Source organism: Lonchura striata, chromosome 2 (genome assembly GCF_050655825.1).
Source record: "Lonchura striata isolate lonStrDom1 chromosome 2, ASM5065582v1, whole genome shotgun sequence".
NCBI lineage: Eukaryota > Metazoa > Chordata > Aves > Passeriformes > Estrildidae > Lonchura > Lonchura striata.
In genome coordinates this window covers 90,983,066-91,267,352 of record NC_140704.1, presented here as the reverse complement: position 1 = coordinate 91,267,352, position 284,287 = coordinate 90,983,066, and the positions used below count along the sequence as shown (strand labels likewise).

The following is a 284,287-nucleotide window of genomic DNA, read 5'->3' as shown; positions in this document are numbered from 1 at the left end:
AAAAAAGGAAGAAGTCCATCTTAATGTGAGAAGGCTTATTCCTTTCTTATGGTCAACAAAGAGGACGAGGTGGGTGACAGTGCCTTTTTTTTTTTTAATCTTAGCAAAGTAGCAATTTTTAGGGCGTGTGTGTGGTGTTGCCTAAGAATGTGGTATCTTTTACTTCAGAAACAATTTCCCAAACACAAAACATTATTTTAAAAACATTTCGATCAAAGAGGTTCTAAATCAGAGTTGGGTCAGCTTTCATGGAATGAGAAGCAGAAGCATCAGAAATGCAGTGCAAAAGTCCTGTAAGTTTTAAAAATTTCTTCATTTGTTTCAGATTTCATATGCACACAGCACATCACTGAACACACAAAACAAAATTTTCACTTTGTATTTTCAACTCTTATGATCCCTGCTGTGATATCCTGTTAATAAAACTGAAGTGCCATGGCTTGGGATGTAACTGAACTTGTAGGCAGACCTCAGTGTTACTGTGATTCTACCCTTCTTAGTTCTACAAGTCACTTTACATGCTGGTCACATAAAACTGCAGAACAAATAATTGCAGAACTTAAAATGCATGTATCAAGTTGTCACCGAGCTGAAGGAGCAGTCAGATTTCCAGCCTGTACCTGCTGAGTATGGGGAGGGGAAGCAGCTGTCCCGAGGGTGGCTGCAGCCCTGCGGTGTTTGGCTCCAAACCCCGCAGCTCAGCCAGTTCCAAGGTGGGTAACTGGGGCTGCTTAGGGCCAGTGGGCTGTGCTCAGCCTGTCCGTGTCTCCATGGCCCCTGCCCAGCAGCTGTGCTGTGTTGGTGACAACACAGGACTTCAGCAAAAAATCCCTGCACCAATGTGCATTTCAAATGTTCTGTCGTATTAAACATGTCTTTCAAACACGGCCACAGAACACGCAGAGTTATCTTAGAGCCTCTCTTGCCACAGAAGCTCGTGTCACCAGAGCTCCCTGCTGAAAGTGACCTTCCTTAGAACTCTGCTCAGCTGTAGTCACCCAGCAGTGGTCCTCCACTTACAGGCATAATGCTTCTGTATACCAGCTTTGAGTAGGAATATTAGTTGGCTCTATCAGTTACAGACATACTTAATTCCTTTCCATCTAGTCTGCCTTCTTGTATTTGAGTCTTCAGACAGAATTTTAAGAATCTCGGTATGTATTTTTATTTAATCCATTCTGAAAAACAAAGTATTGCCTTTTCCTTATTGTGCAACACACCTGTGTTACAAGATGTATGAATGTTTTCCGGTAAAAATCTCACTTTAGTTCTTCAGCATTTATTGCTGTTCAGGTCAGATGTAGGAGGGAAAAAAAAAGCCCTGCTGAGAGGTTTTTAACCTTGATAGCAAATAGTTGTATGGTAGTGAAAAAAAATCAGTAGCTATATATTGAAGAGAATTGGTAAGCTCTCCTGTTGTCCTTTGTCCTGTGCTCAGTGTATTTAGCATGAATTCCCTATGTGTGCTCTAAAGGCAGTGTTCTGTTCTCCATCTCTTTTCATTTGCTCGTCTGAAGACATTTATTGAGAAATAATAGTGCTTTTTAACTGAGTTGAAGTAAATTACACATTGTGATACAAACTTTAGATAACTACATTGTGCCAACTCAGATTAGGTCATCTTGAGTCTCTTCAGATACTGGAAGTCACAAAAGTTATCTGTGTGTACATATGACTATGACTGTTTTCTCAAACTGTCAGTTTGTTTTATCAGTATTAAGTTGTATTTTAACAGTGTTATTTTTATGGTAGTTCCATTCAAAGGGGCTTGGCAGTCCCTTTTCATTTTAGCATAACAATGGTTCTCATCTGAGATACATACTGTAAGCAAAAGACAGAATCTGTGTTAGAAAGAAAAGTTGGATGATCCTTTTTAATTCTTTCTTGTATTAGTTCAAGTAATGTAGCACATTCAGAGAGATGAGCAAAACACTGGCAGATTTATTCTGCTATATTTCTCCTTCAAGGTAAGTAAGGAGATGCAAATGTGCTTCAGAAGATTAACTAAGAAATAGTAACTCAAAGCTTTCCTTCACTACTTAACTTCATTCTTCATGCTTTCAAATGAAGAACTGTAGGAAAACAAGTGCTACAGAATAAATTTTGGTAGCTTTAGGAACTTTGTATCTGATTTGAACTAAATTGTGAAGAGTAAAGGTTTAGGATAAGAGAGGAATGTGCAAAATTCAAAACTTGCACAATGTCAGAGTGCTGTTTGCTCTCAGTTCTATTGCAACATTTCTTATAGTCATTTTAAAGTAAATAGTTCTCAGGTTTGCATCTTACTCTAACCACTGATGATTGAGAATTGTTCAGCTAAGCATAGTTGTGATATGTGAAGGTGGTGATCATGAAGTTCAGTATTTGAACAACAAAATAGTACTTTGATAAGTAAGTAGTTATATAATAAGTTTCTAATGCAGAAAACAAGACTGACACATGACTAATAGGTTATAGAAAGACTAGAAATTATGACATTGAGATGAAAACAAATTCACTGCATTGTTCATGAATTGTCTTTATAAATCTTGGAGGATGTTTTTATAACATTTTACTTGCATTTAATGCAGTGTAAGCTGACCTTGCCAGACCATTCAGCTTGGTGATGCTTCTCCATATCAGAATTGAATTCGGAGATTAAATCAAACTACTACTTCCAACAACAAACCAAGTAATTGTCATAGCACTGGTTCAGGACATAGACAGTAACCTGCTTCTGAAGCAGTCATGACTGGTTTCCTTGCCCCTGGAATAAATTTAAAGTCACATAGAACTTCCTTCAGTTTTAAATGCATCTTATTTCTTTCTTTCAGTGGATGGATGTCATTAGGAGGTCTGATAACTGATGTTTTTAATCATTGTATTCTTTAGAAAAGCCTTTTGGCCTCACCTCTTGTTAAGTCCTGTCTCATTTTCATCACCTTTCTCTGAGTCCTTTTTTTTTTTTTTATTTTCAAAGGGTTGGATTGTGGTTTTTAGGATAGTGATGAGGACATATATATTGCTTTAGAGATATGCGTTATTTCTGTGTTATTCATAAGGCATTCCAACAGTGCATTAAGTAAATGTTTTCAGGAAGTGATCCTCAGTGGCATTTTAGTCTTCTGAATATTTATCTTATTATACAGGACTATAGAAGTAATTCTTTGTTCCATTTTGCATTAAGTCGAATTTATAGATTTTTTGCTTTCTTTCCATGTATGCTGTTTAGTCACCTAGGGTTAGTTATTTTGCTGTCTTAAATAAATTGGGACTTCTTCCTCAGTGCTTAATGATACTGATTCAATCACACATTTCTAACGTTCCCACTTTTCCTTTTCTCTTGGGTTTGAACAGACCTTAGTAGGTCATCTGGTCTAAACCTTTGCAAAAGCAGGGGTGACTTCAAAGTTGGATCAAATTGCTCAGGACCTCACCCCATCAGCTCCTCCATGTCTTGAAGGATACAACTTTCTGGCCAACCTGTCTGTGTCTGACACATCTCATGGTGAAGTACTCCCCACCAGTACCTAGTCAAAATTTCCTGCCACTTTTCTGTGCCTTTTACTGTACATTTAAAAGTTAATCATAAATCTCGACTTTGCAGATATTGTCTGCTCTGTCATTTTCTTGCTTCTGGGACTATAACCATTTGGCTCTGTATAGTTCATATACTGAGAGTGAACTTGCAATAGAACAGAGGTTAAACCAGTGTTTCAAGAGATTTCAACACTACTTCCTCTAAATTCTAGAAATATGTCTTTCCTACAAACTTAACTTTGGCAAAGAGAGGCACCTATCCTGTGAAGTGGTCCAAGAAAAACTGTTGGGTCCATGTCCAGTCCACAGGAAGTGGGAAAGAAGCCCAGCCTTTATTGCTGTGGTGACTTCAGCACTGGAAATATTCAGACCAAAGAACTTGAGAGTAAGTTTTGTAGTTGCCTTGGCTCTCCAGTGAGGAGATCTGGATTGTTTCAGAACAAAAACCTTGTTTCAAGTTCAGTGAAAACAGGAAGAATTTTCTAGCTGCTGTTTTCTCTCCTGGTTTTGATGTTTGTGAATTGATTAATTGGGGTACCTGAGTCTCTAGTGGATCTTTTTGGTCTGAAAATGTTTTCAGGTAGCTAACCAGATTAGCAAAATAGCATTTTCAGTCTAGGCCAGTTAGATAGACATGGCTCAAATGACCATTTCTGGTGGTAAGTATGCCGGGTCTTGGGATATGACAGCTGTCACTATAGATGATTGCTGTAATATGGTAAGTGATGGCTTGTTGAATGGCAATGACCCTTTGCTTGTGCTTTCTCCTGTACTCTTTTGAGTCAGGAAGTGCTGGGAGTGAAAGTGTCATTTCCATTACCCAGAGTAAAGAACCTCTTCCTGTGTGAAATGATGAAAGAAATGTATGCTTGGGGCAGTGAGATCAAGTTGCACATATAGTTCCATTTAAATGTGGCTGTACTTACATGGTGAATGAACTGGAAACAAATCTCAAACCCAAAAATCCTCTCTCACATTCCCAGATGCTGAAAACCACAGGAACCAACTGTATTACCCATACTTAGGCATGCTTGAATGTAGTAGCTCTCAGAATTACCCTTTGTAGTCAAAGCCAATCATTATTCTGATCTGGCCTGTTTTTTTGTGATCTTGAATGTGAATTACTGAATGAAAACAGAGAATTATTCAATTACAGATTGTGCATATGTGCATATGTATGTGAAGTAGTTCAGACAAAGCAAATTAAACTACTTCAATTAGAACCGAAGTTGAACCTGGCAGCAGGAGCATGTACACCCAGCCTACATCAATAGGCTATTGTACACGTTTGCTAAATGTTGTAGGCATGCTTAGCTCTGCCTGTCTTGTTTGGTACAGAAATTGGTCAGTGCCACCTCGACCCTGCTCAGTCAAGTCCCTGGTGTGAGGAAACACTTCATTGTTCTCATTCCTTTCCACAGTTCTGGGTTGCCATGAGGCATCATGTGCCATTTCCACTTTTCTGCCTTTTACTTTTGCCTTGAAAAAAATGCCTTTCAACCCTGTGCAACAGTGCTGGAATGTAACTTGGAGGAAATCATATCTTCTGAGTCATGGCTTTTGTAGAAACCAGATCCATATGATCTGGATTTTTTCTGGCTATGGATTTGCCAGGGCTGGGTCTCCTGGGTAGGGTGGTAGAATGGGTACTGATCAGTCTCCTAAGATATGCTTTGTTCCTGGACACTTCAGTCCAATTAGATCTTCCAGCCTTATGCAGGGTTCAGAATCCATTTAAATATAATCAATTAAGCCTGTTGGTTCCTGAAGTCAGATTTGTGACAAATAAATCTGGAGTGATCTTAAATGATCATTGACATTGTTAAATTTATTTCTTCAGGGTCCCAAAATTCCCACACTCACCCCTCAGCGCTTGGTCAGCATAAAAGAGGTTTTTTGTCTTTGCCAGGCCAGTAACTGGAGATGACTCTTCAATAATGCTCAGGTGTTGGCATTTTAGAGCTCCTGGTTCACTGCAGTTCAGCACACCTGGTCTGCTCTGCAGTTGTTTTTGGAAGCCATCTGCCTGAGAGCACCTCTCTGCCTCTGCCAGTGTGGTGCTATGGCTGTGCAATGTGGACATCATAGACAGGTCAGATTATTCTGCACAGCAAGCAGGCAATGCCTTTGGCATGGTGCAGCTGGCAGCACAACATTCCCAGCTGGTGTAATATCCACAACACAGAATGTCCTTGTGTTTTGGTGTAGAAGCAGTTGACCATTGCTGTCTTGGTGCTCTGAGCCTCAGATTTTCTTCTGTCTCATTTACTGCATACTTGGAATATTCTGGTTCATGTCACAGTATCTTATGTGGGAAATATCTGAGGAATATGTAATGGACTTTCTTCCAGACATGGGGTTATTTGAGTCTGCCCGTTAATTGTGTGTTTGACTTGGACATCAATGAGACACAATAATTGTTCTCATCCTGTTAGTGATGTATGGGAAATTAAAAAAGACATCTATTAGATGTGCTTCTGGCTGTGGGACTGGAAAGATTGATGTACAAGGTTCCTTCATTTTTCAAAGAGATGACAAAACTAGAGCCATAGTAAGGAAGGCAATGTGGTTTGGTGGGATGTCTGATGATAGTGGGATTGCCTTTATCACTCCCCCAAAGCTGTTCAGTGCTATTGTCCCTTCTCCCACACCTCTTTTTGGAGAACTGTGGAGCACTGTGCCAAAAAGTTCTCCAGTACTTTACTCCAGGCATGGATGTGAGACAAATCTTGGGATCAAACATCTCTGCTGCCCTGCAAAATACTATCTCAACAGCAGAAACAATTGTACCACCTATAGATATTTATGGTTTTTTAGTGGGTTGCTCTAACAGTCCTTAATATTGCTGGTTAGAGCAGTAGAACTGGAGGAGGCTGTGGTTTGTCCTGTTTTGCAGACATCATTGATGTAAGGTGTTTTGGTTTTGTTTTGTGGGTTTTGGGCTTTTTGTATATTGTCACACTTTGATGTGTTAACATTCCATGATATTACATCTCCATAAGGAAGTTACATGAGTTAAGCATCCTCTGATGGAACTTGTCTGGAGATGTCAAAAGTACAAATTCTACCAGAAGCACAGAGAAGGTAATAGAGATAACAACTCCCCTGCCCTGCACCAACCTTCACCTGAGATTTTTTTGAGATATGCAGTGAGGTAGTTCATCGTAGATTTCTTTCTGGAGTCATCTGAGGTCCATCCACTCTAATTGTTACATAAAGGTACCTATTTTTTTTTTTTTATTAAACCCCTCACCACAAAAGCTGCACTTCAAAGAATCACCATAGACAGCTTTGCTTTAGTTAACAGGGTGAAGCTCTTTAGTTTCATTAGTCCACCTAATGTTGTCTGTAGTATTAGCTGTCAAAGCTAGGGACCAGCCACCTCAGTGTCCTTTGTGGACTTCTTCACTGCATATATATCACTGGGTTTTTACTGTGTTCTTCCTGCCCCTTCTCAAGCTGGTGATGTGAGGATGTAGGGCTGGCATGTCAGTGAGAAGCGACCCCTGGCAAGCAGCTATCCAAGTGCTGGGCATTTCACATTAGCACCGTAGGTGGTCCTATACATATTTCTTTTGAAAATAGAGCAGTTTAAAACCCACAAGTGGAATTAATCCACATTTCTTTGCTCATTTTCCTCTCTCCTTTCCTATTCCATGAGAATCCTTACAATTTGTGGCTAAGAAAGAACTTAGACGGCACTAGGCACAATTGTATCCCAAAAATGAGGAGAGGAAGAGTTCCTTTTCACTCCATGGATTCTAGAGATAAAGAATTATGGTATTTCTGCAACCAAGATGAAAACTGCATCTTGCAGAAACCCAGTTAGAGGTAATCTCACTGTATGCAAACTTTTGCATGGATTTTTTTTTTTTTTAAGTGATGAAGTGAGCTTTGACTTCTGACTGTCTTGATTATTCAGAGCATGAAGCTTATTGAAAGCTGAGCCATTGCAAAAGGCTAATGAAGTGATTGTTCCTGCATCCTGTGGATGTAGCTTGATGACTGTAAAGTTCAGCTCGAATTTTTTAGGACGTGCCTGGACTAGGAATGTTAACTAGCTAAGACACATTTAATACAGCTGCATATAATCAAGGATGGTATAAGTAGAAGCTCATATTCTACCTGGTGGTGTTCAGGTTAAAAAGTAATGGAGTAAATGTGATTTGTTACTTGTTGGCACATAAAAATGGAAGAAAAACACAACACAGAAAAGTGGCAGCCCTGCTAGTTGCAATAATATGTTTCAAGTTTTGAAAGTTGTGGGGATAGTAAAAAAAACAAAAACTGAATGAACAATTGCTTCTTTGATTTCCTGAAAGATTAATGTCTAATGCTTCCCTACTTACTGAAAGCAGGAATTTTCTCTTATAAAGTCCAAGTTGCTGTATCTTCTTAACCAGTTTTTGCTGTCTCTGCAACCACTGCAAATGAGAAATATTTTCAGTCAGCACAGGGGCAAGCTGTGCTTTCCCAGGAGTCATTCTGTTGGTTTAAGTAGCTTGCAATAGATATATATAGCTGAGTCTTAGGAAAAAAATTATTTTTCTTAAAGTTAGGAGAGCCAAAAAGGTATCTGATACCTAGTGGAAAAAAAAATCTTCACAAGTTTGAGCCAAACTTAAACCATTATTTTACAATCCTTTCTCTGAAATAAGTGACTGGGCTCAAGCTCATGTGCTTCTTACAGGCAGGTTACAAATGCCTGTCACCACTGTGAGCCACTACCTGCCCAGTGAAATGTTCTATAGCAGATGTGCAGGGAACTTCTGCTTTGGGCTGCAGAGCCCAGAGACCTGGGCTCCCCAGTTTTGTGGTAGCCACAGAGACAGGTTATTGAGAGACAAGATAAGAGGTCCATTAAAATGTGATGACAACTGGAAATGCACATGAAACATTGTGAACTGAGGAGACTCCCTCTGAAGATTTTCTCATCCTGACTCCTTGTCACTCGCATGACATCACTTGTGTCTGCTTTGCAGGAAGGATTTCTGAATATCCTGAAAGAGGTTGACATGCTGAGGCTGGGGCAGTGTATTTCTAAGGGTCAAAGCAGCACCAGCTCCAGCACTGGAGTTTTGGTGACAGGGCACAACAGTGAAGCACAAGAGTTCAGTTGCTCCATGCCCTGTTCAATTTTCATTTACAAAAGGGATAGCCCACAAATGCCACCCTTCTCATCCCATTGAAAAGATTGTGCTCATCTTCCTGTCCCTTTTCCTGTGCATGTGTAGAATACGTTTTTTTTTAAGAAAAGAAAGCCTTGCTTAACATTCAAAGGATGTTTTTAGATTCCCTTTTCATGAAAAGGCAGTGTGCAGGTATGGGGAAGCAGAAAGTCTTAAGATAGTGTGTTTAGAATTAAATGTCTCTGGTGAATTGCATGGAAAATTCTGCTAGTCAGGATTCTTCAACTGTCAGCATTAGGGTCTAGTTCACAAGAAAAAAAAAAATACATAAAGCAATTTTTAAGAGAAAAAAACCCAAAAACACACTACCACTTATGGTGTTGCGATGGCTTAGTATTTTGAAATCTTTACCCTCAAGGAAGAATACGTAACACACAATTTTGCAAAAGAATTGGCAAAATATTTTGATGATGACAGCTAAATGAGCTCACTTTTGCCTTTTGAGGGAGGTCTATTCTCCTTGTATTTTCACTTGGTTTTTCCCCTTCTCCCTTGTCCTGAGGGCCAAAAAATGTAACTCTGTGGTTTCCTCTGAGGTGTAATGCTGGAGCAGAGCAGGAGGTAGGTAGGTGTGGTGTCTTGCTGCTCTTGGGTTGCTCTGTGCTTTCCTGGGTTGTGATTTCTCTTGCAATTGTGCCCCCTGCCATTTCCACTGTTACAGTCATTTTATGTGGTTTTTTCCTCACCAAATCAGGGTAACCACCCACCCTTCTCTTTCTGAACTCAAACCAGGTACAAAAGACTGCATGAAATTTCAGAAGCTTCCCTACACTATGTGTATCTCACTGACTTGATTTTCTCTCTGCTTTCCCTTCCTGTTGCAGAATTATTTTACATCTAGAGTCGATACCCATGGCCTCACTTGACTTCCTTTCTGACTGAATCACTGTGGCAGGCACAGCTAAAGTGTGGGCTGCTGTGGCTGCCATTGGCCACTCAGCTCCTGCTCTCCTTGCCACCTTCCCCAGGTGACACACATTGCCTTGGATCACTTGACTGCTCTTGGCATGAATGGGTTTTGTTGCACCTACCTGTAAGGCACAGCCCTTTTCAAAGTCGCAGCTTAAAGCCATGGCAAAGGCAAAATTGGTACCAGGATTGGTCCCACATGGCATATAAATTCCTCATTGCTTTTTGACAATGTTTTAAAGGTATAAAAACAAAAAAAACCAGCAGCTTCTTCTTTGGTTTTGTGCTATGAAGGGTACCAGGGATCCTGACAGAGGCTGCCAACCATCAGCAAGGCTTTTGTCAAGCGAGAAGCACCAATGAAAAGATGACTCAAAATTAGGGAACACTGACCAGCCAAAACTGCATCTCTTTCTATAGCAACCTCCTCACTCTTGAGCTGAATTTTGGGTTTCTCCCAAGATGTTCAGTCTTTTCTTTTTTTTATCCTCAGTGTAATGAAAACCTTTCAGAAAACTTCTGGGCACTGGAAGCAAAATCTTTTGTGTAGCAGCAAGGGATTAGGCCTTGGGGACAACCATTAAACAATTGTTTTAAACAGATTTTAAGTGTTTGTATTGGACCACTTTTTGGCACCCTCTTTGTTTCTTCTTAAAACCAGGAGCATCAGTTACTATGAGTACAACTGTGTATGGCCATAAGCAGCTGCTAAATCATATGAAAGAAATTAAAACCTCTCTTCTGGGCCTAAGAGTGCTGTAAATTCTGTGATCTGAAATTTTGGGAACTTGTAGGGTTAGCACTAATAATCAGCAGTCCTGTCAAACTCCGTCATAGCTGGCTTAAAATGCAGGGGGAAGCATGGAATTGCACCTGTCCAAAGCAGTCTGCTTTGGGGCCTTTCCAAAAGCTGAGGAATACAAAGAATGGGAAAGCAAATCTTGCATGTTTATATCAAACAGCTCTCTAGCTGTCACTGAAATATTTGCAGCTGCCTATGTAAGCCTAACCTGCCATTGGCACTGTATTTTGATTCAGTGCACAATGGTTAAAATTTTCAGTACAGTTATGCATGATTTTTATTTTGTTTGTAGATTTTGCTTTGACAGACACCAAGTTCCCTAATTTAAAAAGCAGAGGTGGCTTCAGTTTTTAATTTGCACTGCTGATAAATGATCTCTCCTGCGCTTGACTAGGTAAGTGAATTGAAAGTATCTATGATGACTCCTCTCCTCTCCCTCTCCTCTCCCTCTCCTTTCCCTCTCCCCCTCATTAGGAACACAAGAATTTCCCTGTGATTTAAAAAATAACGTAATATGCTTCTTTGGTTTTCAGCTTAGCTATGTAGAGCTGAACTTCAGTCCTGAAGATCAGGGTGAGTGCAAGTATTGTGCTTTAACTCTCAGTCTTGTTTATTTTAAAACCAAATAAGTAATTTTCAGAATCTTATGTCACTTTCACCCTGGTTTTAAGCATGAAAATAATGCTGGTTCCTGGAAATTTTCCTACCTGTGCTTATAGTTTACTGTGCTTCAAGAACGGGCCTAGAATTGACTTGAACTTTAATATCACTCAGCTGAAGTAGGCAGGTAAATTTTCAATTATTTCCAACAAACTGATAATGGTGAAAATGGAGAAGAGACAATTTGAATAAAATATCATGGCCTGCTTTTAACTTAGAAATAGCAATGCTGCTCTGAACCTGTAAATGAAGATTAAAGAAAAATCTCTGAAAAGGACTTTGGTTTTCTACTATGACACAACAGGACTCACTTCCTAATGCACAGAAAATCTTCTCTGGGCTATAAATGTCATCCTCTGCAACTGGGCCATGTGCTGAAGACTTAAGGAGAAAGTGCTTCAGACCACAAGTTTGACTTTTTTAAAATTAGATCAGTAATTTGCAGGAAGTTCCTGAGCTGAGTTTGGATCACAGCAGAGTTCAAACCAGAAAAGTGAGGGGGAAGGTGCTGAGCATGTGGCTGTGCCATCAGCCTCTAGTGCATTCAGGGCCACGCAAGTAGCACAAGCGTTTCTTCTTTGTGCTTCCACTTTCTTAACTGTGGACATGTGGATTTAGTGTGTTAGCCATGGTTTAAGTAGGTTGTTTAAACAATTACATTTCAGAGACCATTACTCAGTACTTTTTACTCTTGTTCTTGTCACACAATGGTCATTGTCTGTTTGAAATTCAAGCTTCATATGAAAATAATCCAGAGTGCAATAGCTGTGTTCCTATTTGGATGTGTTTCTGGTTTGTTTTTTTTTTTTGATACATCTAATTCTGTCAAAAAAGAAAGAGAGATTACAGTAGTATTTGGGGTATTTAATTCTCAGAAGCCAAACATAGTATAGTTAACTTCAGTGAAAGCCTGACCAACAGCTACGAAATAAACTTTCATTATTGTTCCTCTGTTTAAGCAGCACTTCCAATGGACTTTCCCTTCATTTATCTGCATTGTGCTGATACCAGCAGTTTGCTCCCTGTGAGCTTCCTGAGCTCTGTCAGGCAATGCTTCCATCACACTGCAGATGGTTTTGCATGAGGGGTTTGGCAAGGGAGTATGTCAGTGCTGCCTCCGAGTAAGCAGGATATATTAGCCAGCTCTTTTTTCTCTCCTTGCCCTATCTCCTGTCTTTTCTTACAAGGAAGAAAACATTGCACAATATAAAGATGAAGTGTAAACAAAATTGTTATCTTGGGGCTTTGAAGGCTGGGTAGGTAGGCTCCTGAGGGAGGTGGTCCCCACAAGACATCCATCTTTTCCCAGCTAAACCTAATTTTGCAGGCTGCTGTGATACAACATGAGCTCCCAAGATTGCACCTGGTTTTACTAGTGGTGTTCACATAATTTGCAACTTGCTTCAGGTGGCTGCCTGGGCTTGCAACTGAACCAGCCTTATCTGTTTATTGTAGCACTCTCAAGGCAATTTTTAAATCTGCTTTGGTTGTTGCCAGAGGCTTCTGAGGGAGCAGATGCTCCATCCTCATCCTCTCTTGGCATCCTCCTGACCTGAAACTGAGGGTGGCTGTTATCTCCCAATGCACACTTCTCTGGGTGGCAAGCTGGTGGGATGACTGCTGTCTGAAGTCCCTGGTGTCCCCAGACGATGTAGGCTTGTGTTGCAGAAAGTGGAGGTGGGACCTAGAACAAAACTTTTCATAGAGCTTTCTATAAAGATTTATGTATCTCTTATATCTCCATAAAAAGCCAACTGCTCTGATACCAGCTTTCAGCATCACAGCCACCTTCTTCTTGACATTAAAACACCTTTTTTATCAGAAATCTGTTATACTGTAGATCTGTTCTAAATTCAGATCTGTCCTAAACACACTTTAGTCTAACATCCAGTATCACTTGCTGCTTCATTATTTAATACACTTCCTATGTTATGAAGCTATCTTTGGTTTGTGTTTGTGCTGGCTTTTTTTTTTTTTCTCTCTTTGTGCTTCCTTATATTTTAACCAAATGAAGTGTTCATTCTAGAAGGAAAGTATTTGGAGGGTGAAGCTTTGTACAAAATGTAATTTTGTATTGTCATAACCAGATCTTCAGGGTTTATATATTTAAACACTTGAAATTTTTCTTCCATGCAATAAGAAGGTATTCCCATCCTTTACCCTGTGAAGGCAAGGTACTGTTTTCCTGAATGCTGGTACAAATATCCTCTTCTTCATTAATATTGATGGTGGTTCAATCATCAGCACCAAGTTTCCTTTCTCCTATTACAGGACAGACTCTTTACAAGAAACCCTGGCTCCCTGAAAAAAATTCATAGCTTGGAACTTCTTTTTCCTTTCAATACTGTTCTCTCTGGCAACTGACTTGTAACTCTGTGATGGTGTCCAGTTGAAAGTTAATAATCTCATTTGCTCTTCAGAGTGCTTTGCAGCAGGCCATGGACAGATTGTCAATTCCCCTTAGCTAGCAGTGCTTGAGGTGATCATTTCTGTCCACTGTGTGTTTGCCAAAAATGAAGCAATCCACCACATGCCATTTCCCCCTCCCTGCCCTCTATGCAGTAATATTGTCTTGACCTGGGGAGATGAGCGCAGCTTGCTTGACTGGTTTGAAGCTCAGCATGGCTTCCTGCTGCAAGATTTTGGAGACAGACAGTCCTGACTGCAGCATCAGACCTGTGCTCCAGGTTGTGTGCAATCTTCAGAAACTAAATTTATTTATCCAGGGATAAGTACAGGTCTCCCCTAGGGCTGCTGCTTTGGGCTCCCACTGCAGTCTGATTCTTTTTCAGGCACTGGCAGTGTCAGAGAGGCTGGTCAAGATCATCCCTGGATCTGTCACAAGCTCAAAACTGCGTTGTTTTCTCATGTCATCCCAGACCCTTCTTATTGCCTTCCTCTGCCTGCCTCATCTGGCAGTTGCTAAGGGTACCACATGCATCACTTTGCCAAGCGACTGAACTCCTCTTCATTGCTGCTAGCAAGTTTTCACCTCATTTGCTGCTTAAATATTTCCATTCCAGTGGTTGTCCCCGTACTCAATACCATAACATTCAACAGCTTCGGTCTTCCAGGTGTGTGCAAGCCCAAACTATCCTTTCCATCAGTTCTTCTTAGGGCCTGATGTTTGAGAACTGCACAGGGCAGAAAGTTCTTGGGCACACGGCTTTGGTGTCCGGCAAGCTGGTCCCAGGGCACACAGGTGGCTGAAAATGCATTTCTGCCTGATGGACCTCCTTGCTCAAATCAGGCCTCTAGCAGCCAGACCACCTGCTTGTGGAATCACCCCTGCCTTCTGGCCACTGTACGTGCATGGATTCAGCTGCTGCTCTTTGAGAGGAATATGGTGGGAACAGTATTTATTTCACAAGCACCAGAACCATTTTTGTGTGTAATAAAGTGCAACAAGTAGTTACAGCAGAAAATAGCTGTAGAACCCTTTTTTATTATAAGCCTCTGTGTGCATATGCCTGTATACACGTAAAAGTAGTGACAGTATATTAATACGTGTCTACTTGGTAATTTTGGTGGGGTATTATACAGAGGAGTTGTGGTCTGTGGACAATATTTTACAGCTAGAAAAAGACAATTAAGTCACTGTCCATACTTATTGATGAAAATTGTGATGTTATTTTTAGGGTTATTGATAAATGGCCTTCAAAATGAATTATATCTAAATAGGCAAACTGCTGCCTGTGGACGTGTTGAGGTGCAGTCTTTGTTAATCCACTTCTGTGTGTTGATGTCATTAAATGGGCGCCTTCATGTTCAGTTGCTGTTGCACACACAGGCATAGAAGCAGATTGAGTATAATCTCTTTGTCATTTACTTTGCTAATTGGCTGTTAATCAACGCTCTGTGTGTATTTGGTTCATCTGTGGAGTTTAGCAGTGACATTTTATGCGTTTGGCAAAGCAAGGTGCATTGTTTTGAAGAGCCAGGTGTCCTCTGTGGCTTGTTGGCCCAGCTGTGACCCACAGTGGATGCTGCAGGGTCCAGCTGGGCACCAAGGCAGCAGCCAGGACAGGCAGAAAACAACCTCTGCTTGGGGGCTGGGATCTTTTGCCCATCAACCTCTGTCTTTCAGCAGCTGAAACTCACCCATCACAGACCTTTTCCTCTAGGAGTGTCTTTATCCATCAAACTTGATAGGGGTTTTTTGTCTGTCCAGGCAGATCTGAGTTGTTTTTTTTCAAGAAGATAAGAGTTTATGAACTTTGGGTTCTCATACCTGAGGAATATAAGGCAGGATCTTCATTTCTCAAAGTCTGGGTTAGGACAGTGTGATATCAGTGGGGAGCTGTGAATGATAATCACTTTTTGGAGAGGAAAGATGCTCCTGTATTTTGCATATTGACACTAAGGGGAAAAAGAGATGAAATAGCGTCTTGGGTTCTCTGGGGCCTAGCAACAATAAAGCACTCTCTAGATGAACAGACTTATTGCAGCCCTGTTTGTGTACCCTGAGCTTCACTTTAGACTGTGTGCAACAGTAAAGGAATTGCCTTACCAAGGGATAAATTCGGTCTCTTGGCAATCTCTCTAGGTTGTCCATGTCAGTAAAGGTTTCAAGGCACCTCCGTGCTCCATTGCGCTTCTTTCTGCCTTGCTCTGCTTCTCCACACTCCGGCATTTGCAGCTGCTCCCATGCAACTGATTTGTTGGTGGGGTATAAGGAGTCAGAATTGGGAGTACCCTGAAGGGAGGGCAGAGGGATGGCCAACAGGCTTAACACTTTGCTTGCCTTGAGCCTCAGAGCTCTCTTTGGTTTCTCTGTTCTGTAGAAAATAAGGGGAGTCAGGAGTGGTGTTATGCAAAATCCTGGTTTAAATCAGGTTTGTTTTGATATTAGCTTCCCAGTGTTTGTTCTCTTTTTCTGCATGTTTAAAATCAGATGTTTAGTGGTTCAAAATGAAATCACACCTTCCCTTTGCTGCCTTTCTTGGCTGATTACCATGGGCTTGGAAGCCCACTGTGATCCCCCTGCCTCAGCTTAGCCGGGAGGAGCTGGCTGATAAATGAGGAACAGGAGCGATGGATCTAACCCGGAAAATAGAAAACTTTAATAATGAAAATAACAAATGTGGTGTAGGGTACAGAGCCTAGATTCCAAAGACCCCTTGGGTGGGGCAAATGCAGCCAGGTGTAGGGGCACAAGGTCCCGTCACAAACATAAACTTAGAATATGACCTTATAAGAAAAAGGTCCTGACCAATGGAAAACAAAAACTGGAAACGTGACCAAATACAGGATAGGATATAGGTTCTATTAGTTTGCTACTACTTCCCGTGACCCCACTCTTTCCACCATGGCCTGGTCAGGCGTCCCCTCCCCTCAGTATGCTGTTTGCCATGGTTTATGGCCAAAGCCCTCTGCAAATGCATCTGAAGCAGGAATCCCAGTTGGATGAGATTCCACAGATTCCATCAGTAACACAACCTCAGAAGACACAGTCTCCTGGAGGGAGACACTGGACCTGAATGGTGCTGTCCTCCTTATTGTGCCCTGAAGCCCAGGAGCTGCACTTCCTTCTGGTTATATGCCAGAGGTGAGTGCATGTGTCACACACCACACTGCTCTGATCTGGGGATTGCTGCCAGGGCTCAGCAGAAAGGCATCCAGCTGAAGGAGCAGTTACTGAAACCCACTGGGGACAAAATTAAAATGAGGAAATCATCTGGTGTCTTCAAGACTGTGATTGCAAGGATTTGTAAAGAGGAAAGATCCTTAATTAAAAGCTTTCATAAATCTTAATGAAATCAGGTGTCTAATCCTGGAGGTAGAGCTGTTTTTGACTAGATAAGGCATATTGGCCTCACATGAAGAGAAGAAATTCAGTTGAAAATCAGCTCTGGTTTCACACAGGTGGATAGGGGTTTGAATAATAACAACATTCAAAAATAGCCATTGTTTCTTGAAAGTGCAGGTGTATTATGAAAGCATTATTTGGATTATATTGCCTCTATCAATGCAAGGTCCAGATGTAGAACTCAAAACCTGTCAGCAGGTGAAGCAGGTGGTTGTCTCAAATGCATATTGTCTGTTTTGTGCAGGGATGGATGGATGGATGGATGGATGGATGGATGGATGGATGGATGGATGGATGGCTGTGCTCATCAGTCCACATTTCCATTTAGCTATTGTGCAGCCTCCACATTTTCTCTCCTTTCCTCCTCTCCAAACAACCTCCATGAATCTGATTTTTGAATGTTGGCAATGTAAGTTATAGGTAGAAAACCAAATAGTAATTTCTTTGTCCATTTTACTCAATGTTCTGCTCTCTCAGGTCTTAATCTGCAGTGTGCAAATTCTTCACCCTGCCTGGGTGTTCCTTCACTTGGTTGGAAGTGCATGTTCATATAATCTGCCAATTATTAGCACAAGTCTTTCAGAAAGCAAGAGGCATAAAAGGGGAGAGGAAGCTGTGCAAACTGGGGAAAAGTACCTGTAGGAATAGAAAAAGAAGGCAGATATACCAGGAGCAGCTAAAGTCCCATACATTTAGTTCAGTTTTGTTTAAACCAGACAGATTTTAAATTCATTACTTCTGAATGAACCAGTAATGTGCAGCACATTGTAACTAACACAATATCCATGTATTGCACAGATTTCTGCAGCAGTCAATATTGCACTCATGTTTATGGATGGCATAAAATTGATAGCTGTCATATATAGGTGGAATTAGTCCATACAGGCTTTTTTTTTCCTTTTTTGTTGAAATAGTCCAGAACTTAGTGCAGAGCAATCCCATTTCTCCAGAAGTTGTGGGTGGTGGCAGAGCACAGGAGATCACAGAGAAGCAGTGACACACTGTGCATCCTTCATATCTGTATTATACTGAGTAGCTGTTGCTAAAAACAAACCAAAACAAAAAATCTCGAGAGATCAGGAGTAGTGTTGACTTGTGTGTGTGCAAGTCCCTTGCTTCCTGCCTTTATCTTTTTGTGGATCAGAGGAACACTCTCCCTCTTTCTCCATTTATGCCCCTGTCTTGTAAGTGGTATCTATTGGGGATGCTTCATCTGTGGAAACACAGGTATCAGGAAAAGATAATACCCTGAGCTCATGTGGACAGAATTGCATGAAGAGAATATCTTACACCTAACTACTCTGGTGTGGTGTGGTGGATAGACAGAAAATTTCTTAAAGTTTGAAGTTTGCTCAGTTTCATGGTAGGAGGAGATGTGCTCCAGAGTTTCAGCTGGGCACTTCCAAGGGCATGGAGGGCATATGGCATTTCTCTCATCCAGAAAGGAGCAAAGGTTAGAAGCAGGCACCAGACATGACTCATATTTTTGTAGATGAAGTGGAGAGGAATAACCAAAAAAATCTGGGAGGAGTTGGTATTACAACACTGGCTTCTAAAAGTAGTTTTTAATCATAGTTAATCTCTTGAAGGAAGCAAAATGATGCAAATACCCCTGGCTTGTGGATGGAAAATGTCTGTTATCACAGATGTAACTCTCTTTTTTAATTTAGCAATTCACAATTCTTTCAATTGCTAAATTCTTGCAATTCTTAGCAATTCTTTCACCCCCACCCCTCACCCCCAACAAAATTCATGGATCAAAGGAGCAGAAAGTTGTGGCTCAGCCTCACTGCTGCTGAGGCTTTGAAAGAGCCAGTGAGCTGTCAGGATATTACAGGGCACAACCACATCAAAAAGCTGTGATGATATTAACAGATCCTTTCTATCTAGGTTTCTGGGTAAGTATTTTCCAGGGTTTATCTAGGATGGCACTGGGAACCAGCCTGTTTTGACCTGTTTTTTTCATTCATCTCCTAAGAAATTCCTCAGAAAGTATCTTGGCTGCTGAGTAAAGGGGAGTTTGTTTAATTCCTTAAAGGGGAATGATGATATTGCTCCCGCATAAATGGATCGTTGTGGTAAGGAGGCACTGAGTTTTAGGTAATCTTCAAGTTACGAAAAAAATTTGTTGTTGGAAGGAAACAAACAGATTTGGTGGGGTTTGTTTGTTTGTGGGGTTTTTTTGCTGTTTTTGTGTTGCCTCTTCCCACTTCCACCCCCCCCCCCCCGCCCCCCCAAAGTCACAAGTTCATATGCAGTAAAAAGTATTTTTGTCTTGGTGAAAGGTTAGTGCTTCTGGAACTAAGTAGCAATACAATTTCATGTGTAGGCAGTACCTGTGATTACTATTTCATATGGCTGAGGAGTCACTGTTGCTATCTTGGACTCTCTATACTGAAGTTAATCTATAGGAATCTAAACAGACCTAAAGGTGCATGACATAACTGGGACGCACCAGTCAATTTAAAAGAATCACAAGGATGATTACATGTGTTGCAATGAGTAACAGGCTTTGTAAATGGGTTATGTGTGTAATTCTGGCTTTGACTCTTGAGATTTAATGCTTGTGTGTTTTCTTGCCAGCCTCTCAAAAATCCTTACTGATGTATGTTGGTAGCAAATCACAGGTTGGCATACATAAATTACACTTAGAAAATTTCTGTAATCTTCACAGTCTCTGGGATAGCAAAACCTAAGCCACAAATTTCCAGTTTACCTACGTGATTTATAGAAGACTGACCTGCCTGCCAGATGTCTGAGAATGAGACACATTAGTGAGCAGAGTGTAATGTAGCATTACCCTTAGGTATGGAGTTACCAAGAAGCTCTTGGAGGTTTTACAAGCAGTGTTAGTGTCTTAGTGCCAGACATCTTTTCCCCCATCAGTAACCTGGGACTTCTGCCTTTCAGTACTTGCAAGGGTCAAGATATCCCTCACTGTTATCTTCGACATTATCAGCAGACATAGAGGGCATGGTTTGAGTTCTTTACTGTGACTAGAATTACCCTTCCAACTGAGAACTGGCACAGGAGAGATTTAATTAACCATTGCAAATAGCCCTTCTCTTCAGTTCTCTTAATTCTCTGTTACAGACTCAATGTAAACCAGATGAACAAGTTACCGTGTTGTTTTGATGGAAGAGTTGAATATGCAGGGGTTTTTACTGTAGCCTGGACTTCCTGCTGTTTAAAAATATGTGATATAAAGGCAAGGAGCTTAGAAAATATTTTACAGACACTTATAAGAGGGAACATTGTTCTAGAGGGTGTCTCTATCCTGCTCTCCCAAACAGTTCTCTAAAATCAAGAAAACAAAAAGCTCAGTTAAACCTTGATATGGCCCAATAAATTTAATCCCAGTTTGTTGATGGCTCTTTCCCAAATGATGTGTTGCTTTCCTTGTCTCTCTCCTAAAATATGAAGGTCAAGATGCTGTGTTTTTAGGAAATACAGAACAGAAATACAGAACAGAAATACAGAACAGAAATAAGTGTGGGTCCACATTATTCAATTAGGATGAAATGCACTGTGTAGTGTTAACAGCATATTCCTTGTATTTTGGCAAGCAGCACATGGTAAGTTTTGCATTCAGATTTTTCTCACGATCTGATGAGTTCCCTCCACTGTGCCATGTATGATGGAATTAGATTATCCCGTCAAAATTGTAGAAGTTCTCTGCAGTCTTTGAGGCCTGAGAGTGAACCTCCTTACCAAGCAGATTTTAATCCATCACAGCCTTTAACTACTGCGTTACCAACACACTGCATTCATGATATGTAGGAATTTATGCTGATTGTGTGGCATAGTGGCCTCATTTGAAGATGATTGCAAAACTCATAGATTTTAATTGTAAAAGGAAGGAATGTTTAAGGAGACCATGTAAGTCATTCCTCTGGTGTTGGTCCATGCTCTTCATAGTTCTCCATTACACAAAATCTCCATCATAAAAATTATGCAGAACACAGCTTTGCCCAGTCCTTTCAGAAATCACTCACATATTGTCTGTGAATTTGTTTAATTACTTTTTTAGCTGGCTGATACTATTGACATCCACAATCTCCTATAGCAGCAAGTTACAGAAGCTCACTACCTCCTGTGTAAGGAATAATCTTTCAGCTTTTTAAAGCTAGTTTCCAGGCAGTTTCCTTTAGTGTCATCTAGTTCCTGCAGTATGGGATCTGGTGAGCAATGGTTTGGCAGTCAGCAGGGCCACCAGCTGTCAAATTATGTCATGATATTGATACTGCACTGTATAATATCCTCCAACTTTTCCCTTTGCAGAGTCCCAGACTCACAATTTCTATTTTTTTGGAACCTAAGAGCTGTCAGTGATCATCCCAAGATCTCTTTTCTGTTGTAACTGCCTTTTCCAAACTTCACATCCTGTAGGCACAGGTAAGATATTTTTCTTTAGGTGTATTTCCTTACCTTCCTTGACACCAAATCTGACCTGCCATCTTTCTGCCTGCTCAGCTCTGCTGAGGTGATAAAGTTCAGCGTGGCATGTGGATCAGAGTCTGTAAACAGGAGAAACTGCTGCTGAAGTGCATAGATAAAGGAATTGCAAAATGTTAGTTCTGAATGTTGACAAACATGCCAGTTGAGTCTGTGCATCAGCTGTGCTTGAGAAACACTGATGGTTGGATAGCACACCTGTGTTTGTCCCACAGGTCAAGCATAAATAGCCCTGTCCAGTAGATAGGGAGAGCTGGGATCCAGAGCCAAGAAGTATGAGAGGTCCCAAGCCACATCTAGCTGCCAGCCCAAAGATTAACTGGCTTTATAATGTACCTTCTGGAGATTAAAATTGTTTTAAAAATAATTGACCTAAATGCACTTGCAGAAAATCTGCAAATCTACCTGCTTCTTAAGCTTGGGCTGTTATGGCCGCACCATTAATTTCAGAGCTAGCAGTAAACTAATGAGGTAAATTACCCAGTTGGTCTCATGTGACTGCAGGGACCACCCTGACGCAGCAGCCAGCTTTCTTACTTTCCCTAGTGTCTATGCAATAGCAGCTGAAAGCCTGGCTTTGGTATCTCTGCATTGCACACAGTCTGCAGTGTGATGCTGCGTGTATTAATGAGTTCTCAGAAAGCTGGTTGTTATTGGGATGAATCAAACAAAATCCAGCTATTGCAAATATGTTAGAAAAGATTTACTGTTTAAAGAAAAAGGTTTGGTTTATATTGTGGGCCAGTGTTAGGGGATTTTGGAGATGCGTACGTGCTGTCTCTACGCATTCTAATGCCAGGTGCTACAATGTGCTAGTGTATGAGATTTACTTTAAATTGTGTCTTAATAAATAGCAGGTGATTAGGCAAGACTTGTGATATGTAAAGAAGAATCAAGCTTTTGTTTGCAGTTGCTGCAATGCTGAGAATCACAGGCTTGGCTGTGGATAGAAGAACATACAGACTCCAAACTCAGATTTGCACTGCCAAAACCTAAAACCAGTATCACAGCACATTAAGAGCTCATTTCTTTAAAGGTGTGTTGAGATCCTCAGTTGCAAACTCCCTTTCTAAATGAAGCTTTAGAGGGCAACCTAGGAGCCACAGGGTAGTGAGTCTGACTCCCAGCAGTGGCAAGATGATAGGGCTGATAGTAAGGTATGTGAGCACTGGGCAGGTAGCTATAAACACAGCCTGTGGGAAGCAGCACAGCTATTTTAAAGGGCAGCCCGACCAGTGCAGCCTCCTGGGTCCTATTGCAACCTCCTGGTGGTGGTGTCATTAAGCAGGGTCAGTAAGCAGAGCCCAGGAGGGGGTTGTACATGGATTTACAAACAGCATTCGGCAAGGGTTCATACCAGAGGTTAGTAAAAAACTAAGTTGCTGTGGGACTGAAGCAAAGACTTGGTAATCTTCTTTTGTTTTTTTAATAGACAGAAGGTTGTTTAGAGGATGGGATGCTCTCCATTCAAATTTCAGATGCTTTGAAAATGAAGTAGAGTCTAGTCCAAGGCCACAATGAAAATTCACATTTTAGTTTCTCTGTGAGACAAAATGCTTAATGAATGTTGTGTGGGACAGGCTTTTGAGTGAACAGCCACTGTGTACAATGTCATCAATGGTGAGTCTGTGGCCTGTTCCTTCCAAGACTTTAAGGGCATATGTAGTCAGAAGGAAACTGATGGCCCATGGACATGCAGAAGCCAAGCACATAAAAGGAATGGTTTTAGGCTCTTGGCCCCTCACAGCTGATGCTGACCATGCCACCCAGCCCATCTGTGAAACAGAGGGATGAGACACTGAGACTGAACTATCAGTTAAAAAGATGTAAGGAGAACACAATTTCCTTACTTTTATTTCTCCTTCTACGATATCCTAAAAGAAACCCCTTCCTGGCCATTATTCAGACTCTCATTCCTCCAAATAGTACAAATATTTCTGAGGTAGGAAAAGGTGTGTATGAAACTTCAGCCCTGAGGAAAGATGTTATGTGCAGTGGAAATTACTTTTTGCATTGGAAATGTTTGTTCAGCCTTAATGGTATTCACCGATCCCACAAAACAAAGCAGGGAGAAAGAGCAAAGCTGAGTGACTCCAAGGCAAGTTTTGCCTATAGGGGTTTTTTTCCTGTCTTTTATTCAGAGTTGAATTTGATCCATTTTCTTTTATTTGCTGTAGAATAACAATGATCCTCTGCTCCCCCAACAGTAAACATTGCAGCCTGTGAACATCAGGGTTCAGCAAGCAAACTTTGAAAACCCCTTTGCAGGGTAAATGTCAGGCTGTTGTTCAATTAATTGTTTTTAAAAGTGAATTCACATACAGCAGTGACCTTTAGCTGTGCTCCACACACACTGCTGCTTTTTATGATCTCATTTGGTGTTTCATATCTTGGGCTAATATGAGAGACTGGTGGTCTGCATAGCAGCAGAAGAGATGCCTGCAGTGCTGGGATGGGGGCAGAGATGCTTCCTTCACCCTGCTGGTTTGGGGGATGGGGAAGGGGATCAGCGAGACCCCCAAACTTCAGAGGAAAATATACTCTGAATCTACTCTCCCTCTCCACCTTGGTCTTGGTCAGAGTCACCTGGGCTTGGGGAAGGGGTGAAATGACTGATCCCACCTGGTATCTTGTCGCCTTTTACACTGGTGGTATCTTCTGTCACTGACAAATTATTCACAGCTGGGGCTCGTATGCTGGAAGAGACAAAAAACTGACGGGGTTTGGAGTCCTGTAAATGAGACTGGGCTGTCTTGACCTCTCCATCTGGCACGGTTTGTTTCCTCACCTGGTGTCACTTCAACATTTAAATGAGAAAATAACAATTCCTCTTTGCAGGTGTACTGAGAATGGCTTTCTTGACAGGAGGTGTACATGTGCATCCCAAGGGAGCAAGCAACCAGCTGGGAGTGAGTGCTCTGGTTTTGCAAGTTTTCTCACAAAGGTCTGGATTTGCCAGTCCTAAGAAAATGTATACGGAAGCAATAAGAACACTCACCTGAAAAAAATTCTGTTTGAATGAAATTAATGTGAAACACCAGTGATGGGTCTAAAGTAATTCCAGAGAGATTTAGGGCTCTTACCTGCACTGCAAGAAAATAATCAATCGTCTTCACCTTGCACTACTGCTGCTCTCCTGAACTCAGAATCTTAAATGAAATCATACCTCACCAGAAGCTTAAAAATAATTTTTTTCTAAATTCCTGAAGTTACTTCAGCAGGCGATAATGTTAAAACCATTTTGATATCCTCTCACAGATGGATAGGAGATCACCAGCCATTGTGAGAAAGGGAGAGAATGATGGCAGGAACCTGGATTACTCTGCTACACAGGTGGAGAAGTGCTGGAGTTCGAAGCTGCTGCCTTGCACAGGCTGAAGACCCAGCAGACTTGTGCCTATTTTAGTCCATTGAAATTTTACACAACTGACACCCTTACTTGGCTGTATGAATTTCCCAGATTCTACCAGCTTCATGTTTTGTGATGAGGCAGAGATTTTTTTTTTTTGTCTAGGCACTACACTTCAGCAAATAGGGTTTAATGCTATGGTAAACCTCTACCTTTTGTTTTCTGAAGCATTATTATATCTTCTAAGGCAAGCTCAAATGTGAGGTTCTATATCAACCAATTTGTTTTGTCTTCCCCTCTTTGCTCTCTATCATTCTCATGATCTAGATTGTTTATATTATGGGCACAGATCCTAGTACTCTACTATGCAAACAAAAAACAGAGGAAGCACATCCAGATGCATATATGTCCTTTGATCATATTTAGCCCTAGTTCTCAGTTGTTCCTTGCTTGTGGCATGTATATTCTGATATTCCTTAATTCACTTTAAAAACTCCAACTAAAATAGTGCAAATACTCAAAAACATAATTGCCCTATTTCTTGCCATTTGCACTGAAGAGAAAATAGAAAACAAAAATGCTAGTAAAAAAGAAGCAAAACTTGCAGAAGGAGAAGAGTTGGAAAAAGTCTTCTTGATGATGATTAGCTAGATATTGTATATATGCATATGTATTCCAGATACAGTAACTCTATTTGTGATTTTTGAAAGATCCCCAGTATAGAATAATTTAGTTATAATTTATTCTTTTTTAAGACTGGGATGATAAAATTCAGATTCAGATTTGCTGTTGTGTCTAATAACATGCTAAAAGGGCAATTTTTTAATTTCTATTATACTTATGCCTACATTTGTTTGTGATGGCTCAGGTCTTGGGTTTGCCCTCCTCTGAAGAGGAGACCTGCATGTATTAGTGGCATGATCATAACTTTGGCTCCCAAATTAGGTTCTCTTTAGTAAAACCACTGCTGGTTTTCTAGCAGGTGAATATCATGGAGGTACCAGAGTTCAGCTGGGGTGGATGGAGCTAAGGGCCTCAAAGCAGATGTCTGTGAGAAAACTTCCAACACGTGTGTGCAGTCCTTTCTGACTTACTGAGCCTGATGACAGCATTCCCTCTTCCACTGCTTTTGTGGTTATGCAGCATCATCAAGGGGTCAAAGTAACTGTTTTACCAGCCATTAAGGATGATAGTGGAAAAGGTTTGTGGCCAATACTTCCTTTGAATATTATTTAATTGACGAGCAGACAAGATCCTTGCAGTAAGAGATACTTGGTATGCAGAGCATCAGTGCCTGGGTCCATTTCCTTTCATTAGCCTTCCTGGAAGCACTTTCTGTGACTAATGTGACCCTTTTATACAGGGTGGGGTCATGCAGTTTGTACCCTTGGCAGCACCTGGTTTCTGAAGCAGTGTCACAGCAGCTGTTGCCAGCAGGATGAAGGGGGGCTGAGGTGGCAAGGCTGAAGGAATGTGGGCTTATCTCCCCATGGGTCTGGCAAGAAGGAGAAAAAAAGCAGCTCATAGGTAACAACAGCAAGCTGACTAGCTTGGGGAAAATGTCCAGTTTATATCCATCTTTCTGGAAACAGGACCCATTTCCTAGAAGGTGGTACCAAGAGGAAGCCAAAACATCTCTGCTTCAAAAGGAAGATCTGGCTCCCCCCATGCTATCCCTGCAGACATGTTCCTCTGGGTGTCTGGCTGATGAAGTGTGCTAGCAAGAAAAAACAAACTCATATTGTTTTCCACAAATGTTACCTGGAGATCAGTACAAAACCTTGATTTTCTGTGCTCTCAATGTGACATTAAGAACCTACATTGCCTCAGAAGAGCATGCAGACCTGAGCTACAGCTCCAATGCATATTTTCCTGGCGTTTTTGTAGAGCCTCAAACACATAGAACAGTGTATCCTCAGCCTAAGTTTTCTCCTGAATTGAACTGGTCCTTGGTCTCCCTTCAGAAATGTCATTAAGGTAATTCATTTTAATGCATTTAAAATTACCATTCTCCCTTTCTGCTTGTTGAAGCTGTCAGAAAAGCATGTCTCTGCTATTGATACATAGGCATGAAAGGCAAAGGTCTTGTCTCAGGGTTACTCCTCTTGGGTGCTACAGGTACAGTGCTGAAGTGCTGCCCTTCACAGATATTTTTCACTCAGTGCCAGGATCAGGTCAGAACACATTTTTAAATTAAAATTCAGCCTCATTAGTTAGTCACCAGGGTTGTGATTGTGCACAAAGACTAACTACTGATGTGGATATGGAAATAAAAAGCCTCTGGACAGATTAAAGCTGGTGTAGAGCAAATACTGAATGTCTAACACAATGATTTCCTTGTTCTGTGATGTTTTTCTTAAAAACCGTCTTCAACAAAGAGGGTCTGAGAATGCCCACTCAGTCTGGAAACAGGGAAGGATACAGGTCTAGGTTAACCATGCAGACTTGGAGAAGACAGACAAGAAGTCAGACATGACATCATGATAAACTGAATGTAACAAGGGTTTCCAGTGGTATTAATATTAGATGATAATGTCGGAGTGCAGTTGGTAATTAGACAGGACGGCTGCCAAGGCCAGTCATTAGCAATGTTGATGTACTCACTTGAAAACCAGAGAAAAGGTATTGCAGATGTTTCTCTGTCACTTCTGTTTTGGCTGTAACAGACACGATAGCTCATTGCAGGTAAAAAGTTCACCTTCCTGCGTAACAGCCTTGGATTGTTTGAGTTGCCACAGGATGTTCTTATTTCTTACTTGTTGTGTTTGGCCCAGAACTGTAAATCACAAACACCAGGCTGTGTAATTCTGACTTTTATTACGTTAATGTATTTTAAGAGCAGGAAATCTATAGACTCTTGGCTCAGTGCAGCAGAAGCAGAGCATGGTGGGTACTCTGTGGTCCGGAATGTTCTCAGAAATATGCCTCTTGCTGGAAAGGTGACCTTAAGATAATCTTTACTTGGCTTCTAGGCTGGGGAAGGAAGGACATCGCAACCTCTCAGCACAGGTGTGAGTTGGGAATAGGTTCTGGGTGGAGGAGGATTTTGTTCCCTAAGCATAAGAAGGGAGGAAGGGAAGGGTGAAAAAAAAAAGATGTTAACTTCAGTGCTGAGACCAGCCTGTGGATGAAGGGCTCTCTTTGCATAGGGTCATTGCAATACTCTTAATTGCATAACATCAACAGTGCAGCTGAGATAGCAGTGTGAGGCTCCTGATTCTCCATCCTGGTGCCTTTTCCAAGTCCTGGCAGCAGCCTAAGATCTACCTGCAACCTGTTCACGAAAAATAATAAATCCCTGAAGTGCACACATTGGTAGCCGCACTGAAGCATTTCCTCAGTCTCTTTCTAGGCATTAAGCCATTTTAAACAAATTTCATGTGTTTTGGGAAGTTCCCCTCCAGCTGCACCGAGTGTCCATTATGTCACAGCATGCAAAAGTGATCTGCATGTTGTCAGAGACTGGAAAAGCTGATCTGTTTCAAGACGCTTTGCTCTGGTGAAGTGGTGCCCTGCCCCAAACCCCCCAGCCCCACAGTGTCTGTCAATCATGCACACTGGAGGCAGCTCCAGTGTCACCTACCTCAGTCCCCAAGAGGCTGAAAGACAAGAAATCCCTCCTGGGAAGAAGGCTTTAAGAAGCCTGACCACAAGGCAAGCACACAGTCCTTTAACCCTACCTTCATCTCAGAGTTTTACATCACTGCAACCCAGGTGCTGGTAGCTGTGTGTCTGGTTTTATAGCTTTCCTGTCTTTCTGTTTTTCTACCTTTCTTCTTTTAACTCTCTTCTCATGGAAATAAGCATCAAATGCCTTTAAAGGTTTTCTGCGTTCAATAGGCTAAGTCTATGCTGTGATAAATTATGTTATTTTGTATTTACTTTCTTACAAATACTCATTATTTTTTTTTCATTTGCCATATAATTTACCATTTAATATTTTTTTTTTTTTTTTTTTTTTTTTTTTTTACCTCCTGAGGATATCTAGTTGGAATTTTCTCCTTTGCATCTACCCAGAGCAAAAGAACCTTGGTTTAGCCCTGGGTTTGAGTGATCAGCATGTAATACAGGTGCAGCAGAAAAATCTCTTAGTCTTGAGGCTGGCTACCACCAAAATCCATAATATATGTGCAAGTGATCTCACTAATGATCATGATCTTCTCCCTAAGCATGTCATTTTCCACTCTGCTTTTGTGCAGCTATTTTAATATGGGAAGAGGAAAATCAGAGAAACCAGATTGATAAGCACTAGGTCCGCAGGGCCAGGACTGCTCTATGCATTTAGGGTGGCCTCTGGGTCAGACTTTATACGCTGTGCCTGGAGAAAAAATTCTTCTCTATGTGAACAGTCTAACCCGAGAGAACCCTGTCAGTGGTGTGCAACAGGCTGTGTTATACCTGTGAAGTTGCTGGTGAATACAAATATTTGCAGGAGAGAGGTTCAACAAGCATCCATCTTTTCAAAGGCATAAAAAGTGGATTGCTCCTTTATTTTACTGCTTCTGAATATCCTACCCTGAATGTACTGCTTTCCTTCGACTGTGAAAGTGTGCTGGAGAGTCTTGAACATAAGAGTCATGTTACAGCTCTTGATCCTTCTCATCCATGAGCTCCCTGCCTGCTCAGGAATGCCTCAGGTAAGTAGTGCTGAGCTGCTGGGGCAATTATACCACTGGGATACCTTTTAACCTTTCTTTTAGCTATCATGCACTGGGAGAATTACACTAAACCAGGCCATAATAGAAATGTTGTGAAATGGAACTCAAGATAAGAGAGATGTGCTTCAGTAAAAGTGCAAGTGGAGAGGGAGTGATGCGAGGGGGAGATTTGAACTGCATCTCCAGGTTCAGCCTCTGAAGAGGAGAGGTAGTGGAAGCGAATGCAGTGAAATGAGCTGTAACAAAGCCACACCAGGAGTTATTCAGCTGTTCACAAGAATTTTAGAAGAACTGTAATTGGGAAATGATGTGAATATCAAACAAAATGTCACTTGACTGGAAGCCTTGAAAAGAGGGGGAAATAAAAGAAAATGAAAAAAAAACCTGAATTACATGTCACCCTCTTAGACACACTCTGAAAGAGTTCCCTGCTCTCCACTCAGACCTTTTGGCACGCCATTGTGTAGCATTGTGTATTTCCATGTGGGGTGCTTCTCCTTGAAAGAAATGAAAATGATGGGAAAGCTAGCATGTCACGTTAAATAACATCACATGTTTTTCTGTTGGGGAGGAAAAAAAGGAAAAAATACTATCCTGAGTTACAAGAAAATAACTACTGAGGAAATGAGTGCAGCAACCAGCTCAGATCCTGTCCCTGGAAAATAGCAGCCATGCCAGCACAGGGAAACATGGTCTGCATCCTGGCAGGTGTCAGAAGTAGGCTTGAATTTCTTCTGTGTGCTGTTTGCTGGTGACTTGCAGACCAGGTTGTCCACACCTCTGATCTCTCCCAGCTGCGCATAATGATTTTCAAGTCCTGATGTTACAGTTTTTTTCCTAAAATGTGAAATGTATGCAAAAATATCAAGATTCTTGACCACCATTTCTGCTCTTGTCACCTAATATTTACTTTTTCCTTCTAAATTCCCTGTCTGCCATTCTCCTCTGGCAATAAGTCATCTTGAAAGCACTCTGGCCCTTTCTTCTTCCTCATCATTATCCTTCACAGGCAGAGAGCACCACTGGGCTGGGTCCTCTGGGCCCCTTGATGTTCTCCTCAGCACTCACAGAAGCATTGTCGTTTGGATGACCTGCAGCTCCTCTTTCTTTAATTTAGTGTGTTTTTGTCTGGAAACACCAAGAAACTACCTGCTGCATGTAGAAACATAAGGCCCCTGTGGGCCATTGAGCCCACTGCATGCCTGGAGAGGGAAAGAGGACTAGGATAAGATTTGCTTTGAGGTTTCCCTGAGTGAAAAAAAAAAAATCCTCTTTTCTCCTGAAAGGAGATGATGACAGTGCTGTGGAAAAATTACCCATCAAGAAGACAAGAAGAGCACTCTGATTTTGATTACACAGAATTTCTCAGTGGCTTCACTGAGAAATTCACTTCAGGTGCTCCTTCTCATCTCAGATCTTCTGCAACCAGGAGCTTTAAAAAGAGGTTAATATGGATTTTGCATGCTTTACTTGCTGGGGCTACATGGAGAAAAAATGAATGATACAAAGCACTGCAGTAAGACAGCTGTCTGATAATAGATACAGTATAATATTATGCACATAATATTATATACACTAAGTGCATTAGTAATAGATACTACATTTTTAGTAATGTTGTTATGCATCTGTCGTTTTGATAGCAAACCCTTCAGACAAATATTCTTAAGGGCCTGATGAAACAGACATGCTGATTTCTATTTGTAAATTGTGGCGATTTTGATGGAAATTTCCCAACTTGTTTTTTAAAATAACGCTTCATGTACAGTAAGCATAAGAAAAAATCCTGCCTTGGAGCATTACAGGAAAACAGGAAAATGCTGATTCCTGTTGCATTTTCCCCTCACCTTCATGTCTTCACTATAGAGCTGGGAGACACTTGCCAGCTTCAAAAGGAAATAAAAAAGTAAATTCACTCTTTTGCTGTGAATATCAGAAAATAAGATCTGATTTTAGGTTTCGAGTCAACATCTTCTTATTCTGTTGTTGAAAGTATATTTTGGTTTTTTGAAGCTTGGTTGGGTTTTTTTGGATACTTTTTTGTCTGGTGCTGTTTCTAGTCAGTGAAACATCATGCCTAAAGGCACCCCTCCCCATGTGCCACTCAAGCACAGAGGGAGGATGGAGAGGTGACAGGAGACGATTGGGCTGTCATCACTGCGGGCACTCTACTCCCAGAGAGAGAAGTCCAGTTGAATGGTGCTGAAGAACCATTTTCAGGTTCTCTGGGCCTTTTAAACCATAAATTCAGATTTAAAATGCACAAAGCCATAGTTTATTTGGGGAAGCTGTTACTGCAAAAAGAAAGCAATAGGGCAGCTCAGCACTAAGAAACAGCCTTGTGCAACCTTTCAACAGAAGGTTTTGGTATTTGCATGTTTCTCCCTGCTTCCTTTCTCATTCAGAAAGATACATGAAGCAATGAAGATGATTTGTGGCCTATTCTTATTCCTGCTACAGAGAAAAAGTGTTGTTTTCAAGTCTGAGCAGGAGCAGGTCTTGTATCTCCCTCAGCTGTACAGCTCTCAATTGTTTTTCTTCCCTCACTTAAGGATCTCACAGAGGCACACCTCAGGTGTAGTTGTGCTTTTATCTTTGCTCTGTTATTAATGGGTCTAACAGCCAACATTCTTTTGGATGAAACCTTATTAATCAAAGACTGTCTGCTCTAGTGAAGGTCTAATGGTATTTTAAAGCTTTTCTTCCAAGGGCAGAGATTTGCCTGTGACTCGTTAACCGAAGGTTTTGCTGGGGCTCCTTAGCGTGTGGTCAAGCATTGCCCCTTCCCCTTGCAGGCATGGCTGCTTTATGGTGGGTCTGAGAAGCAAAGGGCAAAATCAAACTAAAGTATTAGCTCTGTGTTTAAGTTAAATAACAGTGCTGCTGCTAGTCTGAATTCAGTAGCGTTCTCTGAAATAATTTCCTGCGAAAGGGTTTGGCAGACTTTACTTTCCGACTCATACAAATATGAGCTGCTCTTTGGAGTGACTGAGTGGAGGAGTGCTGTGGTGTGCTTTTGATTTCCTTTTTTTTACTTTATTCCTGCAATTTTTTCCCATTTTAGAAAACATTATGAAACACTATTAATTCACTTGAAAAGCACTCTTTTTTTTTTTTTTTTTTTTTCCTCTGTTATGCTATACAAAGTTATACCATCAAATATTACCCCTCTGTGGGACTCTTTTCTAGCTGGCTGCATGGCAATGCAATTGAGGGCTTGGCAAATACCAGCAAGTAACTCTTGATGTTACCACAATGTTCTGAAAAGCTTGTATGAGGATAAAGTGGTTTTCAGCTATGTTTAACTACAATGCAAAGTGAAAAAGAAATATTGGTGTGTGACCAAACAGTTCCTGATGGTTTGTTCTTGTGCATCCTATGTGCTGGGGGCAGAAACTGTTCAGTTTTCACCGTAAGGGCTCCCTCTAGTAAAGCATTGGGCGTTACTACAAAGGGAATGGCAGCGCTTGCACTTGTGAATTGAAGCTTTGCACAGCCCTGGCAGCAAATTCAGCTGCTTCATATTCTTGTTGAAAAGCCCGATATGATGGTGGGAGAGCCCGGGTCAGCAGATCTCACCTGCAGAGGAGGGCAAGAAGCCAGTTTTTGGGGAAAGCAGGGGAGGCAGTCTGGGCCCTGGGGGTGGTGGGGAGCAGCAAGGGACTGATGGTGAATGCAGCAGGTTGCCTGTTGTCATCTGGGTGGCTTCACTCAGCTGGCACCTTGGAGAAGGAGATCTGAAAATAGGGGGTGAAAGGGTGAATCTTTTAGCAGCTTGTTTCCTATCTCCTCTAGTGGGGCACTTTGAAGGAGAGAACTCTCTGTCTGGCAATCCGAAAAGCTGCCACTTCCCAGACCGGTGCAGTTGGACACCACTCAGCATTCTTGCTGTAGGAGACAAAGACCTGCCTTTGACTGCCTGTAGGAAGACACTGAAAATAGCTGGAAGCATCCCAGGACAAACAGATGAAGTGAATGTGCAGACATGGGGGTAATATTATAAGAGGATTGACCGTATTTATCCGAGGTATGAAAAGCGCTATTATTCCCAAACAAAGAGGTAACCTGAGGAAGCTGCAGCTGTCAAGGAGGAGCAAATCAAATGGGTTCTCCTCTTCTTTATGCCATGACAAAATGTGCCAGGCTTGTGAGCAAATAGAAGGTAGGGCCCTGAGGCGAATAGCTAACAGTTTAAGGCTAGACCAAACAGTGTGTGTTTGCAGGTAGCAGTCTGCAGGTTAGGGAAAGGGGAGAGGAGATTAGAGAGGAGATAATCTACACTCCCTAAGGGATAGCACACTGCCAGATCAGATGGTTCAGCTATCACAATAAATCCATTTGCTGTCTATCTGGATTATTGTGTGCCTTTTTTGGATGGGTACTGCCTTTGCTTCTGGAGCAGTCTGACCCTCTAACACCCCTGCTTTACAATGTGCTTGGAGGTGGGGCAGCTTGGTGTGCTTCTCTCAGCTTTCTGATGAGAAAATATTGTCCTGATGAGAAAATCCCTCAGACTCTGACCCTGAGGGAGCCTGGAGCAGTGCAGAAATTGTTAAGCCTTGAGTATCTGATCTAGATATGCTTTCTATCACCTTATTTTTGGTGTAATATTTGTACTTAAAAAATATTTTTGACTGGAATCTTGTAGCTGAGACCAATCTTCTGGTGTTTTTTTGTCGGGCTCTCAAGTCACCCTTGGAGCTGGGTCATTCAGGCAGACCACAGGTAGAACAATGTTGCCTGTGTTCAGCTAACCTGGTGTAATGATACAAGCTCTAACCTGTAATGCAATGCAATATCCTGCAGCCAAGAGATTTTTATGCTGGTGCAGTTAAATCAATAAACTTGCTAAGTTAGGCTGGTACAGATATTTTTAATTGCACTCCCTATGGACAGCCTCACAGTTCCAATGTCTAATCAGAACTGCAAACTATTCAGAGGAGTTTTCTTTGCAAATAAGGTTATGAGTAATCAATAGCTCAGTGTATGTGTGTGTGCACAAATACTCATTTAGTAATTCTGGCCTGTGAACGCATTAATTAACCTGACTGCCTGATGTTACCCCAGCCTCCTTCCCCTCTTCTCAGACAGGAAAAAGGAATGCATTCATTGATTACACTGCTTTAATTTATTTGCCTAGTTCTAATCTCAGTCAAGATAAGACTGCTGAGAATTGTCAAATTGCATGCTTTGGAGAATTGAAAAGGCCATTTCCTCTCTATTTCCTATGTTATATAATAATATAATATCATTCCTCTTGTTTTTGCCCTGTGTGGATCTGAAATGCAGTTGTGATTCCTTCTCTGGAAATGATCAGGGCTGGCTCTTTCTGAAGTGGTAGAACAGTGATGCACATTGTGCTGGTGGGACCTGCGAGCCTTTCATCAGGTTTGGTCCATCTGGAGAGTTATTGGGAGATCCTGCTTAACCTTACAACCCAGGGAAGAAACTTTCTGCACTGAATTGGTGAGGAAAATGGTGAGGAAGCTGAATACTGACAGAATCTCTTGCCTTATCCCCCAGGTCACAAACTGCACGGGGCTCAGACAATAGGGGGCTTCATTTCTGGTTGACTTCAGTGCTCAGATAAGAGTACTTGCATGCAGAGAAGTGCTACACTACTGTCACATGGGAGATTTATTTGTCAGAAGTGTCCTGGCTATTTCTCATCAACTCCAAAGTCATGTCAACAGCCCTAAAGTTATTTGTGGTTTTTGTTTTTATTTTCTAAGTGGGGGTAAAATTAAAATCAAAGCAGAAGTGATGTGTCCCTGCCAACACTTGCTGTGGCCAGCCCAGGTGCACGATTTTGAATGTATTGATGATTATGGTATGTGACAAGCCCTCTATCCTGCATGCCCTGGGGAAACACAGTTTCTTCCCAAAGGCCATCAGAAAGGAATAGGGAAAGAGAGGGGAGAGTGTTGCAAACACCATTTACATATCTGGGAGATGAGCTCATCCTCTTCTGTGCAAATGGGAGTTGAGAGGATCCATGAAAAAAAAATAAATTCAATTAGTCTTTTCTGAAAGGTAAAGAAAGCACTGCTTGCCTCTGGTAATGGGCTTTGAGGAGGAGGAAGCTGCATTGCTAATGTGCTGCCAGTGTGTAAACATCTCTCTGGCTTGTAAATGCCATTTTTTTCCTTAAAGCAAAACCTGCAAAATTCCCATATTTCTGAGTTTCTAGCCTCCTGACCAAGGTGTGTGACTTCTGCTCATCAGTTTCCACTGCCAGCTGAATGATAGATACCCCATACATTTGGGAACACACACCACCCACCACCAGCTAGACACTTACCTAAGGAAGGAAATTGTTTAGTCTATGAAGAAGCTCCTCTAGTTCCCTCTAATTGCAGCAGCTCTGGGTTGGACAGATGGCCAGGTCTCTGCATCATGCCAGGGAAGTTTTGCTTATTTTTCTCTGCACCAAACTTTATTACAGCTCTTCCAGACACATTTATTTTAAGTTAACTTCGACCACTCTGGTGCTGCATCAGAATAAGACACATCTTCACAGCAGCACCTCCTGCTTACTCGCTCTGTCTGTAAAAACCTTCCTGCTGCTCCTCAAGCAGACTTTGCTTGATGTTTTACTCCCATCTAGTGCTTTTTATTAAAACTGCTGGTGCTGCGTTTGTGACATGGGACTAGTCTGAGCTGATCAAACATCACCTTATTTCTAACCTAGGTGTTCATCAAATTTCTTTCCATCTGGCTATGAAAACCCACAGCTCTTTGATTCTCCCTGGTGTAGTAGAGGTACAGGAAGAAGGGAGATCCCTGCAGAGTTTTGCTTCTGTAAAAGTCTTTCGTGCCTTTCATTTACAAGACACTTTTTTCATGAGTGTTTTCTTGTCAGAGGAATCTTGACACTTATGTCTGTTTGAAGCAGGTTTCTTAAATACATTCTTGTTGATATTGATGGGAATGGGAAGGCTGCTATATGAAATATGAGTGGTGTACTGGTCTGTATTGGGACCAGTGTTATTTAATATCTTCATTAATGATACAGGCAGATGGATCAAGTGCACCCTCAATAAATTTGCAGATCACCCTAAGCTGAGTGTCACACCTGAAGGATGGGAGACCATCCAGAGGGATATAGATAGGTATAAGATGTGGGCCCATGGGAATCTCAAGAGGTTTAACAAGACATAGTTCAAGGTGCTGTACCTGGGTCATGGAAATGCCCAGTACCAGCACAACCTGGGGATTGAACAGATGGAGAGCAGCCCTGCCCAGAAGGACTTAGGGGTGCTGGTAGATGAGAGGCCAGCAATGTGCATTCAGCCCAGAAGCCAGACACGTCCTGGGCTGCATCCAAAGCAGTGTGGCCAGCAGGTGAGGGAGGTGACAGATATCCCACATACCTGCATCGCTGCAGGCAATGGGAGAGCCCGGGGCTGAATGAACTGTTGGGCCCAGAGGAAGCTGGTCTGTCTCTCTGTGCATTCAGTGTGAGAGTTATATACATAAAAAACACTGAACTCTTCCAGGGAGTAGCTGATAACCAAATATGGGTCACCCTCGTCAGATCAGTGAGTCAGGGTAGAACCCCCATGTGGAGGGAGGTGAGCATCCAGGGCAGCAAGGTGCTGGCATGGTCCCAGTTGTGTGTTATCTGTGTGCTGTTAGTTCCTTACTGTAACTGTGGTTTGTTCTTCATACAATGGCTAGCATGTTAATGAAAACAACATTAGAAGAGGTGATCACATGGTGGAGAAACTGGCAATAAAGCCAGTCCCCTCAGGTGTAGGGTGCTGTGCTTTGAAGCAAAGCAGCTTCATGTGAGTTAGTGCTGACCTGGTGGAGGTCCTGCACAAATCCCATCTTGGCTGTGCTGCCCAGGTACTGACATCCTTCCAGCCTGGATTCTTCTCTGCTCTGTTCTCTTCCACTCTTTGTTTTCTTCCCCATCAGGGCTTCATGGAGCAGGCTGAACATCGTGTCTCCACATTTATCTCATGTCTCCACTTGCGGCTCCTGATAAGTCTGCTGGTCTCCTTGACGCTGAAATTTCAATCACACTGAAAACAAATGGTTCCTTATTTTGCACTCATTGCTGAATGGCACTGAGAGGTTTTGCTTTTCCTACTAAATTTCTAGTCTGTTGCTCGCTTTCTGTCCTTTGTGCTGCTTGTATTACCAATTGTTCCAGTTTGGATTTATCCAGCCTCTGTTTTTTGCTTAGCTAGCAGTTGTTTTTTGCTGAGTGCTTTGTTCTCCTCTGGCACCCTCAAAGACCCCTTCTGCTAGTAAAACCTCAAGCTCACTTCCACCTCTGGGTGCTGCCACTGTGCTGACCCTAAATTTTCTCCTCATAGTTTTTTTTCTTTCTCCACATTCCCATTGCATTTGTCTGCCAGCAGGATGCACCCTGCTCTGTTTTCATTCCCCTATTCTTCCAATGAATATCTAGACAAAGCTGTTTTGCTCTCTACATAGTATGACGTGATCTGCTCTCTTATTTTTTTATCCTTCTTTTCCTCTCTTCATGGTCAGTTAAACCACATCAATGAAACTTCAATTCTATTCCATCTAGGAGCAGAGACCATATTGCAGAAAGCTATAAAGCTCTGTGTTTACTTAGCATAGCAAAGATAATTTTTGCAAGTAGGTGGTGAGACTGCAGAATAAGAGTACTTCTAACAGCAGAAAATGCACCAAGGCAGGAAAAATATTAAAGAATGTTTATAGGCAGATGAATGTCAAATACAATGCACATGCACTGATTAATATTCCAGTGGGATGGACTTTGATAAACTGGCATGCCATTCTGTAGGTTTTATTTTTAACAGATGGGAGAGAAAAACAACATTTGGTCTAAAGCCTCTGTCTGTCTGAGTGAGGATTTGCTCATTTTGGGGGCTGAAGCTATTCTAAACATGGCAACTTGATTTAATTAGCTGACTAGGATCCTGCTTTGTCAGTGTTTTTTTGTTATTGTTGCTTTGTTGATTTTTTATTGTTGATTTTTATTTTTTTTTGCCTAAGTGCACTTTTGTAAAACTGACAGTACCCAGAGCTCCCAGATTCCTCTGGCCAAGTTTCTGTCTGAAATGTGCAAACAGAATAGCTGATGAAATAATACACGTGCCCAGGCTGGAAACCTCTCTCTTCCCTTTTTTAGGGAAAATTGAATATCTATTGATTCATTGCTTCTACCAGATGGGGAGCAGAGAAGTAATTCCTTTGTGTTTTTGAAAGCAGTATCTTTCACAGAGTTTGTTTCAGTTGACAAGTTATTTTCCCTCTGATTTGAATTTGTCTTTAATGTGTTCTGTTGGGGTATTGACTACATGAATAGACAAGCTCTGATTACAGCTCTTGCATGGCTGCCAAGGTCCTGCAACAAGCAGAGAGCTGATTTAGTCTGTTCCCCTTGAAAGCTCAAGACTTCCTATGGATGGAATAAAAAGCTCTAGGTCCATTAAGCAGAGAAGCTGATTGTGATGCCTAGGAGAGATGCAAAGTCATTCAGGCTAGACAACAATGCTATGTACTTTGAGCATATTTAAGTTTGACACCATAAAAGGGCTTGTGCCAAGTCCATCTGAAATGTTTGAGGATGTTCTTATTGAAAATAGCCTGTTGTCCTAAATAGGAATTCCAATTACAGCACAAATCCAGCATTATGGGTCTTCTTTTTCAAGCATGTGGTGCTGAGCAAAGCTTATGGGGGAGAAGACAGGGGAAATAACCTGGGCTTACTAATTTTTTTATTGCATTAATGATGCAACATCAAGTTGCAATATCAGCATCTCCCCAACTATGCGGAGTAGATACCCACATGTTTGAACCAAAGGAATGGTTTTGGGAACCAGTCTGGCCAGTTCTCCCAAGCTTTGTGTGACACATGTCCCTGAGTATCCCTGTCCTTTCTGTTGGCTGGTTTCAGTCTCATTTGAAATGGACATCAAAGTCCTGTTTACAGCCTGGGACCAACCAATGGAAAAAAAATCAAGAAGGTTTCAGCAGTGCCTCAGTGTGTGTGATTGCTGGGCAACAGTTGTTTTCAAATTGGCTGCCACTGATGTTTCACCTTGTTAGTGCTATCAAAGGCAAATGAGAGCAGGCAGAAACAGTTATTGCTCCTAGAAGGAGAAGAAATTTTATGGGATATGTCACAAATTCATGGGAAAGAAAGTTGGACGATTTCTGCTGTTCACAGATCAGCTAGGAATACTTTGTTGCTTTTTTTATTTTGTGAAAATTCTGAATTGTTATGTTTGTTTTTAGTTTTCTGGTTAATTTATTTAAGTTTTAAAGTTGTTAGAAAAGTCAACTAAAGCAGAATTTTTCTCTAGGGGTTTTCCCCTCTGCATATTCCTGATAGCCCCCTTCTCTTCTGAAGTGTTCCCAATATAGAAATGAAGACAAACAGGTTGCTGGCTGAAGAGCAGGTTTTCTGCAGGGATTGGAGCCATGTGTGTGAACAGTGAGAGATACAACAGTGCTGAGCCTGGGGAGAAGGTCACAGCAACCCCACAACCATATATTGCTCATTTAGTAGCTTCAGACACAGCCATCCTGCCTACACTGCAGTTTTTCAACACACTTGAAAACTATAATTGCATATATTTGCATATATTTACACATGTACGTGAGCATATGCCTTGTTTTCTGAACATGGGGGCATTTATTGCCTGAACTCGTGTGCTTGATGGAAAAAGCATCTGAAATTCACTGCCAACACCTGGCTGGTACCAGGAACACCAGGTACTCACTGCCCAATGTGGAAGTGCATCCTTAGCTCCAACACAAAACGCTTTCTGTTCACAACAGCTTCGTGCAGGCAGAGGGGTCATGCATATTCCAATTCTTTTCTGCTTTTCCTCTTTCTGGGTGACTTTTTAAAAACCTAAGATCTCCTCCTATCTTTGCACAAATGAGGATGGGAAGAATGTTTTGGGCTCAAACACACCCTCCTGGCATTAGGTCAGAGAAATACAATATAACTGTAACTTGGCCCTTTGTATGCACAGTAATTAGCCTTTAATTAAAATATCATGTTCTGTTATTTTTTCCACAGACGGCTGCCTTGGTAGGTGCCCAAGAGAAGAGCAGAAGAAACTAATGAAATGGAGCAGGACTGTGTAGTGAAAGCACTTTCTGTCTGGAGAACTCTGGCTTTGCTTGCTGGAGAAGGCTGCAAATGCATAATGAATGAGGCAGGATGCTGCAGAAAGACATAAAATGGTCTCAGAGGGGCTGCTTGATGCTTTTGTGGAGAACTAGGTTCTACAGCTTGCTCAGCCACAAACTTTGTCTCTCTCCCATAAACAAAAAAATTAACCACAAAGTGCATGATTCTCATTTTCTTTATGTCCAAAGGCATACAGGAGTTTTGGGGTTTTTTTAAGAAGAGGTAACTGCAGAGGCAGTTGGTGAGACTTTTTTTCTGGTTGCTGAGCTACAAGAAAGCTCAGTACTCTGGAAAATTAGGGTCTAAGTCTCATTATTCAAAACTTGCATGTGCTGTTGTTAGGCCTATGCTTAAATTTTTCCATCTTTTAGTCCTCTGTTGGTAAACTGAGGAAAATAATTCTTAGATATCCTAAACAAGCTACAAGGAATTCTTAGTATTTGGGGAGTATAAGATGCTGCAGTGGGAATAACTGGAAGAAAAGCACAAAGTTTTTTCTGAGGCAGGATTTAGATGATGTTAAGTAAATAAGGATAAGGGATGTGCATTATAATAGCAGAGCAGAAATAAACAAAAATATTTAGCTGTTCACTGATGAAGACAGGGGCTTTGAATAAAAAAATCTACAATTAGATAATTAAAGACTGTATTTTAACTCAAAGCTGAAATAAGAAAGTTGTGTGGGTGGATTTAGCTTTTACATTTCTTAGTCACTGAGTTTCTACTTTAATAGGTAGCTTTTCAGATGTAGTTGTGTTTGTAATGGCGTGGTAATAACTTCCATAACATAAGCTTTACATCACATTAAATGCACACATCTTTCTTTATGCAGCTCAGTAAACAAAATAATCTACTTCTCTTATTGACACTCATCTCCTTTCTACATCCATTTCTCTGTCACAACTGTGCTCTCTGGGACAGGACATGGACCAGTGTCATGGGTTTCCTGCAGGTTTATCCAACACTGGTTTATCCAAATGGCACTTGAGCCTCCCCTCACTGCCTTTGGACCTGCACAGCCCCTGACAACAAATGTCAGCTGACAGAGCTGATTCTTCAGTTGCCAGCCCTGCTCTCTCCCCAGCTTTTGAAGCCCCCATGGCATCCAAGGGTTGCACCAGCATGTCTTTGCTGAACTTTACATCTATCAAGTGTGTATTGAGTACTGGCACTGATGATTCTATTATTTTATTTTTGCTTTGCATCAAGTGCTCCTGAATTCTCCCATTTAATCCCACTTTACTGGAGTTTGTATTTATTTTGTGTAGTTTTCTTGGCATGCATTGCCTTTGTGGTTTGTTACAAGATACACGATTTCTCTTTATCTCCCTTGCAGGGAATGAGGGGGGATGAGGGAGCAATGCTGGCTACTCACCACCACACCATTATTGTATTTTTCAAGGCCATGGAGTTGTGTGCACCTGCAGAAAGAAGAGTTGTAACCACATATATGCTGGAAACCTGAAGCCAGGATATGTTTTACAGCATGACACTTAAAATGCAGGATCTTAAGAAATGTTTTCATTTTAAAATGTCTTATCTTATGTTTAAAGGACAGTGTTTCTGGCAGGGGAAAAAATATATAAGGGCATTAAATTGCTTTCTTTGCAGGCAATTAAACAATGAAGCTAGTATGAGGCATTTAAATAATAGTAACAGATGTTTATTGCCTAGTGCTGTTTATTGCATCCTATTATTCCCTTTACATACAGGAGGGAAGAACACATGACAAACTATACCATAAAAGAAATTCTTTACTGCTTTGTGAGCAATGTGGCTGTTTCTCTGACTTCTTAATTGAATCACCTTGGGAACGAGTTGGTAATAAATAGTATTTGGAGAGCAGGCAAGTGACTAACTGCCTGAAGGAGCAGCAGCAACTGGTGTGCAAAGAGCTGGGGCTGGCGGTAAATACCTCTGAGTAAACAAACTGTGGTGGGATTGCTCCAAGACAGGTGCTTGGCTCGCTCTCCTTAAGGATTTCAATGCCTCCTTTAAGGCTGTATGTTTCTGGAGACTCTCCTTGCCTGAAATCCATTTTGTGTGCTCCATTGAGAGAGGAAAGAGAAGATTCTAGGCCCTTCGATGGATTTCTGATAGGACATTTGTAATCCTACGTTACTACAAACCTGCTGTGTGGCTTTATTTCCTGCACTGCATCCCAATGAGGTAGGGAAATATTTTAGTCTGCCCAAGATGTCACACCCAGTGCACAGGTGGATATCCTCAGCCAGGCCAAAAGTGCACAGAGCCCCACTGCTTGTGATGACCTCTGGCCTCCGAGGAAATGATGAAGGACAAGTCTGTGTGTGTTACTTCCCCAGAGACTCTCCAAATATTTATTTTGCAGAGCAGATAGGTTTTCTATGTGTTTAATAATGTATTTGTTCAGCCAGGTAATGAATCTGTGTATTCATCAGTGATTTTTTCATCCATTCTTCCCTTGAATAATGTCCTCCAGACATTTCGTTTCCAGAGCACTCTATGTAAGGCTGTAGAATAGTAAAAGCTCTAGATAAACTTATAAGCTTCCTCAGCTAGTAAAAAAATTCTTTACCTTCTCAAAACAAAGAAAAAAAAGTCTTCATCAACTCCCGTCCCAATCCGAAACCCCCAAAGTCCTGCAGAAATTTTAACTCTTGCCTAGTATCCCTCCTGCTTTCCTAACCCTGGGATTAACTAATATTTGAGGAGTTTTTCACTGAGTATTTATTTTCAAATTTCTGGCTCAGTTCAGCAAAAGCTGTTTTGTGACTTGAGATCAAATTTGGCAAAATTTGAGAATTTTCAAGAGTCTAAAGACATTTATATTTGGGTTTTCTTTCCAGGAAAATTTCAGTGGTTTTAGCTTACATAATATTTGGACACAAGTAAATCATGAAAGAAAGAAAACCTTTGTTTGCCCAGTGCCCTTTGCAGGGAGGAAAATGGTGCCAACAGTTTCTTCCTCTCTCCTTTTTCCTTCCTTTTTTCTCTCTCCACCATGTTTGATTTGCCATTTTGACTCTAACACCCTTTTAGACCTTGCTTGTTTCTTGTTGTCTGCGGCTCCATGTTATGCTAAAACTTACTACATATGTTGCCTTTTATGTGTGTTGGGTCCTGTGTCTTGTTCTCTTCCTTACCCCTAGAATGAGTTTTCTCCAGCCCCAGGTCTTCACTTCTTTAACTGGCTATTGGTGAGTTGTTTACAGCTGTGAGATCTCCAGGCCCAGTCTGTGTCCCTTGTGTCACCACCCCAAGCCAGCACACCTCTACAGCCCCTCCAGTGTGTCCCTCTCTCAAGGCCTCTGTCCTCTCTAGTGCATCTTCACCTTAGGGTGGTGCATCTCTCGTTCTTTATAGAAAAACTGCCTCTTGCTGTGATTTATGTAAAAGTACTCTTGTATCATGCCAAGGTAAACAGAAGTAAAGCAAATTATTATCAGAGAATAATACAGATTATTAAACCAGAGAATGGTACAGATGAACTGAGCTTTGATGATGTTTCTGAATTGCTCTGGTCTGCTGGTACTTGCCCTTTCCTGGGGCAGAGTTTCATCCTCAGGCAAGCTGCTGTTACAGGCGTGACCTTCAGAGGCTCTGCAGCAGAGACACTGCTGGCTGGAATGCAGGTAGGGCAAGGAGGAGAATCAGCCCTAGCTGCAGGATGTGGATCAGTGCCTCTGCTTCTCAGGGTAATCAGGAGCTTTTATGAAAAGTCCTGTCAGTTTGTCAGAAACCCTTCAGCAGGTTTTGATCTACGGCTTGTCCTGGCAATGTGAGTGGGTAGCAGATGATAGCTGAACTGGGAGTTCTTAAAGTTTCTTTCTTCTCTCTCTTTTTTGATTATTGAAAGAAGGCTTCACTGGAAAAGCTGAATCGCTTTCCCAGATGTCTGTGGAAAGACCATATCCTTTTTTCAAAGCTAAAGAAATCCCAGTGTAATATCTCAGTTCATCTTTGGGGTCACTTCTGGCTGAGGCACTGGGCTTCATTTTGAAACAGAAACCACCCTACAGAAATAGGGATGACAGGAAAAGGACTGATGGAGATTGACAGAATAATTTAGAGAGGAATCGCCTATTTAAGGATGAGGACGAGCTGAAAGGCCTCTATTTGGAGGTTGCCTACACCTGCCTGTGCAGCTCTGAAGGGGATTCTCTTCACTGGAGAGCCTTGCCCGTAGCTTCTTTGGATGCATCAAGCAAAAGCCTTACCTGCCTCTGTATCCCTGAATCATCCCCATGAGCAGCATGACACCTCAGGGAGAGGTGAGTGGTGTGTGCAGGTCTCAGCTGTGCTGAAATCAGAGCAAATGTTCAAGCAGTGGTGGAACCTGGAGTCCTGTTCAGAGCAATTAGGTGAGCCCTGGTCTCAGTTTATCTGACCAAGCTCAGTGGTGGCAGCTGGGGACCAAAGGGTGAAAGAGCCATGTTAACCCTTGATTTTCTCATCTCCACCTTTCCTATAACTTGCTAAAACCAGCCTTCTGTCATTTCTCTCCCAAGTGAGACTCTTAGCAACAACCTTTTGGTATGTTAGAAAGCAATAATCAAATCAGTCTGCCTTCTTACTGAAGCAGAACAAATCCATGGCTGTGTTCCCAGCTGTAAACAAAGGTAAACAGATGTGGGACTGTGGTCATCTCCTTCCCAGCAGGAGGGATTATCAGAAAAACTCCATAAATAATGAAAATGTAAATGGGGCATAAAATTCTTTTTTAGATGAAACTGGAAGACCTTTGTACACCCCCTATCCAGTTTAGGTAGACAAAAATCCCTGGCTCTACTTATAAAATTAATTTTCTTCTTGGTGAATATTTTAAAACTTTGAATTCTCAAGAATTCCCCTGTCATATTTGATTGTTTATTTTCCCCTTGTTTTGTTTGCTGGCTACTTAAAATGAAGTGGTTTTCTTACCAGTGATTACCTTTTTCCTTTTCCTTTTTTTAAATTTTATTTTTTCCTATTTAGAATGCTTCTTACTCTGCCAGATTTCTCAGCTGCACACTATCTCCTTTCCCAGATTGTATCCTAACCTTTTAGGTACTAACTCATGCTTGTATTTATGTTTTCACAAGCAGTATCAGAGTAGCAGCCAAGAGGGAAATAGAAAATAATATAAATTTGAGGACAATACAGCTGCATTCTCAGTTCATATCCCACCTCTGGACATAGAAAATGGTATGTGATATTATTTCCTATGTACATTGTTATAATCATTGTTGTTTGCAGGTTATTTTAGAGACTGAACCTCTCTTCCAGGAAAAAAAAGAACCAACAAAGCAGAACGACCCACCCTCCTGCTATATCTTCAGTCCCGACACAAAATCTGTTGAGGTGAATTTTATATTGAAATAATGACAGCCTTGAAATCAAGGAGGGCCTGTGCTGTGGCTGAAGTGCTGCTGGGTGCCAAAAGCCACTCTGGAAAGTGTCTCCAGAGGCCCTCTGTAAACTCTGATTCTCTGTAAACCCCTCTGGAGTTGGGTGATCTGGGGGCTGACTGGGTTTCCCTCACTTGCACAAATACACTGCCTCTTGTTTGGGATAGGGACACTGCCTGAGCTCCTATTCCTGAGCTTTAGATGAAAATCATGTCAGACTGGGGATGCTTCTGCCACATGTCAACATAGCAGTAGATTTTTTGGTTTTGTTTTTCTTTACTGAAAATAGTATCAGGGAACTCTTGGTGACTGAAGGCAGATCCCAGAAGATCTCAGGCTAGCCTTCAGGAGGAATGTTTGCTGGAAGCCAAGCACTGGACAAGCAGTTAATGTGTTTTCAAAACAAGCCCTTGAAAAGCATTCAGTATTTCCATAGCATGAGCTCCTAGCTTTTTGTTAAAGGAGAAAATGTAACTGCACAAAAAAGCTTGTAAAGGCACCTAGACCCAAGGCTGCTGTTGTGAACTTGTTGAAATTTGTTGAGGAATGATGAAATAGCAGCCAAAAGACCACGTCATTTTATGGCTCTTTTTAAAAATACCTCTTAGAGTGAGGTTTCCTCTTTCCCATGAGCCATATGGGCTTCCACTTGCTTGGAGGGTCAGCAGTGGGGCTTGCTGCTCCCAGGTGTCACTCACGGGCACAGGCAGCTCCCTCCCTAAACCAGCAGGACAGCAGACATCGCAGGAGTTCACAGCCATGGTTTGTGTCTGCTGGAGGTGCATCCTCCTTGCCATGGCCACAGGTCTGTGCTTGCACAGAGCACGGCCACAAGCATCATTGCTGGCTGTCAGTCGTCCCCAGGAGTATTCCCCGCCGCTCCAGCAGCTAGAACCGATCATAATCCACAAGATGAAAAGCATTACTGCCACATTTCTACTGCAGCATTATGGATTATAACAATCCTATCCCTTAGGAAATAGTTCCAAATTTATTTTCTTTCAAAACGGACAGAAAAGTAGAAAATTGTCACTTTTCTGCAGAATACAAATTAAAGAAAAAGCAGTTTGGAAATACCTGTGAGTGTTGACAATATCAAGTTGTTCAATTTTTGTTCCTTTTTTGGTCATGTCCAAATACTAAATGACAAAATGTTTTATAAAATGAGTATGTACAATTTTAAAATATGACAGCAGGCAGAATGTAGCTCAATGATCTGATGAATCCAAATTATATATTCAAATATTAGTGAAAAAAACTGTGGCACTTTAAACTGCACTCCAGCCGCCATCCAAGTTTCCTCTTTCTAAAATTTATTTGAAGGTAATGTTCCTGTGAAAATATCTTCATTAAAAAAAAAAAGAATTTGTCTATTTTTTTTTGAGAAATCTTTTCTGGTTTGCTTAAGTATCCATAGTACACTGTATTTTACATTTCATATTTACAAAAACTGAGAAGGATGCTGCCTCTGTAGGAGATGCTTCCTCTCATGGGTGAGTAGTGAAACTTTTTCTTTGGAATGGGGAGAAAATAAAAACCAGTTTGATCCAGACCAAAATGACAAAGTTCTGTTTTACTCCTAATGAACTGAATACTGTTTATTGCAGCTTGGAACAAAAGAAGTGTTCTTTCAAATAATTTAATTTTATTTCTATTCTGAGCATATCCCTTGGCAAAAACAAGACAAATGCAGCAAATGCTGGGTTTAGACACATCTTGGAGGTTGTTTTGGGTTATGATTGCCTCTTCACACATACAACTAAATCTGAAGTCGCCTCTTCTGCTGCTCAGAGCACTTGGAGTACCCCTCATGAGTTTAACCTCATCTTTCATGGGAGATCATTTGCACCTTCAGCTTCCTGGAGACTCCCCTAGCAAGCACCATAAATCAGACAGTATCCATGGAAGGAGAAATGCCATCTTTCTAGCTAATGGTTTCCAGTATCTGTAAAGCAGTTTAATGTTTATTGGAACAAAGTCTAGAGCATAAGGGTTTCTCCTCTGAGCCAAGTGCCCTCACCAGATGACAACTGATCTGGCTCATTGAATGTTTTAGTCTTTGTGGAAATTATATCAATTCCAGCAGGAGGAGAAAATGAAGTAAATTTACCCCTTAGTGCCCAGAGCTGTGGTGGTAATGCTGCTCTCTTGAAAAGCTCTGGTCCAGGTCCCCTCCTCTCCCCTGGCAGACTTGAAGCCAGGTTTGGGGTTAAGCAGTGATAGGATTTCACTTCTTTGGATTCATAGGGACACTATGGCAGGGACAAAAAGGACTCCCTGATATTTTTAAGGGAGAAGCAGGAGATTTAAAATATTGCAATGCTGGCAAGCATTTGGTCTACATGCAGTCCGCAGGGGTTTCTCCTTCCCTTGGATGCCTCAGACACAGTGGAACTCCCATCATGGTGTGCCAGTCCTAGACCCTTTCCTTCTACATTTCTGCCTTGGCTGATGCCTGGATAAGCCAATCTCTGCAGTCTCTTTAAGTGACATGATGAAGAGGGTGCTAAAATAAGATTTGATGCCAGAAAGAAAAACAGGTAAGTGCTGATTGAATGTCCCAGCCTGTCTCATTTTGAGTCACAGGAAGAGAAAGAGAAAGAGTTGCATCCCAGGATGAAGAGTCATGGTGCTGATGCTGGTGCTGGAGGGGAGTTGCTCACTGGAGTGAGACTGATGGCCAATGACTGGCATAAGGGGCTGAATAGATCAGGCAGTGGTGTTCAGTACACAGTGGTAAAATTCCAGGGAGCTGACCTGCATTGTCCTGTGTCATTTCTTTAGTTTGTGTCATAGGAGATCTGGAGGGAGAAGGACAAATTTTTTGTTTGTATTAATAAAACTTATTATAGCACAATGGATTTACACACTGCTTTGCAAACTGAGCTGTGTTCCTTACCCTCTAAGTCTTTCATAGAAAATCCATTGAATAAACTCAATTAATTATTCAGATTAGAACAGCAGTGAGATGGGAACCATACAACTCTGTCCTTAAAAGTGAATTTACAGCTACATGAGGTAAATTTGAAGCATTATGTTTATTTGCTTGTATGCCTAAAAAGCTGAGATTTTTGTTTGCTTTCTTACCTTTGTCAGGAATTTTTTTTGTGCCAGAAGCTGTGCTGCTGTCAGGAACTGACCCCTGCTCTGTCTGACCAGTAGGTCAAGTAATTAATTTCTTTCGTGCACATAAAAAATGCTTTTTCTTGTCTGCATGCTTCTTGTTAGTACCTCATCTTGGAGAAACATCGGCTGCTTGCTCAGTTTTCTGCTTGAACTCAGACCTCCTTCTTATTCTGACTCAGATTAAGAGGAACACCTCCTACACCTCTGTGTGCTCAACCCCTGGACATTGCCTGCCTATGGATTTGAAGGTGGTGGAGAAAAGATCAGAGATGTAATGTGGGCCTCACCTTTTCCTTAAGGCAATCTTGGATGTGCAAAGGCTGCTGGATGGGAAATTCGGCACATAGGAGCTTTGGCAGTCTCCAGCCCTCATTCTCTGCCCTCCCACCTGCTGTTCTACTGTGTGACCTTGCCTTCCAGCTATAAGAAAGGGCTGATCATCCTCTCTCCTCCCTGCTTGGCAGCAATGCTGGAGTGCAAGTTTTGGCTAAGCACCATGACAAATCTTTGCTGGGGCCAAGCAGGGAGGAGATGAACTAGCAGATGTAATCTACAGGATTCAATTTTGCCATCCTCAAGGACATGGAATAACAAAGATCTGGCACTGAACTTTAAGCAGTGATTTTTTTAGCCTTTGTAAGGGTGTTGCCCTAGGCTATGTCCTGCTTGGATGGTGCCAAGGAAGGGTCTCCCTGTACTGCTTAGAGACCATGGTTGAATACTAATGTCTTCAGCAGCATTAAGCTAGCAAGATCACCAGATGTGCCTGCAGAGCAGTCGTGTAATGAACCTGGACTTGGCTTCCCTGCTTACAGAGGCCTTTTCTCTGCCTTAAATAGAGATGAAGGGATTTGTGTCCACTTAGGGGAAAGGCATATTACCTTGGGCCCACCTTTGTAACAAGCTGCTCCCAAATCTGGGTCACCTCCTGGTCCAGCAGCTAACTTTGTATTTGGAGCCTACCTGCAGCATTAATGGAAGTGTTTCATTTAAAACAGTGTGGAACTGGCTAGCAGTGCTTGTGAGAAACATCTTGTGCTGTTAGCAGGCTCTGGTCCAGCTGGGAAGGGATTCATTCTGCTGGCTCTGGGAGGCAGGGAGCTCATTGCTTTTCTGAAAGTATCAGGGGAGGGGAGTTGACAGCCAGAGAGAGACAAAAGTCTCTCTCTTGTATGTGAACTCCTAGATCCTCTTAGGTTAGCAGTATGGCTGCTGGGATGCAGACATGCTGGCTGGGGCTGGGCACAAGCAGGAATTTAGAGCCACCACCACTCATAGTCAGCATTTGAGCTCTGTGTCCAGACCCGATGCTCCAGAGACACCTCAAGCTCAGTGTCTGCCCAGTTAGCAGAAATAGTACTCCATGTGTGGGTGAGCTCTGTGGGACCTCTGGGCTGGACTTGTGCCTGCCCACCTGATGCACTGTGTTACCAGGCTTGCTGGTGATGATGCTGGTGTGAGCTGAGACATGGTGCTATAAGCAGCAGCAGTAAATGTTCCATTCTTGTTTTCTCCTCCTGGTATGGTGGCCCTTGAATTTGAGTCAAAACTTCCCTAAAGATATCTACTTTTTTTTTTTTATTATTATTTCTGTCACTCAAAGAGATTTTATATTACTGTGACTTATATAAATTGGGAGATATATCTTCCTGGTGTTCTTTCTTTTCTGTCTTTAGGGCTTTTAGAGCTATGTTACAGCCAAAAAACAAAGAAAATTATATACAAACAATAATTTACAGGAAAAAGAGGTCACCAAAAACATGATCCTACATCTATCAGGTGCTTTTTCTGTGTCCCAGGAATCTGCAACAAACAGAATGGCTAAAGCAAATTTGCCCTTAATTGCTGCTTGTTTACTTGCAAAACCAGGAGCCAACTCCAGAACTGTGCAGCAAGAGATCAAAAATGCATTTTCTTGAAGTGGGCTCTCTCCCCAGGTGCGTGCTATTCAGTGAGTTTTCACTCCTGGTTTCAGCATGCATGAGCTCCAAACCCTGCAGAGGTCAGTCCAAACACTGCCCCATGCGCAAGGAGGGCTGACGAACCAAAGAGTGCCTGAGTGCTGGGGGTGAAATTTGCTGGGAGGGTTGGGTCTGTCACATGCCTTGTTCATAACCTCTTTGAGTTCAAACCCTTGAATGTGTGAGAGCAAAGAGAGACTCACCTCCCAAAATTACTAAAGAGGCTCACCACAGTCAAATGCTGGACTTTCTCTCTCTCTCATTAGCAAAGAGGTTACCCTTGCTATGTAGTCAAAAATTGATCCAGAGGGAAGCATTTACCCCCCTTTGACTGTTCAGTATTTGGTCCCTAGATTATCTGATTGATGTACACTGTGCTGTATATTTTATTAGGTGAAAAAGTACCCACTGAGGCATAGTATCATTTCCAAGGGTGACCTTGTGACAGCGGGTGGCAGCAGCGCACATAAAAATGATAAAAGCCTGGCCAAAATCCCTGGCTGCATAGGTTGAAAGGGTGGCTCAGAAACTGTTGATAGATGGGTTAGATTAACCGATATGCCTTGGCTCAGAGGCTCACTTTTTTTTTTAGAAAAAAAGACAAATCAGGGAGAGAAATGAATGCAGATGGGCACATGGAAAATCAAGGGAAAGGCAAATGCAGCAGAGACAGAACGAAAAGTGGAGAAAGGTTTGATTTTTTAGAAAATAAAGCATTCTTCACGGAGAAAATATGGCCAGACTGAGGTGGCATGTTGCTTTGTGCTACTGAGGGAAACTGGAGTGTAGACTGTACTAAATTGCACATGAGTTTCTTTGTCACTATTAAGTTCTCCCTCTCTATTTCACTTGGCTGTTTGTGGTGTGTGTTTGTAGTGAGTTTTCAGGCAGTGTAGATAAATTATCACATTGATTTTTCTTTCTCACCTTTTTTTTTAGAGGGAGGTGGCCGGAGGGGGCAATGGGAAAGGTTTCTGTGTATTATAAAGAAAGCAGAGTGGCTTTTAACAACCTGCTGGGTTTAGTATCCACTGTGCAGGAGAGGCACTTGAACCAGAACTTGGAAACCAATATCTTAAACTGCAAGGCAGCTGAGGGTCTGCATCCAAATTTGCCATTCAGGACCATTTCTACAACCCAATACAGGAATAAAAAATGGAATACTAGCTTCCCAGGACTGTATATATCACAGCTCAAGACAAGGAATATCATAACTTGATGTATTCAGTGATTGATGTGAACATGGTCAATGTAACAGAACTGATTGTTTTTGCTGCTACCATTGCAGTGGGAGTATAGAAGTAACATTTTTTGTTCAACACCACTTCAGTTTTCATGCCCTGCCCTGCCAAGACAGAGATATTAAAGGTGAAGAGTGGAGAAAAAGGTTTTAAGCAGTCAAGGGAAGAGAAAAAAGATTAATATTTCTGCTCAGAAGCTGGAGATGAAAAGGGAGAGTTGTGCCCATGACAAACATTACCTTGAGTCACTCACCATTGACAAATGGGTTTGTGGACCAGAAAGTGTCATTTCTCTTTGGGGAGGCGTAGCTTAGATTGGAGACTGGTGGCAAGGAGTTTAAGTGGATTTGCCTTAGTTAACTTTCAAGATGGTGGCATCTGCTAGCAGGTCAGGAAACACAGAAACTTAACTTTTCATTCTGCAGACCGCAAGATGTCCTTTAGAGTGTGCAGGAAATATTGGAAAAGAAGTGATCCTCACTGGAAGTGTTTATTTATTGTCAGCATTTGGCAAACTTCTGCAACTAATAATTCTCTCTGAGTTTGTTGCTGGCAATGATGTGACTCCTGTGAAATCTTTGTTGCCTTATCATCCCCTAGTGCACCCTGAGAAACAAAAGTGCTGTCCCTAGCCAAAGAGTTAATTCAAAAAGTAGCCTCAGTGCATTGTCAATTACATTGGAGCTGTGCCATGTTGGTTCAGTGCAGTTTTGGTGGTTTCAGCTTGCATTGCACTCATGCATTCACTTTTTCACTTCTCTGCTCTTGGGTGTTGGATATTCATCATCTTTATAACTTGGGGTTATGCATGCTCATGTTTAGGGTCAATCTTTTTAAGTGTCTTCTGCCATCACGAAGCACCTTAAATACATCCTTACCTGATTTTGTGCACAGTGAAATGATGATGGAAAAAGGGTAGAAGGACAACAGCAGCAAGCAGAGGGCTGGCTGCTGGGGAAGGTCATGCCTCTGGCCCTGCCAGCCAGGAGGGTGTTCCAGCACCCTGGGCAAAGTGGCACATGTGGGACCTATAGCTAAGGCCAGCTCTGTTCCTGAGAGCTCAGGAGTGCTGCTGGCTCCAAGTCAGTTGTGCTGGAGAATGAAGTTGGGATTTCAGGGGGCTGGGAAGGGAAATGTCTGGGGGTGGCATGACAGCAAGCATAGCTGTCAGGTTAGCTAGAGTAATGACATGATCCTATGAATATTTACTTTCAACTATTTATAGGGTTGCGTGTTAGATGTTCTTTATGGTTATTTTAGTAGAATTAATGCTTAGGGTATATTCTCCATGAAAAATATTTCCCGTGAGTGAGTCAAATCAAATAAATAAATTTGCTGCTTGTCATAAAATAGCAAAGGTACACTCAGTTTTCCTGCTAGGATGACATCATTTCTGTGGAGATACTAGCAAAATATTCCTAGCACATACAGTGCTTCGAAATGAAAATAAGTAGAATATAAGGTATTTTGAGTGCAGTGAAAAAACCACGGTGAAGGCTGAAAAGAAACATATACCTTTTGACTTTGAATTTTATTTCAGTTTTGGGATTGTCTGGATTATATACAGTCACCTCAATCAAAACTGCTGCAGAGTAGTTAATATTTCTATGTACATATGCCAAGGAGGTTGAGGACAACAAGAAGTCAGATACTGAAATTAAAGCCATCCCTTAAGAAAACATAGGTTCCTTACTCGATACAATTGGCACTACTGCAGAAAAAGATGAACTGCTAAATGAATATTCATTATGGATAAGGGAAGGTGCTTTGTCATACATTTGGGAGCCACAGTGAGAATGAAATTCTGTTTTGAAAGTAGCTAATGAAAATGCTAGAGAGCCATTGTTAACAGTAAGCATCTTAAAATTTACATGACCCAATAAGTTTCACCCAGGAGTTCAGAAAATATTTACACAAGATCACACATTGTTTGCGAGCAAACTGTGAAGAGCACATCAGAGAAGGGTTTGCTCAGACATGAAGGTGATTGCATAAGATTGTAACAATTTTTTAAAAGATACTCTGAAACCACAGGTGGATAAAGTTTGATTTGCCTAGCAATAAATATGATCAAAAAAGAAAAAGAATTAGAGGAGAAGAGAAACAGGAAGACAACTGATGCCTTTCAATAATTTTTTTGTGGAACACATGTCCTGTGGAACTTAGCTTTTTGATGTGATTATGATTTCATTGATGATGCCTACATGATGTGCTTCTCATCATGTGTTGGACATCAGACTCAGTGTCACAGAAGATTCTAATTAAAGGTTAGCAGTGGATAAACTAAAAGTAGCACATTTTAAATGGATTAGGCCATCTCACCAATAAATCTCAAGTACTAAGCCCCAGTGGTTCCCCAGGGGTCACTTCTTGGCTCAGTTCCTTTTGTATTCCCCTAGTTTTTCATAAGAATATATAAAGTCATTGTTAATAAAGTTTGTGGATGACATAAAGGTGAAAAATAAGGACAGTCTAGTTCTACGGACTGAACCGAATTACTTGATAAGGATGGACTTTGCTGAGCTAAATCCTTTTCAATACCTCCAGATTCAAGGTCATGCATCCAGAACTGGAAAATTTTGATCACACAGTAGTAGAGGCTGTTTCCTGATAAATAGCAAGTGTGAATAAGACACGTGGTAGATAACCCACCAGCCCTGTTGAGATCATCCTGCTGAAAGTTGCTTTGACTGAGAAAATTAAAAAACCTAATTCATAGTGTCACGTGCAGGACCAGCAAGACAGTTGGTGGAAATCTGCAAACAATTCCTGGAAAATTCTGGTGAAGCAGGACTGATTTATAAAGAAAAGGACAAGGATTGGGTTAAAACTTGAATTATACTCAGTTACTGTTTTCTTTTGTTAGTTCATATTTTTGCCCTGCTTATTTAATGTATCTATTGGGCAGAGGAGAGGAGGAAATTAACCTCACATTTAACATTGTTAGCTTCCTTATTGTTCAGTAATGGATAAATACTATTCCTATATCTAATTCTAACTCTCCATGACTCTACACACAATTATTCTTTTTATCTCCAGCCTCTCTCTGTAATACTTACTTCACCCCTCTTTTCTAAGACTGGGCCCAGATGTTCCTATCTGCTATAGAGTAACTGAAAGTCCAAACCCTCCCAAAAAACCAGCAGGAGTTTCGATGCCTGTTATAAGCTGCTGAGAAGTTTGCTTCACAAAGTCTACTGGATCATAAGAACTAGAGAAAGGACAGAAAGAGAAAGGATGCAACATCCAGCTTAGCTGCAGAGACCTCCAGGGATGCAGCCACTTTCTTAACATTGTGACACTGCAGTGGAAACTACAAAACTATTGTCACTTCAGTGCTTTTGTTATAAATGGCCTGAACCCAGAGCAGCCTAGGAATAAGCAAGAAAAATCAGAGCTGCAGCTAGACCTGAGTGCCCTTACAACCCACTGGTGACTTGTGATGCTGTCTCGATGAGGAGAGGTCTGGTACAGCAGGAATGCACCCAGCATAGCACCAGTGTAGCTGGTGATGCTGAGTCCCAGAGGAGTTTGGTCTATGTGCTATGATCATGTGCAGAGCAAGAGAAAGAACGGCTGCTGTGGTCATTTAAGGGCATAAGGGAAGCGGCACAAATGGGACCGAGTCTGAATGTCCCTAAGAAAGAGGATGAATAAAAAATGGTTTTCATTAAGAGTTAGGAAGAATAAAAATAATATAATGAAGACTAGCAGAGATATAAGACAAGATAGCACTTTTACTTTCCCTGTTTCATGAAATGAGGATGATAAAACTAAGGAGATAGAATTCAGTACCAAAAAAATGGAATACTTACTTTCTCTGCCTGCTTATAAGTGAAATATAGAGCAGATTGCCATTGTATGAATACTGAAATACTTTATTTTGAATTAGTTTGCCTTTAGTTTTAATTATTATGCTAATTACTGTAATTTGTGCCACATTCTCTTGATATTCTAATGTGTGCCTATAAAGAACACTCAGAGTAATCATAATGACCATTGTTAAAAACATTGAGGGGTGGACAGATCTCTTAACAGACCTCCTGTTTCAGAGCTTAAACTGGTCTTCAGCTAGCAGAGATGGTGTGGGACAGAACATGGCTCACAAAAAACTGTGATGTGATAATGTGCAGGCCATGGCTGGAGCCAAGGTATGGGACCATTTAATCCTGGTTCTGGTTTAGTGACTTCAGTTCTTCGTTTTGGACTTGCCTTGCTGATTTCTGATTCCTTGTGTAAAGTGGTGCAGGGCTTTTGGTTTCAGCAGTATGTTGCTGGTTGACACCATGCTTTGCCCAGACATAAATGCATCAATATAGTAATTATCCCTGCTGCATTGGTCAGTCAAACGTACAATCCTTTTTCCTGATACCCTGAGAGAGTTTGCACTTAGAAGGAATCTGTCTTTTTTTTTCCGTCTGAAGAGAAAATAAAACTTTTCCCACCTGAGGTCTAGAGGAAGGTGTTTCTTTCTAGTTGGATTTCTCTTTTTCAACTGAAATTGAATAGGTATCCTATGAGCAATGTGGCAGAGAATTTTGGTCCTGCTGTGCAAGTCTTACTCTTTAGGTCCTCACTGGCAATTTGCAAGCACTTCTAAATATCTTCTGGCATGTGAGCTTTCTCTTCTCTGGATGATGCTTTTTTTGAATCCTTGTATTGTGCAAATGCTCTTGCAGGTGGCAGACATGCTGCAGACAAACCTTTTGATCCTTCAGAATTACCAACCTCTTGTAATCATGTTTTCCATCTTTGTAAATGTTGTCCCTGACACGTACAGCATCTTGTTACTCTCAGATCTTCACTCTTACTTCTTAATTTCAAACAGCATCATCGTCCCTGTCTCCCAATGTGCCACATCACATTTCCCCAAGAAAAAGAGAGTCTTCTTGAAATGATCACTAGATGGCTACACTACCGCACAGGATTCCACAGCTCTGCTTTTCCAGACCTTCAGACCATTTCTCTCAGCCCTCTAGTTCACAATATCTTTGGTCTGAATTGCATTTCAGCCACAAAATGCAATTTCCATATCTTCAATTTTCTTCTCAGCAGGTTGCAATATAACTCCACACCGTTCAAATTTATTGTACAAAGAAGTCGCTGGGGCTTAAACAGCATCTAACCTCTGAAGCATCTGGTATTGTCCGGGATTGGAAACAGGATCCTGGGCTGCCTGCCCCTTTAGTTTGATCCAATAGAGCAACTCCCGTCTTTCTGGAGTCTGTGCAGAAAGCCTTCAGGGTCAATTTGGCACAACCTAGTGTGTCTATTGACCGGCTATGGCTGAGCAGCTTCAAAAGCCCAGAGATTTGGGATGAGCATCAGTCCATGACTCAAACATTAAGCAGTCACCACTACAGCTTCAGAGGATTGAAGGGAGTTTCAGAAGGACGGAAAAAAATTGTGCTTATTTTCCTGTTGTAAGCAAGAGCAGATTTTAGGAACAAGAAGTGGCAAATAGTAGATAAGTGTTTGCCTTCGTCACTGCCTTTTTTCTGTCTTTCATTTAAATCAAAGACTAATGCAAATGTTAAACTTTCCAACAGAAATAATTTCTTGCAATAGTTGCCAGGAGGCAACTAAAAAAGACACAGTAGTATTATTTTTTGTCATATATATTTGTGTTCAGATTCATGCAGAAGAGAAATGCATTCCTCCTCCGCTAAAAGTCCCTATTTGTGCCTTTACACAAATCCTCCCACGTTCTTGCGAGTGGTTACACTAATGACATTTATGTAATATCACTGGGTGTTTACAGCTGCGTAGTCTGAACGTGAGTCTGGATATAAATAATGTGATCATAGTCTTCTGCAAGCTACAGAAATGTTATCTATGTTTTACAGATGGGGGAATTGAGGTAAATGGGGGTAAGTGAAATGAAGTGAATAACTGCTCTCGCCTGCAAGCTGTGGCACCCTACTACGTTCATGAGGGATGTAGGATGCGGACAGACAGCCAGCCCTGAGATGCCAGCAGCTGCTCGATGGTGCCAACAGCTGTGCTGTCACAGGGGCAGGAAAACAGGGCAGGAGAGCGTTCTGCAGAGAGGGGTCTGGTGAAAAGACTTGTTTTGAGAGAATGAAATAGCTGGCTGAGGAATAAGGTGTGTGGTGTGCAGTGGCACCACCCCAAGGGGCCAGAAGGGTCTAGAAGGAACTAGAATTTTTCAAGTGAGTTTTGTGCTGGCTGCTCTGGAAATGTGACTTGAAATGCAGGGCCATAGATACATTTACCTTTGCATATTTTCAATGGGAGTCCACGAAGGAGGAGAAGCATCAGAAGAGAATTAGCAAAGCTCGAGCTGTGTCTCCCCTACTGTATGGCTGTTTGGAGCTTGGAGAGAATGGCCTGTCCTCCCTGCCAGGCTACTCTGGCTGGGTACCGTGGAAGTGATTGCTGTGCACCAGTAGCCCTGGAGGCACTCAGTAGCTTCAAAGGAACAAAGTAAACCTGGATGGTTTTGCCTGTGAGTTCCCCATAGAAAATACAGCTCCCTATTTGGCAAACATTCAGCCTGTTGTAAAAGGTAAATTGAAAATGCAAAACCCCTTCATAACTGCAGATGAGCTCTAATCTGTATATTCAAAAAAGAGCATCTCAGCTGTTTTCTCTGTGTTGGCTGGAGACAGGGATGCCGTTCCTTTGGCTCAGAAGGTGCCTCAGCCATTTCAGAAGGTGAGACAATCTGGAAGATGAACTTCAAGTTGGTGTGGGCTGACTTGCTCCCAGATTTTCTGAAAAATATTAAAAATCACTATGGCTGGTGTAATTATTAGATATACAAATATGTGCATGAATGTTCCTGAGAAACATTGTGAGTTTGTAGGCAAAAGCCAGTATTAATTTCAGATGCTAATCTATAGTGACAACAGCCTGTTTTCAGGGAGCTGCTTTGCAGTCTGTGTTATTGAAGTTTAGAGGAAAAGGAAGGTACTGATGGGAGCCAATATGTCCAATACTGCCATCTCAGCAAAATTCCAGATATGTGATCAGCATTGCAGCAATCATTTTATTTTGTCAGCACAAAGCTATGAATCAAGAGTGGCTAAATGAGACACCAGTTAATAGCAGGACTGTGGCAGAACTGTATGGACCGCTTTAGACAGCAGCATGTAATTTTGGAAATGGAGCTGGGTCTTGTTTGAAGGGAAAGGGTTTAAAGGCAATGTGGCTCCTTCTGAATCCTCTACTTAGCTGTTGTAAAAATACTGATGTGTTGGCAACAAGGGTGGCTGCTTGGCTTTCACTTTTTCTGTAATTATCTGCCCTGACCCTAGATCAGCTGTCAGGATGCCCAGTGAATAGGTTACATTAAAACCCTACTCACCATTTTGCAAGTAACAAGAATTCCCAGTGGCTTCATGGGCACTGTGTGGTTCTTCTAAGAGACTCATGGCTACAAGCCCCCTTCTTGCCTCAAGGAGATTGCAAACACAAGCAAAGTTCTAACATTGCTAACGCAGCTTATGCAGCACTGTTCTCTGCTCCACAGCTTTTCTTAGGGATTTCTTTTCCACAAGAAGACAAATTGTTTTGGCTTTCCTTTATGCAAGAGCAGAGGAGAAAATGCTTTGGGCTAGGAGCATGGCCCAAAGCTCCAATAACCCTTTGCTGCCTCTGGGGCTGCTCTACACTGAGATTTTCCCAGCAACTCTGCCCTTTCACAATTCACAGGCTACGCCCCAGCTCACAAACCATTTTGTGGAGAGGTTAAAGCCAGCTCTGGACCACAAAAGTTGTGAGCAATCATCTATGCAGGAATGTGCTTGTCCCTGAGGCCCGAAAATTGACCCTCTCTCCTGGAGCAAACAGCTCCAAGGAGGAGGATGCGTACCCATGCCCCTGCAATGGGACAAAACCTATCCCAGCACAGGGCCTGGGCAGTACTCCAAATACCTCAGGGAACAAAAATTTAGTTTTTATTCTCTATTCCACCCCAGAGCTGCCTGTGGATTTCTTACAGCAGCAACTTGGCCTCAAAACTGCCAATGCGTAACACAGCATTTCATGTACTGCACTCTAGACAATTACTGTGGGATGGCTGCTTGGTATAAGCAGAGCTGCTTATACAAATGTTACCACAGCAGTCAGCCTTCTAGCCAGAAACAGCTCCTTCCTTGTCCTGTGTTAGACTTTTCCATCCAAATCTCAGGCCCTTGTTTCACCAGGGTTAGACTTTATTCAGCCTCCATTTTGAGATTAACAAGAAAGTTAATTACAAGATTAAATAATTTTTCTTTATTTTTTTTACTCCCCAAACTAGAGATAAAAGAGGCACTGAACATTCACAAACATATGATGCAGCCTTTCCCATGATTGTGCTTAAACCCCACTTGAAAGACAGACTTTTGGAACCATAAAATACTTTTATCTGTAGGATTGAAATTGGGTTAGCAATTTCCTCAAAGAACAGAAGAAAACTGACTGCTCTGGGTCATGCAGTGTGCTTGCATGCCTTTGAAGTAGTCTTTTTAAAATTAATGTCCCAATGCACAGTTAAACTCGCTGCTATTTTTTTTTCTTTTTCTGACACTAAGAGGTCATTGGAGTCAATAAGGTTATTTTTCATCTTGCTGGATAACCAGAGGATGGTGATGGGGAGCTGGGAAGTGCAGAGGTCCCCATCAGCACCCGACAGTGAATTTCAGAGGAACAATCCCATGCGCTCGTTCAGACTTTGGTTATGCGTGAGCTGTTCCTGATTCTGGCCGCAGCCACCGTCACTGCCACAGATTTATGTTGTTGTGCTTTCTCTGCTCATTACAATTTTCCAGGAGGAAAAGGCATTCATCAGCTCTGACATCAGACAAAATCTTATGAGGGCTGTTACCCAAGTCTGTTCGGCAACGAGCGCCCCAAGAAAAGTCTCGCGACTCACTCTGCCCTCGTGGGCCATGGGAATGTGTAAAGGAGCATGAGGCTAGAAGTAATTACAAGCAGGAAATAATTAGCTAGCTCCAGTTTCCACGAGGCAATGTGGTCTAATGATTTAACTCTGAACTGGTGGGCAGGACTCCTAGATCAGAGCTTGGTCCTGCTAATAGCTGTGGGCAAGTGATTTAAATCTGTATTTTGATCTCTTTGAGAATGGCATGTAGCAGTTGTGATTTCTGGAGTGAATGGGTACTGGGCTCTGATCTCCCTCCCTTATTGGAGGGGTATACTAGTGAAAGACTGCAGAAGATGAGCCTTTGAGTACTGCAAACAGTTCCTGAGGGAACCTAGAAGTGAAAAATACTGAAAATCAAATGCATTCAGCAATACTTGGAGATAATGGTTTTTAGCAGAGACACATCGTTTTGACCCTAACTTCTTTTTTGTGCTCACCTGTTGTTTGTCCTCTAATCTTTGTATTTCAAACACTCTGTGTCAAAGTCGGCTCATGATACGCCCAGGTGCAGTACCTGCTACTGTGTATTGAGCTTGTACTGCACTGACACGTAGTTAATAATTGGTTTTCATATCCATGCTCTGGCAGATGATTCTGGTCTGCCTGGTCTTATTTGGGCTGCCACTACTCTGATGTGGCATTCCTTTGCTTTTTCTCATTTTCACCTGCACTGCAGTCCAAGTAAGCTGCTGCATATAACTGAGATAGGGCAGGGGTTATCTTTGTCTTCCTCTGAATACACAGATGCATTCTAACACCTCCTAACTCTCAAGGCCACGATGTCAATAAAAATTGGAAACACTATGGCATCATCATATCTCACCTTCAATATAATGCTAACACACAGTCTGTGGCCTTGGGTACATGGTAGAGGAGTTTTTATGACTGTGTTCAGTGACTTTATAATGGCATGTGATGATTGTGCTGTCAATACCCAGCTATAACCTCTGCCTGCTGTACAGATCATTCTGCTCCCTTAACTGCTGCTCTCCAGCCCTGAGCTCTAAATTTCAAATCTGTGTGAGAAATAATGTGCGTTTGCAAAATTAAGTCTTATATTCCTCTCATTATTAATCATCCCTTCCCTGGCAGCTCCTGATTGTGGCTTCATGTTGCATTAGCATAAATGCAGTGCTTGAGATCCACCCCCACCTCGTCCTTTTCTTTCCCTGATTCCTTTTCTAACTTGTAGGCTAAGAAGGGCCATTCAGTCAGAAGGTGTCAGGTGTGAAGTGGCAGAGTTTAACAGGGAAAAAATAACAGAAAAGACTCCATGAACAATGCATTTATTAGACTGTTTCATGTTAAGAGGGAAGAAAGCGGTTTTCAGAGAATGGAGAAGAAAGATTACAGAACTGTGTGACAAGAACTGAATTCAGATTGAGGTTAGGTAACTTCACAGTGTTTCTTGGGTGTTTGGGTTTTTTCCTTTCCTGACTCAGGACAGCACTTGTAGGAAAGTCAACAGATAAGAGAGAAATAGGCCTAAACCTAAATCCTGATCTTAATTTACTGAAGCCCGGGGGAATTCTGATGTTGCTCCATGCCCAAACTTTGCATGTCATGTCCAGAGCAGAGACAGTTTGTATTTCTCCCCCCAGTTTTCTCCAGCAAAAACAGTAAAAGGAAACATGATGAGTCATGGTAATGAACTGGATGACAACACCATTTCACCATCTCAGGTGGGATGCCAGGCACCCTGGGGACACTGAGCTTATAGTGGCCACCAGCAGCCTTGCTGGGGACCCCTCCAGCACCCTGGGGGCTCCAGCTCAGGTCAGGGCATCCCATCCAAAACTGCCCTACATCAGTCTCTCTCTGTGGCAGCTTGTCTCCAGCTGGTCTAGGACCTTTTCCCCTGGATGGATCTCAGACACACAGTGCTGTGTGGTCCAACTCCAGCCCTGCATCCAGCCCTGTCTGCAGCTGCTCCTAGTTGGACCTGGACCAGATCTTGTATCACTGTTTCACAAGTATACTTATCGCAAAATTTCAAGGAAAAGCTTGAACAGCTTTTTCCTGATTTCCTTATTCTTCTTTGTTTCATTTTCCTGGGGGAAAAATACCAAAAAGACCCACAAAAAACAAAACCAAAATAGCCTCCCCTCCAAACACAAAAGAAAAAAAAAATCAAAAAACAAACAACCCAAGGAAAGGTGGAATTATGATGAAAAGGAAACTGATTTGAGTTGTGAAGAGAAAGGGAGAGCATAACTACTACTAGTGTTTTGTTGTATCTTTTCTAAAGAAAAAAAAATTTGAAAAACAGCCAAACCTTACACCTGCCCAGAAAAGAATCTATATTGCTTTAAAATGTACATTTGGCAAATGCTTTAGTTTTCATCAGCGCCTTTATTGAAAGATGGAGTCTGCTGGTATAAGCTTATTTTCTGGTGTGATAGGCTTGAAATAGGGATGGAAAGTCATATTACCATTTGATAAATTAAAATCTTAGAGATGGAATAATGATGTATGTGTAGAAGTCATGAGGGTCTTAGAAAATATTAAGAGTTTAGCTATTCTAGCCTGCAGCTTGGAACAGTTTTTGTTAGTCCAAAGCTGGGAATAAAAATGCTTTTTTCAAGGGTGGTTTGTTTGCTGCATGCTTGATGGCTAGTTCTGTCTTTTTGGTTTATAAGACTTTATGGAGCCTATTGGAATTTTTTAGACTTTCATTTTCCTTGGAATCTTTCTTCCTTTTATTTCTGTTAGCAATGGTGTATTGTCCTTAGTGTGATGTATTGCTTTTTATTAGATAGCCGTATTATCCTTTGTATGACAATATTATTTGCGTGGCATTAGCTGCTATAAGACTTGGCTCTGAGGTCTCCCAGCTGAACTCCTGCAAGTGTGAACACTCTAGGAGGATGGGCTGGTTATGCAATGAGTCCATGATCCAGACAGGCAGGAGAGAGGAAGGGGCAGCCCTGAGAGGTGAAGCCTTTGGCTGGAGCCAGCGCTGTGGGTCAGTGTACACAGCTGAACAAATCTGCAGCTGTGCCATTTGGGCACAGCATTTATCATCATGTAGGACTTGTTCCACAGTCAGGAACAGCCCAGAGTCAATCCTGAACTGAGAGGAAGGAAAATACTCTATGGATTAAAAAATACATGATTTAGCTTAAAATTTCTGTTGTATCTCACACACCTGATAGCATTCACCTTGATGAGTATGAGTTGTAAGTGTATTATGTGTTGGTGAGTGTTGGCCTGAAATGAGCTCTCTGTAAGTGTGGATGCAACCAGTTTCTGTTGCACAAAGCTCTGCGGACAGCCAGCCCAGGCCTCAGTGCTGAGACAGGAATGTTTTACTGCAGTATGGGCACAGTCCATGTGTCTTCAAGGGCTTGTGGATGGTTTAACTAAACTACTCAAGCCCTGTGCAGGTAAAAATTACATTCTATCAAGGACTACCAGCTAAACTCTCAGTGGCTTCTTGCTCATCACTTTGTTATTTTCAGAGATGAGGTCAAGAGGAACGATGAAGTGTGATGAGAGAATAATCCATTTGCTTCTGCTAAAATATGCCTAACAGAGCAAAAGGGAAATGGGCTATTCTAAAGATAGGGAAATAGCCTAGCAAAAGAAAGATGGTTTCATAAATACTATTGCTGAGGAAGCAGAAACTGTATTATTAAAAGAATTATTCTTTTGACCTCTAAATAATTCCAAGTCTATAAAAGGCAGAATTTTGTCAATAAATGAGTGTCATTAAGACAGATCCATACAGAAAAAAAGATCATAAATCAAAAGGAGGAGGGCTGCTGTATTACAGCACAGCTACAAATTGCTGTTCTGATCATTTCCACATTGTTAGCAACCTGCTGATAAATATGAAATGGGTACAAAATGTCTGTAGCTATTTCATCAGCAAAATGGTCCAGCTTTTGAAAATAGATGGAGCAGGTGGTGTTAGCTCAACACAGGCCTGGAAGAAAAGACAGTTTAGGTCTCATCTTTCATGAAGGCCCCCACAGAACACTGAATTATTTCCATTGAACTTATTTTCATTGCACCTTGCTTCTAGGAACACTCCAGTGAGGGCTCACTAGAGTTAGGTGGTAAAACACGGTGGTGGTGATATCCTTTAAATGATGTACCTGGGTAACTCCAGGATTTCCAGGGACAAACTGGGTGCATAGGGCCAGAACTAGAATGTTCAGAGGTGATAAGACACTAAGTGGGAATAAAGGAAAGAGACTAAACCTCAGTACACACACTGCTTCGAGCCTCTTTAGTATTTTCCAGAGGTTAAAAAACAAGGCAGAAGGTGAGAAGCTACCCTACTAAACACTCTCAGACTGTTACTTCTATCTTATCTAACATCTGTTTAACAATATATAATGTAACATGCCAGCTCAGTGGGTAGAAGAAAATAATTTTGCTAAGGGAAAGTGGGAGACCAGGCAGGAAAATGTATGCAAAACTCATGGAATAGAAAGGAAGGAGACTAGAAAACCTCTGATACATGAGTGGATTCAAGTGTCCAGCCCAGGCTCAGGGACGCACTGAGAGCACATGAGCTTACAAGCAGACATTTTTCCACAGCTGACTGAAACAGAGGGGCAGATGTCTTGCGGTGTGCCTGGTTCTCTCTGGAACTTGGAGTTAACGAGGCAGTGGCTAGTGCTGGAGGATGTTCTGGGCCTCCTGGCCTGAGCATCCTGACCTCTCTTCTGTCCCAGTTCTCCTGCTGGCCTTGTGTGAAGGGGTGCCCCAATCACACTGGCACGAGGCAGAGGGAAAGAGGACTGAGCCAGCAGCAGGGTGGTGGGGGAAGAAGCAGTATTGCCATGTTCATGGTCAGGTGTAAGAGAACAGCTGAGGTTGAGGGCAGAAAGGGACATGATGATGGGACATGATGCAAAGCCTGGGGGTTACAGTGGGAAGTGGTTGAGAGGTTCTGAAGTGGCAGGGAATGAAGACAGACAAAAAAAATGTGCCCTAAGGAGAACTAATGTACTTTGTTTTGCAAAGAGCTCGGCCTAGAGAAAAGTGCAGCTTTCCCCTAACCTGCTAGACTGCCAGATAACATTTGTCCAATGATTTGGGACCAGAGCACAGCAGCAAGATAAAGATGATATCATCTTCCATTATTAAATCCTGATGGAGGATTTCTTATATGCAGTCAGTTCAGACAAATGTGTTATTTTTTCTCTTGATGTGTGAGATAGTGAAAAAGTAGGACTTTCTCCTCCGAGTTTAGATTGTGGTTTGTCACTGATTAGAGGAAACAGAACTTCTCTGCACTCAGGGGCTCTGAGCCATCTCCAGGAAGCTGGTGCAGTAAACACACTCTGACAGTAGGAATTAATGTTATAATCATATCAGGACTGTGAACCATAACTTGTTGATGAAGTTGTGAGAAGTGCACTTACCAGATATAGAATGTATGAAGAGCATTTGATGCATTAAATGTCAGATCCCCACAGCCTACATTCCAGAAATAAAAAAGGATAATTAATTTCCATACATCTTGGCACACTCCATTAGAACAGTGACAGCAGAAGCAAATGTTTTTACAAGTAGTTGCTGAAAAACTCTATTGAATTTTGGGAATAAGAATGGCAATTCAGGGTCAGTCTAAAAGTTCATCTCGCTCAGTATTTTCTCTCTATAATGACTAGTGGCAGAGATTTAAGGAAAACATGAGAAATGAGGGAGCACAGGGTGATTTTTCCTTGATCTTGTCCTTCCTGCTAGCAGTCTGTGGTTCATAGACTTCATGTATTTTCATCACATATTTAAGAGCCGATGTTGGACCTATTTTATTTGTCTAACCATTTTATTTTTAACCTAGTTTTATTTTTGGTGTCAGCAGTGTCTCAGATCAGTGATTTTCACACTTATGTATACATGTGTGAAAGAGAAATTCCTTGTGTCTCTTTTTAAAACTGCCACCTGATAATTTCCCCAGTTCCCTCCTACTCCTTCCTTCCATGGTGATATATTATGAAATTGAATAACAGTCCCTTGTTCACCTTCTCCAGTCTGCTCATTAAGACTCTGAACAAGTTGATTTCCAAATTGAAATGTTGTACTTCATGTATCATATCCTCTCCTCAGGCTCATCACAACATGGTTTTTCAGTACTTCTTGTGGCAAGCAAGGAAGAACTAAATTTCATACCCATTTCTTCCCAGAATTGCTTCCATCTGATAGGTAGCAGTCACTCCCATTTGCACCAACAGTTGGTTTCCTTCCTACAACCTCTACCTGGAGATTGTTGTCTTGATCTTACCCAGCAGCACATCCACCTTTCTGGACAAGCTTTTTCACATAAGAACTCCTTATTCTTCACTTGAGTGTTTTTAGAGCAGAGGAGGTTCCCCCTCCCCACCCCCACTCCCCCATTTTAGAGACTCTTGGAACATGTGGTTTTTTGAATATCAGTAAACCCAGAGCAGCATTGGGCAAGCAAGACATTTATTCTACTTTCTCATTTCAGCCTCTGGAGAATGATTGAAGTGCGTCAGCACAGCTGTGCTAACCTGCCTCAGGAAAGGGGCAGAGAAGAGGAAGGACTGCCAAAAAGACACAGAGATATCGGCAAGATGCAATGAACATATAAAAATCTAGAAATGTGCCTGGCTCAGGAAATTCCTGAAGAATGTATAGTGCTTGGGGAAAGTTTATTGGCCAGTTCCTAAACTCTTCTCTAGGTAGAATCTTTTGAAAACTCATTTGATATAAAGTACAAGGCTAAATGGAGTTTTGATCTCACCTACTGCAGCTGCTTTTACTCTTAAAACATGGACAGATCATTGAAGTCATGTTGAGCAGATTGCACTGGGGTGGATGCAGTCCTGCTGGGTACAGATGGGGGCAGGGTGGTGTTAGGGAGGGAGTGAGGGTGCTGGGGCCTTTCCCTCCTCTAGGAAAGCTGTGTTAGCTTTCCTAAAAACACCTAAAACCAGGTAAAACTCCTTTCTACATTCGAGGTGTTCCCTGCTGAGGTTTTAACTGAGATGGTTTTTGGCCTCAGTGGTCCCCAGCAACAATTGGATTCCTCCCTTTGAGGCTTGAGCAGTTTCTTCTGTTGCATTTGTGCACCACCTAAGGGAGAGGGGGACTGGCTGAACCTCAGGGTGGTGCTGCAGGACTCGCTGCTGTTCTGCTCCTGAAAAGTCTTGCCTCACTTCTCATTTGTAAGTATGGATAAGCCTGTTTGAGCTGGAAAATCTGAAGAACTCACACTGAAGGGCACAAAATCTGTATTCTCTGATGTAATCAGTTTCAAAAACTTCTATTCTTACAGAAAATTGCAATGCCCAAAATATGGTTACTGATTCTTCTGGAACTTAAAGACAGATTTTCAGGAAGAGAGAAACACTCCTTGGGCCCTCACAACAAATACCTCTGACACCTTTCTAAGTGTTTTTCTCACTGTAGCCCTTGTGGTTTTAAGAAGTTTGACAAATAGCCTCTGTGTGTAAGGCCCATTCAAGTGTTGCTAGATCATGGCATTCATTAATCTTTTACAGACAGAATCAAAATATAAAGCCACAGTCTACTCTTACTATTCCAGGTTTTGTGTTGTGGTACTGAATGAATGGTAGCAGGAATGATTTTACTGCATAGGGATATATATCAACATTATATTTGTATTTGTACAGATATTACATTTGTAGCATAACAAAGATAAAACCTTAAAAAAATAAGGAAGGGAAAAATCTGTATTTACATACTAAACACAGGATGTATAGGTAAAAAATGCTAGAAAGGGTACTTATTATTTCAGAATCAGGTTTCTCTGTTCTGCAAGGGTTAATTACTACTGACAAAATTATTTGTTGTTATCCAATTTTTTATAAGCTATGGAAGATGGTGGAAGTGAGGGGCAGAGAAGCAGGAGGGGAGCAGTGTATAGTTGCATTGCAGCTAAAATTCTCTTTCCAAGTTTTAGCATTTCAGTGAGCAATCAAACCTCTGAATTGGGTCCTGAACTTTGAATACTCTTGAACCTGTTTCTGTGAGTAGAGCAAATATACCTGAGGTGTGTTGCACTGTAAATGACCTTTGCCCTTGATGTTCCTCTCTGTGTGTATTACAGCTTGAGTAGAAGTAACCTTTCAGGTGTATTTCACAGCATAAAACATATCAAAGCCTGCCTCATGCACCTTGTCAGGGAGTTTCCTTGATGAGTGCTGGTGGAGGCCTTTGTTCTGGTCTCAAAAATCATTGTCTATTTTCTTATCATACGTCTGTGGTACAGAATGGAAAGCCATCAACAGGACAAACTGACAACTTTGCTAGATTCTGCCTTGTAACACACTTTGTTTAGAAATGTTAAATTATTCTGCTTAAATGTTCCCATTTGAGTTGTATGTTCTGTAGGAATCTAATTGAATTACAGAAGTTGAAGGAGAATCTTGCTTTTCTTGACCTTCAGTCTCTACTTTGGAAAGCTACCTTTTCTGTGAATTTACTCTTCTAGTCTTCTGTGTTTAGCTATGGGATATGGTTAAGCTTACAGATAGCTTATTCTTACACTATGGACATATTTGGGACACTAGAGAAAATGTCAAGTTGTTTGAGATACAGTACGTATCATTGTGAACTCCTCCTTGGATGTGTTGTTAGAGCTGTTTCTTGCCTTCTCAGAGGATAGGGACAGCTGTGCAAGGATTCACCTTCAAGACAAATTAACTGGCACTGGAAATGACATTTCCTTTGTGTTCAATTACATGCCTTTTTGTTTATGTACATGGTACCACAGAACTTGCTGAGGTATCTTTAGTGCCAGAAATGAATGCACAGAGTAGCTTACCCTGGTGTAGCTTGATGCATTTCAGTACAGTTGAGCTGGGAATGAGTATGATGCATTATATTCTTTTCTATAAGTGGTGGAGTAAGGGTTTACTCCAGACGTGCTTAAGTGATGGAGCAAATATCTCAGCTGTGCCCCGCTGCTGCTGCTGTGTGCTGCTCATGCTGTGCTAGGAAGGGATGGTGCTCACACCCAGGGCCTTGGCTCTGGGCTGTGCAGAACCATCACACAGTGCTCAGTGTGGGTCTCCATAGCATTTTCCTGAAGCCAGGATTATTTGCCATTTGCATCTTTCTAGCTCATGGAAGGTGCCTTGCAGCCATCCCTGTACACCTGGGCCTGGAGCCAGGAGAAAGCCATTCAGGTTGATTTCTTCTTAAATGAACTATTGTGCATACTTACATTGGTAACAGCTCATGTCAATAGTGAATCTGAGTAGTGGATTAGAGGGCACAGGGCACATAAAGATTCTCCCTCTCAAATGCCTTGTCAGCAGATGATTGATGATGTATGAGAGATGGATTGGAAAGCCTGTAAACTGCCTTTTTCTTTTAGTCCTTTCCTACTTCCCACTGCTGCCAGCATGTTTTCATGCCTTTCTTACTGAAAGATTAGTTATTCATGACCTGCAGTCTTTAGGTTTTTCAGTAACATTTGGCAGAAAGATGAACACCCATAAGGAACAGCTGTGGGACAAACTCAACCATCAGGAAAGAATCATTGAGAGGACTGCTGCAGGATTTTTTTTTTCCCTTACATTTTTTTTCTCCTCCCATCATGCTTTTGCAATGGCTTTCTGCATCTAAGGCATCACAAGTTAAATTCTGGCTGATGTTTTTTTGATGTCCATATGGGACACTGGCACAAGGCCATTTATTACTCCAAGGTGCTGAATAACTTGGTCTCACTTCTGTTCTTGGGCCACTGAGGGAAACTGCCTCCCATCCATGTTCTCAGTTGTGAGTTTATAGGTGGGTGGCCTCAACATACAACTCCATGTTTATATGTGGATAAAAATTTCTGAACACTTCAGCTTTTGGTCTGAAAGAGTCAATATATATAGCCTGATATTAAAACATGTTTAATGATTTTTTGCACAGAAAAAATCATTTTTTACCTGCAGAAAAATATTGAATATCTATATTCTAAAAAGTTATCTTTTAGATATTTAAGGCAAATACTGTACTACAAATTAAGCTGTACTACAATTAGGAGACTTTGTGAAAAATGAGTGCCTCAGTTGGATTCTGTATAGGTCCTGCATCTGGGTTAGGGTAATCCCAGGTAAAAATACAGGCTGGGCAGAGAATGGACTGAAAACAGCTCTGAGGAGAAAGATTTGGGGATGTTGGTGGATGAGCTCTGTAGAGCATCTAGCAATGTGCATTTGCAGCCCAGAAGGCCAGCTGTGTCCTGGGCTGCATCCAAAGCAGACCAGCAGGGCAAGGGAGGGGGTTCTGCCCCTCTGCTCTGCTCTGGTGAGATTCACCTGGAGTGCTGAGTCCAGCTCTGGGGCCACCAAAATAAGAAGGACATGGACCTGTTAGAACAAGTCCAAATGAGGCCATGAAGGCGATCAGAGGGATGGAGAATCTCTTTTTGGAAGCCAGACTGAGAGAATTGTGCTTGCTCAGCTTGGGGAAGAGCAGACTGCCTCTTAGAGGGTTTAGACCCACCTTTCAGAACCTAAAGGGGGCCTGCAAGAAAGCTGGAGAGGAACTTCTCACAAGGGCATGTAGTGATAGGACAGGAAGGAATGTCTGTAAATTGAAAGAGGGTAGGTGTGATATCAGGAAGAGACTCCTTACTGTGAGGGTGGTAAAATACTGGAAGAGGGTGCCCAGAGAAGTTATGGATGTCCCATCCCTGGAAGTATTCAAGGTCAGGTTGTATGGGGCTTTGACTAATCTGGTCAAGTGAAAGTTGTCCCTGCCCATAGTGGAGATTTTGGAACTAGATGATCTCCAAAGTGCCTTCCAATCCAAACCATTTTATGGTTCTATGGAACACTGACTTACTTTTGGAAAGTCTGAGAAGGAACAGTAAATTCTGTCTCTCTCCCCAGAGCAAGCCCCTGTTACAGACCCTGATTCCTCTACCCAGAAGATGCTGTCTGTATCAGAAATACTCCAGGACTTCCTTCTGTGAGAGCCACATTACAAACGACAAAGCACCTGACTGTCACTGGACACTACTACAAACAGAGGGAGCAGCAGACAGGCAGAATTTGGCTTTCCCTCTCCATCCCTGCCCCCCGCCCCCACAGTGTACAACACACATTTACATTTGCTTTGGACAGAGTTTGTTTATCCATTCAGGAAACACAAATCATTCCTCTGTTTTAGATACCCCTTCACCAGTCTATTTTCCCCATTTTCTGGATAAGTGGAGGGCTGGCTGAGTTCACAGGAATACAGGTATCCCACTAGCACTGGCTTCTACTTTGGACAACTCAACCTATTGGTGCTGATACTCTTCATGTTTTGATCCACGTGTATGGTCTAAGTGATCAACTGCACAGCTCCACTCTCTGTTAGGAGGATTTTTTTTTTTACTAATTAACTCATTTATAGTCCAAGTAATCCCAAGTCTACAGTGAAGACATTTCACCATTAGAATATTTCTAAAAACACTTTTTCAATTATTAGGGATATTTAACTTTATTTGAACAGCTGTAGTCCTGACATGACTGTGGTTCAAAAGTGTATATTTGGCAGAAAGTCATCCTTCCTTTAATTGCAAATTAGTGTAAATCTAGCCCTCATAAAGCCACAAAGCAAGAAGATGCCAAAGACTATTACACTGTGGTGTGTTAGATTGGTGCATGAAATATTTGGTAAGGGTTCGTCTCAATTATAGCAGGGCAATAGACAAGCTTGTGTTTTTTTAAATAGCTGGAAGGGGATTTGGGATGGTAATTAATACCCTATTCGCAATCTTCCTATAGCATGGTCCAAATCACTGATGGAAAATATATCTGCGTGTTTGCTCTGATTCAAACAACTTAAAGAACAAAGCCATGAGGTGGCTTGAAAAGTAAATGAAACTGAGAGTGTGGGATAAATACAGACAAGCAAGTGAAATTGTGTCTGCATTTTTCTGTGTCCCAGGTTCACTTTGTGTTACTATTGCCCTAAAAGAAATACCAAGATGCTTTACAAATGTGAGCAGAGCTACCTAGCATGTCATTATTTTTATCTGGAAATACTTTGCCACAACACTGAGCTGAAATCAGGCAAACTAAATGTTTACCATCTTTAGAAACCTGGTGGAGATGAGATGAATGAAAAAGGGTGAGGGCTGGAGGCCATGTAGTGTTAAAAAATGCACTTAAAGATGTGACGGATATTTCAGATATTTTTTTTCCTCTGATTTGCCAAAGCTGTGTATTTCAGAACATACATTTTTTTCTTAACAAAGCTTAGACAGTTTGGAGTTGCAAAAGAGTCTATCCCTTTTCCTTATTAAGTATGATATTTTTTATATCATGCTTTTAAAAGATTGAGAATTTTTCAGTCTCTTCCACACCTGGTTGAAAGCAGTGTGTTTATATAAAGAATTAATGTCCTCCTTTGGTCTATGTGATGTGGAAATTTAATTGAAAATTCTAAGTCTGAATACTTCTAATTTTTACCTTCATAATCAGCTTGCAGGTCTCCATGTTACTTGAATGAAATTACTTTTTCCAAGTATCTAAATGTAGGCCTACTTGAATTGGTTTTTAAAATTTTCCTAGATACGTTTTATTTCAAGACAGGATGAAAATTTCTCAAGACCTAAACTTTCCCCAGTTTTTGATTAACCTTCCCTCAAAAATTGCAAATTTCAATAAAAACACTTTTTCTACACCCCATTTCAAAAGTTCCTTTTGAATTTTTCTGCGAAAAGCATGTTTTTTTATTTGCAAGTCATCGTTACTTCAAAGGCTGTAGGAAAACAGAAGCCACGGTCCTGTGCATTGGTCAGCAGACTTGGGAAACAGGAATTTTTCCAACCTGGAGGGAAGATTTTTCTTCTTTAGACCTATGAAGCACATTAGATACTCATGGGGTTTTTTCCCTAAAAAGTGTGTGTATGTCTAAGTGTGAAAGAAAAATACTAGAATTGAATGTCAGAGATTGGGTCAGGCTATGTTAGCTCTAGTCTTGCCATGTGAATTCAGAAAATTACACCCCTAAACAGCAAAAAGGTGTGATGGATGGAAGGCAACAGTTGTGCCGAAGGGAAACGTACAGCTATGTCCCACCTGCATTTGCCCCTTGGTGGCTTCATTAGGGAAGAGCTCTTCACATTTTCCTTCAGCTTGTTACCTCAGCTCCTATTTCTGGACATGGTGTCCTCAGAGTGACGTGAAACCAGAGAGGAAAATGGTAAGTGAAGAATACTCAATGCTTCTAAATTACCTTTGTTACTGTACTGTTAACTTGGCAACAAAATGCGTTTGGAATAGATCCTGGAGTTTTTAATTGCTTGAGGCAATCACCTTGGTTATTAACTCATTGGGGAGGATTCGGCTGAGGGAATCATACAGCAATTAGGGGATGCAAATCCATCACTGGTAGGTGTGAAATAATCCTTCTGTATAAAACATTCATTACTTTCCTTTGGGTGTTACTGCCAAACTCATCACCATAAACTCAGTGGACACAGGGTAATCTTTCTGATATGTTGCTGCTTGTTTTAAAGAGGTGTAGGAGGGTCAACAAACTCTCAACATGATAAAGCATATGCCCTTAAGGGTTGGCACTCTATATAGGAGGAAGGGAAATTAGCAACTGATTAATGAACTGACAGTGTACCCGTCAATAAGGGAAACAAGAACCAGATGTCTACATTCACTATATGATTCCATTTCTGAAAGTATGAGCAATTTCACTAATACCTGTGTGAGTAAGATAGGGTCTAGTGTCTTGTATTATAGAGCTTGTACAACTGTAGAGCACATTTAGAGCAAAATCCCTCTACAAGACATTTCAAGGACTGCATTAGACAGAGGACAATGCTACATACAAAATTTGAGAGCTATTACACAAGCCATAAAAATAAATTAATAAATACATTTATAGAAAGACATCCTAAGCATTATCACTTTGAAGTGTCTGCCACTTGGTAAGCCAAGTGTCTGCCACTTGGTCTTGATTTTCTTTTTCTTTTGTGAAAAGCATGGAAACTCATCTCAGTTTTCACTTGCTATGAACTGGGGCTGTTCTGTGAAAGCCAGAGAGTTTCAAGCAATTTACAATAGCTGAGGAACTGTGTTTTAAATAAGAAGACAGCCTCAGAGAACCTCTGAGGGCAAGAATAAAAACTGTCAGCAGTCTCCACCTCTTCCTGCAAGGACTGTGAGTTTGTGGAATACACCAGAGTATTGGTGACCCTGACCCACATTTGCTAGTCTGAATGTGAGCTGGATGAGGTATTCCAGCTTTTTGACTTTTCCAATGCCCCACCAATTTCACAAGAGACATTTCAGTATATGAGATTATCCCAAGACAATAGTGCAACCAGGCGAGCCCTGTCCTGTGTGGTCTGTCTGAATCAGTGTATCAGGCACACTTCACATGAAAGTCAGTCATGAAGTAGTTGTGGTTGAGAATTATAAGGGCATTGCCAAGACATGCAAGAGATGCAATTAGAAAAGCAAAAGCTCCTCTTCACTTGAAATTGGTCAGAGGTGTTAGAACCTACAAGAATGAATTCTTAAGGTACGAAAGCAACAAGGAGAAGTAGAAGGAAATTATTGGCCTGCTATCAAACAAGAAAGGTGAATTAGTTCTAAAAAATGCTGAAAAGGTTCTGAGCACATTCACCATCTCTGGCTTTACCAGCACTATTGTTTTGATAACAAAAAATCCAGGTTGATGCAAAAACAGAGGTACCATCAGCTAAAGAAGATTTGGTGTGTGAACAAGAACTTGCTGGGCCCTGATGTTATCCATTCAAGGGTGTTATCCAAGCAGAGGGCTGGTTGACATCATTGCAATGTCATTCTGCATAGTCCTTGAGAAATATGGAGAGTGGGGTTATCACAGAAGATGGGAGGAAGGTTGATATCGCCCCCATTTACCAGACAGTTGTAAAGAAGGATCCAGGCATTTATATAGGTCCATTAGTCTTACTTGAGCCCCTAGGAAAGTTATGGAAGGAATCACAGAATCACAGAATTGTTATGGTTGGAAGGAGCCTCTGAAGATCATCCAGTCCAACCCTCTGCCAGAGCAGGGTCAGATAGAACAGGTAACACAGGAATGTGTCCAGGTGAATTTTGAATGGCTCCAGAAAGGAAGATTCCACAACCTCCCTGGGCAGCCTGTTTCAGTGCTCTGCAGCCCTCAATGTAAAGTTTAAATTTATGGCCATTTTTCCTCATCCTGGATTCTGCTTTGCTGATCACAACCCTCTGAGCTCTGCTGTTCAGCCATTCTTGATGCACCTCACTGTCTGTTCATCTAACAGATGTTTCCTGAGTTTACCTAAGGGGATGTCATGGGAGACAGTGTCAAAAGCTTTGCTCAAGTTGAGGTAGATAATATCCTCTGCTCTCCTCTCCTCTCACTAACCCTTCCTGCCATGCCATCATAGAGGGCTATCAAATTGGTCAGGCATGATTTCCCCATGGTGAATCCATGCTGACTACTCCTGATGACTTTCTTTTACATGCTTGGTGATGACCTCCAGAGTAATCTGTTCCATCACCTTTCCAAGGGTGGAGGTGAGTCTGACTGGCCAATAGTTTCCCAGGTCATCCATCTTTTTGAAGGTATGAGTAACACTGTCTTTCCTCAAGTCATCGGGTATTTCTCTTGTGCTCCTGTTTTTCAGATATGATGGACATGGTTTAGCAAAATCTCCCTCAGCACCCATGGGTGTATCTCATCAGGTCCCATGGATTTATGATTGTTAACTCAGTCTAGTGAATTCAGTCTAGTGACAAGCCTCTACAACCAAGGGTAAATCTTCCTTTCTCCAGTTTCTTTTCTTCCAAAGGTCTGTTATTCTTGAGGGCTTACAACAGCAGTTAAACTGATGAAAATAAGACATTCAGTAATTCTGCCTTATCTGTGTCTTCCATCCCCAGGACACATATCTAATTCAGCAGTGGCCTCATATTTTCCCAATCTTCCTTTTACTGTTCATGCACTTGTAGAAGCCCTTTTCATTGTCCTTGATATTCCTTGCCAGGTTCAGTTCCAAGCGGGCTTTGGCCTTCCACATCTTATCCTCTCATACTCTGATGTTCTTCTAGCCCTCCCATTTGGCTTTTCCTTTTTGAACATTCCATACATTTCTTTCTTCTATTTGAGATTTACTAGATGCTCCCTGCTTATCCATGCAAGTGTCCTGCCCTCTTTACTTGATTTCTTGCACATAGGGATACACTGATCTTGAGCCTGATGGAAGTGATGCTTGAATATTGACCATGTCTCTTGGACCTTCTTCTCTTCTAGAGCCATGGGATTCTTATAAGTAGGTCTTTCAAGAGGCCAAAATTTGCTTTCTGGAATTTGAGGGTTCTAGTCCTGCTGGGCTTCCTCCATGCAGGATCCTGATTTCCACTATCTCATGGTCACTACAGCCAAGGCTGCCTCCAACCTTCACATCTTCAATCACTTCCTCCTGTTTTTTACTACAAGGTCCAATAACACCCTTCTTTGTTGGCTCCTCCACCACTTGCATCAAAATGTTTTCATCAATGATCTGCAGATTTCCTGGACTGTCTGTGCCAGGCCATTTTGTCTCTCAAACAAATATCAGTGTGATTGAAGTCCCCCAGGAGAACCAGGGCCTGTGACCCTGACAATACTTTCAGCTGTCCGTAGAAAGCCTTATCAGCTTCTTTCTCCTGATCAAGTGACCTGTAGTAGACACCCACAGCAGCACCACCCATATTCACCTGTCTCTTAATTCTTACCCGTAAACCCTCAGCTCATTTGTCTGGCCCTGGGCAGAGTTCAATACTTTCCTCTGCTCTCTCACACAAAAAAGCAACTCTAACACTGCCCCTCACTGACCTGTCCTTTCTAAAAAATACATAGCCACCCATGATAGAATTCCAGTTATGTGAGCTGTCTCACTGTGTCTCTGTAATTGCAATGAGATCATGGCCCTGCCACCACACACAGATGTCTATTTCTGTTTATTCCTCATGCTGTGTGTGTTTGTGTACAGGCACTTTAGAGTGGTGATCGAGCAATTGGATTCCCTAGACAGGGTGTAAGAGGAAAAGTCACAAATATGAGCCAGATAGAGGAGAGTCTGACATATGAGAAAAGGCTGATCAAAGAACTGGGTTTGTTCAGTCTTGAGAAAACAAGGCTTAGGGACACCTTGTCACCACATTTCAGCATATGAAGGCTACAAAGAGGATGGACAATCTCTTTTTACAAGGAGCCACACAGAAAAGATGAGGGGTAATATATATAAGTAACTTCTGGGGATGTTCTGATTGAACACAGGAGGAATATTTTGCACAATGAAAAGAATCAGCCAACAATAACCTCCCCAGGGAAGTGGTAGATTCCTGAGCATTGAACACTTTTAAGATTTGGCTGGACACGATGCTGAGCTATCTAATCTAGATCGTGCTGCTACCGTCATTTTGCCAAGAAAGGTTGGACCAGATAATCCTTGAGGTCCCCTTTCAACCTAGTATTCTATGAATAACAGCAATTTATTTTTAGAAAATTAAGTGGGTGTTCCAGGCAGCAGTCTTTGTATCCTCAGGAGTTAGCTTCCAATTTAATGTGAATAGTCCCAGCTTTAGAGCCCTTGCTTAAAAAAGTCCCTTCTCTGTAGGCAATTTGACATACACAGCCAAATTTTTGTACCTTTTTTAGGGTGAATGACTTATAAAATGCAATATGCATGAGAAAGGGAGAGAGATGAAAGCTGAATTGTAAAGAAGGAGGATATCCTCAAGGCCCCTGTGGTGACGTAGGGGGGAATTTACAAGGTCATATTGGACCTACTTTAAAATGTGCTGATGTAGAGAAGATAATGGGAAATCTTGGGGCCAACTGGGAATTGACTCACTTGTCCCTGCCTGCTGCTGCCTGTGAGTAATATTTGCAGATCACCTTTTTTTTGCTTTAAGCCACGGGAACGCCTGATGCTGACTCAACTCCAGGGGATGGAAATGTAAGCCAGATTGAAGCCAGAGGTGATTTTGTTTCCACGCATGGGGTTTTATTTTTCATTGCTTGATTAGGATCACAGCCACATCACAAGAATTGGAGAAAAAAGAAGGCATGGTATTTGTCCTTCCTGAAAGGTGTCTGGGAATTTTAGCTTTACCTGCAGCAGGCAGGAGGTGGTAAAGTTTACAACAGGATAAGCCAATTCATTTCTTCCCCTCCCCAGCTCCCCCTCTTGCCTTCCCACACTTGTCTGAGCTCTTTTTGTAAGGAAAAGATAGGGGAAGGTGACTGCGACAGATGAAAGTGATGTTAGTTATGTCAGCTGCTGTTGGAAATAGAGCAGAGGAATCCGCCTACTAAGAAATACAGCCAGAAAATAATCTGTCCCAAAGAGTTACTGCAGTCTCTGCACAGGGCAGAAGAAGCTTTTGAAGGACATCTTTTTTCTTATTACAGTAATATTTTTCAGGTTCACAAGGTGAGCACTGTATATGGGATGCAGCTGGCTACAGTGATTAATGGCTCTTTCTGCTAAGAGTTCCTCTGCAGATCCTTTGGCATTTCATGTATTCAGCAAAGCTTATTTCCACTTAACTGCAGTCTCTCTTCGTGGCTCAACATCCATTTGGACCCTTATATAGTATATCTGCATGCTAGTTAATCTCTGCTGTTGGCAAAAGGTCTGCCTATGCAGCATGCCGCTGCTTCCTCTTCCCTTGCCCCAGGCTTAAGATGATATCTTCTTATGAACAAAGTCTAGCTATATCAGCCTATAAAATCTACTTTTGAAAATTATATATTGCAAGTCATTTCCACTGAAGCGCTTGTTTGTTTTCATCTTAGAAAGAAAGTGTCATTTGCCAATTTGATACATTTTCTTTAGGTGCCTTAAAGAGATAGATATTTTCTTCCTACAGATACCTAACAGGCTTTGCACAAGACAGTGAAGTTACACGGTTTAATATAATAGTATCCTAAATGTGATCCATTGTGCAGCAAAATCAGATTGTAAAGTGGAGACAGACAAGCAAGTGCAAGAATCTTCTTCGGAGGCAGAGCCTGCTGCCAAGCAGGAGATGAGGAGAGATTCTCTGCCATGGGAATTTTTCTGGCAGTGACTGTTAGAAATCTGCAGAACTTGATAGGAGAGGCTTTGAGAGCACAAAAGATGTCCTTTATCTGTTTTACCTCTCTTGAATGCTCCTCTTGTAGTGCTTTTTGTCCCTGCTGCTCTGACTGCCATTCAAGGTGTGAGCCCTGTGGAAGAGGGGCTGTTCAGGACATTAGCTTCAAGGTGCCTTTTAAAGTAAAAACAGTTGCTGAAACTGTGGGCACAGGAAAATATCTTGTGGTTGAAAAACAGGGTGATCCTCTCTGGTGGTAGGTAGGTGGTAGAGATGGCAACTTGAGCAACTGGGTCAGTACCTTGAGTTAGAACAGAGAGTTTCTATAGCACGCAGTGATCAAGAGGTAGCTGAAACAGTCAGTCATCCTTTGGATTTACACACCATTTTTATCCCCACCCTGTCATGGATTTTTCCTTGCTTAGTGGCACAGGCAAGGTCAAAGAAAATCAGAGTTACAGATTTCCTTCCTGTTCTGGGTACAGCTCTGCCACCCCATCTCAAAGGAATTGTTTCCAATAGTCATTCATCTCTGACTGTTCCTGCTGCCTGCTCTGCAGCTACTGAAAGATATGCCAAATGTGCTGTTTCAACTTTTTGCCATTTTTGCCAGTATTATTCAAGGCATGATCACACTTCTCCATGCTGAGTTCTCTACTAATTTGGGATTGACCACAACAGCACTGCCCTCTCAGTGCAGTGTTTTGCTTATATGTTACTCTCCTTTTCAAAACTCTCTGTGGATTGCTCCAGGCTAACTTCCCTGTCTTGCTCTGCCTCTCACCTGCCATACAGCTACATTTGGCTGGTGGGAGATCTGTCTTCTCTCAACTCATGCCAACATGCCAACTTGTGTCATGTGCATTCAAACCTCAGCTGAAATATTTCCTCACTTCTACTCCCTAATTCACCACTCCTTCCCTTATTATTAGGGTGACTAATGTATTGCATATTTCTTTCAACTCTGCTGTCTTCCCAGCCTTCCTCTTTGGGTAATTCAAGTGAAGGTGAGTAATGCAGAAGCAGTGAGCATGGTGGCTATTTGGAGATGGAAGATAGTGTATTCCAGAAGCATCATTACTTGCTAAACACTGGGCTAAGGTACAGCTCTGAATACTTGCAGGCTCTAAGGATGGCTAAGGGTTGAATTTGGTGTCAGATAACTAGGATGAAGAAGACACTTAATGCTGAGGATGAGATACAAACTCACCCCAGATACAGAATCCTTTGACCTAAGGTTTAATTCACAGTATTCGTTGAGGCTTTGGTGATAGTTTAGAGATCTCTCCTGGAAATTATCTTTGTCACCATTTGCACTAGCATGTGTGTCTTTTGCACAAACACAGCAGAAATGCTCCTGTGTTGAATATCTGTGTTATGGGGAGCCAGAGGAAGGTAACAGAGCTGTCAGATCTGACAAAATTTGTGGCAGAATAGGTAAGTCCATCCTTCAAATCACACCTTACAGACTGCAGTGCCTTTGTGTATGTTGCTGTTGAGAGGAGCATAGCTAGAGAGGTGAAGTGGGGAGGAAGGTTTCCTCCCACTACTTTCACTTCTGTATAGAGAAGGTTGAGAGTGAACCAGACAAAAATGAGATGTGTTTGCAAACACTTGGCAGACTTTGAAACTAGAAAGTGCCTTTTTTTGTGTACATGCACCTTTTCAGACATGGTTGTTGTGTGAAGGGGAGGCATTGCTCATTCAAACTAGGGTGGAGATTTCAATCCAATGGCTGGAATTCACATAACTGTCAAGATAAATGAGTCTGGAGCAAAAGAAAAAGGGGCTTCAGAAGGTTAAATCTGGAAACAAACACCATTACATATTTCAGGCTTTAAATTGTGAGTCATGAATGTTAAAGACTTGAAGGTATCAACATAACATGCTTTTTATCCCAAAACAAACAACTCACTGAGTACATTTATAGAGGTCTCGTTCTTCTCCCACGCTCGGCTTCCAGGCAGATGCAGAACTACTTGTGTAAGGAAGAACTCCTTTCCTGTAGGACTGAGAGCCATGAAATGGCTAACACTGAAAGCAGATATTGCAGATGTGCTCTACAATGAATCCACAATTATTCTCCACAGTCACCTCTTGAGAGTGCATTTACTCCCACAGTGTATTTGAGAGCCAAGTAACGAAATGTGTATTAAGGTGAAAAGGAGCCCCATTGTGCATACAGCAGGCACCTTCATGCATGTTGTCTTCTGTAGCACAGAACAAGGATGAAAGGAGCAGAAATAGGCCCCAGCACATCTGTGCCTGCACTCATCTCACAAAATCTCATACTATAAGGTCCTCAGGGCTTCCAAGCATGAGGCATGGCTTGTAAATTCAGCTACTTGTATATATTCGGAGACAATTATACTGTAATTGGGTTAAGCATTTTCCAGCTGACCCCCTCCAGCTTACCACAAAGCAAGGATTTACCACATCCAGAACCCCGGTGAGTAATGTAAAAAAATAACAGGAGTGGCAATCACTGGTCTTAGTTAGCTCCTGGGTTGCAAAGATTGCACTTGGGGGATTCTGCTGGAGTCTCCAAAGAATTTCTGCATATGGGATGTGGGGAGCTGTGTCACTGTTTGAGTGTGGTAGAAGCCAGGAGGAGCTGTGGGAAATCTAAGATCACTAGGGTTCAGCAAGAAGCACTGTCAGCCCTCCTACTGCAGTGGCTATGCTGGTTGTCAGTCCTGCAGGAGGCACCTGGATCCCCCCAGGGCCCCACTGCTCCTGAAGGCTGACATTAAACACCTGTTCAGGTCCCTGTCTTCCCTACAGCATCCCTTGTGTTATGATTTGAAAGTCAGCTACAAAGATAAGACTGTGTGATTAGTGTGTCTTTTAAACCAAAGTGTATCTTAATCAGTCTGATTTACTGTCTGATTCAGTACATTAGCTGCAGCTTCCTAAGCTCCATGGTGTAATGAATATGCATACATTCAACAGTTGCAATTAGCAGGCAGCCACTGCTGGGGAAAACAAACTACCCAGGGCTTAATTCCACCTTTCCCCATAGTGACTTCAGTGGGACATTAGCTTAAACACAAGCCCCCAGATTCATCCTACAAAGCAATGGTTAATAGGCCCCCATGTTTCAAAAACCTATTTAAATAGCAAGGTTTGTGTCAATTCTAATTTTACCTGAATGAGTTTGCCTATTCCTCAGTGACCCAGGCAGGCAAATTGAAAGCACAAAGCACATACAGTACAGTACAGTACCTACGTCAGTGTTTGTTTCAGGACTGGTCATTTGGGTAAGCTGTCTCCTCTCACTGAAAGAAATAGAATTAATTAGCAAGCTTCAAGAAAGTAAAAGAGTTAAGCCTTTCCTTTGGGATTCCCAGCAGATAAGTTCAGTACTATGCAATTGTCATGAGAATTTATGAGGCAGAAGCTACTGGAGTAATGAGGAAAAATATGCACAATTAAAATTTTATTTCTGTTCTTGTCCTTTAGCTTAACCCCTTGGTGTACCATAAGCTGAAATGCTTTTGGATTTGTTTTTTATTTCCCAGAGGCTTTTCAGACAGTCTAATGCAAAATTGAAGCTATGATTGGTATATTTAAGCCCTGGGTTTTAGTTCTGCTCACAGCCGACACAGTGATTTGCAAAGAAACACTTTCACACAGTTATTTCATAAAAACCATTTATATTTAATATAAATCTGTCAAACATTCAAAACCATATGTGAAGTAATTTAAAATGCTTACAGAGTCGTAGAACATTGTGCTTTATTGCATTCAGAAGCAGAAAAAAAGGGCAAGACCTGCAGCAACAGAAATCTGAGCTCAAGCTCATCCGAAGCTGAAAGAGATAAAAGGATCCTGTTGCTCTGTACACACAGGAGAGGGAACTGACTTGCACCCCTCCATGGGTCTACTTCCTCTCTGCATGTGGCTTTTGCTCTCCTGTTCCACCCACACCAACCTCATCCTCTGAAGCTGTGCCTGAGTTTGGGCTGTTGAGATTTGGAGAGGCTCTTGACCTCTTAGCTAACGAATGCCTGTCCCTGCCTCAAAATGTTTCAGTTTCATCTCGTGCTTGTCCTGAACAAGCTGCTAAGCATGGGCCAACTAATAAGCTCTTTGCAGAGCATGAAACCAGTTTTTTTTCCTTTTCTTGGGAGAGGTACTAGGTGTTCCAGGAGAAAGGGAAAATGTTGGTTCCTCACAGCATGCTAATGCATCAGAAGATGGCCAAGGAAAAGAGAGGAAGTAGTGCAAATGCTGCCTAATCTAAATACCTTATCCCATTTACCTCCAAACCTGCCAGCAATATTTCACATTATCATAAAATCTGACCTGTGAAAATTCAAGATGACAGGTTTAAATGTTGCAAAGCAAAATAGTGAAAGGGAAACAAGATCAGGTTTAGAGTAACAGGATATTTTCTACTTAACTGTGGTGATATTATATTCCTTCTATATGTCTTGAGTCATTACTTGCATTTATTTGTTTTAATAAAAGGCAATATCTATATCTGTTTACAAATTAATAAAAATTTGTTGTTTTTATAGAAGCATTTGGGTTGGAAGGAGCTTTTAAAAGTCATTTAGTACAACCTCCCTGCAATGAGCAGGGAAATCTTCAACTAGAACTGGTTGCTCAGAGACTCATCCAACCTATCTTGAGTGTTTACAAGGATGGGACATCTCTCTGAGGCACCTGTACTAATGTCTCACAAGCTTCATTGTCATAATCTAAATCAACCCTATTTTAGTTTAAAACCCTTTGTCCTATCTTGTTTCCATCTATTTTGCAGGCCCCCTTTTTTTTCTGGAAGGCTGCTCTCTGGTCTCCCCAGAGCTTTCTCTTTTCCAGACTGGACAAACCCAACCCTCTCAGCTTTTTTCATAGAAGAGGTATTCCGTCCCTCCAATGTTGTATTACATTTCTGATGCACAAATAGAGTTGGTGGGAATTTGCCTGCATGTCATTTGGAATTGAGAATCGCACAGGAACTTCAGGGCCAATCCTGGTGCCTGCTGTGGTGCATTGGTGCTCTTTCTGTGGGTATACACAAGAGCTGGGGAACAATAAGCTCACTCTCTGTTGGGCTAGCCCTTTAGTGATGTGTATAGGACCTTGGTGTATCATAGGTAAATTCACCTTGTCATGAGCTCTGGTCACGTCCAACATCACAAAACAAAAGACAGAAGATTGGACAGTGGTAAATGGCAGTATCAAAATGGACTGACAAGCTAGGTTGGAAGGAGAAGGAATAGAGCTTTGAAATGGATGTGCGCATGAAACCCATTGCACCCTGAAATTCTGACCCTCCACTAATTATTGTACTTGTATCTCCATTCACACACACCACCGTGCATTTGGTCTACTTGTGCCTGGATGCTGGAAGGAGAAATTTCTTGTCCCTGATTCAGGACATTGGCTTACTTCTAGATTAAAGAAATTTAGTTTGTGGAAAGAAATATATTGTAAGGAATACACTGAATTAATTCCTGAAGGGCAGAGGGGGAGAACAAAAAGAGATAGCTAATGAATACAGCTTAAGAAGGAGAGTTATTTGGCAGATGCAGACTCCTGGTCAATGTGCTCTCAAGTAGATGTTGAGATGTCAGCTAGAGGGGAGAGAGATAAAGGAAGGGAATTTAGCTTCATGATTGTGCATAAAAATAACATTAAAGCTGTCCTATAACCCTCTCCCATCCATCTCCTCCAAAATGTAAGTCTGAGTGGTTGGAAAAATCCTTTCAAATGAGCCTACCCTGGTTCAAACACTGGGAAGTGCATTGTGACAGGCTCTTAACCGCAGTAGGCACCATATGTAACTGTTTCTGCTCTTTGTGGATGTGCCGTGCATACATATGCTCAGCAATGAAACATGTGTATGGTGAGGGAATGAAAAGCAGCCCATGAACTCGCTCCCTTTTTGTTCTCTCTGTGTGAGGCAAGGGGATTTATGCGTATCGTGCGCACATACATCATGAGTGTGAGAAACAATCAGCTGGAGCATTTGAAGGCTGTTTTGTGGATTGCTTGCCTGATTCCCTGAGGTGTGCCTTGCTAATTTTGTTCTCCTTTTAGAAAGAATATTTTTCTTTTCTTATTTGCTTTGGTTTCTCAAAAAAAAAAAATATATATATATACATAAAACCCAGCACATATAAAAAGCTTTTTTTTTTCTAGAAAAGCACAGTTGCAAATCTGGAGTGGGGGAATGAACCTCAAAATTGTATCCAATTCTGATTTTTTTCTTTGAATGTGGGGAGTGTAGTCTGTGTCTCAAGGGTCTTCCTTACAGTTGCAGAATTGTTCATCCCAGGGTGCCATGTGATTGTGGAGCCATCCTCTGTGGATGACCAGTTGAGGAATGATCCTGGGCAACTACAGGAACTATAGTCAGGCCCAGCAGGAATCTTGAGTAGATATTGATGGCTTGCTGTGTCTTCTGATCTTTGCAAAGACCCTTCTGGAAATTAACACCACTCTTGCTGAATGGAGTGGTTTGCTCCCCCTTCCTACCAATCCTGCACAGTGAGTGACTCACTTGTGCTAGCTAGGAGTTTCCCCACCATCGTCTGCAGAGATGCATTATCCTCATTTCATGGTCAGCAGCCGCAGCACTACTGCCACTCTTTCCTGGTACAGAACAAGCGACTCCCCTGAGAGAGTCAGTCAGTTTAATCCATTTCATCCTTAAGGAAAACGGGGCCCCAGAGGCAGTGCATGACTTGCCCCGTTGATGTGGCAAATCCTTAGTGGCACTTGGAGTCTGTGAGAGCTGAGCTGGTGGATGTTTCTGCTCGGCACTGGTTTGTGCATTGATCAGCAGGGCCCGACTCACCTCACCAGAGTAATTGTTACTGAAGCCTGCATGGCTGGCTGCTCTCCATGCTCCTGCATGCTCCCTGTGCATACATATTGCCTGATGAATGCACACCCTGTTGAGTGTTATTGCTTTCTTAATGTGCTGCAATTTTCCCCCCAATATTCTAACCGAGAATGATTTTTGCTGTAGAACATCCTCCCTCCGGTTGCCGCAACCCATATTTATTTACAAGAGCACATTTTACATCAGCTGTCGCTCCGGTCTCATTGAAATAGAAGTTTCAAGTTCACAGAACAATAAAAAATATAAATTACCTATCATAATTAACTGAACAGCATGAGCAAGCCTTCAAACACCAGACTTTGTTATGCCCTAATTATACACTGTGCACACACAAGAGCTGAAGCACCTCTGCCCGTCTGTCTGTGCTGGGGAGTGGGCACTGCCTCCGCCCAGATCTCAGCCCAGCAGGCAGCTCTTGGTGCCACAGTCCCAGCTGGTGCCGGGTTATGCATGCACGAGAGAGCTTGCCCATGCTATCCATCTTTTATTGCCATCCTGCACCATCCTTGTTGGGCCCCATGAGCAGGCCCAGGAGGGGAGGAGAAGGAGAAGGAATTGTCATTTTCTTTGAAAGGCCCTGTACACATTTGTAGAGAAACCATGGCTGCCCCTGAGATTTGTTTGCTAGCCTTCTCCACAAGTTGCAAGTAGCTGAGAGACCTTTTTCTTCTTCTGGAGGGGATGGGATAATTTCCTGCTAGAGTCCCCTGTAGCTTCCCACCTGGAGCTGTGTCTCACATCCTTCAGGTATTTGCCATACTGTGTTCAGCATCCATCGTGCTGTGGACATCACCCATTGCTGCCCCTGGGACTCCTGCAAGCCTCATTCCTCCACATCTGCTGGGTGTGCTGGTTGGAAGGATCTGAGCTGGGCCTCCACGGGTCAGGGGCAATGTTTAACCTCCTGACAAGCCACTGGTGTGCCTGCAGTTAGTTCAGCCCTTTGTCATTTTGACAGGAGGTGATTCCACACGTGCAGACCCCAGAGGAGAGAGCATTGCTCATTTTTAGGTGAGGGCAGTCAATAACTCTGGAAGGGAAGTTAAAACTTATGTCTTGCTCAAGTTATAGGCTGGAGAAAGTTAAAGACAGGAGGTTTGATTGACTGCAGCTGAGGAAAGGTTATGTGCACAGGCAATGTGTATTTCCACATCAGGAGCATCCTCGGGAAAGGTCACTGTGCTTAGGAGCTGAATCCTTGCCGCGAGGCTTTACAGGTGTTCAGGCAGCTTGTTAACAGCAGGAAACACAGAGAGTGTGAGCCCTTCTGTGGCTCATTAAAAGCCCGGGTGGGTGTGTAAACTTGGGTCTGTGCTCTTTCTGACACTGGTCTTGGTCTTTAAAATGTGTGATCTGTATTTAAATCTGTGTAAAGTGAATCTCTATTTCTTTGAGAACACTTATTTTTTGCTATGAGATGGTGTCATAGTAATGGACCCAAAGCTAAGAGCTCCATGTCAGGATGTGAGGCAGCCCTTACAGAAACAAGATATTTGACTGTTCCTATGCCTATCCAGCCAAGCCAACACCATATACTAGGATGCTGAACACTGCCTGTAAGGACTTATCCTGATAAAGCTTCATAGTTAAATTTAGAAGTTATAATTCATCAATTATGATTTGTGTTGAATAGGGGGTTTTTTTTGCCATGCAGTATGGACATGGAGCATGAACTTTTTGCACAGGTCAGAAAGGTCAGGAGAGAGTTCAATCTGCTGAAATCTTTCATAGAATCACTATCACTTTTTATAATTATTTATTGGAGAAAATCTGGTACATTTATTATACTTCTGGGGTTTATGATACTGTATTATTTTATTGTTTTATTTTAGTACTTTATACTGTAATGTTTTGACATTATTGAAACAAATTATTATTTTCTTGCTGGAGAAAACAACTAGTGAAATAATATGTTCTGAGAGCCCAAAAATAATTTTTTATTCAGCTTTGGCATTTCATAGAAAATCTGAGCACTGCTTTTCAGAAAAAAAAAAAAAATCACACTTCACCTATTGGAATTCCTGACCAGAGCTACTGTAACATTGTACGGTATTAACCCTCAAAGGATTAACAAGCATTTAAATCAAAGCTGACTGAATAAATTGTAATGAATAATTTATTCAATTAATTTCTCTTCTGTTTTATCTTTCCCAGTTTGTCTATTAATACATTGTGCTTAATTTAGTTGTTGTTTGAAATATTTTACTAATAATTTCTGTGAATTATCTGATCAGGAAAAAAAATATTAAATTTAACAGAATGTCTTATTATAATGGAGAATTTGAGAGGAAGTTTTATAGTACCATAGGATGTAGATATTCTTGGACTTCTTGCAAAAAGAAGAATATTATCTGCAACTCACAGGTGCTTGAAATAATTTCTATTTTGACATTTCTTGTTTTCATTGCTATTTGTACATATAAAAAATACAATGTAAGAGAGTCTCAAGCTATCAGTGGGTGTTCAAAAACAAGTCATGGAATGCATTTGAAATTAAAATTTTCTTGAATTTTATTTGCAATCATAAGATACATGGCCTCTGTTTATTCTCTGATTGGATGATCTCAACCTTCCAGATTACCTTCTTATGTGACTTATAAATTACATTTTAAGTCTCAATGTCCAAGAACATCCTAGAATGTTTTAAGGAAAGTTTCTGCTCGAAAGCCACTCGCAGGTGTTTTTGCGGTCAGTAAAAATTGATGGAGAAAGTGTGGGGTTTTTTTAACAGAACAGGCCTGGAAAGATTTAATATTTCTTTTTTCTAGTTATAATTCCTCAAGGAGTAAAATGTGTTTTTTCTGGAAAGGCACAGAGTAGTATTTTTCAATGATTAAGCTGACCTTACCCAAGCCACTCTCTGCACATCTGTCCACTAGGCTCTTGGTTTTGCTTTGAAGCATGGGGTGATTTTTTTGGAGACATGTCCCTGCTCACTTCCTTCTCTGCACTGGAAAACCTCCTTCAAGCTTGTCCCTCACAGCAGTGGAGAAGTCACCCACAGTAGGGTGAGCCAGATGTGTCACCAGCTGTGCTGGAAAGGAGCATTCCCAGTCTACAGTCTCCATAGCTCAAAGAACTGCTGGGCTATATTCCACTGAAGAGGGAGTTGTATGGTAAAATAATATAATTATACATGTGCATATATACACACATATATATATGTGTATGTATATATATGTATATATTATACATATATACACATATATATATACACACATACTCACATATATATGTAACACAAACAGAAAGAAAAAAGAAAACTTGCTTCCTCTGTGTCTCAGTGGTGAACTGGTGGTGTGGCACTTTGCTTGCTGGACCTTGTGGAGGGTTAGCAGGTAGTGGGAGGGTGAGAGTGAAGGAAAGTGCTTTCTGCATGGTAGTCATCAGCATCTGAGAAATGAACTGAAGGTTTCTAAGGTTTTATCTTGCTTCTTTGCTTCTATTTGGTTACATGAAATGAGATTGCATTTTTACTATCTACACAATTTTTTGATTAATTAATAACTCAGCATTACTTTAAAATCTAATTTTAATTGGAACTTTACTAGAAGCTGAAATAATTTTTCTCCTATCTTTCCCCATCTTTCCATCACTGATGTGAGTAGAAACTCCTCTGTATAATGCCTATTCCCACACAACTGAAAATGCTAGCATGACTCACTGGAGAACAGGGATAAGCTGCAGTATCCCCTCTGAGGGTCACTGCACTGCTCCTATGCCTAGAATACTTTTGTATCACTTGGTATCTTTCCTCTGCTGCAGCTTGACTCCACTCTCTGAAATAGAAATGTTTTCCCTCCTAAGACAATTTGTTCTATTTGCAATCAAAGTTTAACTGCAACACTGATGGGATTGTGCCCAGGAAAGACTCTTCCTCTCAGGCAGGTCAGGGACAAGGGCCAGAGCCAGCATAAAGGCAGGAACAAGCCTTCACAGAGCACTCTAAGCGTGAGGTGCACACCCATTCAACTGCTGCAGCAGTAACATTTCTCCCTTGGGAATGCTGAGATTTTCAAATATAGACTAAAACTGGATGACACTGTGCCTAAGAAGCAGCTTTGCTTCTGACCTACAACACTCAGACCCTGGGGAGACTCAGCTATGTATGTATGATGTCTTTAAGGGGCAAAATATTTGCCTCGGGAAAGGCTCTCTTTTTTTCCTTATGTTTGATAGAGGATAAATATAGCTTCCAGCTGTAGCCTTCTTGAGCAAAAGACCATCCTGAACATACAGATGCCAATTGATTTTGAGGGGCCAAGGTTTTCCATCTTTCCCTGTTTAATTTGTCTGGACAGGACTCCATGCACCCTTGGCACTAATTCAATGAGAAAGAGCAGTGTGGTTTAGTAAAAGGAGACTTTAGGAGGGTCTTGTCAATGCCAATGTGAAGGCAATTTAAGCAATTTTCACTTAAGAAATGCATAACAACCTTTTCACATACCAGTATGATGGTTTGGGAAAAGTTAGCAGTTTCAGAGTGATTAATAAAAACTCACCTTTCATTTGGATCTTAATTAATTCTTCTGTTATAGGAACTATGGCTTTTGCCGTTAACTGCAAGTGGCCTGACCTTCAAATAAAATGGCATGTACCTTAGAAGGAGAAATATTCCAGAGACTGTTGGAATCGTGGCACCATCTCTGTGTGCTTTGCAGGCATTTGCAAATTTTTCTACTGCCAGTTCTGATAAAGACCTTACTCTGAGCAATATCTGGTCCTTTACAGCTCTGGGTTATTCAGCAGTTGTCTTGTGCAGTATGAATGATGCAGCCCATAATAGTGGACATTGACTCTGCTCTGGTCATTTTAAATTACTTTTTTTTTGTAAAGAGTTTAGCTTACTCCCGATAATCTTTTCTGGTTTGGGATTGAAAGGCATTTCTTCAAAGCTTCTCAGTTCCCTAGAATTCTTCGCTTTATTAATGTAACATAATAAATAAAGACATTCAGGACATTCCTTCTAACACCATCAAAGCATTTAATAAGGAATGAAAAAGGATTTCTTTTGTTTCTACAATTATGACTACTGAAGCAAGCTGTGGTACTGAACATTATTTGGTTTTTGATAATTTTGTTACTTGAGAGCAGCTTAGACTACTGTGCATACGGTTACAACCCGTTATCGCAGGAGAACATAAGGCAGTGAATGCCACATGAGCAGCAGTCTCATGCAGGCGGGGAGGAAACTGATTTTGTGGGTAAAGCATTCAATTAGGACATTAAAAATATCTGGCGTATGTACGCCCCTCAGCTATATATGGTTTTTTGGGTCCTTGGAGCTGTTGTTTAGGGGTGAATCTTCAAAGACATTTAGGTATTCAGCTTTTATCTGACTAAAAGGGACTTCACCGACTTCGTGAGCTTTGTACTTTGGAGGCTCGTTTCCACCAGGTGATGATGCTTCCTTCATATCCTGTGTATTGCAATTGTAACCTTTGGACAAAAAGCACTTTCAGTGTGTCATTTCATCAGTTGCCAAAATGGAGCCAGGGACCAAATATATGGAGACTGAGCAAGGATTATACCATACTGCATGGAGTGTGTGTGCATGTATTCATGTGCACACTGTCTCTGCAGTAACCTTTTTTGCGCCTTTCTAGCTTTGTTAGTGTCAAGGTAAAAATGCTTTTCTACCTTTCCTGTCTTCTTAAATGGCTTTCCTGACTTCCCATTCTTCATTTTTCACCTGATTTGAATCTAACCTATGAAGGAAGAGGAACACCTGACTTGCTGGAGATCATCACTCCTGTGAATAAGAACTATGTTGAAAGATGTTTCAATTAGCCACAGAAACAAGTGCTTTTAAAGCAGTTAGATCTGTTTTCTTACAGATTTGACTTCTCATTTTGCATTACATTGCACTGAATAATGTGCAAAACATACAGAGGGCAAATTGGAGTGCTATGAATATGCTTATGACTATGTGCAATCTACTGTATTATACAACATGAAATTTGTTAAAATGTTAAGACAAAAAATTATTTCAAATCAGGATGACGGAAGTGTCATATGACTATATGGAAAGGCTATGTCTGCATATTTTAATCACAGCTTTTCCTCAGCTTGCTTTTAAAAGGAAATTCTGGAAAATTTTAGGCAATTCCAAGCAGCTCTTGGTTTTGATAGAACTGCAATAAGACAATCTGGTTCCATAAATCTTTTTTCAATGAAGTCTTTATAAAACCTTAATTAAAACACACTGTCTCTACTAGTGCAACAGGAAATCAGATAACAAAGCAATGGCACCCAATATGCTCCTGTAGATGAAATAATTTCCTATTTCATTTACAGTCTTAATGAATGCTTCACTTTCTCTTCATTAAGTCCATATGCATCTCTCTTTGTCCTGGAGATAATATAACTGCTGGCACCGGAGGCTGTGCTTATGCAATTGTTATTTGTAAGACCATAAAGCACATGACACAGTGTTATAGGAGCTGCCATAATGAAATCAACGGCACTGTCACTGTGCTCATGATCATTTACACCACAGACTGATCCAACTGCTGGCAACAAGTAACATCTGCTTTGAAATTCAGAGGCGAGGCCATCAAATTCTTCCAGAATTTCACATCATGAAAGAAGAAGCCAGTAGCCCCAATTATATATTGTACATAATATGGGTCTCAGTATTTTAATTACCAGTGGAAGGAGAAAGTATATCCAGCCCACATAACGTTTAAGTAGCCAGTGTACCATGAAAAAAGAAAATTAAAGAAAATGCAGCCAAAATTCATTACTCTGAAAAATTGTCAGTCTTATATCTCTTTGTGTCCTGACCCTGACTCAGTGCATTTACGTATGAGTGAAAAGGAGATTTCAATCAACAGTTTATGCAGCATGGCCAGTTTTCATGCATTCATGTGTGACCTTTCTTTTACTCTGCAGGTACAATTGGTTTCTCGGTGACATATACTTTTTTAACTTTTTCATGCTGAGATTGCATTGCAGTGCTGCTGCTTTTGCCCCCAGGAGTCACATCAGGTGACAGACTTTCAAACTGCAATTTACAGAAATGGTCTCCTGCAGGTGTCCTGAGGAGGATAAGGATCTCTTAGAGAGTGGAGAGACTGTCCCTGCCACTTTGAGAGGTGGTGTCTTATGGTTCGTGAGCAATATCAATCTCATGGGCCCTTTAAAGCAATTGCCATTCTTATACATTCTTCACCATTCTCATCTTTATTGTACTTTTCAGCGGCTCTGCAGGGCTATGAAGACCCAGGGATTTCTTTCTCAGTAGCAGCCATTTCAGCTTCACTGCTCTTCTGTAAAACTTTGTCTCTTCTCTTGGGAGTCAGCAAAAAGAGCATTTAGCTCTTTTTTAACCAGGAAGAGCAGCAGGGAAAATGGAGAGGTGAAGCAAAAGGCAGAACGACTAGCCAGGCCAAGGAGCCCAAGTTTCTGTCCAGGCTGGTCAGAGGGCCAACTCTGAGATGAGTGACAAAGACAGAGGTTGATCAGCCTGTGGTGAAAAAGAGCTAAATAGCAGGAACACCATTTTCCTTAACTGGGAATCTGATCAAAAGCCTACTTAGTTCAGTGGAAAAAGACTTCCACTGATATCAGTAGATTTTAGATCTGTCCTTCAAATTAGTTCTATCTTTGGTAATTAAAATATCTTTTGCTGCTTCCTATTCACCTTAGCATCACAGATCCCATGATTCCGTTATGGAAGGAGTGGACTTGCTCATGAGTAATAGGTGGAATTGTGGCAAGGAAGCTTCTACTCCAGAATCTGGCCTTTAAAACTTTTATTTCTAGTAAAGGTAGGAGGGCAAGAAAAAAATCCAGAGTGGTTCTCAATCTTGTGGTAAGTTTCCAGAACAGCATGACACAGCAAATCCCCATCTTAGTGGCTGCAAAAGAAGCATTGTTCATTTGGAAACATCATGAAACGGGAGCCCATATCTTTCTCATTGCCAGTCTGGAAATCAAAATGATGAAATGAACTGCTGGTTTTCATCATCACTTCACCAGTGCATTCCTGCAACAGCCTTTGTTAAGGAAATGGGAATTTAGCATCCAAGATCCAAGTTCCCTTCTGAGATCTCATGGAATATTGTGTGCATTAAGAAAAAGGATTGCAGAATTGTAGCTACTCACTGCTGTTTCTTCGGTCCAAACTCACTAGGAATATTACTTTTAAGAGGGGTAATTTGAGACATGAGGTTTACATCTGACTCTAGGCTTCAGTGAGTAGGAGCTAGTGAGTAGGACCAAACATCAAAGCCCAGATCTGCGTCTCTCCACTGGCTGTTGCAGTGTCCCAGACCATGCTCACCCAGGGCTGGAGCTGTGCTCTTGAATCTTGCCCACCAGCATCCAGCAGATTTTGAATGTCACTGTCATTCTGAGCAGTAACAATGCTCCCAATTGCTAACAATAAAATAAAGGGTCAAGAGTACTTATTTTGGTGCTCTGTCTGCATTTTTTATGTATACAGAATTTTTATGTAGATACTGGCAGAGAGCTGGAGGAAACCCACAGGTCTTTTTCTACAAAATGAGAAATTACAAAGAATAAGTCTAGGGAGTACATTAAAAGAACATAGAACAAAACCCTATTACCAGCAAATTACTGTCCATCTTTGTCCTGACCATAGAGAAGTGAAGCAAATCTCTCTCTCTTTTCTTCCAGCCATAGATGTTTTGATCATGATCAACAGCTAACACTTTATAATGCTCAAAGATATAGCTGGGTATGGAACATCTGGAGAAACCAAGGGAGAAATAGCTGGAGAAACCAGGACTGCATCGCCACATCCCTGAGGAGATTCCTATTGAATAAAATATTCCAGTGATCAAGCAGCAATTGCCAACCTGGTGGCCTGAGGGAGAACTCTGTGAGTGAAAGGCAAGCACTGCTCTCCTGGAAGCAAAGCTGAAGGTAAATAGGCACTGCTGATCTGCCACCTGTGGCATTGCTGGGCTTGGTGTGATGCTGAACACAACGAGGTCATGCTTTTAGCTATTCATGGGCACTTTTACCCATATTTTAACATGTTTTTTTCTTCATTCTGCTACTTGTTTAGCCTTCCCTCATAGTAAACCACTGCTGCTTGGTGTATGCCGGAGGGAGCAGTCTGTTTCAATTACCATGGCAGCACTACACCTCTGCTCATAACAAATAGCCATTGTGCTCCTGGCCCCAGGAAAAAGCACCACAGGGAATTGTGCTTCTGGTTTGCAGGCAACAGTTCAATTTCCTAATTTATTTTCATTATTCAAGATTTCACCTATGCCCTCTCATATTTCTCTGCCATCTACAGTCCCAAAGAAGAAGGCATTTATCCTACTTCTTTAAGGATCCCAGATTTTCAGGGGGTAAAATGGGGTCTCACATGTTTCAAGATAAATAAGACCACTAAAATTTGGCCCACCTTCATATTAGTCAAACATGCTAGCAGTTCACTGGAAGATCGTCTTCAGTACAAGATGAGTGAAGCCTCACCATAACCTAGGAAGGAGAGAGATCATCTGACTGTGTAGAGTCAGGGCAGTAAGAGGTGAGATGACTTGCCCATGGCAGCAGGCAACAGGCAGGCCAGAAATTAAAAGTCATCTCCTGACTGCCAGGCCACTATCTTTCTGCATGTAGGTCTTCCTTCTGTCATCTCAGATTAAGTGGTTGAGCATGACAGGTGAGCATGAGCAGAGGTATAAAATAACACAAGCAAATGTCTGTGTTAGGTTTACTGGCATGTGATCAAAGTCACAGTTACCAGGTACCCTATGTTAGGATTTCCCTGGATCACTGGCCATAATTTTCCATGTGCCAGCATGTAATTTCTGAAAACACTATTTTTGCTTCTATTTTGAAGTCCTCTTTCCTGTAATTTTCTTCATAGTTATCAGGGCTGGGTAGTTCTGTAAGAGCTAAGTCAGAGTGAGAGAAAACAGCAGCATGGGCGAAACATGGCAGTGATGGCAAACTTCAAAAGGTTTGGAGGTTCAGGCAGAGGTGTAAGCTTATCTCAGCTTATCCTCTTTGTTGTGGAAATTGATACAGAATTTCATAAAAACCTCAACTTGCTTGTAAGACATCTGGCAGATCAGAGCTTCATCTGGGTTTGAAATAACTTGAGAATGACCTTTCCTGCGCTGTCCACAGCAAATGAGAAGTGGCAGAAGCACATGATGGGTTTTGGTATGTGAGGACAGGCTCTCTGTCTCCCCATCCTCTGTCCTTTGTCATCAATATGTTTAAGGGCCCAGCCTGCAAACAACAAAACTCCTCACCAGCCAAAGTTTCCTTTATAAGCTTTGTGTTTGAAGGTTGGGAGAGGAAGTATGCAAAGGTGAATTATTTTATGTGAGCAGACTGATTTGTATGGGGGCCACTGGATCAGCTGGAAGCCCCACAATGCAGAGGTGCTATCTATCAGGATAAAAACGAATGTGAAACTGCAGCATAAATTCCCCCTGACATACCTCCCATGCCACTTCAGAGGAATTGATAGGTTGCATGGCTTCTGAAAAGAGTACAGATTTTGGGCTTTTGTTTTTATGCATGGCTACAAATTCCTGACACTGTGATTGTTGTCCTTGATATGAAAGTTACAAGTCATGATCCAGTAGTTTTAGCTCTCCTAGAAAAAGCTCATTAATCACTGATTTTACATGTATATAATTATTCTGTTGGAAATCTCAATCCATTTCTTTTAATGTGAGAATCAATAGTTAGAGGGCTGTCAAGTCTATTCATTATAAAATGCTGTTGTCAAGAGTATATAACCAGGCTGTAAACACTTGTTCTAATCGAAAAAATTTGCAGAGTCTGATAAAGGAGGGAAATTTCAATAATGGGGGAAAAAAAAAAGAAGTGAACAATCCATATGCTTGTTTTTAGTTAAATGTCCCTTACAGAAGGAAGTATGAGGCACCCAGCTCTGAAGGCTCAGGATGAGCTACAGTGCTCCTCTCCTTTCTGCCAGCAGAGGGAAAGAAAAGGCTGCTATTATTTCCTACTTCTTCAGACACTGCAGATGGTTTTCTGTCCCAGGCAAACAGCAGTGCAGCTCCTGATGCCAAAGTCTGCACTCCAGGCAGAGGTTTCTGTACCACGAATGCCTGTCCAGCAGGTGTTTTTAATCAAATCCAGGTCTCCTCTCCATTTTGTACATACAGTGTAATTTTGATACATGAAAGGTTCCATTAGGCAATGTCATGTTTCCTTCTGCTCTGAAACTTTGCAGTAGGTAACTCAAACCAAGGCATATAGTGTGTTCTCGCAGCGAGGCAGCTGCAGCAGAAAAAGCCATGAATTTGTGTCAGAGCTGTCACTGGAGCCTCCCTTGCTGTCACACCATTCCTTGTGGATTGGTTTCGTTGGAGGAGTCCAGTGTACTTCCCAGATCACTGTCCTCAGCTGTCTGGACAAGCAGCCTGTGGCTGCGTGCACAGACAAAACAGGAGCATGAGCTTGGATGGGGAGAGTGCCTGATTTAAACACGTTGGTATGTGCATGGATCTGCCTACAATCTGGGGCAATTTTTGAAGTCCTCAGGACTGACTACACAGCTCTGGGACTTACATTAATTTTCTAGCAGAGGGTTGTGTGTTGCTATGTGAAAAACTGTTCTTGGATAGATAAGGAGGCCAGGATGATAAAACATTTGAGTCCCATCCAGCAATGAGAATATGGAAGAGCTCAGTCCCTAAGCCCTGAACACCTCCACCTCCACTCCTTGTATGACAGAGAGTAGTCATGCTGAAAATAACTTTCCCAATTTAGACAGAGAAGTCTCTAGTGTGTCCCCTTACTTTCAGAAAGTAGGCACAAGAGGAACAAGTCAAGTGAGGGTATAGCTCTGGCTTCTTAGTATGCTGCTTCTGACAGGTGTGGGTCTGTGTGTGCCTCCTCAGTAACTACAAAAATGGTTTTGTGCAAATCATTAGACATTTCAATACAGTGTTGAGAAGCAACTTTTGCAGAACTGGATCTCTGCAATTGCATGACCAGTTATAATAGTATTCTTAAATGGCCAATGGTTCCAAACAGAGCATTAAAGCACATCAGCAAATAGTTAGGGAAACAGCTGTATTTGTGAGCCCCAGCTAAAGCTCCAGCTGCATATCTCTGTGGCACACTGTGCCTCCAGGAGCTGTGCAAAGCAGGACAAAGCAGCCTTCTATAGCAAGGCATTGGATTAAAATCTCCCTGAAAGTTTCCTGCTTCTTTCTATGGATGCTTCTGCTTTATGAAACAGAATATGAGGACCAAAATAATTCAGACTCATCCAGGATATCTAAAGGACTGGCTTGAATGCAGTGTCAGTACATTAGGTCATTAACACTCTGGGCTATGGTGATGCTCCAGAGCTTGAAGGCAATGTTTCTTGAAACCCCCAGATGTGCAGTAAAAGAGGAGGGAGGCCTCCAATGCCTCCCTCCAGTCCTTTAGCCCCACCAAGATAATCACCACAGGCTGTGGCCACAATGTAGATCTGTTTGTAGTGGGCAGTGCCTGGAGAGATGCAGAACCACATAGTCTGGAGGGAAGGACTTTGGGGACAGCTCACACCTCCAAGCAGAGCCTGCTGAAGTCAGTGCTGGCTTCTCTGGTTTTATCCAGGCAGGCACTAAAAACCTTCAAGGACAGAGCCTGCACAACCTTTTTGGATAATCTTCACCAAAGTCTGACTCTGTCTCATGGTGGAAAAGTTTCCCCTTATATCCTGTCTGGACACCCCCTTGTTAATTTTATGGGCACAGTCCTGTTCTATGATCACACCTCTCAGTGAAGAGCCTGCTTCCATCTTCTCAATAACTTCTTTGTATGCACTGGCAGCCTTATATCACACAGTACAAAGGATCTTGGTGGCCCTCTGCTTAGTTCACTCTGTTGGTCAACATCCTTATGTCTGGGAACACAAGGCTGGACAAAATAATTGCCATGTAGCCTGAGCAGTGCCAACTAAAGAGGAGTGAAATTGCACAGTTACTCACCATTTTAAATTTAAAGAAAATCTAGTAGGAAATATTTTTAGTCCTTTGTGATTTAACATTTAGCTTAACCCCAAAATCAGAGTGAGACCCAAAAGAATCCGTGAACTACTTTTTTTTTTTAATGTTCCTCAAAGCAATGCTAATAAAAAATTGCTGAAGATGTAAAAAGGATTCAAAATCCTAGTAGTTCATCAACTGCAATTAAAAAATCCTTATCCTTCATTTCAGTGCTGCTGGTTCATTTGTACATCAGAGACCGTGGGGCTGAGCAAGCATTGCAGGTAAAGATGTCAGCTCTGAGCTATTTTGGGGAGCAGGCATTCTTGCCTCAGGACATCTGAGGGAAGGTTGCAGCCAGCTCAGAAAGGCATGAAGAATTAGGATGGCCTAGGGATTTCGGGACTAGGACTCTGAAGGGGTTCTTGAGTGCTATATTGCTAACAGAATTGTACCTTTCCAAGAGGGATATTAAACACAGTGCTGCTAGGCTTCTAATTCACCTTGATGAGTTGGAAGGCTTCCTTGTGTAGCTGCTGAAGCCTGTCACTGGCACCTGAGACTGCTTCCTCAGGAAGGGCTGACTGTAGCAGTCAGTAATACCTCACAGACCAGTAGAAATATTAATATATTTTAATGCAATCGTATTTGAAAAATGCCACCGGTGAACGGCCAAAGCTGAAAGACTCTGACTTTATTATCCAGACTTTTAGTAAGGTTTTTTTCTCTTAATCCTTCAGGCAAAAATTCCCCCATTTCTTTGCTCCTAAAATCAGATTTAGTTTTAATTTTTTTGAGAATAAATTGCTGCAAATCTTTGGAGAGTCCTCAGAAATGTGATAACTGCTGTGTCAGGCATTTTAGTCAAAGAAATTCTTCAGCTGAGTTAATGGAAAATAACCTATTGCTTGCTTTTATTAACCATTGCCTGATTATTTCTTTTCCTAAGAGGCTGGAAATACTAGAAAATAGAAATAGACTAAATACCAACTGGTCACAAGTTAGTATTTTGTCTAGGCAGAGATTAAGCCAAAAAAGTGTCAAAAGAAGTAGGTAACCCACAGGGATAATGCTACCTTAATATTGTTGAAGGATTTGAATATATTTTGTGAGGTGGCATTTTTGTATTTCTTCCCATTCTTACTCTTTGTTTTGAATGCAGATAGGTTACGCGAGCTTTTATTTAACTCACATCAGCTTTCTGAATCTAAAATGAAGCATTTCAAAATTTAAAAAAGGCAAAGTCAGAAAGACTGAGACAGCAAGCAGCCCTCTCAGAGAATGTTGTTTGGAAGTTGTATTATTAGAGGTGCTGGAGCTGAGAGAGGAGAGTGTGTGCTCAAAATTCCCTGCGTCACTAAATATGACTTTCAAAACCTCGTAATGTCTTCTGTGAAAGCTACCATCCTGTCAAACATTTTTGCAGTTGATCTCCTTGTGGCTGAAACTATAAAGAAAGCTCAAATAAAGTCTCAACTATTTTTGCTATAAAAAAAAAGCCACATTCTTTTTCTTTTGTCTCCTTGTTCTAAACCCCTGGCTGTACAGCATTTGATCAAGCCTTCAAAAAGACAAAACAAAATTTTCCCTCAGGCGTAGAGCAGTCTTGGGAAGTTTTGGCTCAAGATACAGAGATATTTCTGCAAAAATGAAAATAAGATCATGGAAACAAAATCATACAGCAGCCATAACTGTTCATGGCTGTGGTGGTTTTAGTTATAGCTAGAAAAGCTGGGGGATTGATAATATTACTGAAATACTGAAATGGGGCTGGGAGTTGCGATAAAGTCAGGGCACCCTGAAGAAGCACAGCTGCTTTTCCACCTCCATGTCAGGATACAGCCATGCAGCAGCAGACAGGCAAAAGGAGGTGCTTTTGAGCTTTTTGTAGCCTCTCTGGTAAATCCTCTTCCAAAGGGAAATGCCAGAGAGTGAATGCAGCTCTTTCTCAATATCATTCAGGCACAGCTCTCAGTCCTGAATTCTGAGCTGATGTTTAAGCCATCAAAAACATATTTTATACCCGTCTTGACCTGTTTAGCAGTAGGTAACCAGGCAGCCTGCTGCTCTGTGCATGTTTGTGAGCCCACACCCCTTTTGGACAGTTACCTGCTAATAATCAGACCTGAGCTGACAGCACGAGATCATTAAGATTTTTGTCAACTCTGGCCGGCCTGATTTAAATCTGGGGTTTAGAAATTATAGCTGACCACCTACATGACCTTCTGCCAAGCAGTTACATCGGTATTTATTATATCAGATTTTTCCAACCATATATGTTCCCCTCATTTCTGTGTTATTCTGACATTATTTTCTCACCATTGTCTACCTATAATTTTCTTCAATAAACTGGCAGAATTACTACATCGCTCTTTTTCAAGGCTTGAGTATGCATTCTTCAAACAGATATTAAGCATTAAAAATAGCAAAGAGTAATGATAAATAATTGGGATGATCTGAATGATAGATGGCAAGAAATAAAGGAAATAATTTAAGGGGAAAAAATCTATTACTATCAGTAAGAAAAAGTAAAGTTGGAAAATAAATGCAGAACCTGTGCTTAATATTCTTGAGAGACCCCCAGCCCTGAACTCCAATACCAGGGATACATCTGATGTGCTGTTAACATCTATCTCAGGTAAGGATGTAGAGATTATATAGTCCACAGGGCAATCTCAAAGGTAATTTTGTCTTATGTGTATAAAATTTTGGAGTCACTGAGGTCTAGAATGCATGCCTTAAATCTGTATTAGTCCCCTTTTCTCTAAGCTATGACATCTGATCTTTGCTTTTGCAAGAAGCATAACAAAATCTCACTCTTTACCATTCCATTATGTACAGAGGTATTTGGGTTGTAGTAAACTCATATTTTTTTTGTCTCTGTGCCAGAAATAGAGCTACAGACATCAGAAAAAGTGATTGTATGTGAGCAGCTCCCAGACATCTATATGACATGCAGTGGATGGCATGATTGAAGTCTTGTAACACAGCAAAGCTGTCCAATGAAACTTTAATGTCATAGTCTCTCCTCAAATGCTGTACCTTGACACCTTATTCATTTTTGCCTTTTTTCCTTTGGACCTTCTACAGTTTTTCTAATTAGGTTTTCTGGTACTTAATGAGGGCTCTCTCTGTGAGTTCCCCTGCCCCAGAATGGAGCAGGTGAGAAAGTCCATCACCCCTCTTCACCATGATCTACTGGTTTTATCCATAATTTCAAGCAGTGAAAAATTTGCTGTCCAGTTTTGTTTTTCCTGAGTGCCTGAGATTGTTTATTTTGGGCTCCTTCTTGAAACACCTTGCTTTGTACTGTGTTAGTAGGGACTAGTGCAGGTTTTGTTTTACAGTGGATTTCCTTTTGTTACTTCTGACTTGTAATTCTCTAGATATATATGTATTGCTGTATTTTTGCCCTTTCCCCTCTGTTCCTCAGTGTGCACTTTGCAACATCATTTGCATTTCTGATGAGGTATTACTCAGAGTCAGAACTGGAAGGAACCCTGTGAACATCTTGCTCCTGCTACTCATCAGTCTCTCTGCTGCAGTTGTGTGCACTTATCACTCTCCCTTCTGCTGTTGCTCTTCCTGTAGGTCTTTATTAAGCAAATTGGTTTTGCTCGTTGGTGAACTTTGTGAATGCAAACAAGCCTGTCCTTTCATGCAATGCTTGCTCAAAACTGACTTGGAAAGATTTAAGCATGCACTTAAGTGTTGCTGAAGGGAGGCTTCTGTTCCCATTTAATTACTTTTATCCCTTACCTTTTGATTCTAGTCTTCTATGTATAAAACATCGATAACACCCCCTAGAATGGATTCTTTCTTTATCCCATATCACTTGTTGCTCATGTTTCCAATGCCCTCTTGAAGTTTTCTAATAGTTCTTTTTGTAGTGCTGGGTCGATTATTTTACTGGAGATTGAAGATAAAAGTGCTGGGCAGTAATTGCCAAGATCATTCTTCCTTCTGTGCAAATCAATACTATATTTGCTTTATTTCCAGCCTTTGGGACTTCCATAGTTCTCCATGACTTTCAAAAATAATTGCCAATGGTTCAGTAACTTAATTGGCTAATTCCCTCATCACCTGAGGATGAGTGCAACCAGACCAGCTGATCTGTATGGTGGATATTCAAAATTTCCAACTTTTCCTGCAACCTGAACTACAATAATGGCTATTTAGAAAGAATTTTCATTCTCTCCCTGTTGTTACATCTTTTTTTTTTTTCTGTTTTATTTGGAAAAAAAAAAAAGGGGGTTATTTGGCCTTGGAAGAAATACTGTTTTTTTCATTTTCCTTTCACTTACTAATGAAACTACTTTCTGTCTAGCTTTCCTTTCCCCTACAGGACATTTGTGAAAGCCATTCTTATTCCCCAGTACTGCTTGGGTTAGCATAAATTCAGCTAGGTTTCTCCTGTCCTTATAATTTCTCTTTTCTCCTATTTTCTCCAATTTCTTTTTTATTTGCTGCCACTCAATTCTGGGTTCTGTTACCTCTGAGCAAAGCAGCCTGTACTGCTGTCACTGACCTATTCCTACAAATAATTGGAAACATATCTGGGCCAGAAGGATCCAATCCATTACCAAACTTTCTCCCATTTCTCCTTCACTGACCTGATATCCTCTCACACCTGGAATTTTTCACTGTCTTTTATTTATCAGCAACGAAAAAGGAATAGCTTTAGGGAGATAGTTATGATTGTCTTTCCAAGATACTGCTCTTCCCAAGAGAGATGTAATAGGCAGGTGCCAAGATTAGGCAAGCCCTGTGTTCCTGGTTCCCCTGAGGTCACAGCAGAGACCCTCCCTGGGGTGGCTAGCCATTTTCCCTGTAATTTGTCACTTCAACCTCAGCCAGTGTGTGATGTTCGAGCCCAGAGCTCTTTTGCTGTTGTGTCTCTCTCTCATGTACTTGTAAGGGCACTGACTTACATGACCTAGCAGGACTTTTCCATCTTTAACTTTTTAAAATGGTTTACCTTTCATAGCAGTGCTCTCTGGCTCTTTTATTTCTTGGTCTTTTCTTTTTCCCAGAGGCTCAGTTTTATATCTCCCAGGTCTCAAAATGTCCTCACTTTAATAAATGATGGCAGTTTACAAGCTGTGCTTTGGACGCTATTCTTGTTGTGCTTGAAGTATTTCTGAATAGATAATTGTCAAAAACTCTTCCCAGATTTAGGACAGATTTTTTTTCCTGTCATTGTGGTACCAGCTCTCAAAACTCATCTCTCCAGCTTTTAGAGTAGGTCATCATGTTGTCTTCAGAGTAATGTAATATAATGTGGTGTGTCAGGCAGCTCACACAACCTGTTTCTCATTTGAAGCTGCTGCTACCATAAAACTGAAATTATTTTTAGTAGAAAAATTGTTTATTCTCTTCTTTGATGTTGTTTCATGTTCACATGCCTCTATTTTATCCATTTTCCTCATGGTGGAGGCTGCCTTTTTTGCTCCATTGACCAGATACTTGGACATGAAAACATGCTACCACCTATTGCCTTAGAGAGAGAGCAGGAAACAGGTCTGGGGAAGACCACTATTATTTTCTCTCTTAGCTTTTCTATGACAGGCATTTATTGTCATGTTCCTGGCTTCCCACTGATTGTTTCTGAAGAAAACATATGGATAAGACCTTAGAAACATATTACAGGAAATATTAAAAGTACTATCTTGTTACTAAATTCATAATTATCCTTGTTTTGAGAGTACCTTGTAAAGACCAAATATGATATCACAGATGGTGTAGTTGGAAAAAAGGTGGTTAATTAAAATTTTTTTAAAAAAGAAAAAAAAAGAAAAAGAAAAAAAAAAAAAAGAAAAGGAAAATAATTCCTCACCATTTAATTTGTACACTGTTTAGATTTTTCTGCATAACCACTATCACCCTGCTGCTCCAGGAGCCTCATGCCTTCCTCACCATATTTCTGCATAATGCAGGTTGTGCTTCTTGCTCTGACAGAAGCTGTTCCTGTCCCCAGCTTTCCATGCTCACAGATGTTTCACTTCAGATTGTTTAAATTTCATCATTACCCGAAAGAGGGAGCTGAGTGTTTCAGGACCCTGGCAGAGGATGGTAGTGACTGTCCCTGGTCATACTGCCCCACCTCTGCTCTTCAGCTCTTTTGTGAGCAGGGCTCCATTCTCATTGTTTGGGCATCTCTGTTTCCCTGAAAAAAGTGGATGAAGTTGGCCTCTTCTTCCTTGCATGATTGAAAATATTTTTATGTGTGAAGGAAATTCACATTAATGTGAATTAAAAGCATTATGAAAATGTGAACTAAATGTGAACAAAATGTGAACTACAAACATTAACGATGGTCCAGCTTGTTAACACAGTAGGTGACTTGCTGTAGTCAGTGGCAGCATCTTTTTCTTCCAGGCAATTTGCTCGCTATGACTTTGTTCTTTATTCCCTGCTGTCTTTTAGCATATCAAGAATAGAGTCCCAATTAATATTTGCCATGTTGCCTCATATTCAGCCATCAGTTAGGCTTGAAAACTCCCCATTCTTTAGGCACTTCCACTTGAAATGCATGAGATGTTGTGGAGGATGGCCAAGGGAAAGGAAGGTCCTCAAGAGCTAATAGCAAAAAAGAGAATAAACAAACACTGGTTTTGGGTAAATACCTAGGAGGATGCACACCATTGCCATGGAGGCTGAGGTTTGCCTCCCTGTGCAGAGCTGTTGAAGACACTGCTGGCATTTGTTTCTAGAATGGGTGTCTTTGATGTTGAAATGATGAAAAGATGCAAAGAAATTTTAAAAACAAGCCAAAAGAAAGAACAATATGAACACAACATCCTCCAGGAGTTCAGTTATCCAAGGGAAGGTTAGCAGGTGGTTTGAACATGTTTCCTGGATAACCATTTGGGGTGAAGGCTGATAGCTGAGGAGTCTTAAATTCAGCACACAGTATGGTTAAGCTGTCCCCTCAGACGTGGGAAGTGATGGCTGAAGTTTGTGTCTTGTCTTGGCTAGACTGATGGTTCACAGGAGGGCCAGGAGCCCCAGGGGACTGCTCCTGTTACACTGCACCTGACAGGCAGGTGTGCACCCTCCTGTAGGTCATGGCAGCAGAGGAGGTGGATGTGTTTTGCTGGTTATTGGCTGTTTTCCCTTAGATATTTCCATCCATTTGAGAGCCCCTCCACAACCAACCAAATCTGCACCTCAGGGTGCATTCAACATTTACTCACTGATGCTGGGTCTATAACACACAGAAGTGTGTCATATTTAATTTTAATTTTGTCACGCTTATGCCCACATTCCCAAATCCTGTAGCTATGGGTTGCTTGAAAGATAACAATTCCACACCAGATGTAGGTGTTTTGCTAAGACTAACAGTGAGACTAAGTGTATAAAATTGAAGAAAAGCACGCAAACCCTGGTCATTCAGACTTTGTTCTAGTCTTGTTATTTAATGAGAAGGTTCCTCTTTATCTGCTCAAAAATTATTTTCTGCTTCAACACTGTTCAGAAAATAATTTCTTACACTTTCTGTCTCACAGCAGGTTTTATAGCTGCCTTTGTTTTCAGTCTCAGTCTGATTGCAAATCTAAAATATAGGTCTTTGTTCTTTTCAAACAAAGAAAAAGCCCCTCTGAGCAGAATTTGAAGAAAGAGGTCTGTCTTCTTTTAAAGGTAGTTTTGAAAGGTTTTTCAAGTTTTGAACTGTATAGGAAATGTTAACTGGAAAGTTCCTATTGTACTGGCTCTAGAACCTTGTCAGGATCTTGGGGCTCCTATTAGTCTAGGTAATGAACAATAATAATATGATAATGACACTTTTGGATGTTTAAAATAGATTCTGTGACAATCTGCTGGTCAAATGTGATATAATCAAGTCTAATACAGTCTTAATTTTCAAGCTGTATAAAAATACAGTTTTGAGATGACATACCAGCCTGAAATAACCTTCCTGCATAATGAGTTAAGAAATTTAGGCTTTTCTTAATGACAGTTACTGAATTTCTAATTTTATCTTGGAATTTGGACACATCAAAAGAGTAACAAATAACAGCATGCTCCTCAAGAGCAAGGGACCTACTAGCATGTAATTTTTGGGTTCTTAAAACATCAGACATTAGAGACAGAGCTTCCCATACTTGAAATTTAATATTTTCTAGTTTATCAAAATCAGGTATTTGGGATCCTATTTAAACAATCAGAACATGTAAACCTCTGCAGAAACTCTGTCTTCCAGGTGTGGGACAAGTTGTGCATTTTCATTTAAACAGCATGGCAATTTCTGGCATTCACTTGACAGCAAACCAGATGCATAAAAAGTCCCAGTTGTTTTATTTCTTGGTCTAGCAATTTCAGATATGCCCAGCAGAGAGCTCTTTGTCTCTAAAACTCTCTATTTCCACGAAATATGCCCCAGAAAACTTTAGCATGAAGAAAGTATACATGAGACAAGAAAGGCAAATTATGATACAGCAACATCCCAGATCTGGCTTAAGCCAGCAAAAAGGATCTCACTGACTTAGCATGTTCTCACTGTGATCTAGGCTCCATGCCTGTAACAATTAAAACTTTAGATAGACAGGGGCCACCGAAATCTGGAGGTTCAAAGATAATAAAGGACATTAACTGAAGTCAGCTGAAAGCTGCAACTCTGTCTAATAAATTCTATATTACTAAATTTTCCTTTCCTTTTTTTTTTTTTTAAATACCACCACAGGACTCAGGTCTTGGTAATTCACATTCATAAGGAATTCTCATTTTATTTATGGAACATAGTCTGAGGAACACATTCTGAGGAATATCTTGGGAATTTGCTGCAGGAACTTCTTCCTGGCTGCCAATACAAAGCTGCAGGTAATGAAAAGTTCCTGGCAAAACTTTCTGTAAAAATGAAATGAAAGAAAAATGTTCAAGTTGTGGAACTTTACATATAAAGTACAACTCTTATCTTAAATATTTCTCCTAATCTCTCAATAATTCCTGGATTTAATTTGCTTAGGTTGCAAAAAAAGGATTAGATGTTTCCCTGCAAATATAGATGAATTATTCACTTCTCTTCTTGCTTATAAGTTGTTCACAGACCTATATTTATGAAGTAATTTGTAGTCTCTAGCAATCTCTAGCAATCTCCTTGGTGGGAAGCCCAACCCAGTATTACTCAGCAGATTTCTGCAAACTTCATTGATCCACTCTTCATGCCAAGCAGGCCATGGGTGGTCACCTAAATTTCAATGTGTGATCTCAGCTCTCTGAATGGGTAATGGCTGGTTTTGATCGTGCGATAAAGGAAAACTCTTAAGGAAAGATATTTCTCATGTGCAAGTATTCTGGCTCCTACACAAATGCAGGATTTGCAAAAAACAGCTCAAACCTCTATTAGCATCCATATGCCAAAGCCCAGCCATTCATGGGCTACTGTAGAGTAGACAGAAAGCTGCAGGAAGTTGAAGAATTCCCTGAGTTCACTCCCTTTGTGCTCTAGTTCTGTTCTCCATTTCTGGCCAAGGAAGAAACCCGGGAGAGAAAATGGAGGCTCAGTCTCTTTCTGCTTGCTTACTCTAGAGCTTGTTGGGAAGTGATTCAGCTGAATGCTGCCATGACAATACTCATTATCAACTTTACACAGTACACTAGCAAGTTAGTTTTCTTATGGAAAACCTTACTTCACCACTTTTTATCCGTCTCACCCACGGTCTCCGCCTGAAGGCTGTGATTCTCTCTGAAACATATCAGTTTGGTTCCCTGGCCAACTGAGAAAGTTAATTAGCTGTTTTCTGCTTTTCTGTTCTTATGTCTTTCTCTGTGACAGAGTGAACAAATCTTCAGCCAGAATTCGGATGCCTAAGTGATAACATGAGCGTCACCGTGCTGCCAGCCCTCCCTGCGATAACGCTTCTCCACACATAAGCAGGTTGGCCACTGAAACATTTGTCTTATTCCCTCCTTGATCCCACCCAAACCTCAAAAGCTGCAGAAGACCCTGGAAAACAGTTTTCCACAGTTTGGAGTCATGCAGAGATCCCTGTACCCATCCCTGCCTTTGCCTGGTGTTGAGGCACTCACGCTCCCAGCCTGGGTGTGCACAGGATTTGCTCCTTATTCCAGGAATGCTGCAGCTAGGAAGACTGAGAAACAGGATAAGCTTCTCAGATAAGAGAGATGAGAGCAGGTGAGAACAGGAAGGGACTAGTAGTCTGTTCCATACTGTACTGAGGAACATGAGGCACACATATTTACCACAGCTGCAGAATTCTGGCAATTTCCAGAGAATTTGTGAAGTTACTAAGAAAAAAACAGTAGTTAGCAAAGAGCTGAATAGTTTTTCAAGCCTCTAAATTTGCTCAGAATCTGAATTTGATCCCTGCCAACAAAGGTAAAATCTACCTGGTTTTAATGTGGGATGTTGTTAATATCTGAGGAAAGTTGAATAACACCAGAGCATAATCATAAACTGATCCTTAGGGATTTGTGCAGGCATATCCCTATCTATCTAACATATCCTTCTGCCTTTTCATTCTAGGCAGGCTCTTCCTCTGTGGTTTGTGAACACATTTTGCAGGGGACCAACAGCCCTCTTTTTCAGTGGCACTGAGCAGTCATGGTACACAGAAGGAAAAAACTACACTTGGAATGGTTTATATTCCAATTTCTGTTTTCCTGATTATTCTGAAAGTTGTATTATCTATTCTGCCAGAGTGGCAGCTGTTTATAAGCCTTGAGGGAGAAATGTTAAATATCACTTTCTCTTTCATAAGAAAGATGGTCTTATTTATCTGATCTGGGTTTTATTCTGTGCTTTTTATATGTCCTAAAGCATCAAATATAATTTCAGTGCTCCAGAAGTGTTCTGCCCCGTGCCTTGGAATCTGCCCACCCTGCCAGGCTTGCCACACATCTGACATTTCAAGATCATTTTGTTCTTACATGGTAATTGAGAGCTCCAAAGTTCCCTAACAGAACATAGCCCATCTTCTTTCCCTGTAAAAAGTATTGACTGTCCCAGTGATACTCTAGGTACTCTTCACAGCATTCCTGTAGAATGCGTAGCATTCCCATGGAGCAGGTCAGAAAATACAAGATTTAAAGCACAAATGATCAAAATGCTTTCATATCATGAATTCAAGCTGACCTGAGCTTTTCAGTTTCAAAGCTGTTGCATGTGTTCTCTCCACTTTTCTCAAACACATGATAGAATGAGAAAGAATGGTGTCACTAATTTGTTCACAGTCATGAACTTATTTGGTTACAATTTACAGTTAAAACAATCTCCCACAGAAGAGCGTAGGCCATAACGAATCTGAAAGAAAAAAAAGTGTTTGATCTATGTTTTAAAGATGGGCCACCGCTATGACTGTCCTTGCTGAGCAAACACGCTTGGTTTATTCTGGTTCCTGGTCCCGCCATCAGCTGAGAGAAGTAGGAGTAAGAGATGTCAGCCAGCCCCAGGCTACCCAGCACATCAATGTCTGAGCTGAGATGAGAATACAGCTCTTGCCTTCTGGGGCTGTGGTTGGACACAACTGCCTCTTCTGTGTTATCAGAAAAGCCCATTAACAGCAACTCATTTATACCAGGACACACAGATTTAATTCCTTCTTTCTTTTAAGTCCTTTCCAGTTCTCTGTCACCAAACACTGATTTAAAAATGGACACTTATCTTTCTTGGGCAGAACACTTTCAGGTGTTTGCAATCCTCTGAACTTGCTCTCTAACACTGGAAAATGATAACGCTGGTGAATTGAAGCCGGTGATAGACTTTTTAATAGGCAAATATTACCACCAGATTTACCTGCTGACAGTGGAGTCGATGTTAATGGCAATAGGTATGAACTAGGAGAACTTTGGGGTCTTTTAATGCTAAAAGCCTGAAGCAAGTAGGTTTTTAATTTGAAAGCTCCACTTACCATCTACTTATCGGGAGCCTGAGGCTTGCAAATGGGCAAAAATGGATAAAGCAGTTAAAGAGGTGCTGAAGTATTATTAGGTGTGAAGCTCTGAGTGCAGATGCTGAGTGCAATTGCTGCTTGGGCTGAGCACAGAGGTGGAGGCAGTCACTGCTAGCTGGTGACGATGTGCTCAGTGAGACACCCACGCCTACTTGAGTGTGTGTTACTGGGGAAGAGAGGATGGCAGCCTTAGGATTGGGTTCCAGGACAACCTGGCAGCAGTCAGGAAGCCATGTCTATTTTACATTTTGTCACTGGTTCCCCTCAGGAAGGCAAGCTCAGAGCAGACACACTGGAAATACTGCTGGGCTGCATGGGGTAGCTGAAGCCTTCAGTTGCACCAGTGCTGTGAAATGTCAGCTGGGAGGAACTGTGCTCCCTTTTTCTGCCTGCAAACAGCAGGAAAATTCACTGTCTCTCGCACTAGGGGTTGGCACGATGTGCAATGAGGGGCAGATCTGTGTGCCAAACAGACCAGATTTTGTTATTTGGTTTTGATTTTCCTGGGAGATGTGAAAGAAAAGGGGAGATGATAGTATGTATTTAATTTAACAGAAATTATTTGGCTTCTTACATGAAGGACACTTTTGAAAACAGGAACATCAGTGTAATGGGGGAAGCAACCTGACAAGAGGGGAGCACTTAATGTAATGTGATTGCTTCAGAGTGAACAATAAGGTCAGGGTTATGAAGAAGTCCAAACTGTGTCAGAGCTCCTCATTTCAAACTAATGAACCCCTTGATGACAGGAGCTGGAGTTCCTTGACAAAGGGGATGGACTGTTTGCAGCAAAGTGATGTCAGTGTCAGTAGTAGCACCAAGAGGTTAAAGACAGCAATTTAATTCACATGGGCAAGCGTGTGCCACCTTTCTGGTCAGGAGAGTGTAAACAAATTCCTCTTCTAGGTTCAAGTTCAACACTTTATCTTCAAACTATCAAGGCCAAACAGAGTTCAGTTTTACATGCTCACGTAGACGTTCACCTTTTATTCACCAGAAACATCTTGTTTCATGGCTCATAAATATTAAACTAATATAAATGTAACCTCTGTGGTCTCAGGGCTGATCAGAAGTGAATGAATTTGAGAACTAAAATTTAAACTGCAGTCACTTTCTCTGTAGTTAGCACTCTGATAGAGGCTGAACAAAAGCACCAGTGGCTGTGGCCAGCTCAAATGCAGAAAGGACTTTTCCCTTCATTCCCACCTCCTCCTACCCTGCCTGACTACCCACTCAACAATCACAAACACTCCAGGCTGACTTTGTGAGCTTTGAAAATAACAATAAAAACACGAATGTTTCCACCGTGCCATTCACAAATCCATGCCCCATGTAGTGTGAGGGTATGTGGGCATTGTGGTCATATCATTGCTGCCATGTCCTTCTTCACCTACTGGTTGCACCAGCACAGTCTTGAAGTCACCAGTAACAGAAATATCCAAGTGATTTTCTGCTGGAACTTCTGAGATTAAAAACTTGGCTGGGAAAAAAACAGAAGTCATAAGTCTATTTGCCTCACCTACTTACTGTGTGATTATCTGGAACAGCTTGTGAAATTATTTGGAAACCTAACATATTTAGCAGGTAGGGACGAAGACTCTCTGTAAGCTCGCCAAAAGCAAACTTTAATTCTTGATTTTGATATCAGGGGAGAGCTAAACTTCAAGTGGTCTGATGTAAGGCTTTTCTGACATTTATATAGTGAAATACAACTCAGTCCCACATTTAAAGGAAGAAAAAAAACCAGCCAGAACAAGAAAATCTCTTAGGAAAGCCTCAAGGCCAATGGTCAAAATTCAAAAGTTACCCTGACCACCCTCATTTCTCCTTTGAGTCTCTCAGAAAGATTCTTGGATTGTGCAAAGAAATATATATATATATATATATATATATATATGACTTTGAATCTCAAAAGATCAAATATTTCTGGATTATTGGATGCTTAATGCCCTCAGCTCCTGCTGATTCTGTCTGACATTATACAGCACATAAGAAATGGTAGACATGCTTCTATCTGCTACCACATATTCAAACTAGAATAGCTGTGTTATCTCTAAGGCTACTCCTTTCCCTTCCTTCTTGCCTTGTCTCTTGTGGCAAGTCCCTTCCTCAGTCTTGCCTGCTCTTTTCAGAGACAGGACAGAGAGCCTGCTTCTGCATCAGGTTTCAAATAGGATGCTCATCTCATGCCCAGAGAAGGCCAAAAAGATGGTCTGAGTAGATGAGCAGAGTGATAGAAAGTGAAATTAGCAATAAAAAATGATTAAAAGTCCATTCTGCAAATCTGCAGTGGCATAAAAAAAAGTCATGGCAGGGGCTGATGATGTCCTTTGCTGGAAATGGTGCCTGGGGCATTATTATGCTCTCATGCTAATGATGACAGATGTACAAACCACATAGGGATGGGAGTATGAGGCAGCTTTGCTCCATCCTCCAGCCAAGCCACCAAATCTGTCCAGCTAGAAAAGACCTTGTGCTGTAGTTGTGTCTCACAGAGGATGTTGTCTCCTGTCAAAAAAGGTAAGTAGGGTTGAGTATCTTTCTGAAGCAGGCCAGCTGCTGTGGGCAGCCCAGAAATGGGGTCAGAAGGAAAAGTGGGTGTCCCAGAAAAGGCTTAGGGGAATATCTTGGTACGCGAGTCACAGGCGGCCCAGTCTGCACACAGGGAGTAATCCTGAAGTCTGTGTGGAATACCCAGGCTATCAAAAGAAGATTAAAGCTTCTCCCTGTGCTGTCCTGATGGCCTTTCAGCCTTCCTGGATGAGGATGGTACCAGGAGGCTGACATGGCTGGAGGGTCTATTTTTCTGATAAAACAGCAGATGAAAACCTGACTGCCCGTATTTATTCGAGAGCTGATGGCACTTTCTGCACAGAGAGAGCAAAGAACTCTTGCCCTCTGTGAACACATAATGTCCCACTTCAGTTTCCATGGCACTTTGCTTTTCTTGGCCCAAATAATTGTTCAATTCTTGTACTGAATAGCAAATGGTTTCCGCTCAGACATGGTGGTATGACAAGGCCTGTGACAAAACATAACTTAGTGCTGACTTAACAAAGTACTTGTGTCTCTGAGGAGCCACCATGGTTGTGGTATGCGGAGAAAAGCTCCATCAGGCTAGACCTGAAAAAGCACCAGTATGTCTGAAAGTCGGAGGCTGAAACATGTGATGATGAAATGAGCACTGCACTGACACCTGTGTGCCTGGAAGTGCCCTGCTTCCTGCATGTGGCCAATGCTAACCAGAGGTGTAACCTGTGCTAGGGATGTGCTTGTGGGGCAGCAGGAGGGTACTTTCATCCTTCAGGAATGACAGTGTTCTTGGGCCAGAAACTGCTTCTCTGTGTTTTCTTTAAAAACAGTGAAGAGAGGTCCTGGAGGCAAAGGCTAGAATGGTTTCCCCAAGAAGCAAGAAAATAAGATTTCATTCCCTCATTTGTCTTGAAACAACCAAACCCACACTAATTAGGAGGTGTAGACCAGAGGTGAGATGTGGAATGTGTGGGCCTGCCTTCATCTCAGCTGAGGTCTCCTGCTTCCCAGGGCAGTGCTGAGGGGACGATAGGCTTTGGCTACCTGCTGTCCCTGTCTTCCTCTGGCTTGAAAAGAGAGTGAGTCTGAGGATGTGACATGAGTTAAGCGGGTTCTGAAACCACCTCTCAGATCAGATGTTTTGTGGATCACAGCTAAAATTTCAGTTCCCATGAGCCAACAATGTGCACTCACAGCCCAGAAAGCCAATGGAATCCTCCATTGAAAGCAGCATGACCAGCAGGGTGAGGGAGGGGATTCTGTCCCTCTGCTCTGCTCTGGCGAGACTTCACCTGCAGTGCTGCATCCAGGTCTGGGGTCCCCAGCACAGGAAGGACATGGTTTTTCTTGGAGCTGGCGCAGAGGAGGACACCAAAATCATTATAGGGATGGAGGGTCTCTTCTGTGAGGGAAGGCTGAGAGAACTGTGATTGTTTAGCCAGGAAAAGAGAAGGCTTCAGGGTGACCTAATTCTGGCCTTCCAGTACTTGAAGGGAGCCTTCAAGAAAGATAGTGAGAGACTATTTGTAAGAGCATCTAGTGACTGGACAAAGGTGAAAGGACTCAGACTAAAAGAGAGTAGGCTTAGATTAGACATTAGAAAAAAAAAATCTTTACTGTGAGGGTCATGAGGCACTGGAACAGGTTCCCCAGAGACACTAAAAGTGTTCACAGCCAGGTTGGAAGGAGCTTTGAGTAATCTGGTCTAGTGGAAGGTATCTCTGCTCATGGCAGGGGTTTGGAATTGGATGATCTTTGGGGTCCCTTCCAGTCAAAACCATTCTATGATTCTATGATCACAGTTGGACACAGAACAAGAGTTAAGTTCAAGGAAGGAGGATTTGCAAAAACTCAGCTCTGAACATCTGAAACACCTGAGTGAGAAAGAAATCATGCCTTGTAAGTCAGCAGTCTGGGTGCCCCCTGCCCAGAGAAGGATTTTTCTAATGGCACTTTTAGATGCAATGCCATGCAGAGAACTAGTGCTTATCCAGACTTTCAGGATTACCTTGATATGAAGCTTTCTGGTGTCTTTTGAAGCATTTGCCTTTTCTTTATCACAGAAAGTAATATTTGATGAAAGTGACGTTCCACATGATCCTTTCGATCAAAGCAGAATGCATTACTGTTTAACGAAGCTTGTGACTTGAGGTTCTATAAAATATGCTAAGAGCCTGCATTACAAGATCCAGTAATAGAGGAATTAGCTTATAGTGTACACAGGAGAAAAGCTTTGCTCTGAGACAATTTACAGAGGTTCTGGGAAAGAATTGCCTATAATTTTGCTCTGAAACAATGCTGCTGCTTTTATAGCAATTTTTATTGGCAACTTCATTCTCAAATGTGTTGTTTTATCATTACTTTTCTATTATTCACAGTGAAAAAATATCACCATAAAAATATTACTTGCTCCAGTACAAAACTTGGTTACTAAGGTTACTAGATGAGATCTGTTTGGAATGATTTACAGCTCCCAAACACACTTTCCTCCTGCAACGAGCTGACTGAGAAGAAGAACCTGCCCTAATAAATTAACCATGATAAATGCAGACTGACCTACAAATTAAGAAATACAAGGTTAAATACAAACATCGATCAAAGGCAAGAACTATAAATAGATAATGAACTGAAGAAACAATGCCTGCAAAGCAAAAGGCTCCTGGAGTTTTCACGTTTGCTGGCAAATGCTACTTAAGTACCCTGCTCAGCAGAAGAGGAGGATACTGCTTACATGCATTCAGAGGAAATGTTGTACAGCAGGAAAACTCATCACATCTACCTAGAGTAATTCAAGAAAAAATAAAAAACATCCCCCATGAAACTCTGTAGGGAAGTTCTGCATAACTTCTCCAGGGCCAAGACTGTGACACAGTATCACTGCCTTTACACAGATAAGAAATTTTTGCTTAGATTGTGCATTTTCTATTACTTGATTTGCAGTTGGTGAAGTCCAAAGCCATATTTTACAGAGGGGCTACCTCTTATCTTTCAACTTGTTGGTAGAACTGAAATCTGCAAAAGCAAGTACAGGAACTAACAATGAAGCATAGTTTATACAGGTAAGCAAGCACATCCCTGTGTGGCCTCACAGGTCTGTTGCCTTCAGTGCAGACATTCCACAGACATTCAGTAAGTGAGGATCCAGACTCATAGGAATGGGGCTCTTTCAGGCATGTGTTTGGATTTTGTGCTTTTGGCACCCCTGTTTTGAAAGGGAGAACCTAACCTAAAGCTCCCACCTGAAGTGGGATTCTTTCTCTGGAGCCTTATAATATGCCATTAAAGGTTTTGGGAACATCCTACTTCATTGAAAATATGATCCTTGCTGGAGGTCCCTGAGCTTTCATGGTGGTAAATAATGGGTAGACAGATGCCCTTAGAAATGCAGGACAGGCCCTAGGGAGGTGAGGAGACTAGGAAATGTTCTCTGCTAATTAAAGTCACGTTTTCATGCAGCTGCCTCTGGCAACAGGGAATATTGTACATCCCACTGGAAGGGATGTAGGAGCAGATTTAGAACTAGAATGGTACTACTCAGATGAGAACATTGTCTTTGATAACCATGGAGGAAAAAAACCAAGATGGAAAGGATATGGTTTAATTAGGCCACCAGTGTAATAACTCAGCTGGGAGAGCCACTTGGAAGTATGCTGTAGCAAACAAGCACCTTTCTTTACCCTTAAGCCTCTCTCTTTTGGAAGGCTCTGTCAGATTTCCCACTGCCAAGGCCCTGAGGAAACAGGAACAGCATGGCTGAGGCTGGAAGAAGCCCCTGGAGATTGTTGAGTGCAATGCCCCGTGCTCAGTGCAGCATCTGCTAGACAGGTTGCTCAGGATCAGGACTGTTAGCAGCCTGCTCAAGACTGCGTCCAGTCAGATTTGGAATACCTCCAAGAACACAGACTTCTTTGGGCAACTTGTCCCAATGTTTCACCAGCTTATCAGTAAAAATATTTCTATTTCTTATGTTTAAATTGATTTCTTTAAACTTTCAATTAGTGCTCATCGCTTCTTGTGCTATCACCAGGCACCACTAAGAGCTTGTCTCCATCTTCTTTACTGCCACCAATCAGGTATTTATACACAGTGACAAGATCTCCCTGGCCATCTCTTCTCCAAGCTGAGGAGAGTCCCTCCTCTCTCAGCCTCTCCTCAGGCCCCACATGGGCTTGCCCCAGATTTTACTTTCAATTCCTGGCAAATAAATGTACCTATGAAAGAACAGATTTTGCCCTAGAAGTTTCCCACAAGGTGATGCTTATAGTTAAATCTATTTCTCCTACACCCACCTCTCAGACCCAGATCTTAGAGATTTCATTTCCTCGCTGTTATCAGCTAAAGGCACATCTGCTTTCTGATTCACTTTGGATGATTTTTAAATCAATCTGGTGCTGCACTTGATTCTTTCTAATTGGTACACTCTGACTTATCACCTTGGAGAAGTCCTAGCCATGCCCTAAATCTGATTATAAAGTTAGCTTCTTAATAATATTCCAAATAATTTCTGTGCAGGTGTACAATAATAATTTTATGTGGCAGTTTCTTGGCTGTAGAAAGATGTAGGAGAGCCTGTCTTGGAGCATATTGCTCTTTTTGATGCCAGCCAAGAACCATCTTGTCATTGAGGCATTGCTGTGTGTGGTCTGCCTTCCTATACCTCCTCTGCCAGCTGCTAATTTTTTTTCTTCTTGTCACTCCATTCTAGCCAGTTTAGTGACCTTCCTCAGGAAATCAGCTGTCTGGCTGTGCCCCGAGCACACCATGATATGCTTGTGTACCTGGGCACTGTTCCCTTGGCTTGTTCACAGCATCTTGGAGTGGGATTTGGAAAATCACTGAATGTGCCACAGTTCCTGGGTATGCATGGAGGCTGTGGTATCTTATCTCTCCTTGACTTGACACTGTTCTGGATGGCAGAACTGAGAAGGAAAGGGTTTTTTCCTTTTATCAGGGGAACGAGTGAGCTCTCTCTTGCATGCTGCCAAAACAGAGTTCATCTCTGAGATAATGCTCTGACCCGTGAGGAGAGGCTGCTGACCAGGCATGAGAAATGTCTCACATTGCCCATCCAATGCTTCTGTTTTTCTGTTATCCATCACCCCAGTGTGGAGCCTTCTATCAGCTGGGGAGGGGTACAGAGAAAGGGGGTACAGGCAAAGATATTCTGACTGCTCTTTGGTCTTCCCTGTTGTGAATACTATGGGCCAAGGGTCCAAGTAAATCCCTGCCAGCTGAACCCAACCCAGAACCTGAGGAACTACCTGCCACTGGTTGCTTTACACTGGGACAACTCTTCTTGAGGAGCAACTGGGATGAGCACAAAGAAACAACAATACACCATGACCCAGCAGGGAAAACAGTAGTCCCACATATGGGGAACCTAAATGTTGTTAAATGTTCCTTTTCTTCTTCTCCCTGTCCCAAAAAGGCAGTTTAGTGGGAGCAAATTGAAGACTGCACATGATAAATGCCCAGACACACACACAGACAACTGAGCTTGGGGCTGGCTGTGGGGATGTGCTTGTTGCTGGCTTGCAGCCTAGGAAAAGCTGGAGGAAACAGTGACAGCTAACAGGAAAGCAGTGCTTTCAGATCACGAAATTTGGATGCTGCTATGGTTCCCTCTCACAAAGGCTTTACTTTCTGCTAATGAAAGATGTTCTGAAGGGGGTAAATCCCTTTCTTAACCTACTCCCACATTCTCATAAATTCATGACAGCTGATGGGCATAATTTGTTCTAATTACCTTTGGTCCCTAGAGGACTTCTTTACCCACGTGTCCTTTGAATTTAAACTACAATAACCAGCAGTGTTACTTGCTCGCATATCAGTCAGCTGTTATGTGTTTTAGCTAAGGAATAGCACAGTTCAGGTCACATATTTGTTGAATGAGTTATGAAATTTATGAACAGGTGCTCAGATCACCTTAATGAATTATATTACCGCAGCACTAATAATTCAGAGCTTCGACTGAAAGAGACAATTCCTCTAGGCTCCATCAGCCTAATTCCTCTTTGGTCATGGGACAGAGTGCAACAACCTGCTCATGCCTCACCTTGAGGAGGGAAAGGAAACCATGGTTGGACAGGTGCATAGCCCTTGTGTGGAAACACATGCCCAGATCTCGGTTTGGCTCTGCTGGCAATGGCTGTCTCATCAGCTTAGGTCTAGGTAATGGGTCAGCCAAGGAATATATACTTACTTCTGCCTCTCTGCTTTATTTAGAAAGTGGGGTTTTTTGTGCAGACTTGCTTTTTTCTGGCCAACAACCATTCATCAGCAAAGAGAAGGTCATGTACCCCTGACAGTACAGCCTTGCATCAGTAGAGCAGTGCCCAGCCTTGTTTCTCATTTAGGGTAAGGTCAGCACAGTAAGAGTGCATGCTTTGTGCTGTCAGGAGTCAGGAGTCCTGGGCTGAGTTCACTTCCATATGTGGTTCCTTTCTCCTGGCTCATCATGGCACAAACATGGTCATAACATCTGATCTCTGATAAAAACATTTCAAAATGAGCAGGTGGGAAGATGTCCACCTCTATTTTCAGAGTGAAACTAAAATGCTGTAAGTGTAACAAAAACAATGGTGAAGGATATTTAAAACATAAACGTTCTGAGGCAACCAAATATAAAGTCTGGGTCCTGGTATGATGTAAGCAGCACAGGAAGACTCCGTATTAAAAGCAAAGCCTTTTTAGCTGAATGATCAGAGAGTACTCATCTTCTGTAGTCTATAAAAGTAAATTTATATACAGGGAAAGCCTCTACAAAGTATAAACAAGATCAAAATGCAGCCTCATTACCGGTTACCCTGGTAAGTACTGTGCTGCACAGAGCTTTACAGGAGAGAGTTTCTGAGGAGAAGAAATGAGCCAGCCAAAATATTATCTTCTAGGCTCATAGCCCACTGCTTCCTGTCAGTCACTAGATAAATTCTTCCTTAGGATGATTTTCTTTGCCAAAGGGAGCACAGTGCTGCTGTCTGCGATACAGTCTCAAAAACATAGGTTTCTGTTTATCGGCTCAAGCTGTACTTGGGCTTCTGTCCCTTCACTTGGGTTTTCATGTCTCGTTGCTGGCTTGCAGCTGCAAATCAGGTGCCAGAGGAGAGTCAAATTCGATTTGATGCTGTAATTAATTCTGTAGGAATAAAAATGCTTGCAGGAATATGACAGTTCCTTCCGTCTGCAAGCAGTGATGTTAGGTTCCAGCAAGGCTAAAAATACATCATATTTACTCAAATGTAAAGCGTTGGATTAATTTTAAAGCATATTTGTTAACAGCCAAAAGTCTCTGCCTATCACAGCAGAAAAACACAGCCTATATCTGAATGCCCAGGTTCTGCTAAATTCCTTCAAGCCCTGTAAATCAGCATCAAAGGAGGAAATTGGCAGCCACTATTTGGGGTTTTGTGTCCTTTCTCCAGCTAATGCAGAGGTTCTTTTATCAAAGAGCCTAGAGTAACCCAGCAGGAAGGATTTGCATTCTCATCATGTGGTGAAGGTCCAAGTCATGAGGTCAGGGTGCAGTGGACTTGAAAAACGGGAAGCATTGGATGGGAATGTCATAGGAAGAGTTGTGGTTTGGAAATACAGAATGATGTGGAAAGAGGAAAAAGAAGGCATAGAGGTGACATATAGGCAAAATATAGCTTATTATTGTAGCTCATTAATTTACCTGTGTTGCATAATGAGCAAAAATTCCTAACCTTACCCAAATTTTAGGTAAGCTGTCTTTGTATGTGTCCTGTATGTCTAAGAAGCAGAAATTTGTGCTGTTCCCATTCATGGACAGGCTGTGGGATTCTGTTTCTTCAGTTGCTCTTCCAGTCACAAGCCAGGGACTAAGGACTGCTTGTTCCTTACACATAAAATGTTGTCATTGGGTCTGCTCTGCTGTTGACTTCACTCTGCTCACATGAGTTAAACAAAGCTGACATGGAGCAAGGCATAGAGAGTTTCTTTGTGGACCTGCCCTAAATCCTGTGCTTCCATTCCCAGAGAAACTGGACTTATTCACACACTTGAAAAAAGTTCAATACCAAGGAGAGTCTCTTCTATTCCCCAGCCGTCAGCTGCCCAAAGTCTGAAGGCCACCCTGTTGAGCCTTGAAAGCACCAGAGATGCTATGGGTACACTGATGTGGCTGTGACATGTGCCATCCACCGAGGGTGAGGAATGCACTGCCCTCCACATGAAGTTTTCAAAGGTGAAATGCTCAGTGTTGATAAGTAAAACAAATAGTAACTGTGTTATCTCAGTCACCCACTGTGTGGAGAATTGTGTGTGATGGTGTCCCATCACTCCACCACTCAGCTTCACCGTGCTTTTCAAGATAAGCTTGTTTTTTAAAAAGCTAAAAATACTTTTCCTTTAATCTAGTTTATTTTGTCAACAGTGTAATGTAATCCATGGGTCACTGTATTAGCTCCGACATGAAAAATTAGTAGCTGTGGTGCCTTCCTCAAGAAAGAGGATAATGTAGACATTTGTCAATGTGAAGGTACTAACATACTAATGGTTTTGATTTTAAACGGTGATATTTCAAACTCTTCATGTGTTTGAAAAACAGAAGAGAACCAGTGTAGGAAGGCAGCTGCTCTTCTTGAAGAATTGTATGTTTTGCAGGAAAAGCTCCTTTGACTTTAGCAACTTCAGTGCTAACAAGAGCTAAAATTTAGCCATGTGCAATCTAAATTTTTTTCCTGGGATCTATGGCTTAGTGACATGCTTAAGATTTGAAGAAAGACAGTAGAGGAAAAAAAACCTGCACTTTGTTGAGCCATCCCATGATAAAGATCTGCTAAAAATTCAAGGTTTTTCTCACCAGCTGCACACAGATTCCATTGCCCTTTCAGCTTGGAAAGTAGAGTCATTAAACATCACCTTGCTCCATTTTTCTTTTTCACTTTGTTGTTTCACTTTTTTTTTTTTTTTTTTTTTTTTGTTACACTTATCTGTAACTGTTATGTGTTGTTTTTACTACTTTTCTGCTTCTCAGCATCCCTTCTCTTCCATGGATTTTGTCTCTACTCCTGAAGGGCTCCTTATAAAACTGGAAGCCCAGCATGGACTCATTCAGGCCACTCATTCAACTTGTTTTCCTCTATAACTTCTTGCCCATTTTCCCTCAGCTTGTCCTGATAAAGACAACAGCTGTGTGACAAAGGCATGCCAGTCTGTTTTCATTCTGTTCCAACCCTGTCCCCCACCCCTGACCTCCTCTGTGTGCCAGTCCTGCTCTGCCCTATTTCAGGGCTCCTTGCTCTGTTGTGGGGATCTAACACCCACTGGTTGTTGCAGCACACAATGCCTTCCCCCCTTGGAAGGCAGTTTTACAGGTCAAAACCACCGTGGTTTTTGCACCTCTGCAGCTCACCCGTGGCAAAGCTCAGCCAACAGCCCACTGCCAATGACCTGTGTCAGAAAGGACCTGGGAAGGGCTGGACAGGGGGTCCCCTTTTTTTGTAATCTCACCTCTGATAAGAAGTGCGTTTGGTTAAGACTAGACTTTGCCTAGAGAAACAGGGATTGTAAATAACTACACTTATTGGTGATTTTCCTTGACACAACCAGGTACAAGGGCTACCTGGACAACCAATATGGATGCAACTTTACTGGGGCTGTCAGTGCCCAGCAGCAGGGAGGCTCAGATTTCTCTAGGAGATGCTCCTGTTTTGTTTTAGCAAAGTTGTGTTTGGCACTCATGTTGATTTTTTTTTTTTTTTTTTTTTTCCAGGAAAAGTGTAAAAAAAATGCATTGGTATATTTTCCTGTGACATGCTTCTTTCCAGCACAGAACTGAATGTTTTCCTTTCACTAGGATGTACCTGGTAACCCTTCCTAGCCAGGGGATTGTAATGTCAGTGTGGAATGGGAGCAAAAGAGCAATGTTTTATTTCAGTCAGAGGACTCTGCAAGCTTCTGCCACTGCATTGTCCTGGCTCCAACCTGCCTCATTCTGAGTGGTTCTGGGGTCACACTCCTAGAGCTTGTACCCAGCCCTAGGTCTGTCTGCTCCCTGAACCTCATTCTTCTTGATCAGAAGTATATTCTGTTCAGGTACCTTGTCTTTTTGTGCTGTCTTACCTCTCTTCTCCTACAATATCTTCAGCTCCTCCCACGCTCTCTTCCTTCTCTGTGCTATTTATCTACATCTGTTGATACTTGTGTACCCTGCTTCATTGTTCCTCTTTACATTATAATTAGGATGTCCAGCACAGCTTTAGTTCATTTAATTTAATAATCTTTTCTCTTGCTCTTCATTCTTCTTTCTCAGAACCTCACTTCTTGCTGAATTAAGTTAATTCTACTTGTTGGTTATTCAACTGTTAACGAAATGAAATATAATGACCATTTATCAAGATCTATTTTCCATTTACCCATTAAAGTGTTATGATCATTTTAATTAAAATACAGATGGGCCTGAATGGATCTGAGCAAAAACTAAAATGAAAGAAAACTCACCTCAAGGCTTATTTAAAATTTCTTCTGATTCCAAATCTCTATTTCTATAACTTCACCCAGGTCTACATCCTGTGCTCTCTTATAATACACAATTTCTTTGGTGTTAGGAGTTCACAGCTCATTTGTCTGACATTACCTGTGGTGCTAACACAAAGCTGAACTATGTAAGCCTCAATTTACCTCCCTAGAACTGAAAATTAGTCATCTGTAAGCAGTCAGTCGTGCTGATTAAAGTGATCACTAAACCAACCACATCCTTATCTATTGCTCTGTTTTAGGATTGGAAATGGTTGAATCAAATTAATTTCTGCTATATGTTCTTGCTGTCTGTCTCTCTGCCTTTTTTCCTTTGAGTTCACATTTGTTTTGAACTGAAAATGAAGCATCACAAATGCAGCTACTAAATATAAGGTACAGTCCTTAGGGAAACAACAGCCTGCTGAACACAAACAGTTTATCCTCTCTGGGTTTGGGTTGGAGTACCCAAATCAAAGAGATTCATTATCACCCCTTGATTAAAATGTTTGTATCCTCCTCTTTGTGCTCATTTTCCTTCTGATTATTTTCCCTACCCTATATGCAGCACAATCCATCCATTGCATCCTGGGCGGATCATCATCCTTTAAGGATGACCCCCCTACTACACTTAGTGACAGGTGGAGTCATTTCATTGCATCTATACGTCTGAGAGGCAGAAGAATAAAAGAGATTGGACTGAGGGCTCCAAACTGCAGGGGTTTCTCTTTTATGTCAGACATCATAAATATGTGGCACACTCACTGACTCCCAACATTTGTGCCAGCATTGATTCTCTTTGGAAATTTCATATTAAATTGCTTCTCAAAGGTTTAATGGAGAGCTGGTAAGTTGTTTCTAAAAGGGTAAGGTTTCTTTATTCTGCCTGCTCTGCCTTGTAGTATCCATGTAATACCATTAAAATTCCCTTCCTCTAAACCCTGAACAAGAAGAAACCAGACATGTTTAATACATCCTTCCTTCTTTGGTTCTCAGTCTTCAGACCAAAAATATATCTTTCCCCTTATTTAAACTGCATCTGCAAGTTCATATCAGATCACAGGAACCAAGGGCTCCATGATCCCAGTATTCCTACATCTCCATGTGATTTTGGCTGTCAAAGCTGCTAAGCATGAATGATATTGAGCTGTCCAGATTTGCAGGTAAACTTCACCTCTGCCTTTCTTCACTTGAGATTCTGCAAACCCTCTCTGCTTGTGGACCTGTGCTGTACAGAATCTGATTTCTATCATCTGCTCAAAATGAATTTTTTTCTTTCCTAAAAAGCTTTATGTAGAATAGCTCTTCAAAAATCACATTCCCCTCTAAGTATTTTTCCCTGTATTATACCTAGATATTAATTGATTGTTCCTTAGCAATCAGCCTCCTGTAATGACAGAAACAATGGATAATACGGAGTGTGTCTGCTGAGCAGTGGCAATTGTGGCACCTTTTCTGTGTCTGTAGGTTCATGGAGGCTGTCTCTCCCATTCATCTGGCTGATGATATTTGTCAGACGACTTGTGAATATACTTGACAGGTAAAACCTGAGCTTATAGGTCTGGATGCTACAACTCATTACCCAAGATCCTGACTGCTTTAGACTATAGAGAAACTTTTGTTAGGAGGTGCTGCACCCTTGGGATATGAGAAAGACTTGGGAATGGTAAAACTGAAGAATTGGATGTCTGAGCTCTGTCACTGCCCGGTCCTGGCAGCATGTGGCACCTCCTCCTGGGGGTGTGCTGCAGGGAGCAGTGCTGCAGCTCGCTGGCAGGCAGCCCTCGCCCTGCCCTGCAGGACCCTGCTCAGACAGCTGCCTTCAGCTGGCTGAGCTGATGTCTGTCCCACCATCCCTCACTGCTCCCCTCATAGTGCAGGGAGGGAAGAGTCGAGGGGAGGTACCAACTCTGCTGTTGGGGAATGCAATTCCCTGGTTCTTTCTGTACTCATCAGAGCATGGAATATTTCTGCCTGCAGCTGTAATGAAGAAACGATGTCAAGAGACAGCAGTAGCAAACCCAATCTAGCAGCATCACCTTGCAGGTAAGGGCACAACCAGCTGTGCTCCCATGCCAGCATTTAAGAAGCGTCCATTCAGAATGAATGCAGTGTGACTGAGCAGTAAGTTCACCATTTAAAGTGAAAATCAACACTTCCCAGCACTGAGGCAGATCATTAAACATTTTGTTGCATGAGCCAGCATCACTTTTCTAAAAAAAGTGTCAGGGTGTTCAGCCAAATGAGCAATTCAGTTGGCTTAACTTTCCTGACCGCTTTCTAATTTGGTTTTAATGAAGATATAATTAAGAGGTAATGTCAGTAGAGCTGAGCATTGTCACACAATAATGGTCTCCTGCTGCTGCATAAATGGTAAATGCAGTAAATACAGAAGGGAAGCCGGGATGTTTATTTTCAAAGCAGGAGGCATTGATCCTGGGACACTCTTCTGTTTCGATACCTTTATTTCCATTTTGTTAGAAAAATGAGTGGCAGCAGATTTAATTCCTTTTGGCCTGAAGCCACTTCACAGAATAGGAGGACAACTTTCAAGGTGGCTCTGCTGCAGTTGGGACGTGCTGCTGCTGGATGGTGGCTCACGGGTTAGACTAAAAATTCCTCACTTTAACCTGATTGTCCAGTGGTGTTCCTGCTGCTGGAGGGAATGCAATTGAGAGCCAGCCAGCACTACAGAATAACTTGGCCATTACAGTGCTGTTTATGAAAGAAAACCACCTTGAGAGACCAGTCCTTTTATTTTTTGACTGGCTGGACTTATGATCTTCGTCTTTTCCGGTGAATAACGTCTGCCTTCCAGCATTGCAATAGCAGAAATAAGGATTTTATGTTCTAGCCCATACCGTTCACCTCCACTGCAATTCAGGCTGCAAAATTATTTCCATTCGGAACTTCAGTTCCTATTTTTCTCTTAAGTTTTTGCAGAACATCTTTGGGGAGAAATTCTCTTCCAAGGCATTTAAGCCAAGTAATGGCTTTAACAGTTTTTGCATTATGAAGGCTGACAAGATATACTATCTCCTAAAGCTAAGACTGTTTTTTCAAGCAGAAAACTGCATGAAATAACTGCAAATGAGACTTATGCTAAAATATGGATAAATCTTGGAAGTTAAAACTTCCTGTGAAATTAGTACTTGCTGAAGAGCACTGCCTTTGTTCTGTCTGAAATATTTGGTGTTTTGAAAATGCAAACTAATGACAGTTTTAGAGCACATGGAGTAAATCTTAAGTCTTCAAGGACACTTGAGAAATAATACCTCCTATATGGTGCTCTTAATCAATAACTCTTCAAGGCATTTCATGCTGATCAGAATAAGGGCTAACCAGATATGGGTTCATTAAAAAAAATCCAGGGTTTTTCTGTTCTGAAGTAGGAGCAAATCCAGCATATCAGAAATGCTAATAAAAACCAGGAGACTGTTAGCACACCATATGTTAAGCACATCCAAGCTGAGGGGGATTTGCCTTCAAGCCCAGAGTAGTCCTTGCATTTAAATGTGCCCTAGCTACTCTGTTGCTTGCAGTCATTTTGCTGCTGTGGTGGGAGATGTTCACACTGACAGGGATGAGCCAGGATCCATGCTTTTGTGACTGAGCAGTTGGCTGGAAGATGGAAACAGCCAAACTTTCAAATCCCACTCTTGGTTCGTGCAGGTTTGGTTTGGGTCTGCCATCTTCTGTGAGAGGCTATGCTGCCCCTTCTTGTGTTCCAGTGACATGGGAAAGGGCAGAGGCTCTTCACCTATTCCTCCTTTATGAATTACAACTTGTACCAGCTCCCTGTGGCCTGAGCACTAAGGTGCTGTTTTCCATTTACTTCTCTGCAGCTGAGGTAGAGCACTCTCTCTGATGAAATGGGACATCTCCCCCTGAATCAAAGAAACTTGCCTGCCACACAGAAATTGTTCTGACATATATATTCCTAAGGAAGACTTTTTTCATCATATCACAATTTTACAGCCAGAAAATATTATTTTACCAACCTGCCAACCCCCAAGTCAGCATTGTAGCATCATCTTTTCAGAGACGAAAGACAAGATGTCATAGGCATGAAACCTGTGGCAGAGCTGGGTGTAAGACATAAGCTTCCAGTGTTCTGCACATTCAGCACTTTGCCTTAGACTTGGCTGTGGAGAGAAACTGCAGTGAGTGTTTTCAGATCCAATGCTGTGAACCTGGATGACTGCATGATTTTAAGTGTCAGGGGGCTGCAATTACATCAGGGTAACCAAGTCAGAATTTGGTTAGCATTGTGGGGAGCAATTTTGTGTCTCTGTAGGCTGTGGCCAAATCACATGCAGCAGTTGTGTTTAGATAAAGTAATACTTGTGAAGCAAAGCAAATATTAGAAAGCTAAAGGAATGCAGTGTAATAGGATCACTTTGCCCTGAGCCTGCTTCTGCTGAGACCTGGGAGATGGTCAGCTCCCCCATGCCAAGCCACTCCTACACCAGCTCAGTTTAAAAGTTCTTGGGGACAGCAAGAGGCTATTGTCCATCTGGAAGACTCTAGTGGACTACCTATCTTCTTCCCAAAAAATGGCCTTTACAGCTTACCTATGATGTCAGGAGCTGAAGGAAATAATGTAGGACTTCCCTAAGCTTTCATGCCTTGGATGCTATTTGTACTCTTTGGTAAGGAAGTCACCCTTCTTCCCAAAACATGTCCTCTGGCAGCACTCCAGAGGGCACAAGGAGCCAGTGCTCTGGGTCGCCCTTTCAGAAGGACAGGTGCATGTTTGCCCAGCTGAGAGAGGAGGATGGTGGATCCAGCAGGAGAAATCTCTGTCTGAGGCACAGTGCAAACAGCAGGAGGATGTTAGTGGCTGTAACACAAAGGGCACCTGAGGCTCCTCTCCCACTTTTACTCAGGCCCAAGCAGAGAGATGACCATGGCATACTGGTGGCAGGTGAGGGGCAGCTGCAGTGGCCTGGTGCACCCCAGGAGATCCAGCAGCTCAGAGAGCTGAGGAATTGGCCAGAGGAGCTGTCTGGGTTGTCCTCAGCCAACCAGGAAAAATTTGAGACTATGGCAGGGACAGAAGAAACCTTGCCTGAAGAGCAAGGGGTAGGATCTCCCTATCCCTAAACCACTGTGACTAAGGAATGTGCTCCTGCTTCCCTACACCACCAAAGGGCTGTCACCAAAACAGATGCACTTGTCTGGCTGCTGGAAGTAAATATGGGGAGGGAAGAGCAAGGAGCACCATATTCCCCCTTAAATTTCAGGATTTCCCCTCACCCTGTGGGAGCATTTCACTTTCCAGTAAGCAGCATTATAAATTTCACCTATTGGTAGAAGTAAAGATGTTTTATAGTTGTCCAGACTAAGCTATGATTGACCTAAAGCCTAATAAATCATTCCTTTAAAGTCTAACAAATCAATCTCCTCCCACTGTGCCTTTAACCATACTACACAGAGTGCCAGTTCTTCCTGTAAAGATAACAGGAGAGGGAGGGAACAGCTGTCACCAGCACCTAATGAATGAATGAATGAATGTTGAGCCATCCTATAGCTTCCCTCTGCTTGGCTATAGGAACAGGATGAAAACAAGCAGAGCAGAAATCCTCTGGCAAGAAGCAGTCAGAGCTCCTGAGCTTCACATCACACCTGTGCTGTCAGGGGCCAGAGCAGACCAGGAGCTCTGAAGCAGCTGCTTCCTCAGAAAGGCGTGGGGTGCTGAGGGATGGATGAGGAGTCAGAGGGACCCTCACCCTCAAAGGGCTTTTTGTTGAAAGGTGCTGCACAACACTGCACATTGTGGTGGAGGGGGCAAGGTGGAGTATTTCCAGTGGGAGATGGTGCATTTGTACAAATCAGAATGCATGCTCTTTTCTCTGTTGGAATATTGTCATTGTCCTTTATTACATTAAAGGGGAACATCTTTATCTCATGGTGATTTGGGTGGGATATGACATTGCCTAGTGTAAAGGGGGACTGTAATATCAAGGAGACAACCGTGAAATAACGCATTACACACTGAATTGAACAGCAGGCTCATTTACATTCCTTTAATTTGGAAATATGAACATTCAGAAAAGCTCTTCTCTGCTTGCATTCCCTTATTTGGGAAACATGTAAATTACATTTATGATAATTCAGTATTTAACTGGTACAAGCATTACGAATTCCAGAAGCAAACATTTTAAAATAGGCAGGAGCTGTGCCAGCCTTCTTTGGAAATGTGTGAGGTAAAAGCCACCTCTGCAGATGACTCTGAGTGCAGCGCTTCCAGCTTCTGGACCCGCACTTGCAAATGCTTGTAAAGCAGATGGGACAGCAATGGTGAGGTTTGCAGGGCTGGACCTTTGGTCCCAATCACAGTCTAGGCTTATCACATATGGCAGATGGAATTAATTAATAAAGCTCTTCTGTTGTGTGTGGAGTAATTTTTTTTTGCAGCCTATGAGATCCCAGAATTGCAAATGAAAATGACAGCAGAGGAGCTTTTAGATCAGCCGTGCTCAGATGATGCTGAGAGGCCTCTTCTACAGTAATCCCACTTTATCTAAATGCTGCATTTTCCAGTCTCTCCTTGGAAACCTTCTGCCAATTGTGAGTCATGTTCAGCTGCTCATCAGTCAGCTTATTCTATTGCGTGTGTAATAGCCCTTATTATGAAGTCATTTCTCTTGTATCTAAATGGGATTGTTCCACTTTTAATCCAAGGCCCTTCTTTCCTTCTCTGCTTCAGGCAAAGTCCATCTTGACAGGATACAAATAGAAGCATTCATCCCAGAGCTAGCTGGGGTTCCATCCTGCCCTGTGAATTACTTTCTGCCACCCTCTCCCCCATCTGTGGTTCCCTTCACCATTCCTGCTGCCCATCCTCAGGTCTTCTGTCACTTTGCACTGTCCTTCCTAGAAAGTGAGGCTTAAAAATACGTGCTGTGCTCCAGCATTACTCAGACTGCATAATGCTGCACCCATTACGCCCTTTTTGTCACATGGCAGATCTCTCTTTATACCACCCAGGGCAGTGATTGCTTTCCTCACAATGGGAACTCTTTTCATTGCCTACTGTAACCCCAAGGTATTTTCCCATTATAACATTTCCTAAATATTTTTGTTGATTATTGTTATTTCTCTCCAGGTGCAGTACTGTCACATTCATCAGTATTAAGTAAATTTTATTTTGTTAACAACTTCCCATGACTCAGAACATGCCAGGCAATTCTGCAATTGGGATTTTCTATCCCTTTTCACTTATCCATTTCATATTTCATTGCTTTCAGTGCTAGTAAGGTTAAACACAGCATTGGTTCATATAAATCAAATGACCTGAGTACAAGGGGAATAAAAATATTTGGAAAAATAATTGGAAGCTGAAATAGGATTAAAAAGAAAAAAAAGAAGAAGAAGAAGAATACACTCTTTTCTCATGAAATATGACCATTGGATTTAATTTTTTTCTCCTTGCCCAAAATTGAAAAAAAAGATAGAAGATGAAAAAACAAACAAAAAACAAACCTAATATTTTCTTCTAAAATCATTGAAAATATTTGCCAGACCTAAACTTTTATGTTAACATTTTCATCTGAGTTATCCATTGCATCCATTGGGAGCAAAGGTGTTCTGAGTAATTCTGACAGGGGCTGTGAGAAGGCAATACCTGCTTTTTTTTTTTTTTTCTGCCTGTTTCACAGAAGGGACAGTACAGAAATCATTGCTCTGAAAAAGAGTTCATTCCCTTTCAGGAGAGCTCTGAAACATTTGCCTGCAGTTAATCAGAAGCCATGGCTCAGTGGGCTTCCACATGTCTTTGCTGTGCAGAGCAGGAACTGAAGCAAGAACGTGCTGCAAACTTCAGTCAACAGCCGTCTCTTGAGCAAAGTTTTATTCAAACAAACAAACAAGATCACCATAACAAAAAAAAAAACACCCAACACATATCTGAAAACCAGGAATGTTTATGTACTCATTTCTTGACATTTTCCATAGCCTTTTTTATATTCATGAGCAATTTCCTACGCAAACTTGTATACATCGAGGAGAAAGGACAAGCTGGTTGGAATCCTATCTGTAATAAGAAAGGCACAGCTAAACAGAGGTCTAGCTAATGAAAAAAAGACATTTTTTCTTAGAGACCCAAGTCCATGGACTGAGCTCAGAGGAGGAAATGAGAGTCTCATGCCCATTCCTCAGCAATATGCACTTTACAAGTTAGCTCTCATGCCCTGCGCACTGAACCCCTGCCAGAACAAGTACCTGCTATTGCATGAAAGTGTAAGAAGTTCTGGGCATGGGCTGTCCATGAGGGGCTGGTGGTCTTTTTAATGGCCTGATTCTTTTAATGGCCATACAAAGGCAGCACCATTTGACATGCCCTGTGAATGGCTGACTCCCAGATGCCATTATCAGCTTGTGGCCAATGTTTTAGAGTTTCAACCTCTTTAGTGAGTCTGCCTTGTAACTGCATTGCTTATTCCCATCAGGTTTGAGGAACATTGGTTTAGGCTATCCCTAAAGCAAAGAAGGGTACAGGAGGGGAGCCCAATCAGGATTCCTTGATTACCTGAGATTTGCTCTGACAGATTCATTTTCAGTAATTGTTCCTGCACACCTGATTTAGGGCTCCTCAGCAGACAGCAGTGGAAGCTGATTTCTTTGTAAGTAAGTACCCAGCAGCCAAGACTATAACATGTTATGGATGGGACCAGTAATTCACTTAATTCTGTCTCAAACCCCCTCTTTTCTATACATTTCACCTCAGAATTCTCCTGGGCAATCACTAGCCCTGCTAAATTTGTGGTTCTCATTTAATTCCCTGACATGTTCTATTTTAAGGCTTTATTTTCAGTTATTGAAGTACAAGAAGTTGCCTGGAGCCTTGCTTTCCGGAAAGGCAACAAGAGACTTCACCCTTGGTAACTTAAAAGGGAATGCTTTCCATTTCGGCATGAACATCTCAGAGGGCCTTTCTGAGCCCACTTGCACTTTTCCACAATGTTCTGTGTTTCCAATGGATGCAAATCTTTTCCTGCCCTGACAGTGGAGGGCACAGAGCTCAAACCAAGCCCCGTCAATAAAGTAACTTACTCTGAGATGAATGTCTTGGAATTAGGGATAGTGAACACATCCCTCTGCCCTAGGGTTTCTTAATTTATCTTGCATCAGGGGTTCCCTTGAGCAGGGGCACCAAGCTGCAGGGAGCCAGGGTCAGGGAACACCAGCGCATCCCCTGTGGAAACAGGCCCGTGGTCATCTGGGCTGTGGGCACACAGCCCATGCTCACACGTCATGTCATATCACTTGGGTTAAGAGGCAAATACTGCCTTATGGCACCTCACTGAGGCAGGATGTAAATGCACATAAAGATGCCATAAACAGGTAATCATTCTTTTCATGGCATTGCATCAGAAATGTTACTGAAATCACTACAAATTCCATCTGCTGTATAATCTTTTTTCTTTTACCTAGTCTATAATTAGAGCAGCTCCAAATAAAACAAAATGAAAAAACAACAACAAACCAAGCAGTATTGGATTTTTCTGTCATGATCCATGTTTAGGTTTTGGCAGGATTCAATTTTAATTTCAACTTCAATGATAACACTTCATTACCTGTGTTCTTTATTTATAGTTACACACTGCTCATTTAAACTGATGTAAATATTTTTCAGCTTGCATCCAGGAAAGTGCTACTATCATTTGTTGAAAGAAAATAATCTTCTCTCTTTTGAATAGCTGCTCTGATTTCAATGAGATGGGGTCTACAAATTCATCTACCATCAAAATATTTAGCCCTTAATCTATACAGAAAAGAAATGACAAATACATTACAAAACCCTTCCTGACAGAGCCTGTCCATGCTCTGTTTTCTAAGAATATTGCACAAGGTGATAACATGAACCACAAATAACATTCAGCATGAGTTTGAGCAAGCTAAAAAATGCTCTTTTTTTTTCTTTGGAGGTGGGATAAATAAATTGTGTTATTAAAAACAGTGATGAGCTGAGAAAAAAAAATATTGTTTTAAGTATTTTGTGCATTTAGATAACCCAAGAAGATCCCATATGGAATATGAGCAAGTGTTAACAGAAAGATCATTAATCAAGAAATACGCCTACTGGAAATAAATCCCACAACAGCTTAGGAAAACAACAGACAAAAAGTTATCCCGTGGTTAGATAAGTAAATGGATGTCAGTGTGGGAGCATTATGGCAGAGAGGAAGCAGCATGAGACCGTGAGCAGCTAAGGGTTAGGCATTTCATCATCTGACTCTCCAGCACCCCAGGAGTCCTGTGCCAATCAGCTGGTATTCAACAAGAGCAAAAAGTTTCCTCAATCGAGGCTGCTTGCTAGAGGGCATGACAGTGCCCACCAGGAGGAAACCACTGGTTTATGCAGGAGAAGTGATCCCCAGGACTGCAGCGTGGCCTGTGTGGGCACAGACACAAGGTTTCCTCTGACTCCAGTCAAGCTGAAGGAAAGCTGTGGGATGTCAGGCATGTCACCTGCATTGTCACACCCAAAGCTGTCACCTCCTGTCCAAGGTATCCAGGTAGGAAGCTCCTTCCCCACCTTCTTCCCCCCACAAGCAGGGCGGTCCAAAGCAGTGTTGCCGGGAATTCCAGTTGTTGCTCAGTAATGCTGAAAGCTGCGGAATATTATGCAAAAATTTTCATGCACAAAGGGAAAGGCCTAATTTTGAAAGAATTTATAATAGCATGGAATAATTGGTCCCTACACACAGGAAAGGTGGGAGTTATTGGTTCAGGTCTGCAGAGTGGGGGAATGGGAGATGACTGCTACTGTCTTGATGCTGTTTTGGTTTTTTGTTTGTTTGTTTGTTTGTTTTTTGCTGAGTGATGTGGCAGAGCAAACCAAAAAAAGGCAGGGCTGTAACTTTTCTCTCATCACACTAATAATCCTTAATGCTCTGAGGAAACTACCACTAAACATTTTGCACAAAGTATTTGTGGAACAGACCTTAAGAATTATTGTCAGTAAGAAAATAACAGATATTAATGAGCATCTTCCCCCAGTTAGTGCACCAGTGGAGAATTTACAAGTCCTAATGTGTACTAAATTTGAAAAGTACTATTTTAATTCCATCCTGAAGAGTATTTAAATCTAAAAGAAAATTCCCAGCTAACTAGGGGATCTAAAGAACAATTGTCAGAGCTGAAATGTCCTTACTTCCCCCAACAAAAGCAACCAAGTCCATCAGTCTCAAGGTTTTTATTCAATACTCCATTGCCAGGAAATGTTTTCAAATTCAGATGAAGGGAACAAAAATAATAACAATCCTAAATATATCATTAAAAGCTTTGTGCAACAAACAAGACAGACATTAGGTCACCAGGACATTAGAGTCCCTGATTTATGCCAGGGATGCAGCCATGCAGCACTACCAGAGAGATGAGTGCCCTAGGACTTGTGTAACAAGACATTGTATTTTTCCACATGCACTGAGCAGCTCTAAACAAAGCCAGAGGAGAAAGAAATCTTCCAAAGCCTCCTCACTTTACAGGTTGGGCAGAGATGCTTCTGTGATGAAGTGCAGTCCTTGCACAGGTCCACATTAATAGCATTTTTGGTCTACCCTGAAATTTGATGCACCTCAAAGGAAAGGAGGCTGAAGTTGTGGACTGAGGGACTCAGACAGGATGCAGAGATGGTTCTCCCAATAATGGGTGCTTTTTAGCTATGTGTACATGCGTGAATAGGTACAGATGTGTGTGAAGACTGGGGGAAGCAAACCATGGCTTCTGAACAAGCTCAGTCTCTCAGCACATACACTGCTGTGTCTTGACACCAGTTCACCTTTGATGGCACAGTATTGGCAGCAAACCTCGGGAAGCATCTGCTTGCCTTGGTAGGTAAATGAGTAGCAGCTGGGAGAAAATAGAGTTCATGTGGGGACAGAGGCATTGAAGGGCTTTCTGAGCCATTGATTTTTGCATGTTATCAAGGGAGCACAATGGGGAAACAGATTTTGTGTCAGCCCTGCTTACCCAGAAATTTCTGTATTTTGCCATCCAACCCAATTATAGATTGACTGAACCTGGTGAACACCACTTGATAACCATCACAAATTGTTGAAGCAAATTATTAAATATTTCAGAAAAATCTGTTCCAAATCCTTGCTAAAGGATTTGTGTATCTTAGGTTGCGACACAAAACATTTTGTGTGAATCATAGAATATCACTAATTGGAAAAGACCCTTAATTGGACAAGGATCATTGAAGTCTAACTCCTGACCTTGCATAGGATACCCCAAAAGTAATACCATGTGCCTGAGAGCAGTGTCCAAATACTTATTGAACTCTGTCAACCTTGGTGCTGTAAGCATTCCCCTGCGATGTGTGTTTCAGTGTCCAACCACCCTCTGAGTGAAAACCCTTTTGCTAATATCTAACCTAAACCTCCCCTGACAGAGCTTCAGGCTCTTCCCAGAGAAGAGATCAGTGTCTGCTCCTACTCTTCCCCTCACAAAGAAGTTGCAGACTGCATTGAGGTCTCCTCTCAGTCTCCTCCAGGCTGGACAGACACAAATGATCTCAGCTGCTTCTCATTTGGCTTCCCCTCAAGGCCCTTCACCATCCTTGTTGCACTCCTTTAGATGCTCTCCAATAGTTTAGTGTCTTTCTTATATTGTGGCACCCAAAACTGCCCCCAGCACTCGAGGTGAGGCTGCCCCAGTGCAGAGCAGAGTGGGACAATCCCCTCCCTTGCCTGGCTGCTGATGCTGTGCCTGATGCCCTCCAGGACGTGCTTGACCCTCCTGGCTGCCAGGGCACTGCTGGCTCATGGTCAATTTGCCATTGAGCAGGACCCCCAGGTCCCTTTCCATGGCCCTGCTTTCCAGCAGCTCATTCCCCAGTCTGTCTGTACATCCAGGGTTGCTCCATCCCAGGTGCAGAATCCAGCACTTGCCTTTGTTAAACTTCATACAGTTGGTGATTACTCAGCCCTCGATTTGTCAAGGTCTCTCTGCAGGGTCTCTCTGCCTCAACAGCTTCTCCCAATTTATTTTCATCAGCAAACATACTTGTTATACCTCCAAGTCCTGTGTCCAAGTTAATGGAGATGTTAAAGAGACAACATGTAGAAGAGAATACTGAGCTCTCTTACAGGAGAAAACCAGTGGTGACCATCAGCTGGGATGGCAATTACCCATTTACATGGCCCAGCCATCCCTTCCTACAGGTGGGTGTTGTGTATCAACTGGGTGCTGGGGTTGTTCTTGTCTCATTTCCCACTCTGCCCTCGGCACAGCCAGACCTCTGGTACCCCGAGCCATTCAGCTGCTGGGTGGACAGGACACAGATCACAGCATCCCTTTCCCCCATAACCCACAGGTTTTTTGCTCCTGTCCAACCTCATCCTGCTCATAAAGACATTGCAGTTACTATAATTTTGCAAGAACTCCAATGTTGCAGTTCCAAAGCCCTGTATTCCTTGGATTCCTTACATTTTTCCTTGCAAGCAAATGCAGGCAGTGCACAGGCTTCACTTGCATTAGGACTGTAACTCTTCTGTACGTGGTGCTGTGCTCACTCCCCTGCTGACACTTCTGAACCAAAGGTCCCCTCAAAATACTTCGTATGGAGGCAGGGTGTGCAGGATGGCAGCTAATAGCCATTTTCACACAACTCTTCAAGAAATATCTGTACCCAGGGCCAACTCAAAACGCAGCTCTGCCTTTCAATGCATCCCTCTCTGCATCTCTCTCTCTGCTCTAATCATTGGGACCCGATCGCTTCAGCAACGATGAATGTGTTGACAGGGTCTTTTTGCGTCCAGTTGTTCATGAATCGTTGTTCCTGTCACACAATAACTATAATTACTGTTTTTCTAGACCTTTGGCTGACTGTTTTAGCAGAAGAAAAAAACAGAACCAGCAGAAAAGGGAGGACGAAATATCAGACATCTTGGAAATAAAAATAACCTCTTGCCTCTTGCTATGAAAATTGTTCCCTTTAGGTCAGAGCCCATATGCACACACATGGGAACACATTATTTCCACAGTGCCTGGGGTAGTTGGGTAGTTTGTCTAGTTTTAAATTGGCCAAAGTAGATGAAGGGTGGCAGAAGGTTATTTTCAATCTGTTAACGTGTTATGGGAGACTGTTGCAGAAAGGAAGTGTAGAAGATGGGGGAAGACAGAGGGAAAATGTGAAACAAGTTTGTTTGAACTGAGGGAGCACATTATGTGAGAATTTCAAAGCTCCTTGTACCAGACTTTTATAGCAATAGCAAATAAAAAAAACTTTTCCCCCGTCCCCCACCTTTTTCTTATTCCCTGGGAAGACATGTCTTTATGTAGGATGTGGGAGTTTTGGCTTGACTGAGTCTATGGTAAAAGGATAAGAGACAACCTCACAACTGGACTTTTCCAGAAAGCTCCTGGCTGGTTACATAGTTCAGCATAACAAGAAGTGTCACCACTAATACATCCAGGAACTATGGATTTTGCATCACGCTGTTAGCCTGCCTGACCCTGGGAGATGGTGAGACCTGACCAGACAGGCAATCAGAGGACATCCTCTTCCCTTGGCAGCTGTCAGGTCCCTGCTATTCCCACTCCTTCTCCTATGAAATATCAATTTATTCCTGCTTCTTATGCTTATTCTGTCTTTGTCTGCCTTTTTTCTTTACTTTATATAAGAGAATTCTTAGCAATTTCAGACAGGTCCAGCTGTGGTTAATTTGTCATGGAGAAAATAATATCAAATGGAGCAGTGCTGGGGAAACAAACAGCTCAGTGCAAAGCCTGCCCCTAATTGATTGATGAAAAGAAAATTAGGGTTGCCTCCAGAAACAATTTCCATAGCAATGGGAATAGAAAGGAAGCTGTGCTGCAGATTGTGGGCGACCCACTGCAGCTCTTTGGCCTCTGGATTGCACGGGCAGCGAGGGGCTGCCGGCATGCCTGGGGCTCCCACTGTGGATGTGCCAGGCCAGCACGGGACCGTGCTGCCACTGATGGAGCCCAGGGCAGGGCACAGCACAGGCTGTGTCCCTGGCCAAGCCCAGTCAGGGGGCTGTGAGCACAGTGCTGCGCTGAGGGATGGAGTTTAGCTTCCTTCTCCCACTCTGCTCCCCCTCAAAAGAAACACATGCCATGTTTTGTGGGCTTTTCTCTTCCCTTTGGACTTCTTTTGGGGAAAAAAAAAAAAAATATATATATATATATATATATATATATATATTCTGCCTCAGCTCAAGTACTGATTGCTACCACTTCAAACGGACTGACTTTCTTTCATTTTCTCTGTAACAAAGTAATCCAGGAAGCTTCCCAGCAGGAGTTTTTCCCCTTCAGGAAAAGTTCTGCAAGTGCCCATGGCAACTGAGGCACAGTGGCAATGTTCTTCATTTTCTGGCTCTGGGAACATGGTTCTGGGACCATGTTCTTCATTTTTGATGGTTAAGGTGTTGTGTGTTAAAATTGACTAATGATACAGGGAACGCCTTATGTTTGCTTGATTGGAGATATCTTAAGGAAGGCCCGATTTCAGGGAAGGAAGTTCACTGCAGGAGTCTCAGGGTAGGGAAACACAGTCAACAGAAACACAGTCAACACACTGCCAACTGCTTTTGAAAACCTTGGTCATGCAAATTGGTGTGTGCCTTTTGTTTGTCAGGCAGGCCACAAAAAGCAAAATCAAGTCCCTGGCAGCTAAATCATGAACAAATGTTACTCTTAATTTGCTGTAGTACAAAATTAACTGTTTACAAATGTTAATAGACCTTAGAGAAAAACAGCTCAAAGAGGGAAAAAAAAAAGTTCCTGGACTTGGAGCTTTAAAAAACAAACAAATCCATTTTCATAGTTGTCCATTGGGCACATGTCTCCCAAGTCTTATATTTACCAGAGCTCAATCCATTAAATCCTTATATTTAATGGCTCAATCCTGACTTCAGCAAGTCAGGATTCAGCACCTAGATAGGAGGAGCCATTTCTCACAGCACAGGTGCAGTTGCTGGCTTCACCTCTGTGTTTTAAAGCCATGCCCTTTTCAAAGCCAGGATGCACACTGTTGCGTTTGGCAACGTTTTGATTGCTGGTTATGACCACGACAGCACCAGAAGAAAAGAAAAACAAGGCTGATGTGATTTCCTCTGTGCTGCCTTTGTCTGGCTTGCCTTTTTCAACAGCCATTTCTGAAGTAAATGGAAAAGCCATCACTAAACAGCCTCTCTCCTAATGAGGGGCGTCTTTGTTATTGCCATCAGTACCTGCAGCCTGGAGAACATGTAGAAGAAACCAGCAGAAATGAAATAGCCTGAAGATAGAGAAACAAAAGTATTTTCCAGCCTAAATGATTCTACAATTCTATGATTCCATGACATGTAATGCACTAATTGACCTGAAGATGGATTTCTCTCAAAGCAACATGGAATATTTTTATCTGCCTGCATTTATGGAAATAAATTTTACAGCACTGCTTTTTGGGCAGATGAAAATTAGCAGGCTCTGAGGAGCATTCATATTTCAGTAATTTGTAAAAATTTAAAAAGTTAGTGTATCAAAGACATGATTTAAGGGACAGCTGGAGGGATAAGAAATAAGAAGAAACAGACCAGTGCTGAGAATAAAGTTGGGCATTGGCAAAAATTTGTACTATTTTGCTAAATACCCTTTCAACAGCATCAGCTTTCTGGGGAAAACCAGAGTTTTCTATTGAAAAACTATTGGAGTGATGTTATGTTTGGAGCATTTTCTGATACTCAGCTTTATAGTCTGGTAATTAAAGTTTGCCACAGAGGGAGAACATGTTCTGTTGTTGTTGCTGTTGTCAATTTTTAGTAAGAAATTTTGCCTTCCCTACCTTCACTGGGGAATGAAATGTTTGCACTTGATGCAGAGCCAGAGCAAAAGACAAACAAGGAGAATGACAAAATTAGACAAGTCAAAGCACCATGATTTTTTTATCTACTCTTTGGTACTTTCTCTTCTGAGCTTTTTGTCACTTTTTTTTCTACTTTTCAGCACTCCTCTTTTAGACTATCAACTTTTTGCACAGCGAATGCTATTGAGTTTTCACACACGTTAGCATGTTGCAGTCTTGATTGGCAGAGGGTTAAGGGTTACAGCATATGCCAGTCACTGCAGAAAGACAACTGGAAGGAAAGGTCATCTGGACAGCCCTTTGCTAGAGTAAACAGTAGAGGAACCCAAATGAGAAGTTTGAAGTATTCCAGGCAAAAAAGTAAAACAAAACAAAAAACCTAAACCAGAGTGATTAGAGCCCTTCTTCTGAAAGAGACTTAAGCAAACAATGAGCTGAAAACCATCACAACCAGCACTCCTGCTGTTTGACCATTTGTCAGGCCCTGGAAAGTGTTGCTGCTGAAGGCTGGTAGTTTTGCTATGTGCTGTATTTAGCTCCAGCTTACAGTCTTGCATGCCATCAGCCCCAAGGCAAGCCTACACAATTGCTAGCTGTACTTGAGCAGTCCTCCTTAGCTTGGGCTCAAGCACTTGCTTTATGACCTTACTAGGTCTGGGTTGGCAAGGCCCTGGTGCTTGTTCACATGTATTTGTAAGGTAGGCTTGATGCTCAGATGGAAGTGGAATTGTTTCTAGAGAAAACAATAGGAATTAACAGGGTAAGAACAGATCAGACATGACATTGTCAGCAAGAGACAGGAGCTGATACCACTAAGGTGGTATGTTAAATATATTCTTACATGGTTTATTTGCAAAGAATGAAGATAATGCTCCAAGAGATGAAGAACTCCACCTGCTTTAGAGATGTAGCTATAGCAACCTCCACATGATTACATTGCTAATCTGCAGGTGTTGAAGAGGCATAGATAGATGCTGTTGAGTAATTCAGCTTCAAATAGATACTTTGATCTGCATAACAGCTTGCATTCATGTCCCAAATATGGATCATTTCCAGTTCTGCAATTCTTCCTTATAAAAGCAACATTTCTATCCTTTGTTTTATAGGAGTCTTAAAGCTTGCCACTGTTATCTAACAAGGTAATCAGCTCCTTTACTCTTGGGTGAGGCAGGAGAAAGGGAAAAGAATCCTTTTCACTGCCTAAAATGCCCAAATTATTTGTTGCATATTTTGTCCACGTGACTTCTCAATGGGAACAAAACCAAACAGAAGAGAAAACTTGTTCTACTTTCCTGCATACATTACATACTGATGGATAACTTGCATCTTCACATTAAAGACAGTCTATTCCACTGCAGACCTGGCAGCAGTACCAGATCCAGGTCGTGCTTCATTAGCAGCCACGACACTGTTAAGAACATCAAGCTAAAGTCTGTCCTGCTTTACTCTCCACAAGATACCATTGAACTTGGTGGGTTGCCTGGGATGGAAGTCAAGGCATAATATGGCTCATCATCAAACAGCTCCAAAGGAACTTGGACCTTTGATAAGCAAAATCTGCAATTCGCTGATTCAATAAAAGAAAGGAATTAAAGAGCTCCAAGAGAAAAATGACCCTTCATTTTATTCCCCTCCAATCTGTTGGAGCACTCCTGTGAAAGGGTAGTTCAGCCACACACTCACCATTTCATGAAAGGTGATTAAGAGCATTTGATGAAACATCTAAAGTCTGTATCACATGCTCTATTTCCTTCTTTTCCTGTTTTTATTCTTTTGCCATCTGAACATCCCACAGCCCAGCTGTTCCCCTCAATTCTTGAAGCACCTACACTGCCCTGCTGCCTGCCCCCATTTCATTTTTGGCTTCACAAGTTTCTTATTTATTTACCTGAATGACTTTCCTGTGTTAAAGAACAACAAATTAAAACAGAAAAGCCACTTGAGATTCGCTGGTCTATGTTGAAAGCTTGCCTTTCTTATGAAGACCACACACATGACATGTGACAGTGGACCACGGCACAAGACCCTGACGGTTCTGTCCATGGGAGCCTGTCTCATCTCTTGCCCAAGATGCAGCTCTTTCATAAAATGCTCTCTTGTTGACAAATTCAGACTTTCTTCATTCCCCCCCACAGCTCCCACTGCCTTTTTGCTGCCTTTGCTCCTGCCTCACTGACCCCCTGTTCCTGTCTCGGGGGTTCTGTATTTTGTTATAGCCCCAGCCCTCTTGCATCGACTGCCCTGGCCATCTGGGCTACCCCTGCCACCAGGAGCCACCAGGTTCCTCCACCTTCCATTCTAGAAGTAATTTCAGACTCTGTCCTTGACTCCCGTGGCTTTTCCTTAGTGCCACCTACTACTGTGTGACCCTGGCTGGGGAGGTTACTCAGCCCTTGCAAAGCTGGGGGACAGCTGGAGAGGGAAATTGTAGAATCTGTCTTGGATGCAGGGAAGCAGAACATTGTTTTTTGTTGTGCTGGTCCTGGGTCTCCTGCATGCTCGAGCCTTTTGCACTGAACTGATTGGTCCTGCCTGGTTACCCTCTAGTAACCACTCTTCCCACATCAGGTGGTCAGGCTGAAATCACAAACTCCTTCTCAGTATGGCCCTGTTAATTATACGCCTCTCTTATCACTCCTTATTAATTAAATTTTCCATTAATACTCTGCCTGATATTGATATCAAGTAAACTGGACTATATTTACCTGCATGGTTTCATTTATATCTGAATTTTGGCACAGTATTGACACTGAACTATAAGAATGTCTCCATTATTCAAAATATTAATATTAATATTAAGAATTTACATACACAAGCTAAAAATATCCTGCACTGACTCACATGGGCCATTTTTGTGGACCTTACTACTTAAAAAATGGGTTAACCCTAGTGAAAATTGTTCAATATCTTTCTTAATTAGTAATGTGTCAAAAAATGCATTATTCCAAACAGAGAGCAGAAATAATTGTTGAACAGTTTGGGGGTTTTCTTCATTGTTAATAATGACTGGGCTGTCTTTAGCTAGTAATGAGTCTATGGCATTGATAGTTTTTCTGTTTAATGTTTATAAGTTTTCAAGAAAATCCTTCTTCTTAAACAAAGTCTGACCAGCCATGAAGTTTTTTCTGATGTCTTTCTATCCTTTATCAATTTTCTACACCTCATAAACTCTTATTTATATGGATTTTTATTACTTCCCCCTTTTTGCCATATGTTGCATATTGCTTTTTAATTCATTATTCCTGCCTTCACTCTTCCACTGAAAGAGAATGTGCTTTTCACCAATATTATTCAACTCCTTTACTGTGAAGTAATGGCTTTTTGGCCATTTAATATGTGCTTCTGCCTAAAAATTTTTTACACTCAGTTTCACTTGCAACTTTTTTCCAGTTTGGGAAACTAGTGTCTTTAACTATTGAGTGTATGTGGCACTCAAAGTTACACAGCTCACCAGGGCAGTGATGGAAGCTGCCCCTAGGCAGCCTGTTCTTCCTGTTTGAGCAGGAACTTTTCCTTGTGGAAGGAGGACACCAGTCTGTGCCAGGACTGGGGCTGCAAAGGGTCTCTCCTCTGTGAAGGACACTGTTTTGGTTTCATAGGTGTGTGCAGTTTATGAAGCCATTCCCTGACCCAGAGGCAGAGCAGGTTTGCTGTCCCTGATGTGCTGTGCTTGCCATCCCCAAACCAGCGGTGTGGGGAATGTGCCACCAGGAATTCTGCCCAGCAGGTTTTACCCAGCACTTTTAGCACTGCCATCATACAGAGCCTCCAAGGTGGATTCAGCAGGCCACTTACATTGGATTTCTTCCCATTGGATTTTCATTTGCTCCTGCTTGTCTTCCAAAAGCCTCTTAGCTGTCTATAAATGCATGGAAAACAAGGACTCTGGTGACACAGAAGATGGGAAGGGTCTCTGGTCAGATAGAAACCCCTGACTCACAGACACTCATGGGAATGGGAAGCTTGGAGGCAGAAAGAGGCTGGCTCAGAGGTCAGGACAGGGTTGAACTGAACCCTCCTCCCCCTCGACTGCAAGACTTATCCTTCCTCCAGAATTGCTTTTGAGTTGTATTGCTCCCAGATGTGCAGAAGTGTTTTTAGTGAGCCCAAATAGCCTCTCAGTTATCTAGCTGAGTGGGAAATGTCATATATTGCTGTAGGAAAATCTTAACTTTCTCTCTGTATGTGCATGCTAGTCCATAGCAGAAATAGTTCCATCTACAAAAGCATTATTTTGGGAATCAAAATCAGCACTTTTTCTTGTTTGAATGTGCTATTTTTCACTTTGCTTTGCACTTCAAGTGCAAGGTCATGTGGCAAATCATTACACAAGCAATGTTTATCTCTGTTTGAAGAACTCTGTCAAGAATTGATTTGGAAAAGGTTTCAGTAGTGCCTTTTCTTTTACTTGTCAACAGTTCCATTATTCGAAGACTATTTATGCAAAATCATTTATTCTACAGGTATTTTCATTTTAATTGTAGAAAGAAGCCTTGGGGCAAGGGGAAAAGAAAAATTAATATTTTTGAAGCAGGAATAGTCATTTTTTTAAATGGCAGTGCTTAATTGTGTCAAATCCACACCCATGGATTCTATTGGAAATTCAAGGAAATGTTGTTTAGGGATCCCCTGGGGATCACTTGGGCAAGCCTCAGTGTTGAAGCTAGGACAGCATCAACCCGGGTCAGTCCAGTCTGTGCACTCACACACACCATGAACACACACACACATATCTTTGTACATGCACATACACACCAAATGACAACATTTTTGGCTTTCACTATTTTTAGTAGACTTTAAAGCCTTACACAGGTTGCTGTATCTTAGAAATACAGCTTTTAGCACCAGCTGGTTTGAGTCTGCTAAGTGTTTTATCTAGCAGATTAGATTACAAACCCCAGGGAAGAGAGAGATTTAACCACATTGTACAGCAGGTAAAGTGCTTTGGGGTCTGTGTTGTGTCATTAAGACCAATATGAGGAAGCAGCAAGACTTATCTTAATCTTGCTGATTGCCTCAATTAACACAGTCCCTATAGTGTCCTCCTTGATATCTAATCCCTGCAGTTTCTTGTTCTGTATTTTGCTCTGACAATGTTATCAGATTATTTCTAAGGGTATAAAAGTACATATTAAGTAAGTGAGGATGTGGTAGTTATTTAGAGAAGCCACATGCTTAATTAGCATGGAAATCAAGCAATGGACTATTAAGATTTTCTTGTAAGGCAGAAATGTACTGGATACAGGCCCTAAAAATAAAAATTTAAAATAAATAAATAAAAGGAAGGAAAAAATGTACAGGAAAGAAGGGTAATTATAAGCAGAATTCAAAAGCTATGCCATTCACAACAACCTGTCTACTTCTGGCAAACACTTTCATCATTTGGAAATAGCTCACACAGCAACATAAACAAGCAGCAAAAAAAGAGGGGGGTGTCCTCCCACATCTCATACATCCAAGTTGTAGTGAAATTATCTCTTACACTCATGGGGCTTTTCCTTGTTCCTGAGGGCAGACTCTACTCCCAGAGCATCCCTGACTGCATTCCTCAGTCATGCAAAGACAAATAAACATGAAGATTCAGATCTAGGGAACTTGATGGAATGATAATCTATATCTTTCCAGCCAATTCTGCAAGTGATGCCTAGCATAAAGATTGCTGTGTTAAGGAAAAAAAAAAACCAAAACAAAACAACAACCACCCTAGCTGAGAATAAAAGTCAGTTTGGGAGGCTGACAACCTTGAACTGGCAATGAGTGCTGCTATGAGAAGCAATCCCATGGCTGAAATTGCTTTCTGCTCTCTGACGTGCCATCTGATGCTCTGGACAGCTTTCAACTGGTGTTCCAGGGCCAGGATGCTGTGGTGAGTGAGCACGACTGTCATAGCAAGAGCACCTGCAGGCTCTTCCCTGGGGCAGCAGGGAGGAAGGCAGTACTCCTCCTCCCTGCAGGTACCCTGCATTGAAACCTCATCTTGAGAATTATGTCCCCATCAGCACAATCTCTCTTTCCTCTGAAGGCTCAAAAGAGAGCATCCAGTTAAGAAATTTTCCTTCTTTTTACTTTTTTCCCTCATGCCCATCTTACACACAGTGTGCAATATGGGGTCATGTTTTGTGGAAAAACGGTGGAGAGTGAAATGTTCATTTCAAATCCTGCATATTTAATCATGTCAATCCCTAAATATTTTATCTGGATCAATCTTTTATATCAGTTCATCACTCACTGGGTGGCTGGGCAAGTGCCACAAAAGAGCTCTGCAGAGGGTCTGATGGTGAACAACTGCTGCGAAGACTTTTTCCTCCCTTCTTTCCTCTGCCAAAATTTTAAGCAATGTACACCTGTTTCTGATCCAGGAAATCCACTCTCTTTTGTATTGCCTTTCCTACCCAAATGCCTGACTATGTTACAGTGAGATGCCAGGGCAGCAACAAGAAGAAATATTTCTGGAAGAGCAACAAATCTCTACTAGTGTAAGAATATCCCATCATTGCTGCTCACAATGCAGAAAACACCTCATTTGCATGTCTGTAGTTTAAATGTAAATGGTCTAAGATAAGTCATTGTCAGACCCCTGTAAATACTGATGACTGCTCCAGGACCTGGTTTGTAACCATTTCTTTCTCTTCTGTCACAATCTGAGGGCGACATATAAGCAGAGATGTGGATGGAGCTTCTGGGAGGGAAAAGAATAGCTTTGCTTAGTGGGTGACAGCAAAAGAAAAGAAGGATGTTAGGGAGGAAAATTTCCAGATGAATAATGAATTGAGCCAGGTTGGAGACTGGTGAATCTTAATTAGAAATCTGACATATCACCGGCCTCTTGCCTTTGTGCTCGTTGCACTCAAAGGGATGCTCAGTACCAGCTGCACGCCCCTGTGTTCCCCACCTCTTGGTGACTGTAATGCCACTAAGGGAGCCTGTTGTGAGACCAGGTGAGATGCAGACACCCAGGCTGGGGACAACACTACTGCTTGTCTCAGACAGATGAAAGGACAGAGAATGTGCCAGCAAAAATGATGGGAAAAGGTGACTCAGTGGCCACCCCACCCCTCTCCTGAGACTATCAGCAGGTCTGGTGAATTGTATTCAGCTTGTCTATTGTGACTAGATCCTGACACTTCTTCTTTCTGCTTTTACTTTTTTTGTAATGACAGTTTCAATACTCTATCTGAGATGTCTTGGTGAAGTGCCTGAAGTTACAGAGGGAGAGAGAATATCAATCTGCATCTGCTTTCTCCTGCAGAGAGCTGTCATCAGTCGTGTTGTCTGGACTAGGAGGTGAGGGACAGTATGACCTAAAGAGCAGCCCCATAACAAGGAGACAGGTGAGGTTCTCCCAGACTGTGCTATGAGAAGGTCATGTCCCCGGGCCTCAGTTTCTCCAACTCTAAAATGAGAAAAACACTTATTGTTCCAATTTATTTTATAGCTTAGAGGAAAAGTATTCACTAAGTGCTATGGTTTATTATTCTAATGTGACTGTAAAATCATGATGTCTTTCTTGCAAAATGATCTTTAAAACATGAAGCATTAGGATGGTGACTGAAATCATTACTATCAAATTGTTCTGCTTTTGCCCTGTCACATTGATACTTCAAAGTAAAATTGTCCTGTGGGCGTTTGTAAGATTTTATGAGGACAGCTTGTCTTTTCAAACCTTATTCAGGAGGGCAAAAAAACCTCCAGATGTTTTCTTAATGAATAAGGGCTAAGGTTTCTGCCTGCCTAATTCTGAAGCTGCCCTTTAATATTTAAATTCCAAACCCACTAACAATCAATGTGATGAACAATCAACAGGATGAAAATGAGTCTCCAGTTGTTCAGAAGTGATGCAGGCAAATGTCCCCACACCTTGGTCCTACCCAAGGCTGTTGCTCTCACTCGGACATTGAAGGGGGGAATGCTGTGGTGCCCCATCCCTCCCCCTGCCTGCAGAAAGGGAGTCAAGGTGTCTCTGCTCTCTGGTGTGAGTGTCTGCTGCCAGGGGCCATGTTTCTCTGCTGCTTTGGGGTGCATGGCACCTAGCACAGGGGAGCCACACTCATGCCACAGCTCTCTTGGGTACAACCACAGCAGAAATACAGTACAAACAAGATGGCATCATGCACTGTGCATGGACTTGTAAAGTGTCTGATTCTCCAGAACTGCTCTATCTTCTCTGTCTCAAGGCTATATTATCACCAGGTTAACAAGGCTTCTGTCCCTCCATCCTCTTTCAGACTGGGCTGCATTACAAAATCATGTTTCCTCTTCTGACAGAAAGTCAAAAGGTGCTTCAGCAGTCTTTGTGAGTGCACTCTGTTCTGTAGGGACACACCAGGAGCAGCCTTCCTCCATCAACAGCTCAACTTGAGCAACTTTCTCACTCTCCTTCAACTTGTCGCTCCCAGATCTTTAATTTCCTTGCATACACATTTTGTGGATCATAAACATGCTTTTGGATATCTATGGTTGCCCTGTTTTGACCCAATCCACAAGTACCAGGAGGGAAGCTTTCTTCACCTTTTTTTTTTCCTCCCCCGCCTAGCTATTTAGCAAAAACTGCTGCTGGGAAATGTGTTTATTTGCTTTTTCACTCTCTCTTTTTTTCCCTGCCAGTTCTCCCAAATGACCTTGGGATTTGCTAGGCAGTTTCCAAACAATTTTGATCAAATGGAAGTAGCTTCAAATGCTACAAATACAACAATGAATTAAATATGTCTAGAGTTGTTTCACTGGCAGAGAACAGTTCTTTCTTGCCCATGTGATTCAACCACTTTTCCCCAACACTGTCTTTGGAATGGTCCTGGGCTTGACTCTTATATCATGTCCAGGAATTGCTGGATGAGTGCTGGTCAGCACAGGCCAAAATGGGGTAAGGGCCACCACCATCTTGTGCTTGTGTATACATGACAGTGTGTCCATAGCCACATCTTGTTTTCTCAGATGGACATATCCAATGCGTATGCCTGAAAATCGAACAGAGGTGAAAGCCAGACAGCAGAGACCCAGGAACCTACACCAAGTAATCTGACTTTGGAAAGCCTGAACACAGGACACAGCCTCACAGCAAACTTGATTTCATCAGCTCAGGAATGTGTTGGCAGTGATTCTGGGGGTGCTCCAAGTCTGTGTGGTTGGCTTGACCCAGGGCCATTTGTTTGAACATCACTGCCCATGGCTGCTTCAGAAAATGTGTGGGAATGTGCTGTTCCCAGGCCCTCCCATCAGAAGTTTAACAAGGTCACTGGTTGCGTCCTAGGCAAAGGAGCCACCTCACTGTCCTCTCTATCACAAGGTCTGGGACCCAGCCCTAGATGTGTGATAGAGGTCACAGAATGTGATTTTCAGAAGCAATGATGCAGCTGGTCCTGATTTAAATGGGAAAGGCCTCAGGAAATGGAAATGGGCTGTAACCCCACTACCACCCAGAGTGGGAAGTGCCTGTGGTCCCCAAAAAGTGCAGCCCAAAGGACCTGCACAAAGCTGGCAGAGGGATCCAGTTTTGAAATGTCTGAACTATAGAGGACATCCCACATGCAAAGCTGGGGACCACAGCAAGTCACCAGATACAAGGCAGGAAGATACAAGTACTTCTGCCTTTAACTCTTTCTCAGGATTCCACAAGTTCATGTCTGGCTCTACAATCAGAGTTTCAAAGTCCACATGAGAAACTTCAGGTTTTGAGAAGTTGCTTTCTGCAGGGTTTCAGAGAACCACACCCTCCCTCTTCCCCCTCTTTTGCCTATTAGGTCTATGATACATGGCAACATCTCTAAATTTAATGTCACAAATGAAGTCCAGTGAAGGAAAGACCCATACTATGGCTCTGAAGCAGCTATTGAGTATGACTACTGCCTAGTTTTATGGCAAACAAGTCCATTAGCATTTAAATTGATTCTTAAATATTTTCCTAGAAATTCACAGCAATATAAGCCTTAAACCCAGGACTGGTAATATTGTGACTTTTATGTCTAATTTCAGATTTCATTTTCAGTCCAATAGATAATAATTATAAAGCCATGAAATTTCAGAGAGCTGCTTAAAAATGCACAGGTTTGTGTTTTGCCTTTAATTAGTAAAAGAAAAAAGGGAAAAAAGGAAGTAAGCATTATCCATGTCCCTGTGCAAAACTTTTGCCAAATCCTGATATTCTCAGACATAACTGATACAGTCTTGTTACAGGGCTTAAAAATTAAAAGCCTAGACTGCAGATACCCTTTAATCTGTGTAAAGGATACAAAATATAAATACCTAGCATCTGGACAATCCTGTAAACTGAATGGCACAGATGTCTGGCAGTGAATACCTATATTCATAGAATCACAGAATAATTAGGGCTGGAAATGACCGACAAGATCATCAAGTCCAACATTTGGCTGAACACCACTGTATCAATTAAACCACGTTGTTCCAAACTTGGTATAAAATAGAGGTGAAAAAGCTTGAATGGCCTCCATCCAGCCTCTGAACACATCCAGTAGGGCTCAGCTATCATGATGCTCTCCATTTGGCAGCACCTGCTCCAACAGTGCCTCTGTCCTGGGGGGGAACCGAAGATTGCAGGAGGTAAGTCACACTGAAAAAATGCTGATATTGATGCTGTGTGTACATAAGCAACAATCTTTGCCTGTTTCAGCAATGTACCTCAGGCCATTAGTTGCTCTGATAAATTTCTCCACCCATTCTGGAACCATTAAAAAATGTTTCATATGGGTACAAAAAGGCAAAACTCAGCATAAGCCAAACCTGTGTGGCTTTTCAGTGACCTTTGTGACTGAGAGTATGTTTTTGGTACATTTATTTAATCCTGGTAGCTAATGTCACCCCATGTAAATCCTTAAGAGTTTTGTGATTTTGAGAGGTGGGATTTCTCCAGATGTGGTTTCCATGTCTGAGAGCTCTGCTGCCACTTAGGTCAATCATGACTGAAATGTGAGAATCTTCAGAGACCAACAACTTAACAAAAGGACACTTAGCAATATTGCTCCTCTGCTTGAATCTGTATTTAATTATCTTGAGGAAGATATAAAGGCTGCTTTTGCAGGTGTGAGTTGCTACAAGACCCTGGGGGAAAAGAAAGAAACTATTTAAGGGAAGGAAGTGCTTGTGCTATTGCAGCCACAGAAGGCTGAGTTCACTCAGTCCTGCACAAGTGCTGATAATGTCGTACATGAAACACCCCTTCTCAGGCTTCTTTGGGAGCTCTAACATGGAAACAAGTTTAGGTGATGGAGAACCACAATACTGACAATCCCACATCTTCAGTATTACATTAAAAATTTTTAAAAAATTAAAAACATAAAAGGTTTAAAAACATCCTGGTTGAGTATCACTGAAGACATCTGATTTTGGTGGAAAAAAGGCTAAGTCAAGCTCTACATGCTTCTTATCCATGTAACAAGCATTGCTGCAGAGAATATAAGGGTAGAGAGAAATTTCTGTCACCAAATTTTATTTTACTGAGCTAAAACACAAAGGGTGTGTTTCTCTTCACCAATAAAAGTGTGACTATGACCTGAATGTCGACAGTTCAGCAGAGTGCATTCCACTGATGCTAAATTCATTTCCTTGCCAAGGACATGTATCTGTTGAGTAAAACATCAGGCTACTTACATTGTGTTTGGCACTGTATCACAGGGAACACTGCACAGCTGAGACATGCACATTCCCCCTCCCACAATTCTTCTACAAAACACACTGAACTTGTAAAAATCAGTTAAACACCTCAGAAAGTTATGTGAAGAAACAAGGTTAAATCAAGAACTTACAATCAAATCACCTTGATGAGACAAACTCGAGGTTACACCCAGGTGTTCCAGGCCATTCGATGCAATCCGTGCCTCTGAACCTTTGAAAAGGAGCTGATCCAAACAGGCCTGTAAACCTTGCATCTTTGACTACCTATATATTTTATTATAAAATAATATAAAATATAAAATTAATTTATTTCCGTGAACCTAATCCAAACTCCAGTGCAGTCAACAGAAACCTCACCACTGACTTCAAAATCAAAACCTATCACATTACCCAAAAAAAAGAAAAAAAGCTAAACAAAACAAAACAAAACAAAACAAAAAAAAAACACATGATGGATTGTTCTGTCTCCACAGAGCACAAAGTGGCTTCAGTTTTAATGCTCACACTTCAACTTTAACTCCCAAACCTGTCTGTTTTGTGCTTGTTGTGGAATGTCTTATTTATTAAACCATTTTTCATAGGAGTGCCAGGGCAATAATGTAAAAAAGCCACCAAGTTCAGGTTTACGCAAAACTGACACCACAATTCTGGTTCTATGCTCAGGGCTTCATGCACACTGGTGCAGGGACCAAGAGGAACAGTCCCTCCATGGTTTTAACCAGAATCAGATTAGGCCCTTCACTTTGAGAAGTCATTTGTCAAACAGTTCCTAAAATCAGACAGCTGAGGTCTTTTAGTGCTAACTTTTTACTCATCCAGAGATGTTTGACACTGGTTGAACAACACTTCCTTCTCTCACAGCCCCATGAGAGGGCTGGAAAACAATTAAATGTGTCTAAAGGAAAACTAGTGTAGGTGCTTGCACACCCCAATGAAGACGAAGCAGTCCCCTTCCTAAATGTAGCCAGAATGATTTGACTATAAAGGAGCTGCTACTATCTATCTAAATTATCCTGTTAAAATCTCTTTCTTTCAGTGACTACATCCTTTTATATCTTATATAGCTGGTGAACCACACACATAAACCTTTTCTCCTGATAGCCCATTAGGTATGCTTTTGAGGTACAACCTCAGTAATTGCTTCCTTCCAATGTAATTGTATTTTAATTACACATTTAAGGCCAAATTCTTTCCTCATCTATCCCAACTAAAACTCTCTGAAACCTTATTAATTTTAATTAAGTTGGAGTTGATGCAAAATTTCTAAGTGCTCAATTTTGCATTAAAAGTTTAAAATTCATTTAAACATGGATTTAATTTCCAAAAGCACTTCAGTTGGAAATGTGCTCCTACGTTTAGTCTTTCAGAGCAATAACATGAAATATATGAAACATAAAGTCCTTTCCAACAGATGATATTAGGACATAGCTCACCTTTAAATATTTCCTCATTTGCTGTAGGTACCTGAGGGATGTTTGCTACAGACTCTACCAAGACTTCTCTGTTATTAACGTCAGCAGCAGTGCTACTCCAAAGGGATAAACTGCTGCTGGAGATAAACTGTCCCTTTCTGAGAGTGGGACAGGGTTTATGTCACCAGCCAGTGCAGTAGACACAGAAAGACAGCCTGGGAATAAAGCAGGAAGGGACTTAGATCACTGAGAGCTCAAAAGGCCAGTTTGAAGGGTTCATGTGAGCAGGAAATTGATACATGGAGTTGGTCATGAAAGAGTGAGAAAACATGGAAGGAAAACTTTTCACTGTCTCACTGAATAAAAAGGACAAGAAGTGACTTGAGAGAGTCACTTATTATTTTCAAAATAATTCTTGGAACAATTGAACCATCAAGAAAGTTATTTGAAGACTTGACCTGGACAGAATAAGATTGTAGAGGGACTCAGTAATTTTGCTCAAAACTGAAAATAAAAATATGAGGTAATTGAGCCTTATGTTTCAGATGTAAGATCTCTGCCACTACACATGTCTTTGAAGACATTATAGTGCCCCTAATTAAAAGCAAGAGCTGCTTGTGGGATTCCAGAATGCAAGCAAAATTACTAAGAGAAACAGATCCAGCCCTGGAGAGATCAGCCAGCATCACAAAGAGGTCACTGCTGAGCTCTCAAGCAAGCATAGTACATGTCACTGGGCCTCCACAGCTCTCAGGTGAGGAGAGGGTAGCGCCCAGCAATGTCTCTGGAATACAGCAAGCTGGATATGCTGCACAGAGTGCCACACAGAAGGGTTGTTTGCAAAACCTGTACAGCCCAGAAGGGAGGCTCTGGCAATCACTACAGCCTACTGCCCACAGTGGGCACTGCAGGATGTACCTGTGCTGACTCCCAGCATCTCTCTTAGGCAGCCACCCAGTAGTTCCAGCAAAGGTCTGACACTCTTTACACAACATACGCTGAACACATGGGAGACAGGCTTGTCTGAGCAGAACCATGGAGCAGATCCTCTGGCCAAGCATGACTGCCCACAGAAAACACTCTCAGACAGGGAAAACAGTGAACAGGCAGAGAGATAGCCCAGCCAAATCCCTGGGGGGTGGAATGAAACAGCGTGGACAGGTCTGTTTGCTTTGAATAACAGGAACGTGTACAGCCACCCCAGCTCATTGCCCCAGCTCCACAGAGACCAGCTCCTCAGAGCAGTTTTCTAGGCTTTTGGGAGCCCTAAGTGCAAAGGGGGTGAGGCTACATGCTTTGATGTGGAACAAAACAGTGGTGAAAAGTGATTTGAGTCTGAATAATGGAAGAAAAGTCTGCCTAAGATAAATTCCTGGGAGAGAAGTTAAAAAAAGCAGGAGACAGAGCTGAATGTGAGTAAGACAGAAGACATTACAGTCATGTTGGACATGACATGCTGAATAAAATAGTGTGTGACAACAGGTCAGAAGCTTGGTGTGAGTCTCAGGGCTACATCTGTAATTGCCAATTGTGCACAAAGTCCCATGACACAGAGGAAAGCAGGGTCATATGGATGTCTGTCTGACCCTTCCATACCCTCTCCACTTTTGGTTCAAATGCAGAGAGAATGTGACACTCGCAGGCCCAGAGGGTCAGGGCAGCCTCTTACCAGCCTCTGCACCAGCTTCACATGAATCCTCAATGTCAAAATCACTAGGATTGTACTTTCTAAAGCATTATAGACAGATAAGGAACACAGGAACCCTGGATGATTAGAGACTGAAGTCAAAGAAACCCCTGGAGATGTTTGTTGTGCATGGTGTCATTTATTGTTATAACCCATGGCATTGGCCAGATGTTACAAACCCTGCAGTGTGAAAGAGCCCCAGCACCTGATGCCACCCTCAAGCCCAGGAGGAGGTTACAAAGGCATTCAGCCTGTAAACTCTTGAACAGACAGGAGACTCTGCTACTTGAGACCTCCTATCTGAGATCGTGTAACACCTGCCACACTAGATCACCACAGCCTCAAAAAATCATCTCTTTTCTTCCAGAAGGGGCAGCCAGTCATGCCAGGAGAGAACAGCACCAGATGCTACTGGCAGGGCAAAGCCAAAACTGAGAGATCTCCCAAAATGAAACAGCAGAGCTGCAGATGAGTCAGGAAAGAATTGGAGGCCAAAGCAGTGCAGGCTGACCCAGGGGCTCTCCTGACTTAGTGGACTGTGGACAGCTAAACAGGTATATTTCATCATTGCTTGTTTCATGTAAATGTTTGCTTTTAGTGTGTGTTGTTTGTGCAATGGAGGTATAATAAAGGTATTATCCCTTGTTATGCATCTTACCTGCTGGCACTGCTGAAAGCTGGTCCATGGTAGGTACTCTGGCTGAGTAGTGTGGCTACAGCATCATCTGCAGCTGTACTGCCTCTGAAAAGAGCTGTTTTCCAACAAGGAGCTTGTTTGATTTTTACAAGCAACAAGGGGCTTTTTGGCTCTTGCTCAGCATGTGTTACCTGACATGCCAGGTTTCCCAGCAGCCATGAGGAGAGTCAGACAGTGAGGAACTGCTCTGTGTACTGAGCTGAACTTGCTTTCTCATTTTTCCAAGTCTTGGCAGACAGGTAAATTTTTTACAGGTACTTGTTTCTAAATACAACATGTAACTCGTTTTGCTGCAGTCTATCCATCTAGTGTTCTGGGCTTGTGGGTACAAAGTTACCATTACCAGTTAACATGACTGAGAATTAAAAAAGAAATACGTGTTTTTCTATCAGAAACAGAATGTTTGAAGTTAAAAGGTTTCAGTTTTGAAGCTCACTGTTCCTTACCTTCTTAAATAAAGGGAAGTGGAGCTAAATGATAAATTTCTGCATAATTGAAATGCACAAACACGGGGAGAGAGACAAAAAGAGAGAAAGTTAACTGGAAGCAGCTTCCCAAGAAAGTTACTTGATCTTGTCCAACAGAACCTGCAGTTTCAAGCCATTTAGGCACTCTGGAAAATTTTCTCTGGATATGAAACACATTTACTCAGCACCCGTCAATTCTGTGCTGCAGCCAGCCCTGAAGAAAGAGAGGTCTCTCAGTGGCTGCAGCCAGTACTCTGGGCAGCTTCCAATCCTTCTCTCCTGCCAACAGTAAATAAAAGCATAATGAAATAAGAACAGCTAATGCTAACGCCCTAGAGCTGATGTTGGAACGAGGAGCGTGAGACCGGAGAATTGCAAGCAGCCTCTCCTCTCTACTGCAAAGCACTTGCAGCCCAGACGCATCCCAAGCCAGGCTGATTTTCTGTGGATTCAGTAGTTCTGAGAAGGTTCTCTCTTCCATTAATTCATTCAGCCTTCTCTCAGGCTGCACTACTGATCGATGTTTTCTACACAGGCAGCCACACAAAGGAAAAAGAGAATCAATATTCACTTTGGTCGTGGCCTCTCCAGTCCTCAGCCATTCCCATATGCGTCCTTGCGTTAACAACCCCATGTAAGGGATAGGAATGAGATCAGCAGCTGCCAGAAGGGCCCTGTGCCACAGATTTTCAAATATTGTTTTTTCTCTGTCTCTTAGGGACACATAATGCAGCTGATACTCCTGCCTTTTTATTACACCTTTTTCTATGCATGCAATTCCTATGGCAAATATATATTTAAATAAATGTAAGAAAAAAATTAAAATGAAAACCTTTTAATGAGCTCAAAAATGAGCTCAAAAAACAAAAAAATGTGAAAACTGCTTTGCTGAAGTTTTGTTCCATGCCCATAATGTATGTAAATATTTAGTAACATGCAGAAATTGCAAATGTGACTTATGCCTTCTAAGATTTCATGTTAGTTTTTCCCTTTGCAAAATTAAGGTCTCTGTGGTGGAAGCATGGCATGAAAGAACTAAGAATCGTGATGACAAAATGGTCGGTATTATTGGCATTTTTCTTTCCATTTTTTAATTTGACAGAACTAGGTAAATACCTTTCCTAAAATAATGAACCCAAATTGAATTCAGTTGAGTTACTGAGTGAAAGAATGAATTATTTTCTTAATTTCCCTTAGGAAAGAAAGGTCTCTGCATTACTCGTACATGCCATCAAATTAAAATGGTGTGAAAAAGTACAAGTTATCCAGCAATGAAATGTTGTGGAGTAAATGGGAGGCAAATGTTAAAAATCCTCCTTTGAGCAGCCAAGAAGAAAATTCCTTCATGATACATGTAGGTGACATAATCTTGGGACAGCTTTTCCATTGGCGTGGTCCTTCTTTGCATGTTTCCCAGGAGAAATCCACACATCGTTTGTCAAAGTGGCTGTAGATTTATGTCTTTGTTTTCTTAGAAATAGGAATCTTTGTCTACTCATTGGTCTTCAGAATGGAATTAAACTTCACAATTGTGTCATACATCAGTTGCCACAGACTTTCAAGCTCTTTCCTTAAGTTCCTATTTTATAGCTGAATTGAAGCATGTCTTCTGCAATTAAAAAAAAAAAAACAAGCAAAAATCAAGCATTGATTTAAGCACATCAGGTGTTAGAAAACTGTCAGACAGAATCTGATTCCTGGTCTAAGTTGTTTCATGGTTTTCCTCAGGTGGTTCATCAGTCCCTGGGCATCTGTGAACTCCCTCTAATCCAATCATGAAATGTGACTGAGGAAATTAAGTTCTTGGTGTCTAGATAGCAATTGACCTATGTAAAATACCCTTGAAAACTTATATTTCAATTGAAAGAAGTTGGAGAATCTATAAATTTTAAAAATTACTTACCTAGTATCTAAAAGGGCCTGGACTAGATCATTCAGAGAATGATGCAAGAAGTTTCACATTCCCCAGTTATAAAGTAATGCGTCAAAAAGGGATATTGTTCCTACCCCAACCTCTCATGAAGCTTTATTATGCCTTGAAGTACAAGTTTATTTCACTTACTTTTGGAGACAACTTTTATTTCATGCTGCAAATCAGGGTGGCTTATTGGAAAACACTAGATTAGCGGTTGGTTTTCTAAACCCCAGCACTGACAGTATCTGACATCACTTTCTTCAGCACTATCTTTCAAAAACCTACTAATTCCAGCCCATAGTTATGTGTAAGCTGAAAACATTACATAAATATATTGTTTCATTGGTACAACAAAGTTATTCTATGTCAAAAGAAGTCAATATTTGCCTAATTTTCATACTGATATCCCAGTCTTACCTGGTGAGTCAAAGATGGGATGTGTCATGCTGAAAGATGCCTCCACAGGCACTGGGGAGAAGAGACGGAGCTGTGACACAACATATGTACCTTGGTGGAATTGTAAATCAGACATCTCTGTGGTGACCTCAACAACTTCCCTTTCTCCTCCTTTGTCTGAGGTGCAGTCACTTTGGGTTTTGATCTTTGTACTGGCATAGTGTCACTGCTGGGTAGGGATACCTCATTCTCCTCATGTCCTTAGTCCTGATGACATTAAGCATGCTGGTGAGGCCCAGGCCCAGCCTTTGGGAGGGAAACAAAAATTAGATGTAAAACAGATTTTGAAGTAGGAAGAATTTTTCCCATGCTGAAGAGTCACAACAGTTCTAAAAGGAGAAGACATATTTTTAGTGATTAGCCGCAGTTAATCCTAAGAACGCTTTAGGCTTTGTAATAAGTCAAACACAATATCCTCTCCTCCATGGAGAAGTGAGACGTGAGGTTTCAGAGTGGAAGAACAAAAGGATTACAAATGAGGTATTTGCAATAATTCCTCCACAGCGGCTATACACGCTACATAATATTTCCCCCTAAACCAGAAATCTGCCTTGAATAAAAGGAAGAAAATGACATTAGGAGAAAGAAGTCATATCTACAAACTGCATGTAAATCAGAAGTTCATTAGGGGAGTATGCAGAAAAGCTTTTGGAATGTAATTTTGCTACCAACTAGTTTTCACAAGAGTGAAGTAAGGCTTTCAAAAGCATTATTGCTCTAAGTAATTCAAATTACCTACTCTACCTGATACTATCTCTTCCCATAGAGATTACAAAGCACTTAAATTTTTACCCACTTTGTTACAGAAATCCCTGAGGAAGATTTCAATCCATTTGCAAGCACTGCTGTGAGAAGAAAAGACACCAGAAGTTTTCAAAATGACCTCCTGCACATCTAGAGTTAAAAGCTTCTTACAAGAATTGTCTCTGTATCACAAAACTCTTTGTTCAGAAATTTACCACTGGGTCACACAAAAAAACCCCACTCTGGACCAAAAGTCAATCTACAAGGGTTCAGCTAAGAAACAAAAATTCCTGGCGCTTTGTCCCCTTCTTTTTTCTAGCACTGAAATCGAAAAGATTATATGTGTTCTACTGTTTCCAAGCATGAGTGTACTCCAATTATTTGGAATATTATTTTAATTTTAAAATGAAAAGGCGTGGGCTTATAGATGAGATTGCTGAGTGTTTGAAGTGTCAGGTGATCTCCTCCATGCTAGTGGCCATAGATAGCTCATCTGTCATTCAGAGGCATGTACCCTCTCCTAGGACATCTCCTATTTTGTAGCAGTCCAAAGCCTTTCTTTTATCTAGGCTAACCTCCCTTTGGCACCCACAGGGGTGTGTTATAGCACAGGTCACTAGGGAAGGTATCACTCAGTTTCTGCCCCTCCCCATAGCAAGCAAGACCCACACTTTGCTGTGGACATGTACTCTGCACTGACACAAAAGTGCTGGGACACTCTCACAGCCCAGAGGGGGATTTAGAGGCGTGGCTGTGTTTTATTCTGACTTGCCACGGAGCTGCACCGGACTTGGCAGCTTGCAGAGTTTTCCTGCAAGGCCACTCCTCAGGGGAGCTGAAAGAGTGTTGGACTGGGGCAGGGGAGAACTGGCCTGGCTTCAATCAAAACCTTTTCTAGAAAGGGTTTTGTACTGACATACAAGGGCCTCACTACATCCTGCTTTGTGTGCTGAAGTTTGAACAACTCCAAACTAAAAAAAAAAAATTTTAAAAGAAGATGAAGAGGAGGAAGACTGTGTGGAATAAAATGGCCCAAAGAATGAAACTTCCCATAAGTGCTACTGCCTGCTGTGCATTGAAACCCACAGGTGAAAATCTGGGATTCTTTGAACCAGGAGAGCTTTGCCTTTGGTGTACCTAGGCTTCCAGGTAAGGTCACTGCTTTGCTGTCTTTGCAGGTCCTTCAGCTTGACATGCTTGCAAATTTCCTGCAGGTCACAACAGCTACATGAGGAACACACGGCATCCTGAACAGAGCAGGAGAGAAGGGGCAGCAGGGAAGTTGCCAGAAAATGATCTAGTGGAAGGTGTCCCACCCATGGAACCAGTTGATGCCCCTGGGTGTTTGAATCAGATAATCTTTAAGGTCTTTCCCAAGCCAAGCCATTCCACCATTCTATAAAAAGACGCCATTGTGGTAAAGTGGGCAAATGTCTGTCTTATTGTGTCTGGCTGCTTGCTGTCCTAGCTGCACCTTGCTGCCTGTAAATACACAGCTGAATCCAAGCTAACTATGCAACTGAACAGTGGCAGACCAGCAGAAAAGGTGACACGATCCGGCTCTCTGGTGGCTGACAGACATCTGGAGAGAGCAGCTTGCTCACCAGAGTCTCTCAACACGACAGAGTCTCTCAACCCAAAATATGGCCTTTAGAAAGATTTGGGGCTTCTGAAAATGGCTGTGTTGTATCAATAACTGAGGGAATCACAGAGCTAGAGGGGCAAATACACAAATGCCTTAAGATACAGCATCCATGAAAAGAAAAGAAAGCAAGAAAACAAACAGTTTTAGTGTTCTTCCAGCATTGCCTCCTGCATTTACTCCAGCACGCTATATTTGGTATGGCTGTTTCTGTAGGAGAGCTACTCTCCGACAAGTCCTCATGTAGAAGCAGCAAACCTCCAAGGAGTTTAAGGCAGCTTTTATTTAGACCCACGCTTTGTTATGATACCAAGTTTAGCCTCAGTCATGCTGCTTACTGATATTCCAGTGTCTGTGGCTGCTCACAAGCTAAGGGGTCCACATTTCTCGGGTTTCATTGATTTCACAGCATTTTTGCCCATGCAAAACTCTGCTCCTGTTAATCCAAATCTTTGACTGTTGCTCAGATGTCTGGTGATGGAGAGAGGGTGGTGGCAAAGACAGCATGCAATGTACACTGATGGGGACAGGAGCATTGTGTAGCTGTCAGCACAAAGAAAGGGAGGCTCATCTTGCAGCAGCAATATTTGGGACAGAAGGCTGGAAGATCAATTTAACTCCTTTGATGTGTCATATCTTGCTAGTAAAGGTTTAAATGCTATTTCTGTCTGTCACATTGATTTTCATTATCGTGGATCCTCTTCCTGAGGTAAAGAATTTCTCTCAGAGAAGTTTTCTAAACTTGTTTAGCTTGCGGTGATGTTATGTTTTAAATTACAACACAAATACCTGCATGCATATATGCACCAGCTCTTCTTATTCATAAGAAATCTGTGTATGGCACTGTGTAATTTTAGTATTCCATGACAGCACCATTTAAATTATGTATTTTTCTTGAAAAAGAAAAAAAAAGAAAAAAGAAAACAAATCATAACTCATCCAGCTTGCAAGTACAACACCCTGTTGTGTTGCCCCTCTTCCATTAATCTGGACACTGGGAGGCATTAAGTGATGCAAGACCTTTGAATCTGCCCCCTCAGAAACTCTGAGAGCTCAGAACATTGTTCTCTATTATTGTTCCAAAATATCGGCTTGCATACTCCAAAACTATTTAAGAAATACTGATTTAATCATATACTCCCCCACATTTTTGCAACTGCCATCACTACTGTAAGTGCTAATGTGCTGAGTGGGGCAATTGTGGTGTTTTGCTGCTCTAAAGAAAAATTTTTTCCTCATAAATTCCAGGAATGGGTTCTTTCTGCTGTTTTAGCTAGTTCATGTAACAAATAATCTTTGCAATGGGAGAATTTGGCTCATCATGCAGATTTGTGTTCTTTGTAAGTGGAAAATAATAGCAGACAGTATTCGTCCTGTGTCACTGCTTTTATTCCAGTCAAGGTTGATAAAATATTTCTTGGAGAGAAATGCACAAATCATCCTGCATGGGAAACCTGATGTTAATGATGATGATGATGAGCGCAAGTTTGGGGGTAATGTTCTGGTATAGTGCAGTTCATTCCCTGTGGCATTTGGGATTTGGCTGGTGAGGCTTGATAGGAGACCAGTGAAAGTCCTTAAGGCTGAGATGAAAACCATGCACGGTGTTACTGCTGGAAGAGCTGTTTGGAGGAGCCTGAACATTCCCAGAATAGTACAGTTCCTCTAACATAGCTACAAGCAACACATCAAGCTCCAAAGAGATTCTTTTTTTAGGCTTGGCTCTAAGGAGGTGTGGGGGGGCGACGAACATTAGAAGGCTGACAATGACAAGCAGGCATTCATTTGAAGGAAAGTAATACATCTACTAAACTCCTAAAGACTAACAGCATAAAGCCTTGGCAATCCCATCACTTTCCCCAAATAGAATCATGTTAGGATTTTGGTGTATGAAAAAAAAGAAAGTCTACGACATAGAATTCTGCAGCATTGTAGTAATAATAAATATAACACAATCTGGAAATATATGAAATAAGAGCACTTTTTTTGCCTTTTTGTCTGGGCTGAGGTCTTGCAGTTGTTCCTGCATAATCATATACATCAGCACATGGAGGCCCTGGCAGTGTAAAAAATCCACTGGATTTTGCAATAATTGCACTATAACTTTATGAAATGTCCTGTACAGTTAGCATCCCACAGCATACTTATTGTTTTGTATAGACACATGATATAATGCCCCTGGGCTGCATTTTTGTAGGGATTATTTGGGTGTTTCTGTTTTGTACTGCTCCTTGAAGAGCTCACCTTCCTGAGCAGTCTGGTGAATGCAGTTCAGCATGTCTCAGCTCCTCCATGGAAAGAAAGGAAAGATCTTGTGGCTAGACATTTCTTTTTCTTAGGCATCAGGTACTTACTCTCTAGACAGCTTGGTTCTCTAGCTTACAGCTGTGGGTTTCCCTGCTGTCTTGGTCGTGTGCAGAAAATACAATCCAATTACTTCTTCCATGTGGAGAAGACGCAGAGAGTCAGCAGTGATAGATAGATCCCTGCAGGGAAGAAAGACCCATCCTCTGCAAAATAATGAACTCTGTAGCAAAGGAAAAGAAAAAGAAAAAAAAAAGATTGGAAAACCCAGCTTACAACTGAAGACCCCATGGCCTTGAGTGAACTGAAGTTGAAAGTTCATGTAGTTTTGAATCATTGCTCGAGGCTCTCTTTAGAGTCAAAGGGATCGCAGTTCATACACTGGTTACACATTTAATCCTGCTTTAGCGGCTGCAATCAAGTCAAAAGTTTTTACTGTTTGGGAGGGTTTTGAGTGAAAGCTGATACCGCGTGTGGCGAGAGAGAGCTTTTTTCAATTCCACAGACCTGAAATAATCAGTACCACAGTGTGAGCTCCACTTCATTCAGATGCAGTGTAGGCCAAAACTTCTTTCCTAGTCCTGGATATTCTTCACAGAGGTGAGAGCCTGAACATTTCTGAAGCAAACACTGGTATTTTCAATCACAGCAGCACCTGAACAAGTGATTTGATTTTAAAAGTGATGAAATGGAAACTGTTGGTGCTTTTTCACCTCTGAACATCAGACAGTAAGTTCACAGCTTTCTCTGGATGGAGGCATTTGGTATTAGCCACTGTTTTGCAATTTTCTCTCACTTCCAATGTGTTATGAGTGTCAGTGCAAAAACCTGGGTACCACTATTGTTTGCAATAAGAATCAGTAAAAATCCACTCATCACTGCTTCACCAGGATCACATTAATTATAAACACAGGTAATGGGCTGTCTTTGATGTAATTGGATTAATTATTAGGATTTCTTTGCCTACTGTGGAAAACAGTATATTTGGGGATCTTCTTAATGGAAACAGTTCCATTTGGATATGTATAAAATTGTTGATCTTGTAAAACAATGTCTGACTATATACTTTTGAACTTCTCCCTCCTCCCCAAATCAAATTTTGCCAGTTATATTTGTGGGGAAAAAAAAAATCATTCCTTGTGTGGCAGAACACAGCTTGGAAAACCTTCCAAATGCTCTTTTCCCTTCACTTTCTCTGCTTACTCAGAAGCCTGAACAGACACTATAAATTCAAGGACCCTCTCCATATTGCATGTGGAATTCACAAGCATCAGCACACACTGTGCCCTCAGCAAAGCCTGGGCTGGGTGATGGCAGGCTGGCCTCCACAGAGGAGCAACTGCATGTGCACATGGTTCCAGAGGAATCAGAATCTGGCAGAAGAATAAGACTCTGACTGTAGCCACCTCTTCTCAGGTGACCTGCACATCAATTTTTTCTTTTTCCTGGAGAAGCTGGTAAATATGTTTGAAACACACACAGGGATATTTTTCAGCCTGTTTAAGCCATGGAGGGGAAGCTTTGTGGACTACAGGACAAGTGAGTGCAATTTTAAAAACCTTTACCCTCTTTTTGTAGTCAGACGCCTAATGATGGTGAGTTTGTTAGCCTTTCCATAAGACTAATAAGCATAAGCTTATTAGGCATAAGCATCTGTTTCCATCCATGATGGAACAACTGAATTGTCTCCAAGACTGTTGGCATTCTCCTCTTAAAAGTCATTGGCAGCAGCTGAGCAGACTCAAACTGTGGTGTGGGGTTTGTGGAAAGAGCAACCTGCCACACACACATCCTTGCCCAGACAAGTTGCATTGCATGGATCTCATTTCTCTATGAATTCAGACTCTAAAAATATTTTATATTTTGCCCTCTTTATGCTATGCATTTCATTCAGCTGTGCTTCAGTCACTCTCTGCCAGCCTTTCTTGCTCTTGTGAGTCTGGAAAAGTCATAAATATGGCAGGTCCCTTTGAGCGTTAATGCTGGATGCTGTCCATGACTGCTGAGCTGCAATATGTGAGCCAGCGATACCACAAAGAGAGAGTTTATATTCCTTCCCTATTACATATTTTTAGTGTGTAAATCCACAGAGCAGAAGAAATTTATAGCGAAATGAGTGGTCATGGGGAAAGTAATCTCCATATAAAGCAGTGCCAGATACCTCTCTGTCTGGGACTCCTTCTATTGGGAAGTTTCCCACCAGGCTGAATGAAACCTTCAGCCACTGCTGTTCTTTTTTTGTGCCTCAGTTTTGCGCCGCAGTGACAGGGGGTCACTGACATTGTTTATCCATTATTCATTTATCAACGCTTCTGGGAACCAACTTAATGTCATGTATTTTTCACTTACATGAATTGCAATAAACTGGTTTCTTCTTCAAGCTTGCCTGCACTGGGAACATTTTCTAAGTTCTTTTACAGCCAGCATAGTTTAAACTGTTTGGAGGCTGCAGCAAGGACCTGGTAATAGACAACATGAGGTGAGTGATTTTTTACCAATGTGGCTTCAGACTGTAGCACTAGCTACATTTACTCAAACATGAACTATTAAGACTACATAAACCATAAATATTTTGGCTTTGTTGAAATACACAGTATCTGTCTCCCTTGGACTGAAAATGCTCCAATTACACAAACAGCTCATTCTCCCTTGAAAGGCCTGGCTTTCAGTAGAAGATTTGAGTTTTTCTTGCTTTGCTTCACTAGCCTTCTTTAAAGCAGGGTATTTTAAGTTAATATATCACTAACAAGCCCAGATGAGATTTCAGTGTAGCCTTTTCTGTCAGAATCAGAATTACATGAAGTACTGAATTTTGAGGCAGTGATATGTGTGCAGTCAAGAGGAGGTAGATTCTGATCTGGCCGGGTGAAATCCCATCATGTGCGGGCCTCTGTGCAACCAACATATTTGTGCACTAATAAAACTGAGGGGCTGGAGAGAGAAAAATATTTTCTCTGGGTCTAATAGGAAGGATGTGAATAAATCATAGCTAAAATCATGGAGTGGAAAAATTTGGTAGATACTGAAGAGATGGAGGTGGTAGATCCTTTGTTGAAGGAAGACAGCTGAGGAGAAAGAGGAGATGCTACGCAGAAGGGAGCACTCATGTCTGTCCTCAAGACCTCCTAGTCTTGACCTAAGCAATATATGTGTTATTAGATCTTGTGGATTAAAAATTATCCTGTAGTTGCAAAGATGCATTTTCTGAAGAAGTAGAATTTGCTGAATTTCAGCTGGAGTCAGATGCACATGCTTCACTTAGTCTCCAAAAATAGGAGAAGCAAGGTGGGTTGTTATAGCATAAGTCCAAATCCTCGTGTGAAAACATTTCCTTTGGCATTGAAGGCATTTCTACCTCAGGATAAGCCATGGCCAGGTTAGGGTAGCAGAGGCCATGCCCACACAGCCACGATCAGTCAGAAGTGCTCAGCCTGTCCTGGGAGCAGCAGTAGACCCTGCTTTTCCCACAGCTGCTGTATCCCCTCTGTACTGGGCTTCTGGCATATGGAGACCGGGGCTGTGCTTTGCAATGTGCCAGGAATGAGGACACAGGGAAGAGTAGAAGGCAGGAAAAAGTAGTTGTATCTCAGCCTTTACCAAGCCATTTTCCTCTTGAGAACTGATCCAAGTCTCCCTGTGAAATCAGAAAGCATGTGGTCATCCAAAGAGACACTAGGATCATCCCAAAGGAGGGACAGAGCCTCTTCCAAAGCAGAAATTGTCTGTATTTCCCTCTGGTGCTCCCATACCTTCTCAGATGGGCTACGCTGTCATCTGAGGCTTCCCCTGGAATGGGTTTGGCTTCTGGGGTTCCCACAGCTTTGGAGACCAGTAAAAGGCAACTTGAACTGTTCACTGGCCTCTGCAAAGGGGCTGGTTGGTCACTTTTCCCTTCCCCTTTTCTTTCCAGGGCCAGCCATAAGGGAGATTCAGTAGTCTGTTAGCAAGTGTGCAAGCCCAGGTTTAAATTATCTCTTGAGGACCTCTGTCTGTGGTGAGAGGGACCAGCTTGTTCACATCTTCATGTCCTTTACCCGACCAGCTGCAATTTCTGCCTGGCCAAGTGTCCCAACACAGGACTGAGACCTGTCAGCTGTGGAACGCCTCCAGAAGGAAGTTCCTGCTTCTCTTCTCTGCTCTCCTGTCCCACAGCCAAAGCAGGTTTGCATCAGGATCAAAGCTTGGTGTTCAAAGTTAGAGTGCCATGCACAGGTCTCCCTTGAGCTCTGCACTGAGTGCAAAGGACACCTGAGGGCACACAGCACCTTTCCATCATCCCAGAATTAGTTTCTCTGCAGAACAATTTTGTACTTGCAGACACTTAAGGGTGTAATGTCCCTCCTTCTTCTTGCCTCCCAGAAGCTAAGATTCTCATAAAATTCAAACATGAAAATGGTTTTGGTGGGATACTCAGCAAAAAAAAGCATGTTGAATGGTGAGACAAACAAATCCTTTCTGTCTCTGAGAAATGACTGTATGTGGTCCTTAGTGCTAGACTGCCCAGATTGCCTGCTAGCTAATGAACCCTTATCTTGCCTCTACCAAACATTTGACTGTAATCAAGGCTTTACACATTTGCTTTAGTCTATTCTTACTTCAGCTGACAGGGTGGTGAGAACTGCCTTACTAGTTCTCTTGAGGCACTGCTGGTGGCTCTCCAGGTTGCTAAATCATCATCCGTGCAGATCCTCTCTGAATTGGTGGCTTAAACACAACTTCCATGCCCTCTCTCAGTTGGATTACAGGATGGGGGGCCACGGAGTTACTCTGACCAACATGATAAAGGCAGCAGGCCCCTCTCATCCTTGCACAGCCACTGCTCAGGTTCAGGTTTGCAGTGGGTTTTGTTCTCCCTATGCAGTCAAGAAGCTTATGGGCAGCACAATACAGATCATCAGATCATGAACTATCAGCACACTTCCCTACATTTTCTGCATGGCAGACAGATGTGTAGATGGAGGTTTTTTTGTTTTGTTTTGTTTTGTTTTTTGTCTCAGAAGCCTGCAGTTTGATGATTCACCAGCATGAGCTTTGATGACTCCTACCCTCCAGTGCTGTTTCCTGCTCTACGGTTACACTGGCTGCCCAGCTGGCAAGCTGCGGGGAAACCTGCAAAGAGGGGGTGTGTGAGCCAAAAGAGCCTTGCAGTGAACAGAGAAGGCTGTGACTGGTGTGTCATCCACTTTTAATATGATCAGCTGTCCCCTTGGGGAGTGTGTCTCCCATGTATACTGCATGCTAGGCAGTATATTCCTGTGACATGCAGAAATATGGGAGAGCTAAAACCTTTTCAGGCTTTGTTGGAAGCTGTTTGTCAGTGTCTTCCCATCCTGCTACAGGGGTTTTAGTCCCAGGTGGAATCAAAAATCAAGGTTTTTCCCAGCATCAAAAATCATAGTTTTTCCCAGCTACCCCAGCTTCCTGCTGTGTCCTAACTGGAGGTACAGCTCCAGCCATGGTCCTGTGAGAAAGGGGTAGCAGGTGATCATGCCCTCCCACAACAGGAATCCATCCAGGCAAACAGGGAATGGCAGCAGCACACCAGTGTCAGCCCCCTCGAGAAAGGGCAGGTCCTCCCCAGAGGGAAGGCAGGCTGCAATGCGCTCTAAGTGGGAATTTGAAGCATCTGTATTATATCCACAAAATATCCACGTAATAATTATGGATAACATAATATCAGCTATGGACTACTGAAGAGAAAACAGCAACATTCCTTCTCACAAATGCAAGGTTAATACTTTTTATCCAATTTATTTGCTATGCTTAATTTACATTCTTTTTCATGTGGCTGTGAAAATATGCACATAAGTGTGAATTGCAAACTCCATTTAAATACTTGTACTTAATTTCATTCTTCCCCTTTCAGTAAAATTTTTGGTGGCAGACAAGCTTCTGATGGATAATTTTCATACACATCTCCAGGGTTTTTTTTTTATCTGTTATAAATTATTTCATAGCCAGATATTGCCTTAATTGTTTACATACTAACTAGGGACAGATAATGTGTAGCCTAGGCTTTATTTACCAACTTAAACCAAAATGTTACTGAATGGTTGGTAGACAAAATATTACATTGTAAGGGTTGGGTTTCTTCCCCTTGTCCTATAATATTTTACTTTGATTAAAGCTCTACTGAGGTAAAATTGCACATCTCATGCAAAAAGCAATTTACCTCAGCTCTTATTGAAGTTAACCGTACTTATTTGTCCTAGCATAATGTATTTTTCTAGCTGCATTCTAACTGCAGTGCTTTATCATATGAACCAAGCTAGATTTAATCAAATTCAGTTTGTGTTGTGAATTTTAAGACATTTGTTAAATTAGCTGGAATAAAAGCAAAACATGTGGAAGTGAGATTAAAGTTGAAAAATGCTGTTGCTAAGCTGGGCATCCAATGCTCCTTCTGCACCTTTCTTATCCCACGATACTTCTCATGCTTGAAAAGGCTCCCCAGGCTTTTTTTTTTTCTTTCTTTCCTTCTGTTCCTCAGATTGCTGGTGAGACTCATGGGATGGGAAAGATAAGAGCTATTTTATCAGGCTTCAACAACCAAGGCTAAGACCTGGCAGTTATTCCTCTTGTTGTGTCTCTCATGAGCTTTTTCTGGGCTCTGATGGATGGGACCACATTCAAGCTGGGGGCTTTTTTAATGTATTGGAGCCCATAGGGAAGCCACAGTGCTGCTACCCAGTTCCTCTCTAGACTTTCCAGTGCCCCTCAGCTGCTTTCCTGTTACTCTCCTTGTTGCCACCTGGTGGAAAAGTTGCCATTATTCACTTGTGCTGGCCCTTCAGACCTGGGTGTGCAGCTCAGGGGACCAGCACAGGAGCTGAGGGACACGGCAAAGAAAGGTCAGACCCTAACACACCTTTCCAGCAAGCAAATTACTTTCTCCTCTCACCTCTCTATTGCTTCCCCTAAAATGGCTTATTTGCACCCAGACAAGGTATTTTGGGCAATCAGAATGTTTTTGTTGTGTTGTCCTGCCAATGAAATACAACATCCATTAATTATTATTGCATTACTTTTATCAAGAAAATTTTATGTTTGTTGTTACTACGTCTTATTTTCCTCATCTGGGAATTCTTACCTACCTTAGCTTAGGCTCTCCAGTTTGAGTGACTTGAAAAGGCCATGGTAAAAAAAAGGTGAGAAATAAAAATGTCGTAGTGAAGTCAGAGTCCAGTCTCTCAGCAGAGAAGCACAGTGTTTTCATATTTTGAGACAGTTTCTCAGACAGCCAGACAAGGTGACATTAAACAAATCACACTAATTACAACACAATTTATGTAGAGAGATTTTACTGGCCTGCTAATGCTTGGCAGGAGCTGTCAAGTACTAATGTTTCAAAAAAGAGCATTTCCAGCATTCACTTTTTTTGGTCCTTAGGGAAATGGTGCAGCCTGTTGAGCTCCCTTGTTTGTGCCCCGGGAAGCAGAGTCCAACCCAAGTGCAGAGGCAGGGAGGGCTCAGACACCAGAGTTCTGGCCATGGCTCTCAGACAGAGTTACATGGAATGTGCTGTGGCCACAGGCAGATCACTCCTGAATGCACCCCATGCCAAACAAAATCTGCAAGACTTTCTGTGATCCCTGAAGGCTTTGCACCTCCCTAGCTTCACAGGTGTCCTGCTCTGTGTGTGTCATGCCCAGAGGTGCAGACAAGACCCTGCTGGAGACATTTTACATGGGTTGATGCTACATTATTTGACTGAGGAAAACATTGTGCCTTAGCTGCCTTATTAACAGAACAAGGATTAAACACTTACCTATAAAACTTGCCAACAGCACCATGAAATTTGTTTCTCAGGAGCCTGTAAAGAGCTTTAAGCTTAAACCTGAGAGATATGTAGGGCTTTACCTCCAATTCACTTGTTTAAGATTGCATTCCTGTAAGATGGTATCTCCCCCCATCCAAGCCCAGCCAGACATTCACCTTCGCAGAACCAACACAAGGGTATGGGGCACCCACTCCTCACCCGTGCTGGTGCTTGCACCACAGCTTAAACACCACAGTTTACAAGAAGCCACCCTCGCCTGAGAAGTGCTCAGGTGCATCATGCAGATTTTGCTGCAGGGACAACAGCAGCCTGGGAATAGCAAATGGCTTTGGGAGCAGGGCCAGGAGGAGAAAGCAGGAGGGAAGAAGGCTGGTAATGACCTCTCACTGTGAGGGTTTTCTGAATGAGCCTCTAGCACTGTTGTCTGAGCAGGCCTCCACTCCATGGCCACTGATCACACACAGACATAGGAACAGAATTAGAGAATATTCTGAGTTGGAGGGGACTCACAAGGACCACTGAGTCCAACTCCTACATGAACAGCCAGTGTGTGGGAAAGCGAAGCTCTGGGCTAAACCCTTAATGCAGGGGAGAGTGAGGTGCCATGGGGAAGGGTCCTCAAAATCCTGCTGCTTAGAGCTAAACGAGCCCAGACTCTCCCTCTGCTTCTCTGGGACAGCTGGAAATAGAAGCCAATTAATAACCATCTCACTCTCTGGGAAAGTAGAAATGCTCTGGCAAGCTTTTCCTCTGTGCTCAAAGGAAGATGGTATGAATCAGCCTGAGCTGGACATTCTCAAATAGGCTGGGGAGTGAGATGGCTTGCTATGGAGGTGGGCTCAGATCCTTTTCCAAAGCTGACTGAATTGGAAGCTGGAATTAGGGGTCCCCACACTCAGCCAAGTTGCTCTCATTCTCCCACAGTCATTCATGTAGCCCGTGCCTGGTTCTGGTATCATTTGGAAATGTCTGTAAGCATGGGCATACATCTGCAGAGCCTGGGCATCTTCTTTCCGGGCTTCTTATGTTTTGCTCTGAGCTAGATTTGCAAGCAACTCTGCATCTGTGCTTCCAACGCTTCATGCTGCCCATGGGAATTTATCTCTGGTGAGTCCTGGATACTTGTGGAAATTGCTCAGGAGGTAAACTGTATTTTTAAGAGGGTCATAAGAACTCAAAATGGTGTATTTAGCATCAGTTGGAGACAGGAACACCTTAAGGGGCCTTAGTGGAGGTGGCACTTTTTGCAAGCATTAAGGAAATGCAAACTCCTGCCAACCATAATAGCACCATTAAGTCCTGCAGGGCTTATTCATCCAGAGAGCATTTACAAGAATTACAAAGAAGAGGTTTGAGGGGAAAGGACTGGGTACTACAAGGGGCACAGCCTCGTGGGGAATGAATCCTCCTGATCTCACCAGGAAAAGCAATTCCTGGGAACTGAAGATGATCAACACCTTGTCTCAGCAACCTCTGGGACTTACACCTGGCTACCATCAGACACTCTCCTGCAGCAGTTACACAGAGAGCTTGTTTTCCTGTACAGCTGTACCCAGTGGCACATGTGATTGTCACCTGCTGGGCATGGGCACATTTTCACACTTGACTCACAGTTATTCCAGTGCTACAAGCCAACACAGCCCGCAGTTACACGAAAATTCAATAGGACTGAGAATGTGTATAGCAGGGGAGAGAAGTGGGTCAGAATAGTTATTTCAAGCCAATGTTGGTGACAGATGTTGGTAGCAACACTAAGTTATCAAAAGGTAACACATATATATATCTTTTCAGAATAAAAAATGAGCATCTGCACTTCATCAGGGTTTAGTGATTGCTAAATGGCTCCATTGTCAAGTGAGAAGCTTTATGAACAGAAGGGTTTGCATGAAGCAGTTGTTATTTACACCTGAAACTAGTGTACAAATAAAACCTTCATTCTTTGCTGCCAGTTCTCCTCTGCTCTGAGCCAGAGCAGCCTGTGGAGCTGCATCACAGCCCTCCCTGAAATTGCTCCTTGCAGGTGTAGCTTTTCTATGTGTTTGCTAATGGTTGTCCAGGTCAACTCACACACCGAGTCCCATTAAATTCAAGAAAACAGTGTGTTAAGAAAAGCATTATTCAGAAAAGGCAACTTTGGCCTTGGAAAAGGAGCAAGCATGGAGTTAATTTTCTGTTTTGAATTGCCCTGCAGAGGAGTTTAGTTTTTTTTCAGGGGACACCATGGATAGAAGTTTCCTTGTGCACCTGCCTCCCTTGCTTTCACCTTGAGAAGATCAAGTTGTGACCCTCTGATACCTCTAGCTGCAGCTGCACACCTCCTGTGGTAGCAAACCTCAGCTGCTACAGAAGTGCCAGGGAGCCCTATGGACCTCAGCACCAAAATTGTCCTCCAACAGGTGGAGGCAGCAAGCTCTGAATGATTGTGTCCCTTAAAGCTACCAGAAGCCTGGGGTGAAAAAATGCCACTGATGGAAGGGATAAGAATGGAACCAAGGAGCTAAAACACTTCTGATGCTCACTGGGTACCTGCATGACCAGAAGGTGCACGGGGAGGGGGTGGAAAGGGAGGTAAGTCTGAGAAAGGCAATAAAGGCGGGAGATGGGGACTGGAGTAACCCCAGGAAGATGGAAATGGAGGAGTAGAAAGAATTAGCAAAGTGAAGAGGTATTGATGGCAGTAGGAAGCATCGTTATACTGTACTGCAAAATTGTAAGGCACTGTTGTCACAGCTACACTTAAAAAACCCCACGAGCTGAATCATAGAAAAGCTTAAAATGTGCTGCTTAAAACAACAAGTTTGGCCCTTTTTTTTTCTTTTTACTTCTCATTGACAAAGGAGGATTTTGGTCATGTCTTCAGGCCTTTTTTTTTTTTTTTCTAGAAATTAACATTTAAGAAAACACTTCTCACCAAGCTGTGTGACTCAAAGAACTGGGGCAGCTATCACAAAACTTACCACTGAATGGCAAGCACTAATAAGTGGGGGATTAAGTTTTCCCTGGACCTGCCCCTTTAAGTTCCTGGTAGCTTTGATCTAGCAGCAGAGAATTGACGTGGGAGGACAGATCACATACTCCCTCCTGGATACTCTCCTTTTGTAGCTGCATGTGATGTTGTCATTTAATCTTGACTAGAAATGGGAACTGATGTTTTGTCTTTTTGTGGGAAGCATGGCTAGGTCCCATGCAGGCATTCTCAGCCATCCACAGATTTGAAGAGGCAGTGGGAAGTGGGTCCAGTGCCAGCTATTGTGGCTTCAGGAGAGTTTCCAAGCAGAGGTTACGCTGGGGCTCGCTGCTGCCTAGGCACACATGCAGCAAAAGGCCAAGACAGAGACCCACACCCCACCTGTGAAACACTACAAGGTACAGTGCTGCCCCCCTGGCAATCTTTGTTTAGCACTCAGAAACTCCTGACAAATGGTAGAAGTCTTCAAACTGTGTCTGGGAAAAGTTTCCAAATGGACGAAGGCGTATATCTTAGAGAAATGCGGGCTCTATCCAAAGTCAAAAAAATCCAGTTTCCCATTCAGACACCATGTGAGAGTCAGCCTCAGCCTTCCGATTCACAAAGGCAAACCCAGATCTCTGCGCCCCTTTAGACAATATGAAAATTAATTTCAGCATTTAAAGATAATCCATATAAAATCAAGCTCATCCTAATCTTTCATCCAATGAGACATTTGATGTATTTGAGAGTTTATATCATCTTTTAAAATCACCGTGGCTCACTTATAAAGTCTGAAATCATCACACCCGTAACAAATCCCTTCATGGAACTTCAGTTTCTTGGAATTAAATTAGAATAGGAGGTATCTGTATAGAGAGATACACAAAATAAAACAGGCAGGGTGGCTTACAGTGATGTATACTGTCTGTAAGGGAATACATCAGTGGTTCTCCATATAAAAAACACCTTTCTATAACTATGACATGGATTAAATTACACTTTTTAATGCATTTTTTTTCTTCTCCAGTAAGAAAAAGTGATTTTCCTGGATATCACACTTGCCTGAGTCAAAGCCCATGGGTTTGTATTGTCATCTGTGTGGCTGTAAATATTCCTGTTAGATCTCTTTCTGCGGATTCTTCCTCCAAGCTGACATGATTAAAAGCAACAAATACAACATGTCTTCAGTCTACTTCCATGCTTACAGGTGTTCTGTCTCCCGAAACATATTTTATTAGCATGATGAGTATGAACAGGAAGACATCATCTTTAAATTCATTAAGAAATAAATGCATTTATATTATAAATTAGTCCTATGCTAGATTAGACTACAGATCTTTCTGTTAAAAGTAAACCATTCACTTTTCTACTTTACTTTATACAACACTGAATATTTTCTGACATTTAATAGATCACCCAAAGCCACAGATGCTCACATCAACTCTCAAACAAGCCTTCATTATTCATTAGAATTCTACTTTTTACCAAGAAAAAAGCCAAACCAATAATTTTTGCCTACTGTGTGCAACTACATTTAAACTATTGACTACCATACAAGTTTACACAGTTAAGACTCCACTAGAATGTGAAGCAGGTCCTGATGACACAAGGTCTAAAGTCATGCTGGCTCTGTTCATTTTCATGCCAGGAAGACAAAATAACCCCCTCCAAGAGACAACGGTACTCAGTAGGAAAGATTTTCCATCAGGCAGAAGTAGCAGAGATTTGGCAGAGGCTGTTGTTGGTACAGTCCCCTGTTCAGGAGTTCTCTTGGGCTTGTGTTGAGGCCCTTTGGCGCTCTCCATCACACCCCACCATTGCTGAGGGCTCCCTTCCCCTCTGCTCCAGCTCCACTCAGTGACACTGGTTATCCTCTGGCTTCTCCTCCCCTCTGCCAGAGCTCCTCTGGGTAACACTGTTTGTCCTCTGTCTTCTTCCACTTAGGCTTGTATCCAGCATCTGAGAACATTCTGCTGACTGAGTTTCACCTGCACATCGACAGGGGATTTATGGCTGCTTCTGCATGGCTTCCTGGCTGTACCAGCTCTGGTTTCCCACTCAGCATCTTCTTCTGCTTGACCACGGATGGCAAGAGAAGCCAGTCAGCAAGCCCTTTCCCTTTTCAGCTGTTTTCCAGCAAAAGAAACATTAGCATGTCAGACTGCCAGACAACACACCACAGAGATTCTCCCACATATTGCTTCTTTTGTCCTTTTTTCACATCAAGAGCTGAAGAGGTGGGTGACAGATTTCCAGTGGAAGAGGGGGGAAATTGTGCTGAGCACTGCTATTGTGACCTCTCTGTCTTTTACACTTCAGCGGGAAGAGACCCTACAGTGAGGCACTAAAACCAACAGCCTATTCACAAAGCCCCTAGGTAATTAGTCATTAAAAAATAAAATTAAAAAAAGAAAAAAGAAAAATAATTGCAATCTGCCAAGAGAGGAGAGAGGGCTTTAAAAGGATATACCTTTATAGCCATAAATCACTAAAGAAGAAGAATTAAAGGATAATGTACAAAAGGTCAATGCAATAAAAGCAATGAAAGAGACACCTGAGTTTCCTTGAAGTCACCAGGGAGGCACCTGTGCCCGTGTGCTTGCTGCATATACATGTAGCTAGATAATTGCTTGGTTAGGAACTGAAATAGCAGCATGTGGGCATCATCCAAAGGAGCAAGTAGACACACAGGAAAAAAAAATCACCAGTCCAGCCTTGGGCAAAATTTCGCTGCATGCAGAGTAGATCAACAATTTATTTCAGAAATTTACACTTTGTAAAGCATAAATAAGCAGGGAGGATCAGCGTGCACTCCAGCAATGTACATACCCTCTGACAGACACTGTGTTTGGCTCACTCTAATGAGGGCAGCCCCAGAAAGAAGACTACAGTACCTGCAGGAGTTGTGGGCTCTCAGGTTTCTTTTTTTTAACACACAGCTCGATTAATCTGAAGGTTAACTTAATTAAGTAAAGCTCATCTCCTTATCAGGCTCTTTTAGGCTTTAACAGCACACCAGGTACTGTGAGGCCATTCATTAGGCCTTACAACGTGCCTCTCAGCCAGGTAAATATGTGCTAATTGCATTTCACTGAAGGGTTCAGAAAAAGGCAGAACAGTTAAGCCCAAAGTTTTCAATGTCTGACCTTGGAAGTTGTGTAGAAACCCCAAGGAAAATGTGGGTCAGGGAATGAATTCCACAGCACCTGTGGGACCATGGGAGTTGGAAAAAGGAGGAGAAATTGAGCAGAAATGAATCCTCACAGAACACCAATCTGTGTGCTGCACCAAGCTTTTGGTGTGCTCCCAAGGCTCTTGGGGCTGAGACTGACTGTAGGAAAAGCACAGCCACCCTGCCCTGCAGCTGGGAGGCCCCAAGGAGCCAAGGGCTCTGGGATACTGTGGTAATACAATACATTTTGTTCCTGATCCATTTTAAGGTCCTGCTTTCCTCTCAGAAAAAAAAGGAGAGTTCACACCCATTAGCTTGTGTCACCTCTGGCAGGGTGGTCACGTTGCAAAGCTCCATGGAAACTCTGTGTGCCAACACAACCCGTGTCACCTGCATGCAGTGAGGAAACCCAGTGACAACAGGCCTGTGCCCCTCTTGCATGCCAATATTGTTGGTGACAGTGCAACATGCTTCCCAGGGCAGGGATGCATGTGAACACTGGAGACTGGGGAGACTCTTGTTCTGACGTGATGAGTTTGCACTGCTGTCCTACAGCCATACATACTGCAGCAAAAGAAACCTGAAAGAACTGGACACGGTCACCAAAAGAGAAAAACAGATATGAAAGAGGGTTTTCAAGGCATCCTGCCTTGAATCCATGGCCCAGTTACAGTCTTCCAGACTGTCTGCACATTCCTTATCTCCATTTTTCTTTTCCTATAAAAGACAAATGTAATGTTTATTGTTACAAGGAGTGCAATGCCATAATCAGGTTAAGAAAATAATTGACTGAATGCTGACGTACATTCCTAAAAACTTAATTCTGAAAAGCTTCAGTTGCTCATTAGGGACACTTGTCTTGTTTACAATGTCACTTCTGTTACAAGTGTTTTTAAGAGCAAATACTTCTGGGAATGAGAGAAGCCTGACAGTCTTATGAATTTGGCATGCAAATTTGTCAAGCAGATTCAGCCTTTGTTCCCTTCTCTATCAATGCTAGTAAAAAGAATGTGCATTGGCCTTTTTTGAAGAAAAAGAAACAAGATAAAGAGAAACACAAGGTGAGGTGGGGGTGGGGGGGTGGGGAGGAAAACATGAACCTAGAGCAGTATGAGCTAGCAGCAGAGGCGGGAAGAGCTGTTTGTACATCACTAGTACACTGTCTCTGTTAGCATTATGCCAGTTTGCACCTGCCTTGAAAATACATTCCTTGGAGCTGCTTAATCACTGCAGTTGCTGAAGTCTGAGAGACAGAAACATCTTGTAATAACCCTATTTTCATCCTTTCTTCAGAATTTTCAAAAATGCACCATCTCCCGCTCCAGCCAAACCAGTTATATTATTAACCTTTTACAGCTTACTTCAAAGCTTCTTGAGGAATTTTTATACTGATTTACATGAATCAAAATGGTTGCTTTCAAATCTGATTTTCCTCATATGCTGCTGCTTTGGAGGTAACCTCAGGATTGGGTTAGGATTTTCCCTTTCACGTACTAGAAATGAATCCATGTATTAAGGACACCTTTCTCTCACTGTCATGCTCATATTTACCTAATTTTTAAACAAGAAAACATTTCTTTTGAAAAAATGAAATTTGTGGTAGTCCTAACCTCTCCAAATTTGTCCTAGAGGAACAGCTACATGCACCCTGACACAGGAGATCAGCAGCCAATAACTGTAGAAGTGAAAGTGTCTCTTCACAGCCTCACCTTGAGAGGTCTTGGGCAGACATGGATTTGCAACTCTAAGGAGGATCTCCAGTCTTAGCCATTTATGAGGGACTTAAGATGATTTCCATTTCAGTACCTCTGCCCTCAAATTAAATCAAGTGTATAGAACAGCCTAACACAAGTAGCAGAGCTCTGCATGGTGTGCTGACTCTTTTTCTAAACCGGAGCCTTTGGTATTTAAGGTCTCATTCAGCCAACAACATAGCAGAGGTCAATGATTCAAGTGTCCTCTAAAACAAGAAGGACCTATTTTACTGGCAAATCACCAGCAGCAAGAGATTTAGTTAAGACTGCAAATAATGAAAGCATGACAAAAGCATGTTTTTCTCCCCTTGATCCCTTTATTGTGTATTCTGGTATAAAAACTACAACCTGCCTCCTTCCAGCATTATCCTTACTTTTAGAAGAGCTAGAGTTCTCCCCTGAATTTTGAGAGGTTGACTTTGCAGTAAAGAACCACAGGGGTTTATGCAGTGCTCTCATGGCTAACTGGAAAGATCAAGAGGAGAGGTCTGCATAAACCCATGTGGCTCAGGGTGGTATGCCAGCAAGCTGGAGCAAAGAAGTACATGCTGAGATAGTCCTGTAAACAATCTCATAAAGCAAAACAAAACAGGAGCAGACCTGGAGTCACTTTGTTGAAAGAAGTGTAAGTGGAAATATTTTGCCAAGCTGTGCAGGACTGCCAAACCCACAAATGATTTGAGACTCCCTCCCACTTCAGGGCTTGGAAAATGTATTCTGTGTTAAGAGCTGCATGTGCTCCTAGAAGCCCATAGTTTAGCCTAGAAGTCTGATTAATTCATACACAGTCTATGTGGGAGCAACAGAATAGAGATGGGGGAAAAAAGAAACTAATTAAGGGAAAATACACTTGGGAGTTCTGTGGTGGTGGAGATACTGGGTGCTATTAACAGTCAGTGAGATTGATACTGGGGCACCTTTAGAAAAGTCAGCAGATAATATGAAACAGCACTAAGAACAAATTGAGATGGGTAAAATTTACTGCTGTCTCCACTGAGACTGTAAATGGAAAACTTGGAGAGAGCCAGTAAAAATGCTAAAAGAGGCCAAACAAACAAATTCCACTAGCACCAGCAGAGTGGTTTTAAATCATGTCCTTTAATAATCTACCATTCACATTACTGTAACATGTCATTGCATTATTCTGGTCTGCAAACAATTGTTGAGTTCCCAGCTTCTGCTGCTGGAAAAAATGATGACCTGGGGGAAGGAATTTTTGTAGTAAATACCTCACCATGAATAATAAGATGAGGTTATTTAAGTGACTGCTTCTTGAAAAATTAGCCTAACTTCCTAATAACTGTACTACATAGCTTAAAGAAATCTAATTTTATCTCTGCCTCCCACACAGTAAATCTCCCTATCACATTCTTTCCTTGCTTCATTGCTATTTCTTTGCTTAATAATCACCTACTTAAAAGATCGGAGATAATATTAATAATGGGCAAATTAGATACACAGAAAAACAATGTTTTCTGTACTTTCAAAGTTACCCAGCATGACTGTCATTAAACTAAAACCAAGGCTTGAGGAGGGAGCACAGAACCGTAGGCAGGAAGCAATGGAACAGGGCAAGGACTCTGGCTAACTTAGTGTTGAGCAGACAACATTAGTCAGCGTTGTAATGCTGAAATATTTAACAACGGGAGCAGCTCTCCCCTTCAGCATTTTTCTCCCATAAACTAATTAGGCTATAATATTATGAGCACTTCCTTTGAGGCTAGGCTTTCCTCTTAGCATGACTCTTGGCAGGCTGGGCAAAGCTGGGTTATCGCTGTGATGAAGAAACTGGCACTACATTTTGCCTCAGTCTCCTTTATTATTTTTTCAAAGTTCTATATAAAGCCACTCACATGCCCAATGGCTCAATCTCACTTCCAATTAAGTCAATGATAAAACTTACATTGACTTAAATGGAAGCAGGTTTGCATCCCAAAGGCTAACAGTCAAGGCTTTTAACAGTCAGACTACTAATGGGGAAAGTAGAAAGAGTTAGAAAATGTCATCATCTTCTCTTTTCTTAGGAGCAGTAATTCAAAGTGAATAGAGTAGGCATGTTCGATTCAAAATTATTTTCAGAGAGAAAAAATACGTGGTGAGTCTATTTATAATGCAGTGATTCAGCTCTTCTTATAGTACTTGTGGATGGTTCCATGGCAGAGAAGAGGGCAGCACATAAGAATTATTGACTCTCCCTTTAAATAGTTTGCAAGGACTTTCTTAGCCCTTACTATATTCAGCCCTTACTATATCACCTAGCCTGTGCACTGCTATTAAAAGGTTTTGGCCAATTAACTTGGTTATATTGGAGTCCACTGCTGAAGAAAGAGCAAAACACCTGCAGTGCCCCAGATGCTTCCTCAACACTGGCTTCTGCTATGGACAGAGACCATACGAGGCCAGGGAAAGGATAATTTTGTATTTCTTTTTATAACACTGGCAAAATTAAGAAAATAAAAACATTAGATTAACAGTGGCCCCATTAATGTTAATTTTCTTGCTTGAACAAACATTCTTTTGGAGGAGGAAGGATAATCCATAAGTAAAAAACTTTGAAGACAGCCAGGCAGAGATGCCCAGCCTTTAAAGTTCCCATTAACCTTTTGAAGGCAGATAGTTCCACTCAACCTCCCCAGCCTCAGTGTGATTTCCACTCCTCACAGAGGGCACAGACACCCACACACAAGTGCAGCCCTCTGGAGCAGTGGTTTAGGTGGTGATACCAATTTCTCGTCCCTTCTCCCCTATCCTGCAGAGGATGAGGGATGCAGGTTGCAGTGACTAAGCTGCAGTGCCCAGCACACAGGGGCTTCTGCCAGCAGGGGGTGAGAAGGGAGGACAATGCCACCAGGTCAGTGCGCTGCACTGAGTCAGTCCCTGATGGAAACTCACCTCAATTCCAGCATGCTGGACAGCTGCCACAGGAGCCCTGCAGCTCCCCGCCTAGCACTGCCCCAGTACACACAATGGAGGCATTCCGGGGAGGATGACACCATGGAAAGTTTGGAACCTTCTGCCAGCTGGATTTGGTGCTTCTTTAGGACAGCCACAGTTGTAACTGCACACCATGTCTGGGAATAGGCCAGCCTGTCCTGGCCTGCCCTGCCAGTGTTGAAAGTATTTTCTCATTATTCTGGGTATTGTTTGTTCATCAGCTGGTGGATGTGTTCCACCTGTAGTTATGTCTTTCATCTCAGTGCCTCTTCTACTCCTTGCTTTTCCCCTGCTAGCAGAGTAGAAGGAAATGTGTTTGCCTTTTGCAATGTTGATTATCAAATTCAAACAGTAAACACTGAACTGTAGCACTGCCTGCGTAACCTGGTGTGATACACCCACACAGAAGGGAGAGGTAAAGAGAACAGCTTTTGTGAATGACATTCAGATTCAGCTTGCAGGTTTGCAACTCTTCTGCAAAACTGAAATTACTCCTGCAGCAAAGACAGTGAGCAAAGTTTCATGACCTATTACTTTACAAGGAAGCCAGGTGGCTCAGCAGAATTTGATGGAGTTGCTCTGGAGGAACACAAGGGAAACGTGTCTGACATCGTCTGCCAAACATTTGCACCTCTTCTCTGCTCAGACCATGATCTAGAAAGTACACCTGCACACACCCACACATGCTCTGTTTTTGTCTCCTTTTCTGTACCACTCTCCATTTCAAACCTTTTTTGATTGCCATGGCTTCAAAATTCAAAATAGTCCCAACCTTTCTGTAAATAAAGCAGAGTGTGGCTTTGCATTTCTGTGCCAAATGTTGAGGGCCAATGGCATTCCAAACACCCATAAAGTTGAAATAGTAGGTCAGTACAAGCACACACTGCAAAATCTCCTGGAAGAGGAGGCAATGCAGTCCTGCAGGATGTGGTTCTGGATCTCCTCCTCTTCTGCTCTCCCTCCCTCAGCCCCTGACTCTTTCTTCTTCCCTCCCAGCCCTGTTAGAGCAGGATGACTGATATTGGTGGCCTTTGCCCACTTCACATGGTGTCCTAATGAGATACCCTAATCCCAGCCTGATTCTGTCCTGCTCCAGCTACATCACATAACCTACAGATCCTCTCTGGGTCCATACAGGTCAGAGCTCTTCACAGCACAGTGATGGTGAGGACAACATAGCAATGGCATTGTATAGAAAATCTCACTTCTCTCCTCCACTGCTGGCTCCACCAGCAGTTTCTTTCTCTTTGGAGAGCAGAATCAAGGGAGAAAAGCATCAAAAGTGCAGTGGAGCCACACAGGATCCTGTTCTCTCATTGAGAGCACCCAGCAATTGGCACAGCCTGGTACCAAGTGCATGAAGATTGGCAGTGCTGCCACAGTGTCACTGTGCCAGGAGCAGGATGCATGAGGGTTCAGGACATGGCTTGTACTGCCAGGAGAGCCACTCTGCCTTTAGAAAGGTAGACAGCTTTGAAGAATATCTTTTCACAGCTAGCTGGCTTTGCAGGCCAGTGTGAAAAGTGAAAAAATCCCTCCTCATTTTCCTGCTGCCACAGGCACCAATCACTCACCCCATCACTCCCACTGGGATTCTGTGTCAACCTGCTGTCAGATTTACAGGATTGCTCTGGCAGATCTTGCTTTGCTCCCTTCTTTTGCCTGCAGGGAAGAGGCATGTACCCACAAGTGGCCTGCCTTGCCTAGCCTGGCCCCATTCAAGGAGCACCACATGACTGCCATGCCTCTTTGGTGAGGCTTAATTTACAGGGACAATCTCTTTTCTGACTACTGCAAGTTCACTCAAGGCTCTTAATGGATGTTTCCCCTGAATCATGACTACTGATAAACATTCTTCATTAAAGTACTAAATTAATCTCTGCTGAATATATGCGATGCAGCCTGAAGCCCACCTCAATCTCCATTAGCTGCGTTGTTCTTGCAGCCGAGAGAAATAAGATTTATTTTAGTCAGTAAAGTGAACAAACACCACCTGTGAACAACTCAGGAAGCTGACCTGAGCTAGAAGGTGACATTTTTACTGTTCCTTTTTGACTATAATGAAGGCTAATGATGCATGGATTATTATGTTTCCAGCAAAGCTGCCTTTTTCAGTTGAAAATGAGGTTTTTGTCAATTAAATACTCAGTGCATCAAAGACATGTAGACCATACATATGATAATTCAATTTAAAAATACTGAAAGAAGCTTTAAAGAATGGCATTGTAAATGACAGATAATTTTTTTTTGTGGTTTGAGTGAATTTTTACTTTTGTTCTCATGCTCTATATAGTGATCACAGACTGATTCAGCCTGCAAATATAATAAACAGGCTCCTTTGCTTTCCAGAAAAGTCACTGGCTAAATTAACTTATACAGTGCCACTGTTTTATGGATAAACAGGCTAAGTCAGTTCCTGATCCTGTCAGTATGGAGCTCTGACAATCACTAATTTCCATGTTTTGAAGACAGATGGAAGAACTCTTTCAGTGAACTGCATGGGACTTTCAAAGCATAAGTAGAGCTCAAATGAAGAAAAGGATGGCTCTTTATTACATCTCTTTTTCACAGTAAATGCAACTTCTGGGAATTTCAGAGCCCGTAAGAGCGAGGCCTTTTCCATGTATGTTGGAAATTAAGTTTTTGCCAGCAAAGTCAAACAGCATGTGCCAAGGAGATAGTGCCTTCCCACTTTGTCCTTCAAGATGTACTGTGCTGGAGAGGAGGAGAGGAGAGGAGAGGAGAGGAGAGGAGAGGAGAGGAGAGGAGAGGAGAGGAGAGGAGAGGAGAGGAGAGGAGAGAGTAAGATTAATGCTGTAGTGATTATTGCTGTCAAAGGCACCTAACTCCTTCAGATTCCCTGGAAAATCCCTGCACTGCTGTAAGTTTCACTCAGTATGGGCTCTGACTAGTACAGGAGGAAATAGCTTCCACCATTTTCATTCTTTCTCCATGGTTTCCATAGCAGATTTGGCAACATCTCAAAGCTTCCTCAGCTTTATACCTATTATCAGTTACGTTATGTTACAGTGCTGCATTTTAATTGCTGGTTTTTCTAAGACAGAGGGAGCTGAATCTAAATATATCTCAAGCGCCAGCAGTGATATTTAGCACAGCTACTGTAATCAAGCATTCAGCCACCGCCAACAAATAAAACTTCTCACTTGAGCAAATAGGTTCTCTGAAAAACACCTGAATGTTAGGCAAAATTTCTTTTTCTGTTATTTTAATATCATTAGGAGGCCTCAGCTTTCTTGATTGGCAGGGTGTGCATGTAAACTGCCAAGAAATTACCCATTTTCGATCACAGCTCTTTTCCTTTTCTGAATGCAGATACTGACATCTCTAACAAAGATGCTCAGCTAGGAAGCTTTTTCTCCAGTAAGAGAAATGAAATATTGCTGAGTTAAACCCACTAATTACAGTTTATAATAACAATAGTACCTGGGGGAAAAAAATTAAACTATACTTAACTGCTGGGTTTTTTCTTTAAACTAGGGGTTTGGCTCCAGTCTGATGGCTAACTATTTGTGAAACTCTACTCAACTGGTACAGTCTTGCTGGCAGATTCCAGAGCAAAAAACTACACTTCTCTCACAGTACAGGCATATTTTTCTGTCAAATCATTTGCTTTGTAATTCAAGTGCAAAATGTAATCCATGCAATAAGAAGCAAAGTATTTGAATAAAGATCACTGAAAAAACCCTGAAGTACATCCTTCATTTTGAGTATTTTAAGAAGCTCTCGGAATTTTTGCAAGCCCATATGGGATATTTTAGAAACGGAAAAAAACACTAGGTAAAGTGCTTAGGCTGTAGTAAACTTTGCAATTGCAGAAATTTACGCCCAGAGTTCTGTTCTTCTATCCCAGTGCATGAGTTCCTGTTCTCTTCTGCAGTGTTGACACGTCCAAGGCCTTCCACTGGGACAGGAAAGTTTTTCTCACCCCTTTTCCCATCAGAAGACATACAAAAATGACTTGTATTTGAGAATACTAAAAGATGGAACGCCTCTAGCAACATTTTTCAATATTATCAGGTTTTATCCTTCAGGATTGAAAGAAGTGCTGGAGACAGAGACACATATCCACAGAGATGCAACCACTGGACTTTTCAATGCAGTGGGAATGAGTTGGATAATAGATGGCATTGGACTATTGGTCTTCTGTGGATTATTTTGCTAATTCATTCTGCTGACTTGCACCAAAAATCGGGGGATCAAACAGAAAAGTATAAATGGCATTGAAACGTCAGCCAGTGACTCAGGAGGCTACTTTCTTAATGAAAGCACTGTCTCTCATTTATATAACAACTGCACAAAGTGTGCAGGAAACACTGAACCTGATTAGAGAAGTGAAGGTGAGAATATTTATTTACATTTCTTAAAAGTACCTTTATTTTCACCCTGGGAAATAGTAATCCAAAATGGAATACAAAAATAGAGTATTTGCCTGGTAAGGCAGTCTTCAAAACTCTGTCTTGTGATGACCCAAGGTTTAGCTCCTGCTATTCTTATCTCCTTGATCAGAGCTTTATTTTGTGTGTCTTGCCCCTGAAATCAGTCAATAGAGAATGGGGCAAAGTCTGAGTGATCAGAGTCAGTCTGGAAACATATTCTAAATTATTCAGCTTTTACACCAAAATCTAAATGTTGGGACTTGTCTTTGCAGCTTCCTAGAAGACGTCAAAATGGAAGAACTGGAACATGAATATTTTTAATCACCCTTATTATATTATTTTAATAACTCAAAATACAAATCCATAATCCTTTTCTGAGTATTTCAATATTTCAATACTTTTTTAATCCATATATTTAAAACATTATATCCCAGTGTGTCCAATATAATGCAGCATTAAAAAGGAAGATTTCAGTTGAGTACACTTCATTGTATGGGACAAAAACGCATGTAATGTTTTAAACAAGTGGCAAAGTTAAGCCAAAACAAAGAAATTGTGTTGCAGCTCCTACCCAAGATGAGGGACACTCTGAAGTCAGCTGCTCAAAAAAGTGAAAAATTTGTCCCAGTGTGAAACAAAAAGTTCAGTGCTAATCATAGCCATGCTCTCTGCTTAAAACATGTGAGAATATTTATTCTAGCTCTATTTCTATGGAAAGCTCATACCTACAACAGCTGAAGTACAGATGCAAAACAAAGGAGTTACAAAAGGACAGATCATGAGATAATTGCAAACTGTTTAGTGTTTAATTCAGTGATCCTAGTGAAATTTGCAGAAAAAAACCCCAAAAAATAGAAATGCCAGTGGCATTGCAAGTATACAGTAACTTTTACTACCTGATTCAGAACTTTCAATCTGCATTCAAGATCAGCCAGAAATCTGACATCTCCTCTGGATCTAGGAGAAAGCTTCAAAGGTTAATGCCAAGGATAACATTCCTGTGTCTGCTTCTTTAGATGTTCAGTGAAGTCCCACGCCTGTACCCGTCTCTCACATTCTCTTTACATCTCTTTCATGTTGGTTTCTTCTCCTTATCTCAGACTGCTGAAAAGATGTGCCCCTCTGGCTGCAACACAAGACACGAGGGTTCAGAAAAGCTCCCATGTCCTGTGTTGTAGCCGGAGGTCTCACAATAGTTTAGAGCAAACCCTCGGGTGTGCAGGTTCCTTTTGCAGCCAAAGCTCTTTTCCTGCACTTTTAAATTCAACCTATGCGTCAATCTGCGAAAGAAAAGTGGAGAAGAATGGAAATCAGGTGCACAGATAACACTGTGTGCTGTTGGGACTGTTAACACAGCAAATGGAAAAAGCACCCAAGTAGCTGCCAACCAGGGGCAGAAAAGCCAAGTTCCGACCTGGAATCTACAGCTGCCATTTAGTTGACCTCAACAAAGACACACCAGCTCACAGCACATGGAACCAGCCCTACTGAGTTTGCAATAAGTTCTCCAGATCTTGATGGCTGAAAGTGTTTCTTTGGCAACTTTGCCAGCACCTGTTCTTTCAATAGTAGATAAAGCTAAGCAAATAATTAGCAACTAATCATGTAGAAACAAATGCTGTCTTTTGCTTCTTGTTTGCAAATTGCCCTTACACAGATCACAACACTTCCAAATTTGTTATGCAGAATTATTTATGAATGCCTTCATAATTAATAATTCCAGGTCCGCAGATCACTCATAAGGAGTTATGAACATTTGTAAATCACACTGCATTTCTAAATTATATAAGCCATGTAAGCCTTATTCCTGATGAGGTTAGTTGTCTAATTAACTAACTGACACTGTGGCTATGCAGCTCAAGAAACCACTTTTAGTGAACATTCAAACTTATGAATTTAAAGGGTCAGCATTGCTGAAAGCAGTTTCTGCTAATAAAGCTCTGTACCAAATATCCACAGAAAACAGCCCCTTGAAATGGTTCAAAGAGTTAAATTCAAATTCACTTGTGAATACAAGCAGATATTCACAGGACAGCATGTTTTTTTACTGTTTGCTCAACTCAAGTCATAAATTAATGCTAACGAAATATTCAGAGCTGTTGTTGAATTTCTTATGAGCACAGTATTTACTTCTATGTGTACTTTTCCCTGTGGACTTACATTTTGCTCCCAACTGAAATGGTTTGAAAAGCAGAGCTTGAAAATCCCTTCATATACTTATGAATCTCTCTCTCTCTCTCTCTCTCTCTCTCTCTCTCTCTCTCTATATATATATATATATATATATATATATATATATATATATGTGTGTGTGTGTGTGTGTGTGTGTGTGTGTCAATCCAGCACAATGTATTGAAATGTATTCTAATAAAGATCACCACTTTGAAGCCAGGTGCACAAGATAACATTATTGCTATCTCAGTTCAAAAAATCTTTGGCAGATTTATTGCTTTTTTGTCTCTGACTCTCCACATATTACTTTTATGCTGTTGCTCCTTTAATTGGTACTTTTGCTTCTCCAAACAAGCTCGAAGAAGCGAAGAAGCGGGTGAGGAAATGAAGTGTACTTGGCTGCTATTTTTATGAAGATGACCGACTGAATGCCTGTTCAGGCACTCTGTTGATAAGTAGTCACATCAACAGAATTAAGCAAATTACATAAGCTGTTTGCTCTCAAATGTCAAACTCCTGTTCAAAATATTTTAATTTTTTAAGCTTTTCTTATCTACTTCAAATAAAAATATAAAAGTCACAGCTATCAGTTTGTTCATTTCTAGATTTAGCTTGCATGGAATAAAGTACAGTTCAACTGGTCAGACCTTAGATTAGGCAAAGGACAAAGCTATGAATTAAAAGGTCTTTCCCTAAGAGGGCATCAAAAGGAGTGCCATCAGTGTTTTTGACAGTAACATGGCTCTTTAGGTTGCCTAATGATGAGTGCAACAACAGTTTTTAGCTATTAGACTGTAACTTGAAGAATCCCCAGATCTTTTCATGCACGTATTCTAAGATTTTTGCTACAAATGATATAGTTTATCTAGAAATTAGTTATTTCCAGCCACCTGCCTTTCATATCTCGGCTGCATAGTAAAAAAAAATACCCAACCACTTTTACATTCAGTGTGAAAAAAAGTCATGTTAACCAAGCTCCATCTGTCTTACCAATTCTCTAAACTGTGCCTATAAGGCACTAAAAGGAAATCAAAACACGGAGTACTAGAAACTTGGGACCCAGAATTAATCTGCTTTTTACAGAAAAAGTATGTTCAGATAAAACTAACTTATTCACGCTATCCCATTTCTACAGCAAGGAAATTCAAGGTTATAGCTGAAACTGCATCCTTAAAGATTTGCTGATGCCCTGTGGAAAAAGCATGAAAATCTTCTGAGTCAGAGAAGATTCTGCTTAATTATTCTGCACATCCTCCTTTTGTGTCTCCTTGTTTTTGTTCACTGAAGGTATTCCTGAGAGAAGTCAGTCTGAGCCCACAAGGTTCTGTGAAAGGGTCTCATTGTTTGCTCTGTGTGACACCTCAGACAGGAAGCAGGATGTATTAGCAAGCAACCTGCTGTACACAGAGCATCCTTTTACCTCTTTTATACCACCAACAAGGATAAGTTGATTTATGGATAAATGGGAAACCTGCTCATTCCCCAAGATTCATTTCCCCAGTCTGACAGTGCAATCATCTTTCACTCCACGGCTATAAACTTGTGAGTCATGATGAATACTGATGGAATGGAGGCAGAGATTTGCAAATCACCTCTTGCCTGGTGTTTCACTCCCCTCTTCCCCAGTGTGAGAGGAAGCTGGAAGCTGCAGTGAATGATCATTGAAATCTGGCCTCTCAGCTAAGCTGGCCAGAGTAATCATCACAGTGAGTCAGTCATTCAAGAGCCATCGCTGGCAGATATCATTAGCCAGACAGTCATTACTTCTGTGGCTTCCATAAGGGGCAAGAACATAATGTGCTCATATGACCTCAGAGACATCCAAGGGGTTCTTTCTCCAGGATAAGGAGATGCTATTCCATACCTGGTCATCAAATCAAACCCCTAAACTGGAGTTCTGAGAGGAATTCTGACTTCCACCACCATGCCCACATACAAAATTTGGTGGTGTGGCTGGACCCAAAGTGAGAATTATTTTCTAGTTTCAAAAACACATTACAAGAATACTGAAGCCACAGAATAAGAATTTGAACTCAAGCCAGGGTGATTTTTCCTCATCTTCAAGCCGTTAAATGTAAACTAGCACTTTTCTTTGGATCTGGATACTGTCTTCTCTGCCCATTACTATCATTAGTTAAGGGAGAAATTTCTTGCCACTGTTAGAATAATTTTTTTTTCTCAGCCTCCATGCTTTGTAACAATTTTTGAGTTTCACATCTCTTCCACACCAATTCACCCTTTGTTTTGGAGAGGACATTTTTGCCAGGGCACACTAAAAATTTTGGTCATTTTATAGAAAAACAGATGTATGTGTTACAATTTACCTAACCACTGGGAATTAATTTGCTGTTTAAGTGACACTGTTCTAATTATATATCAGCACATTAATGTAGCTACAGGCTGTAATAATTTTCCTTTGAATGAACAGTACATGCTTCCAGCAAAGTCCTCGAGAGCTGTTTTGGAAGTCAAGAAAGCAATAATAAATTTTCTTATGCTGCTACTTCAATATAAAGCAAAGAACTGGCTAACTTTATTTTTAAGTAGATCAATCTCTATTTATTAGCAGTAAACCAATTTTGACAAACTCTGCCCTTTCATGAACACAAACCCTTGTGGTACTCAATAGGTGTACGTGACCTCAGGCAGAATTTGGCCCTCAGTGATCTTAGGTGCTCCATTAGCTTCATCTTTTTCTGATTTGCATCCACAGGGAGTTTTCCCTCATTCCAGATGCCAAAGTCTATAAGCATGCAGCTTGGGACAAGGCCTCTGTGGGTCATGCAGCAGTTCTGTGTTAACATGGTCATACAGAAGCATTTATCAGTGATGACTGTTAAACTTTAACTAGCATAATTTGAGAGAGCAAAAGAAAGGAATTTACTTTTAAATGTGGAAAGCTTTATATGATATTTTCTGAATTAAAGACCACAATTTAAAATAATCCTGTAAATTGAAAATCTATATCTGATGTGGCTGAAGAGGGACTTCTAAACCTAACTGTCTTAAATATAGATTTTAAATCAATATGAGTAGTTTTGGAGCATTACTGTTCAAGGATTTTGTGCCACTGCAGTTAAAGTATTATTAATTCATGCTCTTATCTTTTTCATTTCATAAAGTGTACGAGGGTTTTTTTTCCTGCAAGTCTATTAATGTAGGAACTATAATCCATCTTTTTCTATTTCGCCTTGGTATTGTCTCCCCAGATCAAAGTTAGATTATAACACAGAGTGAATTTCATAAATTACTTTGAATTATTTTAGAGAAAAAGAAGGAAAGGGGAAAAAAAAAAAAAGCAGGTTAAAGTCAGAAACACATCACATATCACACAATTTACCAAGAAGCAGTCAAGGCTGCTTGAGATAATCTGCTAAAACTCAGCCATAAAAAGTTTGTTTAATTTCTAAAGATGGCAGATGTCATAAAAAAAATTGGCTGATGCAAAAATAAAGCCTCCAGAGTCTAGCAGTTCTGTTTGGATGTCAATAAAAGATAATGTAACCTGTCAAATTTGCAAGCATGTTTTATCCAACGATCATATTCTACCTTCACCATTCAAGCATTACCTTCCAAGAAACATCCACATCTGCCTGATTATCCTAAAATAATTCTGATGAAGAGAGCAGGCTGCAAATTAAAGGTGTCTTCCTCTGACTAGTTTTCTATATCTCCCCCTTCCCCAGTTTTTAATCCTTCATTTTTTACAGTTCAGCTAATTTTTTCTTGAAAGGTTAAGGAGTTAGCAATTATTTCAAAGGCTCTTGCAGATTTAGGCTAAGTGTCTCATCTGGCCTTTATTTTAAGGAGCTTCCCTTCATTCTTCATACTAAATGTCTCTCAGTAAGCACTAAGATTATTCCAGAGTTGTGTAACTTGGAGCTATTGTACCTGTTCTTAGCAGAGCATACAAACCATGGTATGGAGATGGTCTGTTGTGCTTCATGCTCCCTTGAGCTGGGGTTGCACCACCAGGCAAAATTCTAAAGGCTTGTTCTTGTTTTATGCTGATTTAGACATATTATCTCTTGAGAAATAATTTTTGTACCCCTATATCCACTATTAATTCTCCAAATGTTTTAATTTGTCTTCTATTAGCCAGCCTTCACTTTCTTTTACTGTCAGTTCATACATTGTGACATTGTAAAGTTTCAGAAATTGCTTAACTTTTTCTACTATATATGTTCAGTCCTGGAAGGAGACCCAAAAAAGGGCACAATCTCAACAAATTGAACATTTATTTTGAGGCTTCTGCTGCCAGTCCTCATCACTGAACTGTGAAAGTTCATATCATATCCCCATGATATCTCCTCATGTTGTTATGCTTGATAGATTCAATCATCCTGGCTACTGTATTTCTGGAGAATCTGTCCAAGTTCTGCATCAATCTCCAAAGAAAGCCTGAAAGTCTAAAGCTCCATTGCTTGTTTTCCAGCTGCACAGCAAGCATGTATAAAATGTATGAATCAATTAAGAGCACATCTATTTCAGGAGTTCAGATGGATGGAGCACTGGGTCAAGGTGAAAATGGTTCACCTTGAATCATGTGCCATGATTCTCTGGCATCAGTTTTTCCCAAATCAAGGAAGAGAGAGTGAAGCTGGCCCAGCATTTCCACTCAGCACAGAAGAAAACCCACTTTCACCACAGGACTGGCATCAGTTTGGGAGGAAGCTCTGTCTTGTCAGGCAGTGCTGTACTCCCACACCATGCACAGCCATGCTCTCCTTGCTGGATATCCACTGGGGCATGCCAGCACACCCTGTAGTAGAGATGTTGTGGCTTGCACAGTTCAGCCCCTTTGCCTCCCTGTCCCTGTAGGGTAAGGATGTACAAGGGACTGTCAAGGTCATTATGACCGGCCATAAGTTTTTTTTTTCTACTTCTTATTCAGCTGTGTTTTGAGCTGTTCTTTTCCCATAGAAATTAGCTTATGTAACAGCATTTGTGTCCTGCTTGTAAGCACTTAACATCATCTTTTCACTGCTTTTGAGGCACCAATTTACAAAGCAGAGTCAGGCAGTTATTAAAACTGACCTAATTAATTAAATAAAATAGAACTAAAGGAAGGCATGTGGACTGATGTAAAAGTTTCATCTAGTGGTACCCTTCACAGATACAATGACCCTCAGGCCAGTGTCTCCATGGGCTGGAGACAGTGCCACTGAATGTTGCTTCGTGGAGAACTGAGCAGCTATTGACTGAATTTTACATCTGGGAACCCTGCCACTCCCTGGCTTATCTACAGTTATATGGAAAGTGTGGGCCAGAATTAACAGTGAAAACCAGATTTTAAAGGTGGAACTGAACAGGCATCTGCTGATGTATGTAAAAATCCTTGGCAGGTTTAGAGCCGGTGTCCAGAGGGCAGCAGAAAATAGGGTTGGACACAGCGTGACTGGTGTGTCACACTGACACAGAAACGAGCCTCCCAGACACCATCAGGCACACATAGCACTTGCCACGTAGCTCCTCCCTGCTCCTTCAACTTTGCAGAAACTGATTTCCATATTTACGGTTAAGCCACCATCGGTGTTGTCTGAGATATGCAACTGAAACATGGTGGAGAATGGAGCTGATGATGGATTTAGAGATGATCTAAGTTTGTCAGTCTGTAGGTAGTTTTGTCCACTGCTACTTCCTTCCAGTACTAAGAGCTGACTATTGCTTCCAGAATTAAACACTCTATATGAAGAAATTTTTCCCACAGCACAACTGACAGAAATTTGAAATGAAATAATAATAATGTGCAGTCCACTTGCTGTCTAATGTATGTGTGGGACTGAATAGTACTTTGCAATACATTCCCTTCTTACTGAATTACTCTATTGAATTAAAGCACTTAGCTGTCACTTAGTTGTCACTACATCATTGAACTTTGATAGCTGGATGCATTCCAAAAAGCTGGGACTGCAGTTGCTTTTCTTGCAGAAATTCACAAATAAGGGAAAAAAAAGAAGATTTATTTAAAAAAAAAAAAAAATCCATTTTCAAAGCTCGACGTCATTCACCAGTCTGGAAAGTACAATTTGGATGTGAAGCATGTATCAGGTGGAAACACCCCACCCAGGGGAGGGTCTGCTGTGGATGTGTTACCAGACTCTTCCTGTGCAGTAGTACAGCAATAGCTCTGGCAGAAGCTCTGTGTTTAGCTATGCACCAATCCATACATACAAGAACAACACCCCCACTGGTAATTTCTACAAAACCATGTGGATACCTGCTACTGAATTCAGTGCAACAACCCCTCACACCCTTAGTTCATGTCCCTCTGTCTTCCATTAGTACCAATTATGCTGAATTGTGTGGGAACACACTAAACTATGGATTATAAAATTTTTTACTAAATTATTGCTGTCTACAAACATTGCACCTAGAATCCTACCTCCAGGACACTTAGCACCAGCTTAGCTGCTGCTTAGGCAACTTAGGCTGAGGCTGTGATGGTACTGAGCCACGCACTTGGGCACAGCCATTTACAACAGCATCTACACTACAGTATTTGCTTTTGATGGGTCCCACTGTACCACTCTGGTGAAGGAGCAAAGTCAGTAAGAAACTGCACTCACCAAGTCTGGTGCCTGTCTGCACAGCACAGACTTCCTGCTCTTGGTGCATTTGCCTGGTAGTGAAGGAGGTAGGCAGACAGACAGCCTGATGAAACCGGCTACCAGGGAATCATCCTGCTGTGTTCTCTGTGTCTTTGATTACTCTTTAATTCAGGGAAAATTTTGTGCAAAGTTCTTCTGACTCTGAACAAGCATATGTATGTCCATTCCAGTTCTTACAAACAGGAAAGACTACAAAATATTATGTTACCATCCTGTCCACAAATACCCTTCTGCTACCCAGCCTCCACAGAGAACAAATGCTTTCACTTACGGAAGGAATAACACACAAGGCATTTTTTGAAGTTCAGACTATTGAAGTACAGTTTTTGAGCATTTCATGTACTTCAATGACTATTCTTGCAGATAAGTGGAAAAGAAAAAGGACAGATGCCCAAAAATAGTAAGTAACTAGTCTGAGGTCATACACACTGTGCCTACAATGTCTGTCAAGGGTAGGATCAAAGCTCAAATATTCTCAAAGACAACATGTCTCCTGTACAGGGGTGAGCCTGAAAGCATGTTAGCTGTTATAGCTGAGGAGCACCCTCCAGAGCATGTGCCCTCGCAAGACCAGCACATCAGTGCACGTGTGTCACAGCCTGCTCACACACATCCTCCACTGCCTGCCTCCAAGGCAGCCGCTGCAAGGACGTGACCAAGGAGGCAAAGCCCATCACCCTTGCACCTACTCTGGACACAACCTCTTCAAAGGGTTCTACATGTGTCCAAGACACTGGACTGGAATATGATTCAGGGGCAAAGTGCCTTAGGAAAACTGCAAATTTTGGGCAACTTCGGGTGCATCACGTTCAACACTGGAAATGAAATTAAGAGATAACAGAACAGAAGGTTCCCACAGATAGCTGTTGGGGTGAAAATGGGAAGAGGGAAACAGAAAACAAAAGAATCAAGCATTTATACATTTATTACAGGAATCATTGGGTAGTATAACCTTTGGTTACTCCAGATGCCAATAGCCCTTCTGCAAAGTTGCTCATGAAAAGCAGCATACAAAAAGTACTTTGTCAGATTTTGTATTTAATTAAAATGGCTTAGATTGATCAGTAAAATGCCTTTACACAGAATGCATGTGCCATCTGGGTAAAGTGTCTCTGAGTAAATCTAGATTAGAGTTTGTGGTCTGATTTTAATTCAAGTGAATCATCTGTAAATTAATTTAAATTCAGTAAATGGTGAGAGCGTGCTAAGGATACTTGGTCCAGTGTGAGTTGAGCTTCAGAAAAGATGCTGACAAATGATAGCAAATACAGTTGAGTTGAATGCCAAGGGACAGCAGGGAATTTTTTGTGGGACACAATTTAAACTTTCTAAAGTCAGTCAGGTGAGAGGAGAGAGCTGGAGAAGATATAAAGGCATGCACATATGATAGACAGCGAGTCACTGGTAGTTTACAGTGAGTTGTTTGCAGCAGCTGACTCTCTGCGTGTGGGAAGCAGCACGAGAGGACCAGTGCAGGTTGTGGTATGTATGGTACAGGAGGGGAGTGTGGGGCTGAGAGCTGATCCTTGTGGTGGAGCTGGTGGTGACCTACACTGGCTTTGTTTTTGCCAGCAATCCAGTGCTAAAATCCACTGAGCACCAGTGTCCTGCCAGCTTCAGCAAAAGAATATGTGCTTAAATTATCTGTGAGGATTTGTGTATCAAGTGGTATTATTGCTGTCATCTGTCAATCCACCCAGAGCATTCTTCATCTTCAGCTTTGGAAATGTTGATTAACAAAGGTGGGAGAAGGTGGAGGTCTGGGAAGTTTGTAAAAGAATATATTTATATATAAAAGAAAAACAAAAAGGATTATTAGTATTCACCAAATTAATTTTCTGAGATTCTTAAGAAGTTTATTTCTCCTTAAGAGGACACAGACAGGTAGAATTATCCCCTGATGATGTTTTAGTATTCAGACAGACAGATTAACTTTGTAGTCCTGCATAAAAGAATGCAGGTAAAGGAAAAATTAACTATTGAATAAAAACCTTCTCCATCATTCAAATGTTCAAAAATTTTTCCTCTGGTAAACACTGTTTTTGTACCTCAACTCTAGGTTAAAAAAAAAAGAAAAGCAATCTCTATCACTCCAAATTATGCTCATTTACAAAACATATACAGAGAACATGCTCTACAACAAATTCCTGTGTCTTGTTATAGGAAAGGAGGCATCAAAATCCATAGTAACAGCATTTATAAGAGAAAGATCAATATGGCATCTGGTATTTCAAAGGCAGAAAATGATTCTATTACATTTCTACTGGTAGAAAATGCACTAACAAAATATCTAAAACCCATGGTGGGTTTTAGCCTCTCACACTGTGCCACTGGATAAATCATAGGGAAACCATCAAAATCCTTTATAAAAGATGCAGTAGGACCTGCTTTACCTGCTTCAGATTGAAACAACAGCTCTCCAAGAGAGTATTGTGGCTCGAGACATCACTGACATCCTCCAGTGGGCATCTTATCAGAGTATCTATATTGATGTGGGGGTAAAGCTTAAGATTTTGGGGGGTTTTGCCTTAGGTACTGTTCTAATATTGTCTCTGTGTGTGTGTGTGTGTGTGTGTAATTAATTCAGTTGTGCTGCTGGAAAAACAATAGTAACAAAGCGTGAAATACTCTGATTTTGATTCCCATTTTAGATATATAAAAGCAAAACCTAAGAAAGACTACAAGGGGATAGACCAAAGGTCTGTCCACTCCAGCAGAGTATCCTGTTTTTACAGAATTGACATTAAGAGGTGTCTGAGCACGGTTTTTGCTCCTGGGACTGTTAACAATCTCTTGTTCTGGTGTTTCAATTAAAAAAAACCCCACAGAATATGGCCATAAGTGGATGGTAATGGAATCATAAGAACAGGACAACCATATGTTAAAACTTGCTAACAATCTCTCTGCCTTTATGATTTTAGCTCAGGACCTTATTTCTCTGAATGTGGGCTTCAGGTATTTTGCAATGCTCAGTGGATTTATTTTCATGAGCTTCAGTCATCCCTTGTAAATTTTTAGAATCTACCATGTCCTTTGGTGAGGACTTTCACAAGTGATCCACCTGTCATGGGCAGAAGGGAATGAGACAGCCCCAGCCTGTGGGAAATGTCAGCCCACTGGCTGTCAGTGTTGTCATCTACTCTGATGGGGACTCACAATGGATCTACGGAGCAAAATAGTTCTGAAGAGTGATGATGATGTAGATGTTGATGGATATGCACAAAGGGGAGTTCCTCAGCATGAGAGACATGAGAGGAGAAAGCATGAAAGAAGCTGCTTAGGTGGCATTGGCATGTAGGAAGGACCAACCTAATGGGATTCCTGGAGGGAGATGGTACTCATGGCAGCCTCAGACTTTGCCAGAATGGGGGTTCTGTGAATATAGTACTGAAGAAGAGCTCAGAAGGGCAATACAGAGTCACACTCTCTTTAAAATACAAGACAAAACAGATACCACGAGGCCAGGAAGAAATCTAGAAAGTTGTATCTTTGTTCCTTAACCTTTATATAAATGATCAATCAGACAGTTCCTTCATTCTTCATGTAGAATGACTGTATTCAGAGAGGAGGTTAGACTAAAGCACCAGCTCCCCTCTTCCCCTTGGAACCTGTGTGAAGGCCCATTTTGCTGTAATCACTGACCCTTTTTTCAGTCAAATACAAATATAACTCTTCACGAGACCTGTAAATAGCTTCAGCTTAGAGTAACACTCAGTGCTGAAGACAGTGACAATTAAATCATGCTAAAGACTGAATTTTAGATGCATCTGAGACAAAAGCATAGCAACTGGTACAGGGCCTTAGGAATTTGTACATTGGTAGTAATTAATACCAATCATTAACCTGGGAGCTGCAGGCCTGGTGGTGTCTGAAGGCTTCCAGTGGTTGCTAATAAATCCAGGCTTTTATAAAAGGAACAGAGCAGTTATGGATAAAAGCAGTAGGATGGATGTGACAACCAGCAATTTTAATTTATCACCTTGTAGCTTTATTTTTGAAAGCTTTTACTTCCCACTGATTGCAGGCTTCCAATTTTGTGTTGTCATGTAATAAATTACAAAAATTATCCTCTTTTTTTTTTGACATAGTTCTTCATAGACGAAGTGTAGAAAAAGCTTCTTTTTTTAACAAAATGAATTAAGTATTGCTGCCATGGTGATTGTAAGAAGAAATCAGCACCAAAAAGTAGCATAGAAATCTAGATACAAATTTAAAATTCTCAGAAGCAGTTTAGTTTAGTCTTTTCTAACAGGAAGATTTTGCTGTGTGTATGAGGGGGATGGGGATCATTTTGAAATGCAGATATTTAACCATTTTTCTGAAAGCAGAGGACTGTCTAACTTAATGATATGTCTGAAGGAGATCTGAAGGATACTGTACGTAGCAGGGAAATGAACATACTCCTCTCCTTAGGAGTGTGAAGCTCAAGAAGGCATCATCACCCCTGAGGTGGCTGTAAGGGTGGCACCACTGTGCTGATCACTTAAAAGCTGTCCTGTTTGATCAGGAACTGCCCTATTTAGCACTAGGGTTAGTCTTTAACATTTATTAACATTCACTGCCACATTTACTGCTTACTGAATTAAAACTCTAAATATACATTCTAGACCAAAAGGTCTACTTGTCTCCTTTGCTGACAGTGCGTATGCTTTGATTGTAACCATCGCAAAATGTTAGTAATGGATGCAAAGAGAAATTGTAAAGCTAGTAAATTTGTTTTCAATATTTAAGTAATTATCTCCTATGCATTACCCACAAGAAGAGGACAAAGGTGTTCTGGGTTAATTAGAAACAAGAGCACAAGGAAATAAAAAAAAGCTTTACTCAAACCTGCAATTTTTCTAGACCAGATGTAAACCCAAAAATAGGCTGTAAGCACCTGACTAAAAGGTAAAGTCTTTGCATCAGAAATGGGTACTAAAATCAAAGATGTAAAAGTTTTGCCATTAATGTCCCCCGATGGCTGGCTGGCTGAAGGAGTCCAGGACTGACAGCTGACCAGATCTCTTCCAGGGACACAGAGCTGGTCAATTCCAACTGCTCTGTTCCCTAGCAGGTGTGGCATTTGAGATAGGTCACATTTTACAGTCAGTGACATGAAACCATTTCATAGTGATCCATGTGCTATAAGTTATAATATATTACTCAGAATATTTTAATCACCTAAAGTTCCGGGACCTCAAAGCACGTATTAATTAATGCCTTTTTTAATTAGCTCTGCCTCAGAGAGAGGAAGAAGACAAAACTGTGCAGCCTTATTAGCACTACACTCCAGATCTGTAATTAAATCCAGAACACAAAATATATAATAAGCATAGGGACTTAAAGCAGTGGAATATTGGTCATCACCACAGCAGCCTCCCACTGTTATATTTTTTTTCCTTAACATTGTACTTTTTTCTTCCAGTTGCCACAAGGGAAAAGGCAAAAGAGTTCTGCTCCTCATGGGCCAAACTCAGCTCTGTTCTTGCAGTAATATCATTTTTCTGGAATTATTCTATATTCCATTGTACTCAGAATAATAAACTATTATTATGAGGAAAAATCTTTTTGGCTATCAGCCACTGCGTATCTGTCTGCAGGCACAGAAACCTCTGCTTTGCAGCCTTCAAGCACTTTGCCTCTTTCACTGTCCAAGAATTGCTGAAGATGCTTTATTTTAAATTTCACAGCTGCTGGATTCTGAAAGGAAAAAAAATAGGTTCTTCTTATTTTCTGTCTCTTCACAATAAATTAACTGTGGGCTGAATGGGCAAGTCAGTGTTCAAAGGTCATCCAGCCAATCAGTGGAAAAGCATCAATACAACACCCAGCAGTATCAATCTCTAGCCTTGCCAAATGACCAAGCTAGGAAATTCCAGTTATTCAAGCATCTTCTTGTGTGCATTAAAGACACTAAAGACAAACAAAACTCCAATAAACTGACACTCTAAATCCCTCAAAGTCAGTAATGGTATTCTTATTGACTCCAAGTCTTTTAGGATAAGGCCTTCAGAGCCTAATTATAATACTGGGAAAAAAAATTATCTCGTTCTGTACTGGTACTATCATATAGCATTAGTTTTCAACTTTGTTTTGCTTGCAGCTCCTTAAAATTTACCCAATAGGCTTGATTTTCTTAGCAAAGTTCTATAGACACCCTAAGAGTGGTTTTCACACTCTCAGATAGGTATGGGTCATGCATTGGAAATATCTGCTAAGGGGAAGCAAATGACATTCATGTAAAAAATCCCAAATCTCACCAGCAACTAAATACAGGAAAGTTTTGTTTTCTTTTCTTAATTAGTAGTAACTAACAATATTTTTTTTTACTTTAAATTGCAATAAATCCCCTCAATTTCACTCCTCCTGCTCCATTCCATGGAATTTCTCCAAAGAAATAATGAAATTGAATAGTTATGCTTGCATAAATTGCTATTACTTTATCAATGCCTGAGCCAACAAAAGAATTTTTCATGCCCCTGCACAAAGGAGAAGGAACTGAACAGCTTTCAAGATATGTGCTATATTTCAATGTGTCCTGGTGACATGAAGAAGTATACTCTGAAAGGAGCAGAGATGGAAGAATGGGTGGAGAGGGAAATTTTTACACTCATGCTTCTTTGTAATGAATTCACCAATATTAGAGCAAATAATGCTGCCTTGCTCCAGGAACAATTCTTGGCCAATAAATTTTGCATTCTATTCTATAACACCATTTTAGTAATTTCTAAAATGCAAACCAATGTTAATGTATCAGTATCTTTTACACTTAAATGTAAGATTTTACTTTATTATTTCCTTATTTGAATTTGTTCTTATTTTGATTTACTCTATTCTAATTTATTTTGCAATTTTAACCAATTTTGGGATATATTTATTGTTTTATGAATTCTGATGGTTCTGTTAACTGAATACATCAGCATATTTAGTGGATTGTAGCAGGTTTCCATCTACTCTTCAGCATCAAACTGTAGAGACATTAATGTATGCCAAAATTAGACCAAAGCAGCAAGTGAGTTTAGACTGGTTTAACTTCCCCAAAGTTTTAGAGGAGATCATTAATGTTGCTCTGCACAGCATCTATAGTCTTATAATGAAGACATGATACGATATTGCTTTGATTACTTTCTTGCCAAGCTCTCAACACCTTGCAAGTAATTGACTTTTCATGTCCTGTTATGCTTACAGTTACCAGGTTTTCCATCACAATTCTTAACTTTGACTCCTTCTGTAAAGGGTCCTGAAGTCCTTATATTTTAAAGGTTTATTAGAAGGACCAAGAAGAAAGGAGGAAACAAAAGGCCAGGGTGTCACTACCCTGATTGATACCTATGAATAATGCTTTGCTCCATAAATAATGCATTGAACTCACAACATATGGTACAGGTGTTAGTTCTTAATATATTATAATATATTCATAATATATTCATGAATATTTGGGGACTGGGAGAAGACTTGCTTTTCATTTGAAGTTGAAAATAACAAAAGTCAACCAAAATTTTATGAAAACTGTTTACAGTGAAAAAATACACAGTAACATTAGTGCTTCAGTAGCTGAACTCCAGCCTCAGGACTCAGCTTGAGACAAAATCTCATCTCAGAATGCCTTGAATTTGAACAGATGCAAAACTTAACAGGTTCATGGAGACATCTTTAAATAGAGCATAACAGAATGTTCAGTTTACTGGGGGCAAATTTTACAGACAAATTTCATTGAAAATGTCCTTCATTTTTTTTTTGTCCAGCTTCTGCTTTCTTGTTAATACACATCCACCTAACAAAGATTTAAAAGAGAAAATCAAAGAGAAAACAAAACTAAACAAACTGGTTCAATTCCCTCTGCAGAGCATTTGCAGAAAGATATCAGACTAGATACTTTTCAGTTAGAGAAGACCAGGGGAATGGACACAAAGACTGACTTTCCACAGAAAGCTGACAGTGGTTTTGGAAATTCAGAAAAAAAAGTAATTATTTTTCCTCTCTACCCCCAGCTTCTTTCTTCTTTTTGTTCCTCAAGGAATTAATTTTTTTTAACCATGAACCCAAGTGCATTAGGGTAACTTAACTTCAATAAACTGTGCAACAGTTATTTATTTTAGAATTACAGTTGTAAAAATTGGTTAATTTACTATTAAATATTTCATCAATAAATTTACTTCCTGAATGTGTGCCTGCTAAAATGCAAAATGCTGGACCCAGTTTTTTAGCTATCTACATTCAGGTGTTAGAGCCAGAAGTGGAAAGCAAACAGAACATGGCAGATGGGTATTCTGGTGCTGCAAAGAAGTCTCTGGAGCTGTAAAAGGTAATTCAGTCCAGCTTCTGTAAACTACACTTCAGGCAAGATGACTAATAGTAATAATCACAAAATCAGCAATATAAAAGAAAATATAACTTCCTGCAATAAAATGAGAAAGGCATTCAAAGATAGAGACAAACTGGGAGTTTGACTTTGCAACACCTTGTGGTAATGAGCAGCGATCAAGATTACAAAGAAGAGATTTGTGCCTGAAAGTTGGCCTGCTTCTTTCAAGCATAACAGTTGATCTAATAAAAGGTAGTATCTCCTCTAAAACCTTGCCTCTCTTAGATTTTTGATCAATCCTTATTAGAAAAAAATAGCGCTATTTCATTTTTCATTAGAGATTTTAAAGAGCTTTACAAAGAGGTTTACAGGTATCTCTGGGATTCTTGATGCATGAAGTACAGTGTTGACTACATCCTCAGAGACATCCTTGGTGCTTTGACACTCCCTATCCCGACTTGGGCACTGATGTGCCATTAGATGGGGACAGCCAGGTGCCTCAGCACGGAACATCTGGAAGGCTGATCTGATGAAGCTGGTTGAGTGATGCTGCTGGAGATGGAGGTGCCCTTCTTTCCCCCCCACCCTCCCCACCACAGTGCTATCCTGAGCTGGGACTTGCACAACTCACCATTATGTACTGTCTCCTGAAAACTGATGCTTGACCTATCCTTTACTCACAAAACATAGACAACATCCTCTCCAAACATCATGGAGCTCTCACTTGGAATATCAAGTTCCAGTTTCAAGCACTTTTAATACCTGAAAATGTTTAGCCCCTTCTCCTCTATCTCTTGGTACAGTTCATTCATTCTCCTCCTGCCACCCTCCAGTCCAATGAACTCATTGAAATTGGAACAGCTTGAAACAAGGGAAGGACAATCTTGACTCCCTGTCCCATCACCCTTTCTCAAAACTCACTCTGAGCTTGTTGTTTAAGGTGCTTCCCCAGAGAGGCAGAAAATGCAAATTCATATTTACTTAGGCAGAGGTGGGACTTGAAGTGGGAAGAAGTGGGACCTCCCAACTGCTGGATGAATGCCTCTAGGCCAGGACAGAGTGTGCCAACATCATAACATTGAGTCTTGCATGCATTTCTAAGTTTGAAATCCTTACAGGTCTGAGGTACAAGACATGCTGAAGTGCTCAGCAGTCTCCAGGTTGGAGACACACTGGGCATGTTGAGGAGCAGGATATAAGACACATCCGGAACATCTTAACATTAGATGTTTTAGACTATACCTGATATCCAGAGACAAGTGATTCTGCCCATATGTGATTCCAAGGCCTCTATATTTTCTAATCTTGGGACTAAATACCTTCACACTTCAGGAATGCCCAAGCACCACCACCTTCCAAATCTAGAACACAGAGCAGTAGCCTATGAACAGAGGAGATATCTATGGTACAATAATTCCAGCTTTTTTAATTAATAGCTGACCTGCTCAATAAGAGCTTGGACACTGTAGAAAGAGAAACCTGATGATGGCATTAAGGTGAGCTAGGACCAAGAAAATGCAGACAAAGCTCTACATACTTGGGGTCAAACTTTCCAAGCAGTCTCATTTGAATAAGACAGTCTCCTGACTTCATTTGAATCCATTCCCATTGAAACTGCAAGCACAAAACCTGTGAAGACCATGAATTACACTCTGGACTTCGCACAGATTTCTCTATGTAAGTAATCTTACATTCATACAAAAGCAGGGTTTTAATATCCTTTGCCAGACAGCTACTGAAATTTCATGGGTGTATGAGACGGACACATTTCATGACCCTTTAACTAATTATTGTGCCATTACTACCCTTGGTGCTTTCTGCATTTGCTGACCTTAGACTAAACTTACATACCTCTCTTCACATGACTTAAGACTGAGTACAATTTTCCTCTCATACCCATTTTCATTTAACTCTGATCTGTCCCTTTTATGAAATTCTGAGTTGGTTTTCATAGAAATCTTATCTGAAATCAAAGTTCTGTTTCTATGTAAGGCTTTGGGATATGGCCTTATCTCATGCCATTATTAAAAACAGAAAGCTCTTTTCTTCAGGTATATTTTTGACCTCTGTTCTTCTGTATTTGGAACAAAACCTACAGCCTCATGACCAAGAATAGAAGCAGCATCATTCAGTTCCCAATTCTATACCTTAACCACTAGATGATGCTTCCTGTGAGTATATAAAATTTCATTTAAATGCAAAATCTCATTATGTTTGCTTACACTAACGATGTGTTAATATTATTTTTTATATCCTGACTTTCCTTGACTTCCCTAGTCCTCCAGGGCTTAGCAGATTTTCAAAGTCCATTACAACAGTGGAAGAAAGTTTATGTGACTACTTTTCACTCAGCCTGTATGTTAAAGGTTCCCATAAAACAGCTGGGGACATTTATTACACCATAGTCGTCAGCACTGTTTGAACAAAACACTCCATGACTCTGTGTGAACAAAATTTCTGACAATGCAGACATTTTAGGAAACAAGCAGAAAAATTTTGAGGATATTACCACCAGGCAGGCACTTGTATTATCCAAGAGTTCAGCACTTTCAATATGTGATGAAATATCCAAAAGAACTTTTTTTGCAACCATATGTATAGAATGGCATGCATTCTACTGAAACTGAGGACACTATATTTGTATAAAATAGTGTTAAGACAGCCTCAATCCCAGCCCATCATAATTACAGTAAAAGAAAAACAACATGTGGTTCTGTAGATAAAGTTACCAGGTAAGAGGAAAAAGAATTTTTGTTAATATATATTCCTCTGCCAAGAAATTATGACAAACAAGAAATTAAGAAACAAGTAGAACTTAATAAAAGGCTCAATAAAAGTGGCTATATTGCACACCAATCTATTGCAAAAGCTTTTAATAGTAAAACTATGACTTATTTGTGACTATCACTTATTATGTAGGTTGTGAAGATGTTTTCTGAGAGCAGAAGGAAGGTAGAAGAAGCATTCTATGTTCTACAAAAGCTTGGGTTCTATTTAAAAATTTTGTCAATCAGAAATGGATTATCTGAGGAAGAGCAATTGTAACAAGTCTCATTATCTTCTGAAAAGCCAAGGCATCACAGACAATATATTTGTCCAACAATATAACCATATGTTCATGTTCTTTTGATCAGCAATAATATTAGCCAGCTAAGCTCCAGATTTGAATAGCACTTTAGTACCCAGCTTTTCACTGAGTTGGCAGTCACAGTGAATGAAGTACTCACTGCACTGAGAGATGGTCAAAATTGGAATTTCTGTTCTGCAGGAAATTCTGCTCCTTCAAAATTTGATGTTGCTCTAAATCAGAAAGAATGTCACTACTTCAGAATTTCCAATGAAACAAATGGCTTAAAGAAAAGAGATTCAGGAATCTAAAACAAAAGCATTTTGGCAATGACAAAATAATTTATTTTGACATGACTAATGGTTTTAGTTTGATACAGTAAAAGGCTTTGCATCAATTGTATCTAAATGCTGTCTAAACCATTTGGATTACATTTGACATCATCACAGTAACATGGTTACCATTAATACATAATGTAGAAGGACAAAATAAAGAACTGGAATTACTAAACCTGAAGATTTTTATGGTACTGAAATAATTATTTCTGACAGTTCTCCATGGATATCTCCACAGTATCTGCTATAAAATCTTAACATATTACTACCCTTCATTCACTGGTAATAAACAGAACAATCCTCCCTTTTCTTGCCCCAAAACAACTCGATTGAAAAATGTGATTAGGTATGGCCTTTCTGAAGTGAGTGGGAGTTCTGGCACTGACATCAATTAAGTCAGAACTTTTTCACTGATTTCAGAAGGACTACTTGTGTACTTGAAAACATGTGAACATAAATCCTGTATTGATCTGGAACCTTAACAACAAAACTTCAAAGGAAATGATCCCATCTAATTCCCAGCTGAGAGCATAAGGCAAAACTCTTAAACATAGTGCATAGACTCTCAAAAAAGCAAAAGCATTGTCTAGCCAGATTCTGAGACCATTTTCCATTAATTTACATCATCTGGAACAACAGCAAAAATAGATTATTTCAAAATCAGTATGACCAGTCCACCAATTTTAAAGCGTCTTCAACCACAGGAAAAGAGTGACACTAGTTTTACCATACACTTAAAAAAAAAATCATTACTATTACTGCATTATTAAAATCTGCATACTTGTAAGTAAGGTAGCGATTTCCAACATGAAGAAGATACTGTTCTCAGCAGTCAATACAATAAAACTAAATCATGTAGTAAGATAAAGAAGTGATTTCACCAAATGTGGGCAAATATGCCTCAGGCACCATCTATTATGTGCACATCTGCCCACACAGCAGATTGCTCTCATCTAGTGTTATCAAAAGGCTCCATGTATTTCTCAGGAAACAAGCACAAACACTCTCAATAAATCATGGCACTAAGTACGTGTTTCTCCATCAGTAAGACATTGTCTTTCCACCTTGGTTATGCCTGAAAGAAATTTTTTTTTTTTTTTTTTTGGTGTGTGTGTGTGAATTCAGATAAAAAGAAGAGTTGATTCTCTTCTTCCCTCCTGCCTAATCCCTTGAGCACGTGCTTTACTGCAGACTTGAAAGGCCTTGTGGGTCCCTTTTGTCATGGTACAGGCAGGGCCTCATTGCCAAGCCCATCTATCTTGCGTGCCCCTTTTCTGATGGTACCTAGGAGACAAATTTCTTTGGATGTCTGCTGACCTGGATATAAACATGAAGCTAGAGATCCTTACATAATTTTTTCCCAGTATAGTCTAAAGAATATCCTCCCTGCTGCAGCTGATGAAAGATTAACAACCATCTTCATCTACCTCCAAAATCAGCTGGTGCAAAGTAAAAGGTGTCCAATAATAGAGAAGCATATTGAAGAGAAATTACAAAACAATATTTCAAGCATGAATCATGCAAGATGGCATCACAAATTATTGCAAGATGGCATTGAAATTTTCAGAATGATCACTTAAAAGTCTCTGTTTTCTTTAAATGAATGTTTATTTTTGGTACATTAACTCATTATTTTTGGTATCAGTAGGTGGGATGCATATTTTAATTTAAATGTCATAAGAATATTAGCCAGAGCTTTGCAACTGCATTCATCTAAATAGATTACTGTATTTAATACAGTATAACCTTGCTGTATTTAATGCTGTATAACCTTGCTTAGTTTCCAAAATAAATTTGCAAAGGGAGTGGATTACTTTGAGGATAATCAATGTGATAGGGAGGGGGCTTTTTTAATCTCGATTTGAAACTGATTAAGCCAAATTTGTTACATTAAGTAACCTGGGCAACCAAATAGAATTTGAACCCTTCTTCCAGGCACAGCAATATAGTTGGAAACAAAGCTGTGCCATGAAGCAGATTACTCAAAGAAAGTAGTTCTATCAACCCTATTAAAACCAGCCCAAGTGACTGAATTGTGTTCCCAAAGCAAATACACCACAGAGATGGAAAATAAGCAGTGATCTCCCTCTTGCCAAGGTCTTTATTACAAGTCCCAGCCATTACTATGGAAGAACCTGCATGGATCCCACTGGACCTATTAGAAATATGGCATCCAGAAACAAGACAAAACAGAGATGGGGGAGGCATCCACTGAAATGCAAGGCTAAGGACCACCTCTCTGTGTTGACAGATGCAATCCACCATTTTGACAATGCAACTACACTGAGGTCCTCTAATCCCCATTTAAGTATTGTTGGATACTGTTAGTGAATTTTCCACGTTTTAAATGTTCAAGGAATGATCACGCACCTTGCTCTATCAGTGCAAATTTTTACCTATGTTTATTAATTATGTCTATCGACAGCAAAAGCATGTAACAATGATGAGAATTAATGGCTTGGTAGAATGTGTGAAAGGTTCCCTAGAAACTCGTGGCTAATGGCCAGAAGTCAACATTACCACAAGCATAAAACTAGAGTAATGCAAGAATGATTCTAGGCTAATTAAGGTTCAGTAAACATTCAGCATCTGTGGGTTCCTTATGGTTTTTATTAAGCCAGAATGAAAGCTTTATGCACATAATTCTGTAGCATTTTTTTCCTTTATGCTTAAAATAAGAAGTTTCTCCCTAAAGGTCTCCCAATGTCTGAATCTTTCACTACATTTAATCACTTTTGTTGCCTTTCCTTCTTCTTGGCAGCAATTTTGCCTGAGTACTCCTGGGACTGGTGTTGCATTACAGATTCATCAATGATTTGCTGCTTACTCTACATTATCTCACAAGTGCTGAGGCAAACAGTTCCTTGCCAGGATCAAATGATCCTCTATATTCGCCTGCAGTTTAAAATCTTGTTAATGTTGACACTTCTGATGAAACCTCCACATTGACACTGGAATGTGTGAAACCTGCAGGCTTTGGTGACTGCCACATAAACAGGTACCCAGGGCACAAAGTTTTTGCTAGGTCCTCTATTTGCCCACAGGGACATAATCAGCTTAAGCAACATCCTTACCAGAAACAATGTCAAATAGAGAAGCTAACACAGCCTGTCTGTCTGGAGGTGATGCTGCTGATGGGTGTTGGTATATGTTGCTATACCAGTGTGTCTGACAATTTTGCTCTAAAGTCAATTAACTTTAATGGTAAGACTCCAAATTGCTTCAATGATCTTTGGACCAAGCTCAATAGGAACTAATTAGGTCTTGATTTCAAAGGTTAGTTGTCAAAATTATTAATGGATTTTTGTTTATTTGTTTTCAATATTGGACATGAGGATCTTTCTTAGTTATTTAGAGGAACTGACATAACTCGGAAAGTCTTAAATTAAAATACAGGTGCCAGTATTAAAAAAATTAATTTCATGTAAACAGACAAGTAAAAAAAATTTACACACTGTGCAAATGTGGACCACTTCATGGGCACAAAGGAAACACAAACTAAAGTCAGTGACACCTGTAATTTAGTTCTCTTATATTTACTACACTCCGTGGCCTTGCATGTGTTTAACATGAGTACAGCCAGGTTTACTGTCTATAGATTCCAGTTCTGCTAACAAAGTCTAGGACCAGGGCTGGACTTTTCAGAATTCATCTCACTTCCTCTGCTGAAAACTCTTGATACAGGAGAAGACGGTATGACTGAAAAACTTACCACAGGAGAGAACATACTTGAAGAAAGACTGTGATGAAGGTTCCTCATGTGGGAGTGATACCACAGCAAATGCCTGTGCAGTGTCGGCACTTTCTATGATTTATTTATTCTGTCAGCAGATCATCACCTACAAATCAAAATAAGAAATATTCAAAATCTGAAAATCACAAATTAGACCAAAGTCATTTGTGTCATGATTTTCCTCCTAATTTTACTTCCTTTATTTTCCTGGAAACATACAATACATATAATCCAATCAAATTACATTTATACATACAAGACAGGAAACATAGATGTTCTTCACTATGAATTGGTAAGAAAACAAAATTATTTAACTTGAAATGAAGTGCTCAATAGAAGACTTAAATTCAGTCTTTGGATACTAGAGTCAAATTCTCTCTGGCACTAACAAAATGTCATGTCATTTTCTGGAAGAACAAGGTCTGCCTTTTTGCTGCTGAGCTCTGAAAACCTAGTTATAGGAGCAGAGGAGAGTTTGTCTTCATGGTATGGTGGAGGGGATGAGAGAAAAGTCATAGTTCACACCCTCATGTAGTACATACAAAGGAGAGAAACAAAAAACTCTTCCTGGGGACAGGGACTGCCTTTCTTTCTCCCTGATAGGGACTAACTCCCCTGAAACAAGGGAGTAAAAGGAGGAGGGTTGCTCCCCTCTCCTCCATCTCCCGTCCACCCTGCAGTCATGAAAGGAATAAGTTCAAATGAATTCTGGCACAGAGGCTTCCCTACCTGCCCCTTTGCCAGAGGCTGTGTCAGCTGAAACGTGTGCCTGCTCTGCACCTGCTCCAAGTCAAGGTCACTCACTGTCTTAAAGCAGACGAGACACCAGGATACAATTATGATGTGCTGAAGGTTACCTAATGGAAGTCAGAGGCACAGGAATATGCATGCACATCACTTGTTCTCTGTTTGGACACAAACCCTTGGCAACTAGGTTTGGTCTGATGTGATGGGCTGAGGGCTGGGCTGCAGTTCACAGTCTCTTGCAGAGATTTAGGCTGACTGTGTAGCTCTGATGTTTAGAAGAAGTGACACTTGACTTGACATGAAGACAATGAAGCCTTTCTGAAAATCAGTTTCTCAACAGTCACAGAGTCATAGAACCATACAATGCTTTGGGTTGGAAGGGACCTTAAAAATCATAGCGTTTCAATCCCTCTGACATGAGCAGAGACATCTTCCAGTAGATCAGGTTTCTCTAAACTCTCATGTAACCTGGCTTTGAACTTTTCCAGGAATGGGGCATTCAAAACTTCTCTGGGCAAGGTCTTGTAATAGCACTGAGCAACAGTTACTCAGATTTCAAATTAAAAGAAAATAAAAATATTTTGGATTAATATGAAGAAAAATTGGAAGAGCTTAGATGCACTACATCTCTGTGCCAAGTCCAGACTAAAGTCTCAGGATTTGTAAGCATCTTTGCAACCTGTGTGAAAAATAATAACAAAACTGGCATTAAATTATGCCCAGTCAATCAGAATGATCCATAATGTGGATGTTTTTAACAAGCTGCTGCCCAACATTTTTGACATGTTTTAAAACAAGCCATCCTGATCAGCCCTGTAGAGGCGAGTGCTTCTAAACTTAATGATTCTCCAAAGAGGAGAAGGCATAAAGATTTAGCAACTCATTAGACATGACTGCACAGACCTCTGCTGCCAGCTTGGAAATGACAAATGGTTTGTTAATAGAGAAGCTTTCTTTTTGTATTATTTTTTGCCAATGAAGTGAAAACAGAGCATTGATTAAGCAATCCAAGCTAAGAAAATACCATCCAAATTGCATGAGAGCTTTCAGACCAGCAGCTTCAGACAAGGTTTCAAGGCTTTAAAATACAACTTCTGCTTGTTGCTTGATGCTTAAAGATACCTATCCTGGAGCCACAGACAGTAATTGATGTCAAGCTGACACTGTAGTTCACAGATGAATTTCAGTTGTGTGGGCAATCCACATGCACAACACTTGGGTGAAAAAATGCTTTCTGTCTCAAATGCTACGAACTGAGAGAAAGGATTAATAGAGACATCAACAAAAAAGTTCTCTGCACAAATAGAGTATGGCTGAAGAATGCCAATAGCCCAACATGCTCCTGACTCAAAATCACCCTTCTCTGTCAGATGAAATCATTTGTACAAAAATTCAGATTGAGCCTTTCACTCAGTATTAGGTTTCTGCAGAGCTAAAATTCGAAACTTATATCCTCTGGAATAATTTTACTGAAGTCACCATATGTATTCAACAGTAAATAAAAACTAGCTGTCTAGAGGTAATTAAAAATATTTTCAGGTTTTTTCTTCTTGCCGAAAATAATTAAATTTTCCAGGGGAGCTTTAAATACAAGCTTTGGCACTCACAGATATTAAAGTTTGAGTGACTCATATTCTCATTCTTTTGTGTAGCTACATTACTAGACTGTATTTCCCTCAATTCATCACAGAATAGGCTATGTCTACAGCCATAATGCAGAGATAGTGGCATGTCATGGAGCACTAAGTCCAAACAGGAAAACAGGCCCCTAAGTAGAACAGGAGCAATAAGCATCTAAACTGTCATACTCAGAAGGCATTATGGAGACTTATAAAATATGTATAAATTTTTAAGTTGAATGTTTGGTGTCTGGGCGGGGTGGGGGGGGGTGGTACTAAAATAAACTTGCAAAAAAAACCATGCCCTTTCACTAAAAATATCCCAGCACACCCATAGAAAACTGCTTCAATGAAAAATTTTCACTTTAATCAGGTCAGTTTGTCTGGACAACTGCTGGGTAAATAGCTATGCCATTCTATTTGTATTGCAGCTCATGCTCCAGAGCTCGGAAAAATCAACATAGGCATATAAGCTGAGTGAAAAATATGCTTTCTTTTTAATAGACAAACATTGAAAGCAATAGTATGGGGTTTTTTTTCAACTAGCGATCTGTATATTTTACACATACAAAAATTAAACCAGTTATTTAGTGTCTCTGGATTTTAAATCAACACCCATCATTTTACAGCCTATTAATAAATGGATTAAATCCCTGATGTAGCAGAATTGCTTTCCTGAAAAGTTCATGCAGGACAAACTCCTAAGGCTAAGATCCTGTTTTCTGAAAATCTTGCTCAGAAAACAAGCACATATATGGGAAGGAGCAAATTTCCCTTACCATGAATTATCAGCTGTATTTAACATATTATCTCCACATTCTTGACTGAAAAGTTTCCAATTGTTTGAATATCCCCTTCTTCCCTGAAAAAAAAAAACAACAAAAAAACCCAAAAAAACTCCAAAAAAACACACCCCAAAAACAAACCTCAAAACACTAAGAATAGGAGAACAAAGATTTGTGTTGATTGCTTTAGAAAAGAAACTGAGGAAAAAAAATTATCGGTGATAAAATTATTTGTATTTTTTGTTGCTGTTGAAATGAATTACTGAACACAAGATTTGTTGAGTGAGTAACTGCAACACTGGTGACAGGGGAGACCTTCTTGTAGGACTCTTTGCAACACTGTGGTGGCACCTGAAATTCTATTCACAGTTCGAGTACCATCTTGATCAGATTTTCCTTGAAATTCCTTAATATAACATTATGCAAGCACTTGTATGAGATTTGTTTTTCTTCTTTTTGTAAATCATAGGATCATAGAATGAATCGTAGAATGGTTTGTGTTGGAAGGGATCTCAAAGACCATCTAGTCCCAACCCCCCCTTGCCCTGGACAGGACACATCTCACTAGACAAGGCTGCTGAAGGCCTTGAACACTGCCATGTTTGTACCTCCCTGGACAACCTATTCCAGTGTCTCACCACCCTGACAGTAAGGAATTTCTTCATAATTACAGTTCTACAAAAAAATATTTCTTTCTAAATAGAGTACATAGTTTCATTGCCTGAGATGGAAGTAATAGCTCTGTACATACGTGAAATGACACACTTCAAAACAAAATTCTGCTTCCATTTTTTTTTCTATGACCCAGGGTCCTGCTTTGATGTGAAGATGACATATCAGGTAAGAACCTAAACACATACAGATTCCCCACTAACCTCTCCTGCATCTTTCTGACACACAATCACAGAAGTGACATTCCAGCTGACTTTTATCGGTCAAATCTAGATTCATTGATGCTGCTGAAGTAAATGGATGTATTTACATATGAAAGAGATTTGAAGAGGGCTTTTTTTTTTGTTCTCACAGCAAAAAGTTACACTACTCAAAGTAGTTGTGTCCATTTAAAAAAACTCTCTTTTTTTCATTAACTCATTATTTTAAATATATTTCATAATTTGTTTGTAGTGGAAAAAGGATTTATAAGTAGAAACCACAGGACAGTCATAATTCAGGTCACATTTGTGCAGCTCACCAGCTAATCTGAAAATCTAAATCTACTGAGACTTTCTGATATCTTCTCACAACTGTGTGTCATATAATTTATGAATAGACTCAATCCAAAAGAAAGCTTTTGAAATACAAAAAAAAAAAAAAATCTGCTTTGTCAACTACGTCTTTGTTCAGTTTGTTCATCTCTTTTGCTCAATATTTGCAAATTAACAAACAAATTGGGTTTTGGCCCATCCACTGCTTCCTCTCTGTAACAGATTAATGACTAATGCATAATCCCGCTGGATTGGTTATAAAATGCAAAGGCTGCAGTAGAGAAAATACCCCACTTTCTACTTTTACCAATTGCTTTGTGTATGGTGACAATTTTTTAAAGTGAAACAACAGGAAGATAAATGAAATTCTGTCTCCTTTCATTCCCAGTATCCTACTGAAATTTCCTACTACTCCTAACAACTGTAGTGGATGAAAATAGGAAAAAACATTCCTGCAATTGAGAGATTGAGAAATCAAGGGGACTGGGTGCAGCTACTGGTTGTGCCCCAGATTAGTGACACTGGCTTCTTTCCCACCTTTCGTAGTAACCACGAAAATGATGTTTGCTTCCTTTGGCACTGAATATATTTCACATATTTCAGTTTCAAGCTCTCTGGAGCACAGTCAGCTGCTAAATATGCTTTTCTGCTGTTAGTGCTGCACAGCCATGACACATCTTGAGACGTAACAAAAATCCAAGCAATAAGTAGTTACTGAAGATTTTTTCCATGCAATAATTTAGTTCTGTGAAAGACCATTTTCCCAAGCACTCAGAACAGTACTTGTACATTTGCAAATCACCAGCGTGCCAGAAGAATATCTAATAATACTTAAAAGACAGAAATAAAACATGAGTCAATTGACAAAAAGGCTATTAGAGAAATACTGGGCACCTGAACAAATCCTTGCATTCTTCAGTTTCCAAGAAGTTTCATCTTCCAAAACATTTTGCATTCCTTTTGATACTGTGTGTGTGTCTCTTAAACAGCTTTTACAGCACAGCTAAAAAAGCTACCACTGTGAAAAAATGCTGTACCTGGTGAAAGTACTTCAAGGAATGTAGACCCTAATCTGCCTTTTCTCTCACACATTGCTTCATAGCTTTGATTCTGAGTAGGATTATTCATATAAGAGAGAAAAAAGGTAGGCATGGGAACTTAAGAATTGCACTAACATAGTAAAGCATTGTAAAATGACAATAAAAATGGCATTTAAACTCTCTCGAGTTATGCTTATTCTGTAGTACAGAAAAGGGACAGTAAATGGAACAAGTAGCTTTTAGAAAACTGCATCCCCAAAACTGAAAAAAATTGAGATACTTGAAATAAGCAGAGTTCACACTGTGCCAAAACTACTGTCCACATGCTAGAAACTTCTGAGAAGTCAGGAAGTACAAAGATAAAGTTTGAACTTCCATGAACTTAACTGACTTCTGTCCTGCAAAGAATATTAAAGCACGTAGTAAAAGGCTCTTTGGTAGTATAAATAGAAAAAAATACCCACAAGGAAAAATGCTGTGCCACTGTGGAGGAAGGATGGAAAAGAGATTAAAGACAACATGAGGAAGGTGTCCACTAAATATTTTCCCCCAGTTTTCAATCAGAATTTTTTAGGTTAAATTTACAGACAAAGATAGGGTGAATAATAAAAATGTGGCTATGTAAATAGAAATTATCATAGCTAGCAAAAAACTCAATTCAAAAAGTTAAATGATTGAAGTCTGATTAATCACCATCTCGCACATCTAAAAATTTCTCTCACATGTAATGCTGGCCCAGTGACAAATATTTTTAATAGCACCATCTAGTTGGGAGTGAAACTGAAAAATAGTAGATATGGTTTCTTAACTTACAAAAAAATCTGTGAAGAAAAATAAGAGGAGATGGCAGTTGGGAAATTACAGGCTATTTCATTGGACCTCATTAGTATGAAAGGCTTTAAAATACATTTGAGAGAGACAATATATAAAGACACAGAGGTAAATGAAAAATGGAAAAAAAGTGCAACAGCAATTTAGCAAGAGGAGACCACACAAATCATCCACATAGTCTTCTTAGATGAGGTAAAAGATTTTGTGAACAAATTAAGTGTAATAGGTCTCATCTTTCTTTACTTTAGCAATTCATTTGACATTGTGTTATACTCTACTAAGGAATCTGAGGACTAAGACATTTTGCATAGTTAAAAAACAGCTAAAGGAGAAATAATAGCAAGTAAGAGCCATTAAGAAGGGATTTATCAAATCAATTAAGATTAGCAGTGCATCTTCAAGATCCATTCTGGAGATACTGTTGTCCTCCCATAGCTCTTGATCACTGTGACCAAGGTAGAAGAGTACCTGCACATTCTAATGTCAGTAGAGTAGTGAAACGATACAAGTGGAGCAGCTGGAAGATGTGAGCCAGAGAAAGGGGGTAGGAAACAAGGCCTGGGGCAGAACATGAAAGGGAGATGACCCAGTAATGACAAATGAGGACTACAGTTGTCAATGAGAGAGTGACAGAACAGGCAGCATGATGAGAAAGGCAAGTGATGCTGTAGAACATGAGAATGGGGATTTCCAGTAGAACCTGGGAGACAAGGAGATTTCCCATCCAAAGACACTAACAGAGCTGAGCTGTTTAGCACAGCAAGAGGAGAGCTAACTAAGCATATAACTGCTGTCTAGAAATGCCTTGAGGAAGATACCTCCCAGTAGAAGTAGCATTATCTAATTCAAGGAGCAGCAAAAGCATGGCACTGGAAGGCCATGCTTTTGTACATGCCACACGCTCATCTAGACTGTACAGAATGGAAGTGGCTATAAGCATATGAGTTTTTCAAACACTCTTCCAGACTGGTGAGTAGGGGCAAAATTACAGCCTTGGAGTTAGAGGTTAATTCATAGCTGGAAGTATCACATGCTGTAACACACTCTACAACTGCCTGGATCCACTGATTGCATCCACTGGTCACAGAGGACCCTTTAGTTTTGCCATCATTGGTTTGATGTTACTGGTTTTATTTTGGGGACATATCCAACACACCATTCCATTTTTCAAGTACACTTTTCATTACAAAATTCCTGTAAAAGCTAATTACACAGATAAAGGCTTTTGCGATAACATAGGCTACTTGCAAGTGAAAATAAATAGAAGAATGTAGAGCCCAAGATTATTTGGACAGCTAGGGCTCACATAAATATAATGTTAATAATAATTAACATTTATTATTATTAACATTAATAATTAACATTAATTGTTTTGTTAAATTATTAATTAATACAAATTATTTTGTGAAATAATTCAGGGCAAACTGCAGGATTGTTTTTAACTTATTAGCTGCTTAGAAGTATGTCAGATGGGTGTTCTAAAGAGAAATTTAACAGAAACTGTATTTTTAGAACTTCTGCAGAGATTAATTTCTCCTGAAGAGAGTGAAAATTTGGCACTTCATATGAGCAGAGATGATCTGGCCCAAACATTCTTGTTTGCAGATGATGACTACTATATTATTCACTTTGCCTTGGCACAGTCAGTCAATAGAGGGAGTGCAGCAGAATAAAAAAGCCTTTTCTCTATTTGCTGATAACATTTTTAGCACATTTAAGGAGAAATCTGAAGAACCATAGTAATTTCTACACCCTAGAAAATGTGTTGAGCAGAGAGAAAAGGACAGAGAGGACATCAGTAGTTGCAAAATACAAAACAAAACACAGAAAAATGTCTCCAAAAGGGAATGTGCAGTAATAATCCTTAAAATACATTTTAAGAATGTATTTGAAAGAACCTTTCCTGGAAATAGCATCTGTTTATACCTATTAAGTTTACACTTGAAAACAAATCAGTGGATACTATATTAGGGATGAATATAATCCTTGTATCCAAAGTAATAAATTCAAGGGATTAGCCAGAACAATAGCATTTTTATCAAAGAGAATTCATTTGTATCCATCTTCACATTACCAGAAAAGTAGCTCTCTCCTAATTAGCAGATCCTGAACATTAACCTTTTGTCTTGACTGCAATCACTTCGATTAGTGGTAATGTTCAGCCTCCTCAAAACTTCTTTCATAAATTGACTATTCCCATGGTAACAGCTGCTACTTTCATTCTACAAACACCAAGAAAATGTGATTTACTTTACATCAGTGGGCCAGGCTGGGGGTGCAATTTTGGCCTTTGTCAATGCTTTTTTCAGATAAAACTGTTTATTTCAGAAGAAGAGGAAACAGGTGCAAGCACAATTCAGGAAACAGTTGTTGACTAATCCACGAAGCAGGCCTGGCAATGCTTTGAAAGGAAGCTGTCAGACAGCCTACCTGCAATGCCAATATGTTCTGTGGCTGCATGAGGGAAGGACAAGCATTTTCAACAGTAGCCACCAAAATTAAATCAATATTTTCCAGGGGTTGTTGTTTGGATGGCATATTTTTCCTTTTTTGCTTGTTTCTTTGGTGGCTCCACAAACAGTATAAAGACATCAGCTTAATACCCCCACATGAATAGCTGAGAAATGTAAATCAAGGATTTTCATTCAAATATTGAATTTTAGCCAAAAAGAACATCAATTCATTGCTGAGATGCTGACACAGCTTCAATGATTGGTGTCTTCATCTTCAATGCTCACACAGATCTATAAACAAAGTCTTAATCTCAGTTGAAGTAAATTCCCAAAGTAGCATCAACTTCGGTGGGACCAGCATTCACAACAAAGATACTTTTTCCCCAGCAAGTCATGTGAAATTTTTCAGAGTTTATCAAACCTGAGGCTTTTTCCAGAATACCCATCTGTTGCATATGAACTCATCTGATACCTTTACCGTATTTGAAACTGAAGGTTTCCATGTCAATCTGTCAGGGTGAGAATGGATAAAAGGAGATTCACATGTACTTCTCCAGCAATTCACTGAAATAATCAAGTTTTCCCTTAGTCACAAATGTAAGATTCTGTCAGAAAATAGAACTGCAATTTTCCAAAGTTAGAATTGCATGTTCAGTTTCTTAAATTGGTTTTTAAAATACATTTTTAATTTTTTAATGAAATTTTTAAGGACTGGCAGACAGCAAAGAGACTGAAAAATTAAACACAACTCTAGAAGCCTTTATTTTTTTCCCTCTCCTTAATTCCTCATTAACCCTTTCAGCATCAGACCAGGTGATTGCTTCCCTTGCCTTACATATTTTTTATTCCTGGCATAACCAATCCCTGTTGTTAATTAGACACTTTGAAAATCTGAACACTTTTTGGCATCAGGTCCACCTTTTTAGCCAAAACTATAAGTGTTTGAGGACAGAAAAATCATGGATCTCCTTTCATGAAAGTGAACCATGGCTGAAATTGTTCAACCTACATAAACTCTGCTCATTCCAGCAGATGTTAAGATTGCTTGGAAATGGACTAATTTCTCACCCTCATGTCTGAGCATTTATCGTGCTTCTGTATCTGCAGGCTTTATTGCCATCAGAAGGTACCAAACTAAATTCCAACAGTAAAGCCCACAGTTTCTCCCACGGTAGCCGAAAAGGAAAATGCCACTAGTTAGGAGTGAATAGGAGGCTGTAAATATATTGCAAGCACTAAGCCACTGTATTTATAGTTACATGAGTATCACACTGCACACCACTCAGACTTAAACCCTCACTCTGACACGGGATCATAATCTAAAAGGGGCCAAATTAAATCTCTCTGTTCTGTGCTTACATAGGGAAAGTCTGGGTTTGAGCTGGCACCCAGCATTCCAAGCTCATGTTTATTTTCACTCCATCTCCAAAGAAAAATTGGTGAATAATCCAGAGCTGCTCATCCAGGAAAGATTCCAAAGACTTGCAAAGTTCAAGACTACAGTCCATGGAAAAAACCAAGTGCACAGATTTGTTGGCAAGAGATGCCTCTTTCCACATTCATTTGCATGTGTTCTAGAGTGGTTCTCAAATAAGGAACAAGCTTGGGAAAAGAAGTATAAGGGAAATAATTGAACTCAACCTATGAATGCTATGAATAGCCCCCAACTTTAATGCAAAGGAACACCAAAAAATAATTCAAAGTACACAAAGAAACCAGAAGTATTCAAAGTCACAAAAAAAGTAGCTAAAAAATTACTGTAGATCAATAAAAAGGAGGAAACAGTTGGCAAGAAGGGTTGCCTGTAAGACTGGCAATATCATGGTAACAAAATCATTTTAGAGGACAACTCGTGTTCTGATGCCACAGCCCAGTTTTTCAATCATGCTACAGGCATTTTAAGTTATTACAGGCTACAGGATTTTAAGTTTTTACACCCACATCCCACAGTACTAGTACTAGTACTCACCCTGTCTGGTGCCTTTCTCTGCAGTCTGGCCCATCGTCCTCCTGGGAGAGAGATGTGACTGTACCTACACTGGCCCTGGAGTCAGGAGACACAAAGGAAGCAAGCAGTGCTCATTTTCCACTTTCCTAAAGGTTTGTTCTTTCTCTGCTGCAAAGCACCAGAGCAGAGCAACTGTACCTATATGTTTTACAAGGATTTGTGGATCATAGTAAGTTCAAGGACTGGATAGCCTCAAGCTGGAAATTCCCATACTGAAGAATGATAGATGGAGAGGAGGGGATCCCAACTACAATGATTTCCAAATAAAATCCTTAGAGGTTAAGTTCTGGCTTCTCTCCCCTCAGCCCTGCAACAACATCAGCTCAGATCTCACAGGAAGCAGGCTAGGGAGGAAACCACTGTCCTGACCCACAAGTCCTATAAATCTCACTCACTCTTTGGCTCAGGAATATCAATGTGATTGCCATATTTAGTGTCTTTACTATACTTAAAAAAAGATAAATCAATAATATGGGGGATTCAGTATGTTGGTTTGTCTTTACAATTATTTTAAGTGTCTCCAACTCCTGCAAAGCAATGCATCACAGGCCCTTCCTACATCATACGAGAGAAAGATAAACAGCATCCCTGCATCACTCTTTAAGTTTTGAGGTTTTTTGCATGCTTACACCATCTATTAATGGAACTTGTCCCACACCAATTGGTGAAATAATTGCTGTCAAAGCAGATGGTAAGACACGCCTGAAAAAAGTATTTGGCATATTTTTTTCTTATGAGAGGAATGTAAGAGGAAACTTATGTACTTTCCATTTCCCAACAGCTGAAACAAAAGTTTGATCAGCAGAGTTTGAGGAATAATTACCCAGCCCCAGTGGATGCATTGTGGTGGCTACTGGCCATGGCCCTGGGTGGGTGGAAGGGTCCGGCCAGCGCTGCCCGCGTGCGGCCGCGTGGCCGCCACGAGAGCGGCACCTCCGGGGAGAATCGTCTGCCCCCGATGGTGCTGAGCGCTGCTCGGGGGTGCGCAGCTTGGGTAGCTCTGCACCATGAGAGGAGGGGAAGGGATGGGAGAAGGACACTTGTCTGCCAGCCCAAAGAGTCCAGGTGGGGCAAGAAAGTTGCCCTCTGGGGGGGTGCAGTGACAAATGCCGAAGAAATCAAAGATTACAGCAACTTAAATGGGGGTGGGTGTTGGAAAGGATGGATAAATATAATTGCCTGGCAAAAAATTCACCATAGTACAGCCCGGATGAAAACAATCCCCCCTACTGGTTGGACAATACCGTTACCTACAGATAAGTCCAAAAGTCAAATGGACTGTTCCATCTCACCCCCCAAAATGTGTGGTTCATCCCACACCTGTAACCCTCCCCTGAAACATCAGGTGTCTGTGACCCCATTGGCCCGAGTCTTGTTCCAGCCCACCTTGAAGTCCCCTGATAAGGGGTCTCTGAGGGGTCAGACGCCCTCTTGGCTCTTCCCCTCTCTTGGAACTTCCCCTCTCTTGGATCTTCCCCCTCTTGGAATCCCCTCTCTCTTGGAACTTCCACCCTCTCCTAGAGCATCCTCTCTACCCCTTGTCTCTCCCCTCCCCCGTCCCCTCAAGCCTCACCACGTGCTGTGTCTGGCAGCTCAAAGCAGGACCTTTCTGCATCCCTAAGAAAACTGATATTCTAAGAGCAGCCTTCAGAGATCTCTCGTCTCCATTCATCCAAGCTGTCCTGGAGCGCAGCTTTCCCTACAGGGGGTGGACAGGGGCACAAACCTGTCTTGCCCAATGGGGATAAACCGGAGAGGGATACAACAACCTATGATAATGTAACAGGGGTAGGTACAAGGTCACGGGACAAATAGAAAAGCTAAACTGGAGTGATTGATACAGAACTTTCTGGAAGAAACTGGGGGTGGTTACAGGATTGACAGCCAAAAGGGGATAAACAAACTCAGGTTGAGGAGAAAACAGAGAGAGGTGAGAAGACTGACAGATAACTGGGGAGCAGAGTGGCAGGAACTTTTGGGGAAACAACTTGGATCAAACCAACTGTGAGAGGACAAATGGGGGAGCATAAAGGCTAACTAACATTAATAAAACCAACTGACTAAATCAAACCACACCACAACAATGCATACCTTGCATCTAGCTCCATCTAATTCCCTCCTCTGTGGTTTATTTGCCTCATGAGCATGCCATGTGCTGGGGGCTCCTTGACTGACAGCATGGTATTGAATCTGCCCCAGGCACCAGTGCTCAGAGAGCAGCATTGTGAAGCAATTCAAGATACCAAAACCAGGAGCAAATTCATAAGGTCCTCATGATAAAGAGGCACTTTTTTTTTCTATATTCCTTGCAGTTATCTTTGAGGGATGCTGGCACAGTAACATTCTCAGTGGGAAACTACTGCTCAGTGCTGAATATGTAAGGTTAGCCACCTTACATATTCAAATAGAGATATAAATAGCACAACATTATAAAAATTAGCAACAGCACCAGAGGTCTGTGTGAGGATCAGACCTCAAAACCTGACACTGTGGAAGAGATGCTGCATTGGAGCTATCCAGGCAGAGGCTCTGCATTTGGAGAAGGAAGAAGAGCTTGCCAATTGGCATTCCATCAGTTACTTGCTGGCCAAGATTTTCAAGGTTGAACTTTATACCCGTAGCTTCCCAAAGGTCACACTTAGCAAACTGTTGGGGCTTAACAGAGCAAGGATGCATTTGACTCTTATTCCAAGGGCCTTTCCTTGATATTAATATTGATGACAGTGGAACAAACATCTCAATAGATGCACAGAAAGGCCAATGCACAAATGTGCTATACTCAACATATGGAAAAAGTCTGAAGCCTTTCAAACCACTTAATGAGAAAGCTGTGGAAATCAACAGCAGAAGGAAAAATCTAAAATGGGAGGAAGAAGCTTCTATACTACCATGCTAATTTATATTGTTAGAGAGGAAAGTACATGGCAATGTTAGCTATGCTGAGGATTTTCAAAAGTTGCATTTATTTTTGGTTTTATTTCAAAAATAGTGTTTCAATGAATATGCATCATGCTGGGTTTGTGGCACTGGTAGTGTGTTGATCACCATGGTACCTGAGCACTCAAGCCAATGATTAATCAGTGGAGCAAATGAAACAGAAGCTGAGAGCCAAAATGCACTGTGACAAGCTCTTCATAGACCTTATGTGTGCCACAGCATCTCTGCCTAGACTTCCTTCACGCTTTCCACTGTCTATCTTCCCTGCTCTTAGGATAATCAAATCTTTTTTTCTAAAAGGTGCTAAGGGATACAGAGATCTCAGACTAGCTCAGGAGAAAGGAGGAAATAAAAAAATCCCAACAAACAAACAAACAAAAAAAACCCCCACCAATACATAAATATTTTCATCAGGAAAACATTGCTTAAGCACACAAGAAGGAAAAAAAATTCATTTCCATAAATTGATTATGAATTGACAAACTTTGTTATGTCTGCCCAGCTATCAACCTAGTCTTTAAAACTACTGTTCTGAAGAGGGAAAACAAGTCTTTGCTCGCTAAGGAAATGACCTTTCAAGGGACTGATGCAGACTGTACTTGAACACCACTGTTAGCTTTATCTAATGATAATGGAAAGAATACATAAAAACATATGGCTATGTGCCTTCTTGAAAAAGACCAGAGATTCCAACAGCCCCTCTCCACACTCCAAATAAGCAACAAGTTAACACAACTCTGGTGATGTTTGTTTAACATATGTGCATGCAACTTGTGTGCGCTTTTTCTTGCTTGGGATGCTTAAGCAGAGGTCTCTGGATTTTAGAAAAGGAAATCTCCTGTTGAATTATCTACCCCTTGCTGGTTTGTTTTCTGTACAAAGTCTCAGAGGGGCACAGGAAAGCCGAGGGCCTTGCATGCAGGCCAACTTGACAAAGGTTAAATCCTTTCAGTACGGCAGAACTATAATACAACCCTCACTGAAGAAGTTTCCTGTTTTCCATCACTAATCAAGGCAATGATACTGCATTCTAATTAAATTGATGTCACGTGGAGTTTTTCCTCTTTACTGTAGCTGCTTCACACTTAGGAGGTAGTTACATCCAGTTTATCCTTTAAAAGAGGAGTAGGTTTTGGGGACAAGACCCCATTGCCAGCAATGAAAACCCAAGTGCTCACTTCCTAGTGCAGTTACAAAATGTTGTGCCTCAGCAGCAGCAGCAGCAGTTTTGAAGTAGATATAAAGCGCTGCACTACCCACTTATATTTGAATGTGAAACTCACTCTAAGCATCAGTCTGATTCTGTTACCTCTCCTGTGTCTAAATCATATCCATCACTGTCGTCTCTAAAGATTCAGGTCCTCTGTGCACTTCATCAGGCATTATAATCGAAGCTAATGAAAGACATGTTTGTTTAGCTGTTGTAAATAGCTTTGAAGATCTTGGTTTCAGCCAGGGTGATGAATTAAGGATGTCAGCTGGGCAACAGTTTAATTTGGAATGAATTTAGCTAAAATGGATTACTGAAAAAAACCAATATGGATTTTTAAAATTTATATTATTTCACAAGCTTTAGCAGTAAATATTTTACTCCTTCTTACCATCTGAGTCACCAGGCATAGTACTGGAAGAGAATCAGCAATGACACCAGCTTCTCAAACACAAGACCAACTTAGGATACTATAAACAGGTGTGAAAAGCCACTTTTCGACTGCAGCAGGGAGTACAGCCCTCAAACAGTTTATCCTTCAGCTGACTACATTTCTGCTTAATAGCAATTCTACAGAGCAACCTGAACATGGTAATTAAAGTATTTTACAACAAAACTCAGAAACCAAGAACTGCAAAGAACTATTCTGTAACACTGTTATTTATTAGAAGTACCTGGCTTTTATTTTCTCTGGTGCATTTTCAAATGAATTAAAATAATGACTTAAGGGGAAAGAAAATTATCTTTAAATAGTGGTGAGGTTTTTTTTCCTCTCCCAGGTAATTTGGAGTCAGGAGGAATTCAAAATAACAGCATGATTGTTGAAAATTACAGGGTAAGGTTGGAAACCTCTAGAGGTCATCTAGTCCAGCCTCATGCTCAACCTAGTGCAACCTTAGAACAGATCATTAAGACTTAAAAGGCAAAGGAAATAATTTAAAGCAAAAATAAAGAAAAAATAAAGTGTTCCTCTACCCCCTTTTGCACAAGAAGGAAAAAAAAATGCAAGGAAATATTTTCTTGAAACATATAGCTCTTCTCTGTTGTTTGTAAGTAAGCCCATCCTGGAAGATAGATTAAAGTTGCCACCTTTAGTTGACCTAGTTCCCTTTCTGCCTTGATGCAGGAAACATTTAGCACAACGTGTGGCAAACTCTGACTCAGTTGCCAGCATTGCTCTGCCACACTGCTGGCCAGAAAAAGCTGGGAATGATGCATGTTCGGCTCCAGTGACAGGGAAAACACTCCATATCATTCATTAGCAGTCTGCTCCAAGTTAATTAAGGAATGGAGCTGACAGCTGCTGAAGCAGGTTCCACCCCATCTTTTCCTGGGAAAGCAAGGCCTCCAGGGCAGGGCCTGGACTCCACAGCAAAGAAGAATAGGGTGGGGGAACCTTGCAAGATCTCAGTGAAACCCAGATGACTCATCAGAAAGTAAAACGTTTCTATTTTGGCAAGAGGCTGAAATAGCATCCCTGGGTTGTGCTGCAGCGCAGCAATAAATGACCCCGAGTGCCTGGGACAAACTCCTGCGCACACTGATATTCCTAACAGCAGGGGCTATTTCACATCTCATTAAGCAAAGGGGTTTACATGACAATTAACACATTAATTAGTAGCATATTTTCACAGGTGAAGCTTTGGCTTGAGATTTCAACATTTTTAGACAACTGCTCTGTGAGTGAAAGTTAAGGACTAGTTTATTATGACTCAAGGTGACAAGGACTTACAGGCACATCTGGCAAAAGAGTGTGTTTGAGTACTGAAGGACGCTGCAGCCTGGCGATGGCCTTTCCCATAACCTGCATGGAAGGAGGGCCTCCTTGTACTGTCTGCACCCTGCCACTCAAAGCCCAGCCCTAGACATGGGCAAAGCGTCAGGCTGGCCACTTCATCAGCTGACCATAAACAAGCCTAATGTACCACAAAGTCACCCAGGGACAAAGCAAGGCCTGGACTTCCAGGAGCAGTAGCTCCCATTCCTCATTCCCATGCCTCAGCCCCAGCCGCTGAACCGTGTGGCTCCCCACTACAAAAATCCCTTTGACTGTATTTATAGAGACATAACACCACACAGCAAACCCTGCTAATTTCACTGAAAATAGGTACCAGTTATAAGGGATGTTCACTGCCCTACACCTTCACATCTTAGATACAGAGTTAATAATTGCTTTAAAGAAGAGTTGGCACTATTAAGCTGCATGAATATTTCTCTCTGAGGTTTTTGTCAATACCATCTTAAATTTCTATTTTCTTTTGAGATAATGGATTTACAAGTATACAAGAAGATGTAAAGTACTGTAAAATTGAATGAAAGGAAGAACAAATTGGAAACTGAAAATTGTAGCTTTCAAGATCAGATGGATTCTGATAGTCATTGGGTCCCTTCCCTATCAAATGGACGTTGCCAACCCACAGGATGTAGTGGCATGCTTTGTATACATTATCTTTCACCTCCCTCAGGTACATACTGCAAGGAAGCTGTGTTCTAAACAATGTATAAACTAACAAAAACCACACAAATCTTTTACGTTTTGGCACTCAAAGCATAGATAAATCACTAGCCTCACCTATGATACCACTTACAAAATAAATCCAAGCTCAGGAGGAATACCAAATAACTTGTCCTTTAATTAACTTTTAAAGGCTGATGGTTTGTTTCAGAATATGATTTATTTATTTATCAGCCTGCTTTGTTTCAAATGGGTACTGACTGACCTCTAGATACCCTTGCATTTGCCCTGTGATATCCTCAGAATGTCACTGCTTTGATTCTTCATCTTTCATTTCCCAAACATTTCTTTTTGGTCACTTCTGGTAGTGGTGGCAGCTGAAGTGGAAGTTTATCTTCTGATAATCTGTACTGCTTTAATGGTTCCCGGCATCCTGAGGATATTTTCCAAGTGTTATGGTGACACCAGCTGAGATCTTGGCAATAGAAAAGTGTTTCACATGTTTATTTTCTAACTTAGTCTCTTGTGTTTTTTTTCTGTTTTCCCAAGCCTCTGCCACCCCTTGATTTCTATGGCTTAACATCTTTTGTTATTACTATATTCCTAGTTATCCCTTCTCAACATCTTTCTGATTAAAAAGCCTTTGAGAAACCTGAGGGCATTCCCACTATGCATCCAAAAATCTGTTAATAAATTTCTCCAAATCTCCAAATCACATATGTCTAAAAGCTGAGCAAAAATCCCCTCTACAAGGAACAACAATAGTCACATTTTTTTTTATATATTTCTCTATAAATTAGAGTCTAGGAACTATAGCACATAAACCTTGTATAACGATGAGCACGTTTCAAACAGTTCTAATAAAAAATATGACACATAAAACAGGTCACTGGTTTTAGCATGTCTCCAAAATAACATATGCTTGGAAATGCTTATCCTTGTAGCATCACTATTCTCTTTTTTTCTGTGAGAAAATGAATCATGCAGAAGCATGCCTGAAAAAGCAAAATTCTCATATAATTTCTATCACTCACTCAGTGTGTTCATGACTTTTATACAGCTGACTGAACATTTATTATCTCACGTGAAAGAGAAGCTGTGAGTTTGCTCACCTTTGTCACCTGCAGGATCTTTGAAATGCCTCCTCTCCTGTTTCTTCCAAAGAGTACGTTTCTGCATCTCCCAGTGCATTCCCGAGTCCACTGAACATGCAGACATCCATAAGTTCTGGCTAAGTTATCCTACGTAACTCTGAAGAGAAAAGGACAGACTTGCAAATGCTGTAGAAGGTCTTCTTTACTCTCTTTGAACATTTTGTTTTCTTGGTGCTCTGTCACAGTCAGGTCTCCGGTAGTAAACTGAACAACCTATCCTCCTGGCTCTTCTTTTCTTCTTTTTCTTTTCTGTAAACACATAATCAGGGCTTCAAATCCTTTAGGCATCACAAACTGTATTTCTCTATTGCCCTCTACTGACTGCCGGCTCACGCCGCCTTCCCGGAGAAGTGGCGAGCAACAGATCCGCGGTAGGCGCTCCTCGCCGCCCTCCCCCGGATCGATAATGATACACGATGACCAAAAGTCAACACAAATCATTCTATTTTTTCCTTTGTTACAAAACACCAGGCAAGATTTACAGCCTGTTGGCCAGCCGCGGTAGCTACAAAACGCTAAACAACAGAAGCGGGAAGCAGTTTGTAACATGGCTCTGCTAACGTGGGATGGTTTTTTTTGGTGAACAAAAGCCAGGAAAAAGTAGAGACGAATGCGTTCTGCCTTGAAATGTGGATGAATTCATCCCACTGATGCCATAAATAGTGTGCCGGGGTTCTGAGGGTTGTCTGTTTTTAAGGGTTTCGTCCTGCCAGCACTGGATGCACAGAAATACTGCCTTCTGATGGGAGTTCTGCAGGAAGGTTTTTGGCCATTTCCCCTTTATCTCTGGTGGTTTGTTTAGCACATTCAGCACCACACCTAATATGGGAAAGCCTCATGTGACAGGACCCGGGACAAGGCACATCACCCTGCGTGTGGATGGCACTGGGAGGGGCTGTTTGACTTGCTTTTTGGACAAAGATGATCTATAATGCAAAGAGAATCCAGCAAACTAGGATAAAAAAAAAAAATAAATAAAAAATAAAAAGGAATGGTCCAGTGTTGTCTCAGGAGCAGCAGAAGAAAAAAATGTATAAGCATTTCAGGCAGAATGATACTGAGGAAGATACTGAAGGAGAAAAAAGCAGTGTTATAAAGAGTGTAAAAGTGAAGGTGGAGGGGGAGGGGGGAATATAAATTTATCCTTTGCATTGTGTTAGTCATTGCTTAATAAGTACAGCATATGCTGGCTAATCAGGTCACTCAGGTACCTGTTCTCACAAGAAAAGATTAATCCATGGTGCTGGTGCAGATGCTCTGGCCCACCTGCACCACTCCAGGGGCAGAGAGAAGTCGGGTCCCAGCTCCAGGCAAAAGAAGAAATCCCTAGCATATTTCCCTTTATCTAGGCAGAAGCTGGGAAAGCACTATCTTACCTCACCATTCTTCCTCCACAACCAACTTCCCTAGGGAACAAACATGCTTGAAAAACTATAGACACAGACTCACCCCTTGAAAAAGTGTTGGAATTATTTTTGCTTACTTATGTTCAAAAAGTACTTTCATTTTTCCCTTCCGGTATTAAAAAACGGGATTATTTCATTTGCCAAAAAATCTGTTGACTGATGGACACTGATAATGTTTTGAATGGATATTGCATACTCTTTCACTCAGAAAAGGTAGGAATTCACTCAAAAATTAGGATCAAAAAAGCCAGCAACAAGGCAGCAAAAATGTAACATTGAAAGGTTAATTGAAAAAAAATTAGTTTCATTTAAAAAATAGAGTCAGCAGAGGCCCTAATTGTACCTATTATGAACATTTAATTAACGAGTCCAGATTTATTGACTGTGCAGTAAAGATGTCTTAAAGGAAGCCTTGAAATTCCTTTTTCTCTTTGCTTTTCTATTTTTAAAGTGCTTGGCTACTCCATGTCAGAAAATAAGAAATAATTATATTTATTCAAATTCCTTGATAGAATATCGAAGCCTGCTCAGCTGAATACCTCTCCTAAATGAACACCATTACCAACAGAACAAAGGATAAAAACATCTAGCAAATGAACAGGGCCAGGGGAATTAATAAAACACATCTCAAATGGTGAAAAGCTGAAGGCTTGGGGTTTGGTTTTAGGGCTTTTTTGAGAAGTTGCAGGGGAGGTTTTTGGGGTGTTTTTTTGTGGTTTTGGTAGGGGTTTTTTTAGTTTAGTTATTTTTTGGGGTCTTTTTTGTTGTTGTTGTTGTTGGTTGGTTGTTTTTAATGGGAGCACATTTGCAGAGTGCTAAAGCAAAGTCTGCAGTCGGCAAAATTCACGGAAAAGGCGCCTGCAACAGAGAGCGTGACAGATGAAGTTCAGCACTGCTGAGCATCAGGCGGATTTCGGGAGCTGCTGCTGCAGCTCTTTCACCTGAGAAGCCCTCACAGAGAAATAAAGGCGTGGCGTTTGGAGTTTTTTTGGGTTTTTTTTTTCGCAGAATCACAAAACTGTAACAGTTTGAAGGGGCCTCTGGAAATGATCCATTCCAGCCGCACTGCCAAGGCAGGGTCCCCTGGAGCAGGTGACACAGGAACGCATCCAGGTGGGACTGGCATGTCTCCAGACAAGGAGACCCACGACCTCTCTGAGCCAGCCCAAGCGCTCTGCCGCCCTCACCGTAAAGCAGCTCTTCCTCACGCTTCTTTCGCTACGGTAAAAGTTTTCTTTCCTCCTGGGAAGGCTTTTCGCACTTCGGGACAGGAGCCGGCGCGGTACCCGCAGCTGCGGCCGCGCTGCCGCCGGGCTCGGCCGGGCGCTGCACATCCCCGCCTTCCTTCCCTCCCTCCCTTCCTTCCCTCCCTCCCTTCCTTCCCTCCCTTCCTTCCCTTCCTTCCTTCCCCTCCCTTCCTTTCCGGCGGGCGGGGCTCGGCGCCATGGGCCGGCGGCGGCTGCTGGCGGCGGCGGAGCAGCTGGCCGAGGCCTGCCCGGGACAGGCGCGATTCCTGCTGTAAGGAATGGTGGCGGGGCGGGGCGGGGGCCCGGCGGGACGGCCCTGACGCTTTCCCTCTCTCCCGCGCAGGTGGATGCTCCGCAGCTCCCGAGGCGAGTGAGGGGCCCCGGGCGCGGGCGGTGGAGCCGGGGCCGGAGCGGGGCTCGGAGCTCCCGGGAGGCTGCGGAAGGACGGGAATGAATGCCGGCTCGCCCTTTCCCTGCCCTTCCCCCTGGCCCCGGCGGCTGCCGGCAGTCCTGGAGAGCTCGCCGGGAAGCAGGGCCGGGTGTCCCCCGGGGTTCAGGGAGAGGCGCCCGAGTCCGGCTCCGGCAGCAGGAGATAATGAGGCGGATGCCAGGAGCGAGCCTCTTGTTGGCTCTGAAATTTATCTCAAAGCGTTTCTTCATTCTAGCCTGAGGTCGTGTCATCTTCTCACACTTAAAATGGGCAAAGAGCTTTCTGAGACTGTGGTGTCCCTAATCTGGTAGAAGAGTGTGCCTACATGGAGCTCTTTGCAGAATTGTGAGCCTCGTTTGCTAAATATTTTTAGGAAGGAATTGCATTTTTCCCAGGAAAATCTGCAGTTACATATTGTGTAAATTTGCGCCATGCATTAATTTAGTCTGAATTGTGCTCAGCTGAGTACATTCTGGTGCTCAGCTTCCTTTTGTGTTCTAGTGTTATCTGAAGCACAAAAACATATACCTAGGTAATTTTAAAATTGAAACACACCATATAAAAGTTTGCTGATAAAACATAGTTATTTCATCCTTTTGCCTTTATTTATCTGTAGGTAATGAACGTGGATTAGAAAGGATATGTCCTTACTGCTTCCAGTTTCTGGTTCCTGATAGCTACCGGGTGCGCCTCAAACCAAAGATGAAAGTGACTCCGCAGATAGAGAAGGTTCTTAAACGTGAGGCAAAGAATTATAAACTTAACATGAAACAGACAAAGCTTTTGAGAAAGTACAGGGAGTCAAGAAGCATTCTGGTAAGGACAGTTATTTGGAACTGACATGTACATGGTATTTCCTTAAATTTCATGTCCCTATTTCAGTAGCAAAAAAAAAGAAGAGACAGAAGCCTTTCTCTTAGAAGAGGTGCCCACATATTTCTTTTTCACGAGCATAAGACTTTTCCTTTCTTTTTGGAATAACTTCTATACATAAACAACATTTTTAAAATCTGCCTTCCACAGTAGGAAGGTAGATTTAAACACAGTGACAAGACCAGTAAGCTTTTCTCTCAAAAAAATACATTGTGAGTCCACATGCTAGAGAAGCTACACAAACATCTCATTTACTGCCTTTGTTTCAGTTTATCACTTGTTGAGCAAATATGTTTTAACACAAGCTTTACTTCATGTATTTCACTAGCCTCTCATGGCTACATCAGATTATTATTGCCATCTGTATTAATAGAATTTTTTACGTTTGTCTGAATATTACTGTGTATAGGAACTAGTTTAAAACTAAACTACAGAAGTAATTTCTACAAGTTGATGTTTTTCTTGAGGCCTCAGTTATTTATCCTAAAAGTACTCAGGAATGTGACATTTAATTACTATTGGAAGAGAATAATAGTAAACATTTAACTAGTGTTTCCAAGGTATGTGCTATTTTAAAAACAGGTTATGTGAATGGTTGTTGTAGTAAATGAGACAGCATCCTATTGTGCCCAGCAGTTGCTGACACACTTGGAATTTTCTTGGATAGGAGTCTTGTGATTACAGGAGTAAATTTTGTGAAACCAAAAATTATTGAAGAGTCCATTAAAAAATTTAAACCGAGGAATATATAACCAAGATTTTTACTGTCAGAGCAAGGCTGTCAGAACAAAATTAGATGCTTCATAAAGGCAGTCTCCCCAAATTGTAGATCAAAATTGAGCTTCAGAAAGGACATCTGAAAAGGTTCTTCACCCAGAGGGTGGTTGGGCACTGGAACAGGCTTCCCAGGGAAGGGGTCACAGCACCAAGGCTGACAGGAGTTTAAGAAGCACTGGGACAAGACTCAGGCACATGCTGTGATTCTTGGCACGCCCTGTGCTCAGCCAGGAGCTGAAATTTGATGATGCATGTGGGCCCTTCCAAATCAAGATGTTCTGTGATTCTTCAAACTGCTATCTTTGCTTTATTTTTCTGGTGTCACGAATGTTGAGGATGCATTAAAAACTGTCCCTTTAAGCAACTGATGAACAGAGCAGTGTCCTATGAAATAGTGATGGGCTCTTAGACTTACTGTGTAGCTGGAGAGTGTTTGTTAGAGACACACTGTGCATTCATATGAGTAGTTTAAAATTCAGTTTAAGTAGGTCCAGTTTAAACTCTGAGTAATATTTTAATCTTGGTATGTAATTACAGTTTGCTGTACTTGTGTTTTGTTCAGTTTGAATTTGTCCTGTGGATTATGATTTAAGTGTTTCTTGTCTTAAGTCTTTAAAAATGCTGTCAGCAACTGGCAGCTTTCAAAATTAGCAATGTAGATCCCCGTAATCTAATACCTGAGACTTGTGCAAATGAAAATTCCAGTGTGGTTGGGAATTAATGTGAGCAATAATGTTGCAAGTTGAACCTCTGAGAACTTTCTTAGCAAGTAGAACTTGATTTTAGATTGCTTCTGCCATAAGAAGATATATAACATAGGGACTGTTTCAGGGCTGTAAAAATTTTTGGAGTTGACTGCTGATCCATTTCAGGGAATGGAAATTAGCTGTGAAGTGCTATGATTAATCCAGTAATTCCTGCATTGTAAAATGGTCACCTCTATTTATATTCCATGCAGTGCTAAGTCACCATGAAATGCTGAGTTTGTTTCCCACCCTAATTTCATTTATAAGAACTAAAAACACATCAGTTCCTGAGCACTAAAATAGTTAATGCTACTTCTTTTTTTTAGTTCATTAAGCTGACAAAATATAATGTCTAGAGGAAGTCAAAACACTTAACTAAAAATGTTTCATTTCAGCATCTCTAAAGGTGATTTTTAATAAACTATCTGAATTTACACACTTTGAAATGAAGAATGATTTGGTGTAGATGTTTTCAAAACTGCTTAGACATTTTTGTGACAGTCTTTTGAGTATGTTATTTTTAACCAGAAGCGTCATGAAACTGTTTTTCTGTCAGTCTAATTGGTGCCTCAGAAAGCTGTCTGGCTGTATTACTTTCATGTCTCTTAGTATGAGTAGTTGCCATAGCAGTAAGGGATATCAGGGATGCCTGACAGTCTCTGACTGGGTGATGTGATCAGTTCTGATGCACCTCTCAGCTTGGTGTGCTGCTGAAGTTCCCTGCAGCCTAGAGGTACACAGAGAGAAGAGAAAGTGCCCTTTGTTTAGAACATCCTCCTTATTGTAGTAAGTACTTTTGCCCTATTACAAAGCCTCACCTTGGTTCACTAAGACTTGCTGTTTTTAGTAAGATGGATGACTGGGTTTGAGAGTTTGGTAGTTTAAATATTTTATTCCAGGATTCCCTGAAAAGTGTGCAATATAACTTCATCAGGGGTACAATATGCCAATGATTTTAGATGACAAAGAATGTCACATTTTTTAGCCAAACTCCTAGTGTATAGGAGTACTCCAGTATACTCAGCGTATCTTGTACACTCAAAATATGATTTGCCCAGTTGAGGAGCCATTTCATGTCTTGACAGGATTCTCTGTATTTCATTGTACAATATTACATTCAGCAGTATGGGTATTCTGAAACTAGTTTGTAGGGAATTGGAGTAATTTCCAGATAAACCTGAAGGACATGATTGGTTTAAGAAGCCTGAATTAAAACATGAGTTACAAAGTTATAAACATATGTTACTTTTTAGTATCTCATGTTTCATTTAAGCAAATACTTAATTTATTTCATGGTGTTTGGAGAACAGTTTGGATAATTCTTCTGATGGCTTTATAACATAAAGGTGGAAGGACTGAAAGACACCTTGGTATTTCCTTTCTTCTCTCCATAGCTGGTTACTTGCAAATCTTGCAACAAAACAACAAGATACTATGGTAAAAGCAGGGATTTTCTGGCAGCCACAACACAAAATTGTGGCACTCCAGGTATCAAATCTAGCCTGAAGACACCAGATGTAAAAATTCAGTCTGCAAAGAAAATGACACCTGTAAGCTGCAGTAGGTTGGGATCTAAAGGGAACGCTCCCTCATCACTTTCCAGGTACTTGTTTCTTTCCTATTTAAAGCAGCCCTTTGCCAAGTAGAGTGTATTAAATCTTGTTAATTTTAGATCAGTTATTTGATAAAGTTTAAATTGATAACTTAGTGTATTTCTCTGTTGGTACAGTTGAGGAGATCAGTTCTAACTTTCCAGCCTTTAAAATCAGAGATTCTCATGAAAAGCCACTGTGTGCAAAGAATGCCCAGTTACATGTGTGCCTTTAGTGCAAAATGTCTGTCCTAAAATTTGTATGACAAAGTAACACTTCTGACTTCCCACTTGCACATAGAAATACACTGTTTCTCTTGGATATTTTTCACTCAAATTATGTGTGCTTTCACAGTTAATTTTTGTTAATTCTGATTTCTCCCTTTTAAGACATTTGAATCTTTTGTTTTCAGAACACGTGATTCTGGACACGCAACAACCAGCTCTGCTTCCAAGACTCCTCGAAACTCCAAATTTCACTTTTCTAAACTAAAACGGATGCTTGACCTAGAAGAAAAAGAGAAAAGCCAGAAGGCAGATTTCAAAACCTTCTTGACTCTACTTTAGTTATATATTATTTCAAAGTAATAAAGATTACAGCAATAAATATTGCTCCAGTTTTAGTAAATCAACAAAGTGATTCCTTTACAACTCAAGCTAACATCCTCTACCTTATGGAAGCATAGACCATGCTTTTTAGAAGGAAGGTTTGTTTCTAAGGGAAGTAATGGCCTCCCAGATAGAGATGAGAAGATAGCCAGTTTAATATGCTTGGGAATCTTGAACATGTTTTGCAGTTTTCTGATGCCCCAAGAATTAAAAGCCAGGATTTATCCTTTGAGGAAGCTGATGATTGCCCCACCAGGACAATTTAATTGTCAAGATTAAAGATTTTCAATTTATGTTTGGCACAGAGCAAAGTATAATAAAGTCACTGTTTAGGGCTGAGGTTATAGAGGTTATAGCCTGTTCTGCTATACAGTCTGCAGTGATAGTTCTGCACATGGTGCTTCACATTGCCCCCGCCCCCCACCTGAAAAATAGAGCCAACTAGTAAATGCTTTTAACTTTCTTAGGTTTAAATATCTGTGTTTTCCTTTCCATTTGCTAGTTTAATGAATAGTTTGCTTTAAGTGCCTTTGGACTCAGTGAACACTGCTTAAGAAACAGAACCAGCAAATAACTTGATGGACTGGGAAGCAGTCCAGGACAGGAGACAATAGTTTTTTGTAAACTATACTTAAGAGTCTCAGATATTGGCATGTAACCTTTTTGTAACTCCTGTACACTTGCACAATAACTGGAAGATGCACTGCTCATTGTCTCTTATGTACATGTAGGATAAAATGAACTGCCATTCTTTAATCAAAATACAAACCTTGGAGTGTTGCCTTTTCCAGTGTAGAACTTGGCATTAATTGACATGTTGCTGTACTTACAATCCAGTCCTCTGGAAAAATACTTTGTTGATGGCAAATGTTCATTGCACAAAAGTATTTGAAAATACAAATTTTGCAATAAATTTTCTTATTAAAAGTACACACATTAGGTACTGCTGTGCTTCCCATGAGGGCATTGTGAAACCAGCACAGGCATCTGCTGTGTTTTAAGGTTCCCCAATGTTAATGTGTTTATTAGATCAAAGCATATTTCCCCATTGTCCCTGTTTACAGTGCTTCTTACATACCATCTTGCCGTCTCAAGAATGCATTCTTTTTGGATAAAACTATAGAGAAGGGATAAAAGACATAAGGGGGGAGCACAATCAGTGTGCAGAGAAAGTTAATGGGTGATCTATCCACAGGATCACAGGAGAGCTTGTCTAAACTGCATTTCCAAAAATGTTTTGTGGGTGGTGAGCACTGAGCTACAGGCATTGTGCACACCAAATGTGTTACCTCTGCAGCACACTATTTGTTACCAGAGATAGAACCTTGTCATGATCCAAACAACATCTTTTTTTTTTGGAATTACCAGAGTTGTCAGATACATCTAGGTATGTTGTTAAAAGCGATTGTTATTGTGAGCTATTAGACTTTATTCTGGGAACACAGAGAAAGAAGTCATTCAGTACCTTTTCTTGTTTTACAAGTGTGCTTCAAAATGGTGGGTAGAAATAATCTCCAGTGCTTTTATATTACTTAGCATTTATATTATTAGCATTTAAGAGTGCTTCTTCTGTTAACTGGACTTTCACAGAATTGGCATATTGAAAGATAGACACACATATGTATAAACATTACCTCTACACATAATATATACAGGTATATACATACATACCCACACATCAGAGGCTTCTATGCAGACACATATTACGCACATATATGCATGTCATGCACTCTTCCCTTCACAACACATTACCTTCCTGTACTTGATGAAACACTGAAAGCTGTTGGCTGTGAGAGACTTGCTGAACTCCCCTCCAAACCACTGCCAGGCCACATTACTGAATTGTGTTTGAAGAGCTGGAAGAACAACTCGAGAGAGGAAATGCCTTCAATTATTTGATTTCAGAGAGGGCAGAACTGCAGGCAGACTTTGTAAAGCAAGAGCAAGAAGGTCTCTGTTCATACAGTCCTGCAAAAAGGCATTTGATTCGTGAGTGAGAGTTATTTCCCAGCTCACACAAATTCTACTGGGCAATGTTATGTGTATCACTGGCAGTACTAGTGTTGTACCACAGTGAAAATGTTAAAAAAGTGTGACTTAGAATAACCAGCTCAACTAAATTTACAGTTCTAGAGGTAGAACATCAGACCCTTTAATGCACTGCTTTCTCACCAGAAACTGTCACACAAAATACAGGGAGTAATAAACCTCAAAATTAGTATCAAGCATTTACTCAGCATCATCAATGAGAGGAGATCTTGGCTGACTCCTAAGTATAGGGAGCAGCTGACATTAAAGCCGTTTCCCACCATGAGACTGGGAAGGCAAGCACGGAACAGTAATTTTCAAAGATGTTTTTACAACAATGTTTTATTAAATAGGAAAGAGCATACATATAGGTGTTATTCTGAGGACATAAATTACACAAGGATTACAGGTTCTGTCAGAAAAGCACAATAATGAAACATCTTTACATTTCAAACTTTTCTTGTTAGCTTTTAACAAAGTCTATTTCTGTTGCAAACAAGTAATGAGTGCTATTGAACTTTTGCAAATTCCCACAAAAACATCATGCTTGGTAGGATACTTCAACTATTGTAGATATGAAGTCAGAATTAGATTCCTAAATAACACGATGGAAGAGATTTACTACTTAATCAAGATAAATGACACACTGAAATAGGAGCCGAGACAAAATTGGTCATTCATTAGAAAAAAATTCCACTTCAGACACTATGTTTGAGTCTGCTTTCTTTACTTGCAGGAATAATCACTGTGATTAAATGTAATGAGCAGAACTGGCCTAAATATTTGTAAATGTAACCATCAAATTTTAGATGTGCTGGTTTTCACTGATTTTCCCACTGAAAAAAACCCACACCCACAGATCTATTTCCTTATGTTTCAAAAGGCTCTTCTACAGAGAGCCAACCAAGCCTATCTATGATTTCCACATCCTCCATGGTCATCTGCACTGCTGGTTACTGCATCCTACATATGTTAGTATGTGTCCTACATATGTTAGAGTCATCATTGAAATACCAGATTGAGTTGCCACTGACTTGAGAGAGCAGAACTAGTCTGTGCAAGTTCTAACACAATGGTTTTTCTTAAGCTTCTGGTAAACAGGAATGTAATTTCATCATAATGAAAGCTCTCAATTTGACACTCAGAAGACTACTTGGATAAAATACACAATAAGCATGTGGTTTGGACTGTGTTGCTAGGGATTAACAGAGGTGCTTTAATATACTAATACAAATATTAACAGAGTGAATTAGACAAGCTAATATTATTGCAGGCTGTAGTCTAATTTCCAAAAGAATTCATGAAACATAATTTCTAAGAATGACAATTTTTGTAACTAAGGACTTCACATTTATTTTTAAAACTACAAAAGTGGGGTAGTATTCCTGGCATCTTTCAAAAAATTCTGCAAAAAACACAGTTTGAGCTTGCAAACACTAGAATATACATACAAGCAGTCCCAGTGACCTCCAAGGTAAGCATTCTCATATGGCAAAGTGCTGCAGGAATCTCTTTGCTTTTTTTTTCAGAAAATGCTTAATAAAAGTGCAATATAGTGAAGCAAATACTCTAATTATTACGTCTTTATTAATAGATGAAAAATATTCAGATATTTTATAATTGTGCCTTTTGTAGGGCAGGCATTCTGTATTGCTTAGAGCTAGACCACATTAGAAGAGGTAGGCAGGGTATGCCCACACATTTTCTTTCCCAGGATGGCAACACCTCAAAGCAGTTCTGTGGTACATCCCAACTACAGGTAAAACTGCCCAGTCTCACAGTTATTTGTTTTGATGGAAGCTGACATGTGGTTTGCTTTACCTTTCCACCCAGGCATGTTCTCCCTTCTGTCTCCTCGGCACCCCACCCTTCCCCACCCAGCCTCTTTTCTTCCTGAGATGTCAGAAGTACGTACATTAAGCTTTGGAACCTGAGAATTTGGAGGTATTTTTTGACACTACAGGGCTGCATCTGTACTGTACCATGCTATCTCCTGCTATACTATTACAGTTATAGTATAAATCTCCTAACTACTTGATACCCGACATCTTTCCCATGTAAATAAAAAAAACCCCAGCGTACCTACCATTCATACATGATACTTGCTCTAAGAGTGACTGTTGCCTTTCACAAGTCCTCTTTTCCAAACAAATATTGAGGGATTATTTCCAAAACCCCAGCAATGAAAAACTCCTTGAAGTAAACAATTTCACGGTAAAATGAAGAAAAATATACGCCAAAAATAACACTCTCTCAAAATTAAAACGTATATACATCAAGAAAAAGTTGAGTTTTTTTCCTCACTCTTTATCAGTTCTACATTACCTGTACATAAGCAATGTTACCACTAGGAGTTATGAATAGGAAAAACAAATCCAGTGAAGTAAGTGTCATACTTTTTTAAAAACTGTTGAGAGATCAAGAAAACTCAGCAGTCAACTTTATTATTATAACTAATTTCAATTCAGGCAGCAAAAGATTGCTTAAGCTTAATTCCCTATGATTCTGAGTATCCAACATAGATTTTACAGCACAGTCTAATAAGCCTTGTCACTGCACTTATGATCACCTCTGGGAACAAATTAAGATTTCTATGCATGGAATTCAACCATGAACTCACTATTTATGCCTCTTGTTTCATGATTTGTTTTAGAATTCCTAATAGATTAAGCTGGTTTAATATTTATGGGTAATCTCAGTTCAGTCAGAGAGGGAAATAGAGGTTTTCAAACCAGGCTGGGCCGGGGAAAGAGCTGGAAAGGAATGTAAGTAATTCTCTATCTCTCTTGTTCACATTGTTTATAGGCATGTTCTGCCACTGTGCATCATTCACTGAGCACCAATGGTGTAAGATGTTTTTACTTTAAGACCAATGAAATTAGGCTACATGATGCTCTCTATAAAAAGAGAAATGTATTTAAAATAAATCAGTTCAGTTCACTTCATCTAACCTTCTAAATTAGTCTCTTTGTTCCCATCCTACCTCCACAGCAACAAATATTTACCACAAATTTGGTGCTATTCTTTAGTAAAACTGAGCTTTAACTGCAACTGCAATGCACATACATGTGAGAATTTATGTGATGAGTTTAACATACAAGAACAGAACTATTTCAAACATTAAAATTGTATCAGAACATTTTCTTATCAAGAATCTACACTGAAAAGATGTCAGTAAGTGTTATTTAATTTTGCATATTACACTTAAACTAAATAAACTAAATCCTCTGGATTCAATATAGTCAGGTTTTTTTTCCTATGGAATGGAAAATTGCCACTCAAAACTTTAAAATTTTTGGACCTGTAGTGAGCTCTGATAACTATTTTGCGCACTCCTATTTATCAGTCAGAATTTTTTAGGAAATTGTTATTCTACATTGCATGCTATAGACTATTATGTCAACAGCTTGTATTTCTATATTTTCAGGCTTTTTCCCTATGTAACTGAGTCTAATTCTTGGCAGCTTCCATGAGAAAAGGTAACTGGACTGAATTACTTATGCCCAAGTGTATCTATTTTAAAGAGAGTGGTTATTCTCCATTCACATCCTGTAAGTATTCTAGTGATTAGCCCTGCAGAAGCCAGTAACAAGTGACAGATAACTACCTTAAACAATTTCACTCCAAGACTATTTTGAATTGTTGTGGGTTTTGAAAAGAAAGAACAGCTTTTTGTAAAAAAATTTGCTTTCATGTGAGGTGTATTGAACTTGTTAACTGTGAAGTTAACTGGTACAAGACAATGCCTGACAAGTGCAAAACCATAAACAAAATGCAGTCATAAAACGATCCTCCAACTCAAAACACTTGCAGCCCAGGTTTTTTAGGTCATTAAATGCCAAAGGTACAGGTAGGCATTTTTTAAATCACTCAATGATTACATGGCTCATTGCAATGGATTGAAAAGATGTAACTTTCTGGCAATGCGCTAAATGCTTATCTGTATCTTATGTGAACTTAAAAGCTGATGCACAGTATGGAAACAAGGATTCTTCACAAATTCAGCAGTTCCCAGAAAAATACCACGTTTATGCCATGCAACAGAGTTTTTTAACTGGGCAATAGTTTTCTGCTGTTTGAGTTATACACAGGCCTGAAAAGTCTCCTCCTGTTGTGTGAGAAAAAGACAATCAAGATTTAGAAATATTTGCTGGAGCAGGTGAAGGTGGGGAGGTGGTAGCCCATGCTGGACTCCAGGGTTTCTCAGTGGAAGAGGATGCACAGTGCAGCTGTATCACCATTTTGTTGCATGTACGGCTGGTACATTGTCAAATTTTAATAATGGGCACTTAGAAACTGAGACAGTTTAGAGAATGACCTTTCAATTTAATTAAAACTGTAAAATGGCTTCACATTTCTGGGATTAACCTTTTTAGATGGAAGCAGATGTTCCAGAAAGGGATTAAATTGCAAATGAATGGTCCCTTGATTGAGAAACTAAGCAGCTGTAAAAAGCTACTATTTCAAAACATAATTAAACTGGTCAATTTTATAGTTTCTACATGCTGACTTCTAAATGATACAAAAATATTGTAGTATTTCGAGTAGTTTGAAGATCTGCTCAGTGTAAAATGATTAATATTTTCCAATAAAAAAATGTTTGTTAGCATTTACTTCCAAAAAACCCACATTGTTTTGGGAGTGGGTAATCTAAATGTAATGGACAGTAAGATCACTTTTAACTTTGCATTAAATTGCATCTTCCTTCTTGCAAACATAAGCTTGTGATTTCCACGTTTCACTCTCCCACTAGCAACGGAAATGTCTCAAGTTAGAATTATGTTTTGATTATATACTGATCTACATTAAACACAGGGTACATAAGAAAAATTTTAGCATGTTTTTTTTACAGGGCACCCAACTAAAATCTTTACAAAAGATAATTATTCATTCTTCCATGTAACAGACAGAGATGCCACTTTTATAAATGTACCCTTATGTTCACTCACCAATAAAATAGTAAACAAATCAACTTTTTAAACCATTTTTTATAAATTATTAAAGTATTTTTACTGACACTCTGCAACAATATACAAAAATAATACTACAAGAGTACCGATTGGTCTGGCCTACCCCTCATTTCACAGAAAAGCAGAGGTTGTGGGGGGGATGTTTGGTAATCAATCATCGCTGTAGATGTCTCCTGCAAACGGTAGGTGTACGTGGCTGCCCGTGACGTTGGGAAGTCGAGAGAGATCAGGCAGGTTCTGGATGCGTGACCTGAGTTCTTTCCGCACTTGGGACACTCTGGCTAACTTGCGTTTGTACTCCTGTAATGCAGAAGAATTCAATATGAGGTTTTATTGCTATTACCATCCCTACTACTTACTGCACCTGACAGTTTCCAAACTAAGGATTCCTTCTGCAAGTTAGGTAAACAGCCTTTAACAAGTGAGAACCCAGAGATTTAGGTATTTAGGAGGCAGAGGTATCAGCTCCAGCATTTTCCCATCAATGGACTTCAGAAGCATAACCACAGAATTATTTTGCCTTGAATTCTAAGAATATAAATGCTAAATAAGAAAGACAATCACAGCTAACTCAACCACAGGCTTTTCTCCATGTAACTAGGAGAATGGGATTATTCTTAAAACTTAATTAAGTAGTTGTTACACATATTCTATTATCAATAACAGAGGCAGGAAGGATAAACTTACTGATGTTAAAGAAGTTACTTTCATCTCATACTGCTGAAATAATAAAAAACAACCAAATACCCCCTAACTAGGCCTAACAGATTCCACTGAGCTGATCAAAGGCAAGTATTTTGTATTAACTTTTACAATAAAAACATATTTCCTCAGTACATTTATGGATTTAACCCTGGGTTTTCAGAAACCTTTTGAATTGGGAATTTAGAATTTCATATTATGTTGGAATACAGGTCAAACCACTCACAATTGAAATAATGATTATGAGGCCTTTTTCACTTGAAACAACATTATATAAATAAAATTTAAGATTGTAAATCAGTGCACTAGAATATAGTCAGTGGTCACCTCTTAAGAACACAAGATATAATGGAGAAGAATACCAGCTTTTATAAAATTAAAACAGTTATTCCAGAATATAAAAAGATTAACGTATAATTCACAGGAATATTTGGATTTAAAATACTTGGAAACTGTGGAAAGCAAAAGAAACTAAGCACTAGCAGACAAAGCATACTTCATGAAAAAATAACACAATTCACAACACATCAAATGCAGATGTTTTCTAGTGTGGCTGCAGGTTTTGCTGCAGCCCGAGAATGGCTGGAAGTAACAACACATAGGTAATCTACAACTTGGATAATCAGCCCAGGGATAGCCAAGATCTCATGACACTTCTAAATAAGAGTGGAGGAAAATTCTACATGATCCTGCAACAGTAACAAATACAAACACCTGATAGTTCCAGAAGTATGAAAACACTGTGCAAATGTCTATAACAGGTAACAATCCTGCTGGTTCTTTACAAGCTCTAAACATAATTTTAAATATGTTACTATATTGTTAATAACATGGAGTAGTAAGGAAGAACAATGAAAAGACCTTATCATAATAAAATCCAATACAATAGAAAAATGTAATAAAGAATGTTAGATGATTGGGACATGATCAAGATTATTGGACAAGGTCCAACACAAATTTTAAAAGCTTGCAACTACATGACCTTCTTACCAAGGGCGGTAAGAAAACCATGAGATACCTTAAATTCTTAATGAGAATAGTAATGGGTAGCTAAAAAAAAATTATCAAATCTTTACACAGAAGAAAGAAAAAGTGTCCCTGAATCAGGATCATCATTCCTTGGCATCATTTATATTTCAAAATCAAATATTACATGCGGATTCTTACAAGATACTAAACACAGTGACTATACTACAGATGCCCAGTCAGTGGAACTGTAAACACTTGGTAACAGTACACAGGGTAAAGCAGCATTTATTTTAGGATACAGGTTGCCAAAGAAGTCTTACAACTCTGTGTCCCTTGGTCCTGTGAAAAACATCACTTGCTCACACTTGTCCATAACGTTCTCTTCTGTGTAAGCAACTTCAAGACACGGCTGTGGAAATTAAGGCCTGTATCCTGACATTGTACCCCTACACTAATGCCCAAAGGCCACAAATACTTCACTGTTTCATTTTACAGCAGCATTCAGAGACCTCACTGAGCAGACTGTGCAAGAAGTGTAGTCTTTTGCCAGCATGCAAAAGGCCAATCACAGGCATTCTAACTATGCATTTTAGTCCAGGGTGCCAACTCCTGACTATTATTTTAGGGAATAGATTTTAATGCCAGAGGGCAAGACCAGCTTCAGATTTCATTGTTTAATAAAACAACCATTTTGGTGCTATATAGAATACTAGTTAACTAGAATCCCTATTTTCAGAAGCAGGATGTCTGGAGATTGCTCATTTGGAAACAAAGATTTTGAGGAGGCTAGGTGATCTTGCCTCCACTGTGAAAGATATACTGCTGTACAGAAGAGGATGAGCAGAACCGTAAGCAGAATCAAAACACTCAAGAGACCTAAAAATCATAAAATATATTAACTACAAAATCCCTCATGCAGTTAATTCTTGTAAAGAGCTGAATCCTGCCCAAGTTCATTCTCTATCAATGAAGAATGTAAAGCAACAAATTGGTATTCCTTCACAAGCTTGAAGCCTGAAGCTAGGCAAATAGACACAGTCACTTAGCAACAGACTCAGCAGCTATATTCTTGCTAAACTTTACTCCAAAACCTGAAGTGTGCCTTATATTAGATTGTCATTTCCTTGACTACCTTAAAGTTCCCTTTAGCTGATAATAAATCATTTCCATAACAACATTGCATTTCTGACATCCAGCATTTTCCATATAAATCTGTCTGGGACTCGTTGCCTAGTGACTATCAGCTTGATCAATACTATTAACAGTAGGCTCCTTTTCCTCACTAAGGAAAATGTTCTCATAAATTGTGTCTCCCACATAACACAGTCATCTTCCTCTCACCAACATGTCTTGCATAATGCACTCTAGGGAGACAAAATTTTTTCCTTAAGCCTTCTCAGAAATATGAAACTCTGAGAAAATTTGCTCCAAGTTTTTACCACAAAACTAGAGTAAAAAAAAAAAAAAAAAAAAAAAAAAAAAAAAAAAAAGTAAGGTTTAACAGCTGATTATATTATTGAGCAGCATAAATTATAGAATGCCATTTTAATCCAATTTTGGTAATCCAAAGTATATGTGAGATCTGAAACTGCAGGTGAGATGTTCACAGTTATCCTCCCCCACAAAGAGAAAAATTATTCACCTATCCAGAGCACCTAATTGCCCATGACACTCCTGAAACGATTCTAGAAATCACTGGAGATGTCCAGTTTTTATGACTGGTGAGAAAGTCCAAAAGAGGACTGATTTTCAAGTACAGTTTAGAGGTATTTTAAAGGCAGCTGCTGTTCAGAGTTTGATTCTATTTAAAACCAATTACCTCTTCTGAAAGGTTTGCTTGTGTATTTTTATGGCTGTTATTGTAGTCCTGGCATGACCTAAGTAGTCCTGGACTGCTGGAATACAAGTATTCATTATCAACAACACTCACTGTATGTGCAGCCTTTACTGTTTTATAATAGCACGCACATGTACTTACAACCTTTTTCCTCATTGTGTATGTTAAGAGTGTGACAATGAGAGCAGAGAAGTAGGAACTGGGATATCTAGGTGTTATTTCTAGTATTGTCATTCCATTAGAAATGCTAGATGCTATACAACCAAATAACAATTTAATCCTATTTTTGACACTTTTAACTGTGGAAATGTGCATGGAGAATTTCAATTTGATTGTCATTATGCTGATTTTAAGATAAACTTCAAATAACCCCTGTATAAATATGGCAAGATTTGAGATATTTACTCAAGGATAGGCAGAAGTATGATGCTTTATTTTGCTACACTGAGCTTAATCTGCATTACTTCCTGCCTATGGAGAACCTTACTTTTGGGATATATGGGCAACCTAATGTTTGGAATTAAAGTCTCTTCAATTTCTCCAGTGGTTTAAGCAAACCCTACTTTCAGGCAATATTTGTTTCTACTTCCAGTCATAAAAGTAGGTTTATGAGGTAATTGAATTTATTTGGCTCATTAGAGTCCCACCAATTACTACAGTTTCCATTACTGGACAATGTATATGGATATTTTGTGAACGTAATGCTAGTAACATATGGATTCAGAATCTAGATTAATAGTGATTCTCTATCAAAAAGTACCAGACAAAAAAAGCCAAATAATCTTTGATTAGACATTATAGACATCATAAATAATAAAAATGTGGGCAGATCAAACAAGCTGTGCACTGCAGAGAATATATTCCCTTCCAAATAAAATAGATCTTTATAAAGATGTTCTGCACTAGGAAGGTGGTACAGATAAAAAACTTAATGGATATGCTTTCCCTTTATAACATTGATAGAACTTTGAACCTTCATCTGATCACTGAGGCTACAGAACACACCAAAATACAGTGGGGTAGAGTATGTATAGCAATGCAAGAATAAATGGTTTGCAGGAAAGATTTAATCTGCACCCTCATTAGCTACAGAAAGGTAAGGTGGAAATAAATATTTCAATACAGAGAAACAAAACACAGATGTTTAAAAGGCTTTTAAGGTGTTGAGGGCATGTGTGTACCATCAGCATCCATGGCCTGTATGTACACAGTATTTAAAACTGAGATCTCTGACTTTCTAGGTCCATTCCAACCTTCAGTTCCAGGTACAGATGTCAGAGCTGCATCACAGAGCAAAGGCTTCTCCTGTACTGTGTCCAACAGTGCAGAAACTACTCAAACTCTTTGAAGGTTCAGATGAAAGCATATGTCATATCATAGCCTGATATCTAGATTCTGAAGTTCAGAATCACAGTATTTATAGACTCTACCTAGCTAGACTCTACCTCCCTAGACTCCACCTCATCCAGTTTGGGTATTTTTCTGCAAGGGAAGACTGACAATTAGACTTAGAGGACTTAGGTAAGCCTCACTTGGAAAACAGATGAGCATGGTTAAATTTCATGCTGCCTTTAAAAATTTGGCTTGGCTTTCATTTGTCAGCAGTACAATTAAAAGCTCAACCTATTTACCAGTGTTCAGGATAAATGAAGCCCTGAAATAACTTTTAAGAGACTGAACCAATATCCATAAACTTTACACACAAGGTAGAAGAACTAAGGACAGTTACGACAATCTTAGGAAAGGACAGACTTGGCTAACCTTCCATTGCGCATTACCTACTTCCTAGAAAAGATATTTCTGGAAGCTTCAACTTTTTAAATATGTTAATATCTAACTGTTTTGCATTTGGTCTTGCCAGGTTTTGAACTAAGTAAATAGCACTGAAGCAATGAGCAACTATATGGTGACTGCTTTCTTTATTTTGTTTTGTTCTATGCACTGTGCCATGCATTACTTACTGTACACACTACTCTGTGCACAGATTTACTAATATTCTCAGGTTTTCTAATGGCAAGCTTCATCATTACAAAACACAATTTATTCTTCAGAAACCTTCTTTGAGCTGACAGATGAAAATTAAATGCATCCTCTAATTCTAGGTATCTAATTTTTCTTAGTACTTAAAATTTCCAAGATATTAACACTTCAAATAAATTTTCTAAGTTAAAGTATTAGAGACTCCTCAGTTTGTCTGCAAGTGAAGCAATAGGAAGCAATCAACTCAGAAGTTTGAAACCCACAAACTGAATTAGTGACCATCTGGGGAAAAGCTTGATTATGTGTCTTTGCCTACCATCAACTGCTATGATGTGATACAGACTGGAATACACTGCAGACCTTCAAACCACAAATTCCTGTCTGGAATAGTAGCAGATAAAAAACAAAGCATTTTATAAGGACACTTCCCATCTGAAGTGTGACTATCACAAATGCAAAGTCTTCTCAGTGGCCATAAATTATTCTTCTATTTCTTGAAAATGCAATTTTTGTCCAGCTCCTTCCAGCTTAAAACAGTATCTCATTCACAGCAGCCTTGACTCTTAGTCCCCATCTCCATTCCTAGAACATTGCTCCTAGAATCAACCTGTTTTGATTCTGTCTGTTCAATGCCTCTCAGACTCCTATCAGAGCTCTATTCAGACAGAATACAAACACTCACAACTAGTTTTTGCCTACCGCTACCCATTTCTAGCTTTTCTGATTCTGATCTACATTTCTCCCTCTCCAATCCTGGTCTCCATTTATCATTCTCTCTATAGCTCTGGTTCCAGTTACACTTGTTTCTCCCCAGTCCTATACTTAGCCTGTCCCTATTCTCCACCTATAGAATATCTTCAGATGTAACAGCTCATCAGATCTATTACCTCATCAGTTTTTGCTTCCTTTGTCTTAGTCCAAATGAATTCCAGTTGATTTCAGTCCTACATGGCATTACACCCTTCTGGCTGGTCACTCCCTTCTCAGGCAGCTAATCCTATTCCATTCTTTACTGTAATGTCTAGTCCCAGATCCCTTTTTAATCTTCACAGACTCTGATAACAAGTTCCATATGAATTTATCCAAGTTTTGCATTCAAACCCATTGGCTCCCATCTCCCCATTATTTAGATTCGTGGGAGCCCTGGACAACCCACCCATGGAAGAAGTTCTCACATCACAGAGAGCAAGTAGCCAAGCAGCGCATGACCGGCCTTGAGAACAACTGTACATGGTTGCAATTGCAGAAATCTTTGTTAGCTGAGCTAGAAAACTCTCTGGCAGAGATCCTCACAGAAGTTAGTAATGTTTTAAATAATCTCTGATGAGCATAATAAAAGTAAGATTTTTTTTCCAAGGGGTTGTAATTTCATTAAATTCAGGTTCATTTTCATTAGTATATTAAAATGCATGTCCCCTCAGAAAAAACTATTTCCCCATTTCATATTTTGAGGAAAAACATAAATTACTTAAAGCTAATTTTTATTATTATTTTATTATAAACCTGTCTTTAGCCTTTCTGTTGAAGATTGTGTTGCCAAAGAGTTGCTCAATGTTTGTAAAAGTAGAAGAAAACAAAACAGGACTTGGAAGCCTTCAGGGAAAAAAACTATTTCCCCATTTCATATTTTGAGGAAAAACATAAATTACTTAAAGCTAATTTTTATTATTATTTTATTATAAACCTGTCTTTAGCCTTTCTGTTGAAGATTGTGTTGCCAAAGAGTTGCTCAATGTTTGTAAAAGTAGAAGAAAACAAAACAGGACTTGGAAGCCTTCAGGGAGGTGGTGGAGTCACCATCCCTGGAGGTGTTCAAGAAGCACTTGGATCTGGTAGTGGGTGATGTGGTTTAGGGGTTACAGTGGTAGTGCTGCATGGACAGTTGGGCTGGATTGGCTTGAAGGTCTCTTCCAATCTTGATGAGTAAACTTAATCAGCAGGGATATTACTATGCTGGCTTAGTTTATATTCATCTTCCCTCAGTCATAAAAGGTCCAGGGTGACGACTATTAATTTATGAAATAAATTACTATATAAAGACATTTATTTAATTAGTTAATGTCTATGGGACTATGATTTCATTTAAAGCATTCCAGGATGGCAGATATGAGCAGCAGCTGAAATGAAGGATGCCTGCCTGAGGTTACACATGGTCTACTTGTGTTTTTTTATATGATACAGCATTTATTTAGCCATTATAATAAATGCAAAGCTACACACTTCCAGGAGATGTTTAAATTATACTTCATTCTTAAGTTTCAAACACTGGCTGACAGAATGAAGCTTTGGAGAATTTTTGATGATAAGTAATCAAGTACTTCAGAACAATTCTAAGCAATTTTGCTCAAATACTCAAGTTGTTACTCTGCACATGCACACAAGGGATAAAACAGAACAGTTCTGAAAATAAGAAAATAAAATATTTGAAAGGCTGGAGGTTTATAGATAGCTTCTTGAAGTTTAACCTATTCATGGAAAATCTACATGAAATCCGAATTACAGGGTATCGTGTTTAATTTTAAATTAAAGTGAATGAAGAATTTTGATGGTCTATTAGAAAAGCATGTCTTTAGCAATGCATGAACAGCTGAGCAAAGTCTTCAGGCTCAAATATTTACTGCACCTAACAGATGAACTGTAAAATTTGAATGTGTAAGATGCACATTCCTTAGCTGATGCATCTCTTGCCTGTAGGTCATTACAACAGTCTTGGTTCCAACTTCAGATTTCACATGTGCAACTCTCTCAACCTAAGTACTGTAAGTGTTGAACTGCAAAAACGTGGACTATGTAGTTCATTATTTAGCAGACACAAATGGACATCTTAAAGTATGAAACTGCTGTAAAGCTAAGACTACATGTTCTTATTTTGAAGATGAAAGTGAATCTGAGAATGAAAGTTAACACAGCAGGTCACTAGGTAGGGATTTATCTATAGCTAGCCAGGTCACAACTGTCTCAGATCTTTGTCAAAGACAGACCTACATAATGTAGAAGCATAAAACCTAATTTTATTGTATCAAGGTTAAGCACTAGTAGCAGTCTAATCCAAGCAGCATAGAACTTAAAGTAGGGTAACATATGTAGCTGTTGCAGCTGCAGTATAGAACCACTCAGTGTTAACCTCTGGTCAAGAAAGAAAATGAGAAAGCATAATAGTGACCTGAGACAGAGTATAAGCTTCATTTAGGGTGAAATAAATAAAGATAGTGAAGATAGAGGACCCCAAATTTCTGCTACAGGTGAGCACACACGGGTGACCTTGTTCATTTAAATAATCTATCAGTGTAGGGTCTATCTGTGCAAAAGTGGTCTTGGACATTTTTAAGAAATCCTTCCAACTACCTTTTTTTTTGTTTTTTAAATAATTCATGTCCATATTTTCCAAGTTCATAAATCATTCCTATCCTATCCAAATAAAGAGCTGTGAAAGACAGCCACCTTAAATTTCAAAACAGTCTTACTTGAACACCATGTGGTTTTTAAAGATTTTTAGTGGACAGTTCTCGAAGAAGTCAAGAAATGCTATGGGCCATCCAACATGTGTTTGCTTCCAACATTTAATGAATTTTATCAGCTAGACAGTTTCATATTACACTCATTGTCAACTCATTCTCACAGCTTCATTAAGTAGGTTGTACCATCCATTTTAGATACATGGACTCTCAAGAGGAGCATTAAGTTACTGCTCAAAGATAAGCATTCCCAGGCCTGATTTGCTTAATGGCAGTTGAACATGCTCAGTGTCAATTGCTAACTAAAAATATAGTTTATATGACTAATTAGAGCAATTCTGTAAGACAAATCATTGATATGCTGCATGGTGATTTCTGTTTTTCTCTCATTTTGCGTGATAGTTATTTCAGATGCTGTGTTTAGCAATGGGGATGGGAGCATAAGAAAGGTAAAGCTGAAAAGGAGAACTACACAGCAGCAATAGATATTCTGATTTACCTGCCCCTCAAACACCCTGTGGGAGTATCTCCAGTGAAAACTCTATTATGCATGAAGCAAGCACCTCTTCCACGACCAACAAGAATAATAATCTAAATTTTCCAAAAATGCACAGATACAAGTTCTATAATTTAAAAAAATACAGAAAAAGTGCTTTTAAAGAAAGTGCTTACGCTCAAGCTTTAGTATTAAAATATTATGACTAGAAAAAACTGCCTTAGAAAAGTGATACCAATAGAGAGCACAGAACAATTCCAAGAAAAAATCACAATTAAAAAGTCCCTTATCAATCAACCAATTTCAGGCAGCAAATCTGGCACAACCACATTTTTTTACATTTTTTACACAATTCCAAATTGCTCAAATAGCTAGTTTTATGATAAAAAAAGATGTAAAAAGAAGTTGTCAGGGAAGAAATTATCAGAAATCAGAGGAAAAGAAAAGGTCTAGAGAGAGAGCACAACACAGAACAAGTAAACAACATTAAAAAGAACAAGACATTTACAGTGTTGTTTGCAACTCTTCTTTCCCATTATGAACTATATTGCTCCCAAAAGCCTACAGATTGCAATAACCCTACTAATGCACATCTTTCTGTGATCTACTCATAAAACATGCATCAGAGGTTAGCAATCACAGAATTACAGAATTTGGTGAGTTGGGAGGAACCCACAGGGATCACTGAGTCCAACTCCTGCCCAGGACCATGCCTACAAGTCACACCATTGTGCCTGAGAGCATTGTCCAAACACTTCTTGAACTTGTCAGGCCAAGTATTATGGCATCATTTCAATCTAAAATGTCTTAGCTTTTTAAAGCACTTTTCTTTCATTCAAGCCACCTATAGTTCATTAAAATGATCTTTAAAAACATTATCCAGGTTTATATAGAACTCTAGGAGTATCTGTGGGGGGTTTCCATTTTGTATGTGTGTATTCCTATCCAGTTGTGGATGAAATTACCTTGGAAGATCAGGTCATGAGGCAAAGATAGTAAGTTAAATGTTGTTACAGTAATTCAATACTAAGATATTTGCAAACAAAATCATGAGTAATTCAGTAGACTTGTTACTTGGTAGAAAAACAGAAATTATGTAAGAAACTCCTTCAGTCCTCATGTTTACACAGTGTCAAAAGAAACAGAATTATACAAAGCAGTAAATCACTTAAATTACCTTTTTTGCCATGTACTTCTTGCATGTCAGAATGCAAGTCACTTAGATGTATTTTCACCAAATTCATTATGCTAGGTTTCTTGCATGACAGACACTTCAACCTTCTCTCTTGTTAACGCTAAATCTGCCCTCACCAACTTGATACTGCTTTAAATTTGTACCAAGGGCTCTTGAGAAAATCTCAGGCTCTACTTCCAGTTGTTTAGCCTAAAATAAGAACCTGTACAACCTCTCTTTTTAAAAGTTGGTTTTCCTGACAATGTTTTAGAAAAGCAGGGTTTTAGTAGATTTGCTGTCCAAATTGCAAAGTAATGACATCTGTCTCATTTCACTGGTGAGCTGTTTCAAATTCCCTCAGACCTGAGGGAACGAGAGCTGAAGTAGTAATGGAAACAGCACTCTTGCTGCAGAAAAGGGCTTACCATGGTGACAAACTGGACTGAATACAAATCCTGTATACATGGCTAGTCTAGCAATTTAAGAACTTTTTTATTAATTGTCTATCCCTACTTGCTTTTGAAACCTTTAAGGCTGGTCTCTCCAAAGACTCATGTTTCCAGATCTCTTGTAAATGTGAAGTCTGAAAGAAAAATAAAGTACATCCAGCATCTGATGACAAAGGAAACAAAACCAGCAGGTCTGAACCTGCAGCTCACATTCAGGCAAGAGCTGGACTGACTGGCTGGCACAGCAGAATTTGCCTGTCAGGACCTGTTTAAGATTTCTGGTGTGCTGGATATGATCTGTGGCAGGCTAGAGTGTATGTTTATGAAAAAACTACACAAATACCACCTGGGTATACGTTTCCAGCCTGCCATGAGATAAACGGATCGAGTATTAAGCCTGGGTGTGCCACTTTTCTGTTACTCTGCAGTGCAATGTCATGGGAAAAGTTAACCTTTCTCCATGTAGGGTGGGAAACATGACAAAACTATTTCACCATGACTAACAATAAAATGTAAAGATTTGCACACATGATACCTTCTTAAAGAGTTACTATACAAGTCACCATGCATTTCAGATTTTAATTTTTTTTTTAAAGGGCTTGCCTTGTGAAGTAAAAGATAGTTTCTCTACTGACACCCCTCAAATCCAGGCTAGCCAGGCACCATAGGCTGAAGGGCTCAACAGCCCAAATGAGTCCCTCAGTGACCCCCAGCCATCTCTAGCTGGTCTTTGATGATTCAATAGCATAGCAAGAGGAGCCCCTGCTAAAAGGGCAAGTAGCTGCTGATGGAGCAGAAACTAGATGTCTGTCCCACACTTCTACAGCTAAAAAAAAAACAAAAACCAAAATAATCTTTTTGATGCTGTTCAGGGAAAGTGATTTGCTCATAGCTACCTTATCAAGAAGAGCCAAGACCACAGGATGAAATAAAAACAGCAAAAAAATTCTCCCCACAACAATACATGTGTAGGTGTAAAGCTGCAACTGTGTAGGGCATATTTCATTATCTTTCCAAATTAACTGAAAATTTGGAGGAGAAAGTTCATTGTGCAACATGGCAAAAGCTGTCTGACATTACATAAAAGCATGCTAGGTACTGTAGCATTAGAAGAAAAAGCACTGTTAATCACACATGCACCATGAAAAACTGAGCAACATGCTTTAACAAGAATGTCTGTATGCAGCAGCGTAAGAGAAAGCTTGTCTGCCATTTAACATTTTGAAGGACACGATAAACATGTCTCCTGAGGAAACGATTCAGTGAGACTGTGGACCTCGCAGCATTCTCAGAATTGCACAGTATTCCTCCCACCCACTGCAGCACTAAGAACCTGCCTGCTGACCCTCACAACAGTTTGTCTGTGCATGCAGGTTTTCCACCAGTAGCTTTGCTTTCACTGGAGCTCTAATGAAATTCAGTATTTTCCAGCAACCTCCTCCTACTGAAATACGGGCACTGGCTCACATGAAGAAAATAAATATGCTCTAAGTCTTAAATCATGCAATACATTTATGACTTCTTAAATTAAAAAAATATATACTTAAATGGTAAGCCTTTATCAATTACGTTGAAAGATAGAAAACTGGAGTTTGTACTCACCATTTTGTAACTGAAGATTGTAAAACCTACATTATGAACATCAGTCTTTATTACTCTTGGTATTTTTAAGAGTAGCTTCTGTAAACTCTCTTGCTACTTTAGTTATATATATAACTGGATGTTAGCTATTCAGACTCCAGAAGATGACGAATACTTTCAGGTAAATCCTAACCTGAAGTTCAAGGACCAAGATTATTCTACAGCCCACATATGGATTTACTCTTAGAAGCCTAAGAATTATTGCTTACTATTTAACAGAAATGCAAGGTTGAAGCCTACAGCTCCCATTAAGCATGCACAATTTTTCTGATCATGCTGCATAAGAGCATTATTGAGCATGGCTTCAAGGATTTGGGGCTAGGACATTTGCTTACTTGTATATGCACACATAGAGCACAGAGGACACTAACGGAAAAAGTGAGATGCTCCTAGTCAGGAGTGACAGGAATCATCTCTATCTTAAACTGTTAGAGTTGAAAAAAAATTATGCAAATTATAATATTGTGCTTTACATATGGATCAACACCACCTTTTCAACTGGCTTAAAAGCAGTTGAATGATCCAATATAAATAACATTGATTAGCCAAATAATAAAGCAGCATCCTTCATGGACTCACAGACTAAGCACAAAGGACAACAACTCTACTGGTGTGTGGGCCAGGAAAAAAAAGAATAACTTGGTGTTCCAGAAAAGCAGTCTTCTCTTTGCATAAAGCAGAAGACACTAATCAGCCAGAAGGTAAAAAAGTTTCAAGGTGCCATTTTCTAGAAATGCTAAGAACATGGGTACAAAAAGCTGCAGATGGCTGCCCATTACATTTTTAATGACATTAGGATGACTTCTCCTTATAGGCACTACAGTAAGGAAGTGCATTAACAATCCATATAAATTAAGGTGAGAAGCTAGCCAGAAAACCAAAAGAGCAGTGTTTAAACACTACTGTCTGGAGGATAGCCTAGTAATTTTAGATTTCTTGCTACTGTGTTCTAAGACAGCACTATTGTACAAGAAGAAATCCAGAAAACCAGGAATTACTGGTTCTTAAAAAGAATGTGTTGTCTGAAAAAGTTCAGGCAGGTTCTCAAAACCAAACCTGTGTGTAGTGACTGTACTTTCTGCCTTGGGTTTGCACCTGCTTTGTTTCACAATCTTTCAGCTTGAAGATTAAACATCTGTCAGATAACACTCCTTGAGCAAGAATGTTTGATTTCTTCCATGCATAACATTATAAATAGGGACTTTCCATTCCTACATTTTCAGATAAGCTAAGTGCAGTAGTTGTGTTATCACCAAGAAAGCAAACAACAGGTATACACACACACACACAGAATTTAATTCTCTCTACAGAAGTTGCATCTAATATTATCCTATGCCAAATGAACATGTTTTTCTACTGGAAATTATACTCTATTCACTACATCACCTGTGACAGCAATCACAAGAAATGTCTGGCTTTCAAGATGGCAAGCTGAACTGTTTTGTTTAAACAGTCAGTGTAAAAAATACTAATTACAGTGGTATAGCTCCTAGATTTAAATAATGTAAAAGTAACAACTGTTTTATGTCCTACTATTTTAAAAAACAACAGCAGCAAAAAAAATTGCCACAACAAAAATTTGTCACAACAGAAGTCATGTCAGTGGAAGACAGAAACTGAGGGGAAGAGGAAACCATGATGTACTGGCACTCATCCAGCATCTCTCACACTGATTATGGAATCATAGATGAGTAAGACTAAACAGATATGTCTGGAAGCTAGGTGCTGAGCTATCAGTTTAACAAAATCCCTGATTTCCTCTGGCTGACAAATACTTCAAAATAAAGTTGATGATGGCACAGTTCGTCAAATTTATCAATCAAATATGCTGGCCTTATGAGCTACAGCTACCACCTTTTGCCAGTGGTTGACTACAGCAGAAGGATGTCAATTATTTCCACCAGAAAACAGCTAACTTAGTATGGGAAATTTTATGTTTCTAGAACACATCAAGAATTTAAACTTGGTTTTGCCTTTATAATCTGAAATCTTGGGCAATGAAGAGCTCCAGCTTTCACTGTTGGGTCTGGATGTGGATGTGTAGGACAGCAAAGACAAGGTGGAGGGATGCAGAGAAAAAGGAGATTCTATATGAATGTGATGTTCTCGGTGGTCTCTGGTTTGGTGCCCATGGTTTGAAGAGAATGCAGAATGATAGTGCACAAAAGAAGAAATAAAGTGATGGGTCATTTCAACTAGCAAATAGGGATGTGATGCAGAAAATTACTGATTTCAGATCTACTGCCTTTGCAGAATCATTCCTCCTACTCTGGTAGCTACTAGCAACCTATAAATAAATTACATCAAAACTTTGTGTGTTTGAAACATTGCCAAATGTAACAGTCGGGGGAGTAACACTGTCTGCTGTCTCCTGCCTTCTATCTTCTTTGGGGTCAAAGGGTTCACATTTACTGAGAACATGACAGTTCTGAGGCTTGTCTTTTAAGAAGTTATAAGGAGCTCAGTGTTGCACATAAAATCTGAGAACTGTTTAAAGGCATAAATGTGATAAAAACAATGACATCCCTCTACCTCCTTTGCTGTCCAATTTTGGGTGTAAAATGCACCTTTTTGTTACCAACCTAACATTTGAGGAAATGGAGCCCAATAAGCATGTACTTCAGCTGTAGGACCACAGACAGATGTAAATCTTGATACTCCAGGCCTCTTCACATTTTATTGCTACTTTTGACATGTTGTTCAAGTTCTATTTTCAGAACTGACCGTAAAATAATTGTCTTTTGAAGGGCAGAACTCAAAGCTCAATGCTATCTCCAACTTTCAATTTGTTCTTCAAATCTGACTGTCTTTCAATGTATTAAGCAGCCACTACACATTTTCTACCCTAAATTCTGCTTGCAGCCAAGCTTAAAACTGTTGCATATGCTGACTACAAAACCAATTTTCCACACCTTTACAGGGCAATAAAAAGTCTGGTTTGGATGCATGGGGATGAAGAAAAAAACAGCAAAATACAATGGAAAATGCCTAACTTTTGGGAAGATCAAAAGTTAAAATTTTACAGTGATTTCTATTTCTAGTTGTTAACATCAGCCTACACTTAAATCAGAGATTCAAAAATTAGTTTTAAATACTTCAGGATTTGTGCTAGATCACAAAATACTGGTAAATATCCCCTTTGGTGCACAGCTTCAGTAACATCTATAATTACTTTAGAAAGCATGTAGCATTTCTTCTACTTCTCAGCTTCTTCTCTCACCTCCATTTAAAAATTATATGTATGCTATGGAATACAAACTCAACTATAGAGAGAGAGTGTGCATCCCTTCTGCACTGAGAAAATAAGCCTGATTCAAGGAGAGAAGGCCTGGGCCAGATAATGCTCTTAACAGTACCTTATCTCATCAGAGTCCTTATTTCCTCCACTAACCAAAGTGTAAGAAATTTATCTCTGCCTAAATCTTTGCAATGTATTCATCTCCTACCTATGGACCTTAAAAATACCATCCTCACTACACTGACTTAAAGTGCATCCTTTCCAGTTTGGTAGTGTAGAAGTGCAGAAAAAGAAGTAACGAAAATTCCTTTTTGACACTAACAAAATGTTCCAAATACTTTCATTTAAGTATGTAACATCTCACTTTAAATACTAAACATATTTTTCAATTTTAAGAAATTGCAACATGTTTGTTTTTTTTTTTTATTTGTGATGAAGGGGTGTACTCTATTAGATAATAGGGTTATCATGCTAGTGTGCATAAGGGTGGGGGGTTTTATAATCAACTTGAATTCATAATATATTTCTAGATTACCAACCCAGTCAGAATATAAGAACTTGCTGTGATGCCAGTTTCACAGATGAAGGAAAATAAATAAAGATGCTTTTGTGAAAAAAATAAATGTAATACTGAATCGGGCAAGAAAATAAAACAGCTAGTTGTATTGGGAGAGAACACCTAAAATACTGGCTCCTTCAATTACTTACTTTCAGAGAAACATCATTTCAATGTTATCATTTCAGACACCTATTTTACAGCCACAGTTGTGCCAGATGTTCTAACTCCATCCCAGTTAGTCCAATTCTTCATCCCACAGTAGCTCCCAGCCAGTGTGCACCCTCCACCTCTCCCCTTTCCACCCCAATATTCCTCAACATCTTCTACATCATCTAACTATTGTGGCAAAGAGCAGTGGAAGTTAGGTTGGTTCCATGCTCCATTGGCTGACTAGGACAGACTGAGGGAAGAAGAGCTACTGAAACATTCCTCTAGGCCTCTCTTCTCTTTATGAATTCACATAAGTAATTTCATCAAACTTTTAAGAGCTAAATACTTAGGATAGTTTCCCTGCCAAAGGAAAGAATTTATATGACTGGCAGCGTAACTTCAACAGTCAAGTCTCACAGGAAATTGGACAATACCTGTAAGCCTTATGCAACAACTCACTCTCTCCTCTTCTGCCAATCACTGCCAGCAGCAACTGAGGAATATTACAAAAATGTTTTGCTTCTCTAATGAAGTTACCTTTATACACTCTTTATGTCAGAGATACATATTCATACTATATAAATAAAATGAAATTCCAAGACAACATGGAGCTCATTTACAGGACTTATACATCATCCTGAGTTGTTTCTCTGCATTCTGCTTCTCCATATTTCAATCAATTTTAGTCCTCAGCCTTTCAAACTTTGGCAGTGGAAAAACTTTATCACCTACATATTAGACTAATACAATACTCTTTATTTTTGGCAGAACTGAAAAATATCACAACTGCTTCAGTCAAATGAAAAAGTCAATGTACTCTGGCTATTCCTTTAGTTTAGAATAAAGCTTTAAGGCAAGTGTAAGAACACTTTACACGAATCAGGTAGCAGTGAGTACTCCGTGACAACTTCCATTTCTTCCTAATATTCTCAACAAGAACTGTGGAATACATTGTTTCCTCACTGCTGCTACAACAGCATCAACTACTCTTGCATCACACCACCCAGAGTAATACTGATACAGCTCCAAAGGAGAGTCAAAGACAGCTGGTGTTTCAACACTGTCCTCAGCCTCAGCTCACACTTTCCAAGTTGCTCTCCCTATTCTGTAGACACATGTACCATACCCTCAATGAGAGAAATCCAGTTATGAAGAAAATAATCCACTTCTTGACACATTTTGAAATAAGGTGCCATGGGAAAAACTAAACCACAGTTGCTACTACCTAAAAGGAAACATTACCCAAAGTTCTGTATTTCACCAATGTGCTTTAACAGAAAGATACAGATGGTTTAAGAACTGGATTTTTCAGCACAGTCCAGCTAAGGATTATGTTACCTAATGGTTTTCATCTTTTCTCTTGACCTACTACACCATGAAGTGGCCTACTATTATCTAAGCTTTTTAGGACTGAGGACAACTGGTTTAAATTTAGAAGACTGGATATTTTGAAGTAAATTCCCCAGGTTTACCATATGAAGAAATTAGTGTAACTGTGATGGTTTGGTGGTTTTGATTTGTAAAATTCAGATTCATTATGAGTCCTACTGAAGACTGTTTCTGCTCTCTACATTTAGCTTTAGCTGAAGAGATGGATGTTGTCTGCAACATCACAATAAACCCTGTGACTAGTTTAGTAGCACTATTACAGAAGATCATAAAGAATTTAAACCAGGAAAACTCAATAGCTTTGGTTCCTGATTAAAGCAGCTCAACTACTAACTCCTTCATAAGCTCAATTTTGACAATAAAATTATTAAAACTAAAAAATATTCTGTTATTAAATATTTGTAAATATTCTTCAATGTTCTTATTATTTCCAGTGATATTTCATCCATAACTGATAGGCTTAGTAGTAGACAAATTTCAATTAAAGCTCTCGGCTGTAAGAAAAAAAAAAAAAACAAAGAAAAAAAGAAAAAACCAAACCAAACCAAACAAAAAAAAAAAAAAAAAAAAAAAAAACCACAACAACAAAAAAAACCCAACCAACCAACCAAAAAGCCCACATGGAAAAGCACAATGTTCTTATACACTACAAACTGTCGACTCAAAACTAGGAATATTTCACTCTTAATACTTTTTTAAATGCAAACAGGTTTTCGTCATGAAGATGGCAGCTATACTTCCTAATCACTTTGTGCAAGTTAACATTGACTACTTTCCCCTATGCCGACTTTAAATACAATATTATTATTTCATTAATAGGCTCTGACAGTATTGGCTGCCTCAAACCACTACATAAGATGATGAATTATTTTCCTATGTAAATGTGAAAACAGTGAGGTATCAGTGCTCTGTCAAAGATCTACAGCAATTGGATGCATATTTTCTTTAAATTCTATCTCCCAGCTACTTGCTGTTCACCTGAAGACTTTCCTTGCTGTGCATATTCAAATTCTCCAAAAGGTATCAGCTCTGTTCACGACAGCATGAGTGTCACTATGTTCTACATCAGATTTTACAGAATTTTTTTCTTCTACATAATAACACTGGAGTGGTTTTGAGTGAAAACATCAGAAGTTTGCTGCAGAATAAAATCTGTTGTGTGTTGTTTCAGCAAGGATGAGAGAAAAAGCAAGCTGATGTTCTATTTCTTTTCTTTTTTCTGTCAGAGATTTCTACAAGCAGCTCTCATCAGCCCTTCCAATCAACCAGGCAAAACATTATCAAAAAAGCAGCAAAAGCATGTAGTTACTGTTTTAGGTCATAGTAAAGTGTAACTTGAGCATGGTGCTTCCTTTTAACTTCATAAGAACCTCATTTGACAAAAAAGCCCCTTATTTATCGTAAAGTTTCTAGATCTTAGTGATAGCAGAAAAACTAAATAAAAAATTTAAAACTGTTAAAGTTGTTAAACAACTTTTGAGTATCAGCCCAACAACACAGACTTTAATGTGGACACTATTTACAGAGAACTCCAAGGAGCACAGCTGTTGAGTCGCCTGCAATTATCTTCAAATCCACACCAGCTTATTTTCCTATTAAATGAAACTACCAGTATATATTAGCTAAAGCAAGATATTTTGCTTGAGCTTTTTCATACAAATAAACTCAAATTGTGCAGCAGAGCTTTCCAACACCCTCCCTTCCTTCTACTTTTTCATCTTTAACCTTACGGGGTTTTTGAAACTAGATTACAAATGTTTCCTTAGTAACTCCCATGTAGAAAGACTGATGTCTAGTCTGCCTAGAATGACTGACTACCTAATATTCAGTGTGGTCTTATGTTCTTATTTAGAGTTCATAACCGCTTCAACAAATAATTACAAAAGCTTCTAATTGTGGGATATAAGCAGGGTTTACAGTTCTGCTGACTTTGTATTCAAAATACAAATTTAAAAAAATCTTTAAATTTATTAAGTCCTGAAACAAACATCATATTTTTAATAAAAATATTTAAACAATAAGAATATTACTGTTGGAAATTAAGGCTTGCGCTAAAGGTAGTCTGAACTTGAAAAACCTCACTGCTACTACTGACATAAATAAACACTACAGTATCAGTATTTCCTACATCAGCTTCTTATATCCAGCTTTTATCTTTATTCCTGATCAAAGCAAAGTATCTACTGCAGAATATACTACAGAAAAATAATTTGCTAATCTACAGCTATTCTTCAAGAAACTTAAAGTTATTCCCTTTACAATTTCCCATCATCTCAGATATTTGCACAAGGTTTTACATACCTGCAAAACTTGTTCTTCTGAGGATGACACAAATAGATCCATTCATTTTGGTTAACCGAATGAAGTTTTTGGCTGGCAATAGCCAGGAACATTCTGGCTAGGAGTCTCACAAACAGCAAGTCCTAGCTAGGCAAGTCCAGTATCTTCTCTCAGTATTTTTATAATGAGGGATTCAAAACCCACCTCAAGGGTATTAAAGTACCTGGCATGTTGCAGTATCTCATACATATATACCTTTCTTTCCCCTTTCAATAAAAACTAATGGGTAAGTTGCACAATGAAAGCTAAAAAATCTCACAATAAGGGTAAAATGGATAAAAAATGTAACAGCTGTAACATTTTTATTACCTTGTTTCAAAACCAGAATATTTTGAATGAAAAACAATGCTTTAAAATGTGGTGAACTGAAGCAAAAGGTTATCTTTATTTCAAAAGGATGAGCAAAGTACAACCTACAACTTATTCCATCTGGATTCCAGGATTTATATTCAAATATCTGATAAGTCAATTTAAAAGGAGAAAGCTTTCAAGTGTTTCTGCTGCTCTGCATGACAACATTGAACTGTGAAGTCTAATCTTCTTTCAGGTAAAAACTGAGTAACTCTATTCTATGGTATATGAGGCTGTAGTCGGTAAGTCACTTTATGAAAGAGGTCTATTTATTACTCAAGTACAGAGAGGTTACAAGTTTGTTGTGAAAACGGGTCAAATAAGCATTATTCTCACAGAATGGGTATAACACAAGGGAACAAAATGCACTGACCATTTGACTTTGTTGTGTTTGACCTAAGGGCTGCTGTTCTCCACTAGTCTTGTAAATTACTTCTACAAAACTCTACAAGTTTATCTATTCTGTCACAGAAAAAGTGCTTATGAAAAGTAAGAAACCATATCTGAAAAGATAGGTGAGCAACCTGTAAAAATTTCCACTGCAGATGAGAGATGCAACCTATGTCTTATTTTAAACATTCCCTCACCTTAACTTCCAACTAAATAAACCTTAAGGAGAAATTACTATTTCAGTGATCACTTAATTCTCCCCAGTCACTTTGGGTAGATAATCCGAACTACTGATCTTACTGAAACTAATTTTGGTTTTTACAAAACACAACCCCAGCGCTGGTATTCTGTAAAAGATATGCTCTGTGCAACTCTAATAAAGGATTTACACTACACAAAGCCTCTCAAATAGCCATTCAGATGGCCAACTTACAAGCAAGGCATTTCAACCAATCTATACAAATATCTAAGCACAGTGTCCTGCTCCTGAATCACAATTCATTTCATACACAGCAGGATAGGGAAAGCTAGAACATAAAGAATATGCCCATCAGAGACCTTTACATTTCCTTCCTGATGGCAAAGAGCTACATACATTTCTCTGAAAAACAATGCAACTTACTTGGAACTGGGCCACCAGAGAAAGAAAGAAATTTCAGCAAAGGCTCTCCCCTCTTCATTATAAAAATAAGAGATCCACAGTCATGCTCTCCTCAGCCCAAGAATATCAGCCTCAACTCAAAAGACTTCCTTCAGTAGATGTTATATATTCCCTGAATTGGAAGCTCTGCCAAGTCAGCTTCAAATTTTGAACCTGCAGTCTTGAAAACTGAATACAATGCTTCATTGTGTAAAGAGATCACACAATATGGTCTGTTTGTGCCACTATTGAGTACTATTTCTGTTACCAAGCATGTATCAGAAGATCTTAAAACGAAGATCCTACTGGGTTTGGATGAACCTTACTGACCACTTCCTGATACCTTTCAGTTACCAATTCTGTAATCAATGCACTGTTAACTGCTCAGCTGAATTACCATTACCGTGTTGCTGCTGCTTTATGGAGTTGTAAATCACCTTCAATGCTACAAACTCCACCCCATAACAAAAGGCAATGTAGGGCTCATCCTACAAATCAATCTTCAACCAAAGCTCAGTAAAGTAGTTTAGGTACGCAGCTGCAAGGATATGAAGAAATTAATCCAAATTACCAGAAGTGGACTTGAAAAATATGAAGCATAATGGAATATATTACTATAAGTACTCTGTCACTGAGCAAAAAAAGCTGACATACTAAAATACTAAGGATGAATAAGAAGTTTAAAGAAAAAAAAGAAAGCAAACAAGGAAAGCACTATACCCTTCCCCTTCCTAATGTGAAGGCTATGATGAAGGGCAACAGTAGACAATAGTACTAACCCAGTTCAGTATTGCAAAACAAAGCTTAAGGATAAGAGGCCTGTTATACCACTGCCAGCCCTAAACTGTTTGCTTAGTATTTTTGTCTACATTTGAAATCATTACATATGAACTAAGCAGGGAAGAAAAAAAAAAAAAAAAAAAAAAGTCAAATCCAAAGCTAAAGTCAAGGCTGACTAACTGCTTGCTGTTTATCTGTAAAATTCCAAGACAAAACTAAAACCTTTAGGAAGACAAGTCAAGCTATGTGGAGTCATAAAAGCTCAATCATGAAATAAATGTGCATTGAACATATAATATTCTCTCAACATGCTAAGAAACCACAATTAAAACCAGATGTGTGAGTGTAAGACTATCAATACTGCTTACAGAGCTGTAGAAAATCAGAAATGCAAGACAGTACCATTATGTTTTTTAATTAGATGCAAGCTGCTAAATGAGAGCAGGCTTCCATTTAGCAGAGTAGCACTTTCCTCACAAAACTTTGAATCTAGACACAACAGTCCCAAATTTAAAGTGGTAAACTATCAAAGAAGTATGCAAGAAACTGTATATCCACCATATGCTACGCGTAGCAATACTACATCTTTCCATAAGGTCAAAATGAAGGTGAGATGGTGTCTAGTGATCGCCTACTCACACCTGTTCACGAGTCACATGAAATGTCCAACTATCAAACATTTTATTTGAAATTTAGTAAGAGACTAATCACTCTACAACCCAGGAGACTGTGGGAGGGAGAGGTAAACATAAAGAAACATGAGAGAACAATAAATCAAGTACTTCTCTTGTTCATGTAATTTTTAAGGCCATATTAATTCTAGAATAACAGGACAGTCTTATCAAAAGAACACGAGCCATCTGGGTATCAATTTATGTACCAAATTCCTTGGTATAACATAACTGTGTAACATAAAAATCTCATTTTATCCTTCAGTAATACCAAGAGACCAACCAGTATTTTTGTCCAAAAACTAGGGGATGGGCAGGGAGATAGGAGGGAGATACAACACAGAAGAAAAGAGGGGGAAAGTCAACAAAAGTAGTAGAAAACGAGAATGGTATTAGCCATCAAAGGCTTCAGAAAAAATATTTCTGCATAATTTTTCATTTTCTCTAATAGACAGAATCCTATCTAGCTAGAAATCCTAGCTGGAGCCACAGTACACTGAACCTTAAATATTTATGCTGTTTTAAAACTACCAACAATGAAGGGAACAGACTTCCTCAGCACAATCCTAAATTTCGGGGGCGGGGCGGGGCGGGGAGTCTAAAGGGGCCTAAGTGAAATTATAAAGCACATCTCGGTTACCTAACAAAGTGAGAGTTTTTCTACTGTGCTTGTGAAGGAGAAGTCTTACATCCATCACTTCTCATTTCTGATCATGTAAACAGTGTAAGTTAAAAAGCAAAAAGCTGGATAAAGTCTTGTTTTCATAACTTTCTCCTTTTGGAAATGGCAACTTCAATGCAAGCAACCCCCAAACTTCTGCACTGGGAATTTTGATTTATTTCACTGAAAGAATGTGCAAGTTTTAGGAACAACCATGTGAAAGTTTGAGTCTTCAGGAAAAAGAAATGACACTGGATAAATACTTATCCATCTCAGGCATAAACTCAGTAATGCTTGTGAGAATACAGATGAAAATAGCAGAGGTTTGGTATGAGTAGTTATAGAATTCTTCCTCTTTAAGTTTTCAAAAACAACAGACAATACAAGATTTTGATTCTTAAATTTATTTTTAGCAGGATATGTTTACTAATGGATGGTGACATCATTAGAAGATAGGTCCATGTCCACCACCTGCAACAGAAGCTAGACAGATATTAAAGAAAACAATTTAAGAGTTAAAGATGACACTACTTACCCCAAACATATTTAGGAAAGTCACCTACCAAGCAGTACAGTTAGCTTTTGATGCACATATGACATTATTTACCTGTTATTAAAATTTCCTGTCAAGATTTAGCACATACATTACCTTGCTTTGATGGGAATCATGCACTTCTGTTTCAGAAAAAAACTACTAGACGCTTATTCTTAAAAAGTTAAGAAAGATGGAAAGACTGGTTAAGCAAAATTACTTACCTGTAAATTATCTTTGGAAGATAAAAGATCTGAAAATTTAGGTCTAAAGCTTCTATGTAATGCTGGAAGCTACTGAAAATTCTTTGGGAATTCCAATTCAAATTGTTAAAAAGGTTAACAGCAGCTAACATTTCTAGATACACCTAAGAAAACATCCACTTGCTCCTTCCTTTACCTGCTTGGTACACTAAGGAATCAGTAAAATAGGATCTCAGCATTATATTCACAGATTGGTGATAGTAATTCAGGAAGAAATAAAAACTTTCTGTTAACAACTGAGAGATCATGTTATACTCGGTAAAGTATCAATAGCCAGAAGTCTAACACAAGAAACAAGCTTGTCTGGAACAAATTAGTTTCACCAAAAATGAAACTTGAACAGCAAAACCTAGGGACAGACAGTTCAGGGAAATACATGCTCAAAGAATTCTGTGACAGGCCCTCTCCCAGTGCTATTTCAAATGAGAAGTCTATAAGCAATGTGCAATTTGAGCCATGGAATTTCCCAATCTCCAAAAACAGGGAGTCCTTGCTTCATCTACATTTCTTACTCACCAAAATAAATCCTAAATGTGCTAAGACAGCAAGCCCTATAGACAACATCACTAAGACATCCTAATCTTACATTTCAAAACTTCAGAATGTTTATCGGCCTTTACTTCCCAAACAAAAAAGCACTACTGATATTGAGCATGAAGTTACTTTACTCAACACTAGTTTGGAAACTTAATTTTAAGGTTCTTGTTTTTTGAAATCTCTTGTCTCTAAGGCCTTTATTAGTAAGTGGGTTAACACCATCCTGGCTCATAGTTCTGTATTAGGCAATCATATTTATGTCACACTAATCAGCCTAAAAACATTCTTAGTTGAACAGTGTACTTCAACATCCTAGGACTTCACCTGTTTAAAACAGGCTGCTAACACTGAAGACTGTCTCCTACTTTTTAAAGAAAGACCTCCAACTAGTCTGAAAATGAAACTATGCTATATTAGAATTAAATTCTTTATCAGTTTAAATAATTCAGCCAAGAAAACACGTGAAGGACCATAACAGCCCAATAATATGTAATTGCCTTCTCTCAGAATTAGGAATTATCTGATCTAGTAATATTGGGAAATTACACTGGTTTGTATTTATTGAAAACAACCAACAAGGATGGAATCTGTTCACACCTGTGCTACTATTTTTAATTTCTTTTAAACTGAGCTCTCTTATTTTACAGAACGGTAAATCTGTCTGAAGGACTAAGTCACTGCCTTTTGAGTAACTCATTATCCTGGCAGTCTACCATAACTACACAGGATACACCTGCTGGTAATGAGCTACATAAATAAGTCAGTGCCTCTAGACAACCAGCCTTTCAATGAAACTGTGCAAACTTGTCCTTCAAACCCATTACACAGGCAGCAGGCAGGTAGGGCATGTGATGAAAAGCTTAAGGCTTCCTGTTCTTTAATCTTCCAGGTTCCATTACGCAGTTGGATCAGCTGCAACTGAAATCAGCACTACCATGCATGCCATCTATCTTACATGAAGCTGGTTGATATTCCTCCCACAGGACAAACACAGTAAGGTTGATAGGAAGAACCTTCATCAACTGCTTTTCTGTGAGGCATAGAGGAAAGTAAGTCAGGAAATAAAAGTAGCTAGGAATGACACAACTGATCTGAGTGATGACTTCAAATACATTAAGAACAGCATTTTCCAGAAACAAAGCACAACAAAATCTGAATCCAAGTTATGAAGCTAAAGGTAAAGAAACCACTAGGGAAAGAAAGTGTTCTTGACAGGCATATATGACAAAACCTGGAGAATAATTGATTTTGGGACCATATGTGCATATGCTGCAGTTACAGGGTATCGTGATTGTTCAGACATCTCCCCTTGCAAAACGATGCAGCTTCAATTCCATTATTGTAATACTCAAGTTAGCAGTGGGAAGCAATTGACGTGTAATTATGTACATATTCCATGTATGTGGAATGGTCAACAGGAGACTTTACAGTAGTATATGATAGGAAAGAAAACCAGATGACTGCTAACAGCAAGGAACAGAATAACTTAAGGGATCATTTGCCAATAATGAGCTGTTCAACCTGTATCCTTCTTTTATTACAATCTCTCTGGTCGTGCTGGTGTTTGTACTGATAACCAGCTGTGTTAGAGGCTGTAGAAGCTATAAATACATTTCCCTAGGTTCAATGGATGCTTGAGTCAGGTTAAAAATTGGTGCTGAAACCTGGAATTAAATTACTATCCTTTAGCAAATACGTAACTAAGACAACAATGAATGAAAAGAGCATGGAAAGAAAATGACACTGGATAGTTAAGCTTGTAACACCAGGGATAAGACTTTCTATCTGCACTACTAAAACTAAGTCTGTAGGTATAATCAAGATAGAATAGCTAAAAAAAGCAGAAAGAGCTGGTTTAGTAGGTTTCGAACGCTAGAATCAAATAATGTGTTACTAATGTGCTGGAAGTAAAGACATAACAGTGGCAAAAAAATATTTCTCTTTGGAGAGAAAAGTTGTTCAGGCTAACTAAAAACATTTGCAAGAACAAGCTTTAGTGAAGAAGAGACTAAAACAAAACATTACGCACTTCCAGCTTATGTTCTTTCTCTGCAAGGAACTCTTTTTGACATCGGAGAAAGTCTGATAACATTCGAGTTAGCTGTTTTCTATCATCTATTTCAGCTGCCAACCTGCCATTGTAATCCGCCAGCAACATACATGCATCATCTACCATTTTGGAAAGTTGCTCTCCAGATTCTTTATCTAAAAAGCAAGCAGAGAAAAACAGAGAAAGCGTGATTCCATTACGTACCATTATGTTCTTAGAAGAGCATTTCGGTTACCAAGCTCCCAACCCTCACCTGTTATTCTGTCTAACAGGGACACATCCTGGACCTCTAGAGGCAAGGAAGCTATTCTCTGGTGAACTGCTGCATCCCCAGAGGCAGCATTTTCTAGTTCTTGTAATGCTCTAATGAGATCTGTGGTCTGAAAAAAGCATGCAAGATTGAGAACTAGTTTAAATAAATAGATCCTAGAACAAAACAAAAGTATTTTACAACAAATTTACAGTATTGATTTGATGGTAATTTTAGCAGCATTTACAGTATCACCTCTAGAGTCAAACAAAACAAAACCGAATCTTTAATCTCAGCACAACATTGCAGTGTTTCTAGTTTTAAGGTCACCTTTCTACAAGAGCTTTTTCATTTAAATTCGTGGTATAGGAATACTTATAAACCTTTTCTTCTTGACAGTAGTGATTATTTTACAGTACGTTTCATTTTTTTATACATTTTTTAAAATTACTTTTCTTGCTGTTTTGCTTCACTATTGCAAAAGACTGCACTTCTGGAAGTAGGGCTGATATTCACAGAAGCCCAAATAGCTGCTACAGAGAAACATACTCAATTGTGATGACTTGAGGACAGTAGTTCTTTGCTATAACAAAAATCCTTTTGAGACAGGGCAATACCGCAACAAAACCCCACAAGAAAGAGCTGTAACAGTGAAAGGTAGACAAGAATTTTTCACAACCATTGTGAGTGAAACTTTGGGAAATATTTTATCGATAAATTCATAACAATCTTACACTCTAGTAGTGTTCCTACTACCCTGAAAACTGAATAAGAACTAAATACATTGTAGAAAGTACTGCTGAAATCCTGATATGAATCAAGCTGGACATACAGTTCAAACATTTGGGTTTAGTATAAAATACATAGTTACAGCATACCCCACTGAAAAAATATTAAAAGAAAGTTATTTATAAAAACTTTATAAAAACTAATTATAAAAAGTTTTATGTGTAGCCACCCTTCCCCAGAAACAGTAATTTACTGAAAAACAGAAACTATTAAAAAAAAAAAGAGTAACAGAAAAATTCTATATTAAACCATATGTAAATAGATAATTTTATAAACATGCTTTTACCTGAGGAGGATCAGTGGGAGAACTTCGAGGTGAACAGTTATTTTCATCAACTTTGATCTGTTCATAGGTGCGCTTCCTCACCTTTCTGTCTCCATCTAAATCAAAACAAACACAGCAGTCAGGGAAGTGCTATTTCAAACAGGAGACTGAACCATCACACACTCACAGAATACTCACACAAAGCTTGCCTAAGTTGTTCTAATACATCGTTTTCATAAACAGACCTTTCTTCCCAGATAGACAGCACTCGGCCAAGGTGTTTCTTACAACTCTCATCAGACTCACTGTTACAAGGGAAAAAAGCAAATATCAGCACTAGGTAAAAGTATAGCACTGCTTCATAATTATTTTTCACAAAAACAGCTTCACAGATTTTAGCAATATCCAAGCATCAGAAGTGAAATAATCTCAGAAAATAACTAATTCACATTTTAAAGAAAGCAAAAACCAGCTCAATGTGCTCTAGCAAGCAGATGACAAAAAAAAAGGGGCAACACCCAACTCTTGTTTTTTTTTTTTTCAACCCATAAATCTGCAAACACTACAAATAGTTTTATGCTGCTTCAACAGCTGTGTATCGTTGTGAAAATAATCCTGTATCAAGACTCTAGTTTCCTCATGCAATGGTATTAGAGGCTGCTGGGGAAAAACAAATCATGCAACACCCAGTAATGAAAAATGTTAAACTGTTGTACCACATAAACACAGACAGTAAGCAAGTCTTACATTCAGGAAGAGCTAACAGCCTTCCAAGGCAAAAAGGGAATGAATGCTGATGAATTTACTACAACAGCAGTAAGACTATTAAAGATCACAAGAACAATGAATAAATGAAACAAGATTTCAAGTACAGAAATAGCACATGAAGACTAATTGGGCCAAAAGACATCAACTGAAATGCCCCTCAAATGCAGTGTGAAGGACACTGCACATACAAGTTTACTGTACCTTGAAACATGTTTAAAAGCCTCCACTATTACTGGAGCAAAGTCTTTTGTAAATTCTGGTCCTTTCCTTTTGCTGTTCTGTATGACATCATTGGCCAAGTACAGGAATGTCAGCTTCCTATTTGGTTTTGCTAATAAAAAGAAGAACAATAAATAATTAGAAATTCTATTTCCTTCAACTAATACCTATATATCTAGGTTCATACTGAATACAAACACCCACACCCTGAAATAAAGTGTGTTTTTCCCATTTTCATTACTGCTTACACCATTTCACATTTCAAGTATTTTCATGTGAAAGACTTTATTTACTCATTGGGTTTTCTCTCCCTTCTGCTCTTTGTTCAAGTTCTTCTTCCTTCACAGTATGACACAGCTTTCATTAATGCTATCTCAAAAAACCAACAGAAAAAATCCCCAGATATTCCGAAGTGCTCTTCATCCCCAAACTATTTTCAGGCATTTTCCTGAGCCTTTTATGATTCCTGTTTGGCGGCCTTCATGGATTTCTTCCAAGTACTTCCAAGCCTGCTCAAATTTCTTACACTCATGAAGTCTTCTGTTGAGGCACTTCACAGATCCACAATCATTCATGTGAACAACCTCCCCCTTTTCAGTCTGAATTTCATTCAGTCTTACATAACCACTCCTCATTATCACATTTAAGTAAACTGAACAGTCAATCCCTAGTCAGTGTCTTTGTATCACTGTGACACTCCCTCACCTCCAAATTGTTAAAACACTCATGTCAGCAGCTGTTAATAGCACAAAAGTGTTTTCAAAAACCACTTTCAAGCTCACGTGGTGTATCTCTTCTCCAAGCACCTTAAACGTCTTGTACCACCTCTCTTAATGTGCAAAAGACTACACGTTTCCAATTTACAAATCACTTCCCAAAATCTGTTCCATGTTTTCTACATGCTCCTACCTGGGTATTTTCACTTACACTTCATTTAATCTTCATTAGTCTTTAAGTTTCTTGGAGCTGAAACTCTTATTGTAACATATCTATCCTTGGTTAACACCAGAATACCATTACCACCACATAATCTCAATATGTACACTCTGATTTTAAAAAGAGGTTTCTCCTGAAATACAAGTTTTTTCTGCTCTTTCAAGGAAAGCAGCACTGTGGTAACAACAATCCAGGATTTCTTATGATTTGCACAAGCAAATATGATTTGATTTTGTTGCTTTCTACTCCATCCTCTCAAAAATGCATAACTACCACCCTCACATATAAAGAGAAAAGTCAATGTTAATATGCTTTCACTCTAGGGAAATGTTTTTGAGAATAAATTTTGCACTACAGAAATGAAAGACTTCTCTGAAGGATTTCTCCTTGAAATACTGAATTCTTTCCAGTCTCTTGAACAAACATATCTAACAAGTTGTGAGTTCTGGATTGACTGCGGAAAAAACACCCTCTTAAATGTAAAAATGCACTTTGCTTACAGTCAAGATAAACTAAAGAGTAGGAAACAAAAACAAATTAGCCAGGAAGCGCTGGACACAAGGTGTACTCTATTAAGAGTCTGCTCCAGACAGTGAAGTCACTACATGCAAGCAGCCAGGAAATTAATCTATTTTGGTCAAAATCTGGCTAATCTATAATGTAGGTTTTATAAATTTGTGCTGCTCAATTTCTGTATTAAGATCTGACTGATAAGAAAACAACATATCTCTTATGTTTTATGTAAATCAGAGTTCTGACACCTAGCAAGTTTTGAATTATTCAAAGTGAGAAGGTCAGAAAACACATTGTTTCACAGGCATAATCAAAAAGTAACTAGTGTTTACCAATAATGGCCCTGCCCCCTCTCTCAGTCCTTAAATAAGCCCAGAATTAGGACTCAAAATCTAATGAAGCAAGCTGTTCCCCCCTCCCCCCCCACATCCTATATCCTCTGGAACTGCATGCAGGACAGGCCTTTGCCTGTCCATTTCACCAGGAAAAAAAATCTCATTTTTTAATCCTCAGTCATGAAACCCATTTGTGAGAGACCATAATTTCCTTCTTTCCAATAAACAGCCAAATCAATTGGGCTGGCAAAGACATGAGATGGATATGCAGTGACATGAAGTCAGGTAATGCTGACCCTCACAAAGCCTTGAGTTTATCTATTAAATACAGTAAAATATTGATGTATCATATTTGGTAAAAGCATCCTTTCAGGCTTCTTTCTCCAAGTATTACATTTTCAGCTCCTGCTACAATTCAACACAAACAAAGCTGCGCAGAATGAACAAAAATCCTAGACCCACCATTAAGCTATCTCTGCCTTTGGTTGAAAACTCAACTAATGTTCTACCCTTATTATTCACAAAGAAAATTGTGAAGTAAAATTTAATTCCTCTTGCTGTAACAAGTGCTGCACAAAATTCCAAGGGTAAAAATTATGAGAAGAGCTCCCTCTCCCTTCACAGATCTTCAGGATTTACATACTGGTCTACTGGCACTCTGCCTTACACATGAGACTGAAGTGCAATGTAACCTCTGGCAACTGAGGCCGACACCTGAGCTGAAAACATTCTACTGCTAGTATAACTATATCAACTAGTGATGTCTGAAACACAAATTAAATTCAGGATCAAACAGATCTGTTCTTGAGAAAGAACTATGTTTAAAGCATCTCTCTTCAGTCGCATCTTCAGTAGCAGTGACACCAATTCTCCAGCCTGGGGCACTGATAAACCTCGGAACATCAAAATGGAACAAACAGACAATTTTTGAAGGTCCTCAACAAATGGCAAGGCTAATAGAAAAAGCCTTCTTACTGTTAGAAGTAAATGAAGGGAGAAGACCTGTAAGAACCTAGGTTGAAGAAGGATCTGAAAGGCACACACTGCCAGAATGTACAGTGTTAGAAGTAGCCATCTCTGTACCAACAGTACCCTCTGCAAACACAAGACTGCCAAGAAATCACCTGTGTTGGATTGAGTCATCTTTTCAGAAGCTGTGCAGTGTTCATGTAACTCCTCTGCTTGTTGTGGCTAGATTCACCATTTAGCCACCAAAGTAGCTCCCTGAAGCACTGGATTCTGAAATATTTCAATATGTCAACAGTGCTGGCTGGTATAAGAGCCATACTATGCATATTACTCTTAAAGCATCTTTGATGAGACTACATGGAATTGGCACCTTGAAAATGAAACTATGTCTGTACCAAAAATGTTTCTGACATGCTTAAATGCCAATGAATATTCTTCAGATAATAATGATATTTCACCAACAATGAGCATACTGAGATATCTGCAGTGGAGACAACATTATATTAGTTTTTGGCAATCCATTCTTCTCAGGAATGTATTCCTGTTAGCCCTGTCAGGATGCCCGGTTCTCTAATAGTTCAGTACCAATGCCTGACATTATTTGCTTTAATCCATAAGACTTGGAGAACTCTTAACACTGACAAGCCACCACTTTAGTGCAAGTAACCAGTATTTTACCCTGAAAGACAATATATCAGTCACTTTCACCGAGGTTAGCCTTGGCAATCAAAGTCAGCAAAATCACCTGTATTTGTCTTCTCCAGGTTTACCTCCTGCATTTCAAATTGAGCTCCCATTAAGATTGCTAGAAACATGCCCATTAGTTTCATGCTGTTTTACACCTAGAGCCAAGAGATATTTGCTGTCACAGATATGACATATGTCATACTATGACATATACTATACTAGAAGAAACTACAGAAAAACACACAAGCATAAGAGATTTCACTTGCATCCCACTTCCCAGTACAAGTGTATAGACTGACTGAGCCATCTGAAAATGTTACATTAGGACATGGCTTTCTACAGGCCAGCTCTGCTGTGTCAACTGGCCTTGAAAGAAAATACCACTGGACAAAGGATTTGAGACAATAAGCATCAATATGTTCTCTAATATGGATTCAAATAAAGACTTTGCTAAATTGCTTTTGAATTACTTTAGTCAATACACATGCAGGAGAATTTATGAGTGACACCACTTCTCCCAAAATCCCTGGGACAGTTTCTTACAGCACACTTCACACCTTTGCAAGAGGAGCTCATGACTTCTCTGTAAATACCTGACAAGCTTTCAAGCTTTTTCTAACAAGACCAAACATTGTTAAGTCCAGCAGCACTGAAACTTGAGTGGAATATCACTGATACTTCACACTGCAGAGAGCTAACATGGATTTTTATGCAAGCTGATTAAGCAGAGGATCTTTGGTAATATGACTCTAAAAAGCCACTGCCATCAGAAAAGACAATTCAAAGGTAACATAATCCATAAAAGGCATGCTGCAACATGCTGCAACAACAAGCACTTAACCTTAAAATTCATTAACCTTCTACTAAGAAAAGGTTAAACTAAGCACTCCACCTTGTGCAATTACCAAGGTTTGATAATTGCAGTGGGGTTTTTTTTGAAAGAAGGAAATGGGCTTGCCCATTGAATGTGTTCAAGGTTTGAGGGTCTCAAGGTTTGAGACTGGTTTTGGGAACACAACACACAGCCACTGCTGGGAATAAGGCCCTTAGCATCGAATTACTGCAGGGATGCCAGAAAGCTGGTCACAGACCAAGGAAACCATTCCAACATAATTACTCTGCAGAAGCTTTCCACTGCACTTAGTGCATCCTGAATTACCTGAACATATGAAACAAACCAATTCCTTTCACTGCCTCACCTAGTTGGTAAAATGACAAGATGGATATGAATCAACTGCAACAACACCTTCAGGACAGTAAAAAGACCCTACACTTCAGAACCAGAATGGTGAAGGACACACAGGTACAGGTGACATGCATGTTTGGACTACACAACCCAAATATAATTGCTATAAATGGAAGGCTCTCATATTGCTACTCTGCTGCTCCTAACTGCAGATTATTTTGTAAATCATTGTACGCAGCAAATAAGTTTCCCTAACTAGACTCAACAACACCCATTCATCTGAAGTTTTGCTTGTCTGTTGCTCTCCAAACCTTTTGGCATGGATGTCTCAACCAGGATGTGGGCATAATAACCAGTGAAATCCAAAAGCCATAGTTTTTCTTCTCTTAAATAAAAGAAACCAAAATTATTTATTCTCTCACATGGGACAATGACACTATACCACCACTAAGTAAAATAATCTTACAATCACCAGAAAAGAAAGATTCCTTCTCCTGGCAGAAAAAACTACAGAAAATAATTGCTTTAAACCAGGAACTTGTTTCCTGTGATCCACTTCCCATCTGCAAGGCAATGTATTGCAACCACTTTTGGCTATAGTTGTGCTCCAAAACAGCTAAGTATTAGAGTAGCTCAGATGTAGTACAACTTTCAGATTTGCTTTAAGTGTTGCAAAGCCTTCTCAATTTACTTACTAAAATCCTCTATCTTCCAAATTTAAGCAGCTGCCACAACAGCCACTAGCTTCAGAAAAACATATTTCATCAATGCGAACAGCTATACTGGATGAGGACCCAAGCATCAGCCTATGTCCCAGTGGCAGAAGCTGTAGACAAACCATAATCAAAAAAACCCCATGTAGCTTCTTATACGGTGAAAGACTTCAACACCCAGAAAAAAACAAAACCAAAAAAGAGTAATAAACTGGAACAGCAGGTGAACCGGCAGAGTCAAGCACTACAAATACATCTCCCTGTAACAGCCCAGATGTACCTACACAACTGTGACTCTCCTAAGGGCAATACACAATGGCTCTACTGACCTAGATAAACTGTGCAGGGAAGACAGTGATCAGTGCGACATGGGTGACAGATGAAAGCCTAAACAAGAGGTCAAGTGATTAAGGAGGATGGGGGATGATCACCATCAGTTTCTGTTACTGACTAATCATTGAGATGCTGCGTTGGGCCCTGAAGAAATAGATACCTGAATCGGGAAGTAGGTTTAAAGATACAACACAATAGTGTCCTGTGCAGGGCTAAGACTTGAACATGACGATAGCCGTGGGTCCCTTCCAACTCAGAGTATCCTGTGCTTACTAAAATATCACTAAGAAATAAATCCTTAAGTGACACAGCTGAACCTGGAAAAGCTAACACAAAATAAGATGACAGGAAAAGATTCTTATGGACAACAAAATAACAAGTCCCATATTACAAACTTTTAGCAATTTTGGGTTTTTTCCTTTGAAAAAGAACATATTTTAACCAAGTACAGCAAATTGTACATTGAGCCTACTGAACAAGCAGTTACTGTTCACCCTTGAAGACAGACACTTTGAATTGCGAAACTGAAATTTTCCATTTCAAAAAATGAACATATAGCAAACCTGTACAGTTACAGAGTGTCCTGAAACCAGGCAGCAAGAGATGTATGCAAGAGAACATACCTGACTTGCAAATAAAAAATACATTCTCAACAGACTCCATCTCAGAACAGCCTATTAAAGGTGTTTCTCCCTAAGGAGTTTCCCAGCAGCCATTCAATGACTGCAAGCTTACACAACAAATGTGTATGTTATGCCACTACTCAATTTAAAAAGAAACCCTATAAGTAATTCTCTTTATGGACACACAAAACCACAGGTTTAAATGGCCCACCAGTTGTCTCTTTAAAATGACTGAGGTAATCACAAGTTAATTAATTAGTATTACTTAACTACTTAAATACTGAATAAGCTTATGATTACTGAGTAATTAACTATTTAACTTTAAGAGTTGCATTTCGTACCTCTGCAATTTAGCTGAAGCACGATCATTTCCCTCGATACACACTTTTCAAGAAAACCTGTACATGAAGGTGTACGGAACTGATGATCCATAAGAATGCCAGAATATGGGACCTAACCACTGCCAATTAATCCAAGTAAACAGAAAGGCACTAACATTTTATGCTGTCTAAATTATATGCAGATTTGAAAAGCTATCTTTTCACCTCTACTCCAACATGGCATAAAGAAAAAGATTATTTTATATATAAAAGAATCAGAACCAAACATTTAGGAAAGAGCTCTGACATTAGGACTGGTCTTTATGAATAGCTAGAGACATGTTCAGAAAGGCTCATGCAAGCTCATCTTTCACGAATCTTTTGCCAAAACTGAAAGCATCCAGAAAAAAACATAATACCATTGTACTGTGTTCAACCCAACTAGTTATATAATGTTCCTGAAAAGCAGTAGGCTGGAAGGAAGGAAGGTCTGGAGACAGGGCTGACAATAAAAAAGGGGATACAATGAAAGGAAATAAAATCTAGAAAGGCAAGGTTCAATTTTCAGTTCCAGGACACTACTGGCTAAAAATAGCAGCTAACAATGTCAATAATTTTGATATCCATGTTCCCCAAATAGTGGTAATTTTTTTCTCAGGTAGGAGAGAAATCATGTTTCTATAGCTTCAATGACAGGCAAGTCAGAAGCCTTAAACTTACTCTAGTTATGGCCTCATTGCCAATATCCTACTTTGTGGTGTTTTATGCACTCGCTTCACCACAGGACAGTTTTCCTCTCATGCTTCCCATGCCTGTCTGCTTAGATCACTACTTCCACCTTTGGGGATTAGGCACCATCTTACAAACCTGTGCAGCAATTAGCCAGAAGTTAGTATCAGGTAAATGCAAGCTAACATTTATGAAGCTTGGATATTATAAGAGATGGAAAATCAAAATACATCCTGTATATATATATATATATATATACTGTGTATATTAACTATGGGAGCTTCAAATGAAGCTTCCTATTTTCTAACACGAAACACTTCACATAGGCCTAAAAGACCAAAAGGGTCAGAACCTTGAAAGCAACTAAGCTATTCCTAGCACAGGTAGAGTTTCACGTGCTTTCCACAGACATTTGAAGGTTTGCATCCAAAGAGAGGTCACAGCAAAATCTTACTTTGAAGCAGTAAAAGCCGGACAAAAACTTCAACAAACAAAACAAACCAAATTATGGCAGCTATTCTCACCAAAAGCTCAAAAGAAGGTTGTTATCTTGCCTCTTAATGCCACTTTCAGACATGTAGCCCAGGTTTCAAAGATTTCATTTCTCCAGTTAGTCAACCACCAAAAGAGGAAAATTAAAGTTAAGGACTGCCCATTAATATCACAGATTACTATGAACTACTGTGCATGATTATTAAGACAAGCAACAAAACTCTGTGTCTATTTCAATTCATTTAAGATACCTTCCTGGTATCATTCAAAACCCCTAACATTCGTGTTGTTTGATTAGAAGGCCCAGAAATGTGAAATGTTTCAGACACAGGTGGAAGATCCATTAATTTGCTCCTGGAACAAAAAAAGAAAGCCTGCAACTAACACAGTGAAAACGTGTTTGTATCCTAAGATGGAATATTGCCACCAAGTCAGTCTTTCTGCAGTTAGTACAAAAAATAATTCAACTCATGCCTCAAAGTTATAAAAATAACAAATCCCAGGAAAAAATTTTAAACAATACCGCAGTAGCCATATTACACAAAACTCAGTGGTTCCTTCTTCTCTCTTATGTCCTGTAATGGCTTAGTGCTGTTTTTCTGCTCAGTCTGAAAGACTGTGACTTCTATTTTTCCCATTAAAGATCTACATATTAATGAAGCTCCAAAAGAAGCTACTGGAAAACAGCATCATTTCGTAGTTTGAAGCAGAGTTGCAGCAAGTGAGTTTTCTTTTTCTTAAATGAACCAACTTAACAAGAAGTTATTATCCAGTCAGGTCAAATAAAGCATCCTATGCCATTTCTCCCTTTCACTCCCTGAACTACTGCCTATACCTGCAAGTGCTTTCCTGTTAAAGGGAAAACCACATTAGCATTTAAGTCTGCACGCTGATCATTGCTAAAGAAACTCATGTTTTTATTATATTAATATTGGTATTAACCATCTGGCAAAACTAGGAAGTAAAAATCACTTCGGACACATTACACTGCTCTTCCCTCAGTATATTCCCATCTTCATCTGCCCTTCAAGAACAGTTTCTGGAAAAAAAACCTGAGCAGACATGGAATTCAAATAGTATTACAGCTAACCATCACTACAGACGATGAAAAGTAATACCTAAAAAGGCTCTGTCTTAAAAGAGCTGTAATACTAACAACAAAAAACTCTGGCTCGCCGGATTCCTTCCGGTTTCCCACTTCCCTTTCTCCTTCAAATGGGGAGATAAAATACAAGGGGCAGCCTCCTTAGAGACATCTCATTATAGGGAGAAGGAAAAACGCGAAGGAAAAGAGAGGAGCGAGTAGAATAAAAAACGAGGGAGAAGCACCTGCCAGCCCACGGCCATCGAGAAACGGAGGCCCGGCGTTTAACGCCGGCCAAGCAGCCCGGCTCTCGCCGGCGCTCAGGCCTCTCCCGTCTCCCCGGCCCAGGCCGCCCCTTTCCTGCCTCCTCCTGCCCCGGCCCCGCGGGCCCTGCCCGGCCCCGGGCTCACCCTTGCGCAGCTCCCGCTCCCACACGCTGACGATGAGCGCCGAGTGCTTGCGGTGGTGGATGAGCCACAGGCTCAGCGTCTGCACGCTCTGCTGCGAGTTGCTCAGCTCCGACAGCTTCCGCTCCAGCGCCGCCTCCGAGAACGCCGACATCGCCGCACCGCCTTGGGCCCCGCCGCTCCGTCCCGTCCCGGCCGGGCCGCGCTCAGTCCCCGCCCCTCGGCCCCGACGAGGGCGGAGCCGAGCGGCGACTCCCAGCCCTTCTCGCCGCGGCGGCAGCGCCCGGCGCCAACAAAATGGCGGCGGCCGAGGCGCGCGGGGAGGCGCGCGGCCCCGCCCCCTCCTCCGGCTGCGCTCACTTCCGGCCGGGCGCGCGCGGGGGCGCGGTCTGTGCGGGACCGAGTGCCCCAGGGGCGGGGTCAGCCCGCCACCGCCCTGCCCTGGGAAATAACATAAAAATGCCGTGCAAATCTGCCCCCGG

General features: G+C 40.6%; 2 protein-coding genes and 1 long non-coding RNA gene across 9 annotated transcripts; 1 reads left to right on the top strand and 2 right to left on the bottom strand.

Annotated features, from left to right (window-relative positions):
• Positions 1-136,034: 136,034 nt before the first annotated feature.
• On the bottom strand, positions 136,035-232,306 carry LOC110469733 (uncharacterized). Of its 6 annotated transcripts, none has more exons than XR_014953381.1 (8): positions 230,215-232,306; positions 222,462-222,536; positions 211,792-211,918; positions 176,413-188,887; positions 164,671-164,843; positions 159,892-160,176; positions 153,428-159,168; positions 136,035-152,198 (listed from the first exon to the last, which is right to left on the bottom strand). It is a non-coding gene; the product is annotated as an uncharacterized LOC110469733 (long non-coding RNA). The 6 variants fall into 6 exon arrangements; XR_014953382.1 differs by lacking the exon at positions 136,035-152,198 and adding an exon at positions 152,212-152,723; XR_014953383.1 differs by lacking the exon at positions 136,035-152,198 and having other exon boundaries at positions 153,095-153,560; positions 154,730-159,168.
• Positions 232,307-232,445: 139 nt separating this feature from the next.
• RMP24 (ribonuclease MRP subunit p24) lies at positions 232,446-238,865 on the top strand. Of its 2 annotated transcripts, XM_021528779.3 has the most exons (5): positions 233,079-233,180; positions 233,253-233,275; positions 233,956-234,155; positions 237,130-237,338; positions 237,740-237,933. In XM_021528779.3, the coding sequence occupies exons 1-5, from the start codon at positions 233,107-233,109 to the stop codon at positions 237,891-237,893; spliced, it is 660 nt and encodes a 219-aa protein (XP_021384454.2). In that variant the 5' UTR covers positions 233,079-233,106; the 3' UTR covers positions 237,894-237,933. The 2 variants fall into 2 exon arrangements, with proteins under 2 accessions (XP_085429794.1, XP_021384454.2); XM_085573668.1 differs by lacking the exon at positions 233,253-233,275 and having other exon boundaries at positions 232,446-233,180; positions 237,740-238,865.
• Positions 238,866-240,287: 1,422 nt separating this feature from the next.
• RPRD1A (regulation of nuclear pre-mRNA domain containing 1A) lies at positions 240,288-284,013 on the bottom strand. Its single transcript, XM_021528778.3, has 7 exons — positions 283,809-284,013; positions 274,461-274,590; positions 273,690-273,796; positions 273,513-273,607; positions 272,441-272,567; positions 272,167-272,342; positions 240,288-245,233 (listed from the first exon to the last, which is right to left on the bottom strand). The coding sequence occupies exons 1-7, from the start codon at positions 283,957-283,959 to the stop codon at positions 245,084-245,086; spliced, it is 936 nt and encodes a 311-aa protein (XP_021384453.1). The 5' UTR covers positions 283,960-284,013; the 3' UTR covers positions 240,288-245,083.
• Between the last annotated feature and the right edge of the window lie 274 nt (positions 284,014-284,287).

Bases quoted from the DNA above. Each gene is read 5' to 3' on its own strand.
- RPRD1A (XM_021528778.3), bottom strand. From the start codon at position 283,959: ATGTCGGCGTTCTCGGAGGCGGCGCTGGAGCGGAAGCTGTCGGAGCTG. The intron at 274,591-283,808 runs GTGAGCCCGGGG...TCTTTTTATTAG, and splicing joins GGAGCGGGAGCTGCGCAAGG to CAAAACCAAATAGGAAGCTG. The intron at 273,797-274,460 runs GTACAGTAAACT...CCCTTGTAACAG, and splicing joins GCTTTTAAACATGTTTCAAG to TGAGTCTGATGAGAGTTGTA.
- RMP24 (XM_085573668.1), top strand. From the start codon at position 232,709: ATGATCCATTCCAGCCGCACTGCCAAGGCAGGGTCCCCTGGAGCAGGT. The intron at 233,181-233,955 runs GTAAGGAATGGT...ATTTATCTGTAG, and splicing joins GGACAGGCGCGATTCCTGCT to GTAATGAACGTGGATTAGAA. The intron at 234,156-237,129 runs GTAAGGACAGTT...TTCTCTCCATAG, and splicing joins GGGAGTCAAGAAGCATTCTG to CTGGTTACTTGCAAATCTTG.